The sequence below is a fragment of the Cenococcum geophilum genome (genome assembly GCF_001692895.1).
Source record: "Cenococcum geophilum 1.58 unplaced genomic scaffold K441scaffold_3, whole genome shotgun sequence".
NCBI lineage: Eukaryota > Fungi > Ascomycota > Dothideomycetes > Gloniales > Gloniaceae > Cenococcum > Cenococcum geophilum.
This window is the reverse complement of record NW_027137561.1, coordinates 2,477,462-2,749,502: the sequence shown is the minus strand read 5'-3', so window position 1 is coordinate 2,749,502 and position 272,041 is coordinate 2,477,462. Positions and strand designations below refer to the sequence as shown.

Below are 272,041 nucleotides of genomic sequence, written 5' to 3'. Positions count from 1 at the left end.
AGCTAGCTTAGCAGGAGTTTAAATTCTAAAATACCTACCCACCTAAAAGTATAGACTACTCGTACCTCGGGTCAATAATTATTAATTTATTACTTACTGTTATAGACAGTTTAAGGTGTCTAACAGCGAGCGTTTAGCGAGCCTTAGGGCTTGGCAGCAAGCGAGCTAGCTAATTAGGACCGCTAGCTGCGCTACGCTGCCCAAATCAAGGTCGAGACTGCAGCGCGCTATCAGCGTTTCCTAATTAGGCAATTTAGATAGAATTTTTAGAGTAGCAGTTAAAATTTTTAGTAGCACTTTAGTATATACAAATTAACGTTGTCTAGTTAAAAATCTATTCTTATTTACCTAGTTTATATTATATCTAGAGGTTTAATAAAGTATTAAGGTACTTTAGCTAAGAAGGCAGAGGCCCTATTTTAAAGTTAGTTTCTACTCTAATCTTAAGCGTATATATATAGAGCTTACGACTCTAGTATTTATTCCGTTCTTAAGGGCTTATAACTAGTAAGATCTACATTAATGCTTATTAGCTAGGAAGTAGTTAACCCGCCGTTAGTATTAATACAGTTAATTAAGCTGCTTAGAATAAGACCTTTAATTAGCCACTACTTTTAGCACTGGTCGGCTTCTATTATATCCACACTAAGGCAATTTCGTTTATTAGTTATTACCTTCTTAACTTAGCTAAAGGCTCGCTTGCATATAGAGCTTATAGCTAGTATAGAGAAGAGATCTAGGGCGATTTTAGTAAGTGTTAGATAGAGGATCCTTCTAACGCCAAGCCACTAATTAAGAGGATTAGGTAGAGGGACGGTGGCCTTACTACCGTCCTTCTTTATAGTATCGTTTAAGCTTAGTAGTAAGCTTCTACTTTTTCCGCTAGCGCATAAATAGAACTAGATTCTTATTAACTATTAATAATTACTTATAGGCGTTATTATCCGAATTACCGCCTAGCTTATAAGGGACCTTCCGTTAGCACTCCTTAGTAGGATCCTTATTTTCTTTATTAGTAAGCTTATTAATATAGGTGTTAAAGACTTCCTCCATACCCTTTTTTACGTGCTTTTACTATATAGGCTAGTTTCGCCACTTATTATGGAAGTAGCCACGCTTAAGTAAAGGATAGAGTATTACCGCGGCAAAGTAGAAAGGACTCTCTTTCTTTATCTTATTAAAGTATTCATTAATTTTTTAAATTACTATATTAATATCCAACTTTAGAAATAAGTCAGCTTTATTACTAAGCTCCTACTTTATTTGCTAAAGGCCCTAGTAAAGGAGTTTTATAGTAGTAATTAACTCCTATAAAGCACTATAAGAGCCCTTAACGCTAGGCGTGTTAGTGTTACCTTTTATACGCTTAGTAGCTTATATATAGGGCCTTAAGATCTTAATTAGGCGTTTAACGTTAACCTAATCTGCGTTAGTAAGGGTATCCTATAATAGATCCGTTGTATCCCTATCTAACTACCTTTATACGCGTATATATTTATCAATTCCTTTATAAAGTTTAATAGCTTACACCAGCATAAAGTAGGTAGAGTTCTACCACACGCCTCCGTCTTTAATAAGCAGGAGTTTTATATAATTAAACAGTTTATCCTTAGCGCTGGCCTCTACCTAGTACTTAGCGAAGTCTTTATAACGGCCTAGTATCCGTATAATATTATATAGCTTGCCTATAAAGCCCTTCTTACAAAACTGCTTAAAGATTACTTAATCGCTTATACTAATAAGCTCTCTCTTAAACTTGCTAATACCTTCGCCGTAAATTAAAGCCTTAATAATATGATTAATAATATAGCCACTACATTAAAGTCGTCCCTTATTTGGCACTATAAAAGTCTCCTCTAATTAAGCGTAGAGCTCGTTATTATTTATAGCGTTATCCATTATAAGGCAGCCAAGAATTAATTTAATCTTATATTTTAGGATTACTAACGTTAAATATTACGCGATATTTTTACTAGTATATAATCCTCTTATTTATAAAAAGGCCAATAAGGACTAACTAAAGCTTACCGTCTTCGTTAATAAAATAAGCAACTACGCCGAGTAGTAATAGCCCATTAGTAGACGTCTAAACATTATAGCTAATATTAATTTTACTAAGAGCGGTGGCCAAAAGGTCTTTAATATTAACGGTACGGTATGTAAACGCGTTTTTAATCCAATTACTAAGTAATGTAGGCGCGTTAATAAGACAATCCTATATCTAAGGGCGATTAAATATAAGCAGAGCTCTTATATACGCGCTAGTTACTTACCAGAAGGTAACGTCCTAAAAAATTATCTAATTAGTATAGGCTTAAATATAGCCCTTTATCTAGAATAGCTGTCGATTTAGCTGGGGGCTTAGTATATATAGATTTTATATAGCTGCCCTTAAGGAATTAAAAGGCTTTGCCTTTTATTCGTTAGTCTGAAATTTACTAATAAAGATACTATATTTTCCCTTTAGATAATCGGCAATATAGTTATTACCGTTAAGGATAAGCAGAGCGCCTAGTTTACGAGCTAGGTGGCAGCTTCTATATAGCTAGAGCCTCTTTTTACTGTCTAACATCTTCTAGTATAGGTTAGCTCTATATTACTATATTTCTAATAGGCTTTAATTTCTAGATATTATACGCTTATTTAACACTTAGTATCTAAAGTCGCTAGTAAGATATTGCCCGCTAATATATAAATCGTCCTATTTAATAGGAAATACACAGCTATAGTATCACTTAGCTAGAGGAGAAAGTTATAATATATATAGGTTAAAAGGATTTATTAGAACGCGCTATTCGCCCTTATTATTAATAGTAAGGGGTATAAAGGCCGCGGAACTAGGCGTTAAAGGTACCAAAAAACTTAATTAACGTAAAGCTTATAGTATGGATAAGGAAGGAGTAATAGGTGGAACTTAAAGGCCTAGCTGGCGTGTACAAAATAGGGTTATTTATAGCATCTTTATAAGTAAGGGTAGAGTATAATATTAATATTTGGAGAAGGGTTAGGGATTCTTAGTAAGGCTATAGCAAGATTCCCTAGTATCCTCTATCTTTCCTTAAAGTATTAGCACTTTACTAAACTCAATATAAAAAGTTAACTTTTAGTAGTTAGTAAACAATATATTAATAGAGATAATTAGGGATACTAGTAGGGGCTATACTAAGGATCTCCGTATTTCTTATTGCTTAACGCGCTTATAACCCCCAAACCTAATAGAAAGTTAACACGTGCTTTAAAATACTAAGATTCTATTATCACTTCTATATTAAGGCAGTGAGCTATTAGCGCGCTTCTAACCCTACTAGAAGCTCGCTACCTATATTCTATCGCTAGCTAGCTAAATCGCTATATAGTCTCTTAGCAGCTTCGCTATTAGCGTCGCTAGCTATTAGACACCTTAGTTATAGTTCCTCTTTTAATAGTACCTTTTATACCCTTTTTTTAATGTTTATTAATCCTCTTTATAATTACAAGGTATATATTACTAATATTAATTAGGCCACCCTTTTAAACTACCTATTAATTAGGTTATTATTACTTATTATACTTCTATATAGCTACCTATATTACTTAAAGCTCCTTTATTACTAAGTTTAATAAAATAATATTATATAATATAGTATTATATATCTTTTAAAGGACTAGCTATTCTTTGCATAGATAGTTACGTCTACAAAGCTGTAGCCTATGCGCACTAATTAAACAGCTGCATTTACGGGCGGTAAGACATTCTGCCATACTTATAAGGTTTAACTTAAAGTTAGGCAGTGGTAAGGGCTCTAGAGGGGGTTTCTTCGCAAACCCGCGCGGTGGTTTAGGGTACTAGGTAGGCTAAACAAAGTCCTCGTTATCGGTTTCACGATTTCGAACCATTATAGTGGTTTATTTAATCGATAATATTTACTAAGGTCCATACTAATGCTAACGAAATTAATGTTCCTAAGCGTCGCATACGGGCTATAAACGTATGGACGCCATCTATATAAGGGATAGAATTAGCAACTTTTTTTAATTTTCCTTTTAAAGTAGTTAATATATTACTTTAATATTTAAGGAGTTTTAGATATATAGGTCTAAAGCTATATTAAAAAAAGGTCTTCCCCTTTAGGTATTAATAGATAATTAAAAAGCTTAATCTTTTAAAGTATAATTAATAAATTGAAAGGAATAAGACTTATATTTTTAAAAGAATAGATAATTATAGGCCTTTTAAATATTTAAACTTAAATAGAATAAATAGTATTAAGTAATTTTACTTTATTAAAGTTAGCGCAGCCTATATAGATAGCTTATTTTAATAGCTAAAATATATAGAGAAGAAAAAAATCAACATAATGCAATCGCCCACTAAAGAAACCTCTAAAATAAGCTCAACAGAGCTCTAACAAGCTCTTAAGGACTATAGAAACCCTTTCTATTAAAAATTACACACCCTAATTTGGCGTTAGTGGAGGTATATATGGTGCTTTCCAATATATAGCCCCTAAAGCCGGATTATAATAAAGAAATAAGCCACTAACCCCAATGACTCTAATTAAATATCGCGCCTTTTAAAAACGCGTCTTATAGACTATATAAGCTGCAGAATAAACCAAGCAGGTGCTATAAAAACGATCTCTTAATACAAACAAAGAGCGTACCACTATGCTCTCCTTTCTTATTACCGCGATTATAATTCTCCGGGGAGCCTTTACTACGTTAGCGGAGCTTATTTAAACCCAAGGAACCTAGAAATAATACGCTTAAAATATAAAGGCAATTTAAATAGATATTGGCCCCCTTTAAAGGGCTGTAATAATAGCTGCAAAAAGCGGACCGGTGTCTATAGACTCGCTATTATACGTATACGTCGCTGCTGCAATACCTATAATGCCTAAAGCTGTAAGATAAGTGGCCTATAAATCTACAGAAGTACACGAGATTATAATCCGCATAAGCAACGCTACTAACTGCGAAAAAACCTTAAAGCAGAATAGTTAAGCCCTAGTATATAAACTTTAGGCTATAGGACCCCTAGATACCTATAGAATATAGGCTATAAAGAAGCTATAGAGTGGTAATATTAGGGCGTATATTATAGATAAAGATATAAAAGATAAGCTGCTATAAGAAACAGGTGGATAAAGGTCTACGTAGTGCCTATAAGCCTTACTACCTAGGGCCTAAAGACTAAGCAGATAATAGAGGATATAATAAAGCAGAACTACACTATTGCAGGGCTTATAGTAGAAAGGCTGGCGTGGAAAAGGTTAGGAAGAGTCTAAATAAGAGAAAAGGTTAAATCATCGCTTATCATAGACGTATAGTTAAAGAGATAGTAAATGCGCTATTTAATTAGGGCCTCTTTCTAGGAGGAGACTACTACCTAGTTATAAGGCATAAGCTAAAATTTCTAGTAATATAGTATTTTAAATACTAAGGCTTTAACTATATAGCTAAGAGCTATTGGAGAAAGGCTAGATATAAACGCTGCGCTAGGCAATATAATACTAGCGAATGTATAGAAGACCTACCTAAAAAGTGCTTTAACTGTAAAGCAGACCATAAGGTATAAAGTAGGGCGTATACTATTAAGTAGACATAGTAGGAGAAAGCTGTAGTAATTAGGGCCTTTACGCTAATATACTACGCCAGCACCTATAAGGCGCCCGCGAGTGGACAATAATTACAATTATAGTACAAGGTTACCACTAAGAGGCCTCGTATTAAGCCAAGAAAAGGAAGCTAAAGAAGATGGCTACGTAGGAGAGCTCTATATAGACAGAAAGGGGCCCTTAAAAGGTCGGCCGGCCGTAAATTATTAACTATTTAAGGAAGGAAAAGCGCTAGAGGACCCTCTAATTAACACTTTAAATAGCACTAAATAGCAATATATAAGCCCTAATTTAAATCTTAGCAACCTAGGAGCCCCTATTAAATATAGAGTTTAATATAAAGGTAGAAGCAGAAGCTTAAATCTAGAGAGAGGTATCTAAAGGCTCTAAAACTACGTTATAAGGAAGCAAACGGACGCTAAAGGGCACTAACTTAGCTAACTTAGAGGCCAGTATAGATCTCTTATATTACCGGAAAACGCTTGTAATTATATAGTATAATACTAATAATAGTAAAAATAGCGTACTGCTTCACTTCTTATAAGAGGTAGAGTAGGCGGATCCCTAGCTAGATATATTAGCTATTTAGAAGCCGTAGTAAAGAGACTAAGGAAATATAATATATACTATAAAGTTCTACTACCTTATGTATATAAAAGTAGGTAATATAAGGGTCTATTTTTATATAAATAAGGCTATTAATACAAATAAGTGGGCGTCTATATACTACTTAGCGGACACATATATAATTAAGCTAGAGGGATATAAGCGGACTATCTAGATTTATAATATCTATAACCCCTAATAGATAAATAGTAGTGTCCGTATACTACCGGAGCTACTAAAAGCTAAAGGAGAATATATACTATTAGGCGATTTTAATCTACACTACCCCTTTTAAGGGGGTGTAATAGTAATAAGCGCGGATAACGCGGTAGATAACCCTACCCGCGCTATAGAGGCAGCCAGCCTAAGCTTAGCTACTAAGGTGGGCATAAAGACGTAAGTAAAGGGTATATTAAGAAGTATAATAGACTTAGTATTTACCTCCCCTTAAATTACTAATAGGCTACTATAGAGTTAAAGATAAGACCGCTAGTATATAGGGTTTAACTACTTTCCTATTACCACAGAGGTGGATATAGAGGTATTAGAGGGCCCTTTCTTACTAAGGAGACCGCTATAGAAGAAGGCTAATTAGAAGGAGGTGTAAAGTAAGCTAAAGGGCCGGCTCTAGCCCCTATATGGCCTCCTATATAATATAAGAGATAAACTAAATATGCTAGAGGAGGCTATATACTAGGAGATTAAGAACACTATAGTAAAAACGGTACTTAACGCGTAGCCCTTACTATAAGCCTTTAAAGCATAGTTAAAGGAATATATAGAAGTAGTAAAAGAAACCTAGCAGGTCTTTTAGGCGTAAAAGGTCTCCTATTTAATACCCAACTAGATTAACTATAAAGTTATATATAATAAGAAGAAAAGGGTAATCTAATAAGAGGTTAATAAGCTATAAAGACGGACTATTAAAAAGCTAATAAATAACCCTAAAGGGGTATAGAGGATAGTAAAATAGGTGTATATAGCGGACGGGAAGCTAAAGGCCCTACTATAGTTTTCTCCTATTAGCAGACTAAGAGAGGAACCCCTATACTATAATAATAAGAAGAAGGCCACTATCCTTATAGAGTAGTTTTTCCTGCCGCCTATAGGGGCGGACCTTAGTAATATACTAGGATTTACATACCTGGAGCCGCGATTAGTAAAGGAAGTAGTTTAAAAAAAAGATATTATTATAGCCCTAAAAGGGCTTACCCTAATAAGGCCCTAGGCCTAAAAAAGATTACTAATTAATTTCTTAAGACGTGCGGAGAGTAGCTAGCCCCAGTACTAGCTAAACTCTTTAGCAGCTATATAGCAATTAGATATTACCTAAAACCGTTTAAAAACTCTATTATAGTAGTCCTTTAAAAACTATAGAAGCTATCTTATACTATAGCAAAGGCCTACTAGCCAATTGCGCTACTTAAAACTATTAGGAAACTACTTAAGAGAATAATAACCGGTCAATTATCTAGAATTGCGGAGGAGATAGGTATACTACTAGCTAGTTAAATAGGAGTAAGGCTAGGGCGCTTAATATAAATAGTACTAGAGCTACTAACCTAATAGAGATATATAGTATAGAGGAGTAACCTAAACCTAGTGGCCTTACTGCTTAGCCTAAATATCTCTGGGGTCTTTAACTAAGTCTTTTATAAAAGAATAATCTATAATATAAAGGCCTAAGCCGTGCCTTATTAGATAATATAGTTTATAAATTCCTTCCTTAAAGATTAAATAACGAGGCTCTTAATAGGAGGGTATATAGTATAAACAATATAAACAAACACCGGCATACCTTAAGGCTTAGCGCTATTACTAATCCTATTCCTCTTCTTTACTTATACGTTCCTACTAGAGCTATAAGGAGGCACCACTACGTCGTTTAGGTTCGTTAATAACTCTAATATACTAATATATAGTAAGACCACGGAGGAGAACTGTAAAGCCCTAAAGAGGGCATATAAAGTATATATAGCGTAGACACACCAGTATAGGGTAGTATTTACCCCTAAAAAGTACTACCTTATCTACTTTATAAGGAGCTATAAGAAGTTTAATATAATGTATATAATTAGTAAGAGCGACAAAATCTCTTGGCACTATAAACACCATATTCTTTATATAATGTCTTTACAATTTAGTAGTTTATTATAAGAGTAAGAAGGCAGAATTTAACTTGCCCTTTATACGTACAAGAATAAAGAGTTTCGTAGCTATCGAGCTGCAGCTACGGCGTATAACGTTAATTATTATACTCTTACTAATCGCGCTAAGGGAATAGTATTTCGACCCGAAACACGCTTAAAATCTTAGAAGCTTACCCAAACTAAAGAGTAAACGATTGTATGATATATTCTCAACCTTAATTCGCGAGGATTCGCGCCCCAGCTTTATGAGGTGGAAGATATAGTAGATAAAATACTTAGGTTACGTACAAATAAACGCATAGATAAGTGCTAGGCTAGACGCTTTGTATCGCGTACGGATAAGCTAAAGATAGCTTTTAATTAAGTAAAGGATTGTTAGAGGATACTATAGGAAGACCCAGAGGTTATTAGTAAGTGGTTTAAGCTTATATAAGAGACTATTAGTAAATACAGCGTCTAAAACAAGGATATTTATAACTTTAATAAGACAGGCTTCTAGATAGGCGTTATTGGCTTAATAAAGGTAGTTATAGGTTTAGAACGTCGTACGAGACCTACTTTTATCTAGGGTGGCAATTAGGAGTGGGTTATAGTTATCTAAAGTATCTGCGCCGCCAGATACGCAATCCCGCCATTTATTATCTATAAAGGGCGCGTCCATATCTCTACATAGTATAAGGAGGTAGATATACCGTATAATTAGAAGCTCTTAGTCTCTAAAAACGGCTAGATAAATAACGCGCTTAGTCTTAAGTAGTTAAAGCACTTTAACGCGTATACAAAGCCTCGTTAGGTGGGGTCATATAGGCTACTTATACTTAATAGCTATAAGAGCCACCTTAACTAAGAATTTAAGGATTATTGCCTTGTATAAAAGATCCTTACGCTCTATATACCTCCGTATTAATCGTATATAGTCCAGCCACTTAATGTGGTATGTTTCTCGCCGTTAAAACTTAAGTACTTATAGCGCGTACGAGACTTAGCACGCCAATGCGTCTTCTATATTAATAAAAAAGGCTTTCTCCCAGCCTTTAGAGACGCGTTTTTAGAGGTATTTACATATAAGAACTGTAAAAAGGCCTTTAAGGCAACTGGACTAGTCCCTATTAACGTATAGGTAGTCCTTAATTACCTTAACGTACGATAACGTACTCCGCTAATAGTACCGCTACTAGAGACAACTTGGCAATTAAAAACACTAAGCAATACGCACAAGTTTGGATCACAATTAAGGCTCGTATATAACTCCTTTATATAATTACCAAGGGAGGCCTAGGAAGGCTTCTTACAGCTTATTAAAGGGGCTAAACTAATGCTATATTAAAATACGCTATTAAACGCTTAGGTTTCTAAGCTTAAAGCGTAGATAGAGATAATAACTAAGCATAAGACCTATAAAAGGAAGCGGTTTTAGAAGGGTGGGACAATAGAGTTTAGTATAGAAGCGTTATACGCAGCTACGGAAGCATCTAGTATATCTTAGCGTTCAAAGAAGAGTTATAGTAGGAATGGTAGTAATTAGGCTTAACTAGGTTAACGGCGCTGTGGAAACTGTAGAAAGATAGGACACAATGCTCGTACGTGCTAAAAGGATATAGAAATATCTTCTAAATCTAATAAAAATTCTTCGTACGTAGGTTCTATAATAGATCTTAAATAAATTTAAGTTTTGTGCGTGGTGTTCGTAGTGCTAAGAGATTTTGTCGCTCTTACTAATATATCGCTTTCACTAATTATATACGTTAAAGGTTATAGTTAATATATACGGCTTTATAGAAGGCTTAGTTAGTGTGGTGGTAAACGCGGTCCGTCTTAGATAGGATGTCACAATGCTGTCTGTCTGTCGGTCGGTCGGTCAGTCGGTCAGTCGGTCGTCAGTCGTAATCAATCAGTAGGAAAGCAGTTAGTAAGAAGAAAGGAAAGAATGTATTCCGGTAGGTCGTGATAGAGAGAAGGAGAGAAGCCGAAGGCTCGATATATACAGGAAAATGCTAAGGCACTAAGTAGTGGCCCATTTTGCCCCACCACATTAGTAACCTACGTATATTAGGGGTATAGGTTAATTTAAAGCTTAAATAGGGACTATATATTAATATTATTAAGGCGAAGACGATTACCTAAATAGCTATACTAACCTAGCTTACGGCCTCTATATAGAGCGTCTCCTTCTAAAAGGCGCGGATAATATACTCCGCTATAGTCCGGCCGGCAATCTTATATAGATATAGTACTTAGTATTTGCTACTGGAGTAAATAAAGCCTAAGGAAATAAGTAAAACCAAGCTATACTAGCTAGGCGTAGCGTAGAACCTATACCTCTATATTATTGCGGGGGCGTATAAATTAACGTTAGTAGTAGTACTAGAGCATAAGACGGGGTTTCTACCGCTTTAGATATACCTTAAGGAACTAGCTATAGCCTATATAAAAAGAATACGGGAAGAACTAGCAAGAGAGTATATTAAGAGGGAGTGCAATACTATATAGGCTATAATAGCCTACTAACTCCGGCCTAAAATAAAGCCACTAATGCGGCCTACTAGACGGGATAAGCTTAGGAGAACACTGGCTGTTATTTTAGGGACAGATATATAGCTAATAGATTTATCTAAAGCGCAGTATAAAAAGAGCAGAATGGCTAGGATATAAAAGGCGTTTAAAAAGCGGTGGAAAAGGGAATAGAAAAAAATACTAGAGCATACTTATATACCGTATAACGGCTTAGGCTAAGCTATAAAATAATGTCTTTAAATACTACATAAGGCTTACTGTAAGCTTTGCAGTGTAGGTATTGAACGAGCAACTTAATTGTAAATCTATGGAAATCAAGTGGTATAAATACATGAAAGTAGACCCCGAACTCCGAAGCCCATGACTCATTTCCAACGTATCTGAGACATACGAGGGTAGTGCTGACGCAGGTGAAACAGGGTAATATGCAAGGTCCGGTAGTCGGTTACACTTACTAAGGTAGAGAGTATAACTAATACGCTGCTTAGAACTAAGTATATAGGGCTTAATAGATACCTCCACTATTAAAAGGTACTAAGGTATCCAACTCCGGCCTACCTATACGGTTATAACCAACAATTAATAATATATGTAGTGGTATCCTACCCTAGGCACGCTACTAGCTATACGGAAATGTATTACTACGAGGCTAAAAAGAGCTCTAAGAGGTAGAGGATAAATACTATAGGACTTAATAAGCTAGTAGAAGCTAGTAGAATTTAATAAAAGTGGGTAAGTTAATAGAATTTAGCAACCTAATAAAATTTAACAGAATTTTAGCAACCTAGTAGAATTTAGCAGAATTTAGTAATCTAGTAAAATTTAGTAGAACTTAGTAACCTAACGGAATATAGCAAAATTTAGCAACCCAACAGAACTTAATAGAATTTTAGTAATTTTAGTAACCTAGTAGAATTTAATAGAATTTGGTAGAAATTAGCAAGCTATAGAGCTGCGTATAATAATACAGATAACGATACCTTTTACTACTACTAGCCTTATAGGCCACTTATTACAGCGACGCAGTTAATTAAGGCACGAGCGCCGTAAAGAACGTATACAAGCCTGTACAATTAGATTGTCTACTAATGAGGATATTAAGATAAGGAGCAGAAGAAGGTCGTAAAAAGGACACGTCTATATATATAGAGCCAAGACGTAAGCAAGCCCCCCTAACTAGGCCCTATCCAGGTTACACACATTAGTGCCGTAATATTACCCCCCCCTTTAAAAAAGCTTGCCCTTAAGCTTTGTCCTTAGGTGCTTAATCCCTTATATAGTTATTGTTATTTTACTATAGGTAGGGTAGTAGTAGTTAATGAGATGCTATAGGCAGAGTAGCAAGGGTTAGTTAAAATGCTGCAGGCAGAGCAGCGAGGATCAATTATAGTGCTGCGGGCGTAGCAGTAGAAGTTAATTGTGGTACTGCAGGCAGGAGCAGTAGTGGTTAAATTAAGGTTTAGTTGTAGGCAGAAGCAGCTATATTCGGGTAGTAGTACGGTACTAGCGGTGGTAACGATAGTGGTCGAGCACAGAGCTCGTTTATTGGTTATTTTATAATAGTAGGTTAAACGTAGAGCTCAGGCTATTAATTAGTCGAGTAATCGTAGGCGTAGAGGCACGATTATTGTCTCGTCGACCGCGGTAGGGTAGTATAGCCGTTCGTTATAGCAGTACGATGCAAGCGGAAGTTGTGGATTGTAGGCGTAACGGCACAATCGTACGGTTAATGGACTGTAGGCGTATCGGCACAGTTATAGTTAGGTTATAGTAAGTATAGCGGCACTACTGTTGTCTAGTATATAGATTATATGCATATCGGCATAATCAGTAGTTAATAGCAGAGTAATGCCAGCATCAATAGTCCTAGTAATTTCGCTCCTTAAAGCTCGTACGACTTAGTATTAGTTAGGGTCGTTCTTTACAGCTAGTGTATAGCACTAGTCTCAGTATTAACCAATTTCGTTCCTTGCAGTATACGTGGCTCAGTATCCATTAAAAAGGACTATTTAGGTAGTAGTACAGTGTAAGCGTCCGAAGGAGACGTACGGTCGGTCGTTGTTCGATTAATTAATTAGTAGGCAAGTAGGTAGGCACACGCGTTCGGTTGACAGATATACGCGTTACTTAGTCGGTTAGTCGAGATCGTATAGTTAAAAAGAGGTTACCGTCTCGGCACGTGCTTCCCTATAGCATAGGCGGCCGTTTAGTAAAGAGAAAAGAAAAAAAGAAGAGAATATAAGGGAGGGTACCTATAAGTATAGGGATTCTATACCTAGCTACCATAGGACTACGGTAATAATAAGTATAAGGGGTGCCTATATAGTATAGGGATTCTATACCCAGCTACTACAGGACTTTAATAACAATAATTCCTACTTTGTCTTAAAGTATGCATCTCCTGCCTTCTTTATTATAGGAGTTAGGCTCTTCTTCCTTCCTTTACCTGCTAGTATATAGGGCTCCGTTACCTATTAACTACCCTAGGCTATAGGGCTTCTTTAACCTAGGATACAACAGCCTGCAATTAGTTAAGGGATCTTAATATAATATTATAGCGACGCAGTTAATTAAGGCATAAGCGCCGTAAAGAACGTATGCAAGCCTATATAATTGGATTGTCTACTAACAAGGATATTAAGATAAGGAGCAGAAGAAGGTCGTGGAAAGGACACGTCTATATATATAGAGCTAAGACATAAGCGAGCCCCTATAACTAGGCCCTATCTAGGTTATATATATTAGTGCCGTAACACCTTATAGACCACTGGCCTACGCCCTTCCTAAATAACCGGAGTAGCAAAAAAACAGAACTTAAGCCTTAGCTATGTACTTACTAGATAGACCTAGGAGTACGCATTAAGATAGCTTTTATATAGCGCCTTAAAGAGGCGTTTACTTATACTTAGTAGTTATAAACTAGAGGAGAGGCTAGATAAGCCATATAATAGCAGAATATTAGCAAAATGTTTATGCCTCCTAATAGTACTAATAGCTCCTAATAGCTCCTGTTAGGGCTGTTAGGAGCTTTAAAAGACACTTATACTTAGTATCCTATTAGAAACCTATTAGGAGGTTATTTAAACCACTTAAACTACTTAGACCTTTAGGACTATTAGGACCTTTAGGACTACTAGGACCTCTAGGGCTACTAAGACCTCTAGGGCCACTAAAACCTTTAGGGCCACTAGAATAACTAGGATAATTAAGACAATAAGAGAAATAAAATCCTAGATTTAAAAATTAAGTATATTAGTAAAATACTAGTTATTCTACTACTCTAAGATTATAAAAATATTTAAGTAGATATAGTACTTTAATATTTATAGTTAGCTAGAAAAGGTAAAGGCTAGCCTAACTATTTAATAATATTAAAGACTTTAATAACTCTCTGTATTTAAATAAGTTAAGACTATAAGTATAAGAGGCCTGGCCTAACTGCTAAAGCAATACAAATATTATTTTAAAATTGCGTGCGCTAGTATAAGTATAAAAAGCTTATGTTTAGACCTGGTAATACTATACAACGCTATAGGCTTTAAAAATCCTCCTTACTAATTTACTAAAAAACAACCCCACTATAACCTTTTATAAACTGTATAAACTTCTAAAATACCTTATTATTATATATATACTAATCCTTACTAGCATTGCTATTATACTAGCCAGCCCTATTATTTAGTAAATCTAGAGTATTCTTAAAATTATCCTATATAAATTTGGAGTAGATAGGTACTTATATCCGCACTTTCTTCTAGCCCGTTATAATTAAGTAGAAATCTAATATTTCCTCTTCGCCACTCTATACACTCGCAATTTCCTAGACGGTTATCTATATAGATACTTATAATTAGTATATAATTATAGAAAGAAGCTTAAAATTAAAGAAACCCAATACTATACTAGGTTATTTCCCTTTAAAGCACTACCTCTAATTAGTCTAGGTCTAGGTAAGCTAGAAAAGTAGGGCTGTATTAATAAGGTAGAGTAATCCGAATTAGCACCGCCGTACTATATTTAAATAGTAGCCTTTAAACTTTTAGTGTTTTCGTTATTTAGATCCTTAAATAAATCGTCTAGGATATTACTATATAGATTCCGCTATAGTTCGGCGTTTATTAACAACTTAGTTAATTAAGGCATAAGTATAGTAAGAGGGACGCGTAAGCCTATACGATTAGTAGTCTATAAACGAGAATCTAAAGCTAGAGAAAGGAAAGGAGACGGAGGGTAGCGCCGCTCGACGTTATATATAATCCTTTAGTTATATAACGGTAATTGTCTAAAACTATATAAAACTGTCTACGACTGTCTATAACTATCCGCTATAATCTACTAATATCTACTAATATTTATTAGCTATAATCTACTAGTTTCTACTAATATTTATTAGCTATAATCCACTATTTTCTACTAGCGCTGTAATATTACCCCCCCTCTAAAAAAGCCTGCCCTTAGGCCCTATATATCCATATTATATCTATAGTGTATTCTTATCTTTATACTTAATGGGTAGCTTATTATCTTTGCTATTCTAGCACTCTATTTACTTATTAAGGTACTTTAGAGGTCTAGGTTTATTGGGGTAATAACTATAAAACTTTTAAAGCTTACAGGGACTACCTATAAAGTTCTATATAGGGTACTAAGTGGGGTCTAGGTTATACCCTTTCCAATTAATATAATATTTTAACGTTCTCCTTATAAGCTTATAGGTGTTATAGCTTATATAAATATCTCTAAACTAAAGCTTATAGAATGCTATATTACAAAGATACTAAGCTAAAGAGAAGGGAAAAAGGGGTCGCTAAGACCGATATAAATAAATATATAGGGTAGGCCGCCAAGGCGCTAGCTCCAGGCGAGCCAATTATAGGTTAGCAGAATTTGGCAGAATTTGGCAGGTAATGTGCGATAGCGCCGTTACATCACCCCCCTTTTTAAAAGAAAGCCTACCCTTAGGCTTAGTTAGAAATAGGGTAATACTAGGCTTATAAACGTAGGATTATAAAATATAAGATAAGGAGATAAAGGGGATATAAGTGCGTCCGGATTAAGTACAAAAGGCAATTATAGGCTAAGTAAAAGCACTAGGCTAGAAAAAGTAGCCGCTAAAAGTCTTAGAACGGATCTAACTAATTAGACAACTTTAACCGGCGGTTAAAGTTCCTAGATATCTGAAATTTTATAGTATTGGCAGAATTTGGCAGAATTTGGCAGATAGCTGTATTAGGGCTTTAGGGCGTTTTTGTCCCTATATTCTTCCAGTAACTTATTATCTTTATTATACTAGCATTCTATCTATTCGTCTAAGTACTTTAAGGGTCTAGGTATATTAGGGTATTAATTATAGAACTCTTTAAGCTTCTAGGGGTAGCCTATAAAGTTCTATATAGGGTACTAGATTAGGTCTAGATTGTAGCCCTTTTATTAAATATAGTATTTTAGCGTTTCCCGTACTATCTTATAGGCTAGTGTTTTATTAACTTCCTATTTATCGTTACTATTTACTTAAACTAGTAGGGGAGGCTTGTTTTTTTGTCTAGGTAATAGGTTGTTCGCAACTTTCCGTAACTTATTTAGTAAGAAAATAGGGTAAACCCTAATTAAATCCGGGAGCTTTATCTTATATAAGTTACCTATCTTCTTAAGAACCTTATACGGTCCTGCTATTTAGTAGTCTAGCTTATAGCTAGGTTATTCGGTCTTCTAATTCCTTATTATAACCTAGACTATATTACTAGGGGCAAAGTTAGGCTCTTAATGGTATTTGTTTGCCTACTATTTTATTAACCTTTAAGCTTTTTCTAGGTTTTTATGGGCTACTATCTAGGCTTCCTCTAAACGTTTAGTGTACTATTAGGTCTTAGTATAGAATAGCTTCTTTTATATAGTTTGGGGTTCTTTTAGCCTTTTCTAGTTAAAGCTTATATAGGGTAAGTATTCCATTTCTAGCTAAATTAGGGTAAACCCTGTGGAGTTATAGGGTAGGGTTACTTAGGCGTAGTCTATTAAGGGTAGTAGTTTAGACTAGTTATCCTAGAAATAGTTAATAAAGGGCCTAAGCCTCTAGTTTAGGTACTAATTTATAATCTCTGTCTAACCGTTTATCTAGGGGTAGTAAGCTATAGAAAGCTTTAGCTTAATACCTAGAATCTAGGTAAACTTATTCTAGAAGGCTAATATAAACTATAGCTTATAATTAGATATAATAGTATTTGGTAGATATAATTAATATATAGCTAGGCTGCCTCTTTAGCATTAATGTTCTTATAATAAGGAATTAAAAATAGGCGTTTACTAAAGCGGTTAACTATAACTATAACTATATTATATCTGTTACGGTCCTTAGGTAGTTTATAAAAGTTTATAAAGATATACTACTAAAGGCACTCTAGTATTAGGAGTGGCTTAAGTAGTCCTAGGGTCTTATCCTATAGGATTATAGCTCTTTTATAGTCTTTACAGTTCTAAATATATTAATTAATATCTATAACTATTTTCGGCCAGTAATAGTAGTAGTTAATAATTTTACGGGTCTTGTTCTTACTAGGGTATGCTATAGAAACTTAGTAATAAGCTTCGCGGATTAGTTTAGTTTATAAATTATTAATATTAGGGATTATAAACTGCTTCTAGTATAGGAGCAACCCTTCCTCCGCTTTAAAATTAGGGTTTCCTTTTATAGCTTAATTACGGAAGGCCTTTAGGGCGTTAGCCGTGCGGTTTATAGTTAGGAGGCAGTTAATTAGCCCTATTAGTTTGTTTAAGGTCTCCTCTATTAATACTAGCTTGTTTAGCTAGGAGTCTAGCTCTTTAAGGATCTATAGGTTAAGCTGTTTAGGATAAAAGAGGGCATATATCTAATATTAGGTTTTTAGCTTATTCTAAGGTCTTACGTCTTATTCTTTTCGGGTTAGGGTATTAGCCTTAAAGTTTTACTTACTAGAACGATATATAATTGTAAAGAAGAATTAGGAGAGTATCTTAGCCTATTAGGCTTATTGTTTAGTAAGCTGCTTTATAGTTATAAAGTACTTTAGGGCTTTATAGTCTATATATATCTTAATCCGGGAGTTTATACCTTTAAGCTCTACGCGCTATTAGGAGAGTAATTAAATAATAGCTAGTATTTCTTTATTATATACTTTATAGTTATACTTAGCTAGGTTTATTATTTTTAAGAAGAAGGTAATAGGGTACTATTTACCGTCTAGATATAACTATAATAGGATTCCCGCTATAACCCTATTAGAGGCGTCTGTTTTTAGTATTAATTTAAGGTTTAAGTTATAGTAATAAAGGGTTAGGGAAGAGGTAAGCCGATTCTTTATCTCTTTAAAGGCTTCTATATCGTTATTATTAAAGATAAAAGGCATATCCTTCCTAGTTAGTCGTATAAGAGGTTTTGCTATAATTCCGTAGTCGCGGATAAACTAGTAGTAGAAGTTATAAAAACTAAGGAAGAATTAGATTCCTTTTACTATATAAGGGGGCTTCCAGTTATAGATTGTTTTTACCTTTTTAGGGTTAACCTTAATTCCTTCTATAGTTATAATAAACCTAAGGTATTTTATATATTTTACCCTAAATTCGCATTTCTTAATATTAACTTATAAGCCTGCGTTTTGTAGTCTCTCTAGGACCTTCTTAATATAAACTTAATACTTAAGTTTATTGTTTAAGTATATAAGAATGTTGTCTAGGTATACTGTGTAGAACTTATTAAGGTAATTAAAAAGAACGTTATTTATATACCTTTAGTACGTAGCCGGTTCGTTTATTAGTCTAAAAAAAAGAACTTTATATTTATAGGAACTATAATAGGTACGAAATGTTATTAAATCTTTAGATATAGGGTTTATCCTAATTTGGTAGAAAGCTTGGCGGATATTAAGTTTAGTAAAGATCTTTGCCTAGCTTAAACGTGTAAGGGTCTTGTTAATTAAAGGAATAGGGTACCGGTCCTTTTAAGTAATAGCGTTTAGCTTTTAATAGTTAATATCCCTTCGTCTGGCAAATGTGGCTTTTCGTATTAGGCGCTTTAGGCGTTCCTGCCTGGGTTAGCATGCTGCAGGCACCCTAGCTAGCGTAATTTTATTAGCAAGCCTCACCAAAACGCGTCGATATTGCGATGCCGATGAAATGCTGTAGAAGGCCACTACTAAAAACACCTATTTTTTTTGAGGAAGTTGGGCAAAAAGCCGAAATATATAACGTCATAACAGTAGGTTTCTGCCCTTCCTCTATTAACCAGCTGCTGATTATATAGGAAAATCCTCCATCTAAGTCCTCCCCCGAACTACTACCACCTATCCGCTTTATACGCGTTCCTAATATTAATAAGGATAAGCCAGTAAAGGACCAGCTTAAGGTTATAAAGGAGGACGTGCTATATACGTCAAATAAGGTGTATTAAATACTATAAGTGGTTAAACGGTTTAACCAGCGGCTATTTAATATAGAGGATTAATTAAAGGCAGTAGAGGAAGGCTTAAAGGAGGCTAAGAAGGAGGCTATAGTAAAGGCTTAATTAGCTTTAGATTCTTAATATTAGAGGCGTAAGGAAGTAGAGGACCTAAAATAGTTACCTAGTCGTCGCCTATTAAATAAAAGTTGTTAAAGCACTAAAGGCATAGAGGAAGCCTACAGGCCTCGCATTTATATACTATTTACCTAATCTTTATTATAAGCTTCTTTGCCTCATTCCATCTACATATCTAGCACTTTAATAGGGTCTTATAGCCTTACTCCCTTATAAAGCTTTTAATAGAATGGTAAGTTCGCGTCTTATAATGTTAAATTATAGGTAGTGGAGTTTTCGCGGTAACATAGATAGTTTTTCAATTCGTTTTAATATTTTTATAACCAGGCCCAATACCAGATTAATATTGCCCAGATTTTAGTAAGCTTTAATAAAAAAGACGCTTAGTATCGTGCTTATTTAGGCCTATTTGCCAACTGCCCATAATAATAAGGTTCTATACCAATTGTATACGGAAACGGCGGTGGGTTTAGAGGAAGGGCCTCCTTAATATCTAGAAGATCTTCTTACTAATAATATAGGCGTTAATTATAGCCGTATTAAGCGCCTAGAAGAATAAGGGCAGCTAAGTGCGCACAGTAGTAATCTAGGTAGTATAGTAGCTTTAAAGCTAATTATAAATATTAACGCCGCCTATTTAGTTATTGTAGTCAATAAAGAGCCTAGGAAGCGTTAACTTCTTAATTAGATTGTTGCCCTAAACATTAGCTACTAGCTTCTTAAGAAAGGAATTATATGCCCACAGCCAACACTAATTAACTTCGTTAACGTCCTTATTACTACATAAGTAAGCTGTCGTTAAAAACCGTACCAAATTCTTGTCCTACAATACGATTAAAAGCACCGAATTAACTACGCTAACGAATACTCCTATAATAAAATTAAACGGTAGCCTTTCCTTCCTTTTATTAGCCCTTTTATGCACCTCTAAATAGCCTTTTAAGTTTAATTAAGCTATGCCAGCTACAGTAATTTTAAGTTGTTAAAGCACCTGGAGTAATGGAATATTCGTAAAGTAGTTATCTAAAAATAGGCAAAATTAACGAGCCTAAAGAGGAAGCTGTTAGATGAGGTAGAGGACGTACTTAAAGGTATTTAAGAGAACAATATCTTAATAATCTGTTTGAGAAGGAAGCCTAAAAAAGTAGCTAGGTGAGGTAAATATAAAGCTATAGCAATATCTATATTAATAAAGGCTTATTATCTTAAAGCCCTTAAGTATTAATTTACCAGGCAATTTAATTATAGCTATAGATTGTCTAGTAAACCTTACTATTATCTTATTAAAGCTAACTATAGATCTAGGTATAATATACTTTCTAAACGCCTCGCCTAAATAAGTCGTTAACGGCTTAATTTTCTTAAAGACCTGACGTTTGACGCCCTTTGGTGGAGGTAGTAAGATATAAAAAAAGCGCTTAAGTTACTCCTATCTTTTTAGGCCTATAAATAAGCTAATTAAGTATCTAGGATATTTAGAATCTACGGCCCAAAGATCTAGCACCTAAGTGCCTTTAAAGACGCCTATATAAATAATAAGCCCTACCTAAATTATTAATTCGCCAGCAGAGGTCTCCTTCCACGCTCGTGATTATTTACCCGCATATTGTCCTAATTGGTAATATCCGCTAGCATTTTAAGAGGCTGTATATAGGTTTGTATTAATCGCGAGCTTCTTAAATACACTAATACTAAAGAATAGTAGAAATACTTGAATTGGCAGGTTCTATCCAAATCTATACCCGTTAAACATTATACCAACCTAATCTGCTAGCGTATAGTATGCAGAGCGCTTACTATCCTTATTTTGATCAGGAAGGTTATTAGATTCGTTTACGTTAACGCCACTAATAGGCTTACTAGCACACTAAGCGGCGAATATTAACTTATCTGGAAGGTTAATAACTTTAAGATCTAGTTTAGGAATAGCGGCTAGAGGCTCCTATAAAGTAGGAATAGCAGGAAGGCCCATTCTTATAACTTCTTTAGCTAATAGCTCTGGTAGTTTAGTCTTATCTACCTTATCTGCCTTATCCTCAGCAGTCTCGCCGCGGGCCTTAAAAACGGCTCCTAATTCGTCCTTAATATCCTCTGTCTGGCTGCTTGGCCAAGCCTCTACTGCCTGCTGCGTAGCTACTGCCGATAAGCTATTGTGTGTATACTGTGTTACTTGAAAGGATTGTAAATAAGACTCCCAGGCTTGAGGTGCTTTTGGAGGCTTTGGAGGCTTTGGGGCCGAAGACGCACGACGTTTTTTAGGCGGTATAAGAACGATATTTAACTAACAATTTAATGATTAAATAGTCGGCGATAATATCGAAAGCTTTTTAATTAACTACACTAAATATTATAGGCTTCCTGGCCACGTTGCTGCTGTTCACCGCAATATCAAAGCGTTAATAAGGCGCTAGCACCCTTGCTGCCGAGCAATCGTACTGACCAGAGGCTTTAATACCAAGCTCTATACAGTATAGAGCCTCTAGATTGGCTTATAAGGCGTGCATATACGAAAAGTCCTTAAATTCTTGCTAGACTAAGGGATAAAAACGAAGGCCTCTATTAGGCTTTTTTATAAATAGGATAGGGGAAGTAAAAGGGGCTTAACTTAGCTTAATAAACCCTTTATCTAGGTTATTAATTAAGTACTACTTTATTACTTTTAGTTTATCCGTTAATTATTAGTAAAGGGGGCTATAGCCTAGCAAGTTGTTAGCTTCTAATTAAATTTTGTAATTATATATTTAGTAAGGGGGTAACTTATCTAAGGCCGCTTTTAAGAATATATCCTTATAATCTGTATAAATAATAAAAAGGAGGCGTTTAACTAGTTCCTTATTAGTTTCCTTAGCCGGCTTTTCCTCCCTATTATTAATAATTTAGTTAATCTTATATAGGCTTATTATAAAGACCTTATTATCCTTCTGGTATATATTAAAGTGGAATACTATAGCTCTAATTACGGCGATATTTACTATAGGGGCATATATAACTTTAGGGGCTTCTAGGGTACTAATATTATTATTACTCCTTTTAGCTTCTGTTATATCTTTTAGAGGTTATCCCTTATATCCTATTAATACGTTCTTTTCTATACCGGTTAAATCTACGCGACTTAGATGTTATTTACGTTACTCTCTATCCTGCTTTTATACGTAGAGTTCTTTTTAGATATAGCGCTTTAGGAGAGTATCTTTATTAGTATAGAGTTCTTTCTAGCTTCGCGGTGGGCGTCTTTTTAGGTAAAGGCTAGGTTACGGGCCCAGACATCCTATTAGTAGGTAGGGTTAGCCTTTACGGCTAGTGTCTTATAATTAGTTTAGATTTCCCTAATAAATAAGGGTAGTTTCGGTCTATCCTCCGGCTAAATAAATTATTTTTATTATATATTTAGCTAAATATTAAAATAGGACATCTATTTTTGGCTAAGGATTATATTATAGGACCCTAGGTCTAGGATGCAGAAAGGAATACTATATTAGCGTTGTCCGTTAAGAGTAATATATAACTTTAAGACGTAGGTAACCGGCTAACCGGCTTAGCTGTTATAGCCTTTTACCTAAATAGGCTTCTCTAATCGGGTGGCTTTTATATTTAGAAATTTGGCAATATTATTTATATAGGCAGTATTTATAAAGGCGAAGCTATTTGCTCTAGTATTAATAAGGGCGGTTATATTTACTCTATATCTATTTTAAGATACTATATAAGATAAGATATTCAATTACGCTGTTGCGGCTCCCGTTAGGGTCTATATAGCGGGTCTATATAGGTATATATGTATAAAAGGGAAACCGTACAGCTATAGCCGGATAAAACCTCTCCTTTTGCTGTTATGCGGCCTATATAGCCTCTCTTCTAAATAGTAGCTACTAAGCATAAGTAAACGTCTCCTTAAGGCGCTATAGAAAAGCTATTTTAATGCGTACTCCTACGTCCGTCTAGTGGGGTATATAGCTAGGGCCTAAGTTCCGTCCTAGTTGGTTCGGTTATCTAGGTAGGGCAAGGGCTAGCGGCCCGTAAGGCTAGTGGTATAGAAGTTTATACGCAGCTCCGTAGCTCTGTAGCTGTAATAGTGTTAGGGCATATTATCTACTAAATTCTATTAAGTTCTGCTAAGTTCTACTAACTTACTAAATTCTACTAAGTTCTACCAACTTACTAAGTTCTACTAAATTTTGCTAAATTTTACCAGCTTACTAATTTCTACTAAATTCTACTAGCTTACTAATTTCTGCTATATTTTACTAACTTATTACGTTCTACTAACTTTTACTAACTTGTTAAGTTCTGCCAGGTTCTACTAGCTTACTAAGTTATACCAAATTTTGCCAGATTCTGCCATACCTAAGTATTTTACTATATTCGGTAAATTGCCGCGACATTGCCGCAATTTGCCGTACTTTACTTATACTCTACTATTTTTCTCTTCTTAAGGTACTCCCTAGCCTCCTCTTTTTACCCTAGCCAGCTCCCTAGCTAGTAAGAGGTATAGTAGAAGGTTTGTCTATATAAACTAGCCTATAACTACCTTAGCAGCCTTTGGCTTAGCTAGGAGCTCTCTATATAAGGATATTCCGGCGTAGTAATATATTTCTACCTAACTAGCGGTATGCCTAGGGCAAAACACTATTACATATATCGTTAATTATTAGTTATAGCCGCATAGGTAAGCTAGAGTTAGGTACCCTAGTACTTTCTAATAGTAGAGGTATCTATTAAGCCCTATATACTCTATTTTAAGTAGCGTATTAATTATACTCTCTATTTTAGTAAGCCTTACGTAGCGTTTATAAACCTTCTTATTCTATAGTTCGGCCTAGGCCGTTATATAGTGCGTAAGTATACTCTAGTACTTTTTTTACTCCTTTTTCTACTACTCTTTAAACGCCTCTCGTACCTTAGCCCTTCTACTCTTTCTATATTATGCTTTAGATAGGTCCGCTAGCCGTATATCTATCCCTATAATAGCAGCCGCTATTCTCTTAAGCTTACCCCTTCTAGTGGGCTATATTAGTGGCCTTATTCCAGGTTAAAGCTAGTAGGCTATTATAGTTTATATAGTGTTACACTCCCTTTTAATATATTCTTTTACCTACCCCTTTTATATCCTCTTTACGTAGGCTATAGCTAGCTTCTCTAGGTGTATTTAGAGCGGCAGAAACCCCGTCTTATACTTTAGCACTACTATTAGCGTTAATTTATACGCCCCCACAATAGTATAAAGGCATAGGTTCTGCGCTACGCCTAGTTAGCGTAGCTTAGCTTTACTTATCTCCTTAGGCTTCGCCCACTCCGGTGGCGAGTACTAGGTATTATATCCGTATAAGATTACCGGCCGGATTACGGCGGAGTATATCGTCCGCGCCTTCTAAAAGGAGGCGCCCTATATGGAGGCTGTGAGCCAAGTTAGTGCGGCTACTAGAATATATATATATTGTAAAACTACTATATATAGCAAGTTTGCCTAAACTGCTTGCCTAGTTCCTTACTACGGTTAACGCAGTAGCTGGTAGATAAAGCTAGCTCCTACCCGTATGCACCTAATTTGCTCTATAAGCCTATCCTTATAGCCTACCCCTACCTAAATAAACCAACACGCGCATCTGTCCTTTTAGGCTATACAGATAGTGTTATTAATAAGGTATTAATTCTTCCTCTAAGATAGGTCCACCAGAAGTTAGAGCCTAGTAAAGGGGTAAGGTTCCTAGAGTTGTCCGTCGCTACCATTATATACTACGCCCCACAGCCATTGCCAGCTGCTTCGCGTTACCTATAACGCTCTCGCAATAACAGGCCAACCGTATCTTGTAGGCGTGGGCCTATAATAACTCAACGCCGCGCAGCTATTGTCCCTCAGCCGCCTACTAACTAAACTTATTGTCCTCCTATCTTAACCAACACCTATATCTAAGCCTATTCTAGCCTACCTATATAGGTTCGTCCTAGCTCTTTCTTGGTCTGTTTTAAATTAACGTTACTACTTAGAGAAGGGTGCCCCTAGCTCCTTCTTAGTCCGTTCTAGATTAACATTACCACCTAAAGAAAGGTTAACGCCGCTGTGTAGAAAGGGAGGATTAATGTCGCTAAATATGGTTAACGGTGTTAAGATTCTTCCTATGCCCTCGCTGTAGGTATAGTCTTAGAGCGGAATAAGTACAGAGGTGCCCTGTTGTCTCCTTAGATTCCTATCGCTTCCACTAGCAAATGCAAGCGCTGGCTTGTGGCCCTAGGTTGGTGCCTAGGTAGAGAGACGTCGGGTAGTTTTTAAGACCATTCCTCTGTTCTTAATGAGTTGCCTTATGTTATTGACGAGCGCCAAGACCCGCGAAAACTCTGCTGTCCTGATGGCGTTAAGGACAACGCATTCGAAAGCGCCCTCTAGCCACGACGTAACACCGCTGCATTAGTAACAGACGAGATCCTCACTCTTAGCTTAACCGTACGGACAAGATAAGACGGAAAGGAACCCCTATAGGACAGTATAGGTCGGATCTCGCTTTTAGTGTTCCTTCGTAAGATACTATATATAAAACGGTAAAATACTTTCCACCTATTAACTAACTAAGATTAATCTCTTTAAGATTAATAGGGTACCCTAGGGGGGAGTCTTTCCCTAGGGCTCTTTTTTTCCTAACTTGTTAAACGTTTCTCCTTCCTCTATCTCCTTAATATTGCTTATATCCTTTAGCTTTAGGCAAGATAAGGTAAAGTAACCCTCCTTATTATAGTTATAGCATATAGCCGAGGTAGGGTTAATTAGGGTATTGTAACGAGTACTAGTTAATAGTGTAGTACGTAGTTAGTTAGGCGAGGCTCGCTAGTATATAGATATAACCGCTTTTAGTACAAGGGCTGTTATAGCTTATCTTCCTACTCCAGCTCCTATAGGTGTGGTTAATAAGTTTTAACTATTATAAGCTCTTTTTTGTTAATTAAAACGGGCGTTAATTTGCTTTAGTTTTAAGTTAAGTAATAAATATCGGGCTGTGGGTTTTTAGTAGGTCGGTAGGTTGTTTAAGGCTATTATAATCTTCTCTTATAGTTAAACCGTTAGCTTATTATATAGGTCTAAACGGTAGTTCTTAAGGGGAACCTGGCCTTCGCCTGCTAGGTATAAGAATTAAGTTTAGAACTTAGTAAAGAATTAGTTCAACTTTATTATTAAGCCATTATAGTTATAACGCGCGTCCCGTGCTTTATTTAGGTTTATATATATAGCGGCTAAATACTATAGTATCTTATTAATAGATATAAAGCGGACAGGAAAGCCGTCCTCAAATTTGGCTTAAAGGTAATATTAGGTATCTTCTATAGTTTAACCAAAGAGGTAAAGCATCTTAGCTTCTTTAGAGGGAAAATGGTTATAGTTAATATAGAGTTTTCCTCGTACTTAAATCCTCTAATTCTTAAAGGTAGGGTCTATTCTATTAGATAGGGGTTAGGGGTTAGGGAGCTTAACGGACTTTAATTACTTTATTATTATATCCGTACTCCCTAGTGTATTATATTTAGTAGAGTAAATAGGTTAACTAGGGCTTTAGGAAAAAAAAGCTAGGCTTTCTAGGATCTCTTATAGGGTCTCTTATATATTTCTTACTTTAAAATAATTGGCTTTCTAGCTAGCCGTAAGGGCGCGAATCTACTCGCGTACGTTTATAATATTATTATTATCTTTAATTTCTAATCCCAATTAGATCTTGAGTTCTTCTTAAATAGAGGCAGCTTTCTTAAATAAGTTTACTTTAGGTACCATTATTAGCTTCTTAGGGTTTATTAATATTATATACTTTAGTTTTAATTATAGGGGTATAGGTCTAGTCCTATCTAGCTTATAAGGTAGAATATTATTTAGGCCTTCCTAGGCAGTATAGAGCTGTTTTAGTGTCTAAGTATAGCGCGTTAACGTGTTGTTACAGATAAAGTTTCTTTTGGGGTAAGATATTATTAAGGCCTTCCTAGGCAGGGTAGGGTGAGCTTAGTATAATATTACGGCTTATATAAATGCCTCTAAACTAAAGCTTATAGAATGCTGTATTACAAAGATACTAAGCTAAGAAGAAGGAAAAAAGGGGTTGCTAGAACTGATGTAAACAAATATATAGGGTAAGTAGCTAAGGCGCTAGCTCCGGGCGAGCTAATTATAGGTTAGCAGAATATAGCAGAATTTGGCGGGTAATATACAATAGTGCCGTTATAGTCTCCCTATTACGGACGCTTTAAGTACAATATTATAACTACTAGGAGAGGAGTTAGAAGAAGCTAGTTAGTTAATATAGGTACGGTCTAGAATAGAGCCGATAGAACTATATAACGAGAAATAGTAGCTAAGGTTATATAACGTAATCTATATAATTTACAGGATCTATAGGATATGTAATAGAGTAGATAGAGTATACGTACCTTATATACTAAGGGGATTTCTTAGGAGTACGGTTGTGTATTTAAAGGACTATAGTCCCTACCTAGATAGTTCTCTCCTTTATAGTAAATCTTAGAATATAATTAGAGTTAATCTATTAGGTAACTACTCTACTAGTTATATTTATATTATTAACTATTCTATACCTATATACCCAGCCTATTAACAAGTCTACTGTAGTATTTCCTATAAGGCTTTGTTATATATTTACTACTAAGGTTATAGTAAAAGAAGTCGAATAATATGCCACTAAAAGCAGCAGCTACGACGCCGTTAACGGCAGTAACTATAACAGGTAACAATACTAGTATAGTAGATACTAACTCTTAGCTAGTTACTATTGGGCAGCTACAGGAAATAGTTAATTAATTAATAGATAACAACAAGATACTTAAAGAAAGGATTAACGGGATTAGAGTGGCTAAGGTTAAGTTACCCTTAATTAAGCGATTCTTAGGGGAGAAGTTAAAGCTTAAGGAATTCCTTACGCAAATGCACTTTAAGGTTACGTAGAAAGGAGTTAAACTAGGAACGCTTATAGATTAAGTCGCTTATATAGGATTATTCTTAATAGGAAGGGCACTTAAGTGGTTTAAACCTTACCTTACGGAGGTATAGGAGTATGGCATAACAACTACTAACTAGGAGGTATAATATATATTCTTAAGTTAAAACGGGTTCGTAAAACACCTAACGCAAATATTTAGAAACCTAGAAGTAACCACTACGGTAAAAAGAAAGCTTTAAAACCTAGTACAACGGACTTTAGCAATTAAGTACACGACGCAGTTTTAAATATTGGTAATATAGGTTAAATAGAATAATAAAGCGCTTATGGCATAGTATAAGCAAGGACTTAAGGTAAAAGTCTAGGACGTAATTATTCTAATAGAAGATACGGATACTTTTAGGGAATTAATTAATTAAGTAATTAAGATTAATAATAGGATCTACTAAAGAGAGTAAACTAAGAAGGGTTAGGATAGAGTTCTATAGTTATATAAGGCGCAGGGCACGTAATAACAAAGTTATAGTTAGAAACTATAGTATGGCGTAGAGCTAATGGACCTAAGTAGTACTAGAAAATCTAAACAATAAAATAAGAAATTATAAAAACCTAAAGAACAAGGATTAAGTAATTAAAGGTCTAAGAAGCAGAGGCCAAGCCAGGGATCTTAATAGTAGAAGACGTTTAGGCGGACTCTATAGTAAGAAAAATGGTTTAAAAGGGGGGCTTACATAAATTACAGAAAATAGGGTTATTACGTTAAAGACTATAAAAGTGGTTAGAGTTACTACCCAGTAAGAGGAATAAGACTAGTAGACGATATATACGTATAAAGGGATAATAATATACTGCGAGGAACAAAAGAATGTTTAATTAAGAGTTTTGCGTTTTATTATAATAACGTATGCTAAATTTATAAGAACGCTAAGTATGGCGTAAGCTATTAGCCATAGGAGCTAAAATTATTAGAGTTTAGAGGAACTAATAAGCTATCTCACAGATCGGATATTAAGGACGATGAGTTTAATATAGGCGAAATATTTAGTAATAATAAGGCAATAAAGGCAGCTTACTAGGAGCGTGTAAACCTCGGAAATGTTATAAAAAAAGTAGAGGATGATTCCATTATAGAGTAAGGAACATTAGTAGGGATTAAGACCCCACTAAATATAATATCTATCGCTTTACAAAACGCAAGAGAAATAGGATAGCGAACTACTTTGGCACTTAATAAAGGCAAAAGGCCAAAAGCTTAAGACTTTTAAGATAAGATAAGAGACGACTAAGACTCTTAAGATAAAATAAGGCAAGCTTAAGGACCTATGACGGACGATAACCAATAAAGAAGGGTAACGGCTTAGTTTAGTAATATATAAATAAGCTTAGGACGAAGTTTCCTAAAAACACAAGATTCTTAAGACGAGATAAGCAAGATTTAAGACTCTTAAGATAAGATGAGAACCCCGTAAAAGCCTAGTTAAACTAAGGCTGGAGCTAAGCTTAAGATAGAAGTAAGCTTAGGATTAAGAATCCTATAGGACTAAGATTTCTAGACATGAATAAGGATTCTTAAAAAACACGAAACCAAGATTAAGAAGTAAGAAGACTTTAAGGATTTACTTGTAAGGCGAAAACCAAAAGAAACCATAGCGGAATTTAGATAAAGAATTATTGTATAGTAAGAATAAAAACTAAACAAGAGGTCTAATATACTAGGTTATATAAGGGACAGAGCACCTATATAAAGAATTACTAATAGGCTTAGAGCAGGCATACTAAGAGCTAAGTGGCTTACTAAATTAGAAAACGAAGAGGATCTAGGGATCCCTACTAGATTTAAAGAACGACATATAAAAGGCTATTATAATGCAGTAATAAGAAGATACTTTTTTACGGATAAGCCGTATACACTTTAGCAGCTATACTAAAAGTAGTATAGACAACGACATAACGATAAGTGGGAAGATTTCTATATATGGTTAGATAAGCGAGTTATCTAAGACTACCCTATTACAGAAAAGGCAATAAGCCACATTAAGGGAGCTTTAATTATAACATTAAAGGATCTAGAGGAATGATTAGAGGACTAGAGAAGCGAGAGACGTATTTTAGTACCTATAAATAAAGTCGTAATATCTAGATTAGTATAATAAAGGTTTAAACTTAAAGACAAGGACGAGTTAAGAGTTAACCTAAAATACCTAGTATACTACACGCTATTATAGATTGTATATATAGATAATATATATAAAATGCATAAAAATCCAAAAGAAAAGAATTGGAAATATCTAGTAAGGATATATTAGGCACTAGATAAGTAATAGTACAGAAATGCTAAGTATATACATAGATGGCATCTAGTAGAAGTTTAGGAGTTAAGTAACCTAATACTTTAACTAAAAAGATTCCTTACGGAAGAATGCCTAAATAGATAATAGTGGTGGGAATACCTAGAGAATACGTATTTATAGTATATTAAAGACAAAAAGCGAACTAAGTATTGGCTAAAGAGTAAGCTAAGTATAATAGGATTAAGCAGCTAATAATTAGGAAAAGTGGAGGCCTATAGGACTAGAGGGAGCTAGTAGTAGAGCCTTAGACCCTTAAAGGAATTTAAGGACAACACCTAAATTTACGAGTTAAATGGCAAGATTAATAGTTTAAAGTATTAATAGATAGTAGAGCGATACGGAACTATATCTTATTAGTAGTAGTTAAAAAAAATAGGATTACCTTATAGGTAGAAGGAATAACCTTACCTATTAGTTATAATTTTAGGAGATCTAATAACCTATAGAGGAGGGATTATTAACCTTAAAATAGGACCTATTCAGATAACCATTAAAGGAAGAAGAATTAAGATATCTTTTAATATCCTACTATTAGGACAGGATAAGGTAGTGCTAGAAATACCTTAGTTATAGGAATACAATCTAAAGATCGATTAGATTATAGGTTAGGTTAATATTAGAGATACTTAATAACGTAAAATATAATAGTAAACTAAGTTAGTATAGTACTAAGTCGGAGCGATATATAAAGAGACTAAGTAAGGCTTAAGTTATATACTAAAGAGATACTATAAATATGGCAAAAAACTATAGAGCCCAAAAAGTAAAAAGCTGGCAGATTATATAGTATAGGACTATAAGATAGAGTTAGAACTAGGAATAAGTCTAAGGTTCTTTTTAACCTATAAGCTTACTTAAGAGAAGTTAAGAGCACTTAAGGAGTTTGTTTAAGAGAACTTATAAAAGGGATATATTAGACTATTGCAATTATTAGCGGGATATTTAGTACTATTTGTACCGAAAAAGAATGGAAAACTTAGACTATGTATTAACTACAGGTAGTTAAATAGCATCACTTAAAAGGATAGGTATCCTTTACCCTTAATTAGCAAAATCTAGAATTAGATAGGCAATGCGCAAATCTTTATAAAGATAGATTTGAGATAGGTATACCATTAGATTAGAATTAAGGAAGGCAATAAGTAGAAGGCAGCCTTTAGGTTAAAGGAAGGACTATATAAGCTATTAGTTATACAATTTAGATTAATAAATACACCAGTAACATTTTAGAAACGAATTAATAGTATATTAAGGAAACACCTTAATAAGTTTGTTATAGTATACTTTAATAATATTATTATCTACTTAATGACTAAGGAAGAACACGGGGAATATATTAAATGGGTTTTAAGGAGACTACAAGAAGAACAGATGCTAGTAGTAATTAAGAAACGCGAGTTCTTTATAAGAAAGACCGATTTTATTAGATTTATTATTAAACTAGGTCATATTAGTATGGACCTAAAGAAAATTAAAGCTATAGTAAGTTGGTAAGAACTAGAGAATGTAATATAGTTAAGGTTATTCTTAGGGTTTTGCAACTACTATAGAAGGTTTATGGTATAGTAGTTAAAGAATATTAAACTATTTACTAGGCTTATAAAGAAAGAGAAACTATAGGTATAGGGAGATAAGTAAAGGAAGCTATTTAGAGAACTTAAAGAGTTATTTACCTAGGAGCCAATCCTTAAGATTTATTAACTAGGACTAGACACGGTTGTGAAAATAGATATATTAGACTTTATATTAGGAGCATGTTTACTATAGAAGTATAAGGATATATAGTATCTAGTAGTATACTATAGTTAAAAGATAACACCGCTAGAATTAAACTATAATATCTATAATAAGGAGTTGCTAGTTATAGTTATAGTACTTAAGAAATAGAGAGCATTCTTATAAGGTATAGAAAAACTATTTATGGTTAAGATAGATTATAAGAACCTAACGGGGTTCCTAATAATAAAAGAACTTAATTGCAGATAAGTTAGATAGGCAGAAATGCTTATAAAATACTATTTTAAGATTTAGTACACTAAGGAAACTAAAAATATAAGAGCAGATACGCTAAGTAGAAAAGCTAAACTATAGAATAATAAGAAGCTATTAGGAGCAATGCTACATAGAGATAAGGATAGATTAATTAGGTATAATTACCCTAAACTAGCAGCGACCTAAGAGGATAACAAACTAGAAAGAGTCTACAAGACACTAGAAAGCTTTTAGGTATAAAGGATTCTAGAAGCACAGCTAAAAGATCTATAGATAGATATATACGAAAATTAAGAAGTAAAGTATATTCTAAAGAGCATAGCAGAGCATTTCGTAGAAGACTTTTATAAGGGAATAACTTAAGGACACAACGGAGTAATAGGCTTAGTGTTAAGACTTTAAGAGGAATATATTATTAACGGAATCTAGGGCATAGCTAGAAAAGTAATAAAAGAGTGTTTAGATTACTAAAGGAATAAACTAATAAGGTATAAGCTATATAGAGGGCTATAACCTATTAAAATACTAGAGAGACTATAGGAGGTTATATTATAGAACTTTATTATTAAGTTACTAAAGTTAAGAGATTTTATTACCAGATAAGAGCATAACGCGATCTTAGTAATAGTAGATAAGTTAACTAAGTAGGGCTACTTTGTAGCGTATATAGAAGAAATCTCAGTAGAGGATATTGCTAGAATCTATATTAAAGAAGTGTTAATAAGATATAGAGCACTAAGTAAGATTATATTAAATAGAGATTTAAGATTTATAGTAATATTCTAGAAGGTGTTCTTAGCGGAGTAAAGAGTTAGAGTAGTAACTTTTACCGCATATTACTTATAGACAGACAGTTAAATAGAAAGATTAAATTAGACGCTAGAGCAGTATCTAAGGCATTATATTAATTATACGCAGAACAATTGGGTATTATTATTGCCAGTTATATAGTTTATATATAATATAACACTATAGGAAGGAATAGGCATATTACTATTTAAGGCAAATTATGGATATAAGCCGAGGACATCGTTGTTACTGCGATAAGCGAAGAAAATAAGTAGTACAGCTAAAGAAAGAATAAAGACACTAATAAATCTTTATATAGACCTTATAGAATTAGCGGAAAAGGTATAAGAAAGAATAAAAAGGTACTATAATGCTAAGAGATCTAAGGGACTAGATCTTAAGGAGGGAGACAAAGTATAGCTACTATATAAAAATTTTAAGAGTTAACGACTAAGTAAGAAGTTAGACCACGTTAGACTAGGACCCTTTAAAATTATATAGAGGATTTTACTAGTCACATTTAAGTTAAACCTACTAGCTAAAATTAAGATCTACCCTATATAGTATATTATAATACTAGAGCTAATATACGGGAATATTAAACCACTAGTTTATAAAGTAGACACGTATAAAGGATAGGAAGAAGACAAATAGTAAGTTTTAAGAATTGTTAGTTATAAGGACATTAATAATAAAATATAGTATAAGGTTAGGTAGATAGGCTATAATAAGACTACCTAGAAGCCACTAAAAAATCTAAAAAACGCTATAAAAAAGGTACAGGAGTATTAGAAGAGATTAGCTTAGGCAGTATTAATAAAAAAGGATCGCCAAAGAACGAGTTACTTAAGGGGAACTTAGGAGGAGCAGTTACCGAACTACTTAGACCTATTTCCTTCTTAATTGGAAGAGAATCCGTTCTTTTATTACTAAGTTCCTATAAACCTTATTCTATAAGTTTCTACTCCTTAAAACGGACCTTTTTACGAACCTTCTTAAGACGGATTAACTAAGCAGACGCAGCAAGACGGGAGTTAAGAGTCCTTTATTGAGCCTCAGCGGCCTCTTACTTAGTATTACGAGAATAATAAAGTTCCGATAATGCAATAGATAGTTTATTATCTAGCTGCGTAGTAGCAGATTAAATATAAGACCCTAAGACAAATTAGATAAGGAACTAGGCAACTATTACGGGTAATAGAATACGTATATTTAGCATTAGAAATAAAGCAAACGTTATAGGACGAGCGAATATTCGCTTTAGTACACTCTAAGTAAGAGGATAGTTATCGCGAAGATGGACTTGCCAACGCAATATAGACTAACCCCTCTTTTGCGCAACGAGAACATAGAGATAGTATAATCTCACTAAGAGACAATATTATAGTAATGGTATAAGACTGACGAGCTATAGATAAAGAAGAAGGAGCCTTAGGCATAATAAGTTAAGATATTAACTAAATTAATTAGACGGACATTATACCTTTAGTAAATAACTTAAAGATATTTAGAATCTTTAAGAACGAAAATAAAGAGGAGGGAGATGGTATTACGGAGGCTTTAAGTATAATGTTACGACTACTAGGAGAGGAGTTAGAAGAAGCTAGTTGGTTAATATAGGCACGGTCTAGAATGGAGCCGATAGAACCATGTGACGAGGAATAGTAGTCGAGGTCATATGACGTGATCTATATAATCTGTAGGATCCGTAGGATCTGTAACAGAGTAGATAGAGCGCGCGTACCTTATATACTAAGGGGATTTCTTAGGAGTACGGTTGTGTATTTAAAGGACCATAGTCCCTACCTAGATAGTTCTCTTCTTCGTAGTGAATCTCAGAACACAACTGGAGCTAATCTGTTGGGCACGTTGTTGACTATTCTATACCTATATACCCAGCCCATTGACAAGTTTACCGTAGTATTTCCTATAAGGCTTCGTTACACTCCCCCTGGAAAACCTTATCTCTATATATATTAATTAAAGTCTATATAATAAAGCTCTAAATTAAAGCTTTAGGTTAATTGATTGGCTTATTACTTATAAACTCGGGTTAAAATTTTCGTTAGGGGACTAATAATTCGCATATTTAGCTTAATACGTATTTTAGGTAATAAACTTCTAGTATTTAAAGGCTCCGAATGGGATAGCTAGAACGTTATTAAATATCTTCGTGGTATTAGCGTATATAACTATATTTAGAACAAAGGGTTAAAGATCCTTAGGCTATTCTATAATAGTAAAAGGCGTTAGTATAGGTAGTATAGGTTTAACAGTAAGGTCTACTTCTTTAGGCGCTTTAGAAGTGTTCTTTACAGTATTCTTAGTTGCTTTAGCTCTCCTCCTATGCGTTATGGCGCTAACTAAAATAGGAAATAATATAGGCTTTAAATGGCTTTAAAAAACAGGCGACGGCGATATATTAGCCTAGAGGAAGGGTGGTGGCATACGCGAGTTGTTGATCGTAGTTTCTGACATTTGATCGTCTTTTTCCGAAGCGACTGTAAGCGATTAAACGATCTTTTGCAGATGACTGTGACATCAGGCTCCAGCTTATCTTAGGTGCCTTAGCCGCTTCTTTGAGGAATTTGTGGCGTTGCATGGCCCCACTCTCTTGCCACAGCCCTACTCTGCCAACTCGTGCGAACTCCTGAGCCAATTAGCGGCGCGCACTAACTCCTGCGAACTCCTAAGCCAATAGAACGTCGCGCTAACCCCTACTACCCCTGCCACCCCAAAAATTCCTCTGCGAAGCGTCTAAGAGATTATAGGCGCACGTTTACTATAAACCGGTCGCGATTTTTAATATATACTAACTTTAAGTAACTATAACGGGGTTAATATAGCAGCTATAGCTACAGTTCGCGATGTAATTAAATTATAACATCCTCTATTAGTAAATTCCAGTAAATTTAACTAGCTAACTAACGTATTAGGGGGCGAAGTATAGCCTTAAAGTTTAAAGACGCGTTTTTAAACCTAGTTATACCCAACCAGTCTTATTAATACAGCGACCGTACTCCACTACTACAACTTTATTTACTATTAAACTTTATAAAACGCCTTTTATACCCTATTATAAATAGCTCGTCTAATTATATTATATATATATAACATTTATAGCGCGTTATTAGTTGGGTATACTCTTTTAGGGACTCTTATAAGCTTCTGCGAACTTCTAAGCCTAATAAAAGAGCTTCTATAAACTTCTATAAACTCTTAGGCTAATTAGAAGAGCTTTTATAAACTTCTATAAACTCTTAAGCTAATTAGATAAGCTTATACGAGCCCCTAAGCTGGCTAGGTAGATGCTAAAATACAGGTTTAAACCGAAGAAGAAGAAGAGCACTGACCGTTGGGGTTAATGGTATAGATCTTGTGGTAGGGTAGTGGAGTTACCTATACTATAACTGTTAGCTAATTGTAGTTCTATCCTAGAGACTTTATAGTTAATTTAAAGTCTAAGTGTAAAGTAATTACTATTAGTTATCTAATAGGTAGGGTATATAGAGAATGTACTATTCTAGTATAAGGTTATTAGCCTTTGCCTTTAGCGAATTCTTCTTTAAATCTGTCCATAGCTTAAAGACTTTAAGCCGCGCAATAAGTAGGTGCGCACTCTACGCCGGCTTATATTTGGGAAAGGCAATACTCTTTTTATTACCCGTATAGGCTTTAGTAAAAGTCTAATTTTTTATACGTATTCTGTCCTTACCGGTAAAATTACTATTTAGATTATACCGTTAAATAAGCTTAGTAATAAGCAGTTAGATAATATTAAGAAGATAAATAGGTCTAATCCGGTTCTTATTAACGCTAAGATAAGAAGTTAGGAGAAGGATCTAATTGTAAAGATTTAGGAAGGGGTATATACGTATATACTTCTTAGACCTAAGCAGGCATCAATAAAGTCATTTCAGGACGCCTTAAAGGGGCTAGAGCTGCAGTCTCGGATTAGGCTAGTTATAATTAATAAATATTATTTAATAAAGGATTAGGAAAGCTTCCAACCAGCCTATTTAATAAAGGATTAGGAAAGCTTCCAACCAGCCTATTTAATACTAGGCGAGCTGCGGATAATCCTCCATCTAAGTATTGTCTGGTTTACCTATTCTATAACACTTAACAAGAAGGTAGAGAGATTAGTCCTATTACGCGCTAGGTTTTAAGCAGTTGGCGTTTATTTATACTAGACCGAGGTTATAAGAACATCTATTAATCGTCTAGATGTATTTATATATATATAGCCGATTTTTAGGTAAAAGGTAGACTTATTAAAAAAACCTGTATTTTCTATTAGATAACTATATAGATAGTAATAGAATACTAACACCTATACGCATACTAAAGATAATAGTTTTTATTAATGGTTGGATTTCCGTTTGGGACGTAATAGAGTACCTCTAGAATATGCTACTCTAGAAGTCTAAGGCGTATATAAAAGGGGCCAATAATAATAGCGAGGCTTTTTATATTAGTAGCGTAATCTAAAAGTTTACCACTACTATATAGGAGTATAATCGCAACTAATGGTATATAGAGTTTAAGAAGCCTTCTTCTATTATCTAAATTATAATAGCTATAACCTCCCTTAGTATAGGCGTAAATGTTATAGATATTAAGCGTATAATTATTTAGGGGTTTCTAATTATAAAGAGCCTAGGCAACGTATAGTAGCGGATTAGTTAAGGTAGATAAGGGAAGAATCGCACCAGTATAGGCTTTATCTTCTTACCGTACTAGGTGTTTAATATAGAGGGAGTAAATAAGCTAGGATGGAAGCCACTACTACTACACGTAAAGCCGTAGCCTACTTAAGCGCCTTAGAGAGGACGTAATAGCCTACCTACCAGATATAGACGGAGTTAACTTATCCAGAGTTATACGCCTAGTAACATTAGTAATATAGAGAGCGTCGCCTTAGAGATATTAGCTATAAGTTATAATTCTATAGCTAATAGTGACCTTCCATTCTAGTTAAAGGCTAAGATAGCTAGTCGTGAGAAGATATCGACTAAATAAAAGGAAATGGTAAACGGTGAATACTATTAAAAGGCCTTTCTTACCTTCCTAGGAGAGGATAGATTACCACTAGCAGTCTTAAACTATATTATTCGCGCCCTAACTAATTAGTGCTGTAATTAATATAATCCCTTATTATTTCCTACGTTTATATTAGCCTCTAATACTTTAGCACCGCTTTATTAGCTAAGGGCTAGCACCCAGCCTAATATTGTATTAGGGTTTATTAATAAGTAGGCGGTTAAGCAGGCAGAGTTAATATATGCTAGCAAATATTAACACTTCCCTATAGTATTATCTGCATTTATAGACAAGAAATATTACTAGCAGCTTACGTATCTATATAATAGGACTACGCCTAATACCTTCTAGGAGACACTTATGGCGGGTTTACTAAAAAGTGCGGCTCCCCTACTTATCCTATAGTAATATTATAATACCTATAGCAATTAGTTAATTAAACAATTAAGAAGCATAGTTAAGATAGTTAGGACTACTTATAAGAGTAATCTAGCGTAGAAGAGATAGGTAAAAGCTGCTTAGGGCGAGGCCTTAGTAGTACGCGAGTTACTAGAGCAGCTGTCCACGTCGGCGGAGTATACTACACACGTTTAGTAACGGGATAATAGCCTTGCCGTTTAAGTTGCTATATAGGAGGCAGCATGAAGTGTAGTAGATATGCCAGCTTCGCTACTTAAAAGTTAGGTTACTGGTAGGATTAGCACGCCGGGCTCTCTATCTAGTACTCTACTTCTAGCTATACTGGAGGGTATTAAACGCGCAGCATAGGTACTTAAGAATATTTAGAGATTAATCTCTACGCCTATAACGTATAATACGTCTACTATAGGCTCTTAGAATATTACTACTTCTAATACTTAGGATGCCGCAGTTCCCGACTTCTAGGATATAGCCAGTCTTAATTCTTAGGTTATAGATATTCTTAATTCTTAGCCCGCCATTCCAGTTATATCCCGGTTATAGGTGGTCTTAACGCCTAGTTAAAAAAGATAAACTAGTAACTAAAGGGACTCGCCTACTAAACGTTAGATAGTTATATAGGAGAGATATATAAATGTAGATATAGTACTTATATTTACTCTAAAAACTAGATCTAGGCATATTAGGATAGCAATACTAAGGGGTAAAGAGAATTTCCTTATAGAATTGTAGATAGAGATAGCTTAGGGCTTTATATAATAACAGTTTTAAATAATGGCTTAGGAGTTAGTAGAAGTCCTAATAATATATTATAAAGGTAATATTTCCACCTTAGTATATTCTAATTAGTCTAGGAGTTGGCAGGAGTTAGTAGAAGTTAGTAGGAGTTTACGTAGTAGATTTTATATAGAATCTTACCTATAAACCTATAACCTCTGCTTAAAATATTATAACGTGTTTTAATTGGCCTAGGAGTTTATAAAAGTCTTTTAATTAGTCTAGGAGTTTATAGGAGTCTTTAGAAGTTTTACGCTAGTAACTTAATAATATAAGGTAAATAAGTGTTAGATTATAGTAAATATTTATAAAAGTAAAGTAGATAAGCTAGTACTTACAGTTATCTACGCCCCTAATTTCTCTCTATAACAACACTAATAAATTTTTTTAAAAATTGTTTATAATAACTCCCCTTACGGCCTAGGTGCTTTTATACCTAGTAAACTTTCTAATTAGTAAGAAGGCTATTCTCGCCGCTACCTTTACGCTCTATCACGGAGCCCTATATTTAGGCCGCGTCTAGCGTCCTTTATAAGTATTTTCCTATACTAAGTAGTTAATTAAAGCTTTAGTAAATCAACCTAAGCTTCTAACTACTTCCCTATTTAAAAAGGCCGTTTACTAACCAATTCTATAGCCCTCTTCGCCCTCGCCACGCTTGCGCTCCCCCCGTCCCTATCCCCGCCCCTATCCCCGCCCCTATCCCCGTCCCTAATCCCTCTCCTATACTACCTCCTAGCAGCGATAATAATAATAATAATAATAATAATAATAATAATGGTGTTAGCTGGTGGCCTAATCCACTATATGTTTTATAATGCCTTATATCCTAAATATTAGCCAATATAGCATATAGATTACCATTACTATTACTATTACCATTACTACCACTTCCTTCTCTACCACCACTACCACCACTACTACCACCACCGCCACTGCCGCTCGCGGCCCCGCCGCTACCCCTTACTTAGGCTGGCTTTGCGGCCACCTAGCGGGTAAACTAATAGCGGCTCCCGTGGAACTGGGCCCTCTACAGAAAGGCCACTGTTAACTACATACCTACGGTCGCGGGTAAATAGTAGTCAGACCTCCCGGCGTTAGTAGGCGCTAAAAACACCTCTTATATTAGGAGGATTATAAAGATAAAGCTAGGTAAGCAGCTTATAGGAGAAGATTAGTGCTTAGTTTACCAAGCAAGGGATAAAAAGTACTAGGCCTACTCTAGAAAGGGTTCCTAGCAGGTAAACAGGCCCGGTAATACCTATGCTCGCTATTATATGGCGGCCTACTTTGGTAGGTATAGTCTATTAAAGCAGCGTAAGTCCTAGAGAGGCTTACGGTCGCTGCCTTCTCCCCCTTAGTCTCTTTTTCTAAAGGGGCCGCCGCCACCTCCTCCGGGAGCTAGGGGTTTAGGTATAATAGCGTAAAAAGGTATAATATAGAATTAACGGCTACAGTGGAGACTAGTATCTCTTTATGGGTAAGCTTTAACCTTATTCCAGTTGGTTTAAATCCTATATAGGTAAAAAAGCCAGTATCTTAGGCGGGCCTAACTGTAAGTTATCCTTTATAGGCAACTGTAAGGCGTTATAAAAGCCTTTATTCTACTTCCTATTTAGGTTTAAATTAGAGGGGTAGATATAGCGGCTTTAATATATCCTTTATAGGGTAAGCTTTAACCTTATTTTAGTTAGTTTAGATCCTATATAGGTAAAGAAGCTAGTATCTTAGGCGGGCTTAACCGTAAGGCATCCTTTATAGACAAGCTTTAACCTTATTCTAGTAAAAGCTAGTATCTTAGAAGGGCCCAACTATAAGGCGTTATAGGTTAGGATAAGCATAGCGGGCCTTTATCCTAGGGTAAGGTAGGTAGAGAAAGTAAGTATAGCGGGCCTTTGCTCTAGTATAGATAGACAGAAAAAGTAAGTATAGTGGGCCTCTGCTCTAGTATAAATAAACAGAGAAAGTAAGTATAGCGGGCCTCTACTCTAGAGTAGTAGTGTAACGGCGCTATCGCACGTTACCTGCCAAATTCTGCCATATTCTGCCGACCTGCAATTGACCCGCCTAAAGCTAGCGCCTTGGCGGCTCACCCTATATATTTGTTTACATTAGTTCTAGCAACCCCTTTTCCTTCTCTTTAGCTTAGTATTTTTGTAATATAGTATTCGTTTAAGCTTCGGTTTAGAGGCATTTATTTAAGCCGTAATATTATACTAAGCTCTCCCTACCTTACCTAGGAAGGCCTTAATAATATCCCACCCCAAAGAAACTTCATCTACAATAACGCATTAACGCGCTATACTTAGACACTAAAACAACTCTACATTACCTGGGAAGGCCTAGATAATATCCCACCTTATAAGCCAGACAGGACTAGACCTATACCCCTAGAATTAAAACTAAAGCGTATAATACTAATAAACTTTAGGAAGCTAATAATGGCACCTAAAGTAAGCTTATTTAAGAGAGCTATCTCTACCTAAGAGAAACCTAAGATCTAATTAGGATCAGAAATTGAAGATAATAATAATATTGTAGATATACGCGAGCAGATTCGCGCCCTTGTAGCTAGCTAGGAAGCTAATTATCTTAAAGCGAGAAATATATAAGAGACCCTACAAGAGATCTTAGAAAGCCTTACGGCCCTATAAAATAGCCTAGCTTCCCCTTTTTAAAGCCCTAGCTAACCTGTTTACTCTACTAAATATAATATACTAGGGAGTACGGATATAATAACGAAGTAATTAAAGTCCGTTAAGCTCCTTAACCCCCTACTACTATCTAACGAAATAGACCCTACCTTTAAGAATTAGAGGATTTAAGTATAAGGAAAGCTCCGTATTAACTATAACTATTTCCTTTCTAAAGAAGCTAAAATACTCTACCTCTTTAGTCGAACCACTGGGGACGCCTAACGGCACCTTTAAGCTAAGTTTAAGGACGACTCCCCTATCTAATTTATATCTATTAATAAGATAATATAGTACCTAGTAGCTATCTACGTTAACCCGAATAAAGTACGGGATGCCTATTATAGTTATAATTACTTAATAATAAAACCGAACTAACCCTTTGCCGAATTCTAGACTTAATTCCTATACCTTATAGGAGAAGGCTAGGTTTCCCTTAAGAACTACCGATTAGACCTATATAATAAGCTAATAATCCGGCTATAAGAAAAGATTACTATAACCTTAAATAACCTACTAACCTACAAAAAACTCGCAGCTTATTACCTATTATTAGACTTAGAACTAAAGCGGATTAATACCTACCCTAATTAGTAGAAGCGACTTTATAATAATTGGAACTCGCTAGTTATACCTATAGGAGCTAGAGCAGGAAGATAAGTTATAACTGCTTTTATACTAAAGGCGGTTATAACTATATACCGGCAAGCCTCGCCCGACTAGCTATGTACTATGCTATTAACTAGTATTTGCCGTAATACTCTAATTAACCCTACCTCGGCTACGTGCTTTAACTATAATAAGTAAGGTTACTTTACCTTATCCTGCCCGGAGCTAAAGGATATAGGCGATATTAAGGAGATAGAGAAAGAAGAAATATTTAATAAGTTAGGAAAAGAAGAACCTTAGGGAAAGACTCCCCCCTAGGGTACCCTATTAATCTTAAAGAGATTAATCTTAGTTAGTTAATAGGTAGAAAGTATTTTATAGTTCTATATATAGTATCTTAAAATGGATATAGAGTTAATATAACCGCCCTTATTAATACTAGAGTAAATAGTTTCGCCTTTATAAATACTGCCTATATAAATAATGTTGCTAAGTTTCTAAATACAGAAGCCATCTAACTAGAGAAGCCTATCTAGGTAAAGGGCTATAACAGCTAAGCTGGTTAGCCCGTTACCTACGTCTTAAAGTTATATATCGCTTTTAACGGACGACGCTAATATAGTATCCCCTTTTATATTCTAGACTTAGGGTCCTATAATATAATCCTTAGACAAAAATAGATGTTCTATTTTAATATTTAGTTAAATATATAAAAAAGACGGTTTGTCTAGCCGGAGGATAGACTAAGGTTACCCTTCTTTATTAGGGATATTTAAACTAACTATAAGACACTAGCTGTAAGGGGTAACCCTACCTACTAGTAGGATATCCGGGCCTATAACCTAGCCTTTACCTAAAAGGACGCCCGCCGCGAAGCTAGAAAGAACTCTATACTAATAAAGATACTCTTCTAAAGCGCTATGTTTAAAGAGGACTCTATATATAAAAGCGGGATAGATAATAATATAGATAACGTCTAAATTATATAGATCTAACTATTATAGAAAAGAACGTATTAATAGGATATAAGGGATAACCTCTAAAAGATATAATAGGAGCTAAAAGGAGTAATAATAACGCTAGTACCCTAGAAGTCCCTAAAGTTATATACGCCCCTATTATTAGTTAACCCCCCTACCATAGATATCGCTGTAATTAGCGCTATAGTGTTCTACTTTAATATATACCGGAAGGACAATAAGGTCTTTATAATAAGCCTATATAAGATTAACCGAATTATTAATAATAGAGAGGAAAGGCTAGATAAGGAAACCGACGAGGAACTAGTTAAATACCTCCTTTTTACCATTTATATAGGCTATAAGGATGCATTCTTAAAGGCGGCCTTAAATAAGTTACCCCCCTACCAGATATATAATTATAAGATTTAATTAGAGGCCAATAACTCGCTAGGCTATAGCCCCCTCTACTATTAATTAATAGATAAGCTAAAAGTAATAAAGTAGTACTTAATTAATAACTTGGATAAAGGGTTTATTAAGCCAAGTTAAGCCCCTTTTACTTCCCCTATCCTATTTATAAAAAAGCCTAATAAAGGCCTTTATTTTTGTATTAACTATTAAAAGCTAAACACTATTACTTAAAGGGACCAGTATTCTATTCCTTTAATTAATAAAACCCTTATACGTCTAAGCTAGGCAAAGATCTTTACTAAACTTAATATCCGCTAAGCTTTCTACTGAATTAAAATAGACCCTATATCTAAAGATTTAATAACGTTCCGTACCCGCTATAGTTCCTATAAATATAAAGTTTTTCTTTTTAGACTAATAAACGGACCGGCTACGTACTAAAGGTATATAAATAATATTCTTTTTAATTACTTCGACGAATTCTATATAGTATACCTAGATAATATTCTTATATACTTAAATAACAAACTTAAGTATTAAGTTTATATTAAAAAGGTTTTAAAGAGGCTACAGAACGCGGGCTTATAAGTTAATATTAAGAAATGCGAGTTTAGGGTAAAACGTATAAAATACCTCAGGTTTATTATAACTATAGAAGAAATTAAGGTTAACCCTAAGAAGGTAAAGGCAATCTATAATTAGAAGCCCCCTTATATAGTAAAAGGAATTTAGTCCTTTCTTAGTTTTTATAATTTCTACCACCGGTTTATCCGTAACTACGGAATTATAGCAAAACCTCTTATATAACTAACTAGGAAGGATATACCTTTTGTCTTTAATAATAGCTATATAGAGGCCTTTAAAGAGGTAAAGAATCGGCTTATCTCTTCCCTAATCCTTTATTACTATAACCTAGACCTTAAATTAATACTAGAAATAGATGCCTCTAATAGGGTTATAGCGGGAATCCTATTATAGTTATATCTAGACGGCGAATAGTACTCTATAGCTTTCTTCTTAAAGATAATAAACTTAGCTAAGTATAACTATAAAGTACACGATAAAGAAATACTAGCTATTATTTAATTACTCTCCTAATAGCGCGTAGAGCTTAAAGGTACAAACTCCTAGATTAAGATATATATAGATTATAAAGCCCTAAAGTATTTTATAACTATAAAGTAGCTTATAGGGCGATAAGCCTAGTGGGCCGAAATACTTTCCTAATTCTTCTTTATAATTATATATTATTCTAGTAAGTAAAACTCTAAGGCTAATGCCTTAACCTAAAGAGAATAAGATATAGGACCCTAGAATAAGCTAAAGACCTAATATTAGACGCGTGCCCTCCTCTATCTAGAACAGCTTAACCCACAAATTCTTAAGGAGCTAAACTCCTAGTAAAACGAGCTAGCATTAATAGAGGAGTCCTTAGATAAGTTAATAAGGCTAATTAACTACCTCCTAACTATAAACCGCATAGCTAATACTCTAAGGGCCCTCCGCGAATAAACTATAAAAGGAGACCCTAATTTTAAGATAGAGGAAGGATTGCTCCTATACTAAGAGCGGCTTATAGTCTCTAACATTAATAATCTATAGACTAAACTAATCCGCGAAGCTTATTACTAAGTTTTTATGGCACACCCTAGCAAGAATAAGACCCGTAAAATCATTAACTACCGCTACTACTGGCTAAGAATAATTATAAATATTAATTAATATATACGGAACTGCGAAGACTACTAGAGAGCTATAATCCCACGGGATAAAACCCTAGGACTACTTAAGCCACTCCTAATACTAGAGCGCCCTTAGCAGCATATCTTTATAAACTTCTATAAACTACCTAGGGACCGTAACGGATATGATATGGTTATAGTTATAGTTAACCGCTTTAGTAAACGCCCGTTTTTAATTCCATATTATAAGAACATTAATACTAAAAAGGTAGCCTAGCTATATGTCTATTACGTCTACCAAATCTATAGACCACTAGATACTATTATATTTAATTATAGGCCATAGTTTATATCGGCCTTTTAGAATAAGTTTACCTAGATCCTAGGCATTAAGCTAAAGCTTTCTACGGCTTATTACCCCTAAATAGACGGTTAGATAGAGATTATAAATTAATACCTAGACCAAAGGCTTAGGCCCTTTATTAACTATTTCTAGAACAACTAGTTTAAATTACTACCCTTAATAGACTACGCGCAAGCAACCCTACCCCATAACTCCATAGGGTTTGCCCCGATTTAGCTAAAAATAGGATACTTACCCTATATAAGCTTTAACTAGAAAAGGCTAGAAGAACTCTAGACTATATAAGAGAAGCTATCCTATACTAAGGCCTAACAGTACACTAAATAATTAGAGGAGGCTTAGATGGTAGCCCGCAAGAACCTAGAAAAAGCTTAAAGATTAATAAAACAGCAGGTAAATAAACACTATTAAGAGCCCGATTTTGCCCCTAGCGATATAATCTAGGTTATAATAAGGAATTAAAGGACTAAATAACCTAGCTATAAGCTAAACTACTAGATGGCAGGACCGTATAAGGTTCTTAAGAAGATAGGCAACTTATATAAGATAAAGCTCCCAGACTTAATTAGGGTTTATTCTATCTTTTTACTAAATAAGTTACGGAAAGCTATAAATAACCTATTACCTAGATAAAAGAATAAGCCTCCCCTACTAGTTTAAGTAAACGGTAACAATAAATGGGAGGTTAATAAAATACTAGCCTATAAGATAGTATGGGGAGCGCTAAAATACCGTGTCTAATGGAAGGGCTATAATCCTAACCCAACCTAGTACCCTATATAGAACTTTATAGGCTACCCCTAAAAGCTTAAAGAATTCTATAACTAATACCCTAATACACCTAGACCCCTAAAGTACCTAGATAAATAAATAGAATGCTAGTATAATAAAGATAATAAGTTACCGGAAGAATATAGGGATAAAAACGCCCTAAAGCCCTAATACAGCTATCTGCCAAATTCTGCTATATTCTGCCGTTTTCTGCCAGTATTATAAAATTTTAGATATCTAGGAACTTTAACCACCGGTTAAAGTTGTCTAATTAGTTAGATCTATGCTAAGACTTTTAGCGGCTACTTTTTCTAGCCTAGTGCTTCCACTTAGCCTACAATCGCCCTTTATACTTAGTTAGGACGGACTTATATCCCCTTTATCTCCTTATCTTATATTTTTATAATCCTACATTTATAAGCCTAGTGCTACCCTATTTTTTCTAACTAAGCCTAAGGGTAGGCTTTCTTTTAAAGAGGGGGGTGATGTAACGGCGCTATCGCACGTTACCTGCCAAATTCTGCCATATTCTACCGACCTGCGATTAGCCCGCCCAAAGCTAGCGCCTTAGCGGCTCACCCTACATATTTGTTTATATTAGTCCTAGCAACCCCTTTTCCTTCTCTTTAGCTTAGTATCTTCGTAATATAGCATTCGTTCAAGCTTCGGTTTAGAGGCATTTATTTAAGCCGTGACAAGTAGTATTAAAATAGAGGTTATCTTTATTCTACCGCTTAAACGTATAATAACTATTCTTACCCCCTTAAAGTATATAAGCTTATAGCCTAGCGCGTGCTCTAATTAGTCTAGGAGTTTACAGCAGTTTACTAGGAGACCTTAGAAAATAATAATAATAGTAGAGAACTTAGCGCGCGTTCTAATTGGCCTAGGAGTTTATAGCAGTTTACTAAAAGACCATAGGGAACAGTAATGCCGGTCTCCTATCCTATTATACGCGAGAATATTCGCCTCTACTACTACGGCATTCCTACCCCTATTGCTATTGCATTTCTACTATTCTTTAAGGCTATAATACTATTAGCTACGCCCAAACAGGAGGAGCAATAATAACGATAGTAAGAAACTTAGCGCCTACTCCAATTAGCTTAGGAGTTTGTAGCAGTTTACCGCTAATAAACTATATAGTTTAATAACGCTAGTCTCTCTCCTACCATACACAAGAATATAAGCCTTTGTTACTACGGCGTTCCTACCCCTATTAAGTACTATTACACTCCTACTATCCTTTAAGGCTATAATATCGTTAACTGCGCTTAGACTGGTATACTCCTACTTATAGTGTTTAGGAGGAAATAAAAGGAGCAATAATAATAATAGTAGGAAATCAGCATCCGTTTTAAGTGGCCCAGAAGTTTATAGCAGTTTGGGTAATATCCGGGTTTAGGTTAATCTCTAGCTTAAAGGTAAAAGAGCCTTACTCTAATTAGCCTAGGAGTTTATAGCAGTTCGGGTAATATCTAGGCAAAAAGCTTAAGAGATATCTAGCTCCTAGCCTATATTTTAGTTGGAGGTAAAATCCACCTCATCTAACCCATCGCTAATAATGTTAGTAAACTCTTATATATCCATAAAGCTAGTTAGGTTATTAATATCTAGAAGAGAATAGGAAGCAGTAGCCGAATGCGGGTCCCGTATATAAAGTTAGTTAAACTGCTTAATCCTCTCCGCTAAAACGTCTACACTAGTATGGAAAATATTATAAGAGTTAAATAGCTATAAGTCTACCAGCTGCCCAGGGCCTCGCGGCATAGCTAGATTACTTAAATAGATAGTATAAGCAAGCAGGAACATATTAAGTTTTGTAAAAGCCCGCGTATAAGCACCTAACATTTCCTCACTAAATATATACTTTATCTTACTACGCACCGTCCTAACCGTCGCGTTTAATAGATATACTTAATTAAATATAATATTAGTATCGTGGGTAGAGTTCTTATAACACTTTATCTTAATTTTGCAGCTGCTATTTAAGTACTCTAGTCTAAAATTAATAGCCTTATACATATTAGGAGACCTAAGCTAGTTTATAACCCCTAAAGCTAATATTATATGCTAGAGTTTAGGCGAATTTACCGAAGTAAGATTCTACCAATAAAACAGCATCTTACGGCCGTAATTATACTATAACGCGCTAAAGAAGTAGACGATAAGGGGGTTAATAAGCCGTCGTAGCATACCTATATTAGCATATTTAACGGCATACCAAACAATAAGAAGTAGTTTAGCTTCTTAAAGTAGGCGATATATTGTCTAAAACTTAATATCGCCGTACGCGCGCCTACTTAAGTCTATGCCGCTCTATACTTTAATAGTAAAAGCAGTAGACCAAATATCCTTAACTATTTCTAGGAACTACTCTAGTATAAGGCAACTAATTACCCAAGTGACATTCTCTATACATTTTAACGATAATGGATTAAATAGGTCGGATAGTTTAGGTATTATAGTAAGGAGACCTTAGCGCTATATAGCCGCATAGAAGAGGGCTGTTACGCGCGCTATAAAGCCTTACTTAACAATCGGTACCACTTAATAGTACTTAGCGTTCTCCCGTGTAAATAGTATACAATTCTATAAAGTAACGTCGGATCTTAGATAATAGTGCGCCTCCTCTTAATAGTTCTTAGGCGCTAAATATGTGCGTATAATAGTATTATATAGATTTATCTTAATATAGAACTACGTAGGTATACTAAGGAGCCAGTCTTAACGGTTAAAAGGATAACCCGTATAGGCCTGTTCCTATTTTACTAACCTAATATAATACGCAGTAAGCTGGTCACTATAGGCAAGCTAGAGCTAATTAGTAAGGTTATTATACGCAGAGCTATAGGGGTTATCCGGAGCCTAAAGTCTAAGCTAATTAAGAAAGATATTTTTATAGACGCTGTATATACCCTAGATAGTACCCTTATCTTCTATTATAGCACTAAACTGCTAGAACTTAGTCTTTTTAGTATTAATATAGTATATACTTAGTATCTAAGGGAAAAGATTACTTTTAGTAAAGACACGCTCTACCCTATATAGATAAACCCCCTTTATTATGTTAGCGATAAGGTAATAGCTAATCTTTATTATTAACTTATTTTTAATAAAGCTAGGTAACCGGAAGATATTATTAAATTATAGCGGTTTTATTAAATTGTGCATTAATTAGCGTAGCCTAGATAAAGGTAATTCCGGATAAAATATAATAGCAGCGGTTATTAGTAGTAGTAGTTCTTTGATTAACGTCTGATACGGATCCTATCTAGGCCCACGCAGACTACTCCGTCACAGGGGGAAAACTTGTGTATTTACAGGAAGAAAACCCTGCAGTTGGGTTGGGGGAGGAAAAACCCTATGAGCCACCTCAGTAGGATGAAAAACCCCGATTTGCCATGTCCGTCCGTAGCGGCGGCCCTGCGGGCCTACGGCTACGTCCTGTCTCCTTGGATGTTTTGAACTCCTTGGGTACCACTGCTTCCCTCTCCAGCTTATCCTAAGCTGGGGTTCACTACGTCCCAGCCAGGCCTTGCCGATCGATCGCCGTGTATTATTATTGTCGTTTCCCATGTCATTAACCGTCCCCTGTGTGCTATCTCTTATTGACCATTGCCATATACGCCATGCCTCCCCCCCCCTAGGGCCTATCGAAGGCGTAAGGGGGATTCATCCGTTCTAACCACCTAATACTAAATAGCAAGCGGGATGTGTGTGTGTGTACTCCGGGTATCTTTTGTGCCTAGGCCCCGGTTGCTAGGCCCTCTCTAAGGGTCACCACTCCGTTAAGAGGAGACGAGGATAACCATGTCTTGTAATCCGGCTGCCAGTCAGTACGGCAGTAAGGCGGCGAGTGACCGCATGCTCCGCGGGCGATCGCCCTAGGGGTTAGGAGGGGCCGTATATTTGCTCGTTCGTTCGTTCGTCCGCGTTTACTCGTCGATATAAGGTCGTCGATGCTTTCAATTGGGGGTCGGGGGACGTTGGATTCCGTATGTATCCGCGAGGATTACACAGGGTTGGAATAGGAGAATAGTGTAGTAGCTGAATTGTAGAGGGCCAACAGTAGTGGTTTTCGAGATCTCACCATCTGAAAAATTTTCACCACCGCCCACAACGCTCACAACCACCACCAGGTCCTACCCGCAGCTGTGCGACGTCTCTGCGTTGGCTCTACTGAGTCCGAAGACCAGTAGGTTCGTAGGCCTCACCACGTACAGGTGCAGAGTCCGATTTCGAGGACCAGCAGCGGTTATTAGTAAATATATAATAGACGTATAACTAAGCAATTTATCGCGTTTTATGTCCTTAAAGTTTATATTATTATATACAACCACTATTTATAGGTTGTGCGCTAGGATCTTAAGATACCTCTATAAATATTAGCCTCTAAAGGAGTCTATAGAAGCCCTTTTAATTAGCCTAAGAGTTTATAGAAGTTTATAGAAGCTTATAGAAGTTTATAGGAGCTCTTCTAATTAGCCTAGGAGTTTGTAGAAGATAGATATAAGATAGTTAACATACCTCTGCCTCCTTAGCAATACTATTTATAATGCGATTTACTAAATAATAGCCATAATATAGCCTAAAGCCGGATAGTGTTTTAAACACCCTCCTTTTTACCCTAGAGCTTATAAGATAGATATCTATAAGCGAAGTAAAGAAATTAAACCGCTTCTTAGCTCTAGAAGAATAGATTATACTAGTAATAGCATATACCTGCCTAACTAAAGCGTCCTAACCCTCTACCTTCTAACTTCCCGCCTAATAACTTGCTTTATAGGCGCGCTAGTTACTAAGTAGCTGTAGTAAAGTTATATACTATATTAAGGCGATATCTCGTATAGTACGGAAGGCGACTTTAAAGTCTAAGTTCTCTATATTCGACGTCTTATTAAATATATTAAAGTATAGCTCCTAGATAAGGCGGTCTAGCTCTATAGTAAAAGACCCTACTAGTATAACTGCCCCTTAAATATAGCTAAGTTACGGATTTTTTGCAACTACATTTAATAGTACTTGCTATTATTTTTTAACGCGACCGTACTAACAGTGCCTAATTATAATCCCCCTATTATCTATATTATCTGCTTTAACCTAGGCAGATAGGAATTATATAAAGCTCTAACCCTCTTATTTTAGGGTATTAACTACGGCTTATAACTTCCTTACGCGCCTATACTGTCGTATACTTTAGTCTAATAAGGGAGGTTTAGGCTCGCTAGTATTAGGTTAGCTATTATTATCTATCTAGTTATTACTATTAGAGGAAGCCTTAGATATATTAATAAAGTATTTTAGTAGGCTGGAAAGAGTAGGTAGGCTAGAGAGGCTAAATAAAGGACTTTAAGTGTCCTGCTCGGATAAACGCCCATTAGGGGTATAATTGGGCTCTATTACGGATGCAATATATAGAGTAAAAGATGGGCTTTTAAATAGAAGTATTAGCGAGCTAAGCAGCGCTATATTAGGGGGTAATATACGACATTAAAGGCGATAGAACTGTTTTCTACTAGTAAGGCTATATAGCCCTTATAAAAGGCGCCTATAATCTCTTAGACCCTCGGAGAGGAATCTACCTCAGCGCTCTGTAATTAGCTGCTAAAGCTAGCGCAAGCGCTAACGCCCGTGGCGTACATTAGGCTGCGGCGCCGGTCGCTAATTGGCTCAGGAGTTTACAGGAGTCACAGGGGTTATAGAGGTGTGGCGGTGCCAGCCGCTGATTGGCTCAGGAGTTTGCAGGAGGTGAGGTGGATTTTCTCTCCGAGGGTCTGAGTCAACTGAGATAAGCTCCAGCCTCAAAAAGCAACCAGACCATATAAACACCACTCACCCAACTTACCTCCTTCAACACCTAACCTCGCAGCATTCCTCCACTCATACTTTGCCCAATGGTAACACTACAGCTTCCAATGGCTGCAGAACGTCCATCCCTTCTCGATCTACCAGCGGAACTGCGCCTCGAAGTATACGCCTACTACTTCGCGCCAGACGCCACGCTCCCCACACCGCCTCTCCAAACCTCACCTCTCGCCCTCGCCCTCACCTGCCAGCAACTCTACCACGAAACGCACGCTCTCGCTTTCGCCAGCACCACCTTCCGCACCAACGCATGGCAGATTTCGGACCTACTCATACAACTACAGGACGTGCGGGCGCGCTACGTCCCCCTGATAACGCGACTGGAGGTGCTCGTCGGGCCGCTCGACTCCCCGTGCGGGGTGCACCTCGCGCGCACGGGGCTGGTGGGCGTCGAGGAGCTGTACATTACCTTTGTGGACGCCCGTGGGGCCTTCCACGAGGACACGATGCTCAGAAACCTCGATATGATGCTGTGGTTGACGGTGGCTCGTTGCGCGAACTGCCGGCTTCGCAAGATCCGCATCGTCCACGGCGCCCTCATCCGCAGGTGCGATATCGTGAAACTGGGTGCTGGTGTGTGTAAACAGCTGGAGCACGAGTGGTGGGTGGGATTTTGGGGGAACGGGACGGTGAATGAGGAGGAAGCGTGGCGGGTTGAGGAGGACGCTGAGGAGGGCCGGTGCAGGCTGGTGAAGGGACGGACGGACGGGCAGGCAGGCAGGGAGGTGGTGCTGCTGTTCGGGGAGACCATCCGGGAGGCAGAAATGTACAGAGAGGTGCAGAAGGAGCTGCTGCAGGAAATTACCGACGAGGTTAGCATCAACTGTGGTGCATAAGTACGTGCAGTGTCATTGAAAGGAAGCTGACCGATGATCCTTATTTTTGCTGAAGAATGATGTAGGATTCTCGACCATCTGCGCGCCTTGGTCCCGACCGGCGGTAGATCTGGAGCGTTTGGAAATCAGATCCTTATTTACAGAACTGGAGTGAACACTTTGTCAAACAGGCTGACTGAATACTACTATCATCTCCGCATACGAATGTTAGGCGACAGTCATGTACGCGTAAAGCATGAAGTAAATGTTTCAGTATCCCCACCTGCGGCCATTCTCAGATCCTGAGGATGTAGGTTGGTTCTGCTGTGTAGCCTTGGTAAGAGGCAAAATGCACAGCAGCATGCGTGAAAGTGGGGAACAACCGACACTTGGACCCTCGCTGGCCTCTTCACCGTCTCAATTCAGCAGCAGAGACGCCACGTCGCTCAATAGATTTCTGCACAGCACCGCCAAAATGGTACTCGTAGCTAGGCAGCGATCGACACTATTCCTATCTAACTCTCTGCCGCAACCATCCCTGCCGTGCTTATTTTTACTGTCTCGAGCATTCCTCCCGCTCTCCCAGGGCCTTGCCACAAGCATCGTAAGCTCTGCTCCAACCTTCCCAAAGCGACACCATCGCGCTACCTCGATCGGCACCGAGGGATGGAAGCAGCCCCGGCCACCGCCGATCCCGCCTCGGACCTTTTCCCTAAGCCTAATCCCCGGCTTTTGGCGTGCCCTAAACGAGGACGACCGCGAGTGCCGCCGACTCGTTCGCCCTGCCACACCCCCAAGAAAACTATTGACTACCCAGTTCAATAGCAGCGCCGTCGTGGCATTTCCTAGCTCCTGAGCCCGGCCCCAGGGTTCTGAAGCGATGATCTCCAAGGGTACATCGCAGACTTCCTAGGGTGAATGTGTTGGATTTTGCAGAGTCAAAGCCAACTAGGTGCCATTTTACTTTGTTTTCAAATCTTGGAAGCTCTGCGGGAGCTTTCCGGGTCCCATTGGTTCTTTTCCTCCGAATTACGCACGTGTACTAGATGTGCGTGACATTGGCAGACGATAGAAGCCTTGCGCGTATTCAAAGGGTCTATTGTTGCCAATTCCAAATCTCCAAGAATCCACTTCATTCCCCTTGCATAATTCCGTACCGTAACAATTGCATAACATTTCCATAACTTTCAGACACAAAGAAACACGCGTGAACGGAAACCGAGAAGCGGCTCCGGCTGTACACTTCAACAAGGGAAAGCAAAAAGGAACAGGCTGCAATGACATTGACAAGTATATAAAAGAAGCACAGACAACCGCCCTAATAACAAAACTTCGTTTCCCCGGGTATCGTGAAGTTCATCCTCTTTTTTACACTGCCTTGACGCGTTGGGCCAGATGCGAAAGCCGGTCCCTGATGCCGCCGGCCAGGCGCGTGTTGAAATCCTCCTCCTTCATAACTTCGAGGCAATACATGATCGTGTCCGAGGGGACCGCCAAAGAGATCAAAACACCCTTCCTTGTTGAAAGCATTGGAGTTCCTTCCTTGAATTGCAGATAGCGTACAATGGACGTATGTTCGGGATCCATGTTGTCAATGGCAAACATGGAATCCGAGAATGGAGTGAGCGACTTCTGGGAGTCGGGCGACTGTGTGGCGTTGTTGGCCGTGCTGACCATCCACAGGATGAGCGCGACGCGGTAGATGACAGCAGGGAACCAGAGCGGGCGGTTGGGCTCTGGCATCATGCGCACGAGGCGGATGATTTGGCCGCAGTGGAACCAGATGCGAGAGGTGCTGCCAATGGAGCAGGTGCGCGCCCATGATGTCGCCAGGAATTTTTCCTGGGTGACCTCGCCCCGGGAGAAGGCTTCAACTTCGGGGAAGTGGGTCATCGTGTTGAGGCAGACGAGGTGGTACATGACGAGGTTGGAGAGGAGAATCGGGCAGACGTCTTCAACGCTGCGCATGCGCTTGCAGCACAGTGCGTACCAGTCTTGCAAGATGGATTGCACCTCGCGGATCTGGACGAACAGCCTCTGCGCGTGGCTGCTGCTGGCGTCGCCGGCAAAGCAGCCTAGGCATTGGTGAAGGTGGCACACGAGGGCTTGAACTGGGTGAAGGAGAAGGCGTAGTTGTAGCTTAGTAAGGTCTCGAGACTCATTAAGAAGGTCTCGGGCCATGAGACGTTTGAATAGGTCATAGAGGGATGGAGGGGTCTTTGTCTGGCTTGGGTCTGAGTCATCGTAAACTGTCGCCAATGCAAGGGACCAGTTGTCGGCAGAGCTAGCTTGCCACAGTACCTCCTTATCAGGAAGAGCAGCAGTGAGCTCCGTGATGGCGAGATTTGGGGGCTGGTCGTGAAAGAGGCTCAATTCCTGGTCGGCGATAACCCAGGAGTATACCAACCTGAGATTCAATTAGTACGTTGATGAAGTTACATTCGGGGAGACCGAAACTCACCGATTCATGCTCTCATGCTGCTTCCACTTCTTCCACTCAATTTCGGTGCCAAGTAGGCCATCGAATTCAGCCAGAAAGTTTTGTCGGTATGCCAAAAGTCCGGAACGCCGGAGCATCTGTTACATTGTTAGAGAATGCCGTCAACCCAACCGAATGCAGTAAGCACTAACCGTAAGGTACAGATCTGATTGGCTCTTGGCAACCTGAAAATGGTCAGTTCATCTACGAGAACAAATTTTTTTTTTCCAATTTTCCAATGGTTTCAGGGGTAGAACTCACATCCATATGCCATTTCTCGCCGCTCCATGCAGCTAAGTTGACTGAAAGGAGTGCAGATCGGAGAACCGTTGGGTTTTTCCAAAGAGAGAGATCATTATCAGTAAGATCGGTCAAAAGTATGCGGCAAGATTCGGTCAAGCCGTTGGTAAGATAGCCTGCTTCCATGGTGGGTGTAGCTGATGCGCCTGCTGCGAGGATGAGGAGAAGTAGGAGGCTCGACGCGTTCTTATTATCTGCGGCCAGCAAGTCCTTGGGGTCCAAGACCCCCGCTGAGAAGTTCGGGTAATATGGCTCAAAACGACAGCTGTAAGACTTGAAGAAGTACTCTAGAGTCGTTGTGGAAGGAGAAGTAGCAAAGCCCTGATCTAGATCCAACGCCCGGTTGCTGTTGTTCGTCGAAAATGACGCTGACGGATCACTTATTTCGAATATGACTCGGGCTTTCCGAAGTAGCTCCCTTGTCGTGGTCATCAATGCGTCCCTGGTAGATCCCCTGAGAGATTCAATCCTGAGATTGTTATTAAAGGCATCATTAAGGCGTGCGGCCGCTGTTGGTTGGATCGAGTCTCGCCACACGTTGGGATTCTTAGGAATGTTTTCTAGGCCCTCTAGATATGTTTTAGAGGTGCTGAGCTCTGAAGGGTTTGGCTCTCTAGGGTTACACCGAAAACATGGCCATTCGTCCTTGAATGCCAGCATCGAATCGTGATCCGCAATTGAAAATTCGCTTACTGATAATGAAGGAACTGATCTTGCATGCGTCCGATGAGGCGAAGTCGTTGGTGGTACCGACCAGCCGGGTAACGAAGATGGCGATTCGCACATAGGAGAAGCTTGGGGGCGGAATATCTGACTGCCCATGAATCCCGAATCGGCTTCAGACGGCGGCCAGAAGGGTTGGTATGATGGGTCGGGGGATATCAGCTCCGGCATTTCGGCCTCTCCGAATCCTAGACCAAGAGGAATTTGCCCCTCATCAGCCCATAGTTGGGGGTTCAAATACTGCTCGAATGAATCTGTGATCATTGGCAACGACTCTCCTCCAGATAGGAATGAATCTGGGGTTTGGGGAGTTAAGCTGCCGGAGAGATCGAACTCGCCGTTATCCATGAGGGGAAACATGGCGAGACTCGGGTCTGGACTGCTATAATCCGAGTAAACGTCACTGACACTGCCGGAGTGAAAAGGAGAAAGAGGGTTGAGGGCTGGCATGCCAGATAACTCTGGCTGCCGGTTGCCATATTTTGCGGGAGAAGGTATGTCCATTGGCTGAGAGGGCTGTGAGAAGTGTGTATGCTCGGAGGCTGGCACGCTCCGTGGTGAGGATTCTTTTCGGAGCGTTGGAATAGATGAAGTCGATGAGTATTTTTTGGATTGGACAAGCTGTTTCTTGGCCTGCCGGTAAACATTATCAGACGTTCGTCTTGTCGACCTCGCCTCGCAGACCAGTCCTTTCGCTGTGCAACGAGAACATGATGGAACCTTGGCAAAATGGAGCTCGTCAGCACTACGTAATTCCGTGGTTTAAAGACCAATTGGGATCAGACGGTTCACTTACAGCTTTGTCACACTTAGTTTTCGCCTTAGCACAGATTGTGCAAGCAATGGGTCTTCGTTGGGTCATATTGACTTCGTGTCTTGGAGGTAGATTGTCGTTTTGCAGGTTGTGAACCCAAGGAAGGGCTCTGTAGTAAATTGTGTTAGACTGATCCATTGGGATAAGACGATGTTGCGGTGGAGGAGCTCAAGTTATGCAATTTTGATTTCCAGAGGTAGCTAAGGATGAGAGTGTGGGTGTGGTACCTTCTTATGAGTTTACAAATGAAAGACGGATTAGTTGTAATCTTGGTGTCTGAATTCAGGATTGGATTCCTAGCTTTCTTAGCGAAATGAGATAAGGGAATATGTGAAGAATGCACGAGGTTGCATGGATTCCTAGCTTTCTTAGCGAAATGAGATAAGGGAATATGTGAAGAATGCACGAGGTTGCATGGATTCCTAGCTTTCTTAGCGAAATGAGATAAGGGAATATGTGAAGAATGCACGAGGTTGCATGATGCTGGGGTGAATGGCTATCAAAGTTCATTCCATTGGGATACTTACGGTTGAATAGATGGTTGTTGGAATGATCTAGGTTAGGGAATCTGGACCACAATATATCCGTAGATCATAACGAAGACCAGGCCTTGGGACTGAGATTTATTGCCCGAGTGGAAGAGGTAAGCTCTTTATAATGGCGAGTAGCTTTATGATTGGAGTCCAGCAGGTTGAAGCGAACGTGGGGACACCAATGCTGATCTTAGGTTGCTAGGAAAGGATCAACGGTATTGCTTGTAAGCTTGGAGAAAGCAAAATGCACTGAAAGTTTCAGCTGAGTGTGCGACTAGGGCGTAACTGCGTGCTGACAGCTCCAGGGTGAGACAAATTTGGACCACGGGTACCCCTCCCTGTAGGTGCTTGTGTACCTTACCACACACCATCCAGCCTCTACCAGTCAAGCGAATCCTTTAGAATCCGGGTCTACACAAGCCACCAACTGTCCGACCCTGCCCCGTCTAGCCAGTCATATTGTCCACTAGTTCCCGTCCCGCTTCCTTCGAGAAGTCTTCTTCTGAGCACGTTTCGTGCCCATCACTTCTAATCTGATGGCCCTGCATCACCTGCATGCTCCGCCCCAGACCCAAATTGCCCTACATCGTCATACCCTTGAGGCATCGCGGCTCGCTGGATCGTTCAAGGCCGGGCCTCAGGTCAGCGGGTAACTCGATACGGGTCCGCGCTGCCTCATGGCACTCCAACGCCCTCGAGCGACTGACGGGAGGATGGCACAGGCCCCCGGAGCCTGTGCACCATCATGGCTGTGATTATGGGCTGCAACTGAATGTTTGGAGCAAAATAGTCACAACGTATTTCGGGGCTGAGCGCCACGCCGCAGCGCACGGCTTGCACCCACCAGCCTCGCGCCTTTCTTCCCCACCAGCCCCCAGCGGCAGGGGCCAGGTGGATTGACGATCCAGCTTTGGCGCTCTTAGCCAAGCCCACGCTGCAGACGGGATTCGCCCGTGGCGTAATCGGGCGCCGGTTGTCCTGGCCCGTCCTCGAGAACAAATTAACTGCCTTTCTGTTATCAAGCATAAGTGCCGAAGGACCTTAAGGAGCGGGGCTGCCTAAGAGCCGTTTTCGGATAATATCAAGTTGGTGAGACGGCAACAGGGTTTAGCACGAGGCCTATGACGCTTCGATTTTCTCGGACAATTACCAGATATGGGTCTTTGCATTCTTTTTCCGTAGCCTATGCCTTGGCCTTGTCTTAGCCTTGCCTTGACCATGTTAAGCTCCACTGTCCAAGCTATTAAAGTCACGTTTTCAGACAAGTCTGCTCTCTACCCTGCCGCCTAAGGCTTACGCTCACACTGTCGGCTACGGCCCGTTGAGAAATCACTTGCGGACTCTCTCGAAGTTTATCCGTCTTAGAGAGCAAATGAAACAGGGCTGTGAATAAGGTATTGTGGCGCCCTTGGCTTGTTTCTTGATCACGATAGTGCTCAAACACTTTCTTGGCTCCGACACGATATCATGCATATTTTTTTTGCATAATGATTCCTGTATCTGAGTGGAAGCTATTTTTTATCTGTATTAGATTTGGCGCATGTCGCGGGCGGGAATAGTTGCCAACATCGCGCCAGCCTCGCCGGCCGCACTACTTCAAAGGATGAGTTTTCGACACTACACAATGTAACGATAGCTCCTTACTGGACTGCACGTCCGCGAGGCTTGCTTCTCCCATAGGTGGTTACTGGAAGGACTCCTAGCTTGCTGAGAACCCTTGTTTGCGGTCAATGGGTTGCTGGAAGCTCAACTCCGATAGAACCCCAAACCTGAGAGGATTCTTAAGCTGATGTAAAAAAAGTATCCATGTGGCTGGGCTGTGCTGTACCTGACACCACACGTGGAGTTTATTCAGTATCCACAACAAAATAGCAGCGTTTCCAGGAATGGGTCTATTACGGACGAGCCAGCTTCGACCCTGTAGTATGACACGAAGTCCGGTAAATACTCAGAGCAAGTATCTGCGGACGAAAATCAGTCACTATGTTTCAGCTTTCCGATCTGACCAAGCTGTCCACGGACTTGGGTGGACTAACGTTTGTTTCAAACGTACTGGAGTGCTGGGTCAATATCTGATTGATCGAGAGTTGTATGTGACTGGGTACTCGCATGGCTTCTAACTGCCAAAGGCAGCCCTATGCTGCATGTCAATCTACGGACTCTCGCTACGTTCCGGTTACAGATACCTCAGGGTTGACATGCGATGGCCATCGAGGTCACGGACTCCGCTCTGAGTAGAGCCGCACATAGACATAACGCCTCTTTCGTAGGAGTACGCCTCGATGTTCTCTTAGCACGTACGATTGTCGCGAACTACGAGGTTGGGTGGTGACACATTTAGGTGCCCTCTAGACTGGTAATCGCTCTTTCGTGCATATGTTAATCCCATGCGCTGCTGAAACTGCAGCTTAGCACATCAATCCTTACGACGCGTATATTGACAATTAGTATTTGATTTTACTGGCCGGCCTAGTTTGTCTATTCGAATGCGGCATAAGGTTCTTGCGAGATCGTTGGCTCGAATTTTGTCGGGTACGCCAATCATATCTCTCGTGCGACCGACACCAACCTAGTATATGTCGGTAGCTATTAGAAGACGGTCATGTTCAAGGTCAGTGATACCGACGTGGGCGTGCTGCACGGTGGCTCGTCACCCGACGCCAAAATATCTCGTGTTGTACGGTAATATCCGTCCTACCTATATCAGGTTTCGCCTTGGATGTTAAGAAGGCGAAATGGTACGAGCATTTCGATGCTGGTTGGTGTCGTTGCGCAGAAGTATATCGGTCTTGAGAGGAACACAAACGCCGCTTGCGGCGTAAATTCGGCAGCAATGTTACTTTCAACAACACCTTCATTTCTTGTGGCATCTTGTATGCGAAAGCCTTGTAGGTCATCAGCGAACTGCTCAGTGTAAATTCGCCAATTTTTTTGTGGTCACGAATACAGTTACTCTTTCGTTATTGTGTTTGATCCCCCAGTTGCTCAGGCTGGAGTCTGCCCCGTAATCCATTTTTAGATGCATACAGAGAGACCTTGGAATGAGGACAGAGCCCAATGAACTTCGCTCCTGCAAACTTCCTGGGCGGAAGCACACTTCCAGCTGGCTCAGTCACACCAGATCTTCTCATACTAAACCAACCGATCGCAAGCTTTGAAGTTTTCGAGAGGCTGTGGCGGCACACGAGGTTTCGGATTTGTGCGGATGGCGGAGCAAATCGATTATACGATATGTTTGATGCCGATCGCAGGAATGTCAGAATCGATTTCGTAAGAGGAAAGTTATTTTAGTCGGAGGGCATTTTGCTGAAACGTTAACAGTTGCCTAGTATTATCCACGGAGATCTCGATTCTTTGAGGGACGATGTACGCCAGTATTATTCCTCTCATGGGGTTGAGGTCTCGCAAGATCCAGACCAATACAGCACTGATTTTGGCAAAGCAATGCGAAAGATCATGTCTGTGGAGTCAACTTCACCTCGCCGAGAGATTTTAGTTCTAGGGACTCTGTCTGGACGCGTTGATCAAGGCCTGGGACTGTTACATGAGATGATCCGCGAGGAGACAGAGGATCCAAATACTAGGCTTTGGCTGTTCTCCGAGACGAATGTATCTTTTATTCTTAAGAGAGGTCGTAGCAATGTCCAGACTGCATTATCAACCGGCTACTTTACTCGCAACGTTGGCATTATTCCAATCTACGGGCCGGCTATCATTACGACTTCGGGGCTGGAATGGGATGTTACGAGCTGGCATACTCGAATGGGATATCAAGTCAGCACAAGCAACCATTCCGTCGAAGAACAAGTGCATGTGGAAACAGACGAGTGTGTTCTTTTCACCATGGAAAGAGAACCGCGACTACCTAGCAAGGAAGCACCACAGAAAGCCATACTAAACGGACAGGATGTTTGATATCAAAGCAATTTTAGAGAAGCTTTGTTGTACGATTATTTTGGGAGAAACATGGGGCGACAAAGCTTAGACGTTTAGAGACGTTTCCGAATCCGTTCGTTTACCTTGGGGACTAGTTTAGCAGTGTGCACCGAAGACATGGGTTGCTGCTTGCTTTCCATAAATATGTCATGGTGATTATGATTTAGCGCGACACCCAATTTCGCGCTTAACAGGCCGCGTATCTCATCCGAGGATAGTCCGGCCATGGGTGCCTGCACTTATGTGGTTGAGTGGATAAGAATAATATGAGCGAGCGAGGCGTAGTTCAGAGCTTTAAACACTTAATTATTATCTGACTACTTCGCTGTGATGCCCAAAGCGAGCACCAGCCTTTTTTGGGGAGTGCTTGGAAATATTGAGATACGAGATGTTGGATGTTGGTGCGAATAGTCACTCGAAATGATTCGGGAGACTACCGAATGACCGGCGATGGCTTGTTAGGGCAAAGTCTGGGTCTTGTCGCAATTGTTTGGTTGCGACCCCGCGCCCGTCGTTTTCCCAAAGCTGGAAAGGGAGTGGGTTTTGGGCGTGGTGAGCCGCCATGCCGCTCACCCTCAGGGTTCCTCGGCTCGGTTAAAGTGGCCAAAGCTGGAGTGGAGTGCGTCCTTATCTTTCAATGCACCTGTCATGCTTTGGTGACTTGCAGCAGCATTCTACAGCACTCTGTAGCACTCTTCTATCCGGCTGGGATTTTCTTCTTCCATGCTTTTTCTCCAGGCAGTCGCGTCGACATGTTGCTACCTAACAGGAACTGCACAACGGTTCCACCAATGTATCTTACTTGCACCAACGATACATTTAAATGCCTGCAGTAAGCTTGGCGGCCAAATGCGGGGAGAAGAGCTTCCAAGATAGGTGACCCCCCTGAAGGTTGGCGTAGGTGGCGCTCGTTTCCTGTTTCCTTCCTGCTCTTCCTTGGCGGCACGGCCGACATGCCAGACAGGCCACTCGGATCGCTCAGATCGAGACGGCTATCTCCAGCAATGCCGGGAGCATCACTGGTACGTAGCGATCACTGCTCTCCGCCTTCCGACGTCTTTCGCTGAGTCTCAAAGTAAACATCTCTTTTTTCATATTTGACTCATTGTAATCATCATGCTATCCAGTGCATATTGTTCCGTCAATCGCTCCGCCAGCATCTAAGCACTGGCCATTCGCTCAGAGTCCCCGTCACTACGATATCGCAATCCTGCCTTGTTGAGCACCGCGGACCTCCCCAAACGTCACCTTAATATTTTCTCAACGCTTGCACTATCACTTCTGTCGCTACTGTTTCCCATTGTCTGCGGATGTCGTGTTCTATCCGTCACTGTTGAATATTGTATGAGGCCGGGAATATAGATCATTGAGTTATTTATTACAACAAATCAGCGCTGGCATGGCGCCATTGCCGAAGGTCGCATCACAACCTCCAACAAAGGGCGATGGCTTAGCGGAAGACGGCGACACTCAGCAATATGGGAGGTCGTCCTCCAACTTGAACGTAGAATTGGCTGCGGGAGGAGTCCGGGAATCCGACCGACGAAACAGTCAAGGATCACATCGGTCACCGAGCGCACCAAAACTACTCCGCAAGGAAAGCTCAAAATCAACATCTTCCCCAAACCCTCGATTCGCAGGTTCAGCCAATCCACCACCTCCACCTCCCGATCGTCGAACCTCCTACGCTCCCGCTGTATCCTCTCCTTTAAACCCTACAATTCCTATAGAATCAGTAGAGGCGAGGATCGACAATGAACGAAAGACAAGTGATGAGTCCAATTCCTCGACATCACCACCCCAGGGCGGAGGTGGTAATGGAGAGACCTTCACTGGCCGAACGCCGCCTCGCCCGTCTCTTCGTCGGCCGATAGTGTCGAAATCTCTTGAAATGACCGAGGCAGAGTCACTGTACAGGCAAAATGCTCCAATGAGCGTGTGGGACTTGGGTTCCGATTATTCTCGATACTTCAATCCTTTTTCGGATAGTCGACGGAGTTCGTTTGTTGAAACATCTACACCACTGCCTCGCTGTAATACCGTAGCCGGGCCCAATGGTCTGAGCTTGCCCTCAGGTTCCTCCGGCACCCCGGGACTGGCCCCGAATCCATTTAGCACGCCCCGTGCTTCCACCACAAAATTGAATTCTGATGCGGAGGCTGAGAAGAGGTTTTCAATGTTCTTGGATGATAGGTTGGGAGCACCAATTTTGGAAGAATCGGGTCATACTTTTCGTCTCTATGCACACGAAAAAGAGGATGATGATGATATGCATCTACCGCAGCCTAACGACGACATCAAGTATAAAGCAACGCTACGAGATCGATTCACAAGAGGTAACATTGTATCTACGTTTGGAATGTTATTTATGTTGATTGGCCTCCTTTGCGTTTTTGTGGCTCTTCCCGTGCTGGCATTCGGTGGAATCATAAGCTACGGCACTTACCAAACCCCATTGGATGAGATGTGGAAAGGTGGACCGCCAGCTGAGGCTTGGGCAATCGTGAATAACCGCACTTATCCGCTTTTGAAAAACATCAGAACTGGCTTGATAGATCCTACGACTCCGCAAAGTGCAATGAGCAGAACGGATATTAATGGAGACGAGCTGGAACTTGTGTTTAGTGACGAGTTCAACGACAACAACCGCACATTTTACGAAGGAGACGACCCATACTGGTTCGCGCCTGATATTTGGTATGGGGCCACCGTAGACCTCGACTGGTATGACCCTGACGCTGTAACTACATGGGAGGGCACGTTGGAACTGCGTTTGGATAAATTTCCAAACCATAATGTGAACTTCCGTTCTGGGATGCTGAACAGCTGGAATCACCTGTGCTTCAAAGGTGGTGTTTATGAGGTCTCAGTTTCGCTTCCGGGACCTGCAGGTGTGATGGGTCTGTGGCCTGGGGCGTGGACGATGGGTAATCTGGGTCGGCCAGGCTACTTGTCAACCACAGAAGGAATGTGGCCCTACACGTATGATTCCTGCGATGCAGGAATCACGCCGAATCAATCGTCGTACGATGGGCTATCCCGTCTCCCAGGACAACGTCTGCCATCATGCACTTGCCCTGGTGAAGACCATCCCACGCCTGGAAGAGGTCGTGGTGCGCCCGAGATTGACATTCTAGAAGCCGGTGCGAGTTACGCTGGGCTGGGTATCATCACTCAGTCGTACCAGGTCGCGCCGTTTGACATTTGGTACTACCCAGACTACAATTTTACCATGTTCCCTGACTACCGCATCAGCTACACAAACGGTTACACGGGCGGCCCGTTCCAGCAGGCCCTGTCTGCAACGACCAATCTTAACCGGGATTGGTATGACGGAAAAGCATATCAGAAGTATGCGTTTGAATATGTGCCCGGCGAGGGCGAGCAGAGCTACATCGCCTGGTATGTCGGCGACCAGATGACATGGATGATGGATGGGCGAGCCATTGGCCCCAACGGCAACATTGCATCTCGCCAAATCTCGCAAGAACCAATGTCGCTGGTGTTGAATCTAGGGCTAAGCAACTCGTGGACGTACATTGATTGGGCCAGGCTGGTGTTCCCCACCGTGATGCGGGTTGATTATGTACGCTGGTACCAAAAAAAAGGGAACCGTTCGGTCACCTGCGATCCGCCGGGCTGGGAGACAACCGAGTACATTAAGCAGCACATGAATGCATACACGAACCCTAATTTCACGGTAAGTGAAGCCGTCGCCGCCATTGGGTGCGGAATGCTGACCTCGCTGGGCGCTGCAGAAATGGAATGAGACAGGCCACGCCTGGCCGAGGCATAAGCTTAACAGCAATTGCTAAAGCTGCTAGAGCTGCTAAAGATACTCGAGCGGGTGTGTCTGGCATATGCCGTGTCGAGGATATAGTACCTGGGAACCCAAGAGGCGTGGTGGCTTGGCAAAATGGCTAGTGCGCATGCAACATCAGGAAAGTACAGGACAGCGTCAAGGCTCCCCCGGCCCTTCTTTGGCCCTCTTTGGCCTACTCCGGTCGGCCTGGCCTGCCTCGGCCTGCTTTAGCCCGCTTTGGCCTGCTTGGACCCTTCGCTGCCTGGGTTGTGTCACGTCAGCAAAGTAACGGTGGTCTCCGCCAGCCACGCCTCACCCCAGCTTATCGGCCGGGGGTGTGTAGTGCATCCCCGAAATAGGTACCGGGCCGTTTAGTCACCTGCTCAGCCTATCAGGCCGATTTATTCCCAGCCGGGTGGGCACCCTGCAATTCCTGCCCTTCCAACCAAAAGCAAGTAACCGAAGAAAAACGAATGACTCTCAACGTCTCTCGTCTCTCACGTCTCTCACGTCCCCATGTTATTCACCCTGCTCACTCATCTCGCTCACCCTTCCTCACCGCATGGCGAAGTATTCTCGCTACTGTTGACCGTTTCCTTGTTCCCCACGAGGCTCTTCATGATCAAACCTGGATAACTACCGGCGATCAACACCACATCTGCATCTCACATCCTTGTCATTGATCGGGCACACCGTTCGTATCGCCGCAGCCCACCTCTCTGATTGCCGACAACACATGCACCCGCTATTCTGAGCAAAGCAATACTCCGTGCTGCTTCATTCTGCACTGTCCTCACTCGCTGTTGCCCTCTTGCCTTCGTCATCCTGCCTTGCATCTTCGCTTCGCCTTGCACCTTCCTCATTGCTTCGACTTCCTCGCGGCTTTCCTCGCCCGAGACTTGGTGCATTAAGTCACGGCCAGAATTGAGCAGTCAGTGCTGCTAAATTCCGGCCACGACTTAACGCACCAAGCCTCGGCCCGCCCACCTCCATTATTGCGCTCTTCTCGCTGCTTTCTTCCTACCCTCATGTACTGTACATTTGGCTCTCAAGGCCAATTCCCTAATCTGTAGTCTCTATATTCACTCATCATTCGCACATAGACGCGGCACGGCATACGTACACTTATAGACTCTTCTTTCACGACTCTTTCTATTCGCGCAGTGCGCTCCGCGCGCAGTATACTTCTCGCTATCACTCCACGATGGCACACTCTAGAACCATTTGCATTGGCGCAACACGACTGTTATATTCACGGCGCATGACACGACGTCAGGAATATAGAGGGAGGAAACGACGCACACTTATGGGCGCTGGAATGGGCTTTATAGTAATGCTAATACACGAATACTCTGAGCAATCTCCAGCTTTGTACGAGACTTGACGTGAAATCGCATTCCTGCACGGTGCCGAATCTGCCTTTATCCTAGCCCTACATACTACTCCAACTTCATACTTCCCTAGGCATCTTCCTGTGAACTCACCACACCCTCTCCTCTCCTTAGAACCTCTAAACTCTCTCACCTCTACTTGCATTGGAATCATGTTCTCAGGAAAAGCTTTAGCCAAGCTGTCTCCAAGCCCACAAAGCCTTCTAGTGCCTTAGCCATTCGATCCCCAAGAACCCCAAGAACCCCAAGCCGCTGAAAAGGTCCAAGTTCAAGCAATCGAAGCACTTCCAAGCCTTCCCAAAGCCTACTGCCGAACCCAAGCACTCCAATCGCCCAGACCTAAGAATATCCAAGAACGCCAAGCTCTCTCCCCCGCACCAAAACGAAGGCGCCCATCACAAGCCCATGACGAAACCCATCCCGTCTCGTGAAGATCCTTCGCGCAGCATCTCCGACCAAAAAAGAAAAAAGATTCCAGATCAACAAACCCCAGACCCTAGACCCCCCAGCCACCCCCTTGGGCCACTCAAAAAATCCCCGAGCAAGCAAGTCCTACCCTATCCCAACCATGCAGCATCCTCAGAACTCAAAACCATCCCCTCAGCACCCAAATCCTTATCTCACGCCACCCCGGCTCGCTAGTTCGCCAAGTCGTCATGCAAGACATCCAATAACACAGTCATCCAACAATACGACTCCCGCGCCCGCGAGTGATCGCGAAGGGAATGGAGGGGGGCGGAGCACTGCGACATGCGGGCATCCGCTCCGCCCCCACCCCCCCCCCTGACTTACATTATCTGTCTCTCTCTTGAGCAATCGATAATCGGCCCGCGATCCGGAAAGTGGAAGGAGGAAGAGCGTTCGGCGGACAAATTTAGCTGCCTTGCGGCTGCCGTGTCGAGTTGCTTTGTGAGGCTGGGCTTCTCTCTCTTTTTTTTAGACCGAGGAGGTGTGCGCTGGACTGGCCCGTTTCATGCGGCTGGGAGGGTTGGTGTTTGGGTCTGAAAGCGTGCAGAGGATGCAGAGGTCGTGTTGGGAGGGTACAGTGCAGAGTGCAGAGGGAGTGCGGTTGGGAGGGTCAGGGGATGGCGAAGGGGGTTACGGACTTCGGCTGGAGTGGGACGGAGAGGTGCGGATAGGGGGATGGTCGTGGGCTCTCGAGTCCAGACAACGGCGAGAGAAGAGGTAAAGGGCTCTCGAGCAGAGTTGAATGTAGATGGACGTAATGGAGTTTGTATAGACTCCATCTATTGTCCATTGAAGCTGGCTCCTAGAGTTTATTCAATCCACTTTCGGCTCTCTTCCCGAGCCAAATCAGCGCGACTGCGGTAGCTGTTGAAGGTGAGGCAGTTTCTGGAGGCCAAACAAGCACATGAACAGCAATTGGTGAAGACACCATAGGGAAAAAGAAGTATTAACATTGCTCTACTCTTCTCCATTATAAACATTAAAGCTAACGTTCATCGCACAGGGCGTAAGAGTGCGTGATATATACGAAGGCAGGCAAGAGGACGTCCATTCCACCCTCAGACTCCCTCCAAAAGCCAGCCCAGAGAGTTGCTTTCGTAGGAAAGACGTAGGAGTCACGCAACCAGCGTCTCGGCCAGCTTTCACAAATTACCTATTCCCCTCTTCCGTACCTCCCTCCAGCTATCAATCTTAGACCGCGTATGAACAGTAAAAGAAAACTCAGTCGTGCATGTTTCGTGCATGCCAGAAGCACCGGCATCCATTAAGGTGCTAGTATCTAGAAGGGGAGGTGATAGAGACCGAGTGTGAAGGTAAAAGAAAAGCAGATTATATAGCGGTGAGAAACACCATGGATAACACAGGCCCGAACTTTTGGTTTGAGAGAGACATGAGAAATTAAGAAATAGGGAAGAGTACGCGTGTAATGGCATCGCATCTATCTTCATGAGTGATGAATTAGGGTTTGCTATTCCAGTGTTTTGGGGAAACGCAGTAGGACACATTCCGGATGTGATGGCTTTCTCCGGCTTCGGCCTTTGAATAGAAGAGAATAACTTGCTTCAGTCTTAGCATGTAGATTTTGTCACAGAAATCTTCATCATTTTGTTATTCCGATTAACTCTTGCTGCCTCCAGGCGGCTGCTTCGTCAACCTCTTCCTCTTCCGCCTCGCCGATTCTGTACTCTCACTCCTTGAGTGCCGTGGTTCAGATGGCAGCTGAGGTGGAGCTGGTGACGGATCTCGTGATTCCATGAGACCCTGCTGCTGCTGTAGTTCTATTGCCAAATCCTCGCCAGGAGCTGTTCTGACAAAGCTGGCACGAGCGAGGGGACTACGTCCAGTGCGTGCAGCGGAGTTATACGACGCCGACGAAACACGGTCGCCGGGATGGTGGCTCGAGCGAGGTACGGTCAGAGAATCACTTCCGACCTCTGTCGAAAGAGGAGAGCGGGTCTGGCTAGCTGCTCGAGAATCATTCATGGAGTTAATGCTGCTATCGCTATTGCCACGGGAGTGTGGTGGCCGCTGTGTGGGTTTACCATTGTAGGCCGACTCATCAGAAAGGGATTGAACAAAGTCTTGGAAACCGGGTTCCGGAGATTTGCCATTCGAACCATAGGGCAGGTTACGCTCAGCTTCGTAGAATGCACCACCAGCAGGCCGTTGCGCAGCTTGCGTCTTGTGATACAAGTGCGCGTCTTCGGGACCCATTATACTTTCTACACGGCGTGGCATATAAATTGAATTGCCTGCGGAGGTAGCAGTGACGACCGAGTCCATTGAAGAACGAGGGTGAAGAGGAATGTGAGGAGCGTTTGGGTCTCTGGGCATCATGTCTGGAAGAGTAAGACCAGAATCGTTGCCCTGCTGGTACCAGCCGCCTGGCAGTCTCTCCGCAGGTGCGAAACGGCCTTCTAGATGGTCCGATGGTTGCAGTGGTAGGGCCGCTGATCTTCCGTTCTGTCTCTTTGACTGTGCCTCTACTGCAGGTTTGAATGTCTCTGGAACGACGTTCAGGTCATCGCCGGTTGCCTCAGCATGTTCGATGGCTGCTTGAGGTGTTGTCGAGGGGTCTGCTGCTCCAGCATCTGCACGAGGTCCTCCCCAAGTCCGTTGGCCAGCTGTGAAAATGCCGTAGACCATATAGAGCCAGTTGAAAAAGGGGTTGATGATGAACATGATCGGGTAAAGCATGATCTTATACCGTCCGAGTTTGGCACCGAAGTAGAGCATTAGTACCCAATTGAGGCCCAGCGAGATTGCAATAAAGCCAACTGGCAGTTGGTTGATCTTTTGCGATGTTGTAATGAGCGAAATAACCATAATGAAAAACAGTAAGGCCGTCGTCCGAATCGTGTTTTGCATGAACCTGACAATGCAGAGGACGGTGTACCGTTTCCAGAGTCGAATATCAGTCAGCATGCAAACCTCATTCGTGATAAACCCAAGGAACCATCGTCGACGTTGCTTCAGAAGACTTCGATAGGTTTGGACGGCCTCGGTCTTGCAAAAGGCTCCTGTGTTCATCTGGATCTGATAACGTTCCTTTGCGCCGATCATGAAAAGATGGGTTAACCAGCGATCTTCGCCCAAGTGGCACTTTCCGTAGTCGAAGAGATCGTCGCATTGCTCAGCTTTATCAGCGAAGTAGTATTTTGCCATTTTACGGAAGGCTGAAAAACGCAGGATAGTCAGAGCACCAGGCAAACAGGTGACAGCACCACAACCAGACTCCACGGATCTTTCGAAAAGTTGCCCGTGGATGTATTCCATGTCCTGGAGTATAGTAATCAGAGAATTCTTCTCAGTGGTGGAGGTGATGACTCCAGTCATTGCGAGCATATTCTTCTTGCTGCCAGGCTTAAGTTCCATCTCGTACATAAAATTCTGAATGCAGACCTTATCCAGAATGCAGTCGGAGTCGATGAACAGAACGAAGAGGTTGTCATTGCGCTTGAGATATTCCGTGTAGATCTTGTCGATCAGTCTGAACGTCCTCTTTTGACAGTGTCGTTTCCCACCATGGGGGAAACGAGAGACGGTGATACGGGTGCTTCGGTATGTGACGTCAATACTCTTGGGATAGGTATCCAGAGTCAAAGGCACGCCTAACTTCTCAATTGTGTTTAAATAGAGCTCGTCTTCCTGGTCTCCGTCAAAGGAAAGGAAAACGTGCAAGCACGATGGTGGATATTCACAGTCCACTAGAGAATCAACAGTTCTAAGTAAAATCTCCGGGACTTCCTTGTAGCAAGGCATTATAATAACGACCTTGGGCGCCGAAGCCTCATCTAGCACGGTCTGAATCCTCTTTTTCCGTCCAATTGAGTGAGTGACCAATTGGTAGACACACATCAGCCATGGAATTGTAAGTAGAGCGGAAAATGACCAGAAGGCGAACCATTGTAGGAAAGTAACCATCGCGAGGGGAAAATATTGGGTTACCCGCGCAGGGAGTGGAAGTGTTACTACCATGATCGGCAAGAAAATAGCTCTGGGAATTATGTCAGTTGACTAAGTAGAGAAATGAAGGTAACAGCTTTGGCTAACCGAAGCAATGTGAAAAAAACCATCATGATGACTGCGAGCACTTTTATGCTTATATTCTCTGCTTTTTGGTAGACCTTCACTAGACAGTATAGAAACGCGGCTAGCCATAGGAACCATTCTAGGAAAGCCGCCAGCATGACGGTGCCGATAATGGCAACATAAACAATCTGGAGTTATATCTATTAGCTTTCCATGGCGTGTGAGGCCTGTTCAAGTTTGAGGAAACCTACATCTTTCACTGGCCATGGCTCTGTAATGGCAGGGACTCCATTCTCGCTGACTGCCCGAGCGACGACTTCGCTCCACATGTTGGCCAACAGATATTAGGTAGAATTATGTTTAAGATTCGCGCACAGGAGAAACGAGCAGTGTACAAATAAAACGAGCGGTTGGTGAATTAGGCGTTGAAAAAAAGTGACATGGGCGAACAGTCACGGTGGAGTTCCTGGGCGGTCAGGAACAGGTTCGGGTGGCTGCAGTTTTGCAGTCAGCGTGCAGTTCCAGCCGGGAATTCAATGGTTTTAAGGTAACCTGCCTAAGCTAAACCTCAGCTGGATTCCCACAGAAAGGCGATTAAGAGACGGACACAACGACAGGCTCAAGAACTTCCCGGTGGTAGCACAGCACTAGCGAACGGTTTTGAAGAGAGATTGTGTAACAGGGTCGGAAACGACAGTGAGAGAGCTTCTGGAAGGGTTGAAGAAGGCCGTCAATCGGAAAATGCCTGATGGAGTTGCGCGACGTTACAGAGCATAAATTTAATCGATGGATCCTTGGCGATTCACGAAACGAATGTGGAAGTGGGGTACGTCATAGACGAGAGAACCGTTCGAGCAAAAGCTGAAGAGATTCAAAGAATTATGAAGAACGGCGAATAGAGTAGTAGAAATACCCTGACTTAAGGAAAGAGGAGAGGGAGAGTATGTGGGCCAGCGAGGATACAAAAACCATCTTCTACCCGATCTGCTCCAGGGACGGGATGGGCTCCCGTTGCAATGAACGAAGGGCCAGCTTGTCCCGAGGCGCCCAGATGCCAAATCGCGCCTCTACGCCCACTCTGAGGCAGGCATCACGCTGCTTGGGCAAGGCTAGAAGGAGAACGTGGGCCCCAGGAAATGCCTCAGATATTTTTACTCGCCACTCCTTTAGCCTAGGCTGGCACCATCAGAACGTTTGCGCCCCCTGGCGACACTCAGAACATCCTAGTTAGAACGGCTACCATCATGATGCAACGTGCCCTATCCGGCCACATCTAAAGAAGGGGGACGGACAAGAGTTGCTCTTTCGGTCCAACACTGAGTACAAACCCGCAGCTGGAGTTACCCGACCATCAACGGCTCTCATCAGTAACTTCATCCTCATCCTCACGCTAGCTTAGCGATATCTCAGCGGCATCTGGTAGTCGTACGTTTGTAAGGCGGGTGCGGCGCCTATGGCCAAAACCGAAGCGTAACGCGTGGTCCAACGCGTGGTCCAACGACGACGGTGCCGCCACCACAGCGTGTGCCAAGTTGTTCCGTGCCCCTGAAAATCAAAAGCCACCCGCTTTGCCCAATCGTGGGGAAAGAAGTGGCTGATTTGCTGATGTAAAAATCAGTTTCGCTCCAACTTGCAAAGTGCTCAGCAACAACCAGAATTCGCTAAGACACCAAAATCGAGGCCGTCTCTACTACTAATGCATCGCCAGGAAAAACTAACATATACTACAGCATCCATCTCGCCGTTGTACCGAGGATACGTAACAGAAAGCGATCCCGCCAGCTTGGCCCTAGAATCCACGGAGGCTTCACGTTTCGGGGAGTATCCACCACCTTTTCTGGGTTTCCCCTGCTTGCCCATCCGGAAGCGAATGCCGATTAGGAACGCCAAAGCTAAATTGCGTGCCACGACGTGCAGCTCGAAATAGTAAAACTACTTTTGCTACGCTGCGAAACGAACGTGCCGCACTGTTCTCGCCTTTGTTGATCACGTAACGCCTTGCGTGACGGCATGCGGCGCATCATTTCAGGTGATACGCTGAGTGTTGACTCTAGAGATCCATCATGCCGATCTGATAGACGTGATGTGGCAATTTGACAGCCAAGCCCTGCTGCGAGTCATTTTCGAGGCTGAATCTGTTGGACGTCATGGACTGCCATAAGAACCTCGAGCTGCGAAATCGTATTTTTCCCGCCACCACAAACGCACGCCGCTCCTGTTCCACGCGCCGATCATGAGCTCCAGCCAGCAGTCTTAAAATAGATATCCACACCGAATATTTCTTCGCCTTCATAACATGAAAGGAAGCGGCCCTCTATTGACGTGTCGTTACCGGGGTTTCGCATTTGGCAATAATCCTGTGCGACGGAAGAGGGCACTAACGATTTTGGACGGATCAGGGGCAGAGCAAGGAAGTAGGACTTTGCCAAGTATAACGAGTAGATTGACATCTAATACTAAACGCTGAAGCTAATTATCACTACAGCTCTCGAAACTCAGAGCACTGGAGCTTCCTTGACCACCCCTGATCTAGTATCCATGACGGTTCGAGTCTGTTACAAAGGTGTCTTAAGCCATTGTTGAGGCCGTGGTGATAGGTCCGCAGTTCTCCAACCACAACCAGAAGAAATGATCATCTGCTCCCATCGTTCAAGGGATTCGGCAACTTTACGGTCACTGTACTGGATAGATTCTATATGCATGGCCAGCTCATCGGTTTAATATTAGAACCACCCTGAGATGGATAAAATTCAGGTTTGAGATTTTTATTGCTTTTTGCGACCTCTTACGATGAGTCCAATCCTCACCAATTGGAGGAACGAACCTCCACCCATGTGACGGCGAGTGGAAACAGGGAATCTTTCGAGTAGGCACATCCAAATAGGGGTAATGCATTCATTCAAGCGAGCTAGACTCCATATAAGGGCTATCCCGTGCTTCAGTTAAGTCTGAGGTATCATGGCAAGATCTTAAATGAAGATATTGAGGCTGAGGCCACATTTCGGTACCAAAGCAATACTAGATGTGAGCCGCAAACTAGCCGTGGATGTTCGGGAAGTTCACGACCGCGTTGAGACTATACAGCCTTGCTCAAATAAGGTTGTTCGGGAGGTTCTAATCGCTGGGCTGCATGGCTTGGACAACTCTCTGATGGGTTGCTGCTTACCCCGCGAGCACTTCGCAGGATTCTGGAGACTTTCTGTCTTGTTCAGTGCCTGAATTTGTGATGATTGCAGAAGTTGAGGAACACATCACGATTCTAAGATAGTCTTTTAATGATTGCAACTAGAAAGATTATTTACTGCGCCCTGGGTCCTTTGTATGGGAAACTAGAGAATAGAAATTTAGTATGATGATGGTTGATACCAACCGTTCAACTCTGATTGCATGTTCACGCGTTGTGACTTCATCGAGATTCAGAACCAGTCGGTGCTCGCTTAGAGCTGCGGCGATAAAACTGACAAGCGCGCGCTCCCACGGTGCACTGGCTGCAAGGTACCGTTGCCCTTCACGTACTTCCAATTCACTTTATTTCTTGCTCGTAAATATCGTTGGCGACAAACCTGAGTCATCTAACCGACCGTCAAATGCAAACTTTCGCTGCGTTGAGCTCGCTACTTTTCCATGTGTCTGACCCTTGACGTACACGCCCTGCTATCACCGCCCACCACCCCTCCAGCCGCGCGGGATAGCTTCCACCAACATGGAGAGACAGAGAAAGCGTGAGCGCCTCCCCTGTAACGCGTACAGGTGCATATGCTAACCAGGCTTTCTACTCGCAGGCGAGTTGGGTGAGCAGAATGCCCGGGCCTGGGCCGGCGAGAAAGGTACGACCTTTAAACGCGCTCAACAAGTTCTATGCTCATCAGTATCGCAGATGTCTTCCCCGTACAGGACTCGCTGGACTCATCTATGAAGAAAAACACTGCTTTCATTAAGCGATTACGGACAGCCATCACTGCGTTGTCACAAGGCCAATTCCTCCAAGAAATCCGAACCTTATCACTTCACAAATACCTCTCGGAGATCATATCAGCTTGTTATGAAGGCCTGTGCAGACTCAAATCCCCAGGAGAGATTGCGGCTGGAGTCGAAATTGTGAGCGCCCTTCACCAGCGGTTTGGACCAGGAGAGTTTACTGGATATATTGGATGGTATATTGGAAGAGGCTTAAGCACGCCGGATAAGACTCACCTTAAGGCACTACCGCAAGACGTTCGCGAGAGGGAAGAGAAGGAGCGTCTCGCACGACAGCGAGTCTTACTGCGCATTGCGACGGAATTATGGCTTGTTGGGGTTTTGAGGAGCTTGGACGATGTCACTAGGCCTGAAGAGGCCGCAAAGGCAAAGGAAAGTGTGAAATTGGGGGATAACTCAAATAAGGGCAAGGCTGCTATTAATGGTGTTCGGTCTGAAAGCGCGGACGTGGAACCTTTTCCGCTTGAAGTTCTTAAGGATATGCTGGGTCACGACCGGGAACGTGTCAATCTTCCTCTGGTAGTTATTTTCGTCAAAGCATTTGCGTGGGATGTGCTCGGAGCCAAGACTTCATCTGCGGAAGGCCGCAAGACTGTTCTCGAGGATGGTGCAACTACCACGGCTGCCGACAAAGGCGGAGATGTTACTGGAACGGACGAAGAAGACCCATCGACTAAGGATCCGCCACTTACCACATCGGAGTTGCAGCAACGATTCAAAAACATTCTCCTTCGCTACTTCGAAGACGTCAAGGCGCATCTTGTCAAAGATCAGAAAACTCTGGTTGCCCAAGGACGTCGTAATGCAGAGGCCTACGTCAAGTCCGGGGAAGTATTCGAAGACCGCCAAGCCAACTATGAGAAGCAAGTCAAGGCGCAGGAAAAGCTTATCGCCAATGCACAGGTGCTAGCAGATGCTGTAGGTGCAGACATGCCGGACTTGAAAGAAAAGGACAATGCCGCAGGCGCAGGAGATGGCACGATTGGACTCGTGAAGGCCGGAGACTATCTCCGCGGACAAGGCGAGGGGCCGGGGATTTGGGAGGATGAAGAAGAGCGCCGTTTCTATGAGAACGTTGTAGACCTCAAGGACCGAGTACCGGGCATATTACTTGAAGAACCCAAGAAAAAGAAAGCCGACAATGATGAACAGGTTGGGAAGAAGGCCGAAAGCAAGCCTGCCGCGGCTGAACCAGAGCTAAAAGAAAAACCAGAGCCCACTCCAGAGCCCAAGCCTACAGAATCTGATGACCAGTCTACTGCTATTGCAAACAAGTCAGTCGGGGCACAAGTGGACGCTATCCTGGCCCGCTTACCAGAACTGAATACGAAGGATATGGTGGACCAGGCCGCAATGGACTTTTGCTTTCTCAATTCCAAAGCTTCTCGGAATCGACTAATCAAGGCCGTTCAAGACGTTCCAAAGGGCCGCTCAGACCTGCTGCCGCTCTACTCGAGGCTTATTGCTACTCTTGGCAAGTACATGCCAGACGTTTCGCAAGGCTTGGTGACATATCTTGATGAGGAGTTCCGTAGCCTGCAGCGTCGCAAATCAAAGGATTTTCTAGGGCAAGTTCGTACTCAGAATGTGCGATACCTTGCTGAGTTGACCAAATTCGGCGTTGTCCCAGAACACGTTATCTTCCACTGTTTGAAAGTAAGCCTCGATGACTTTTCAAGGATGAATATCGAGATCATCTGCAATCTACTCGAAAATTGCGGGAGATATCTTCTTCGTAATCCGGAGACTTCGCCACGCATGAACTCGTTCCTAGAAACTCTCCAGCGCAAAAAGGCAGCTCAACATCTTGGCCAACAGGAACGCATGCTGATCGAGAATGCCATCTATTACGTCAACCCTCCAGAGCGATCTGCCATTGAGCAAAAGGAGAGGACCCCCTTGGAGCTGTTCCTTCGCAAGCTTGCCTACCAGGACCTCAGTAGGCGCACCCTCGACAAAATTGTCAAGCAAATCCGTAAACTTCATTGGGAAGAAGAAGAGGTAAATTTTCTAAGAGGGATCCGAAGCTGCCGCTCACACATGATAGGTTGTCAGCATCATTCATAAGATCTTCACTAAGCCTGGCAAAATCAAGTATAGTAACATACATCTTCTTGCGGTTATTCTCGGCTCGCTTAACCGCTATCACCAAGAGTTTACTATTACGGTTATTGACGACTTGCTCGAATCGATCACGTTTGGATTGGAATTCAATGACTTCAAGTTCAATCAGCGACGTATTTCTGAGGTTAAGTATCTTGGAGAACTATACATCTACAGGATGGTTGATTCACCAGTCATCTTTGACACTCTATATAAGATTTTGACATACGGACACGGTGGGTCATTTTCTCCGTAAACATACATTATTCTGATACACGCAGATGCTGACGTTAAGCAGAAGCTGGCATACCAAAGCCTGAAAGTATCAATCCTTTGGATCTGCCCGATGATTACTTCCGCATCCGTCTTGTCTGCAATATCCTCGAGACTTGCGGCATGTACTACGACAAAGGTGTTGCTAAGAAAAAGCTTGACTTCTTTCTAACGTTCTTTCAGGTACGCGGCTTGGAATTTCTTGACGAATTTGCTAACACAAATAGTACTACATTTACACCAAAGATCCTCTGCCAATGGACATCGACTTTCTTATTCAAGACGCCTTCATGTTGACAAGGCCTCAGTGGAAGCTTCTCACCAACTTAGAAGATGCTACTCATGCCTTTGCCGAAGCTGTCAAACAGAATTACCAAACTTCTTCAGTGGACAAGCCTACAGAAGTTGACGAAGGCGACGAAGGATCTGCTTCGGAGGATGACGGAGACGTTGCAGACGATGAAGATGTACAAGTTCCAGACGTTGATGATGACAAGTCATCTGGCGAAGAAGCTGATGTCAGTTTTTCTTGCCACTTGGTAGAGAATTTAGCGCTAACGTCTTTGTAGGTTACGGGAGACGATGAGCCACAAGATCAAGCTTCAGAGGATGAGGAAGAACGAATTGTCGTCACTCGCCAGGAAGACGAGCGTGACCCAGCAGCTGACGCAGAGTTTGACCGCGAGCTAGCCAAACTGATGTCCGAGAGTCTAGATTCTCGTAAATTTGAGCGCAAGCCCGTGTTTGACGTTCCTCTACCAATACGACGCGCTCGCGAAGCTGTTGCTTACGCTGAAGATAGTGGAGGGGAGGCGCCAGCTCCGCCTGCTCCACCAAACACGATGAAATTTTCTCTCCTAAGCAAACGCGGCAATCGACAGCAGGTTTGTTGATGGGTGGCGGTTCGTTGAAGATATGGCTGACGAGTGTCGCAGACCCGATCTATCGATCTGCCGTCTGACTCGAATTTTGCTGTTGCGATGCGTAGCAAGCAGCAAGCAGAACGAGAAGAACAACAACGTATCAAAAATCTCGTCTTGAACTATGATCTCCGGGACGAGAACGAACCTGATGGTGATTCCGAATTTCTTTATATACTTCAACCCAACCCCAACAGAAAGTATACTAAGACAGGTCAAGGCCTCGACAAGCAACACAACCCATACACGCAGCCGCGCGTTGACAAGGCCGGCAGCAACCGTAGCAATCAGCGAGCTAGAAAACTACAACTGAGTGATGTCGACTGGTATGGCAACAAACGTTCATCATTCCAATCCCAACTTTCTTTATCCGACAAACAGCCGCTCGCAGCGGACCCAACTGTGTCTGAGCGACGGGATTCTCTTCTTTCCACCCCAAATTCCAACCTTCCTTCTTCGCATCAAGCTCAAGATCGGTGGCGAAGCACGCGCTCATCTTATCGGCGCAATTACAGAACAGTTGGCTGACTGTGGGGCCCTTTGCCGGGCTTCTTTTGCAGGACTTGATTGATCGCTACTTGCTTTACGAAGCATCAATTACCTTACTTGACACACTCCAGTATTCTCTGCTGCTGCTAGACTTCGAATAGCGAAGACAGACAGCGTCATCTGAGCGGTTCAGTGCTGTGTTAGCTCTGAGCCAAGTCTGAAAGGCTCTCATCTGGCCGCCACCTAATGCTGGTAGAACATTGCCTTTGGGTGATGCCAGGTCCTCTCTGGGTGGCCAGCGTAGGTCTGGCCAGGTTTGCTATGGAGAGCACTCAGATGTGGATGGCGATGACTGTAGTTCTGGTTGAAGGTCTTCACTATAGCCATCCTACGGGGCCTCAGGTAATCAGATTCCCAACTTCAAATTGGCGTTGAAGATATTTTCAGTTTGATTCTCATAAACGACTGCTTCTGCAAGCACTCCAACACTTTAGTTAGTCCAACCGTAGTCTCTCTTTTGTCCACCAATCTACCCTTTATCTGTGTAACCGACGTCGCATGCTCTAGTTAGCGTTGGTACTGGGGTGAATCGCGGTGAATTCCCCGCTTTACGCCTTAGCTGTTGAGCTGAGATGATTGTTACGTCGTTTGAATAATACGGAGTCGCTTCCGAAACACCAAGAAACACCAAGAAATTGTACATGGGCCATTATAACTGGTCAAAGCTCCTAAAAACCTCAACGATGATCGACAGGAAGGCGCCCTCGGGGAGAACAATATAATACCAGACTTGGCCTAGAAACTGCTTATGCCATGACCAGATTCCACCCTTTGATATTCGAGATACCTGCCGCATTGGGGAAAGCGCCCTCCCCGCGTAACAACCCAACATTAGGTAGGTAGAACGTCACCGTGCCAAGCCTAATGCCATCATTTCAGCAGTGGGTCCCATATCAAAACACTAAAAGGGCCTCACCTGATTCTCACTCGCATTGTCATATAAGCTGACTGGCGCACACTAACTCCTCTGCAACTACAACGCTCTTCACAGGTCTTGCGCGAAACTAAACCTCTAGAGCAACAGATAGTACTGAGAAATAACAAAAATTACCTCACTAACACGAGCACTCACTCCACCACCACCACCACCACCACTCAAACCTACCACAATGGGCGACAACTCTGCGCACCCGTCCTTCCTCTCCACCCACCCCGCCCTCTCCTCACATGCACCCTTCGGCGCCGGCACACCCTCCCAATTGACCCCGAACACGCGCTCCGAAGCCGAAGCCGCCCTCTCCGCCAACTCCACGCAGCAAACCGACTCCGCGGCACCCACAACCCCGGCGCCAACCAGCAGCAGCGCAGCGGCCCACATCCCATCCACCGACTCCGACTCCGCCCTCGACGCCGCGCGCGCCGCGTACCGCCGCCCGCCCAACCCCATCCGCACGAGCACCTCCAACTACGCCGCCGCCCTCGTCGCCGCCACCACCTCGCCCACCAGCGCGGCATCGCCAGTCTCGCCTCTCGCATCCGCCTCCGCCTCCGCCGCCGCCGCCGCCGCCGCCACCGTGCTCCCCGCGTCCCCGCTGCCCGTCGACGCCGCGCACGGCGTCGTGCCGCTGACGGGCATCGGGGCTGGGCAGGCCGAGGCGATCAGGAGGGCCCAGCCGACGGGGCTGGGTCTCGGCCGTCTGGGCCGCCAGCAGAGCTGGAGCGAGCAGGATATGAAGCATGTGTACAGCCAGCGGTTGATGGTTCCGGATAGCGGCATAGCGGAGGATGCGGGGTATTCGAGCGCGGGGCCGGGGGAGGGCGAGAGGTAGGGAGTGGTGGCCGAAGGGTGAGGGTGAGATGGAGGCGGGTAGGGAGATGTCTTGAGGCTCGAGGTGCTGCCGACCAGCGGGGTGTTTTGGTTAGTAAGGTTGTGGGAGGTGCTGGTGGTGGGTCGGGGGGTTTTTTCTCTCCCCGGTTACGAGGTTACAGATGAAGGGATTGGCGGTTGTTGTAGCCAGTGAGCTCACGAAGGGATTTCGAGCCGTTTTGAGACCGAGCCGATGCTCGTTTATGAAGAGATAACGGCCTGTTGTACTTATAACTCTCATCCTTCAAGATGTGAGAGAGTTGAAAACCCCATATAATACCAAAATTAATAGACTTCAATAGTAATCCCACAAATCCTCGCCAGTCATTGTGGTGAACTCCCATCCTAGCCTCGGCCTATTATGCGCAAGCTAGTTAATTTTAAAAAATTTGCATTAAATAATTTTAGCCGCCCGCCTATATTAAAACCAGCCGAGACGAGCAGGCCGTTATAGTTGTACATCCCCAAATCTATAACACGCCCACCCCTCTACCCAACCCGATCCCCAAGCCCACCATCCCCGACCCAAATCCCGACCTAAACCCCAGCTTAAGGCCTCGGAACCCCGAACCAGTCTTTTTCCGAACCCAAGCAGTGACATGAGAGGAGAAGAGCCAAAAGTTTAAGCTATGCCGCAAACCCAAGCAACAGGCGCCAGGCGAAAAGCCAACAACCAGTCAGCAGTAGCAGTAGCTCTCTATCTAATTCCCCTTTCTAAACAGGCTCTCTCTTTTGCTCCGAATCCGTGATGATGAGTAGAATAGTGGTGTTTCCAAAACACGCACCGTCGTACTCCGTGGCCGCCCCCGTTGGCATGGCTCTCTCTAACTAAGTGTAACTCCGCATTGCGTCCAGGTACCCGGACCCGCCTCGCAGATCGTGGTCGAAGTCCTCGGCAACCTCGAGCACGCGCTTGATGTGCTCGAGCGAGAAGCGCTCCTTCTCGCTGATGGCGAGAGACTGCGCCGTGCGCACTGCATTCTTGATCTAGAAGCCAGAGTTAGCTATGATGCACCACAATGAAAATGAAGGCGGGAAAGGGGAAGGGGAAAGGGGGAAGTATCGGCTCACCTGTCGTCCATTCAAGCTGTTCCGCGCCAACGCATCATAGTCCTTCTCTGAGAACGGCATAACCTCGACGTTTTCAACCACGCGCACCTTCTCGACAAACGTCTTCCAGATCTCCTTCTTGGCCTTGGGCGTCAGCTCGCCATAGCGCAGAGGCATATGGATACGCGATTGGAACGCGTCGTCGAACGTCTCGACGCGGTTCGTCGTCAGGAACAGGATGCCCTGGAAATACTCGAGCAGCCGCAGGAAGATAGACACGAGCGCGTTGCGATGGATGTCGTGCACCTCTCGCTTCTCGAGGAACACGTCGGCTTCGTCGAGAAGCAGCACTGCGCCCCATGAGTGCGCGATGTCCATGATCTTCTGGAGCTCGTGTTCCAGCATCCGGCTATCTGTGCCCAGCTCGCCGGCGCTGACAGCGTATAGCGGGCATTTGAGGTATTCTGCGATTCCCTCGGCCGTCAGGGTTTTTCCTACACCAGGAGGTCCGTGCAGGACGAAGACGAGACCGCGACCTTTGCCTTGAACGACATCGTCGATGGTTTCGGCGGCATGGAACTTGTGGCTGGACACCATTCCCTTAACAATAGACTTGTGAGCTGCGGGGAGCACAAGAGAAGAGAAAGCGCCCTCATTCCATTCGATATCGCGAATGCCGCTGAGCGAGAACTCAAGCCAGAGCTTCTCTGAAAACGCGAAGCCCAGAACAACAGGCGAGGCAATCAGCAGCTCCTCTTCACTGAACTGGTGGCTCTTCGTTCCGTCCTTTGTCTCTACCGAGTCGAGTTTCTCTACCTGAATCTCGCGGCCGTCTTCGTCAACAGGGACGGTGATGACGTGTACTTTGTCCTCTTTGTCAAAGACTACCTTGATCTTGGTCCGCTCCCGCTCTTCCTTCTCTTCACCATAGTTCAACGGTCCTTCCCCACCCTCGGCAGGACCATCTTCGGAAGAAGAATCGCAGCAGTCAGAGCATTCGTCATCACTACTGTTATCGAAAGGGTCCTCCGCATCCTTAGGCTTGATCAATGAAATCGGATAGTTCGGGTTGATTCTCCGGAAGATAGCAGGGTCGACCATGACACGACCGTTGATATTAACCTTCGCAACCATCTTCTTCTTCTTCTGGAAAGCTAAGCCTTTGTGAAATCGGTAGTTCATGCCCTGCATCGCCACAAACCGCTTACCCCGTTCAATCAACTGGTTTTTAAGGCCCTTGGGGTCCTTGTGGTACTTGAGGGGGTACGTAGCTAAGCTTGTGATCTTTCGCGGACCTTTGAAAGACTCTACATGGACTTCGAAATCACCTAAACCGAAATGCTTTCCATCGTATTCAAGATAGCGTCCCTCGATACAGTACCATTCTCCCTTAATGAAGTTACTCTCCTTATTAGCGTAGTCGACCTTGAAACAACGAGGGTCGTCCACAGAGCCATAAGTAGGAGTGTAAGCAATGGAGTTAGGTTTGAATAAGGCCCAGAGGAGATCAAAGGTGATGTTGCCGGCTTTTAGCATCGGATAGAGAGTCTTCTTAGTGTCTTCATAGTCTTCGTCAAGATAACTCACAAGAAGCTTGCAATGGGCTATTTGCAGAGCAATTCGCTTCTTTATCTTCCGCTTTTTCTCTTTCTTCAGTTGTGCCTTTAATGTTTTCTTATAGTGGGTGTAAATCTCTTCTAAGTAGAGGAATAGCATGTTTGGATCGACCTGTAAAGTATTAATTGCAAGCAATGCGAAAGTAAACTTACTGTCACTTACGCTTGGTTGCTCTTCTACTAGTGAAACACCCTTAACATCCTTCATGACCTCTGCCAGTGCCTCGCGAAGAGGCTTGGACTTGATATCAACAACTGTGTTGCGATACTTGTTCTCCCAATCGAATTTTCTTCGTACAGTGAAAACCTAGACTTATTTAGCAAGCGTCCTATAATATAGTACAAAAAGAATTAAACACTATTCCGTAAATATAAATCCCATTACTCCGCACACATCAAATAGATGAAGCGTAATAATAGCCGCAGCATGATTTATTGCAAACTTAATCGTACGCAAATTCATATGAATAGGATTTATCAAAATCACACTTACATATTCATTGAATTCATCCACCTGGTCTTCCGCACTCTCAGTAAGCTTATAATTATGAATAGTACCTGGAAGCGGTAAGCGGGTATCTGAAACATTTCCATATAATATACGTACTATCCCATAGCTGGTCTACTCGCTTGTACTCCATCGTAGAAGCCCGTTTGCTTGACCGTTTCTTCGCCTTCTTCTTAGACTTGCGGCTCTTCTTGCTAGCCTGAGCAACTTCGACCTCAGGGTTTTTAGGCTTCCTCGCACTCACTCTTCCAACAAGGGCCTGCTGTTGTAACCTAGCCACTTGCAGCGCTGCGAGCTTAGTCTGCAGCTTCGCCTCCTCATCCTCTTCCGCCGCCTCCTCCGCACTCTCCTCGCTCTCGCTCTCTGTTTCCTGCGCCTTGCGCGACTTCTTTGATCGCCGGTGGCGCCGTCGGCTGTCTTCTTCTGATTCAGAGTCGGAGGAAGAATCGGAAGAGTCCGGATCAGACTCGGAATCAGATTCGTAGCGCTTCGCTTTGCGCCTTTTCTTGTCTTTCGCTTTGGCTGCCTTCTTCTTCTTCAGGGCCTTACGTTTCCGCTCTTTCAGCTTCCTCCGCTCATCCTCGGACGAGCTTTCATCAGAGGATTCGGAACAAGACTCGTCCTCCGCATCCGAGCTGTCCTCCGACGAACTCTCTGACGACGATCGATCCTTCTTCGCTGCCTTTTTCGATGACTTAGAATGTTTTGAGTGCTTCATGCACTTCGACTTCTTCTTCTTCTTCTTTGGTGCAGCAGAGTTTGTCGCAACGTCGCTGCCATTTACATCGGCCAGCGCTGACGTAGCTTCAACGGCCTGCTTAATCTCCACGTCTTCGGCACCATTCTCTTCCCGGGCATTATCCATACTGGCCTTGCGCAGAATATCGTCAAAATCAAGCTTAGCGGCGAAAGTAGCGGGCTTGGACTGCGGGGTGTCGGAGGGCGAGGAGGACGCAGGAGTGAGGACGGGGTCGTTGTTGGAGGATGGTTTTGACGATGGTCTGGCCGTCCGTTTGTTCATCGAAGAATAATCTAGCTGAGTCAATGTCAGATGTCAGGTGAATGGCCGCAGCGCTGTGCTCTACTAGCTCGCCAGGGTTGGATGCAACGGGCTGTGGAAAACGGTGCGATGGAATTCACGAGAGTCTCCGGTGCTGAAAGGACGCAAGGGGAGGTCGTCTCTTTATACCCAAAGCAGGCGATACGAGCTGAAGGCACCAACACAGGCCGGTCAACAGTACGTGCTGCCTGGCCTTGCGTTCAGCCAACGGCACAAAACCTCCGGCCATTTCTGACTGCACCCTCGTCAGCTTGCCACGAGCACCCTAGTGAGTAGTGAGTCAGCGCCACACCGATCTCACCGCTTTCTCCATTTGACGGCGAAGGCACTGACTGCCACCACCCGCCACCGCCTGTGGCTTCACGCCAAGCCCTCTCTTCTTCCTGCAGCCAAGATGGACAGGACGTGCAGATGAAGTTATCTATTCCCGCAAGACCTCAAAAGCGACCACCCACCCCAAATCCTTCCTATCGTCAGCCCCCTTCAGCCTTGCAGAATCCCCCGATACCCGCCCGCCTGTATGCTCAAAAAAATCTCGCCAAAGAAAACCCTCCAAATTCATTGTGCCCTCTACCCACCCTACTTCAGACCATTGAACGCCTGTCCATGCACCCTGCAGCCAATCGATTCCCCGATACGTTCTACCCAAAAAGAAAACTCCACGCGTCTGCGCCATGCACTCCTAACCCTTCCGTCACTCATGAACTGGTGCTAGTGTTCTTTGCCTGCTTTAAATGCCCCAACGAATGCCCACTTGAAGTCTGCATTTCTTCTTCCGGTTTACCGTCGGGAAGATCGCCCGTCGACACATGTTGTATCCCACTCACTATGCCCGACCCGGTCCGGCCAAGCGATGCCTGCGATTGAGCTCGAGGTACCGCATCAGCACCCGGGTCTGCATCTTGCTCGTAGCCCTTCCCTGTGTCGCTATGCAGCCTCGTATGCGTTGGCTGCGATAGACCCTTCGGTAGTGGAAAGGGCCCGCTCGCACGTCGTTCCTCCGAAGCACTATTCGGAGCTTCGACCTTGTCCTCGCCGTCCGGGCCATGCGATCGCACGCCGTCGGTCTCGTCATCTTTACCATTCGATGTAGTCAACACCTCCGTTTGGCTCCTGACGCTGTTGGCTCTGCTGACATTCGTGCTGGATGCGGTTGAACTTACTGCGCGCAGTCCGAGATCTGTATATTCGTGTGGACCAACATTGTTTGTCCCCTTCCAATCTGCAGGCTGCGTCTGTTTCACTTCCTCTCCTTCCTTCGGTTCGTGAATCACAACTGGCGGTTGGCCGCTCTCGTCTCCGAGTGCTTTCCAGACAACAGCAAGTTTGTCGAATGCTCGAGTGCCCTTCCTGCTGCTCCCCTTGATACCATCCATTTTGTCCCACCCTATCTCGAACACCCCAGAATCATCTGCCTCCCCACCATTCTCTGCGCCGTTGCCTTCAAAGAAAGCATTGAACCAAACATGTGCCACTGAAGTAACCATGGTCAGGCCATACGCGGCCTTGTTTCGACGTTCAAAGTCGATGTTCAGATCGTTGGTCGGCAGGACAACCCGGGTTGCCGGACGGAAAATGGCATCGCCTCGACTAGCATTCGTTTCCCCTTTCCCATCAGTCGGAGATTCGGATTCACTTGAAGAGGCTGCACCTTCGCTATTAAGCATCGAGGGTTGCATGAGAGCTTCGCTATTCGTGCTTCTTCCACTGAGAGCTGACGCTGACTTCGGTGTCTTGTTGCCACTGTTTCGCCCCATGACTTCCGCAACAACGTCCGCCAGACCCCCACTATTCGGGATCCTGCCGCGCACTACCTCCCTTTCCGATCGTTGGAAAGTATGAAATACCTTGATCGTGCGACCGTCATCGACGAATCCCTCGATGGCAATCTTGACACCATCTCGTAGACCCCAAACATGTATTTCCATCACCTCAACCTGCCGCTCCACGTAAATCTTGCCGTGTTTAGTCCACCGATCCACATAGCCTATCCACCGCAGCTGGCTCGGTATTGATACCCCCGCGCCGAAGCCAGGCCGCATCCTCCGTTCCGTGAACCTCTGCAGGGCATCCTCGACTTTCCAGCCCTCTTCGCTGATTAAATATGAACAGCTGGCTGTGCCGCTCCTACCTTTCCCAGCCTTGCAGTGCACAATTGCCACACGATCCTCGTTCTCATGAAGCCAGTTTCGCATGCTAGCCATTATGAGGGGTATCAAGGCGAACGGAGGAGGGTGATGATCCGGAAACGGGTAATGGTATACTCTGCCATATACCTCAGAATCCGGGTATCCCGTGCCCTCGGCTCGGAATTCCCATATGGCCCAATTATCCTTATGTTTGTAGTCGAGGAACTTGACCAGAACATCAAGCGGGTTGCGGTACGCTCGCTGAGGGTATGTCCCTGAAGGGCCCGAGGTCGCGATTACTATTAGAATAGCCCGTTAGTCAAGACTTATAGAAAGAAGAAACTATGCAGAACAGCATTTACTTTTGTCGGTTACATAGCATAAGTCTAACCCGGCCTCAGGATGCCTAGCTCTTGGGCCAGCAACGATTTGGCGGAGCAGTGACGCCTATGGTTCGAAAAGGATTAGCAAGGGGCTGAGAGTGGGATAAAAGGAGTCACGCACCATGATACTTGGCCCAGTATGGTAATATGTTAAGTTCAATTGTAGTGTGTTTTGCTCAGTCGCATCGCGAAGCAAAAAGGCCGGCGCGAGGTGTTCGATGGCTAGATGCCTACAAACGAGACTCCGACGTCATCTAGTGGACAGGTGCTTTGACACGCCAAGATCAAAGTCTGGGGCCGAATCGACGCACGCCTGCGCGCTTGCACGCCATTCGATGCTTTTAGATAAGATATGCTTGAATTGAACATATAGCATGGTATGTAAACGGGTGATCTACCAAAGCTTTAATGCAGCATCTACGTTATGCCGCTGAAAATCCGGTTGTTTCTGACCATGCCTATTTCACTTTCCCATCTTATGTAAAACCTCGTTCCTCGCCGCAATGATGTCCCAGTACCGGGTGAGTTTGATTCTGGCATTTAGATGATAGTAATTACAGCATTCGGATTCCGATCACCTTCAGCTTCCCCGAACATCCCGATGCCAATCCTTTCATAGTTCTGCAGATCTTTATCAACGCATCGTAATATGAGATTCAGATCAGAGGCTGCCTCCATGATAGTGGAAAGATACATGACATATACTGTCTCCCCCTAGCCAACGTACGTCTCACCTAGCTCAGCAAGCTCATAGTCTGCAGCGAAGTCATCAGGCGCCCCTCCAAGACTCAAGACGAGGCCGTAGCAAATATCGCCGTCAGATTGAGGGTCGTACTGTAGGGTTGCCGGCAGGAGATGGCATGATATTAAGATATGGCCGGACTCTAATTCTCCTGTAGGGTCAAGTCCCGATGCCATGCAATGTGCTTCCAAAATTTCTGGAGGATTAGCTCGAGGGTATACACCATTCTCACGGAAGTAAATGTTTGCTTCAACTGACGCCCACGACCAGCTGGGGGCTCGCCAGGCAGATGGTCTTCGATTTTTCTTAATCCCATCACTACCAAGACCTTTGTATGAAGCCTGCCAGGAAATATCATTAAGGAACGAACTTTTCCATAATCCTGCAAGGTACTGGTCGCCAGTTTGAGCCATAATTGCCTTTGCCAGACCGGAGAGCGCAGGGAACCGATCGGAAGGATAGGACAAGCTCAGGTTGGTATATTCTCGAACTATTCCATGCCACGCTCTAACCCTAGAATTCTTTTTAATTACCTTATTTTGTGCCGTGTGGGCAGTAGCATTACCCAATAAGAAATTCCAACTTCGTTTAAATGCAACGGTCTGGTTGATGAAAAGCTTTTCTGGGATATATTTGGAACGCAGACATTCACAGCTTGTGGCCTCAGCACACTCCCAGAGCAGCTCGAAATGCCCGAAATGTAATACACGAGAGGACAACAGGCGTTCCTGGAAGACCCAAGCACGGGTTAGAAGAGGATGTTCTTTGACAGGAATGGAACCTTCTTGGTGCCCATGATCTATTCGGACGAAAATACTGTAGGGGGCTCCGTTCAAACCCGTTCCTGAGATAAGTTCATGCTCCTCGAACTCCGGAGGTATTCGGGCGAACATTCCGACGCTACTGCTCTCCGCTCTTGTTGCCGCAAGAGTCAATAGTGATCCGTAATAGATAGCAGCCATATTAGCAGATTCTCGTTCCCAGTCATCTCTGTCATCCTGAATGATGCACAGCGAATCGATCCAGATATATTTTACACCTAATTTTCGCGCAAAGCTGATCGCATCTTGGAAAGTAAGAGGTAAAGAGTTCCAAGAGATGCGAGATTTGAACACTTCTAGTGTTGCTTTCTCCAATTTGAGGGGACGGTAAGAGCCCCAGCAATGACTGAGGCAGATATACTGCGCTGTTTCGTTTTGTGGTTCATGCAATCTTACATCCTGATCGGAGTTAAATGTGGATAGGTCCAGTAGACGAGTGGGAAGTCTTCCGCTACCTGCTCTGTTACAGGTAGCATGTTGAAGAGTACACTCCTGCAACTGTCGTGAAGCCCATGAGAAGGCCTCTTCGGACGCAGTATGTCCGCTTCGTTTTGCACCAACACCGATGGCTTTCCATGGATGGGAGTCTTTAATTATTAGTGTCGTCCGTACAGCACATTCAACGCGATCAAGGACCCTGGAGTTTCACCTGATGAAGCGAAGATATCAACAGTGAAGTTGAAATCCCCCTTAGGATATGGGCTTCTTATCCCAAAAAGCAACCGATTCTCATGACTGAGGTATGAGTACACCTCATCATCCTCTTGCAATCTCCTGCAAGGAGATATACATCGAACAATCGCATTTCGGATGATCGAGCAGCTCTTGCAGCGTTTATTTGCCGATTCCTGTAGAATTCCAAATTTGCATGATTTAATAGGTTCTTTGTCGTTTTCAAGACCGCCGCAAGTGTTGCAACAAGACATGCGGGGTAAACTTAGAGTGGGGATATATAGTTCACTGTTCGATATGATTCAATCCTCGGGGGTAAAGAATCACAGTCAGGTTTGCTCTAGCGTAGAATAGATGATTGGGATTGGACTAGTTATAGTTGGTGATCCGTGGATCGTGGCAGAATAATGGCCTATTTGGCACAGCAGGTGAATGTAAGCGGGAGATAAGCCTATTTGACGGAAGACATGTGTTGAAATTTTGAAGAAGTAGAATTGAGATTTACTTTACAGGGTTGGCATAAACATGTCACGGCTGGGTTTGAAGTAGTTCGAGATCGCACACGCTAGGTGTGACATGAAGGGCTTCCAAATGATCTCTGTCCGCAGTCTTCTGCAACCCTACACATGACAGTAGCTCTCTCCTTGAGTCATCATTCTACTCAGGTATAGCTAGGCCACTGTGAATATATTATAGTACATGTTGTGACTGCATAGCACCCGAAGGCCACCCTGTACTTGCAATATCGAACGCACCAGGCGCCCGATTTTTCTCTCCGCTTTCTCCTATACCGGAACTGTTGCTTCTTTTTCGAGCGTCCATCCATATTTCCAGTTTGGCCACGTCCATCCCCAGATGTCTCATATCCTCAATGATCTCCTGAGCTCGGGAATCGCCAGCTTGCGTGCATACTCTGACCAACGATGTAAAAGTCCCCCTACGTGGTGCAAACCCTTGATCTCTCATCTCCTCGTAGTACTGGAATGCATCTTCAATATCAGGTCCGTTGAGGCAAACTAGAATCAGCCGGTCGTAGGTTATGGCATCAGGCGGAACTTTGAGCTCTATCATCTCTGCTGCAAGGAACATGGCCAACTCCTTTCGCCCCATTTTACTGCAGCCGCGGAGTAAGATGTTGAATGTGGCAGTATTAGGGCCAGCATGACTGATAGTATGAAGAACTTTGTAAAACTCGATTGCTTGCCCTAGATCTTCGACAGCGATCGCAGCTTGTATCGTACAATTGACAGCGGCTGTAGGGATTTTACAACCAGCCCGCTCAAGGTTCTGCAAAACAGTGAAAGCCTCCATAGGTCTCTCAGGATCTTGTTGGAGATACCGCAATATTGGACTGGCCGTTCCTTCATCTGGTTTCACGCCAGCGTCTTGCATAATTATAAGGACAGAGAGCGCCGTCTTAATATCGCCAGCGTTGATGTATGCTTCGAGGAGCATCTCATAGTGTTGGTGATCGAACACAGTATTGCGATTGGTGAGCACGCGAAACACATCCGTCGCAAGATGAGCATCGCCGTGGCGCGCAGCAGTGCTTAAAACATTGAGGCATAGTCCAGACGATGGCAGCAAATAGGAAGGCTCAACGCGAGATTTCCAAATGAACCTCGTTGCTTCGTGCTTTTGGAACCGTTAGCACAATCACTATGACGATACATTAACCTCTTACATGACAGGATTTACTGGCAGCGTCGAGCAGGTAGCTCCATAAAACTGGGGAGATGTCTCTACCTCCAGAATTCTGTCGATTTCGCATAATTTGGTATGCTTCCTCAATCTCCCCTACATCGCAAAGCATGTATACGGCTTTGTCGTATAGCCAGGGATGTATGTATATTCCTTGATGAGCCATATATTCGAGCTTCTCTAATGCAGTTTCGAACATGCGATCTCGAAGCATGCCCGCGACGATAAAACTGTGTCCTTCATTAGTCAATGTTAACCACCTTTCCTGCATATATTCGATGATTTCGTTCCGAAGCAGGTAATCGGGGTGCACTGCTAATGCCTGAGCCAACGGTAAACTTCCGCAAACTAAATAGTTAAAGGTAGGAGGCAACACGGTACCTCTAAAATATCATGACATGTTCCAGCATCCGGTTCTATTCTATCATCTCTCATATCTTGTAAGAGCGCTGCTACTCTGCCGGCTGTCCCATACGTCGGGCTAACATTTACAAGTATCAACGCAGAATATAACCGCACGTTCGGATGCTCCTGGCGCTCATTTATCAGGTATTGAACTGCCTCAATAACTTTCGCGTGGTCTCCAGATGCAGCCCAGATTCGGAGGTTTTCGTATATGGTGGTTGTGTCGAGCTCTGCTAGAGGTCCCTTAACAGGGGAAGCCTTCGATAGAAAACCTCTTGAAGCCGTGGGAACGACGGGCGAAATATGCCGTTTACGGTACTGACTTGTTGCTGTGGTTGAATGCCGTATGGGCACCACGCTAGAAGCGCTACATGTTGCGGGACGAATTAGATGATGGTAAGCCCGAAGCGTTCGTGGTCCCGACGACCGAATAGCGTTGGATATTGTGGTCGGCCTATATAAAGGGCAAAGGTAAAGCCACAAGCCGTCCCGTATAATTGGTGCCTGCATTGAAGGTGGATGCAAGCTCCTAACAATGGAAGACAGAAAGCTGTGATCTTGGTCCGTGCAGATACCTAGGGTACCGAAGGGAGCTGAATTGGCCAAGTGCCAAGGACCTAGAAAAAGTCATAGGGGAGATTTGTAAAAATTAAAATCTCTAAATTGTAAATTCGGGGAAGACTGAAAAGAATAATTTCTACAAAATAGCAGAAACAGATGCTTGAAATTTTGTAGAAGCAAAGAGGACACGAAAGGTGAATCGTCACGTTATTGTTACCAAACACGCACTTTTAACAAGGCTACTGAGGGTCTTTGAAACCATATAACATTAAAGTGGTCTTGAAAAGCTATTGGGTACGCTATGCATGTATACGATTTTCCTCGAGCACTCAACAGGCAGCGACTGGTTTTCCAATGCAATAAATATACAATCTTAGGAATTTGCTGGGCTTTACACCCCAAAGATCACCATAAGGAGACCCTATCATCCAGTCAAATCCTTTAATTACCAATCTTCCTTCATATACGTCTCTGAAAAGCCTATAATTTTTTAGACTGCGCCCAGCGTATAGAGCATTTCCCAAAAGTTTGATAAAAGCCGACTTAGTAGTCCCACTTTCTTCCTGAAGCGCAGAGATCCTCCCTTGAGAATAGCGGTCCTCATCGAGGCAGCAAGGGCAAGACTTTCCACGCTGGGCGTCTAGAAGTTCGATTTCAAGTTCTGGCATGGGAAGCGTTGTGAGCTATTGAGACGCTTCGTTTGTCTCCTCTAATTCTTTAGACAAGCTAGAAAAGAAGTTCTGCCAGTATACTTGATGTGCTTCGAAATCTGCAAATACCGGCGCAGTTCCTAGGTAAGAAGTAATCCGGGAATCCAACCAGTAATGAATGGTAAGCTTTATCACTATCTTTTGAATCCACTAAAGAGTTTCCGTTTGGGGGCCTTTTCACCTCCCACCTTTTCTAGGAAGCTCGCAAGTGTCGGGATTATTTTGCTTGCCATGATTCTCGAATACGGTGCAAAGTATTGGCGTTGAGCAAGGGTAAGACGGGACTTTAAGAAAGATAAGTAGTGAAGTCTTATTGTGGCGGTCGGGTGTGTTGGAGAATGTAAAAAGGATTAACCCTAAGCCCTAAGGAACAGCATATACATTTCATCCCGCAGAGAAGGATAGTCTTCAGCTCATACTAATCACCAGTGCCTAATGCTGCCAAGACGGCTAGACATAAATCTACATAACAGATGCATTAGTTTGTCCGCTCAGGGAATTGCAAGATCCTCATACAGTGTACCCTTGAACGACCATAGCGAATCCTATTATTATCTTCGGCGTACTAAATTATTGATACGAAAAGTTAAGGTCAGAACATCCCTACATTTACAACAAAAATTTTCGGTTCGATGGTTCGAATAGATTAGCGTTCCAATCTACAAATACGCCTTACTATACCTATTTCTTCCTACTCCAACTCCTCCAAAACACCACCAAGCTCTTTCGGAACGGTGCATCGTAAATCATTTGAACCTCCTAAGTCATCATTTGGAAAGACCTCTAAAAGCGCTACCCCCTCCTCCGGGGTCAAATATTCATCCAATAACTGATGCGCCGCATCCACCACCTCTTCCTCGATTCCTTCTTCTAAAATTAGTGCTTCGCTAAACGCTAGCCTAGTAAACGCCACAAGGTGCTTGTGATTCCCTCCTGGCACTGCACTCAGTTTTGCTTTCATGTCGATGTCGTCTCGAAAGTTCGTCAGGAGGTGGTAGAGCAGACGCATGGAAAGATTAATAGATTCGACGGTGAGCGAGTGCGTAAGGGTATTGTAGTCGTAGAGAGCGTCGATTTGGTCATGCAAGAAATGGACGAGGCGGCCAATGGCATGGGAGTTGCGGGAGAGGGAACGCCCGCCGTGCGTGTGCACACATAGGGCGCCAAAGACGTGGAGAACTTGAATACGGAGATTGCAGAGAGAAATAGGTGTATATGAATGAGGGGTAGAATCTTTAATTTCGGGCTCATTGCGCACTTTAAGGTCTTTGGAAAGGAGGTTAGTCAGGCGATCAATGGTGTCGATTTCCGATTCGACTTGCCGCTCTGGTTTAGATTCGGCCGGAGCGATAGCGCCAAAGGTGCTAGGGAGGGCACTAGTGCTAACGATACGAAGCATTAGGAAAATTTGAGGGGGGGGTTGCACTTTCGTGAGCATGAGAAGAACAAAGTCATGTGGCATGCATTGCCAAAAGCGAGAGATGGCCTCCGGGGCGGTTACGCAGCTTGTGGCAATGGTGTAGAGGAGAGCCAGGCATTTTAAGGCATCAATTTCCTTTCGGAGCTTGACTTGTGTTGGAGTGTCACGGTCAAGGGTGGAAGTTGAATTCGTAGAAGCCTGATCCATTAAAGTCGAACCAATCGGAATGGCAACAAGATCGACAGAGGCTATTATGAGAGGAAGAATTTTCTCAGTTAGTGCGATAGCGGTTGCCACAGAATCGTAGGCAAGTATGAACTGCAGGGCGTCGATGAGTAGATACAATGGAGCATACTGAAAGGGTTAGTGCAAACCTACGAGAGACCGGTTGGTTACATACATAGCGTTCCTTTAAGCATTGATCCCATAGGGACGTAAAGATGCGACAGATTTTCAGAGAGAGGTCGTCCTCCGTATCTCCATCAAATGTGCAGTTGGACAACTCGTCATATAAAATTGATGATAGCGTTGTATCTGATTTCGACGGAAATGCGTGCCTTGCGAGGGCTTCTAATGTTCTTTCGTGTCCACTTGATGGCCGATGATTGATTAACCTTTGAATAAACTATTCTGGTTGGCTAATTTTACTTTCATTGCAATATAGCGACTCACCTCAAATCTCTCATCTCCCTTTCCTACCTTGGTTAGTAACGCAAGATCTATGTCAAGATCTGGAGCTTCGACAAGGTCTTGTTGCTTTGTGCGTTCTCTAGATTCACTCAATTGTAACGGCTGTAATGGGCTTTGGTCTATTACCTGCCTCTTCCTCTTAGCCCCAAGTTTAGGAGTTGATATCTTTGGTTTGTCTCGGGCTTTCGAAGGTGATACCATAATGATATCGTCATCATCAAACCCATCCCTAAAAGGCAGTGATCTATGTTTCTTAGGTGTCACCACAGGACTTTCTTGGGGAGGCCTTGATTTGCTCCCAAGACCATCCTTTAACGACTTTTTTATCTGCTTGGCCTTCTCAGCTTCCCGCGCAAGGTCGTGTTCAAGGAACAAGTTGTTGGTCTCGACCAGCTCTCGGTCTTTCCTAGTTTTCTCTAGCTCTGCCTTTTGCTTCGCCACCACCTCTTCATGAACTTGCTCCATAACCACTATTCTTCGTTCGTATTCTTGCGTAGCTTTCTCATGATTACGACGGACAATTGAAATTTCGCCTGCCTTGGACATTGCAGCGGACTTGGCTTCTTCCACAGATTTAAGAAGGTTCGCTTTCTCTCGCTCAAGCTGCAGTTATCAGTATCGTAGCAGAGTACTCGATTTAGAAAGCTTGACGTACCTCCTGAATACGTGTCTGCAACTCCAAGACCTCAACGTTAGGTCCAGGTATATCTGTATCCACTTCCATATTTTCGGCATAGGGATATTCTTGACGCAAATATTCGCCCCTAGTGCTCGCCTGGTCTCCATAGCCCCGATATGCCTGCCCTGCACTGTAATTGTTGAGATTTGAAGAATGAAGCTTAGGAGGATATTGATTTTCGAGGGGCGTTGGAGGATTGGTTACCCATTGTGCCTGTTCATGGGAGAGTACCATGCGACGACTAGGGTTGCTGTCAATTACTTGCTCTGCTGGAGGTGACTCGTCATCAAGATCTATCACGATTTCATTATCGTAACCATAATCAGATGAAGAAAGTTCAAGACGATCTTGTCCCGCATCGCGGCGCGGTTGCGCATTTTTGGTAATGGCATAGCTTTTGTTTGCTCTAGCCCGCTGGAAGTTGGGAAGTCGGCTTAACAGCGCAGTCTGCTGGCGCTGAGTAGAGAGAATAGCAGTGGTCTCGAGCTCACGAAGAGTATTATATGGGAGAGCGTCGAGGTCGTGGTCGGAGAAGTCGAATTCATCGTCGTCATCCTTGTCTGCCATGCCATTTGATTACTATGGCCCATATCAGCTTGGCCTTGCTGAGGAGGCTGTCGCGGTATTGTTTAGCGTAAACAGAGAGCGGCGTGTTGTTGGTGATTTAGGTGTTCACATGGCAGTGCCTGAGGCCTACATAAAATTAAGGCCGCCAAAGAGACCAAGTCGCGGCATGACGTTCATGCTGCCTTCGCTCCTCTTTCATCACTACATCGCCCGCAGAAGGGCCGCAGCTTTTGCGCTCATCATTTCCTCCTACAGCTGCATCCTCTCTCACATTTAGCTCCAAGTCCGACCTCTTACGGCCGTCTACACTCCTCCCTTTAGGCTCCCCTGCCTACCCGACCCAGCCGCATCCTCCAGAACCCAGGGTCTTAACAGAATCAAATTCCCCGACCAAAAGAGCTTGGAGCACTCTCCTCCAAGAGGCACACCGCGCCTTACCATGGCACGACCGCGAAAAGACGTCAAGTTCCAACATAGGGGAAGTGGAAGCAATGGAAAGGTTCGCAGACCAAGCTCCAGCATGTCAGAGATCAGCGAGACTGCCTCCGAGCCCGGAAGTCCCACAAGAAACGGAACCCTTACAAAGACAGAGGTACTGTCTGAAATATTACTATTCATCACCCTGCTGATTCATATTCTAGACAGCAGAAGCTCCTCCTCAATCTGAGTACGAAAAGAAAAAGCAGACTTTCATCACTCGAACAATATGGACGCTCGTTATGATTGCTATCTTCTTCTGGGCTATGTTTGCTGGTCACATCTACATAATCATCATCGTTACAGCTGTGCAAATTATATCCTTTAAGGAAGTAATTGCTATTGCAAACGTTCCCAGCCGAGCACGGAGTCTGCGCTTTACCAAGGCTCTGAATTGGTATTTCCTAGGCACTTTCATGTACTTTCTCTACGGGGAGAGCGTTATCTACTACTTCAAACACATTCTCCTCATTGACAGAATACTCCTTCCGCTAGCAACACATCATCGGTTCATAAGCTTCATGCTCTATCTTATTGGTAAGCTTGCCAAATCGCCGCATATATCGAGGTCCGACCAGGCTAATGTGGGTGACTTCAGGCTTCGTCTTCTTTGTAGGATCACTGCAGAAAGGGCATTACAAGTTTCAGTTCCAGCAGTTCGCGTGGACTCACATGGCCCTTTTCCTCATTGTCGGCCAAGCTCATTTCATCATTAACAATATTTTTGAAGGCATGATCTGGTTCTTCCTACCCGTGTCTCTCGTAATTACGAACGACATATTCGCTTACATTTGCGGTATTACTTTTGGTCGAACACCGCTTATCAAAATCTCACCGAAGAAGACCTGGGAAGGCTTTCTTGGTGCCTGGTTTTTCACTATCCTCTTTGGCATTGGCTTTACGAATGTGATGATGCGATATAAATATTTTATTTGCCCGGTCAACGTGAGTATTCCACCTTCGCCTGCTTTATTGCCATTACCAATCACTATGATTCAGGACCTTGGAGCAAGCTTCTTCACCGGATTGGAATGTGATCCGAATCCCGTATTTATTCCGTACAAATACAGTCTACCAGTAGAGCTTCCCGAATGGACCCATGTTCCGACCACCTTCATATTTGCTCCAATGCAACTTCATATACTCGTATTCGCAACCTTCGCTTCTCTCATCGCGCCTTTCGGTGGCTTTTTCGCATCTGGTCTCAAGCGTACCTTCAAAATCAAGGACTTTGGTGATTCTATTCCAGGTCATGGAGGAATGACGGACCGTATGGACTGTCAATTCATCATGGGATTCTTCGCTTTCATGTACTATTCGAGTTTCATCGCGACATATAAGACGAGCGTGGGTGGAGTCATCGAGGCTGCGATAACGGGGTTGACTCCAGAGGAGCAAATGGAGGTAGTGAGAGGTTTAAGCAAGCATTTAGTCAACCAAGGCGTTGTCCCAGAAGCGGTATACTCACCTTTTGCTCTCCATAGCTGTAAGCCACGCTGACTTGATGACTAGGTACTTGAATACCTCAGCGGGCAGATGCGACGACGGTAGTTTCTCGGCACCACCTCACGCATTATCCAACATTGGGAACAAAAGCTTCGTGAACAAAAACACTCTTCTCTTATGTGCATAGGGAAAGGGGTAAAGGGGATTGATATGTGAATGACTTGGTCTCTGACTGCGTCTTGCGTCTTCCATCTGGCTTGTGCTATGGCTATTACTTGACCACGTCTTAAATTTTAACTGTATATACCCTACCTTTTCTTTCCGGGTTGTGTAGGTATCTCCTCTTCAGTCGCAAGCCAATGGTAGGATGTACTTGGTATGTAACGCACCGTAGATGACTCGGTGGAATGGGTTCGAGGCACCTCGAAACCCTTAATCAGACAGAAGTATGACGAATCCTGCCAGAACATTTCTCGATCTGACCATCTGTTCTAGGCCCACATCTACAGCGGGTTAAGCCGATAGACATAGCAGTATTCGCGGTGCTTTATAGTGCATGTTGTTCCTAATATGACTACTAGGAGTTAGCACGAGGTGTAGATAGTTGCTAGCAATGTTTCGTTTTTCCGAGGAAAGTTCCTGTTTATCATCATCTCAGTTATCTTATCGCACATCCATCAATAACCCACCAGTGATGTATTATTTCTGTCCCCTAAATCCCTTGAAAACCCCAAAACAACATTGATACATTCCTCCAATCTCTCAGCAAATATCTCATGCCCTAGACTCTCAGCCTATACCAGACTCGCCTGCTCCACCTTGTTCTTCACGAATTCGCTCTCTGCCTTTGGGCACGCAGTGCTAGCTGTCGGTCCCAGAATCATCATTGGACACTTTATATCCTTCAAATACGGCCGGCTATCTGTCAGGAAGATCACATAGCCAGCCAACCCTTCCACAGGCGTTTTAGATGTCTCACCAAGCAACCAGCCATAATAACTTTTGCGCGTGAGACCAGAAGCGTGTTAGGTCGCTTTGCCATCTCCTCATTCAAACCACGCAGAGTCAGCCGTATGACAGCTTCCGGCCAGGACGGCTAGCCGACACAGAACAACTCGATGGCCTGAGGCGGGAGATGCGTGGGCGACGAGCACGTTATCAAGCTCGCAACCCGCTCTGGGTCCATCGCTGCGAGCACCTCCCCACGACGCCCGACGTAGTTTCGCCCAGAAAATGCACCTTCTGGACACCCAACTGGTCGAGAAAGTCCACGATTTTGCTCACGATGGTCGGCATGTTCCACACATAGCCCCCCTCGTACTGGTTCTGGTCCTGCTCGCTCCATGGCGTTAGCCGTTTTAGGAACGATGAGCGGCCGTGTCCGCGCGCGTCGCGCCGGATGACAACTTAGTAGCGTGCGAGTCGAGGGATCCAGGGTACCAGAATTCAGAGGAGCGGGCGCACCCGTGCTGGATGAGGATGACTCGCTTTTCGGATGCTAGGATCCAAGGGTCAGCGAAGTCGTCGAGGTGGTAGAAGGATTTTTGGCCATTAGGATGTGTGATTGTATATCCAGGGCTTTGGTCGCCTGGTTTGCAGAAGGCCATGACTAGAGTCTTGTGCTATCAATAAGCTTGAAAAGAGTTAGAAACTGATGCTTTTTGTGGCTATGGTGAGAAATACCATGGCTGCGGGAATCGGGTAATACAATAGTAAGTTATCCGAACGGGGCTGCAACTTTTTCTGCTTCAGGTTTAACATCAAGTCGTTCTACAGAGAGTATCTACCCCTTGCATTTTGCGGGGGGTCAGGATATGTAGGGTTTAGGATGTGGGGTCAATCAGGTGGGTGACTCTATACCCTGAGCACAAGTGTGGAATTCTATCCATTGGCTAGGGTGCTTCAAATCTGCATAGTGTAACCTTGTTCCTCATCTCTGTCATGCGTGTCCTTTGGAACCTTTGCAGAAGATAAGGAATCCACTTTATATCCGAATGAGACCATAGTGTAATTACTAAGAAACCGTGTGATCATTAGATTTATTAATTCTAGTGCTTAAGCAATTACAACCCCGTATACAGGCTTATTTACTGGGTCTTTAAGAGCATTGCAATGAGCTTCATGCATTTGGTATTGCAGCGCATCCCTCCATTGACGAAATTCACTACCTTATCCTAGAAGTAGTAAAGATGATTCCAACCTATCCAGGATGGTATGTGGACTGAGTTCATTAAACAAGTGCTTTAAGATTTCTAGGCCCCTATTTTAGGCCTTTCCTTTCCTAGCCCATATAATCTATCAAGCAATACCAATATTACAAACCTCACACAACTTATCTATTTCCTCGTAGTACCGCTGAACCATCCGATGGAATCACGCCTTCAGGCCCGCCAAACACGTCTTCAGCCTCTCCCACCCATCTGTCCCCTCCCAGCTATCCTTCCCCCTTCCAGTAATACCCCTCACCGCGCTCCTCGACTTGAACCTCCAATCCTTCGCCACTAGTTCCCCTGCACCCGCACCCAGCCCCTCCGTCCTCTCCATACTCCCAAGACTCTCATACGCATCAGCCAAGTCGATGGTAGCATCCACCACGCCATCCCACTGCTTCTCAGTCCCATGCTCCCATCCCGGTTGCGAGACGACAGCGCGCCACGCCTTCTCGTGCGCCTCAAGCGCCAACGATGGCCTATGGCGATAAAGCGCAAGCTTCGCCACGGTGCGCCAGAGCCGCGCGGACGCCGTGATCAGGGGGACCACATGCTTATCCACCAGCTCCACAACCATCCGCGGCAGGCCCGGCTTGGCAGGGTCATATCCCGCATTGTCGGCATCGGACGTGATGATGTGGCGGACCAGCGCATCGAGGATATCCTCGTCGACGCATTTCTCGCCGACAGACGGCCCACGCAGCTCGCAGAGGCGTTTTTGCGCTGCGACGATGTCGGCGTAGGAGGGCGGGACTGTGGACGCGGCGACGGTGAGGAGGTTCTCCCAGATGCGGAAGGAGTCGTATTTCAGCGCTGCTGCGCGCTTGAAGGCTTTGAGAGCGTCGATGCGGTGTTGCTGCGGACTCGGATGGTGTTTGGTGGCCGGGTGCTCGTCTTCGTCGATTGGGGTGGAGGGCTGGACCGGTGGTAGATGCGTTAATGCTGCTGCTAGATTGCTCCAAGCTTCGGCGTCTGTGTCGTCGAGTTGGACACAGCGCGAGAATGCTTCGACTGCACTTTTGAACTGGGTCAGCTCGAGGTATGCGCAGCCTAGCGCAAACCAGCTGGAGTGATTCAGAGCGTTGATTTTGAGCGACAAGGAGTAGGCTGAAGCGGCTTTCTCGTAGTCCTTGAGTGCGAAGTAGTGCCGACCTAAGGAGCGTTGGGCTCTGGCGTAACGGTGGTTGGAAACTTCCCAAGCTTTCTCGTACATAGCTGGATCATGGCCGATATCGCCGAGTATGCAGTAAAGGCGAGGTGCGTCCGCTGGAGCTGGATCTCTAGGAGAACCCTCCCATTTCTCCTCCTCGAGATCAGCTATCTCATCGCTACCGCCGGAAGCGTGGTACAGCTGTCTCCGAACGATCTTCTTTGCTTTGTCTTCCCGCTCAGTGGCTGCCCAACATAGAGCTGCCTCAGCCCACATCTCTAGCCTCTCATATATTTCCAAAGCGGAGCGAAGACCTCCCAGATTGACCCAGCGCGCGGCTAATTCTGCTTCAAGCTCCCATCGAGAGGGCGAACAGAGTTGAGATATGTAATGTAGACGCTCGCTGACAGGTGCAGTCTCGGATTGGGTTGCCTTGGGTAAAAATATAGTGGTTGTTGCACCCTCCGATCCAACAGCACCGCTTGAATCTTCCGTGGACGTCTCGGAGATGACTTGATCAACTAATGCTTGGAGCTGCAGGAGACCTCTTTCCATAGTCCGGGATCTATAACCTTCGATACGACTCCTAACCAGGAGTGCTTGCGTGTAAACCTGCCAATTGGAACTTCCACCCTCGAGAACGCGAGTTGCGTATGGTAAAGTCTCTTCCCTAGTCAGACCATGAGAGGGAGAAGTGTTGGTGATTGAAGATGCTAAAGAAAGTAATATAGCTGAATCTAGAGGTTCCAAAATGGGCTGGTTGGCAGGATCAAGGGAAGTAAGACTAGATGGAAGAGAAGACTCATCCTTGATATCAGTAGATGATGATGGATATTCCGTGAATAAGATAGATTCTAGGAGGGTATCATCATTGAGGTCAAGATTCCTAGGCTTTGATATCTCTACACCTTCTGGAGCTGAAATTGGAGAGTTGGATTTAATATCAGTCGTGGCAATCTCTTCCTCAACTGCGTCTGGAATTCCGTTCGACATTGAGCCAACACTGCGCGCAAGAACTACGAGCTGGCTGGTATCTTTCTCCTGAAATTTGGTCCTCTTGCCAAGTAAGCCGGTAAGAGCAAACTCAAATTTCCTTTCCGAAGTTGCCTGGTCTAGGTCTACTCGCGCCTTTTTATCAAAACCATGATGTGTATGTATAGCCGCTCTCTCCAAAAGAAAATGGACACGAATATCCGACGTGCTATATTTAGATTCAGAAGATAGGATTTGCGTCTCCACAGCCTCTAGATCCCCATATATCGAAGACTGTAGCGAAGGTGCGATCTCTGATAGCAACCTCTGATGTAAGAAATCAACTCGGAGCTTTGCCCACCGAGCAGCCTCCACATTTTTTAATATCGGCGGACATGTTAAGATTGAGTCAGCCAGGCACAGCAACTCAACGTTCGGAGTAAGCTTGTATGCTGCCTCTCCATCGGCTCCCAGTGATAGGATTAGGTCCCGTCTCAGCGCGGACACGGCTGCAGGGGACGCGGAGATGCTTCTTGGAAGGACTTGAGCAGACGAGAATGGAAGTGGAGGGCCAGTGACATTCGACTGTATAAAAGCATACATAGATGCGACAGCTACGATAAAAAAGATATGTTGGCGACAGGATGGGGAGACTTGGCCTGTATTTTCAGGCTCCTCATTCCTTTCCCCTAGAATTAGACCCAGACGGCGGAAGATATAATCACCCCATGATGGGAAGTCAGCAAAAAACACTGCTTTTGTGGTTTCGTCGTCTTCATGCCCTAGTAGAATCGTAACCTGAGGGTGCTGAAGAATTTCAGCAAAGTCTCCATGCTCCAGGCTTCTAAGCAAGTCACTAAGGACAGAAGCAAGGTCATCGGGCAAAGTATTTCTCAGGAAACTTAAGAAAATGTCGGCCATGGTGAGCCCCAAATTTTGGCAGCCGGAAAAGCACTTTGCAGAATTTTCACAGTTGAGCGATGGTGATGATTTAAATCGAGGTGGGAACAAAATGGTTTTTCTCGCTTCATCTTTCCTCTCCTAAATTAATATATCACGGTCCTTGAGTGACTCCCATTAGTGCTTTGTAATGAAACTTATCCCTCTGTCCGCTAAGGCAGTTGGCTTTAAAACAAAAAGGGCTTATTTTTATTGAGTCACAGAATTCTAAGTTTCACAGTGCCGGAGTCGAGCTTAGTTGTCGTGGAAATTGAGTCAGTCTCATCCCATTAGGATGAAGCTTGTCATGATTCATTAGGATAATCATTCAAAAACACAATATAGAGACTCCGGGAGGACCTCGTTGTATCCACACAATACCCGCCATTCAACCGTAACAAATAATAAGAAACAAAACCGGGGCGTACAACGCAAACACCGCTCTCGTCTACGGGACGATACTAAAGCCTAATCGGAGTCGCTGCTAGAAGAAGAGTGACCGCCGCCGCGAGACCTTGACCTTGAGTGGTGCCCGTGCTTCTTGTGACCGTGACCACCATGGCTGCTATGGCTACCAGCGTAAAGACCGCCCAGGCCAGCAGAAGCCGCATAGCCACCGAGGCCGGAAGAGCCATGTTCGCTGCCATGGCTGCTACTCCCATGCTTCTTGTGTTTCTTCTCTTTCTTGTGCCTACAAGGAATACCACGTTAGTAACATCTCTAATAAGCGCAAGCCGCTAACCCCGTAGGAAGAACTTACTTATCATGCTTACTATCCAAGACATTCGCACCTATCGCGCCGGCCACAAGTCCTCCGATCGTACCGAGGGGACCGCCACCAAGCTTGTGACCAACGAAGGCCCCTCCAGCACTGCCGATGAGTGTGGAGCCAAGACCACGTTCTCCATCAGCTGGCACTCCAGGTGCGCCTGGCTGACCGTACTGGCCTGGCTGTTGCTCTCCGTAACCGGCCCCGTGAGCAGGAGGAGCTCCATACTGATGTTCGGGGGGATATGGAGAGTGTCCACGGTTTTCACCATATGGCGCTACTTGGTTCTGGTCGTAGCCGCCTTGCGGTGGAGGCGGTGACTGGTAAGGGGAGTGTGATGGTGGAGGGTATTGGCCCTATAGAGCTGTTAGCCTTACGCGAACAAGCAAAGCGAGGAATGTAAGTGAAAGCGCGCACCTGTTGCGGAGGATAGGGGCTACCTCCATACTGCTCATGGCCGCCATAAGGGGGTTGTGCTGGGGGCGCTCCGTGCTGATTGTGTTGGTCGTATCCTCCGTAGCCTTGCTGCGGGGGAGGTTGGTTATAGCTACCACCGTAATACTCTTGTCCAGACATGTTGATTGATTTGGAGAATTGGTTTCTTTGGGAAAAGCAGTTTGTGGGAGAAGGGAGACTAATGAGTCCTGTTTGCTGCTTACTTCTCAGCTAAGCGGGGGAGGGGTGTTCGGGTCAGGAGGTGCAGATATCAGGCACACATTCAGAGGATCACAGGCCTTTTTATGCGAAACAAATGGCGCTGGATGAGGGGTATGTGTACGCGATTCACCGATTTCGACCAGGAAAGAGCGGTAATGCCCGAAGCTGAGCGTGATGGCGATTGCGGCTGAGCAGCAGAGTAGCAGAGCAGGCTCCTTGCAGCGTGGAGTGGTGATAGGTGAAGCGGGCCATTGGGCTGGGCGGGGTTTGAGGCTGTGCTGCAATCAGCCACCATGCCGCCCACCATGCCCCCATGCAAACCGATTACTCGGAGACTCCGTGCGCCGGAGAATTCAGAGAGCGAACTGATGTTCCGCCAACCTCCACCGCCATCTCCGTGTTCTTGCCAGTTGCTCCTCCAAAGCGACGTCATACTTTGCGTATCCTTTGTCATCGGTTTGTTGCCATCAGTGGCTGTGAAGGTCGTGCTTCATTACTACCCTCCAGGCCTAATCTTGCACGCCTCTGTGTCTGAGAATAGCAATGCTCAATGATGCTGTATATCGCTGTTTCTTTGGTAGATCGACACGCGTCCTTGATGTTCGAGGGGCTGCCTGTAGCGACATTCTGCGGAAGCTGACGCCATCAGGGCTAATGCGTTCGTCTGGGAAAATGAGCCACCGCCTAGAAAGGTAATAATTGAGCTCAACAGTAAATCTTGATGGTGCCGTAGCTTTCGAAGTACACCTCGTTAAAAATGAATTCCTCGATGCCTGATAGACTTTATAAAAATCTTCAGCTGCGCCGTCTCCTTTAAGCTTCGTCTTGTCTCCAGAAGACTACCCAAAAAAAGCACAATACAATGCGTTCTATGATCGAGGCGCTCTATGTTTTTGTCTCGTATATTTCGCCTTTCTCTCGAGGACCTCGGCGGCCTCTTTTCTACCCAATCCAATTGTCTATACCAACAAGAATGTCTTTGTACTCTGTAGTCCCGCTTCACTTTATATCTCCAATACACTTCTAATGGTCTTACTTACGATTCCCCGACCATACTTTAAGTCAGCATCAGCGCAGAGCTGGACCCGCAAACTATTTTGATGTACCCCTAAAAAGGGTAAATTGCTACGAACAGATGAATAGCCATGTCAATATGTCGGAACCTATCCCCTGTAGCGATTTTATTTCACGCTCTGACGAGACGCTTGCGTTTATAGGAAACAAAGAAGCCATCAACGGTCTTAAGTTCCACGTCAGTCTTGGCTTCAAACAACAACATACGTCTTCGAGCGGCTTCCTCTGTGCGCTGTACGCCCTTGAAATAAGCCTAAGGCCTATATACCAAAGGATGAGAAAAACTCTACTGAACTTCCAGCGGATTCGGAGAATCTGGAAGAGTAGTGACTACTATCAAATAGTTGAGGCAAGGCTTGCAGACTTTTTCTCACTAGAAAGCGAATAAGATTTCTTGAGCAGAGAGCGAGACCTGTACTATCAACCCGAAGAATTATCTGTGAATGTTTTCCCAGTCATCTTGCACATTTCTAGCCGGGAGGACGGCTTAATTTTTCAACATGGTATTTGTACACGAGCGCCGACATCTACGAGCAGCTATCAAAGTAGCATCTTTTACGAAGTTGCTCTCCTAAGTGACGAGAAAAGCTCACATGGGATAGTATCGATTGTCAACGACAACGCAATAGCGATAGGTGAGGCCGATTATAACCATTGATCTGGCGTCGCCCCCGATTTTCCATTGTCTGCGGATGCCTCTTACCTCCCTCAGCTACCCACATGACTCCAAATTCTCCTATTCCTTCAGCCTATGGCGAAACTAGCAACAACAATAACCAGACTTGGTAACAAGCCCGCTTTGACCACTACGAGCACCTTGGACCTTTAGAAGTGCCTTGCACGGGTGCGCCTACCATATACTTGTCCAGGCGGGCTTGACAGCTTGCTTATTTCCAAGTCTGACAATAACCGTGATAATAGCCCCCAACACAAGAGAAGAACCCCTGCTAAAGCTGTGGGAAGGCACAAGCGCCCCGTGGGTGGGATTTTCCCGCCGACAGGGAAGCGCAAATTATCCCTGAAGGACCATCGTAATACACAAATGTATGACGGCAGCCGTAACAGCGCTCAAGACAAAGGCAACAGTTCAGCACATGTTAGCAAGAGGCTGAAGCCCGAATTATCGTATAATACTCTCGCAACCCCATGAGCCTTGTATATTTGATGATATCCGGATGGATAACAGCGACGACTACCAAAATCTCGGATATCAAAAGCCCTATCCACAAACTCAAAACAATGGGTGGAATAATGGAAGTGATAATAATCCGAACTATATCAAATAGAGTCGAGTGCCTTAGCAATGTTTCTATGCACAGCCCTAAGAAGGTTGCTAGAGACAGTATCAGTACTGTAAGCGGTTATTCAGACTCCTTAACTGCAAGCAGAAAGCGTAGAATCTATTGCACACCCACACTTTCGTTCCCGATGCGCCTCCGCACGATGCTCCCCCCCCCCCAACCGAGCTTATGACAGACATTACTCTCGAAGAACTCGTCGTATACTTTCCTAGCCACGTTCTCTGTTGGCCTGGCCTCGCGCTTCTACTCCTGAGGACGAAATGGAACCAGCTCTTCGCACGAGTCACAAAGTATATCAACGAAGCTCGTGGCACAAAACGAGAAGCCAATACCCGCAAGCACGTCTTCCGCAACTCGTGTCGCCTAAAAGTCAAAAATACTATCAAAGAGGCCGTCAGCCCTGACTACTCTCTCACGAGGCACGGCAACTTCTTCACAAATTTCGTCACAGCTGAACTGCAGCAGGAGGTGCTCTAGAAACTTCCATCGAGGATCCCGTGCGTGCGTGCTCCCGCGGAAACAAAGCCTCACCGGCTTGTCTCGTCCATTTCCAGAGAAACTCCCTTACATTCAACCTCTAATCCCGCCCCGCGCAGCTTTCTCTCTATTGGCCACTACCCTGTGCATCTGTAACCGACTACCGACACTGTGCTGAGACACAAGATCACCGCTTGAAAGCTCCAAGACAGCGTCAACGCCACCCTATATATTGATCGCAGATTAATATTGCTTGCAGATCACCGTTCCCATTTCATCTTATTACCTACACCATTTCATGTATATATACCTCTTGATTTCCATAGCTTTACAATTAAGTTGCTCGTTCAATACCCACACACTGCAAAGCTTACAGCATCCCACCCGCCGCTAGGTCGTTCGACAGTACCTTACGACCTACATGTGAAGTCTACCTGTATGCCTTTCTCGAATTCGACAATCTGGAAGTTGTATCCATGTTGCCGCGACAGGCGGTAGTGCGGGTCTGAGGGCCGAACGAGATGGCCGTGAGTTTGAGAAGCAGAAAGAAGACCGCGTTGATTAGGCGGGTAGAGAAGACGGGACGGAGTAAAGAAGAGGAGATGCAGAGGTATGAGGCGAAGGTAGGTGCTGCTGGCTTTAAGAGACCGAGGAAAGTTAGAAATATGAGTGCGAGGGCTTTGGTAAGGGCTTTGGATCTGTCAACCGATAAAATACGTCACATTTGGCTTCGCCGGAAGGCCTGGTCTTTTTGGGCCAATTGGCCGATCGACGGGATCACATCATTAGCGAAGAGGGAAATGTGGAAGGGGCGGGCGAGCACGATGTGATGAAAGATGATTCAATGCTACTCGAGGGCATGAAGCCACTCAAATTCACAAAGCCACACGAAAGCACAAAGCTAGACAGGGTTCCAAGGCCGGGCAGAAACACACAGCATGACAGGGAGAACCGTCCGGAAAGGCGCACCAGGCCAAAGATAAGTGACAAGCCAGGTGGGCAAATCAATCCCGAAACAAACATAAGTCCAGGTAGGCATCAGGAAGGTAGCAGGGAAACCAAGCCAAGAAAAGGTGAAAGCCAGACAAGTACCCAAAACCTGCCATACAGCCGAACGGAGGTGCCCCTGAGAAGGAAAAGGAACGGCCTAACAAGTCACGTACTCCAGCACGTGAGGGCAGATGCGGTGAACAACATCACGTCCGGCAGCGGGCTGTTCCGAGGTAGAAGTGATGAAATTTTGCCAGACCATTTTACGCCGTTACAGCGGTTCCAGGTAAGAGCAATTACTTTCGCAGTTAATATGTAATATAAACATTTTAGGCGTTATCTTGGAGCAGTTCCGAGTGCTATTTAGGGGGTGAAGCGAGGGGCTCGTATCACGGAATTAAATTGGAATTTCATGAAGAAGATTGTATTTTAAAGCCAATCCTCTCTAGACTGATTGCATAGCCTATTTCTAGCAGCTGTCTGCTGTGATTTTAAGGAGCCCTGCTACACCCAAGTTTTGATTCCTACTCACTAAGGAGACGATCCATTACCTAAGAATCAAAACTCTATGCCATAATAGCACCGTTCAGACCGTCGAACTGGTAGTCTCGGCTTCCCAGTGCACAAACCTATTTAGGGATAGATCTGGCAGCATCCAACACCTCCCATTCCTCCTCGTCATCGACTTCTAATAGCAGGCCACCCTCTTCATCGGAGTCAGATGTGCCTTCGACCTCGGCTCTGTGGAATTTGTTAAGTATGGTGGCAGTTTGAGCTTCGGTGTGCTTATCGTCTTCAGTCACGGTAGGATGTTGAACTTCGGTGTGTTTGGTATCTTTGGCCGCGGTAGTAGCTTGAGCCTCGGAGAGCTTGATATCGCCGGCTGCGGTGGCAGACTGAATTTGAGCATCTTTATCACTAGTGGTAAAAGTCAAGTCGTGGACTTCGCCGAAAGTCTTTAAAGCTTCATGCACGATTTTCTCCATGTCAACGAATGTAGCATTAAACAGGGTCAAGACATCTGGAATCTCCGAAATATGCGGTTGAGGTGCCTCGTCTGCAACTGTGGGACTAGCCGGCGGAATACTCTGAGAGCTGTCTGTGATTGCATTGCGAGTTGGCTCAGTACCATCGGCAGAGTAGCCAGTCGTACGAGGAATAGCTGCAGCTGTTTTGATGTGGAGCGACTGCCGTCCCTGTCCATCTGGGGCTTTATCAGTCAGTTGGTCATCATTCTTACTGACATCGTCACTGTTCTCTATTTTGATTCTGATAGCCAAATCTGAGCCCATATTATTGTTGCCAGAAACCGAGACAGTGGGTCCCGGCCTAACACAAGTACATTCGTGGTCATCACAGGAGATATATCTGGCCTTCGACAAAATGGAAACTATAGGAGGCCCGGTCATACTCGTTGGGTTGGAAGCGGATGCCTGTCGGATACTTTTGACTCGGTGGACTGCGATATCGATTCCTTGCTGCATAAGTCTCTTTGTGCGAGGGTCTGTACTCCCGTAAGAGTTCTGGGTAAGCGAGCTGGGCGGAATCAAGGTCGAAGGATCACTTCTCATCTTGTCCAAGGATGTCCCAAAGATGCTTTCCATCTTTGTGAGAGCCTTTCTAAGCTGGGATTTCGAAGCCTTGACTTCACACTCCCAATGTTCGATTTTGGCCATGTTTTCTTTTTGGGATCGTGTCTGGCTCGCGACCGCTGCACTCTGGCATTCTTTAGACGGTTTTCAGCGATGCGAACACTAAGAGTAGCAACTTCGAGTAACTTCAAGTCTAGCTCGGAGTCATTTGCCGGAACCTTTTCTGTGTCCAGCCCGCCAGCAGTTGCTTCCTTGCAATCGTAAGGATGGTCGGTGGGCTTTGAGGCTGCAACTGGATCAATTTCAATCGTAGCGTCCATGCAATAGGGTTGGGCCGTGTTGCCATCACGCTTAGAGTTAGACTGAAGGCGATCCTCGAAGACTTTGAAGCTGTCTTTAGCAAACTTGGCAAAAATAGCCTCGGCTTCTCCGAGCGCGAACTTGCTACTAATGGAGACCTTGTTGCTGGGCTTCATGCGCTCAGGCTCCTCTGACATAGGCTGTATTCCCGTCAGACATTCGGTCTTTAACAAAGGGTGATTTCATTACTCACCTTCCCATGACCTGAGTCATCCATGAAAATCTTCTGAATCGCATCCCACTCCTCCGCAGTACGGCGTAAGGAGCGTCCAAGGTGATTAGCTACCACGATGAGCTGCTCAGTGTCATCCTTGGCATTCGTGAGCATGTCGTTCATGTAATGGCCCATGTGGCGAGTATTCTCCCGAATATCCCAGCGGGGATCGCCGATACGCTTAAGGAACGATTCAAGTGAGGGAGGCATTGTGCTGTAGTGAACGTAAATCACAGTTTCCTGTAGCGGTAGCTTCGGTGTGCTGAAGAGCGATGCAGTTAGTGCAAGGGTAATGTAGGAACGAGAGGTGAAATGCTTTACCCTAAGGTACGTTTCGGGGTTGTAGTTGAAGTAGATGGTGGAAGAATAGAGGGGACTTAGAGCAAAATAGACAACAGAGGGTAAATAGATGCTAAAGGTACTAGCGGTCGCCGGTGAAGTGGAGAATGGCGTCTTCTGTAGGGAACCGAGATGAAGACGGAAGTGAAGGAAAGCTGCGGAGGCAAACGCAGGGCGACATGACACAGTCAATATAACCACCGAGCTTCTAGAAGAAATCAGGCTTGGAAAATGGCCGACTTCAGATTCATCACCTTATCTTTTATACGCTTTAAACCTCCCTGAAGGCACCCGCGCAGCAAACATTGCATCTAGCTCATCAAAACTCCTTCTAGCTGTCTCTGGGATGCGGAAGTAAATCCACACGATTGGCACCGCCGTTGTGAATGCAAAGATGAACCCAATCTTGCCTTTAAGGTTTCCTTCATCAGGACTACACGCAAATCAGTTGGACCTCAGTAATTGGTTAAGTAGATCAGAAAAGGGAACATCTAGGTTCATACTTTAGCATATATGGGATGACTGTAAGGAGCAGCACGCCAAATAGATTCTGTACCACAATACCCAAACCTACAGCCCTGGAGCGCAGTCGACTTGAGCTAATCTCCGCACAGAGTGCCCAAGCAATAGGACCTACGCTAAAGAAGTAAACGCAGTTAAAGATGGCAATGCAAACGCTCTGGCCCCAGACATTGCCATGACCCTTCGAGAGTGCGACATCTAGAATGCCTACCAATAGAAGTAGTAGCAGAAGACCGCAGGTGCCCCAAAGGAATGTAGGCTGGCGTCCAGCAGAGTTGATGAGAAACCAGGAGAGTGTGTTGCCTACAATACCTAATGCACCCACGCTTAGTCCGAGGGGGAATGAGTTGTTGGAAAGGCCAGCAAGCTCAAAGAAATAAGTGGAGTATCCAATGATGAAAATGCAACTGGTGAGTTGAGTGCCGCGAAAGATCCCATGACAATCTCCGTACGGCGTCTGTTGGTGCCTCTAAAGCAATCTGCGTAAGAAGTTGGCTTCGTGGCATGCTCTTTCTGGCGCCTATTAGTTAGACGGATCAAAGCTAGGGTAGAATCAACGTCTTCGTATCCGAGCGAGCGAGGGATTGGGCTACCTCATCATCTCGGCTTTGACGTACAAGCCAGATAGGGGACTCGGGGCACCAGGGAAGACCACCGAGGATGATCAAGGGTAGGATCCACTGCAAGGCAAACGATAAGCGGTAAGCATACCGGTCCGCTCTGTTCTCACAGGCTTTGATTATGCCGTTGGCTACCAGCTCTCCTCTTGAGATTTATTAGTTACCCGCAATAGTCTCAGTTAAAAGAGGACTTACATTCCCATGACAGATTCACACCGGAGGTGCTTATGCCTCTAAGCTCAATAGGACAGACTTCGACCGCATAGGACGAAGAAATGGTGAAGTATGACCCCAGGGACAACCCATAGAGTAATTTTCCAAGCAGTAACACTCCATTCTAATTCGCGAAGACTTCTGCAAGGATAGCTGCAGAGCTTACACAGCACGCTGCTCCTAAAACCAGCTGCCTCCCAAAGCGATCAGCAATATATCCCATCGCCAAACATCCTACGAATCCTCCAATATTGAAAGCGATTTGCGATTTGGCCTGGAGCACCCATTGGCCCTTAGTTATATCTAAAGTCCTGTCTGAATTTCGGAGAAGAGTGGAGACCAGCACCAACCTATGTCAAAAACAATGTCAGTTACTTCACCAACTACTACAAGGACGAGTGTTTGTGGCCACATGCACCGAACTCACCAAAACATTATACCCCCACATTATCGCACTCAGCGCAACGAAACTCGCCCACAGCAATGTCTTCTTATACTTGACGACAGTCCTCCAAGTCTCTTGATTGCCGGCGAGGCCCTTGTTCTGATTCTTCTCCCCATATTGTTCCGTCTCGTAAAGACTGGCCTAAGGTTCCTCGACTTAAGCTCCCTCTCCTCTTCATCGCCTGTCCGAGAGACATGAACCATCAGCGATCTTCTCTTCCCGCCTCCTTCAATATTAATGGGTTTGATCTCGACCCCACTCATTTCGTTCATAAGGTCGCGAAATCGTAAGTCTACCCGCAATATTCGTGATATCCGTAATGCAGCAAAGTCTGTCGTCTCGCGCCACCCACAATAGGAATTGCTGCGTTCGATTCAGGACTCATCGTTCACACATCAGGGACCTAATTGGCCTTAATATATCAAGAGGGGGCTGTGAGGATGCTTGGCCCAAAGACGTGTTTTGCGGGTGAGACAGGTTCACAAGGTCTGGTGCCTCGGGCGACTTGGCGCAAGTGAAAAACGCCATTGACATAGGTTCGCTTTCTAGAATGTGATGATCGCCTGAGAAGGTAGAGTTTGTACGCGAGATGGGTTTTCTGGCGCCTGAGTCAGGCCTACGTCGTTTTTGGTATCGCCAGACCAATGCATTCCCACGCACGCCACGTTCACCCCGCATTTTATCCATGTTCACCCAGCCTTATTGGCAGCTTCAACCGGCTTCCCCAACCATCATGTCGGTACTTGTAAAACCAGAGCACGAAACGACAATGAATACTGTCGACCTGAATCGGGTTGTCTTACTTTTTTCCAGTTGCCTGTTGCCTGTTCTAGTTGCCTATTACCCTATGACTCACACTGTTTCTATTGCCTGTACCCCCCCACCTTCCTCACGTATCCCTTCCAACGGTGTCCTCGAGAGTTGGACCGTGCGCGAACACTAGAATTAAAAGTACGCGTATGGTCACGGAACCTTGATCCTATTGATTCTATTAGCTAGCTCTTATCGATAACCGTAGGACGAATTCCACTGTTGGAAGGGATATATAGTTTCTTTTCTTGATAGTTTGAATAGATAGAGTCTTCCTTATCTTCTCCTGATCTGCATCGGATCGACAAATACTCAAAGCGCTTGATAGTGGCCCGATCCGAGAGTGATGAATGTGACAGGATATGAGTAGCGTTTCTGCACTGCTAAAGCACAAAGCCCACACTACTCATCCATGGATGAAGCCCGCAGCAACTTTAACCAATACCGCCTAATAACACGCATTTTCGAATTCTTATGATTACACGCCTAGATCCTGCACTTCCAGCGGCAAGGCAGCAGCCATATCACTCTGCTTAGGATTTTTACTCGTCTAGTCTCAGCGCCTGCTTCTGTCTTCATATGCGATATCACCTTGAGAATTTCTCAACCAATTCACATCCTATATCACCGGGGCTGCAAACGATTTCGTTGTAACCGGGCTGATGTGAGCTAAATTTGACTACCTCTCAAATAGCATAAACAAAACGTCACCGAAAAAAGCCCAACCCTTATCTCTCAGTTGTCTGTGGATTAGCAACTTTTGCAGAATTTCCAGCTGCTCATATTATCGTATTCTCACCACCTGCTGTGTTCTCCCGTAGTCCTTTTGCATAAGCCACATCCAAAAAAACAGGTATGGCAGAGGCTATACCCAGGCATCTCTTCCTTGCCGCGAAGGAAAATCTTTCAAGTCTAGCCCGCACATAAAATCATCTAGACTAGCGATGATGGGGTTGACATGGTTACCAATATCGCATTCATGTTTATGACGATACCCGTCGTACCAACTCGGTGACCGGATGTTCCTTACTTTGTCCACGGCATCTTCATAACTCAACCCCAAAAATTGGGGTTTGAGATGCTGGCTTGAAAGCTTTTTAGACTTCATTTCCTTTGTCAGTGCACCTAGTAAGATCGAGTCACACTCGAAAGAACAATGCACGTTGTCGCTGTTAAAATAGTCCAAAAGATCGTTCAATGCCAAAATGATACGATCGATGGATTTCTGTCTCTGTTCATCAATATACTCTGCAATGTTAAGTTAGCACATTTTCCATTTAAGAATACATATTAAGTGGCGAGTACTGACCAACGACTATTTGCGGAATTGGAAGTCCGTCTGTCTCAATTGGGCCTTTATTCTGACGCCCTGCAATCCGCGTTGCGGCTTTGAACTGTTGTGGTTTGTTGAAAACCCAAGTAACCCAAATCCATTGTGTGAGCTTCGTGCCAATGGACTGGGGCAAATCTTTCAAGGAATCTATCCACATATTAGAAAATATCTCTACCGCCTCGTAGCACTCGTAAAAATCGACCAGGACAGCGATTTTCGCGAGCATCGTGAGATCTACAACTTGGGGAACCCTTCTTGTATGACCGTGGATAATGTTCAATATAATTAGTAAGGCATCGGGATCCTCGCCATTCTGAAGTCGAATTTCGACTCGGCGTTGGATGCGGAGGGCTTCGCCCTCCAGCCAGCCACTCCGAAACATTCTCTTGAAATAGGGCGATGCAAGCCGTAAGTGGCTGGAAGAAACTTGCATTCGAACTTGTGGTCCCCAAGACTCTCCGTGCGCCTTCTCATTTACAGCCGGCTCCTCCACTAGGCGATATTCCTTAGGCGAGGGATATTCCGCAGCTGGACGATTGTTTTCGGTTATGGGCTCTAATGCCTCTTCAGTTGGTGGTTCTTCCGCAGTCTCTTCGAGTACCACTTCCTCATAGACTGGTTCTTCATATGGTGGTTCGTCAGCTGGTGGTTCTTCAGCTGGTGTTTCTTCAGCTGGTGCTTCTTCAGTTGGTGATTCTTCAGCTGGTGTTTCTTCAGCTGGTGCTTCTTCAGCTGGTGTTTCTTCATATGGTGCTTCAGGTGCTGGTTCTTCAGCGGCAGGTTCATCTTCAGCCTCTATCACGGGTAGAGGCGGCCAAGAGGTCCACTTCATTGCTTTTTTCCCTTTCCTACCCTTTGTCCATTTCTTCTTAGTCGAGAGGGTTGCCCAAACTGCTTTCTGATAAATATCCACAATTAATACAACTTCTCCATCTGGGTCCAATGCATGTAGTGTATCCGCCATGACACTCCTTCCGCCAGGCTCAGCTGTTGGAGGTAAGGAATATGGAGAGAATGTTTTTAGCGTTACTGCAGTCAAAGAAACACGATATGAATTTCCAAGGGGTGCGGTTACAAGCAACTTGTGATGAATGGCGGTTCTCAAGCGTTTGTGGGCGAGAATATAAACATAGCTGCCTGATTCTTCGTCGCATAGCTGGAATTCGTAGTAAAACAGTAACCCAAAAGAACTGGTGCGCCTTTGTTTTGATAAGCGTGCTTACCAGTATTCTGCATATACTTGTAGCACTAAATTTATAGCTAATTGATTTAATTCGCTTTTATAGGAGCCATCAAGATTGGAAAAGCATGTAAGAATGGAAAAGGCAATGTAGCCGGGAGTGACGTGTCAGCCTCTGCGTTAGAGGACCGCTGGCCCGTCTTCTGCACCAATTGTAGCCGTTTTTCGCCTTGATGAACATCTAGACTCATGAGTCGATGCTACAATCGGTAAGATCGGCGAGTTTAAATGCTTCAACTTTCAATTTTATATTGAAAAGTATAGCTCTAGCTAACTCTGAAGAAAAGAAATAATTTGCTCCTAAACACATAAAATAGACATGAGCTCTCAAACTAACCGTTTCCAGAATGACTTGCCATAAACAATCGTCAAAATCGTACTCAACATCATCCCTGCGCCTTCTTGCCGGAAAATTTGAATCAAAAAGTACCGAACACCCATACACCAAAATACAATCAAACTCTTACTGTAAGAAGTTCATACTGCCGTGAGTCTCTACTGAGAGACTACCCATCAACTATCGCCATGACGTCTGGGCGACGAATGTGCAACTTTATCCCTGAGCATATAACCTAGAGTAAACGAAACCACGGCCGTCACAGTAATGGTCACACTCGATGCCACAATCGCAAGGTTCCAGGCATCTGCAGACGAAGCGTTGCTTATGACCTGGGTACCCTTTGCTTCCATTTGCCGATCAATTTCACTTTGCAGTTGTATAACCTCAGTGTTCGTAATCTTGGCTGAGGGAGGAGGAGGTGGTGGTGGTGGTTCGTTGATGAGGACCGGTTCTTCCCGCAGGTTTGTCCTGAGACGGAGTCCATTGCGTGTTAAGCTGAATTCTTTGTCTGCGGTGGTGATCACGGCGGGCTATATAAAAACAGGTTCAGGTTAGCGTTCCTGGTAGTAATGGCTTCGGCTAGGAGGGACCTACATGGGAGGATGAACTAGGATGTGGCTCTGCATCTGGTCGATGGGGGATCATCTGCTTCTCCTTCCTTTTTTTCTTCTTGGGAAATCCCATTATGTTGACCAGCGGCTGGCTGACTTTGGTATAGTCAGCGTCGTGGGGCAACGACCGGTTTGAGAGAGGGTGATCGTTGGATGATTTGGCGGTTCTCAGACATTTCCCACGAGCCCGCCAAGTGCTGTGGCGCCGATGGCTGTGCGGTAGCCAAAAGTTCGGATTGGCTACGTTTAAAGCATGCCTTGCAGGGTGTTGAGCTTTTCAAACGACACCTTCCCAGTCAGTGATTCTTGTGGATTTTCTCATTTCAACACCAACCTGCATAGCGAGCCCAAAGCTGGCGCTGGCGCTCCAGTTATCAAGATGCGCGCATGGGGTGAATCATAGTTGGAACTGTGGATAGCGAATTTAGAGGACGAATGGATGTGCGTGTTATCCCGCTGGCGTCCACGGAGTAAGTGGTCCGTGCAGAACGCCGAATCCAAACTACGCGAAAAGTCGATTGCGTTGATCTAATTGCCCGATTCTTATCGATAACGCGTGGACAATCTTTAGCGAGTTAAGTGATAAGTATTTGAGCAAATCCTAGGTAGAAACCTCTACTACTTGTACCCTTTAGCCCCTATTCCCAAAAACGAACCTCTTCCAATTCCTGCCAAGCCGCTCGACCCCTTCATTCAAATTCCAGCCTTTGATCTCGCACAATCTCCTCACCATATCTTCTAAATGGTCATCCATTTGCGGTCCTGCGGTATGTAGATCACTCTCCACAAGCAAACGATCATCTGGGACGGTCTTTATTAGGCATTCCAAAGCGGTCGATGCAGCCGCATCGTGGCGGTCTGAGAGGTTAATAGCCGTGGAGAACGAAGCATAAATTTCAGCGGGAATGGCAGGGTTTAGATACTGCTTGAATGCTTCTGGATTTCCGCTGTAGGAATGCAGGCAAATGCGGGGTGGAAATGGTTTCGGGGAATTTTGTTTTTTCCCGTCTTTATCTTCTATTTCGGCAACAGGATTGGAATTTTCAGCCTGCTTTTTCTTCTGTCGCTTGCTTAAGACTTGCTTCTCGTGTCCTTTCCAGGTCTCTTGCAGAGTTTCGAACACAAGGCCATGCGCTTGGACTCCATGTATTGAAACGGCTCGTTGCATCTCTCCTGCAAGATTCAGTTGAGCTTTAAAGAGCTTTTTCTGATGCAGGATCTGAACTCGATAAGGTGAAAGCTTCCTTCCTTCTCTTCCACCTGGAGTAAGGGATCCGTCTCTATTATTTTCACTTTCAGGTGGCCGAACTTCCGGTATACGGAATGATCGGTCCAGTCCAATTTCGCCTACCAGTGCTAGTGGGTACCTCTCCAGATATGACTTCGTTTGCTTCAAAAATTGAGAGAAAGGTCTAGGATCTGGTAACGAGGCGAAGAGCCTCCGCTCCTCCCGGCTGAGGTCGTCATGCTTTGGTGAAAGGACTAATTGATAGTGGGATATTTTGGCCTCCTCGTCGAGTGTGTCTCTATCACCATAAGTATCTTTATCGAACATCTGATGGGAGAACCACGGATGCCATCCAAAACAAGGTATCATACGTTCTTCCTTACCCCATGAGTTCGGGGTAGAGCCAATGGAACCAGATTTGATTCCGTATTTGTCCGCGGTTTGAGCTACGAGCTCTTGATCTTGAGTCCGCGTGGCCATTACTGTAAGGATTCGAGCTTTCATTTCCGGCAACGATGATATTGACGACATTGTATCTGTAGGATGACAGTGTGCATCATAGACTCCCAAATGCCAGGGAAACGGTTGCAATTTTCCTGTTTCATTATCCGAAGTCATCGGAAAGCTTCAAATTATTCCCAATGCTTGTACAACAACGCAACGGCTATGTTGAATTGATATCACTCGTTGTCGTGCTGTGACAAGTCATGGTGAAGGCCAGAAAGATTCACAGTGACGTTTTAGTGCCCCTCGCTACACCTGCCACATCCGTGTTCTGTTGACCCCTCCCCACCTCTCTCCATCTCCAAGCGCATCATCTGTTCCTCCGCTCCAACCATTTCACGAGCCGGAATAGATTACCTTTAAAGGATATCCAATGATTAACGATGCGTCCACCACTCTAAGTCTCCGTGCTGAGGGGCTTTGGCGCTAATGCCTCGGCGGAATCCCTTAAGGGAACCGCTTGAGGGGCCCGAAGTGCCTGATAGTCCTGAGCTTCAAAGGACAAAGGTTGAAATATAAGCATATAAAATGTATGGGAAGCCCGCCTGTCATATGATCTTGTTTTTAAATCTAGAAAAATATCTATTTATCGTCCAGTTTAGCTCAAGTTTCGGTTGCGTCCCTTCACAAAAACCCCATACTTGCCTCCTTCTCATCGTCCCCTCCCTCAACCACAATGCCCAACCGTCTCACCTCCAAAGTTGCTGTGATTACCGGCGCCTCCTCAGGCATCGGACGAGCTATCGCACTGGCCTACCACCGCGAAGGTGCCTTTATCGTCTGCTCCGACATCCGGGAGGGTTCGCACAACGAGCATTCCGGAGAAACAGATGTTAGCACACACGAAGTAATTCTCAAGGACGAAGGCAAAGCCATCTTCGTAAAAGCAGATACTAGTAAGGCAGAGGAGGTGGAGATATTGATAAAGAGGGCGGTGGAGGAGTTTGGACGAGTGGATATGTATGTAAATCTAAATACATTTAGTCACCAACACAAGTCTCAGCTTCGAGGCAGATGAGAGCATTTATTCTTTGGTTTTTTGGAACGTGTAGAGGACTATGGCTGATACTGCAATTTGATAGTATGGTCAACAACGCCGGCATAGCCATAGAAGCGTACAATCCTCAGCCCATCTGGGAGTACAGCGAAGATAGCTGGGACCGCACTCTTGCCGTTAATGCTAAAGGAGTTTATCTCGGTTGCAAGTACGCCTCTGCACAAATGATAAAGCAAGAGCCGCATGGAAACGGAGATAGAGGTTGGATTGTGAATCTCGCGTCTATGTTGGGTTTGGTAGGGACTCCAAAGAACAGTGAGTTTTACTACAAGGAAGGGTGTTGACGGCTAGAACGGAACCAATGTTGATGAGTTTAAAACAGCCGGATACTGCGCTTCAAAGCACGCTGTTATGGGCATGACGAAAGTTATAGCTTTGGATTGTGCGCCGTACCGGATCCATTGCAACGCAATCTGCCCTGGCTGTAAATATCCTCTTTCTACCCTGCTTTTGTTCTAGCGAGCGTTGACCGACAAAAACAGATGTCGGCACTGCAATGACCGCGAGCGTTTTCGCAGACTTGGAATTCCGGACCAAACTGGAGAAAATGCACCCCTTCCGTGGCCTGGGAGAACCAGAAGATATTGCACGGACTGCTGTGTTTCTGGCCTCGGAGGATTGTAGTTGGATTACTGGGGTTGGATTACCAGTTGACGGGGGGTATACGGCCATATGAAGTGGGAAATAACATAGAGGAACACCCGAAAGGGAAGAAGGGAACGTCGGAGAAAAAGAGTAGAGTCATGGTAGGCTTAGAAGATTAGAGTGATAATATGTACAGGATGCTCGTGAGAGGATGCGGTATATTCAAGCCGGATGAGAGACGTAAAATCATAATACATACAGTTTCGGTAAAGACATCATATACGTTGTGCCATGTTGGAGTATCTAGATGCAAGAATACCAGCCCTGCAATTATCCAAATTCGGGGCCCCGACTCCTTTGGCCCCTCCGTATTCCGCGAGCCTCTAGGGCTGAGGTGTATACCACTTCTCACGCCGGATTGAGCTAGTAGGCCTCCTCCAGCTCATGGCTTTCTAACTTCATCTGCTCTTTTTCCTATTTTATTATCTGGTTTCTCTACCGAAGCCTGACTGGGGGCCGCAGTTGCTCTCTCTAGCTCGCGTTTCTCTTCCAATAACTCTTCTCTCCCTTTAATTGCTTGCTCGACCTGCTCGACAGCTCTTTCTATCTCGACTTCCATTTCTGAAAGTTTAAAGCGTTCGGCAATAAGCTTACCATTCCACCGCTGGAGGACCATCACGTCCTCAGATCCGTCATTTGTCTGTTTCTCAATGATATTCGATATATCCTCTGCTTGTTCTCGGGATGGGACTGGCGCGTTTCGGGATATCTCACGCGAGGGATACATAAGGCCAGCCGTGTAGACTTCATCTAGCTCGGAAGATGGAACAGATTTCAGTAATTTGTTCTGCAGAATAAATTCTAAATGCTTTGACCCAGACAGTGCTGTAAAAAAAATTAGTTTAATTGACAGTTGGCCGGGTTGTATCGATACTCAACTTTCCAATGCGAGTATGCTCTGAAGACTAGATAGAAGAAGGGGATATTCGGTATCCTTTGGAAGTTAGTCTTTGCCTATGTGCCATTTTGATCATGCAATCTGAAAGTGAGGAAACTTACACAGGGACTAGTATAAAAGGGGCCGATAGAGGCATCCCAATAATGCTCCATATCATCCTTTTCCTATGCAGCGCCTGACGCTCCGTAGCTAATTGCTGTAGTATGCCTGGTACTTTCTCGTTGCGGAGAAACAACCCTGGAAATATAACTTCAACCTTCTCTTTGCCCTCCAGTTCAGCTTGTCTTCGCTTTGCAGTTAGAGGAGGAATAGTCTTCAGACCCCATTCTTCATAAGGTATCCGCCTGAGCGCTTTGTTGCCGTACGCAGTTAGGGTTTTCTTCCATCTCTTCCAGCTCTTATCGTCCTTCTCCCAGCTTGCCCAAGTCTCATTAGCCTTATTTGTGATCCTGTCAAGGATTGTTCGGTCACTTGCAAGCTTCTCGTGCATGCGCTCGCAGTATATTAGGGACCGGCGCGTTGAGATGGGAAGGAGGAACAGTCGCATGGTGTGAAAGTGGGTCCCAGATTAGGTTGCGGGACTGAGAACCCCAGAGCTCAAATGCTGCGCTTTCCAGCGCAAAGATAAACTCTACAGTCTGCGAGGAGGTGCTTCGGTCATGTCGTAGTATAGCAAAATTGAGTTAATATGGAGGAGCAGAGGGTGAGCATGGTACGAGGGTACATTGCTCGGAGATTTCGACAAGCTGGGCTGGTCAAAGGAACGTCATCGGCGCACTGGTTCCTGATCTTCGTTCCTGTTTCCACTCTCAACATCTTGTACGTCCCCCCTCCCTTGCGCACATATGTAGTTAACTCCTTCGATATACATCTTTGCCATGCGTCGGGCTGGACTACCCGCTTAGTTGCTACCAGCCCAGCCACAGCGCCTCGCTCATCTCCAGCCGTTCAGTCTTACGTTAAGCTCACCCGCCAACCCGGTGTCCCTTACATCCTCACCGAACAATGACTATGCCTATGGGGAATGACAAGAGCAATGGTTTCCAGACGCGTACAGCAGGCTTCCTACAGCCTTCCCTAATCCCTGAGCCCTCGCTATCCTCGATTCGACCGCTCTCCGGTGTCTCCGCCGTGTCGGGTCACACTATTAACGAGAAGTTGCTCGGAGACCAAGCTTCCGCAAGCCGTACCAAGTCACACTCTATTTCTTCGAATGTGAACACCCTGGCATCATCCAAAGGGAGTGTTGCAGCGGAGAATCAGGAGAAGCAGCGCGCAGTGCGAACTTTACCCCGTGAGTCTTTGAGATTCTAAGAAAGAAATAACAGGTCTCGCACGCTAACAAGCATACTACAAGCTTGGGTACAGACAGCAGAAGAAGATGAAGATGAGCTCGATTATGCAAAGCTACTACCTAGGACACCTACAAGCATACGACCCCCATCGCACAACCACATGCCTACGCCTAAAGCAAATGCTGTGCCCGGAAGACACTTTGACCATGTACGTGAAGGTACTCCGGTGACAATATCATCACCTATTAGTGAGAGTGCTTCGAAATGGCAAAAATTTGCCACGTCTTCGGCATATGGACGGCCACCATCCTCAAGAGGAAAAATTGTAGACGAGAATTGGATGAAGGAAAACATGCCCGACCTTGAGGCGCCATGGCAACCCGAGGATCATGACGCGAATGCAGACGATGATGCCGGCTTCTGGTTGTTAAATTCAAGTAGACGGAAACGACGTATAAAACGGGTCCAGGTAAGATCCTCCCAAAAACACTTTAGTCATATATCTAACACTATCTGTAAAAGCACGTGGTCATAAAAAACCCTATGGTTCCGCTCGTAGTCCGTTTGACAGTCCTCACTTTTTCTGCTCTCGCCCTAGGTCTTGCAGGCACCATCTTCCATAAAGCCGACCGCACAAACTGCAGTAGAGGTTCTTCTACCTATCTTGCCGTGGTCGTTGACGTTGTTGCGATCATCTATACTGTTTGCATTACGTATGACGAATATACTAGCAAACCGCTTGGCCTTCGTTCTCACAGAGCCAAAATGCGGCTCATCTTCTTAGATCTCCTATTTATTGTTTTTGATTCCGCGAATCTAAGTCTGGCGTTTGAGGCCTTGTATGATGACCGATGGGCTTGTCGGGAGTCTCAATTATCCGGTCCTGGTGTTTGTGAGTTGAATCATGACATGTGTGTCAGACAAAAGGCTTTAACTGCCACTCTGCTTGTTGCACTTGTCGCTTGGCTAGTGACTTTTGGGATAAGTACGCTAAGGTGAGTATACCTCTAACTAAGACTGTAAGCTGAACTAACCTTTGGTCAGATTGGTAGAAAAGGTCATAAGGAGATGATTGATTTCGTCCTCGCGTTGAGTTTTCAGGCACTCAAAAGGCGTTTTGTGGTCGTTCGGGCCATTCTTTACACTATCCAATATGTTCATCAGCGTGGCGTTTTGCGGGCATATTTGGGCCTCTTCTTGCCCCGGGCAATAGCATAGGCATGTACATTTGTTTTGTTTGGAGTGAGGGCTATATCACAGAGTTGAAAATAGTGTACATGTACAGAGTCATTCCCTATTCTTTGGAACATTCCGATTTCCTATGCACAGTTATCAGACTACCAGCCTAAGTTCTCCGTGCTCTCTACCTTGAAGCGATTGAATATTATTAGAACCGAACCTGTAGACATATATCTAGTATTCTGGCATTCCCCGCCTCCAATGAATCAATTTTCGTCTCACTAGCCTCCGAATCACCCGTTGATGATGAACTTTGCAGTAAAGCTCCTTCAAATCAACCCGCCTTTTCGAGGCCGAACCGTATCATAGTCTTTGCGTCGTTCATTCCATATCCCTCTCAAACCACTCTACGCTTTTAATCCTCTCAACCTTCTCCTCCTCCCCTTTCTTCCCATAGCACATATCCCAGCTACAGCCTTTCGGATAGCTACCCACCATCTCAAATTCCCCTTCCAAATCCTCCAGCAAGCGGTGGCTAACTCCCGCCGGTATGACAACGACATCCCCAATAGTTATTTCCGTCTCACTCTTAGTAGGTTCTCCTCGCCGCCAAAACACAATTTAGCTTTTCCGCGCGAGACGCACAACACCTTGTGCATGGTACTATGGAAGCGGGTTGTCGAGTACATCGTATAACGCCACTGAGGTACAACCACACGTTGGCGGTGAGGTGGGCCTCAATAGCGAATGCGGGAGTGGACAGCGGGAAGGCAAAGTGATAAATCAGGAGAGGCTTGTGCAAGATGGAGGTACTAGGGAGGAGGGAATGGGCGGGATTTTGGTGAGTAGAGGTGTGAGAGACATTTTGGGGAACTTTTTGGTTTAAAGAGTGGTGTTACTATCAAATATAGCAGGTATGAATAGACCTAATGGATTGAGGTTTGGACGAGCATTAACATTAGGCATTAATGAAGGTCCTATTCAAGGATATTTGACAGACGGCATAGCTTCATGACAGCCAACCAGGGCTTTGAGGCAGAAATGGTAACTTTCAAAACCAAACGTGCAAACGGTTTTCCTATAAAAATTTACCCATGGTATATCGGAATTCATTTATTAAGCGTCGCTGATAGATGCAGCCCTCTTTAATTACGGCTGTGGCTGTGTCTTCATCTTCAGGCGTGCAGCTCTCCAAAAGAGAGCAAAATCATCTGAAGAGTGCGGTTTCCAGAGCACCCTTGTAATGGCTGTGAGTCCTCCTGAAGTATTCAAAATCAAAGAAAGAACCATTAAATTCGCTGGTTGTGAAGACAGAGTAGTGATACTGATAGGGCTGAGGCGATTGCACGGGAGATTCCGCAACGCTGCCTTGAGCTGAGTGGAAGCCTTGAAGACTACCTTCGATTCATCTAACTCAAAACTGCAACTTCCTCCACTCACCCACAACCGAAGATCCTCCTCCACTCCCTATTCACATCTAATGTGACCCTTTTCCCACAGGATTCATTTCTTGCACATATAATCAGCATCGCCCCCCTCTCGCCTCCATCCTCCCACACCCCGTCGCTCTTTCGACTTCCCGAACCAACGCCAACCAACCTCACTTCCAGGCACCAAACTTTCACCCTTTAACTTTTCCTTCAAAACCGACACCATATATCTCTTCCGCCGCGCAAAAGCGCATTCTAAACGTGCTAAAGAGCACGCGACTGTCGACAACATGTCTTCGGGAATGCCCCCAGTCCCTGCAAAGGACGATGTCAAAGCAACGTAGGTACCTCTCTGTCCAGCTTACTAGCTTAGATTGCCTTTTATACGTCCGCCTTTACCAGTGCTTGGGAAGTTCTTAATGAGGCGGGAGCCTAGCTAAATCTCAGATTTTAAGTCAAGGCCCGAGACTCAGCCTAGCTAGAAGCTCGGAGCACAGCAGCAACGCCCTTGAGGTTTTAAGATAGTATGCTAATATGATACCTATAGATGGACCTACCTCGAGGCCGGTGTCGAGAAGATCATGACCAACCTTCGGGGTGGCATGGACATGAAAACATACATGGGTCTCTACACAGCAATCCACAACTTCTGTACAGCACAGAAAGCTGTGGGCAGTGGAGGATTCACCGGGCATCAGCATCGGGGTGGGGGTGAGTCCCTTTTTCCCCTCGTTCACAGGACCAAATACTAACCGCTTTCGTAGCTCATCTCCTCGGAGAAGATCTCTACCAACATCTCATCGCCTACCTCCAGAACCATCTCCAGGGAGTCCAGGCACGATCAAAAGAACACGTCGACGAAGCCCTCCTCACTTACTACATCAAAGAATGGAACCGCTATACTACCGCCGGCCAGTACAACAACCATCTATTCCGCTACCTAAATCGACATTGGGTCAAGCGGGAAATGGATGAAGGCAAAAAGAACATCTACGACATCTACACTCTTCATTTGGTACTATGGAAGGAAGACATGTTCATTGGCACACAAAAGAGCGTCATGAACTCCGTTCTTCGGCTTGTCGAGAAGCAGCGGAATGGCGAAACCATCGAACAGTCACAGATCAAAAGCGTAGTGGATTCCTTCGTCTCCCTCGGTCTTGATGAATCGGATAGCACAAAATCAACACTCGATGTGTATAAAGAATATTTCGAAAAGCCGTTCCTGGAAGCAACAGCGGCTTACTACGATAATGAGTCTAAGCAATTTTTAGCAGAAAACAGCGTGGTAGAATATATGAAGAAAGCTGAGGCCCGTCTGGAAGAAGAGAAAGAACGTGTCCCTCTTTATCTGCTTAATGAAATCATGNCACCATTAATGAGGACATGTGAACAAGCATTGATTACCAATCACTCTGGAGCTCTCCGAGAAGAATTTCAGATACTCCTAGATCATGACAGGCAAGAGGATCTCGGCCGTATGTACAAACTCCTCGCTCGCATTCCGGACGGGTTAGATCCGCTTCGCAATCGTTTTGAAACTCATGTACGGAAGGCTGGATTAGCGGCCGTCGAGAAGGTGGCGTCAGAGGGCGACAACCTTGAGCCCAAGGTCTACGTCGAAGCTCTCCTTGAGGTGCACACACAATACCAGGACCTCGTCAACCGTGCCTTTAACGGTGAGTCTGAATTTGTGCGATCCTTAGACAACGCCTGTAGAGAGTTCGTCAACCGCAATAAGGTCTGCAAGTCAGGATCAAACAAATCCCCAGAACTACTAGCGAAGTATACCGATACGTTACTTAAGAAGTCTTCTGCTAAAATGACCGAGGAGGATGACATGGAGAAACTTCTTACTCAGATCATGACTGTTTTCAAGTACATTGAGGACAAGGATGTGTTCCAAAAGTTCTACTCCCGTATGCTTGCCAAGCGTCTTGTACAAACATCGTCAGCATCAGACGATGCCGAGACAAGCATGATCAGCAAGCTGAAAGAAGCTTGTGGTTTCGAATATACCAACAAGCTACAACGCATGTTCCAAGACATGCAGATCTCTAAGGATCTCAATTCCTCATACAAGGAATGGCAAGCAGACCACCTCGATTCCGACGAGCTCAAGGCTGCAGTTGATGCATCATATCACATTCTCGGCACGGGCTTCTGGCCACTTAACCCACCTACCACACCCTTTGCTCCGCCACAAGTGATCGTCAAGACATATGAGCGCTTTGCAATGTTCTACAATCACAAGCACCAAGGCCGCAAATTGACATGGCTGTGGCAGCTTTGCAAAGGCGAAATTAAAGCTAACTATCTACGCATGCCGAATACGAAGTCCTCTCCAACCTTCCAGGTGTCGACCTACCAAATGGCTACATGCCGAATACGAAGTCCTCTCCAACCTTCCAGGTGTCGACCTACCAAATGGCTACATGCCGAATACGAAGTCCTCTCCAACCTTCCAGGTGTCGACCTACCAAATGGCTATTCTTCTTCTTTTCAACGACAGTGACACTGTCACATATGAAGAGATTGCGGAAGGCACTAAGCTTGCTAAGGAAACATTAGACCCCAGCATCAGCGTGTTCGTTAAAGCCAAGATCGTCACGGTTAGCCCCGACAATGCCAAGCCAGAGCCTGGCGCAGTGTACAAACTCAACCACGGCTTCAAGGCCAAGAAGTTGAAGATGAATTTGAACATTGGCATTAAGAGTGAGGCCAAGCAGGAGGTCGAGGATACACACAAAACAATCGAGGAGGACAGGAAGTTATTGATGCAGGTGAGTCAGAATATCCCCACTCATGCGTTTAAATTGCATTCCTCCGACATTACTATTATGAATATCACCTAATTCTTCAATAGTCGGCTATTGTACGTATCATGAAATCCCGCAAGAAGATGAAGCACCAGCAGCTCGTTTCAGAAACTATCCAGCAAATCAAAAGCCGCTTCTCGCCAAGAGTGCAGGATATTAAAAAATGCATCGACATCCTGCTCGAGAAGGAGTATCTTGAGCGGTTGGAAGGTGACGAACTCGGATACCTGGCCTAGTTTCACTTCATACTTAATTTACAGAGTTTGTGGATGAAGCATGTTAGGGATGCATGGGGTTTTGGCGGCTGTGGATTCCGCGTGCAGGGCGTTACGAAGGGCGGGAAGTGGCCGGAGGTGTTCTGTCTTAGTCTCTAGACGGTCTCGGTTAAGTGTGTCCCATTCCATTCAAGTACCTTTTCCCGATTTTTGATGTCGCCCGATGGGAGACGTTTGTTGACGCTGTTAATGTGTGGCCAACGATGTCCTTTTCCTTCATCTTTGTCCCAGGCGCGAGACTTTTGGCGTCGACGGATGGTGAACGCTTTCGCGGCTCTGAATGCTTTATGAGGGCACAGCGAGCAGTGCGAGAGGGTTGAAAATGGGGCTGTCGCATAGCTGGATACGTACGGGCCGAGCAGGCCTGAATCGAAATAAGCAGATAAAGGATTCTACGTTTCTTTTGCGGATTGATTGTATTGTGCATTAAGTGGTAAAGCTTTCCGACGCTTACCATGACCGTCAAATTATGGATCAATAACTTGGGGGTTCTGTAATGTCTATCAAAAAGTGGACCAGGACTCTGGTTCAGCAGTCTTCCTGCGCACAATACGCATTATTCTATGCAAGACTATCCGAAGTAGGTATGTTGTACCGGCGAGCCGCGCCTTCAAACCGAACCTGGATATGTGTAATAGACCCCAGAAAATACCGCACAAGGATCGGTAAAGCGAGGTTAATGGAACCTCAGCTCGGTCAACGAACGCAATCCCGATCCCGGCATAGCAATGATGTCATTCACGTTCTGTGAGAGTAATAGAGAAGGCTCACAAACTCAATTAATTTCAATACTCCTTGGCATCATTGTATGCACTTATGGCAAATTTCTTCTATGATGACTGTTATACCTCTTTTCTTTACAAGGATTTCAATGCAGAAATGCTTTTCTACAAAGATCATTTATCATAGTAAAGGGATCATGTCCCGACCTATTATAGGTCTACAATACACGCATCAGGGCTTTTGACCACTTCATAATTAATTTCTACTCATCAACCCCAACATGACCACCCAGAGCACTTTCCCACCCCCCTCTCCACATTTCCGCTGGCTTGCTTCCACTCTTATTCGAGCTCACCTATCACTCACTACTGCAGCCTTGCTTCCCCTTCCCCCCTTCCCGGTAGCACCTCTAGTCTCCATAAGTTTCTGCTTAATCTCCGCCCTCATCCCTTCTCTCCCCAGACTCGCATACGGCTCCAGCAAATCAACGTTTTCTGGCGTAGCCCTTGCATGTCCGAGCACTTTAAGCGGATTGCCTTCCAGATCCTCATCGATTACGCTGCACAAGATTCGGGAACCGATGATACTCAGATAAGCAACCACCGCATTCTTCCGTCCGTCCTTGTGAAGAGATTCTAGCAGCTGTCCGATAACGATACCCCGAGAGGTGAGCGCTGGTGGTGCAGCCGCAGAACCCGTTTTCGGGGGAGTGGAGATTGGCTTCGCAATGCGGGTAGCTTTGGTAGCTCTAATAGCGTCCGCGGGGGCGTCCGCGACGGCGTCTCCAAAGTGCGCATAACGCTTCCCGCCTTTGGCCAGGTATATATATGTGCGGACGAAAATGATATCGTCATGGGTCTGGGGTTCGAAAACATGGTCTTGGAGGAGGGGCTCGGAGTCCAGCGGCCATTCCGCAGCCCCCGCCTGACTTGTACTGACGCGAATATCGTATTCCAGGAGGTGTCTGTAGGAATGAAGACGAGAGGAGGCGTTTATAGAATGAACTACTGACTTAGCGACGATCGACCTAACGAGAGCAACTGGGCTCTTCAGGTAGAGTGAACTTGTGTGGGATCGGAAGCTCTTGAGAACATTGACGGTACCTGAAACGTAGCTGAAGTTTACCTTGACCAATATAGGCCCTAAAGTAGACTCAGGAATAGGCCCCGGATCTCCATCATTGCCAGCGAGCAATTCGTCGGTTTCGTTGGTTTTGCGACGCTTTCTTGGTGTTGATGCATTCTGTTTTAATTCATTCAACCCCCTCTTTGTGGCACTGGAAGAAACTTCTTCAATATCCTTCGCCATTATACGACCTAAGCGTCGAGTATTTTCGGGTTGACGAGGAGTTGTCCGTGTTCCAGCGAGCGCTGCTGCCTCGTTGCCGCCATTTTTCGCAGGAATTGAAAGGCCACGTGAGGCTTTAGGAATAAAGTGAGCAAAAAGTTCTACCCTCTCTGTTTCGGCAGCTTCGAGATGAATCCCTTCGTCCCAGGTTACATCGGAGATGACACCATGGCAAGCGGTATCCTCGAGGTGGATATGGAGGTCATAGATAGCTGGGTCCCTCTTGTAGACTTTATATAGTAGTGTTGTGAGCTTCTGTGGTAGGTATCAGCTTCACTTTCGACTTCACTTCTACTGAAGACCGCAAGACAGAACGGTGCTAACCTTGAAGGTATTGACCATGCGGCCGGGTAAGACAACGCTATCTCCACGCTGATGAAATTCTCGGACATAGATGAGAGTAGATTTGGGAACTGGAGCATGGGTTGCGCTCGCGTCCATATTGTTTTTTTGGAGTGAGTGGAGGCTGTGACAGATAATTGGTTGATGGGATAAGAAATCAGAAATGGTAGTATCTAGTGTCTAAGGCCTGGTGTTGGGGGATACCAGTTGAGGATAGCTTTTGGCTCCACCCGCCGAGATGCTGTTGGCAAATTGGCGTGAATGCCATAACAAAATTTATGGCTTACGAGTTCCCCAACTGCACTGTAATCGAAATCGGCCGTTATTCCACTCTCAACCCCGTCTCCTGCGTCTTTATATCTGTTCTTGGGATTAATGGTTCATTCAATGTACTCAAGTTGAACTATTTCACGTCGTTTGAGATAACGAGAAGTCGTGAGTTTTGCACCGGATGAAATTCATCGCCTTGACACCATACTAGCTCCATTCTCGCTCAACTTGTATCTTGGGTCTCACATCATCGCACCTCTGCTTCCTCGAGTACACAACGCATGGTAGTATTCCGGGTGTAGGCACTACTGAAGGAAGTTTTACTTTCCCGCCTAGCTAGAGGCGTGTGCAAAACTCTGTGATTTTTACGAAAGTAACGAACAGATGGACTATTTCCGCAAAAGCCGTCTTGAAGTATTTACCTTGCTCTGAAAAATTCCTCGAATAACCCTAGAGGTAAGGTCATCATATGCCCTGATATACATCTCATGGTTATTGGGGTTTTCGCCGTAAACATTGCAAGGCTCAGCCAAAGAACCCTGTTATAAAAGTTAGCATCTAGGAAGCTAGGGCGGGGCTAATAGAGCCTAAGAAAGTCTAAGTTTAAGGAACCAAGTAGTGAGATCAACTGTGACTTGGTCCAGATGAAAGTTTTCAATTGCTTGATATATTCACCTAGTAATTCCGAACAGGGGCAGAAGGAAGCTCGAATCCTCCCAGAATTTCTGTTCCAGCTCATGGGCTACAATTGAAACTATATTGTTAGAGTGGAGCAATAGCGTGTATGAGAGAAGATTGAGGCCATGCAAAGGGTACATAATAGGTGCGGGACCTGCGGCGAGAGGGAATCAAGATGGACGAGCGTCGGGGATCCCATTTCTATGCAACGAGCATGAGAGTCGGGTCGAATAAGGTCGAATTTCCTGTCTCTAGACGATACCACTCTGGTCAGCATAGGGTTATGTCGACCAAGTGCCGATTATGATCGTCATCCACCAGACTGAGACTAGATCAGGGGTATCTCGGATCGTGTATATAGACTCATCCTCCACCTGGATTAATCCACACACGAGTTCGTTCGATAGGTTGGAACTTCTTCGGGATCGTTACGGATGGTGGCATAGCCCCCCACTATTCTTTAGGTATCAGAATATTGCGCAACTAATGTCTCAATTATATTTTATCGCGTGAGGACAGATTCTATCCTGAATCAGAGACAGACTAGCGTTATGTTGAGCGGTCAGTAGCATAAATGCATTCTCTGAAACCATGGAAACCTAAGCTGAGCCCTGAAGACTTTTCATAAAGCAGAATAGCAGTGGTCCTCCAGTAGTGGATGTGTAGATAAGCATCTATGTCCTGCAAGTACATGCTAACGCCACGCCGCCCCCGCGCTATGCAATATTATCAGAGGTTCTCATCCAAATATGAACAGAAGGCAAGGAAATACTATCAAGATTTCATAGGGATCGTTACCGTCGTCAGTAAAACCTAGCAGTCAGAAGCAACCAAAGAACTAGTCACGGCTGGAAAAGTTTTAGAAGGCCATCAATCTTCGTGGCTGGGACTTGCTGCAGGTTCCCGCACCTCGGCTGCTGAAGGCGTCGACGTGGGCTTCTCATTTGATGATAGTGAAAATGGGGCCGATTGCTTTATATCTCTGGGAGATTTGGGAGGCGGTGAGTTCTGAGGCGTGGCTGGGTTAGGTCTTCCCCAGCCAACCTTGCTTTTTTCGGAGGCCCAGGTGCCCCATGAGGAAAGATACGCGCCGGCACGGGAAGACGCAGCTTGAACGGATGCTTGCGCATGTGACAGATCCGGAGCTTTCGGGACTAAAGATAGGTTGTAAATTAGCGCGGCTATTCAATTAAAGAAACCCCATTAGGTCAAGCCCAATAGAAGGATTTAGAATTTGACGCACATCTTGCCAAATGTCCCGACTTATCGTCTGCGGGGGATGGACTTGCACCATTTGCTGCCGCTGCCGCTGCAGCTGCAGCTTTGTGTTCTTCGTTCCTTTTCCGCTGGGCTTCTCGCATGACTTCAATGTCAGCCCACAAGTTGTTGAATGCAGATGAGACCTTTTTCTGCCCAACGGCAAGTTGCTTTCCAATAACTTCCCGGCTATTTTGAATTCGTTCGTCAAGATGTAATTCGGAAACTTGCCTGCAGATATGATCAGTAGACGCAAACTAGGACGTGAAGTGGTGAGGATAAGTACTGTGCAAGTCGTCGCTGTACATCTTCGATGGTGAGCCCGCCAGAACATGGATGCTTCGGATCAACGATGTCGAATATATGCGAATCTACTCCAGTTAGCAACATTTATACCAGGGAGTCATAGATTCGGACTTACCGGTAAATTTTGAGAATATTCTGAAGTTTTCTGTTTTCATCCAAGCATCAATCCACTCAGAGCCAAACTCATTTGACGGATCACCCTCTTTATACATTCTAAGTTAGTATTGCCATGTATTACTACAGTAGATAAAAGGATGAGATACGGACCAAAATCAATTAATATCGCGTTTTCATCGTCTTTGTAGCTATGAAGATACATTCTGTATTTCGCAGCAGACAATAGTGCAAGTAGGTACTCCTCGAATTGAAGTCGAATGAATTCTTCGCTTCCTGCATAGCCCATCGTTTTGGGTCGACTCGGGTTTGCTGAATACGATTTAGCTAAATCTAATGAATATTGATGGCAGACTTACATTCGTCCCATGTGTCATTTACGGCTTGCGTAAGGAAGTCTATCCAACGGCGGTCGGGCGTTGAAAGTATTAGTGCAGTGCGAAGAGAGGTTGAAGAGATATTAATAGTGTGTTCGTCAAGCTAGCAAACTTGGAGTAAGCAAATTTTGAAATCCCAAAGAATTATCAGACAGGTTTTTGCAACATGGAAGAACTTACGTTGATTAATATATCGCTGTATCGGTCTTTCTGCTGTAAAAGCAAAGAATTGGTCGATCCAACAATATAAGATTTAGTTCCATGATCTGCGAGCATATCAAGCTGTTGCAATGGGGTATATGGACCAAACAAGCTTCCCTTCCCAAAGATCTGTAATGGCAGTCCCATATATGCAAGCACTACGAAACTGTCAGTAGGAGTCTACTTGAGAGAGTATTATCTCCGTACGTGAAGCACGTTCGCTCGTCCTAAGGGACGTAGGCATAACGAGTGACTCCTCATAAGAATTGAATTTAGGGTCAGCGCAATCCTGCAGGTGACGAATCAGTCCAGGTATTAATGAGATTAGTGAGAATTGCATCATGCAGAGACGCTCGCAATGTGACCCGAAGAACAACATCTGGCTAGGTCAGCGGATATAATTGTAAGTGTAGACTGCTAAATACCTTGGGCTGCAATAGGCAACATTTGAAGAGTACTAGGGTTTGGTATTTGAATTCGTGGATGAGTTCCCGAAGGGAGAGACCTAAATGCAAATATGTTAGGATTGCTTGAGCTCTGTGCCAAAACTTGTCATTCATTCCTAAAAATTCTCAAGGCCCACATACCAAAATATTGATCCCGGTCATCATCCTGATCCCTAAAACTCTTTGCCAAACTCTCTTGGAACTTCTGCAAAATATCCAGATCTGTGAAGTCCCTAAGCACTGGTTATTAGCTAACATCCTCATATATACCCTAATACCTTAACAAGTATCCAATTTGCACCAGTTCGGCCCCATCAGTCTTCAATATGTCTACCCAGCGGGTTTCTCCACAATCTCAACCACTTATCCAAACACATACCTCTGAGCAAACCACGCCGTTGTCACAACCAACAATTTCTCCCTCAACTGTCCAAAATGGTGCGGACTGTCACTGATAACTACGACCGCCTTCTGTACCGTCGACCTCGTCACATCCGCAGGGCGGTTAATGAGCTCGTTCGCATCCATCTGCCGCGTGCAGCTGATCCCGAACAGGCTCGTTGCGGGCCGGTCCGGCGTGACTTCGTGTCTGAGCGTGAAATACGAGAAATCTTCCGTGGAACTGGCCCCCGCTTGCGTTAGTACATTTTCCTCCTTCCTCGCGTTGGGGTACATGAGGCTAAGGGCGTAAAGAAGAGGGTTTTCTAACGTGTGCGCGCCGTCAGACAGTGCCATGAATGGTAGCAACGGCCATTCGTTCTCGATCGCCGGGTCTGAGCCCTCCTCGACGCCGAGCCATGTCTCTACCTCTGGGCCTCTGGAAGGCGGTTAGCTAGATTCGCAGAAAATAGGAGGTGTGAAGCGCGAACTTTGCATGGTGGAAGCCGACAATGCACACAATGGGGCTGAAGGAAATCATATTGGTAGTGCGGGAGTTATTTGGTCAAAGGGCGGAGATGCGTAGGCATGGTTGTTTCGAGGAAACGAGTCGAGGTTGTGCCATTCAATAAGTTCAGCCCTATAGCGCGACTAGCCGCTTCGGTAACCCATGAGAAGATCACACATATACTGCCTCCCAAAACTACTTGTTCATCTAGCTAACTTTTCCTAGTAAAGTGCAGCACAAGATTCTGTCTCTCTCTTACATAACTAGTTATGCCCGCGTCATAATTTCGGATCTATAACATGTAATGAAATAAAGAGAACCAGCAATGATGCAGTATTCATAGGTCGGAAAAGGTACCGCCGATTCGTAATTGTTACCTGCCCCAAAACCTTCGCCATATCACGCCCTGTCCTGTACATTTCAACCCAGAAGTTCTCTCTACGCACTGGTTCTTAGAGAAACAAAGAGAATCATCCAACCTACGCCACGGGGGGATAGTAGCAAATTAAGTAAGAAGGCACGAGCAGCTAGACCAACCGAATTGTTAGCTGGCCTCAGGCTGGGGTCATTTCGACCATATGAGGGCACAATCAGCTGCCGTTCTCGGCATCGCCCGAGCCCTGCGCGTCCACGTTGTGATAATCTAGAATCTCAGAATACCTGCTCCCGGGATCTGTCAGTCATTAGGTCTTTGACGACTGGAGTGGTGCCTCCAGTGGGCTTTAAAGCAGATGGGCGGGCTTACATCTTAATTTTCCAGGTATCAACCGGGAGATCTGCATCATTGAACGACCAGTCGAATTTCTCTTCCGCAACCGGCTCATCTGTGGGGTCGTGATAAGGTGCGAGGTACGGATGGGCTAGCGCGCTCTCCGCTCGCACTCTCTTTTTCGGGTCAAAGACAAGCATGCTTTCGAGGAGATCAATGGCTGAAGATAATTAGTATTGACCTGAGGCTAGCAAAAAGACAAGCCATACCAAGTGGATCAGCATTATTAAACTTGTTGCTTAATGGCTGGCGTTCGCGCCTCGGTAGCGACTGAACGAACCGCAACGTCTAAAGATAAATTGTTAATAATGATGTTAGATTGTGAACTCCTGAAATCTCACATTTTCGCTGCAGATTGTTTGGATAACATCATCTGGAGGTGTGCCAAGAAGCTCCGTAATTATTGAGAACTGGTTGACGTGGTCTTTTCCGGGAAAGAGCGGTTTTCCCTCAAGCATCTCGGCGAAGATGCACCCCGCACTCCAAATATCCACTTCAACGTCGTATTTTTGCCAGGTAAGCATGATTTCTGGTGCTCGATAGTATCTTGTGGAGACATAGCCAGTCATTTGAGGGTCTTGGATACGCGCTAGCCCGAAATCACAAATTTTGAGGTCACAGTTCTCGTTCACAAGGATGTTACTGGGTTTCAGGTCACGATGTACAACACCAGCGGAATGGACATATTTTAGTCCACGCTATACACTGTCAGCAGCTGGTAAACCAGACCCGGGAAATTTTGTGCCCACCAATATTTGATAGAGGAAGTATTGAATGAATTGTTTCTCCAGCGGCCTTGAGGTAAGGAGGCGATGAAGATCGGTGCCGAGGAGTTCTGTGACGAAGTAACTATGAATAATATGAGCACCTGTTTCATCGAGAAGATATAGGTATATTTACATGTCCTCGAGGGGAGAAATGAAAATGTCGCTCAGACTGATGACCTATTTGTTTGTCAGACCATTTCTACGGCCGGCGCATTTGTATACTGACATTTTCATGTCGGAGATGCTTGAGAAGCTTCAATTCACGGTAAGTTCTCTTAGAGAGGACTGGCGTGCTAAAGGGCTTCATAATCTTCTTGATCGCAACGGCCTGGTTTGTGAGCTGGTCCTTCGCCGAGCTGGCGCCGTATCAGTCCCCTGGCTGAATTCATTGTGATGGGAAGAGATTACCAAACGAGGCCAAAGGCGCCCATGCCAACTGGTTGCAGATCAGTGTACCTATAGGGCCGGTCAGCGCTATATCAATCAATATGCTGGGGAGGAAGGAGGCGGAGGGAGGCGATTATACCTGCTCGTTATCTCGAACGTCGTGCCAAAAATCTGGGCACGCACGAATTCAGCCATGGTGAATTGTAGGTGAAAAAGAGATGCGACAGGCGTGAGCGGGGGTGAGGCTGATGCTTGGGAGGTGTTGTAGTGCGCTGTTGTTGAGAATTGGGCCTGTCAGAGTCGAGGTCGCCGCTTTCAGCAGGTTTTCGACTACGCGGGCGTGTATCTCCGCTCTACGAGCTAGCACTCTTGGTGTTTCGCTCGGATGCGGTTGAGCAGGCGTTCGTGGAGCAGAGTAGGGTAGATGAGCTAGAGGCACTCCGAAACACGTCCCCAAGGGTTCAATCGCGGAGGACGAGGGAGGGCTAGAGAGCACTAAGGACTTTGCTATGGTGTGGCGGCTCTGTCAAAGCGACAACAATGTCAGTTCGGAAAGGACCGAGGCGCGCAACAAGCCTGTGCAAGGATGGAGGGGATGGTTTGGTGGCGAGAACGGAGAAGGCTGCGAAGATCGCTGCCCGCGAAGGGAGAAAGTAATTGTTTGGGAGAGGCGATAGAAGGACAGCAGACGGAAGAGAAAAGTTCGATGAAGATCATTCCTCTCGGGGTCTATGGAGGGGCAAGGAGAAGAAACAACAGGCCCGACCAAAACCTGCAAAATACGATGCGCTGCGACGACGTCATCGGCGAGAAAGTGCCATTAAACTGTGGCTTGATCTAATGCCTTTCAGGAATTGTCCATATTGCCCGTGCGTGCCTTGAACACGCTCGACCAGATCACCCAAGCCCACGCAAGCAGGGCAGACGGGGCAGCGTGAGGCACAGGGAGCACCCAGCGTCGGAGTTCTCCCGGGCCCAGTGGACTCGCTGGTGGTATTTCACATATTCCAGATATTTCTAATAGCGCGGACAGTGTTCCGGCGAGGATTTTCCAGTGCCAATGGCGACGCCGGCTGTCGACCGCCAGGGCTGCTCCCTCTCTCTCCTTATTTTTCCGCGCGCAGTCCCAAGCCGCAGCTGCCGATAAGCGACGAACGAGCGGACATGCTCGAGTGTGTGGGGGACGCAGCGCAAGGTCACAAGCACTTTGCTCTGAAAAGAAATAAACAACAATTTATGGGCTTTGGGGCTTGCTGCGCTCAGACATCAGGCAGCCCGCGGCGGCGGTGATGGCGTCCGACGAGCCCTGAAAGCCAAACTCGGGCCATCTGTTAGCCTGGACCATCCCGTCAAGCCGCCCGTTCTCACAGCTCCAGCAGCTCGACACTTGTCAGAAAGAAGTCTACCTGGAGAGCGTCGATCAGGTTCGCGTTGTTTATACAAGCACTGTGTGTACTCTCCCTGTAGCCCTTACTGTTGCCGGCGGCTTGCTCGCACACCACCAATACCACCACGTCTGCACGAGGGGAAGAAGCGGTCTGCACGGGCCCGAAAAAGGCACACAGCACATGGCTGCGAGCTTGGAGGCCTTTCAGCATTCTTGGGGACGGTCATCGAGATGGAACATGTGGTTCTCAGAGCTCCAGCACACACCAACATTTAGCCTTACAACGGAGCCCTTCGCTCAGAAATACCTACTCAAGCTTAGAAGGTTGAACTTTGAAAGAGCTGACCCTCTCACCTTCCCAATTGACAACCTTTTTGGTGGCCCGTTGCCTGCCCAAATCCATCCCGCGTGCTCTGAGAAAAACTGTCTCCTGTGCCGGTGAAAGGCGGTCTCGAGGCTCTTAGGTCCAGAACTGAAGCCCTATAGCTTGCATTCATCGTTGCTTGGCTGGCGTGGGTTGAGCGCGTCGCATCCACTTAACGTACCTTCGTAATATTATCACCACCCCTTGGTATACCAGGAGGCTCCGGTGATTTCCTGGTGTTATGCAAAAGTGAAGCAGTCTCCCTCAGGCTCTCGCAGGGCAATTACATGGGAGACGCTCCCTTGAGCTCCGTGAACAGGCCCTGATCTCAGCTCCAGCAATGCGCGACGATCGCTTAGTCTTGGTTATTTTGGGATCGCCAACCACCGTCATCGAGAGTCCCGGACGGAACAGAGGAGAAAGCGGAGGACGTAGAGCCCTTAGAACACCACCATCCCATCCCCAAACACCCACCCCACTCCCTGCCTACGTGGATGTCGAGGGAAGGCGCACATAGACGGTTTGGTCTGCTGCCGCGCGTAGGAATCTCAGGAAGCAGCTCTCAGCCTCGTTGCCCGTCGCCGTCGCTCCCGTCAAACACCTCAGGTGGCTTTTCAGTGCTGGAGGACGCCTCACCTTGTGCTTTTCCCCAGCCCGCCCGCCAACAGCTCCCTTCAACCCCATCGCATCACCGTCCACCGCACTATCCGCCGACTGCCCGCCGACGAGCCCTCCTCTCTCCGTCGCGCTCCTGTCTCTACGATCAACACCAAGGATATTATTGAGCTGTTGCAAGGCAGCGTGCACAGACTCCCTTGACGCGAAACGACAGGGAACACTGCTGCACATCACCGGCCGCTCAACCTCAGCCCAAGGCGGACCTCCCGTCAACGACACTGGATCCTGAACGGGCCCTCCATAGGTGGCGGAGGACATCCTCCATTCGAAGGGCTTACAGCGCTGGCGTCCACCACTGTCGCTGACGCTTCGCAGCAGCGTCCTCGACCATCCCGTTATACCTGACTCTCGCGACATCGGCTTCCACCAACGGCCCACGGCCCGCTTCCGTTGTCGTCCCAAGTCAACAACCGCATTGTTCAGCGGCTGGGAGTTTTGAGACCTTGTCTCGCACCTAGCGAGCACCTTGGAAATTCTCCTTTGCGACGCGATTAGTTAGCGCCGCACATCTTTGTTCTACAACTTCACCTTCCATCCTTCCGGCGGACTGCCGCAGAGACGATAAGCAAAAATGGGGATGTGCATGAGCACAAACAACGAAGACGCCGAGCAGAAGAAGCGCAGTCAGCAAATTGACCGAAAGCTGGAGGAGGATTCCCGTCGGTTACGGCGAGAATGCAAGATACTACTACTAGGTAAGCCTACCCACAGCTGTCGTGTATCGATTGGCAAGTACTAACACAATCTTTTCCAGGCTCCGGGGAGAGCGGAAAGTCCACAATCGTTAAGCAGATGAAGATTATACACCAGAATGGCTACACGATGGAGGAGCTGGCCATGTACCGACTAACGATATACAAGAATGTTATCGACTGCGCAAAATCTCTAATAGGAGCAATGCGACATCTTGATATCGAACCAGAAGACGCCGGCAACGAAGATTACTGCGAGTATCTCATGGAATACGTGGTGGACCCCGATCCAGAGAAACCATTAGAGACGAAAGTTGGGCAAGCCGTCAGCTCTTTATGGCGAGACCCTTGTGTGCAAAAGGTCCTCGAGCATTCAAGCGAGTTCTATCTGATGGATTCCGCACCCTAGTATGGCGACTCTACTCAATGTCGCAGTTTCACATACTGACTGATGAAAGCTTTTTTGACGAAGTCAACCGCATAGCAGCCCCCGATTACATACCCCAAGAGTCCGACGTTCTGAGAGCGCGCACAAAGACAACGGGCATTTACGAGACGCGATTTACGATGGGCCAGCTAAGCATACAGTATGTGGGTCGGATTATATCTATGGTCCTGTGCTAACCTACAACCACAGCATGTTTGATGTTGGAGGCCAGCGAAGTGAGAGGAAGAAATGGATACACTGTTTCGAAAATGTCACGTCTATCATATTTTGCGTGGCGCTTAGCGAATACGATCAGGTGCTATTAGAAGAGAGTAGCCAGGTACGACTACCAAAGCATTACCATTGGAACCCGACTCTAACACAAGCTACAGAATCGAATGATGGAGAGTCTAGTACTATTTGATTCCGTTGTGAACTCACGGTGGTTCATGCGGACAAGCATCATTCTCTTCCTCAACAAAGTCGATCTTTTCAAAGCGAAACTCGCAAGGTCGCCTCTAGGCAAATATTTCCCGGACTATTCTGGTGGAAACGACGTAAATCGCGCGGCGAAGTACCTGCTGTGGAGATTCAATCAAGTGAATCGAGCGCATCTAAACCTATACCCCCAGTAAGTCATATATCCATGGCTCGTCGCATACAAATGCCGTGTCGAATCCACATGCTAATCAAATCGGAAGCCTAACACAAGCAACTGATACGTCAAATATCCGACTGGTCTTTGCTGCAGTCAAAGAAACAATTCTTCAGAATGCCCTGAAAGATTCAGGCATTCTGTGATGGCGGCACCCGAAACTCTTATTCGCATCCCCGCACTACCCGAAGAATACACACCTCTCGTTTTCTGTGCATACACGGCACCCACATATCTTTACCGCCCACCGTCGGGAGGAAATCATTTCCCACGGCATTCAGCCAGCATCATCACGAACCACTCCCCTTGTGTTATCTGAGCACGCCTACTTCATTCATAGGCCGGTTAAGGACAGTCTATTATTTTCCGTTATCGAGCGCAGCATTGGAGTTAAGGAGTTTGTGGGGTTCACCAGAGAATCAACCTGTTGGTATCGATTCGACACCACCCTACGGGGCTGGAATAGTTTTGTTTTATCCCGGAAGCTTGTTTTGTCTCGAATCGAGTTCTTTCGAAGAAAAGTCCTTTGCAGGCCAAGTGCCACACTCTTGGTGTGTTAGCCGTAAATCTACTGTGAGGATCTAAGCTTTACCTTCCCTTATTCTTTACTTGTGTTGCGAGGTGGATTGTATGGTACAAGTCTCTCCTTTGCTTCTATTCGTGGGCGGACCTCGGGGCTGGGCGGGAGAAAAGGCTTTCGTGTTCTGCAGGCGGAGCGACTGGCTTTCTGTACCTACAGTACCATGCTTTTTATTTCTTCCTGCTGTCACTCTCTTTCCCGTCGAGCCTCATCTCTCCAGTTCATGATACGGAGAAAGACGAGATGCGTTGCGGCGTTTTCCCCAATTTCGCTTGCTCAGTTTTGCGTTTCTTCCGCTATAATGGACCGAGTCGGTCATGGGCGAGAGCTTGGTCTCTGCCTAGTGCTTGTAGACTCCTTTGAGGGATGGATAACATGGATTACACTGCATAATTTCAGGGGCGAGGAATAGCGGATGGACGACTGGTTTGAATCGGGTCTCTTTATTGGGTTTTGGATATATGTTGGACGATATTGATACTGGTTTCTTACTGGTTACTCTTGTTACTTGCTGCAAGTGTCAGCGGTGTAGAGGAATAGAGATGAAATGAGAGGCAGATTTTGATCACCCATTAGAGCATGCACGAAGACTAGCCATCAGTTATATATAATATTAGTCTAAACTTATTTCTAAAAACACCCTTTGCCGTTTATGCCTTGCCCCGCCTTTGAAAGGACAAAATCACTGCATGGACGCCTATTTGACTAGACGACGCAGCACGGTTCTGTCTCTTTAGTTTCCCAAACCACACGCCATTGAGCATATCCCCCAGCCTATCCCGGCGCCCGGCACCGCCGGCGAAGATCAGATCAGCCACCTCAAGACTCCTCCCAGATTCCCCTCGGTGTCACAGAACTGGCCCAGTTCGGTATGTGCTCCCTCGACCCACTTCCCCTTCACCACCTTACCGCCGGCCATGGCGACCTTCTGCAAGGTGGCCTCAACATCCTGCACGAGGGTGTAGTTGACCACGCCGCCCGCGCGTGGCGCCGGCTCGGTGGTTGGGCCGTTCGGCGCAGAGACGAGTGATAGCGCACCCATGATGGAGCTGGGCGTGAAGAAGATGAGCTGATTGGGCGAGGTCTGCGGCTGGAAGGTCCAGCTGAAGACGGCGCTGTAGAAGGCTTGCGCGCGCTGCAAGTCCAGCACGGGGATGCTGGTGAAGGCGAACGAGTTGGGTGGCGGTGGGACGAATTTGACCTTTTCGCTGGGCGCTTCTGCTGCCGGTGGGGATCGCGGCGGGGAAGAGCGGACTGGCGGTTCGGGTCGGTTGGAGAGGAAGGAGTTGCGGTGGGGGCCCGGGGGGGTGATGCTCATGGTGGATTGAGGCCTGCTGTGAGGCTTGATGGTTGGATTTGGGGTTTGAGCTCGGTTGGAAAATGCAAAACCTAGAGGAGTTTGCTAGGGAGGTGTGCGGGACAATGGAGTCTTTTGTTCGAGGCTGAAAGGATTATGGATGCCTAGATATGGCTCTTAGATGGACGAAGGTTTTTCTAGTTCCGAGCAAAAAAGTATCGGGGACAGCGCAAACACGACCAAAAGCGGCGAAGGGGGTAGAAGGAGGTAGAAGCGTCAGATGTGGAGTATTTTGTTGCACGGAGGAGAGAGAATGACAGGCAGACGAAATTTATATCTTAGTTAGCTTATTAAAGAACACAGTGAGACCCGGGCCATGAAATTTATATCTTAGTTAGCTTATTAAAGAACACAGTGAGACCCGGGCCATGAAATTTATATCTTAGTTAGCTTATTAAAGAACACAGTGAGACCCGGGCCATGAAATTTATATCTTAGTTAGCTTATTAAAGAACACAGTGAGACCCGGGCCATGTGTAACCACGTGTCGATCTTGGTGCGAGTACTTGGGCATGGGGAAAGCTCCATCTTCTGTGACATGTTGTGCATAAAGCTCAAAAAGCAAGTAGAGAATGGGAGCTCTACTGGCTCATGCTCCTTCATGCGGTGTAGCCCTGATTCCGGATCGGGAAAATTAGTATGGATTTTTGTTGTTAGAAACTTTTGGTGGGGGCGGGGGTGCCTCGGGCCTCGAGCCCCTGTAAATCAGTGCCTTTACCTCGAAAGGTATGAAAGCCCTACGGACTCAAAGGCTTGCGTTCCCCCTGACAAGAATATGCTGCCCAGGCGCTACTTAAACATATCCTCGTTACCTAGTCATTCAGCATGTGAATTGCGGGGCTTCCCCCTAATTTGCCAAGAGGGCACTTGAACCCTTTCAGAAGGTAATAACACGGACAGGACTCCTCGGAATCCGATATCTTAGCTCATCTCAGCTCATCTCTCTACCAAGACGACGATCAGGGCTCCAACGTGATCTCTCACCCAGCATACGTGCATGCCGACCGCTCATTCGCTGTGCTCTATACGACGAATCCAGGCCAAGTCTTATTGGCTTGGTATTCGGCCCTCCCAATGCTACTATCGTCGCGTCTCTTGCGCGGCCGCCTCCTATGATTTTCAAATATCGCCCTTCTTGGTGAATCAGACGGTTGTATAAGTAGTCTTGCCAAGGACTGCAGAAACTTTTATTCTAGTTGTAACTCGTCGGGTTTTGCCTTGTTGCATCAACAATCCACTGCCATCATCACCAACATGAGTCGGTTTGTCAAACAGACGGCTCGTTCAGGCCCGGAATCGGATCATGCCGTGGAGGTTTCGACTTCACTCTGGCTTTCGAGGACAGCATGCTTGGCCTGCTACCTCAACTTGTTGCACCAGTGCGACTAGTGACCCAAAGAAGGTGGAAACATCGAGTCGCCAAGAACCCTCCTCTTGGATTTCTCAAATCGGTGCTGATTGGCGCCTTCCTTTGACACTCTCTACATCGCCATGCTCAGACTCCCAAACCAGCGAGTGCTTAAGGCTCTTTGTAGCCCTCTTCGAAATCCTCACAAGCGCTATGTCCATAACGAGCACGCCCCGTTCTCTGGACATCCGAGTTATGCGACTATCGCTCGGCGCTTCACTTCACAGCCTAATCCACTAGACCACTTCGCCTAGAAGAAGGCAAAGGAGGCAAAGGAGCGTGGTGAATTCATTGATATTCATGATATTGGCGGCGTAGACCCGAAAGACTTCGATATCTTGATCACGGATATGGACGATAATAGTCTACGAACTGAAGTTTCGGAACTTATAGGTATACCATACCTCAAAGAGGCGACAAAAGATGAGGCCAACGACGAAGTTGAAATCGGTCATTGTATCATCTACGGCATGAAACAGCGAAAGATATTTCCGTGTATTGTCCGCTTCAAAGATACGGCTCGTTGGGTTTTCTTCATTGTGGACTCCGGTTCCCCATTAACGTATCTCTCAGTCCAAGTAAATGTTCCCACCTATGGAAAGAATACCTAGCCACTAACTACCCTAGGCAGCCAAAGCTTTCGGTATCACCAGTTACAGTGGATCGGCTTATGTTGCTGGATACCGTCACACGATTTATGTGGCACCGGATCGCACACACTTTTCTGATATTAACCTCCTTGGTACTGACTTTATCAATGCATACATCCCTGTTCAAGAACGCGACTTCAATAGGAAGACGGAGAAATTGTACTTCGACTGTAATCATAAATGGGCGGTCAAGCCTGAGCTATCCCTCGACCGCTGACTTGCGTCCAACGTTATCGATAAGGATCTAGCCAATTATATGTACTTCTAGCTGTCATCACGGTATCCCTTGCACGGATAGGGTGCTATATTCTGTGGCCCGTGCGCAGAACATCAAAAACTTTTAAGAGTTTTGGTTTGGTGATGCGGCAGATCGACTTACCGCCTATATATGCACCCTATTGATTGGTGCGCACGGGCCGCATTTTATAGGGCGTGTTTATCTGTGCAAGGGATAGCTGTCCGTGCGGCCTTGGCGTTGGACGCCAGCGGTCGAAGGGATAAGGTTGTTATCGCCGTCTGCGGAGACTTTGCCAACTATAAGCTTGCAATATATAGTCAACTAACTACTAATAAAACTAAGTGAAGCGTATCAGTGACTTTCACTTGTGATAGGGCGCAGCCCAAAACGGTGTCAGACCTTCCAAATTCGGCGGCAGATTTTTTTTACAACATTCATTGCAGATGCAATAAACCACGGAATAAATTAAAGCTAACTAAGCAGGATCATAAGTGTAACCTAAATACTGAAGGCGGAGTTACGAAATGTTGGCTCGTGCGCGAAGGGTCGCAACATTTTGACGTTCTAATTAAGTGTAATCACCCTCATCAACTGCTCCTTCTCACAAACTTTCATACGACTACATTTTCAGAGTGTATTCTTTTCATGAACCTCAGTTGCTGTGTCGTATAACGAATACACTCCCTTTGTAATGTGGCTTGACCGCAGGTTATTCGCATTATCTGTCGCTGGCGCAACTCTGATATTTGCAGGAATTCTCGCGAATATTCCGGGGAATCTTTCTATAACCCGCATACATTCCCCGTTCATAAGCAGGAGCAACCTGATTCTTAAGTCCTCTAATTAATAAGCACATTCTTAACAACCTGGGTGCAACTAGAGAAGCACCTCCCATATAAGATAAGATAAGGATACAGCGGCCACTTGTACATCTAGACGACTTCGGAAATCATGGACAATACGATAAACACCCCGAAAATGCATTTCTAGTAGGTTACGTAGTGAGTGGGAGGATCGTATGACCTGCCTTGTTCGGCTATTTTATGTTCGGTCAGCGACTCTCAGCCGGGAGTTCCGCAAATGCGCTGAAAGCAGAGGAGCCGGATGTAGTAGAGGGATTGGCTGCCCGACACCCAAAATATGCAGCACAATACCAGGATTCTCTGATCCTGCCATCGGAAGAGAAAGAAAGAATAACCCCCGAACTTGACCACGCTAACCGTACAAGGACAGTTTATCATCCACCAGCAATTCCGACGTAGATGCTACCTCTCATAGTTGGGGACCAGGAAATCTAACTAAGGCTCTACTTTCCAAATCCATATTCGATTCCAGTTAAGAAAACCACGAGCTTTACAGCCTTATCTCTACATTTCTACACCCGCAATGAACGGTCTTCCGGCAGAGTTACTCGTTATGATCATCGATCAGCTATGGGAAGACCCTTCAGACTATGGTCCATCTCCATCGTCATCATACACTAATCCTATTGACTCCTTACTTATCAACCTTCGCTCAGTCCGCCTCGTCTGCAAAGGTTTTCGCGAGGCCGCATCAAATATATTTGAGGAGACCTACTTCCAGACGAGATCTGTTTCCTTGTGCCGCAAGAGCTTGTTGGATCTCATCAAGATCTCGGAATCTGCAAAATTCAGTCGACATGTCTGTACATTGAGGATTAGGGCCATTAGATTTGACAGGCACTTGCATGAAAATGGACTTGGGGTGTCTTTGCTATCGAAAGCGCTCAAGAATCTCGATGGGACAGTGAGATCGGTCATGATGTCCGTCAGTTGTCCCAATAAGTTGCGGGACTGTCGGGACGAGGCAAAGATTATGGAGGCGACGATATATGCCATTTGCCGATCGAAGATCCAACTCTCACATCTCACAGTCAACACCAACAAGCCAAATGTCGTCATGCTGCCAACCGATAACCTGCGTAGCTCCCACGCAAGAAATATGCAACATCTCCGGTCTACGAGACTTGAATTTCTCAACAGTTCCTCCTTAGACACGGAGATCCATCAGATCCTTGCGCATGGGTCAATAGACAAATTTATTAATGCCATGCCATTACTGCAAGAACTCTCCATACATTTCACTAGTGAAATATGGTACAGAGCTCCTCTTAGCAGAATCCTCGGAACAGCCACTCAAAGAAACCTGAAAACGTTACGACTTTGTGGCTTCAATGCGCGGGAAATTGAACTCGTCGATTTTCTCATTCATCATCGTAACACGCTCCGTTCGCTAGAGCTAGCAGATTTCAAATTACGCAACGGACAATGGAGACATGTCTTCTCAGCTCTTCACGATAGGCTGTCGCTGGAGAAACTCTGGTTTCGCCGCATCTGGGATCGTGACGAAGTCTTCCAAAACTCCAGTGAGTCTCTTCAAGGCTATATTCGTGGAGACTCCGATTTCGTCGATTGGGATTCTATTGTGTCGCCGCGTGATAACAGTGACGACGATTTGGAACCAATTCAACTTGGAGTTAGCGGAATCTTCATTTCGTTTCCGGAAGATCTCTTGTATGACCCAGACGATGTTGATGACGACGATGGCGTCAACCCGATACCTTTCTTTGCGCATGAACTTTTGCACCCTGGGCTATCCGGCCACGTCATTGTTGATGAAGAAAATGCGGAGGATCCTGAATCTGAATGTAATAGTAGCTCCGCTGATGAGGGCAGTGGCGTTATTGATATGGCTCAGGAACATGAAGACGCCCCGAGAGAAGGTGTGGGAAGGTCAGTTCCTGAAGACACGAGTGATCAGCGTGACCTGGAGCGGTACTTTGAACTGTACGATTATGCCGATGAAGGAGAGGATTTCATGAACGGAGCGGATTGTCTTGACGGTTCGGCATTTTGGCCTCTGCACGAATCCGAAGAGTCCGAAGAATCTAAATAGGCTAAGCGTATGGTTCTTTCCTCTGTTAAAGCTGTACACTAGAGCTAAGAATGGGCGGAACCAGCGATGGATAGAGGAATTGGTGGGAAGATATTCATGGCAGTGTAGGCAAGCCACTGAGCAGTACTGTTGTACTGTGCTCCGGATGCCAGCAAGCTGGAATGGTATAGGGTACGTTCAACGGCACAACGCGTGTGACAGTGTAATTAATGATACTTTGTGGCAAGGATAGCTAGCAGTTGTCTAAAATTACTAAGCTTTAACTTTAATCATGGAAAGTGGTTACTATGATAATTTAATTGCTCATGGAACTAATTTTCGAGGCATGTTCATTTGAATATTTGAGTATATGAATATAGAGATCTGAGCTTATGAGGTCTTCGGCTATACAACGTCATGTTCATTTGAATATTTGAGTATATGAATATAGAGATCTGAGCTTATGAGGTCTTCGGCTATACAACGTCATGTTCATTTGAATATTTGAGTATATGAATATAGAGATCTGAGCTTATGAGGTCTTCGGCTATACAACGTCCCTAGATTGAGAACTAGTAGCGAGATATCATTCTGTGAGTTGCGTAATGCAATGTGTAACCAGAAGACTGCTACTTACAAAGCATAGAGTCCCCTGCTACACATTGCGACATACGCTGGGTATAAAGCAGCAAAAGCAAAGTATTATATAACAGCATTTCGGTCGCGTGAAGAGATCCTTATTAAGGTAAAGCTCACCTTTTGCGTCCTCTCCTAGCTGCCCTTCCCCTCCTTGCACCGCGTCCGCCTCTGCCACTATCCTTTGAGGGCGCATCTTCATCCCCAGACTCTTCGCTTTCCTCCTCTTCCTCTTCCTCTTCCTCCTCTTCTGGCGACTCGGATACTGCTGACTGTGCTTTACTACCCCTTGCAGTCTGTGCCGCCTTTCCTCCCCGCGCAGCTTTGCCCACAGCTCGGCTCCCTCGCCCACCACCTTTGCTCTTTGTGGATGGTGACCCCCTACTTCCAGTATCTTCTTTTACCGCCTCAGTGACATCATTGAGCATACCCAACCCCGGTTTATAGAGCTTCTTATCCTCTGAAGTGGGTACAAGAGGTGGTGATGAAGTTCCCTCAGCACTCGTATCTGAGAATCGCCTTGTCCACATCATTTCTCCAAATTCGTCTTCAGGAAGCTGGAACTCTGGTATAGCGCCTCTATCTGCCGGGTCTGCCGGGTCTGGTTGCTCCTCAAACACATGATTATTTTCGCGTTCATCGAGAGCATTGAGGTCGTACAACTGGGTCAGCTTCGTCCAGATGCTGGGGATGCGCGTGTGTGGGGTAGAGGGTGAAGCAAAACCGTGGGAGCGGAGGTTATTGTGAATAGAGATCATGCGGAAGTGTTTGTGCATGCCTTTCGTGGAGGACGTGTCAGTTTCATGTGCTGCTTGAGTGGAGAGTGAAGCTTCTAACCAGTAGGCTTCCATCTAATCATGCTTTTGAATAGCTGAGTCTCTTGGTCGTCGGTCCATGGGTCGTTAACAATGTTTTCACTCTGCGGTGATGTTTGATCATGCGATTGTCCGGCAGAACCACTCTCAACTGGGGTTTTAGGCTGCGACTCTGCTAGTGGTGTTGAAGCGGCACTGACTTTGGCCTTCTTTCGTGGAGGCATTGTGAGAGTAAATTCGGATAAATTAAGATCTGGTACGCCTCGCAAGCCGGAATACCTAGGGCATATCGAATTCCAATGAAAGAGTGCAAATTTAGTGTCGTTGAAAACGAAGGGAGTCTTCCGACGAATGAGGAGGGCATGGAATGAAGTTTTGGGCGCGCTCGTAGGGCTGAAATTTCGGCGTCATCGCGTGGTCTCTAGTGCCCCTGCTAAGGAGAAGACCCAAGCTCAACACCAAATGGCATACCATGGACTTCGACGAAGATATTGGCGATGTTTTTACATCCAGGGATCTTTGGAAGCCTTCCATATTCTATGATGAAAGTCCGAATGCGGATTCTTCCTTATTCCCTCCAATAGCACTTGATAGTGAGTCTTGACGCGTCCCTCTATCAACGCGCGTCGTGCGATGTATAACTGTGCATAGTCCCTTCAATCAGGCTTGAGAACCCATACGCACCCACTAAAATCCTCGATCAAGATCTTCGACTTCCAGACCTCGAATCATTTGAGTTTGGTCCACTCCCGGATTTGGACAGTCCTGATCGATCAACAATCTCAATCTCGACAGAACCGCAAGACGACGAAGAAGAAGACATCTGGGAGATCGCGCTTGATCTAGGCCCTGTAGACAAAAATGCCAATTTCTTTACTTGGGAAACCTTCGAAAACCCCGAGCGCGCTGAGCCTCATTCGGCATACATATCTGAGGCAGGACCGCAGGCTTTTGACGCAACCCTACAGCTGCACGCTCAAGTTGATGAGCAATCAAATTTGCCCGGAAAGGTTCTTTTTTTGGACGTATTCCTACATTCGTTGATGAATTTAGGGCTGGGACGATCCTCCATCCTGTTCAATTACGACGATAAACGGAAGACTTTTGTGCAAGCGATTGATGATGGCCGAATATCTGGATACAGTTTGGTCGCAATCCAAAGTTTGATCGAGCGATTCTTAGCCGGGGGCAATGCGGTTCGGCAGTTAAGATCTTTTGTGGAGCGTACATATTCATCAAGTACCTCCATTCCTGCCCGTGTTGCATTAGCAAATGCGGTATCGACTATCCTCTCCGGGTTTGAGAGTCACCTTGGCCAGCATTTCCAAAATGTCGAAACCGTCTTACAGTTACAAAGACTATTTAACAAGCAACAAGAGATTCTATTTTTTATCAAAGGCTTAGTAGATACCGTAAAGTCTGCTAGAACTAATGAAGAACTAGCATCCGGATTTTATTATAAGATCCAGACTGCGGAACAAGGAGATGATGATCTACGCCGAATGTGCTTTACAATTCTTTTCAAGGTCGCTAAACCTTGGCTAGAGGTAGTCAGCGAGTGGACTGGTATTCTCCAGGAGCGTGGGACAAGTTTTCCTCTTGACAAGAAAAGTTTCATTGAAGTGGGAGAAACCGCAGACGATCAGGGCACGACCGAGTATATTTACAATCCCGATATGATGCCCGCATTTATGTCGGATGAAGATGGCCGCATGATTTTTGAGACTGGAAATAGCCTGCGATTCCTTAGGTCTCACCATCCAGACCACCCGCTAAATTTATCGGAGAGATTTGGAGTGGAAGCTCCGAGCTTAGAGTGGAAGTTCTCGTGGCAAGACATGGACGCGATAGCAGAGAAAGCAAAAGCGTATCAAAACAGTCTGCTGGCAGCAATTCAGAAATACGGCTGTAACGCAACGACCTTGAAACCTCTCACCCATACTCATTCCCCAGAAGGCGTCGTGGACCATCAATTGCAGGATGTTGCACCCGAAAACAACTTTGGGAACTACCTTCAAGCGTCTTCTCAGCTTTTTGACGAACCCCCCACAGAAAGTTTGCCGGACGAGCTTAAAGAAATTGTTTTACAGACTCTTTCATCGAAATCCACTGTTGGATTATCGGACTCATTTAGATTTGCTCCTCCACTCTCAATTACTCCATCTCTCTCGTTCATGCCTCTTCTCAACGCACAGGCTCATTTAGTCAACGCAACGACCCTTCGTCTGTTCTTGCGCTCTCACCAGCTTCGAACTCACCTATCACTTCAAAGGCAGTATCACCTCCTTGGTGATGGTGTATTCGTATCCAGCCTTTCGTCTGCTTTGTTCAGTCCTGAGCTAGAAACTGCTGAGCGACGCAAGGGTACAGTCCGAAGTGGAGTTCATATGGGACTCAAACTTGGCTCTCGCACAGCATGGCCACCTGCCAGCTCAGAATTACGCCTTGCCCTGATGGGCGTCTTGAGCGAGAGCTACCATTCTTCACGGCTGTATTTTTCAACTATAACAAAGCATACATTATCGAATTCGGGCAACCAACGGATGAGAGAGCGCGAAGAGCTTCCCGGCCAACTCAATTTTGCTATTCGTACACTGTCAGAAGCCGATATGGCGAAGATAATGGACCCATACTCGCTTCATGCACTCGACTTTCTCCGGTTGCAATACGTACCCCCATCACCATTGAATCTCGTCATTACTTCGACTGCATTGGAGAAATATGACTATATTTTCAAGTTCCTTCTTCGGTTGACTCGCATGCTCTTCGTGGTTTCTCATCTCCCACGTGATTTGTTTGATTCTCAATCGCGGCGTTTTCGGATCGAGGCTCATCATTTTGTTACTGCAATAGCCTCGTACATATTCCAAACTGGTATCCGCGAACAATGGCAAACGTTTGAGTTATTTATGGATTCAGTGGAGAGACGGCTCCTAGAAGAGGACGAGAGTGGTGAGATAGGAACTTTAGTTAAAGAAGGGTTGGAGAGTTTGAAGATAGCGCATGAGCAATGTTTGGATCGCATTCTATTTTCATTGCTCCTTAGAAGAAGGCAGAAGCAGGTTATGACGCTCCTGGAAGAGATATTCGACGCAATATTGGAGTTCTCAAAGTCGCAAACTGACGCACAAGATCTCAAAGCTAGCACAAATGATGCACAGACGGCTAGGGATAGGGGATTCAAAGACTTGTACACCCGATTCAAAGGAAAAGTTCGGGTGTTCTTAAGTGTTTGTAGAGGTTTGACGGGTAAGCGAGGGTATGGCAAAGGGAAAGGGACTAGTGAAGAGAATACTATCGACCGGCTGCTGGTTTCTCTGGAAATGAGTGGATATTACTCTGGCTAAAATGCCAACAGCAAAAAAGGGTATACCAGCACCAGGTCCCTATTGGCTCAAATGCCTCTCAAAGTGCAAAGTGACATGTGACGAATTGGTGTTTTCTAATGTTTAATTGGCCCAGCACTAACCATAGTCAACACTAAAAGGTAATTATGAAGCTCCAAAACAATATCAAGCTGTAATTAAGCAAGCCAAGCTGGGCCTATTTTGGCTTGCTTGCTTGGTGAAATCGAGGTCTCCAACTTGATTGCTTGTTAGCAAGTTTGTGCAAGGCTATGCATATATTGTATTATTACGGAGTCCTGTGCAAGTGATGAAGGGGGAGCTGATCTAGAACCAGATGAGGGAATAATTGTTTTGATGCCGGTTTATTTATCCTTTCTTTAATTACTTACGCCGGCCGCCCACGAAGGCGACCTCATGTTCAGATAATTTTAGTGGTTGTTTCTGCTATGAAATCGGGCTTGATAAACGCGTGTATGTTGGAATTTGCAACATTGATAAAAGAAGCTATTTGCATAGCTAATCTGGCGACCGTTAATACACTAACAAAGGGTTTTATAAAAGATCAGATCTCGGTGTGGTATAATAGTAATCCGTTTGCTTTCGAAAGTAAAAAGTTCAAAGGAAGCCTTTCAGTGAATCGGCTAAAGTTGCTGATTAGAAATCGACAAGCTCGGAGAATTGGCCGCATTTTCTTCCTAACAGCAACGGTATCAACGGCAGACATTCTTTCCCATCTCCTTTAGTTCTTCCTTTTGTAAAATATGTTTCGGCCGGCGTCACGATTAATTGCGCGTTCTTACGCGCCACGCTCCCTTCACCGAGCTGGTCCTGCCCGAAAATTCCTCAGCACTGCCCCCCCAACGCAGAAATCGCGGAGCTGGAAGAGCTCTGCCATGCGATGGGGCCTAGCGCTTGGCGCGGTGTACTATTATAATAATAGTAGCGTCTTTGCTGAGGAGCCTGCTTGTAGGACGAAAAACTTCACTTGAGTGGCGCCGGTGGCTAACTAAGCTTCCAGATGCTGCACCGCATATACCGGAAACAGAGCGAGAGACCGAAATTTTACCAACAATCGAGTCTATCGCTGCGCAACGGCGTCAGCGCAATTCTCAAGTCCCTTCTCCATCCGTTACTTCAGATCATACAACCGCAGGTGATATAGGAGAGGCAGATGCTGCTCCCAGCTCGGTTGAGGAGCTAGAGGAGGAGGCGGGCCAGCAGGGTGCATTCAACCCCGAGACTGGAGAGATCAATTGGGATTGTCCGTGCCTTGGAGGCATGGCTCATGGGCCGTGCGGAGAGGAGTTCAAGGCAGCGTTCAGCTGTTTTGTGTACTCTACGGAGGAGCCGAAAGGCATGGATTGCATTGAGAAATTCAAGTTTGTGCATTCATATATTATGTCAAGTCGGCTGTTTCACTTACTCAATATCTGTAGGGGAATGCAAAATTGTTTCCGGCAGCATCCAGATATTTATGGCGCAGAACTAGATGACGACGATGATATGACTGCGGATGAGCACTACGATTCAATTCCACCAGCAGCGGCCGCCGCATCAAGCTCTGAAGGTGCCTCACAGTCTGATATTTCATCACCACCAATAATACGTGCCGAAAAGGTCACTGACGATAAACCTCACTATAAGCCTAGCCCTAAGCATGAATTAGAAGCCAAACGGGAGCGGGCCCGGGCTACGACAAAACAAGTGAAAGGGGAGCATGAACCACAAAGCGAGAGCGATGAGGTGGTCCCAAGGGCTTGACATGATGAAGCGAATAATGAAAAAAGGTCATGAGAATAGAGAGCGGTTGTAAAATGTGTATTATATGGGGGGAAAAGTGAGCAGCGGGCGCTTGTATAGTATTAGAAAGTTGGATTATGGTAGCGTAGGTTCGGTAATTGCTCTCAGCCATTTCCCACATTGCACAACAATAAAACGAGGCTCGAGTCAAACGGTTGGTGCCGTCCGGACATGCTATGGTGTATGTTCCACTGGGGCATTCCGGAAGACGGCAGAAAATTAGCTCGACATTGCATTAGATTTCGACGACAAGAGAATGCTGCATGTTTCGCATGTCGAGTACTCTGCGCTGTTAAACTGGCTGTCTAGCACATGGAGCTCTGGGGGCCGCGAAATTGGCACATTGACGTGATTGACTAGGTGGTTACTCTGTAGGTAAGCAGGTAGGTAAAATCGGTGAGTCCAAGCGTTTCAAAAATGGTTGTTGGATTTTTGGATTAATGACGTAACTAGCAGGCAAAATTGCGCTGCAAGCTTCGAAACGCCGCCGTAGCTTCCCACACATCTAGGAACATGTGAGCCCGCCAGTTTCTCTCGGCCATCACTACTTTCTATCACACGACTGTTCACCCTTCACCCACCGAATCGCTCGTCAACTCACCCATTGCATCAAGCCCCTCCCCTCCTCCCACCCCTCTCTATCTGCTCCTCCAACCTTCATTTTTCACCGCATTCTGTGCTCAAGCTCTTTCTGCGCAAAGCTCTCTCGACAAGTCACTATCATGTCATACGCACAAGCCGCTACAAGTGGGCCCAAGCAGTCTCCCGAAGATGTAAGTTTGACAAGCCCCAAGCAATAAAGCCATCCTGACTGTCACAGGCGTAAGTATTGTTCTCTCTGAATGCATGACTTCTCATTGGCGTCGCCGTTCCAGGAGACTGGAGGCACCAATATTGTTGGAAGGAGTACCAGCCGCATCTCTCGACAAACCGCAACGTAGTATGCTTTCTACCTAGCATCCAAAGGAGCTTACTGCGGCTTGGTCGAAGAAATTTGACGCCTATGCCATCACCTATTATAACATACCATCCCTCTTTGTTGCTTTTCTCCCCTAGCCTTTCAACTAACCCACCTTGTAGTCGTGCTCCCTCAGTCCCTGAAATCGAGCACACAGATGATAGCGTTCATTCCCTCATCGACGTCGATTCACCACACATCTCCTCGGTACCCTCTGATTATGAAACCCAATCCGTGAAAACCGACACACAGGCCGAACGCCTCGAGCGTGAAGCTGAAGCGCGTGAACGCCAAGCTGAGGAGACCGCTTCCAAAGCCAAGCCAAAAGCTTCTGCTGCAAAGGATAAGGCGAAGGCAAAGGCTGGCAAAGGTGCTGGAAAGATAAGAGAGAACGCAGATAATCCGGTTGTGGTTGGGAATGCAATTACAGTGGGGTTGCTGGGGACCGCACTGGGAGTGGGAGCCTATAGAAAGTATACCGCTGGCGAGTTGACGTGGAAGGTTGTTGGTGCTTGGGTGGGGGTTGTGGGTTTGTTTGCTGTGGGAGATTACTACATCAGCCAGTAAGTTACAGAATCGGACGCCTATCCAAGAACGCATTAGGAGTTCCATGTGTGTGCCGGGCTGATAGTGTGGCCAGATACCTCTTCAAGAAGTACCCACCGAAGAACTAGGCGTCGACATTATGTGAGACGAGCTTTCCTTGGCATGGAGTAAATTATAGAAATATCACGAACGGGACTTATACTCTCCTTATTTTGATCCGGCAGCATTTGCACACCTCTCAGATCTCTTAGGGAGGCCGGGTTGGATGAACTAGTCTATTTAGACAAACCGGGTCGAGTCAACCTCTGTAATCTTGCATGTTAGGCTTTTCGGCCTTGTTGTATTGTTCTACCATTTCCAGCAATGCCTCTTCTCTCTTGAATTACCTACGATGGCGATTTTCTTTTTGCCATTCTTGGCGCGTTTTGGGATATTTGTCTGGCTCTCTCATCTTAAGCAAGTGCGGCGCAGTCAATCCTCTTTGGCAGTAACCCACTTATCAACACGATTACAAATCATGACACTTCTGGCACTTATACCCTCTATGTATACTGACCCTTCACAAGTCTGACTTCTGCCGCACTATCGGGGGCACTGGCACTGTTCGCAGCGTTGAATGTCAAACTAGTGGATGTGCATCGACTACATTCTACGTAATCTAAGAAGAGCTGAACAGCTAGTTTCTTGAGTTTCATTCTACGAAAGTTTAGGGATCTAGACTGTGGGACTTGCATGCCATTTCGTAAGCTTTCTCGTAGCTTGGTAAAGGTTCAGAAATATATAATTTTACTATTTAGGAAGTGTTCGGTTCAGGGTTCAGAAGCGATCTGGAGGCGGGTGTTCGGTGTATCTGGCGACTTTTCAATCTGAAGCTCCTCCAGATCGGCAAGCGCGTCAAATTCGCACGCCATACCGTATATAGTAGTTGAACTGAAGCTCTTGGCGTCAGATCAATAAGGAGCCCTCAGTTNCNGTTCCAGATTCNAGATTGAATCTGNAGCTCTGCTCGTGNATGCGCCCAATCGTCCACCCTNCCCAGTATGCCCCCACCACCCCNCCCACCGACGATATTGCTGCTGCAGNTGCAGGCCCTATGCGACGTCTGGGTGAGTGGTGATTAATGTGCAGAGACTTCGCTAATTCTAATTNNCATCTGAGGCTTTCTAGAGCGCTCAACCGAACACTCGGCTTCAGATCAGATCGAGTACGACTACCAGATCAAGCGCCGCTAAATATGTACTAGTTGACGCCGGTGAAAGCACTGAGCAACCTCAGATTGAAAAAACCTCAGATAGCAACCGAACACTCCCTTAGTCGAATGGTATGCTACCACTAAGTTGACACCGAGGCCAACCTCATTTAGTTATGGTCTCGCACATACCATCCAACCTACCAAATACGTCGTTCCTCCAACTCGTAGCAAAAGAACTATCTCCGGAGCCTTGGCAGCTGCCTTCGAGCCCTTTCATATTCCTCATCACGGCCCCGATGAATGGTGGGATTCTCTCCCACGATGCGGATCCCAGCTAAATGAAGGGTACTAGCCTTCACATCTGTAGTAGGTGTGAGGAGGTATGTCTCGGCTCGGCACAGGATGCCGGTGAGGCATTAGAGATTGACCTCGTTGATAATGTGTCGTGAAGCGGTGATGCTTACTACACACTGTTGAACTTTCTGTCAAGTCAAGCAATTTGAACTAGGACGCCAGAAGTCCCTCTTGGAGTTAGGGGTCGTTCGGTTCCAAATTTTAGCTACAGATTAGATCAGCTCTGGAGGCTCCAAGTGGGTCAAGTTGAATCTGAATCTGACGCGGTCGGTCAAGCTGTATTTCGGCCGCGAAGCGTTGGTGTTCCTTTTACCGCTCAATTTTTAGCGTGAGTTTTCGTGTAATTCTGGGGGGAACTTGGCTTTCTGAGGCCTCAGTCTAATCCGGTAGCCGTTTTGAACTCACTTTAGGGAGTTTGAGTGAAGGTGCTCTTGAGAAAGCTACTGAGCTAAGCTTAAAGTACGTGTGGCTTACTCATCGTGTAACCTAAGCCCGCCAAGCAGGAATTAACATTTTGGCGTTTGTCGAAAGGAAAGCCAACGGCAAAGCATCGAGCTCCTTCTCCATCGTGAATCGATCTCCAAATCCCACAACCACCGCCACCACAACCGTCTCACGTGTACTCCCACCACTATCATCTGCTTGTTGCATTCCGCTAGCCCAACCTTCTATCTTACAGTGCCACCGCGCTGCATCCCCATCGCTATTCCCGACTTGGCCGTTCAAAACTTCCCCGTATTGCAAACCAAGCACTGCACCACCACTTCCTAACAGCCACTTTCTAGACTCAACATGGCTCCTTCAACCTTTGCTTCAGCTGCGGCTGCTAATAACGCGAATTCTGCGCGCACAGACTCTGGAGGGGACTGGTAAGTCTCTGTTCGCCCAACCCCCCGGACACCTTGCCCAAGCCATTGTTCTGCCTTTAAACACGGCATATTACTCTTAAGCTATCTTCTCCTTACTGTATAACATTCGCTTGAATTAACAACATGGCTGACGATCGCGACATTTGGTCGCGGGACCCTCGTGACGTCTTAAATGCATTCTCACAGTTTCCTAGGTCTCGACGCGCAAATGGTGCCACTCAAACCTTTCCGCGATCAATGCATGCCACAACACTGTCTGGCTCGACACTCGCAGGCTCTTCACGAGACGGTAGCGGATCCCAGAATACCTCAACGTCAAACACAGGGGTCTATGTACCACCCCACGTTCATTCTAGCCGTAATGGGAGTTCGGTTGAAGGTCGATATTCAAAAGAGCAACTAATTCAACTATTCAGAGGCCAAAAAGAATCTGACGATATCAAAGATGGCTTGGCTAGTCTTTATGTGGGCGCCTGGGAACCAAATATTTCAAATGGGACCCCTAACACCGCCTGGGGTCGGAGGGAAGATCCTGGCAGAGAGAGCCAAACCGGAGTGGATATATGCTGGGATCGAGATGGAAGCATACACCCCTTGGGTTTGACGGACATGACTGAAGAAGAAAAGGAGGTATGTAGATTTTGGCCGTGTCACTTTGAATTTTGCTCACGACTTATACTTTTCTTAGAATTTCTCAACTTCCGTCAATTCCCCTCTGAAGCCTCTAATTCAGGGAGCAAACAAGGAAAGTACCCCTAAAGACAGCTTATCAATGCGTAAAATCTCGATATCCCAGTCTCAAAACCCCTCAGGGCCATACGGCCTAGCTTCCCCTACTAGTGCACGACCAAGTAACCGTCGCCGTGACACTGGCGATGCATTTCCATTCCCTTCCAACTCAACGGCCTCTCCATCAGCCACTTCGAGATTCTCGCGCGAAGAACCTAATACTGTCACCCCTCCCCCAGCACTAGTTCGACGAAGAACGGATTTTAAAGACTCTACTACAGCATCTTCTGCCGAAGAGCGAGAGAAGGAGAAAACTCGCGATGGAGCTTCCGAAAATATTGGGCCGTTTGGAAGCCTTAAACGTACGACCACTGCTCCGTTCAGCACTGGAATTACCGGTCCTTCCTCTCCATGGTCAGCTACCCCACAAAGTGCAGGCTTCTCTCCAATGGGTGCATTTGGAAACTTCGCAATTGGATCCAATCCAACACAGTCCACGCCATCTGAAAAGAGGCCAGGGTTTAGTAGCGTGAGGGGGGAGAGCAGATTCAAAGGTTTAATGACTAAAGACAGTTCAGAGGATATTGTAAAAGGAGCTAAAGAAAAGCCTCCATTAGGCAACCTCGGAAAAGTCGGCGAGGCGGAGTCCAGCAGACCAACCCCCTCATGGATGGAAGCACGTTCGAACCGTCCTACTAGCAACGACACAGACCCATTTCCTGACGACGATCTACGAACAGGGAGTGCTGCGCTTGGTGGAGGTCAGGACATGAGTCCACTCCGCCATCAAGGTGTCTCCGATTTTGGAACTCCAAATCGGCAAGAATCTCGAGATGACCCAGGATTCTCCGCCTTCGGTATGACTTCTGATACAACTGGTCTCCGTGAAATATTTCATGGCCGCGATAGTTACCAACATCATACTCCGCAACAACGTAGTGGGGAAGGCACTCATGAGCCAATGAGTCCGACGGACACGAATCCGTACCAAAGTCCCGAGCATGAAAGAACAGACACAGAGGATATTGATACTGATGGTTCGGACATTCATAATGCTCATTTCCCAGGCTTAGGTAGCTTTCAGGTCGACCCAAACGTAGGGGCTGGTTTACCTCCGTTCAGTGCACTGGGAACCTTGGGACGAGTTTCTGGCGCATATGAAGCAGCCGCTAGTGACAGAAGCCAAACCTCTAGCACTGGTCCTGCAAGGGGATTCCCTAGTTTGGGTGGACTAGGAGGACTTCCGGGCCTTGGCGGTCCATCCGCTTGGCCCTCTGGTCAGCCATCTATTGGGACACCGGTACGAGAAAGAGGCGCCTTTGGGGCTGGCTTTGACGGCATGTTTGGATCCGTTGGAGAACTTCAGTCTCCAAGCCTAGCTGGCCTCGGAAGTAGCTCACTTTTTGGTCCAGGATCTGGGTCCGGACTCAGTGGCAATAATACCATCGGGCGTGGAAGCAAACTAGGTTCGCTATTCCCTGCGGCAATGCAGGAACAAATGCGTTCTGGAGACCAGAACCGGCCTCCGAACGACGATGGCTCTGTAGAAGGCGACCGCCAACAAAACGCGCCAGGTCTCTTTGGCAGAAATGCTTTCGGAAGCCAGGTGCCGGGGAATTCGATTCCCACAAGAGATTCAGAAAGTCCATTCAGATCCAGTCGCGGAATGTTTGATGACTTCCCAGGGGTTCTAGAAGGTGGGAGCCGAAATGTTAGGAATACTGATAGCGGTTTTTCTGATACTATTGGTACACTGTTTGGGCAAATGCAATCTTCTGGTCCTCTACAGCCTCCTACCATGACAACAGCCAATCAAGGTAACACGGGCCAACCGCGGAATGCTCAGCCTGCATCCACACAATCGCAAACTGTGAGCAGTCCGGCATCTAACCAACCTCCAGCAGCGCAGCAACGGACAATGGTCATGCCGGATAGGATGAGGTGGATATATCGGGACCCACAAGGAAACACACAAGGTCCCTGGTCAGGGCTAGAGATGCACGATTGGTATAAAGCTGGGTTCTTCTCTCCTGAATTGCTAGTGAAGAAATTTGAGGATCCTGATTATGAACCACTGGCTCAACTAATTCGACGTATTGGCAACTCTCGTGAGCCATTCCTAGTCCCTCAAATCGGTATACCCCACGGACCACCGTCAACCCAAGCTGGAAATGCTTGGGCTGGTCAAGGGTTGCCCTCTGGTCCTACGGCAGCCGCTGGAGCTCAGCCCCCGTTCGCTAGCAGCTTTCCCAGCTTTGGCACGACTCTTACTGCCGAGCAACAGAATGCTCTAGAGAGGCGCAAACAGGAGGAGCAATATCTCATGGCCCGCCAAAAAGAGCATTTGGCTGCTCAACAGCAAGTTATGGCCAAGCAGGCTCAGATGGGGATTGGGCCACATGGAATCCTGCCACAGCAGCTTCATCATCACTCTAGTGCTCATAGCCTTCATAGCCAGCCAAGCTTCGGAAGCATTACCTCTCCTGGTGGCTATCAACCTTCTCCCACACAAGGCCCGATTCCCGGCAATCAAGCAGTACCAGGACTGTTTGATAACTCTTTCCGACCGGCGCCCGGCACGGGGGTAGGACCTATTGGTGCAGGAATGGATATACTTGGCAACATTAGGGAAGAGGATGTTCCCGGTATGATGGAGCGTCTCAATCTAGGCCGTGGTGGTCAACTTCCCTTTGGTGCGCCAGTGCCTTTCGGGCAGCAGCAACCGGATTCTAATGCTCATGCGCAGCAGGTCGCGGCTATGCTTAACGATCGTGCACGTCTACAACGTGAGCAGGCTGAGCACGATGCTTTGCAGCGTTTGAGTCAGAACGACCAGCAAGCAGCACAAGCTTCCGCCGATCGACTTCAGCAATTCCACGACCTGAGGGTTCAGACGAATTTAGAGCAGACTTCCTCAACCGCCCCACCTGAAGGTGTTATCGGAAAACCGGCTGGTCCTTCAAACGAGCAGCTCCAGTTTCAGCGGCAACAACGTTCAGATGCCCTTCGATCTGACGCACCCAGTGCTCAGAGCCAAATGACTATATCAAGCAGTGAGGCAGCGCCTCTTACCAAGCAATCCGAAACTCTCTCTCTCACCGAGCAGGTCCAGAAAGCGGCTTCTGCCAAGCAACCCCCTGCCCCGCAGTCCCCGTGGGCAAAGATCGATTCTGCCGCGCTTCCCCAACCCTTTCCTCCTCCCCCATCCGGCTCTCCTCTTCCCGCTCCAGCGGCACAGAGAAAGCAAAATGTTGCCGATACGCTTAACGCAGAGTCCCGCTCTCGATCTGAGACTCCGTCTGTCGATACGCCGAGTGCCTCCATTGCTCCATGGGCCAAGGAACCAACAGAAGCACCCAAAGGCCCCTCTTTGAGGGAAATTCAAGAGGCAGAAGCTCGGAAAGCGGCACAGCAAGAAGAAATTGCTGCAGCTGCCCGTCGCGCTGCCTTGGAGAGAGAGCTACTTGCACAAACTGCATCAACACCTGCCGCGCCCGGTCTCCCTTCGAGCTCAACTTGGGCAAGCAATGCATCTCCTATCACACCTTCTGCGTCCACTCCATCTGCGTGGGCGAAACCCTTGGCTGGCAAATCCTCGAGCCAGCAAGGAGCAGGGACTAAGAAGACTCTCCAACAGATCCAAAAAGAAGAAGAGGCACGCAAACAGCGCGCTGCTGTGGCTGCTGCTGCAAGTGCCGCGAGTACTGCAACCGCTCTTACCAGTGTTGGGCCCACACTTTCGTCCGGAAAAAGGTACGCTGACCTTGCGGGCAAGAGCACAACTACTATACCAAATCTTGGTGGAGGTGCGTGGACTACAGTTGGAGCAAGCGGCAAAGTAAAGGCAACTTCGGTACCTATTCCTACAGGCCCTTCCGCTGGCGTGCGCTCAATAAGTAGCGGTGTTGTCCCTGGTGCTCCAGCAAAACCGAAGCAAATCATTACCACCTCCAGAAGCGCCACTATGGGAGGACAGATGGCTGGGCAGGTAAATGCGCTGGAGGAATTCCGGAAATGGGCCGTCGGGGAGCTGAAAGGAGATTTGGGGAAGGGAATGAATGGTATGCCATCTATCTCCGTAACTTAATATGCTGGGCATAAATCGGGTAGCACTGACTTAACGGGACTGCTTTAGCCGACGATATCGTCTCCGGACTGCTTTCATGCCCACCTGAACTTGACCTGGTCACCGAAGCTGTGCATTCCGTTTCACATACTATTGATTCTCGCCATTTTGCTGAGGAATTTTTGAGACGCCGTAAGTTGGCTGATAAGGGCATCATTGACACAAGCGTGAGCTCTGCTAGCCCTGCGGATGCAAAAGCGGGGACTGGTGGTGGATGGAGTGAAGTAGCGAAGAAGGGAGGGCAGAGCGTTGGCGGACAACAAGGCGGTTTGAAGGATGATGTTGCTGGGAGCTTTAAAGTTGTTGCGGCTAAGAAGAAGGGGGGAAAGAGATAGGGCGCTTGCAGTGGCATATTAGTGTTGGGTTTGACTCTTGCACGATATGTCAGACTGGCTAGCATAGTGACATGAATGGGAGGCATGGTATGGGTATCGTGTATCACTGAACCCGGTTTCGTGATGGCGCAAATAAGAAGATTGAAGCCATCGTGGTTGCCGTTGATTTGCTGAAGCTCCTCAATACGGTTCCACCGTTGTGCACTTTATTTAACTGGATCCTCAGTAGTTACAAGTTGCGCCTAACGCCTAATAAAGCAAAAAGGTATATCATCAGTCATGCACCCAAGCAGCCCGCTCCAGCCCTGACTCCAAAAGACCACCCTTTCAGAGACTCGCCGGTCCACGTAATTCGACAATCTGATATCGACAAAGCACTTAATGATTTGTCCGTATCATCGGGAAACTTCTGTTCTTTATATCCTTTCTGTTCCAAATCCCGAGATGACTCAACGCTACTCTCACATCGTTCTCCAGAAATAATTGGAGTAGAAGAATCTTGAGAATTTAGGGTCGATGTTCACAACGTGAACATCGCCTTTTGCGGTGTTTCGGACAACAGCTTTATTGTACTGACCCGTTACTGGGTCTGCTTCTACATCGATGCCGAGAGTGCGGTAAACTTTGAGTTTCAGACTAGGAAGGTATTAGCAAGCATCAAAAAGCGATACAACATATGGAGCAAGAGAGACGCTCGAGCAGCGAAAGGAAAGACCATCAACTCACATTGTAGCATCTTCCTCTAGTCCCCCTCGCCCCACTTCAGCTCCTTCCACCCCCGTTTCTTCCAATTCACTCAGAACACCGCCTAGTCGGGCGAGCTCAGCCCCAAGCCGCTCGCCCTCAATCTCCAAATCGCTAGCTTGTTTCGCGACCCGGAATTTTTCGGTATCCAACCTTAGAATTTCTGAAGCATGACTAGTTGGATTATGCGAGCTTATTGTCATCGAGTGCGTGGAGGAGAGTGTCTGTTGTTGTCGAGAGAGCTTTTGGAGGGTCTTCTGGAGCCCCTCAAGTTGTTGGGTGCGAAATGCGCCGAGGGTTCTGAGGGAGTCATTAATGCGCGCAAGAGAAGACCGATCGGGAGCGATGTTGAAGTTTGCTGCGCACGAAGCAACGAGCTTGTTCAAAAGTGTTAGTATTAGTTTAGGACTCCAGTGTTGGGTGATTACGATTACTTACGGTGGCGGGGTCTTCGTCAAGGAGCATTCTGTAAAGATTACAGGGAAATAGATAGCAAATAGTTTCGTATCCTTTCGATCCGCGCAATTAGGTATTCTTTTGGGTTTCTAGGTTGTGGTGTTGATGGTGGAAGGGTTGTCTCGGCAATGTTTTGATGGAAGCTTGGGCCTTCGGCACGCATGGCAACGGCGACGTCAGCGGGCTCGTCCACAAGACGCGCATCAACTAGAGCGGCGCCGCAGGCAGCCCAGATAACCCCAATCTCCACCTTCTCTTTCTAATAGCTTTATAACTACAATAATGTCTCCCTCGCTTCCCTGTAAGTAGCCATTATTGTAAAATCCAAAGAGATAGCTAACCCTTCGTTCACAGACGCCGCTGATGCAGAAAGGTATGTCTCTTCTTCATAGATCCATGCTTCCTAAAGCCACCTTTTGTAGCTTTCCAAACATTCTCCTAGGTTCTGATTATTATTTAGTCCTCTCAAACCCGAAGAACTGCAAGTTTTACGGGCACAATACGAGAAAGAAGGCGAATATGTAGGCCTGCAAACAAAATTCAATTACGCCTGGGTACGACTACCTAACAGCACATCATTAGCTGCATAATCAGCTCATAATTTCGCCTATAGGGTCTAATAAAATCGAATAATCGCCAAGAGCAACAAGAAGGCGTTCGGCTACTATCAGAAATCTTCCGCAACTCCCCTGAACGTCGAAGAGAATGCCTATATTATCTTGCGCTTGGGAACTACAAGCTCGGGAACTATGCTGAGGCAAGAAAATACAACGAGCTATTGCTGGATCTTGAACCAGCAAACTTGCAGGCAGGCAGTTTACAGAGTCTTATTGACGACAGGGTGGCCAAAGAGGGTTTGGTCGGTGTGGCGATCGTAGGAGGGATTGCAGTCGCGGCTGGAATCGTTGGAAGCCTGCTATTTAAAGGCAGTAGTAGGAGGAGGTAGATGATGGTTTATGTGTGCACCGTAGCTAGACAATGGCTACGCAATGGGTGCTGGCGTTTGAGTGGGCGGGTTCTTATACTGCTAAGAATGCACTTGTATCATAACGGCCTCTCCAATGGCCGAAGTCGTACATTCACAAATGCAGAACCCAACAATGCGAACTACGATTTCGACAGTTGGTGTTCTGGCAGTCTTTGTTTGCGTATATGCGTCGAGCTGAGATGATGTAGAACGCTATGGAAACTCAAAGAAATGACATTTTAGGAATGACTGTGGCTCGGGCCAAGGTCAAGCAATCACAGTACAATCAGTCATGATATCTTTTTGTTAAAGATGAAGTGCGTCTTCGAAGTAAACAACTTTTCCACTCCTCTCCTAACCGCTAAGGTCTCCAGCGAGAACAGCTCGTGGCCTGGGCTGAACTTCGGCGAATCCGGATCGAGAGAAAACGTCACCGGCAGTTAACTACACAACAAAGTTGCCGCTTCAAACGCATATCTTTCGCACATCTACCACCTACTCCCCTTCTGCACCTTGCATAATCACTCCACCCCTCGAACGTTACTCTACACTTTCCTGCAGCTTGGTTGAGCCACATTTAACACTTCCGGTCACTAGCGAAAGGCGCATGACAAGAAGTTATCTAACAGCTACGGTGCCAAGGCGCTTCTTACCCTCACGGTCGGTGTCTCGTGAGGACGGCTGTTGATCTAGGTGCTCGTGTATACACAGTCACACTTTCTAATCAGCACTTATTCAACGTCTTCTCTCTCACTCCCTCCCCGCAACCCAACGCCTACTCATACGAAATGGATCAACCGCCTCAACAGCCGGCGCAACCATCCCGAGACTTGGTATTCTGTCACGTATGCGAAAATGAATATTACAGAGATGAGCACGGTTTGACATGTCCAGAATGTCAATCCGATTTCACAGAAATTGTGCGTCTATCCAACTCCCTCCTAAAGCCATCACTTTATCAACTAAGGCTTATCATTCCCTCTTCGCTGGTGGCAAAGGGGCACCCTAAATCGTTCTTTGGGAGCTAACAAGATATCCATATACAGATTGAACCAGATCATGATCCCAGGAGTGACCGCATGCCCGACGACGAAGACGAGGAAAATTACAGGCCCCCCCAACTACCCCGCCAAAACCCTTTTCATGACCACCGTCCGTGGAGGGAAACGCCAGACCCAGATGATGGTGATATTAACCAGATACGCTGGACGCAGACAGGCCCCGGCAATTTTTCAGTTACCGGTACCATTTACCGAACTTACTCTCCGTCACCACGCCGTGGAAATGAGGGCAGTAGCGATATCCACGACCCAGAACATCCGATCATAAACAACTTTGCTACCATGCTTCAGAGCATAATAGGGGGTGGCCTGGGAGCCGGCCTGGGAGCCGGCCTTGGAGCCGGCCAACGTCAATCTCAGGGAGAGGCAACTCAACCCCAAGGCAACGACCAGACCGCTGGGGCACCGCCAAATCCGACCCAGGCAGAAGGAGGACCGCGCATGCAGGATATTCCTGGTGGGCACCGCTTTACATATCATCAGACTGCACGCTTAGTTCCCCGAGATGCTAATCATCCCCATGCACATCTTGAGCCTGTGGACGATCTTAACAAGTAAGTTGTCAACCACCTATTCGCGGATATTGCCATGCTCTAACACTCATCCAGTGTGCTTGCTAGTCTTCTGGGTGCCATAGGGGACCATCCCGGGCAACGTACGCCAGGGGCACAAACTGGACAGCCTAGTCAACCACCTCAGATCAATCCTTTGGCTGCGCTTTTTGCCGCGGTACTTAATCCTGACCTCGCACACCATGGCGACTTTGTCTACACCCAAGAAGCTCTCGACCGAATAATTTCGCAGCTCATGGAGCAGAACGCCACGGGAAATGCCCCAGGCCCTGCCGCTGCAGAGGCCATTGCTGCTTTGCCGAAGAAAAAGATCTCCATAGAAATGCTTGGTCCAGATGGCCGCGCTGAGTGCAGCATATGCATGGATGAAGTCAATGTAGGCGATGAAGTAACTGAGCTACCTTGCCATCATTGGTTTCATCAGCAGTGTGTGGGAATGTGGCTAGGAGAGCACGACACATGCCCGCACTGTCGAAAAGGAATTATGGATCATAGTAAACACGACGAGAACACCACACCAAGTTCGCAGGGGTCTGCTAGTGGTAGCGGTGGGCCTTCAAATCACTCTGTCTCATCTTCGAATCGTACTACTCGAATTCCCGGCTCCTTCGGAGCTGTTGGGTCCGGAACTGCAGAGGATCCTTTATCAGTTCCCGAGAATCGAGAACAGCAGAGGGAACATGAACAGCAAGCGGAACGGCCCGGTTCTAACGGCCAACAGAGCTCATCGTCCGCCACCTCGGACGCGAGCGGCGGAGGCATAGGCGGGAGAATCCGGAGGGGTTTGTTTGGCGCTCCCCGGTGACATTCGTCACCTCTTCTCAACCCTGATACTAACACCACATCTTTAGGGAATGCGAGGGTTAGGAATTGGGTTCATAGGCATACAGATAATAGTGGGCCATAAGGGTATGATTATCGGCACTAGGTGGATATAAGTTGTCAACTGTTCGACAAGGCAAAAATCATGCCCACTGTCCACTGCCCACTGCCTGCTACCCGCTGCCTACATCCTATTCGTGCTGAATCCAATCCCGCGCACCTCATGTTTCTTCGTGGTGATAGTCGTGGTGATAGTCGTGGTGATAGTCGTGGTGTCAGTGATCGCTTCTCTCCAGGGATCATCTCGGTGCCCTTGCTCCTATTATTTTCCGCCAGTGTTGGTGTATAGCACAGATACGCGCTCAATCAGACTTCGTAATTGTGTGCTAAGAGGCAGTCTCACTTGTTTTATTCTGCTCATTATGCATTTTCATGGCGTTGCTAGCGGAATTTGGATCTCAAGAGATTAGAGCTTGCTTGAGACATGATAGATTTTGGGCCCTGGCTATTTGGATAGGAATGGATCGATAGGCTTATTGGAACCCTTGTACATGTGGATGTCATCCGATGATCGGCTATGAATGATAACATGCTTGGAATGTGATCGGCGTTCGCATTTAAAGCTGGGTGTATTTAAACTTCCTCTCGACCGCAGGCTCAATTACTAAAAAAATCCGCGGTAATGACGTTAATGTTGGAGAAGGACTTGGTGTCCCTTTCGTCGCCTCATTGCCCCCACCTATGATCTAATAATTAAGCAGGTAGTATATTAGCCCAGAAGAAAGAGTCTGTGACACTCCCTACCTAATTGATATCCCACATGATGAATTCAGGACGAATTGGTCTCGATTGGTGTGGTGGCGAGTGGATGAGGCTGTCAAAACGGTCTACTGCATTGGAGAAGATCCCTTGTCTCGAATTTTCCATAGCCAACGCACCAACCTCATCGCGGATGATGCGGCATGAACAACGCATCCAGCCAGACAGCACTTCTCGGCATTGGCGGCATAATGGGATTCCATCTTCGCCTGCTTACCGCCAAGCTGTTGGGCAGGAATTGGCCATCCATTGCTCCCTCGTCCCTGGAGACAGGACGCCCTTAGCTGGGTCTCTCTGAAGCGCCAGGCAAAATGACAGGAAACAGAGCCGGGAGTCCCTGCAGCGGGAGCGAGGGACCAGAGCCACAGGGCTTAAGTTGACCCTAGACATGTGTACTTCCAGCGCTCGCATAAGCTGTATGTCTTGCTGCTATACCACTCATGCGTTTGCTCAAACGCCTGATCGCCGAGCCACTTCACGTCGAAACAATGCACGCTCCACCCAATCAAATATTCATTCGCTGTCCTGAAAAGGGCGCTCCTGCCTGTACTTGCATTGGTCGACTCACATCTTTTGTCCTCACACGACTCGGGTGCTTCAGCGTGTCGGCCTCTGATTGGAACTTGTTGAGCTCCGTCATGTTGGTGCGGAGTTGTGCTCTCGGACATAAAAGCTATTCGAAACCCAAGCCCTCACCGCAGAATCTCGCTTGATAAGCCTTTATACTCGCCAAAAAATTTTGTGCTCGCCATTCACCATGCCAAGCTTTGGGAGAAGTCGCTCTAGCTATGAGTACTTTCCGGGGCCTTTCCTCTCCTCTTCACTTCAACTAATAACAACGCCAGGTCCTCTACACGAGAGACGAAGCAGATTATTGCCGACATCAACGCCGGCTCCCAAAAGGCCCGCAGGAAATTGCTCGCTTATCCTCCTCCGCCCCAACACAACCGCGGCAACAATATCATCACCCCGGTGACCGTGCTTGACCCGAACGAAAACAGCTCTAGAGAACCCCGAGCGTCCACCAGCTCCAGAGAACCTCGAACATCAACTAGCTCTTCACGCCCAAAGATCCCTAAACGATCCGGCAGCATGCGCCGAGCGTATAATTACTTCTTCGGTGCTCCATCCGCCCCAGAGCCCACTACTCCTCCAGACACTGCTTCGCTAGCAACGGCTCCTCCAGACACCCCCACCTCCGAGGCAGCTATCGAGACAACAGCTGAGACTCCCACTGCAGCACCCGCTCCGCCAGAGACACAGGAGGATGAGCCTCTACCCATACAGCTGGAAAAACTCAAGGCACGATTAGCAAAATGCCAGGAGGAACTTGCTGATGCTAACAAGGTTGTCGCCTCTCAGAATGAGGAGTTTGAACTTCTCGAGCGCCAGTCGGAGACTGTCAGAATCGACTTCGAGGAGAAGCAAGCTGCTTTGTACCAAGAAAAGAAAACGCTAGAAGATCACATGGTTTCTGTTGTTGTGCAACAGGTCAAAGAGGCAAGAGAGTCGGAGAAAAGTGTCGTCAGGTCAGCTTGTGAGCGGGACTTTGCAACGAAGTTGGTGAGTATATCTTTTGAAGGTCATGCAACAGGTGGGGCGGCCGGCCGCTGGTCAACACCATTACCCAGACCTGCATGTCTTTGATATAACATTTAGCTTGCAATGCGAAGTTCTAGAGTAGCATAACTTCTGACTCTATTATAGGAAACGCTCAAGAAAAACCACGAAACATCCTTCAGCTTGGTATCAAATGAGCGTGATACCCTTAAGAGCGAGTTGATATCCATCCAATCTCGAATATCTGAATTAGAAGCCGCGAATGCGACCCTTCACCAAAAGGTCACTGACCTTGAGGAAGCTATTGAAGAAAGAGAATCTGCCTTTGCCGAACTCGAAAGCCAAAAACTGGACTTTCAAATTCAAGTCAGCGCGTTACAGCAAACAATAGCTAAATTAGAGCAAGATGCCGAGACCTCCAGGTCCTTGTTGGAAAACACCCAGGCGCAACTCAATGACCGGCTAGATTCCCTCAGGGCCGAGATCGTTGCCCTCACAGCTGAACTCGAAACTGCTAGGAATGCTCATGCTTATGCTGTAGATCAGCATACAATCCACAAACAAGAATCCTCGAAGGCTTTAGAACAAGCTCAGAGAGCTCATGAAAACCTCACGTCGGAGCTCGAAGGACAGCTTTCAGAGCTTCAATCTAAACTAGAAGCCGCCAGTATCGAATTACAAACAGCGAAGGCCGATATCGAGAAACACATCACAGACCACCAATCTTACAAGGAGAGTGCATCAAAGGAGCTTGATGAAGCCCTGAAAACGAGAGAATCCCTTGCAGGGCAACTCGAGGAAGTGCAAAACCTATTAGAGGCTTCTCAGAATGCTGAAAATGAGTTGGCAGAAACGCTCAACTTGGAGAAAGAAGAGTCCGCAAAGGCCCTTCTTGAGGCTCAACAATCAAAAGATCTTTCTATTAGTGAACACGAGAAATTGGCCTCCATCTTAAAAGCTGTCGAGCTGGAGCATGAGGACACCCGGAAATCGCTGGCCTCGATAACCGAAGAGCATGGCAAGAAGGTCGAATCGATCAAGCAACTGGAACTCTTCCTAGAATCAAAGAAGTCTGAAGCAGATAAGCTTACGGCTGAAAATCAAGAACTGGCGAAGAAATTGGAAGAAAGTGTGGAGTTGACTTCACGGCTCAAATCTGACGTCGAAGCCAAGGACGCTGAAATTGCTAGTCTGACAAATCAAAATGATGAGCTCGCCAAAACGTTAGAGAAGGGTGCTGGCGCAGAATCCGAGTTTAAGTCAGCTATGGAAGCTAAGGATACCGAGATCGCCAACATCACAACGCAAAAACATGAACTAGCCAGCAAGTTAGAAGAGAGCCTGCAGGTGGTGCCGCAGCTCAAAGCCGATGTTGAAGCCAAGGATGCAGACATCGCCAACATTACTACGCAAAAAGAAGAGCTTGCTAGCAAGTTAGAAGAGAATGAGCGTACGGTATCACAGCTTAGGGCCAACCTCGAAACCAAGGAATCCGAATTTGCGAGTATTACAACCAAAAAATCGGAGCTAGAACAAGCTCTAGCAAATGCCAAAGAGGAGCATCAAAAGACCAAGGATTCTGTTGCCACTGCTGCGAAAGAGCTTGAGGATAGTCAGAAACAAACTACGCAACTTACAACAGATGTTCAACAAGCCAATAACGATCACGAGGCCACCAAGGCTGAACTAGAAAAAGTTAGCATAGATCACCAAGCCGTGAAGGCAGAGCTAGAGAGAGCCCTCGCCGATCACGAAGCTACGAAACTGGAACTGGAAAGGTCGTCTGGGGACGCTGTTAAGAGTACCAAAGAACTGGAAAATGCTAAAGCTGAACACCAAGCTACGAAAGAGGCACTCGATAGGGCTATTGTCGAACACCAAGCTACTAAGGAAGAACTGGGAAATGCTACTGCTAACCGTCAAGCCAACATAGAAGAGCTTGAGAAAACTCATGCTGAGCATCAAGCGACGAAAGAGGTACTCGAAGGGATTAGCGCAGAACACCAATTCATTAAAGAGGAACTCGAAAAAGCTAGTAGTGAACATAAAGCTACCAAGTCGGAACTGGAGAAGTCTTACAATAATCACGAGGTCACAAAATCAGAGCTCGATAAAGCCATTGGTGATCATCGGGCTACAAAATCGCAGCTTGAAGATTCTCTCAATTCTGCCAAAGAGGAGCTCGAGAAGGCTAATAACGAACATCAAACCGCCAAAGCGGAACTTGAGAAAACAAATACCGGCCATCAAGCACGTTTGAGCGAATTAGAAGAATCTCTAAGAACCGCTGAGGCCAGTCATCAGAAGGCGCTGAGCGATTTAGCGGCCAAAGAAGAGGATTTTGGCAAGGCGCAGACGGATTATGAAAGCACGAAAGCTCAATTGAACACCCTTGAGCAGACGATGAAGGAATCCGAAGGAAAAGTGGAGGAGTTGACAGCACAGATCGCACAGCTTGAACAAGAGCACAAGGTGGCCCAGGAAGATCTGGACAAAATTCGAACGGAACACGAAAGCACCAAGGCTCAACTAGCTATTGCCGAACAGGAATCTGAGGATGCTAAGGGAAAAGGAGAGGGGTTGGCCAAGCGAATCGTCGAGCTCGAGGAGGGGCAGAAGTTGTCACAAGAACAGGTAGCTGCCGCAGAAGAGAGTCTCAGAGCCGCAGAGTCGAGCCACCAGGAAACGAAAGATGGCCTTGCTGCTCGCGTTAGCGAACTCGGGGAAGCACAAAAGCATAAGGATCAGCTTGAGAAAGAATTGGAAGCCGCCACAAAGCATGGTCAGGAGACTGAAGCCACTCTGGAGAAGGTCAAGGAAGAAATGAGTCGTATTGGTGGACTGGAAACCGAACTTGAATCGGCAAAGATCGCGTCTGCGGAGAGTGAGAAACAGATCAAAGCTCTGCAAACAGGTAAGGATGAGTTAGAAAAGAAACTCGAGGCGGCCGAACAATCAGCAAAGGACGCCGAGGCCACACTTAGGGAAGCAAAAGAGAAAGCTGCTCGTGTAGCTGAACTGCAGACAGAGCTTGAAACTACCAAAAACGCACACGCAGAGAACGAGAAGCAAGTCGAAACTCTCGAAACAATTAAGGTTGGCCTAGAGAAGAAACTTGAAGCGGCCCAGGAGTCGGCAAAAGAGACTGAAGCAACGCTCGAGAAAATGAACGAGGAAGCTGGTCGCATGGCTGAACTACAGGCCGAACTGGAATCTGCAAAGAGCGCTGTTGAAAAGGCTGAGAAGGCTGCCGCGGACAGTGCTGCGGAGAAATCGAAGCTATTTGAGGAGCTCGATGCTGCTACGAAGACGGCTACAGAGAACGAGAAACATGTCGAGACTCTTCAAACCGCCACGAACGAACTAAAAAAGAAGCTTGAAGCCTCCCAACAATCGGCGGACGAGCAGATTTCCAAGGGTCAAGATGAACTTAAAGCCGTTGAAGCGGCAAAAACGGAACTTGAGGAAAAACTTACTGCTGCTACTGAAGCGGCGAAAGCAAGTGATGACCGCCTGAAAGACCTTGAAAAACAGTTAAAAGAAATCGAGGCGGAGAAAGAAGATGCGGAAGGGAAACTTACCGTAGCACTCAAGGCGAAAGAGGATGCCGAAGAGAAGCTGGGGGCTATCGAAGAACAACCCAAGAAAATCAACGGGCATATCGTGGAGAAGGTAGCTGATACCACCGCTGAAGAACCGCAGGGTGATAAGTCAGGTAAAGAAACCGTTGAGCCCGAGAAGAAAGAGGAAGAAGAGTCTTAAGTCTTTTTCGGACCTCTCCTAGAATCAGTGTAATATGCTTTGCGACTTGTTCCAAGCTCTATAGGCTATGACCTAAGGCGGTTTTTTGACGGCGGCTAAATTGTTCGTTTTGATATTCTTGAAGTGACTGGCGTTATACCCCATTTCGCGTCTTGTTGGGCGTGTTGATGACCGTAATGCTAAGTTTATAATGTACATACAGAGTTATAATTGAGTGATGGTGCCGAAATGAGGGTTGACGTTACGATATTACTATGCTGAAGGTACATAGGAAGTGAAAGAAACCTCTGAATAAATTACACTATTCTAAAGGTTATCGCTTGTCAGGCACTATCTCCGCGGCTGCCTCGTCTACGACTTTAACCCTCCCTTCCTTTTGCTATCACATCTTGACCATATTAGATCAGCTGGCCACCCAGCCATCATGCCGCTTCTACCATAGCCTCATAATTTCCAAACGGCAACATTCCGCCATTCCACTCCAAATCATTCCGTCAAGCCTGCGTAGCCAGGTCACGCTAACGAAATTCGCAACATGCTTATCTCTCCCGCTACCTCAAGGTCTTCTCACACTTAAAAATCAATTTGCGAATCTGCAGTCCGCGTTAATCTTGCAGTTAGCAGAAACGCACTCTACAGGCATTATTTACTCCCGGGCGGAACGTTGCCAAGGCTTGGCGCTCCCTCCATGAGTCTTAGAATCCAGTGGAAGACGATACTAAGAGTGCGGAGAGTCCCTGAATCAGAAGATTGCAATATATCTAGGCAACATGGGAGATATCAACCTGGTTTTGGTATGATAACAATCTGTAAGGCAGGGTGGATGCTATCAATGGAGCCGCTCTACTTTTGCTTATTTACCTTGCCCTCGCTCTTGCTCCCTTTTACAAATCCAGCTAATCCATGAGGAGGGTTATTCTATGTTCTTTTCCTGAGGAATACCATGGCTTTTGACGCAGCAGAAGAGGCTGTTAACGTGGCTAAGGCCGAAGTTAGGGGAGCTGGACTTCCGACGCCAGTTTTAGAGAAGCAGATTGAAATGGAGAAGGCTGGCCACGCTCCTTCACTTGCTGATACTGAACATACTTCACACCTCTCATTGGTGGTGACTACTATAGATCCGGATCATGAGCTGTTCTCGTCCATGCTGGTATAGATGGATTCACAGGGTACCTATCCAACGCTTGTTGGGGCCGGAAAACCGTTCAGGCGTCCATTTCTTGCGCCATGTTCGGCCATGCCATCATCATCACTTGGGCAATGGTCAGAATCTCGATTTGATGAATATTACAATCAAGTGCCATGGACGATAGCATGACTAGTTATCTCTCCTCGCAAAGGTAGAAAATACCAATAGTATGGTTTGCCTAGTATTTTGCAATGAAATTCAAAGATCATGAGTTTCTCACCCGCCATATTTCTAAGAAAGTTGGAGGTAAAACACATTGATGCAAAAGTCAAATCAAAGCCATGCCGTGTAGCCAGCTCATTTTGGTGTTAAATGTAAGAAGTGTCCAAGGCAAGCTACTGCTTGTTATTTTCATCGGCCGCTCCTCAAAAGAATAGAGAAAGCCACCTTGAGTGAGAAAATTCGTCTATCATGAACCTTCCACAGCATCCACCTTCGTCTTCTTCGCGTCGGCAAAGTCGGTGTCAGCAGTGTCTTCTTCTCGAGCGCGCTTGGCACCATTTGCTGATAATTCTTCTTTCTTTGATCCGACAGGCGCGGAAGAACCGTTGGACTTGGCCCTCGCAGAAGTGTCCTCGACAATAGGAACGCCTCTGCAAAATAAATTAGGTTGGAGAATGAGAGCACTATGTAGGAGATACTAACCTTTCATCCAATTTCATAGGAGACTTCACTTCATCCTTTCTGTCTTTCCTACCCTGACCATGGTCCTTTCTCCTATTCCTATCTCTGCCAAAATCGTCGTCGTCGTCGTCTCTATCCCTCTGCCTTTTCTGATCTCTATGACCACGCCTGTCGTTGCGGCCGCGGTGGTTCCTCCCGCCTCGGCTGTTGCGATCACGGTCATCCTGCCGATACTCGTCCCTCTTTTGGAAGTCGCTTCGACGACCTTTCCAATCGTCCTCATCCCGGTCATTCTCACCATCAGAAGCTCTTCGTCTCGTGTCCCTACGGGAGTCATCCTTTCGCCAATTCCCTCTACCCCTATATGATCTACCGTCCCGGTTACCCTGCTGATACTTTGTATTCTCGTTCGGCTTAACACGCCCAGCTTTGATATCCTCCAGCTTCATTTCACAATACTCTTTCTTGCCCATGATTGTGAGTTCTTTGCCGTTCCATTTCGGCTTAGGATCAAGCGCCAGGAATGTTTGCTGCGTTTCCTCGCAGTCAAACTCAACAAAAACGCTGCCTTTGAAAGTCTTGTCGGGGTAGGAACGGCGGAGTCGAATCGCATTCGTTGGGCCATATGGCATGAAGAAGGCCTCAATGTCAAATTGTGTGCTCGGACCTTCCTCCCCAAAGCCCTTCGCATATATGCTGCGGGGCTGTGCTTTATCCTCAAAGATCTTGATGTTGTCCTCGACGTTGCTCTTGCCAACAGCCTCAGGAAGTGGCACTTTGCGTTTCACCTCCTCCTTGTCAGTAACTTCAAGCATATCGCTGTCTTGCAGTGCTGCAACAACAGCAGAATACGGTTGGAAGCGACGCATGCGCTTGAAATTATGAATGACTTTGATGGGGACGGAGTTGTTCTCACTGCCACCCACTTGTTCGTATAGAAACTTGTCCAGAGGCAGATTAGAGTCAGAGAAATAGAATTCAACCTGCGATGAATTAGCAATGGAATTGGCAGCGAATTTTACGTGGACTGACTTGTTTGCGAATTTCGTCCGGGTCGTCAGTCTCAGGTTGAGCGGTGAAATCGGTCTTCACATTTTCCTGATAGTTCTTCCTTTTCTTCGAGAAAGGATTTTCAGCGCCATTGCCTATAGATTTGGGATCGACCTCAGCCTTGGCCTGTAGGTCGTCCTTGGGTTTGGCTTCTTCAGGCTTGGTCTCCTCCGGCTTGGTTTCTTCGGATTTGGATTCTTCAGCTTCGACTTCTGGCTTGGTTTCCACGGCTTTTGCTACCTCAGGGTTGATATACTCGGCCTGGTTCTCTGATGTGACTTTGGTGTCAGCCATGATGGCTTATTATCAGTTTTCTTTTGGTGGGTAGTTTAGCTTTGAAGGCGGGGAGCTCGAATCTTATTTGCTGCAAGATTTCCATGCTGGAAGAACAATGTGCCGGCCCGAGCGAGAGACTTTTAGCTCATGCGAAGTAACCCTTAAATAAACCATTATTACTATTTGATCTGTGCAAACCCTATAGTCATGCGGAAAAAGCTTCATAGCCTTAAGAAAATTGTAAGTCTTTCTGCAATACTGTATCTGATCCTTGGCCCAGCTGCTAACTTTTCCCTTAATAGAAAGTCCGCCAAGACTGGAGCAGATGGACACTGTATAACCTCTCCCGCCTGGTTGTACCTCCAGCCGCAGAGAAAACCTTCTTTCAACAGAAGTGGGCAGCAAAGTCGCTTACACGTGCCTATCACGGCGAACAAGTTCGTGAGAAGCAATGGAAGCGGATGTTTCGACGAAATATCCCCGCGGTTGTGCCTATGGACCACGCATATTTAGCCCGCCACGATGGTTCTGAACAAGCTGCAGGGCGTGGATCTGGGGCAGATGTTAGGACAAAGCAGAGACAATTGCCTTCAACGCCCTACATGCATATGACATATTACCCCATAGAGCGACGTCTGGATACCGCTGTTTGGAGAGCTCTATTCGCGAGCAGTACACGCCAGGCAAGGCAATTCATCGCTCACGGATGGGTAAAGGTCAATGGCAAGAAGGTATGTGTAGATTTACCCGCGCCGTGGTTCTGTAATACAGCGGTGATTAACACGTTAACTTACAGATGATATATCCTGGTTACCTTCTGAATCCAGGAGACATGTTCCAGGTCGATCCCGAGCGCGTCATGTATGCCACCGGGGCAAAAAAGAATACGACGAGAAAGCGGAGACGAATAGCCCGAATTCGTGCTTCGCAACCAAAAAAGAGAACTCCTTCCAAAGCCGCCAAAGCGTCTAAATCCCCTAAACTCAGCGTAGATGACCAAAGTGCTGCTAAAAAGGAGGCGTGGGCTCCTAGGCCTGAACTTATGAAAGAGCGACTCCTAGCACTCATGGAAGAAGCTAAAGCGGCACTCGCCGAAGACAAAAATAAGTCTGCCAAAGACAAACAGAATCTAAGAAGCTTTAAAAGAGCTGTTAGGCGAGCTATATCCGTCTACAAAGGGGAAACTTCGGAGTCCCTCAAGACTCTGGAAGACCAGCTCTCCTTCATTAAATCCCGCTACACCTCCGTCTCGTCGGGCACTGAAGCTGGGAGTGAGGGCTTGAACAGGGAGGAAGAAAAGGTACTCGCTGAAGCTTTCCAGCGTATACGCGAGCACAACGAAGCAAGATCAGACGAAAACCCCGAAGACCCGTCCAAGCCATATGCCACACCTTGGAGACCGAGGGAGTACATGTCGGCTTTTGCATTTATTCCACGGTACCTGGAGGTTAATCAAAATGTGTGCGCTGCAGTATACTTAAGGCATCCTGTCGTCAGGCCGGGGCTTGCGGAGGTGCCAACACCGTTTCCCATTGAAACAAGCCAGTTAGCTTTCAATTGGTATTTAAGGAGGCGGTGAGGAAAGGCAAGATGACCTGAGAAGTGCTAGAGGATCCTGTATGATACTTGATCATCATTTCACAAAGTGTTTGGGAAGTGTATAGTTTTCAGAACACCACCTAAGTATTCTGGGAACAGGAGTTACTGTACGAAAGTAGATAAATGTGTATTCTACGTATTATTAGAGATAGGAACTGGGCGCTCTGCCGTCGCTGTATTCCCAAAAAACTTCATACATGCATCAAACCTTTCGCCAGCGCCGCTATTCAGACATAGAAATATCTCCGGAAATCCGCTCCATAACCCCAACAAACAAAGGAAGAAATGCGGTAACCGAAAGCATCAGAAGGAAAAATTGTTAGCAGTATATGAATTGGCAAGGATATGCAATTCTTTAGAAGGCTTCAACACAAAGCGCAGAATCAAAGTATATGTCCTCCTTGAGTAATGGTGTAACAGTACTAATGTTGCTCACAATACAATCAACTACGCACCTGGGCTAGAAGTGATTGTAATACAAGCGACATCGTGTATGCAAAACGAACTATCATCTCTCTAGCTCGGCGCAAATTGCCTCGGGACATACCGGAATCATTAAAGACTAATAGTAACCAGCGTGTGATACTCTAGTTCTTCACGTCCCGATCTACTGATACGCGCATAGTCTCACCGCTAGGGCGAGGACTGACATCAATAACACTGCTATCCGGAGTCCAAACAGTCGTCATGGAAGGCGTATACTCCCTGAAACCATCGACGACAACATCGCTACTGTCTTCATCATCCTCATACGCAGGCGGCTCACTTGAGCCTGACTCGCTGCGATAATCTGGGAGACTGTTCGTCCTACTAAGGGGTCTTGGCTGAATGCCAGGCAGCTCCGCCATCATCCCGGTAAGATGTAAATTCGCACGACCCTCCTCGGCTTGAATGATAGAGTTCACGACCACGTGCGCGGCGCGTAGCTGGCGGATCTCTTCCTGCATTGCGGACTCAAGAATGCCTTCTTGCCCATGGATGAGCGCGCGCTTCTCCTCGTAGTCATCAATGCGGGACATGTCCTGGCCGCGGTGCCACCAATTGCGCCATGCTTGCCGGCGAGCGGCGCGTCGGTATTGGCGGGCTGTGCGACGTTCTTCGCGACGGGCGCGACGGTCAGTGCGGGTACGAATGTTACCGCATCGTCGGTAGAGAAAGGCCAATAAGGCTGTTAGACCTAGAGCACCGGCGAGGACTTTAAGGGCGGTGATCAGAGGGTTGTGGTTATCCCAGGGGTCTGGTGGGGGATGGTTGGGGGGTCCATGGTGGTCATGGCCTCCATGCGGTGGGGGTGGTGGCGGTGGTGGCGGTAGCGGCAGCGGGTCGTGGTGGTCATGACCTCGATGAGGCGGTGGAGGAGGCGGAGGAGGACCTGGCCGACGGTGAAGGGGCGGAGGAGGCGGATGGGTATGTGTACGATTGCCGTGGCATGGAGGTGGCTTCTCATGATGAGGCGGAGGCGGGGGAGTGGAGGAGTCTGTGACCGCTTCTGGTGATTGTTGCTCGCTCTGAGCATGCCACATCGCCTGGTACTGATCATGCTCAACGGGCATTCCCATCTCTTCATGGCGGTGGGGAGGGTGATGACTTGGGCCAAATCTAATATATAAGACTCTAACAGTGCCGTGGGCCTTGTGGGCAATAGTCTTTATGATGCACGAGATACTGTCACATTGCTTGAGCTCGTGCTTGAAATGCTTCGCCTCGTGTCGAAGTTGAGCCTTGATGTGTTGCTTCTTCTCATGGATGGAACGTCGGAGTTCTCTAGCCTCAGCCTGGAGGGCCTTGAGTTCTCGAATCTGGTCTTCGATAGATGGATATCCAGGCTCAGCTACAGGATCAGTAGATGCTTCCTGGGGCAGCCCGTACAGTCGTAAGTGTGGGGGTGGATTGCGCCAGGATTCAGCATATTCCTTTTTACTGGCGGTTGAGTCTGGGACAACGGATAGTCGCAACAATTCTGGAGGCGATAATTGTTTGAATGAGATAGTAAAACCAGATGGCTGCTCAATTTCCCTGCCGTCGATGCGTTTGATGGTCACTGTCAGGGCTTGAGCGACATCCTCGCCCTGGAGGATTTCGCCAACTTCAGAATCGGCGTCGTATAGACAAGCGGACTCCCACGATAGGTCTAAATCGTGTTGTCGAAGCCAGTCATCTTTGTCAAGATCGGGGACACCGAGGAATGAACCTTCACCTTGGGCATATATTCCATCCCATTCCTGGGCTAGATACTTGCCATTTAAGGTAACGTTCGAAATGCCACAGGGTTTGTCGGATGAGAATACCTCAAAGTTCAAGAGCTTGAAGCAACCAGGTAAGTACTCTGTTCAGAAAAACTGTTGCCTTAGGTATACGTACGAGAGCTTCGTCATCAACTCTCCTAGACTCATGGCCAAGACAGCCAAGACAAGGAATAGTAATTGTTGCCTTCGCTTGATAATCTTGCAAGTCTAACTGTTGTCAGCCGCTGTCTGGATTGTGGGATATAAAGACTGAATGCACACCCAATTTTAGGACAGCACGATTGGTTTCCGCCGGTTCTACATGATCTCTATGGGCGGGATCTGGTGGAGGGATAGTGGCCGCGGCAGCAAGAGTCGGGAGTGCCCAAACCCAGGCCCCGAAAAAGGCACGCATGGCAGAAAAGGAAGGAAGTAATGAGACTGAGCAAAGCCAACGACAAATAACTAGAAAATCATAATAAACTTTCAAAAGCTCAAATGAAGAAGGAAAGTACAGAACAGCGTGTTATTAGAATCAGGCACCAGGAAAGTGGGCGAGCCTCTCGTATTATCGAAACACTTGCCGCGTCAGCCCCCACAAGAGGGCTGGCGAGGGGCTGAGCCACGCAGGAGAATAATCGGATCAAGTAAAATCCCGCGGTCTGCGGATCAGAGGCACTGCGAAACAATGATAGGATTGATTTTCGGTGAAATGAAATTGGTCTCATATTGAAAAAATAGCAATAAGCATCAGGTGGAGTGACTCAGTATAACCCTCGGAAGCGCTTTTGGTAGTGATGGTCTTGGCATGTTCGTCAACAGTACCTGCGTACTTCGCAACAAAGCTCTCCCTGGTCCACTTGTTGTTCAAACCTTGCACCAACCACCTCTTGTACCCGCCAGCCAAGGGTTCTTCTTACGAATACTGCGTGTCTGACCTACCAAAACTTCCCTTCTACGCTACCACCGCCAAAGGTCATCGTAGCCATGGTAAGTCGCATCTTCCCCCACCATCTATAAAGCGTATGTGTTCAATAACTTTCACGTTGCAGGTGCTAACTTAACGCCTGGAAGCTACCTCTAGGGTTACTCAATGCCGCACAGGGCCATCCTATGCTAGTCGAGCTAAAAAATGGCGAAACACTCAACGGCCATCTGGTCAATTGTGACACTTGGATGAACTTGACTCTGAAAGAGGTCGTGCAGACAAGTCCGGAAGGAGATCGCTTCTGGAGACTCCCAGAAGTATATGTGCGCGGAAACAACGTTCGCTCTACCTCCCCTACGGACCCATAGCTCCCGCCGATTGACTTTACTCAGATCAAATATCTCCGCGTCCCAGACGAAATAATAGATTTAGTGAAGGAACAACAGCAGAAGGATCAAGCCAGCCGTGGCGGCCGTGGAGGGTCGCAGCAGCGTGGAGATCATGGCGGAAGGGGCGAACGTGGACGAGGTATGGGCCGCGGTGGGCGTGGAAGGGGTCGTGGTAGAGGCGGATCATGAATGGCGCCGCTTACAGAACGGGCTTGACTCACGGGGGACCTTTAAAATTCCTTAGAGGCGATGATATTGACGCCTTGAACGCGCACTTCTACCACATCTCTATTGACTGCCTCCTCGGGCCTAACCGTCATGGCTGCTGATAGTCAGGTTGCGAGATAAGATATTCGACAATTCCTGGGTATAGGATAGCTAAGAAAATCGTCAGCACACCAATGTAGTCGGTTTTACACAGCATTGATGCAGGATGGGTCAAGGTAGATTCCACACGACTATTCATGAAGTCCAACCTATTACTTGAGATTGCATTAATGACACAGCTGTTATTGCTTTGTCGTGTATGAGCTTTTCCAAGAATTTGTTATATCCAGCAACAGAGATAAATTGTTTGCTGACATGAGCAAGGTCTACCCGTAAGCTTCCACTAGTGTTTCACTGCGGGGCGCCTGAGCAAACTTGCAAATGTGCCAATAGGCTGCCGAAATATGTATATTAGACATCTATGCTTCCTACCCTCAAGCAGTATTCCTAAGATATCTACAGCTACATTGCCCTTCCGCCAAATCGTTAATACTTAATATTCATTTAAAGTCATGACAAGCTTCACAATCTCCGATCAAGATTTTCTTGTTCTTAAAGACAAGGTAGTGATCATCACTGGTAAGGCCCTGCGTTCAGGCTTTGGAGAAATATTGCAATGTACTTACTTGATCTTTCTCCTAGGTGGTTACTCCGGCATTAGACTTGCTACTGTACGACTATGCCTAAACTCGGGTGCAAAGGTCGTTGTCGGAGATCGTAACCCACCCCCTGAGCTTGAGCGGTCCAAAGTCTCTTTCTTTCCTCTTGACGTTACGTCATGGAATGAACAGGCTGCTATGTTCAAGAAAGTTGAGGAGTTGCACGGCACAATCGATCATGTTCTTGCTAACGCAGGTATGTAATGTCGCCTGAATGGAGCGATAGAGGTTTATGGGCATTCGAAATAGGAATCGCGTCTTTGAAATTTGTTAGAGGATGATGTTGACGACCGTGGGCTCCTGATGGCGCCAAATCTTCGTGTTATAGATGTCAATCTCATCGGTTGTATATACACCACAAAGCTTGGCCTACACTATTTGAAGAAAGCGGCCAAAGGCGGTAGCATCGTGCTCACCGCATCAGCGTCAAGTATTATTTAATATAGTTTATAGCTTTTTGTTAGTTGCTGACCTGAACCTAGGCCTCCAGAGATTTAGTCCTGTGGACTACAGTAAGTAGTGTTATGTTTGAGCAAGAATTCCATGAGTTCTAATCATCTCTTAAAACCATCAGCCACAACAAAACATGCTGTTTTGAGTACGAATATTGCACCTTCTCGTCGGTGAGATCGTGTGCTGATATTTTAGGACTTATGCGCGGCTTAGTGGGTTATCTACATCCCAAACTACCGATTTGACTGAATGCTGTTTCTCCTAGCTGGACTGACACGGGCCTTGTCCCTTGCAGTCACTTGGCCAGCCGGTTCAGTCCCCTGAAATCTTTGCTCGATCCATCGCACTTCTAATGGTGGATACATCGCGCCACGGCCAGTTAATTTGTTCTGTCAACGGAAGATATAAGGAGGTCGAAGAGTCTATGCTGAACCATGTAGTAGGGATGTTGGACACAGATGAGCCGGGCTCGGAGGAGGAAGCTTATCAAAATATTACAGGTTACTATGAAGCACAAAAGACAAAGCTCAGACATAGGCCCGGCAGAAGATCCATGTCTATTTCTTCGGCATCCTTCACTCTTCCTTTGCTGCAACAAATTACGCCCCGCGTAATATCTTTACTGAGAATTTCTCCTCTTTATAGGGCTTCAGGGATAAGTCACCACTTATTACTAAAAGTATTTTGTTTGTTCAGCATAACCCTCGGTGCTTTTAACTAGCATGTAAACCACTTTTCACTTTTGGTTACTCTGTGGACAATATATCTGTAATATCTAGCTGCCTACTCTTTGTTCCCTCTCTATTTGGAGATTCGAGATGTATTGTCAGAAACCTCACGTGAGAATATTCCCCGCATTTTGTACAATGTTATCTCATAAATCAGAATGCTTCGTGGAGAATGAGGTGGAGCACGTGCGTACTACTCCCTAATACCCCTTGAATTCTCTGCGAAGCGTCCGAGAGCTTATAGCTTATGGTCCAAGCTTTGGTAGTAACTAAAAGTTTCAAAATCCTGCCTTACTGCTAAATCTTAATTATCTTTAAAATACTGTAAGGTAAAAACTCTTCATCTTCTCTATCTCCTCTATATAACTACTATTGTAGCTCTATTGTTGTGAGGTGATAAGCTCCGCACCACTCAGCCACAGCACAAACCTGCAAAAGGTAAGCGAGTGACTGCAAGATGCCAGGCACGGTGTGCGGAACAATATATATGACTTCGTCACCTGACAACTATATATAAAGTTAAATATAAGTAGTTAGTTAAGTATTAGTTTAAAATCTAATTTACGTTCTATAGTAATATATCTTGCCCCTTAATATTCTAAGTATAGGGCTATCCCTTAACCCGTCAAGGCCCTTCAGGCATCCAAGCAGAAGTCGTGGCAGACTTTTAGTCAGCTGGGGATCCCCACCAAAATCATATAGGGGTTCTCTAAAACACGAAAATATTACCACAACGTAAGCCAAATAAGATGAAGCTTTAAATTTCTATGCAAGCAGCTATCACGATTAGATCTATAAAGCTTCATCTTATTTAGCTTACGTTGTGGTGATATTTTCGTGTTTTGGAGAACCCCTATATGATTTTGGTGGGGATCCCCAGCTGACTAAAAGTCTGTCACGACTTCTGCTTGGATGCCTGCCTTAGCGTAAGTGGTCCGTGCGGAATATTGTTCTCAAAAGGCTTCGTATTTCTGAGAACGGCTGCCTGATTCGACCGGTTTGATTGGTGGGCTCTTATCGATACCGTAAGGACCAATTTTGACGGGTTAAGAGATAGCATATATTTATAAAAATATAATTACCTAAACAATATATTATATCAAGTATATATATTGTATTTATTATAGTTAGGACGTAGCTCGTAGAAATGGACAAAAATCGATTTTCAAGACATTTAGTTATCACCAAACGACGCCTATTACAAGAAGCCAGTAAGGCTTCCGACTGGAACGTATAATTATCTAATCGACAGCATCGAATACAAGTCACAAGTGGTTCGAATGTAAGACGTACGTCGCGTATTAAAAGGATAGTTGCTTTCTAACCTCTTCTATTTAGAGACCAATTGCTAGTTCTTTTCCAGAGGAGAACTAATCCTTTTAAGATACTAGTAAAACCTCTCGCCCCTTATTTAAATATATATCCTTATGTCGGAACGTTAATTATGTGACGTGGTCACGGGACCACGTAGCGAGGTTAGCTAACCTGACCTTGGAGCAACCCCTTACTTCTAGTAAAAACAATTAACTACTAACTTCAATACCGCATACGTACCACTATAAGTGATATTCGTGCACGTTAATAAAGCGAGTATACTGACACTAATCAGTAGACGTATAGATCAGGAAATATGCAATAGCAAAGCTCGAAACCACGCATTAGCTTAACTACTAACGCGTTAGATTGCAGAGCTATCGCCCTATTTCAGTTAAAGGAGAAAGCTACGTTACCCTTAAAGCTTAAGACCACGTATTAGCTTACTAACGCGTAAGATTGCCTAGAGAATTATATCTTTACTTAGAGAGAGCTACGTTACCCCTTAAAGCTTAAGACCACGCATTAACTTAACTATTAACGCGTTAGATTGCCTAGAGGACCTTAAAGCTTAAGACTATGTATTAACTTAACTGCTAATGCGTAAGATCGCCTAGAGGACCATATCTTTACTAAGAATTGTCTTTAGTCTTTAGTCTTTAAAAACTATAGATTTATTAAGGGGACACGCACACACCCTTATACCCTTACCTTTACACCCCCAACCTTAACCTTAACCTTAACCTTAACCTTAACCTTAACCTTAACCTTAACCTTAACCTTAACCTTAACCTTAACTTCTAAATGACGACTACCCTTATACACAAAGACACGATAATATGGAAATTAACTAAAAGGAAAGAATTACTAAATACGGCTACGGAATCGACTTGGAGATAGCTATAGATAACGATCTAGCGGAGTATATAGAGACTAAGATGCACCTATATATACGGCACAACCTTACAGACTTTTTACTATAGATAGTGTATTAGGAAGACTTTAAAGACTTTACGCTAGAGCTCTTTAAATAAGTACAATCTAAAACTAGAGTGGGAATCCGTAATTACCTAGTTAAGAGAGGAGTATATGTTGTTAAGCAAGATAAGAGGTACACCCTTAGTAAGGTGCTAACGGATGTCGCCTATAAAGAAGAGTTTTATAAATAGACGGACGAGGAGCTTATCGCGGCCCTTATAGAGGTAAAGCCAATAATTATAATAACTCTATAAGACTAACTTAATTTAACATTAGATAAGCTTGCTATACCTCTAGCCCCACTACTAGGTACTTTACTAACTCTACCAGCTATTCTAGCTGCTGTACTACTAGCTACTCCGGTTACTACACCGCCAGCTACCCTAATTGCAGCACTACTAGCTACCCCGGTTGCTGCCCCCGCTATCCTTACTACCCCCCCTAGATCTACTCCAATTGCTGCACCGCCAGCTACTCTAATCGCTACCCCTATTAACTTCACTACCCCTCCTAGTCCTTAATCCTCTAATTATAACCAAATCCACGCTCTTATTAACTAACTGCTATAGCTAAAAAAGTAGTAACTATAGCAGCTATAGTAACCGCAGCAGCTATATATATATATACCACCTAAACTAGCTATGCTTAGTGTAGAGTAAGGACCTAAGCAAGGATCTAGATATAGTAAGGAAGTAGCTATAATTATAAAGATCTATATAAATAACCAAAAGTATAATAAAGTTAACGATAGCTTTAACTTTAAGCTAACTATCTTTTATAATATCTGTAAGAGATCTGGCTTACTACTAGAAGGCTATATAGTGGCATTCCCTAGCATGCTAAAAGGGCTTACTTAAAACCACTACTATAATAGCAACCTTAAGTTAAAACCTTTTACTAAAGCCTATAACCATATATAATAGTTCTTTAAAGGGCTAGAATACTATTATAAGAATCTTATAGAGTGAAATAGTATAACCCTCTAAGGAGTTATAGATAAGAACCCTAATAAGTTAATCTATTAGAACTTCTAACTACTTATAAATAAGCTGCTAAAGTAACGCCATGGACTATACCTAGACTTTTATATAAACCGCATTCTTATAAATAAGCTAGTTATTGCTTACTAGGGAGTACTAGCATGCCGTATTACTATCTCTAACCCTTTAGAAGACCTCTTTTAGTTAATTAGCAAGCTATAATCCTCTATTATTATATAGAAAAAAGAACACCCCCTATAGGCCTTAATGAGATTGTCTTATTAAGCCTTCTTTACGGATTAACGCTATTACCGAAATGACTAGAATTAAAACCGAAACACTAATCGCTATAGTAGTAATCGCCCCTATAGAACTAACGGTAGACTAAAGGCCAAGTGCTATATTTATAAGAAGGAGGACTACCATTCATGGAAATATATAAAGGAGGAGTATAATTAGTCCAGAGATAACTATAAGAGACATTTTATTGATATTAAGGGCCGCAATAAGGGCAACTTTAATAACCACTTTAAACAATACATTGCCGTCTACGAAAGAGATAAAGAGGATAACTTAGACTTTAAAGCCTATATATACGACGCTAACGACTCTAGAAGCGATGCCGGAGAACCTAACAATAGTTCTACCTATATTACTACTTTTAAAACACTTACTATAGAGAAAGCAACCTCTATAAGCGTAGAACTAGCCAATAAGGCTTATATATACCTGTTTACGGCTTTAAAACTCACTACGGAGTTTACTACAGAACCTTATACGGAGACCGACCCATTTGCCTATAGTACGGCTACAGCCATAGCGTCACGATATACCTTAACGGTCTTTATGGGAATTATAATCAATATAGGTGCTTTACGTAAGTCTATAGCTAGCTATAGTCAATTCCAAGCTCTATAGGCTATAGATAAGTCTATAAGTCTTAACACGTTAACTAAGGGCTAAGTAACTATCTAATTTAGGATTGGAGCCTCTATATCTATTGGAACTATAGACGTCAATAGCCCTATAGGCAAGGTATAATTCTATATCGTTAAAGCAGATACTCCCTTCCTACTTTACTTAGTAGATATAGATAGACTCTATATTAAATACAATAACCTAAAGGACGTCATTATTACTCGCACTAAAAGGGTGCTAGTAGTTAGACGATTTAGCCACCTATTTCTCTTATAGAGCTTCTCCTTATAGTCTTATTTAGTTAAGTCTTTTAATATAAACCCTTGCTACTTAACTAATATAGAACTACAATGTCTATACCGTTAATTTGGTTACCTATTAGTTAATAAACTATAAAAGCTTTTTAATAAGGCTAGCCACAGCTATAACACTAATAGATCCGCTATTAAAGAGCTAACTAGACTTTGTCACTATTACTAAAAGTATAGCAGATCTCTAGGTAGATTTCGCTTTACCTTATAAGACGATGTCAATTTCAATTACAATATTATTATCGACATTATATATATTAGCGGCTCCCTCTTACTATATATAGTTAATAAAGTAACTTAATTTTAAGCTAGCAGATAGCTATGAGATATTAACGCTAAGCACACTTAGAACATTCTACGGATGTGCTAGATTAATAGCTACTTAGGACCACTAGACCTAATTACTATAGACGCTAAGAAGAACTTTATTAGTAAGGAGTTTAAGCACTACGCTGCCACTATAGGAGTAACTATAAAGTTAGTTCTAGTCAAATCACACAATTCTATTAGAATGGTAGAGCGCTACTATAGTCTACTATAACAAGCCTACTAAATTATTATAACTAAAATCCCTAAAATTAGCAAGGAGATAGCCCTATAAATGGCCTTTAAAGCTATTAATAATACGGCTGGCCTAGAAGGCTTAGTTCCTATACTCCTAGTCTTTAGAGCCTACCCCCAAATAGTTAAATCGGACGCGCCATTACCTTTAGTTACACAGCAAGCTGCGGCTATTAAGAAAGCAATAGTGGAAATCCAGAAGCTATAAGCTGAATAATAGATCACTAACGCTCTTAATATGCGAAACGGACTATAAACTAACGCCATTTACGGCCTCCTACCTAGTTTACCTATCTTAGTCTAGAGAGAAGGCAATACTAGCCAGAGTAGTTATTAGGATGGGCCACATACACTACTTGCCGTTAACGGTAAGACCTATACCGTAAAGCTACTAAATAGGCCTATAACCTTCTGCTCTACGGTCGTAAAACCTCACCTACTAGACCTATAAGACCCAGTTAAACCACAAGAGCCTATTGAATTAGCTAAACTAGTACCTTTACTAGCTAAACCTTAATCGTTACCTAAAGCTAAACTATAGCTACCGCTAAAGCGAGGTAGAGGTCGCCTCTATAAATACCTATTGCTTATAGCTATCGCAGACACGGCTACTATAGACGCTATAATAGATATAGGTACTTTTACGGGTAATATTGCAGATATCGCTAATATCGCTATCTACTTACAGAACGATAATAATACCTAATTTAGTGCTTTATAACAAAAGGAGGTTATAGGCCTACTTAAGAAAGGCGTCTTTAAGATTATTATTAGTTACATAGGGTAACTCACCAATAACGACTACTCGAGTAGGTTATAGTGATGTTGGTTAATAAAGCTTATTAATTGGAATGAGGAAGGGCGAGGAGCTTAAGGCTCCTCGCCACGCTAGTGCCGCGGCGACACGTGATGGCAAATTGCCTCATTCCCAACACTGGCAACTCTTCTTTTGTGGTTGCCCTCTATATATAAATACTACTTAACTATTATAATAAATATAGATCCTCCTTACTTACTATTGCTATTATAATATAAGTCTCGCTATTCCAAAATTTGCCTCTTAGCACGTGGTGCTTTCTTACTAAGGAGTTATAGGTAGACATTATATTAGGGCCGTCAGGGCCGCCAAGGCGCTAGCTGTAAGCGAGCTAATAGCGATTTTCTATGCCGGGTATAGAAAATCCTAATTAGTTGGCAGAAGTCTACACCGCTACCTAAATTAATTAGGCGTGGCGCTCTTGGTAAGGATTTAACTAATTAGATAACTTTAACCGGCGGTTAAAGTTTTATAAAATCTTAACTTCTCTAAATTTCCCTTTTAACTTAACCTTTAACTTATATACGTAGAGTATTTATATTAATAAACGTCTCTAGTGCCTTATTTAGGTTTGCCTTTATTATTATATCTACTAGGTTATCTTAGCCATTAATTTATTAGATCTTAAAGAGTTCTTAATACTTATAGGACTGCTAAAGTGCTATAATATTAATTATAAGACGCTTCTCCTTTATAGTACTAAGCTTAACTAAACACTTATAGAGGGAATATAAGTTAATATATATAATTATAGGAATAGCGGGAAGTTTAAGCTAGTCTATAATTATTTTAAGGGTAGTTCTAATTATAATTGCTATATTAACTCCGCCGACTATTCTATATATCTCTAACGCTAAAACACTTTAAGTAACGCGCTTACTTTTAGTTAAGCTCTAATAAATAAGGTTGCTATAGATTATAAAGTTATTCTCTCCAGTAGATTTATTTGCGATAATAATCTTATATCCTAGCTAGGAGCTAAAATCTTTATTATTTATAAATGATCTATTAATAAATATAAAGAGCTTAGCGGTAGGAAGGTTAATAGGCATATAGAGTAGTCCCCTATTAAGATAGTTCATTTACTAAAAAAGACGCTTATTTAGGGTAAGAACGTTATCCTTAGTTAGTTTTTAGTATTAAGCAGTAATAAAAAGATTAAAGGAAGCCTTAGGTTAATAGATAGAAGCTATATAAGCTCCATAAGCGCGTTACTCTACGTATCCTTGCTTTAGAGAATTAACGTTAATAACATTAATCTTTTTGCCTTAACCCTTTTGGCGTAGAGTAATAGAGCCCTTATTTAGGGAGAGGATATATCTATTAAAGAGTAATAGTATTGCTAAGTTAAGTCTTTCCTTTGGCTTTGCTATAAGGTTTGCCTTTACTAGCTTATCTTCTTTAAGAGCTAAGAATTGGTCGTCTCCTAAGATGATTATATTATCCGTTTATATGCTAATAATTCTAAATAGAGTTCCCGTAGTTATAATGAAGTAGGGATTAAATATAGAAGTAGTTATTAAAAGCTTCTCCTTATAGTGCTTGCTGTAGGTAGCCTACTAATAAGTTCCTGCCTCTATAATTCTATATAATGGCTTAAGTATAACCATAATTGTATCCTTGGGATATTAGTAGCGAATTTACTCTAGAAGGTATGCTAGTATTAAGCGCTAAAGGCGCGTCTCTAATTGGGTGTAGGCTTAAGTAATATCTTATAGGTAAACCGCCATCCTATTCTTTATTAAGGAGGGAGCTAGCGTAATAATGACTTGTTAACTAGCTNGTTAAATTATAGGGGATTANNTAANGATTACTTCCTTNCCNTTATTATTATAACCTTAAATAACTAGCCTTAACTTCTTAAATGGGGTATTAGTAGCTTTGCCTTTAATCTTATTAACCATTCTTAACTTAAATATATAGACTCTATTGAACTTGGTAGGGTTATATTTCTTAAATTTAAAGACTCCTTTTGTAATAAGACTGTTGATCTCCTGCTTATTAGATGCTTGGAAAGGAGCTCTTAGAGTTATAATACGGCCTTCCTTTTAAAGCTGTTTTGCGAGTTTAAAGTTAGCCTTCTCTTTAGCTGTTATAAAGGCCATTAATAGTTTATCTCCATTTTTAATAGCGGTAATAAATTGCTTTTTAAAATTGATAAGATGTTGGCGATTTCATAATCCCTTTAGGCGACCTCTACCGCGTCGTAGTTGCGGTATGTCTACTATAATTATATTAGAATCGCCTTCGCCTTTTAGAGCACGTTAATTGTGGTTCTCCTCTAGGGTATCCTTTAGGGTATCCTATAAAGGCTTAGAGCTATTATCCCTGTAGTAAGGCTTAATAATAGTTGAGTGGAATTAAGTGGGTTTATAGGGCATCTAAAGAGTGTAAGTTTAACTATTAATTATAATAAGTTTATATAGGCCTGACTATTCTCCCTTTTTACACTATATGCATACCTCTAATTAAAGTAGTAGATTAAGCGTAGTTAAGGTGTTTAGGCCATTTCTTATTCTTAGTACATTATTGACCTAGCGCGTAGTGTAGAGACGTCGCACCTTCTTTATTGCCTTATAAATAGCCTTAGCTCGTTACATAATGGAGGGAGATAGTAGAGAATTATTAGTTATTTAAGGGTAGGCGCTAAAGACTAGTAATGTAGGTACGAGCCTATCTAGGCTAGCGGTATTGTTAATAGCCTTAATAGCTATCTATAGGATAAGCTCTTTACTAGTACCCTCTAGTTCTAAAGAAATAATCTTATATACGCGGCGTAATGGCGTATAATATTATTCTACTTTTTTAACACTATTATATACCTTAATAGGGACTTCCTTAACCTTAATTATTATTGCCTTTACCTATTATTAAAACTCTATAGATAAGAAGTTCTTTCCTACGTCGTAAATAATTTAATTAGGGGGTCCTAGGTAGATATTAATCTAGTATAATTAAAGAGTATCCTATACATTTCTAGCTAATATATCTTTTAAAAAGTGTGCGGCTTAGAAGGAGGTTAAAAAGTTAATAACTTAGAGTACTAGCTTGCCGCTAAGATATATAACATTTATAATAATGCAGAAGTTAAAGTTATAGTTATTTTTAAGAGTAAACTTAAATCGGCTAGGGGACTTCTAGTTTATTTGGCAGTAGTAGTAGTACTTTATAAGATATTTAATTACCTTAACCTTAACTTTATAACCTGCTTACTAAAGGACCCTAAGTAATTAGTAAATAGATAGGTAGCTAAAACGATGGTGTAGTTAATATAACTCTAACTTAGATAGGTAGCTCTAAGTAACACTCCTTTTTAGCTATTAAAGAAGTAACTAAGGGTAATCCTACTTACGTATAACGGGTACCTAATTATCTCCCTAGATAAGCATATTCTTAAGGTTATTAAGCTTAATACCTAATTTATTTATATCTTAGATGCAGAATAGAAATGGGGTGTTTATAGGGATAATATAGAAAGTAATATATCCTAACGGGGTTTAGACCTTAATTGTGCTAAGAGAGATTATAGTACCCTTGCTAAAGCGAATTGTATATTAGCCTACTATTGATTAGTTAATTTGAATAGAGCTATTAAGCTACTAAAGAGCTTAAACTTGAGGCTCTCCTACTATAGATACTCCTATGGCTCTAGTATCTAGTATAATGCTATAGAAGACATTTACTAAGTATTTGTCGTTAAAGGAGAACGCGGAACTTTCCTTTAGCTTATTAAAGATATCTAACTTTATAATAAAATGGAGCGTAGATTAGTTATTAAGGATAGCAACGGTTTATATGCCATTTACCTTACTATACTTAGTAAAGTATTAGTTAGGAGAGTAGTCCTTAATTTCTATATCTATAAGGAGCTGTTTGGCCTTATTAACCTTACCCTTAAGATCTTCTTTACCTTTATATTGAACTAGGAAGTTTTAGAAGTAGGCTATAATAACCTCTTAGTTTCTAACATTTTATACGCTCTAGCGAAACCTATTATATACCTCCTTTTATCTATTAAGAGGGTATCTAGTTAACTAGTAATTTGGCTTTTTATAAATATAGCACTTCTTCTAATAATTGCTCTAAAGTGAACCTCTATAAGGACCTCTATAATTACCTTATAGTTAACGTTAATTATACCCTTTACTATATCCCCTACTACGTCCACTATATGTTTAATTAGTCCAGTTATAATTATATTAGTCGGCTAGGTTAATTAAGGTAGGTTAGAGTTAGGTATTAAATTACTATACTTTTTAAGAGCGTAGAGCGGTGCTAATAGAGGATCTTAATTAAGTATATACTCCTTTATAAGTACTTATAGGGTTAAAGAAAGCGAGATTGTATTCTTTAATACCTTAGTATACGCTAATAACTTAATCACGTAGGCTAAGGTCCTCTTAATATAATTTAGATAAACTACGCTAAATTGTCTAAAGTTAATTAAAGAGCTTTTAAAAACAATTAAGCCGAGAGATACCTGGGTTCGTAGTAATGATTTTTAGAAAGGTAGTTTCTCTTTACTCTAATATATATTACTGCTTATTCTCTTTTATTTTAAAGTGGTATCTTATCTTATATATTATTTAGTTAAAATTATATCCTTTTCCTACTAAATGATTATAATAGAAGGTACTAGCGCGGCCCTTAAGTATAACGGAATAGGTGTTATAATATTGGTTAGGTTCTAGTTTAACCTTTTAGTAATAGTTATAGAAGATACGCAGCTTTAAATTAAGGATGTTATATAGTTTTTTATTAAACTTCTTCTCCTAGTCTATATAGAGCTTTATAAGCTTTATAAGCATTTTTAAGGTGCCTCTAAGTGGTATTAGACTATATTAAAATTATATTAAAGATTAAGGTGGGGATTACTTTATAGGCTGTAGTGGAGATATAGGGCTTAGTAGAATATAGCGTGGTACCTAATCTTCCTATAGTAGAGTTTAAAGGTTATTAAATCGCGAAGTAAGGGGATCTTGCGCTTGCTCTTAAGGGGTAGTAGTTAATATTATTAGTTAAATTGGTGGATCCTAGGGAGCTAGAGATAGAGGTGGAAGCAATAGATGCGGAATGTAAGAACTTATACCTAGAGTAATGGAATTAGAGCGCGTCTCTATTAGCGTATCGTTTGGATTCCATCATGAGTTAAGCTTCCTCTTAGTGCGTAGTTAGTACTTAACCTCTTATGGAGTCTATTCGTGCTCTTCTTTTGCGTTAATAACTTACTTCTAGATATTATCTCTAATAGCACCCCTATCTATAGGGATAAATACTCTATTCTCCTAAAGGAAGTTACGAAAGTCTTATACAATATCCTTCTTCGCAAGAGCCTATATTTCCTTTATCTATTTAATAAAGTCCTCCTTTATATAATACTATAGCTCGGTATTATTATATTTGCTATCTATATAGTATACTATACAGTATACTAAGAATTCGTTTAGGTCCTGTTCCTTGGCGTTTATAGGGTCAATGTCTATATCCTATATCTTTAGGTTAATGCTTTTCTTATACTTCTTTGGGTAGGTTAACGCTATAGTAGATATAAAATTAACGGGGTATTGTACATTAAAGGTAGGTAGGGTTTTTAGCTTTATAGAATCTTGTAGGTTTACTATTAAAAGGTAGGTAATTAAGATATTGTTAACGCGTTTCGGACGTTGACTTTGGGACTATAGGTTTAGTAATACTTTTAACCTAAAGTACTTAACCAAATCTTTGTATATATAGTTATTTGACGCGTTTTAGACGTTAATTTTGGGACTGTAGGTTTAGTAACACTTCTGACCTAAAGTACTTAACCAAATCTTCGTAAACGTAGTTGTTCTACGTAATAGACGTAACTTAGTATCTCCTAGTACTTAGTAATACTTTTGTTACTAGTTTTCCGCAAGTCTAAGGTAGTATAGTATTGCTGGGATCTATTCCATATAAGCGCATATAGCACCCCTATATAAGACTATCTCTTCTATTTAAAAACCTAGCTACTTTGTAGTTAACTATGTATTTAACCACTAATTAGTGTTAGTTATACAGGGTGACTTACTAATAATGACTACTCGAGTAGGTTATAGTGATGTTAGTTAATAAAGCTTATTGATTGGAATAAGGAAGGGCGAGGAGCTTAAGGCTCCTCGCCACGCTAGTGCCGCGGCGACACGTGATGGCAACTTGCCATTACGTGACGGCAGTTTGCCGTACGTGACGGCAAATTGCCTCATTCCCGACAATTATTAAGCTACGCGATATGCTAAAGGGGGTTAGACTCTTTAACTTACGGTTTATTAATAAGATTAAGAATAAGGGAACCGATAGAGCCTTTAAGAAATCACGACTTATTATATAGGCCTATAATAATTTGGAGAAAGAGCTAGTCCTTACTTAGTCACCAACAATTTAACGGGTTAGCCAGCGGCTAATTCTCTATATCGCTGCTATACTACCGTAGACACGACTCTACCTCCGAGATATCTTATAAGCCTACGTCCAGTCCACTACGAACCTAAACCGCGAGTTTTACGTATAACCACCACACGAGCTAAATAAATAATTGGGAATTGATACGGACTCCATTCTAAAGGTTATAAAGCCACTTTACGGAGTACCTAAAGCTAGAAACTACTGGTTTAAGACCTATTATTTATACTACGTTAATTAGCTGTAAATAGACCAGTCCACGTATAACCCTTGCTTGCTCTACAGCGATAAGCCTTTTAAAATCGTCGGCCTACAGACTAATAATATACTATTCCTCGTAGATAATACCTTTATAAAGGCTAAATAAAGCAAACTATATAAGGCCAAATTTATGGCTAAGGAGTAAGAGTAATTAACCGCTAATATACCAATTAAGTTTAATAAAGGACTTATTTAATTGATATAAGATAGGAGTATTATACTGACGTAAAAGCGCTAGTATAAGAACCTTAGTGTAGTTAACACTACGCTAGTAGATAGCACTAGCTTTAGAGGAGTTACGCGTGGCCTGCTTACGTGTTACGGAACCCCACCGCAGGGGCCTCTATAGGAGAGCCCCGTGCTCTCGCGTACNCCTCGCGTACAGCTTATGTCAGCTACGCGTAGGTATATCACCTCCTTACGCCCTTGACCCTTACGATCGATCGCGCAACGTCTTATAGACTCCTTGAATACATACGTCTTATAGCCACTGCCCCGTCCCATGACATTACGTTGCGCCTTTTTACCACTAATACCTAGCCTACAACCAATTCTACGTCTCTGCAATACTATAGGCGCTACTAGAAGCAGCGTGCCTATAAGTTACCTCACTTTATACTTCTAAGGAACCTATAATAGTAAGACAATATTCCTTACTAGCTACTATATTAAACCCAAAGAACAATCTAATACCTATACTTAACCTACGACGCCAATCAATCCCAGGAGAATTTGATTTATTAGCCCTAGCCTTAACCCCTAAGGAGATAGACACTAATAATATCTTATCTTTTATTAACTATATAACTACGGACAAGCAAGCGGAAGGGCTACTACCTATTAAAATTAAAATATAAGATGCTGAGACGTTCGTAAAAATGGTAGCATAAGAACCCGATAAATACTACCGCCTTCTATAGAACTACCACCTAAAGCTTACACAAGCCGAGATGCGTACTGCCTAAGATTGCGATATTATCTAAGACCTATAAGCTCGCGAGGCGCTCGCCGATAACACGCGTTAAGAAACTAAAGACGACCTCCGCGTGTCTAAACGCGACGTCTAACAGTTAAAAAAGGCTAAGATCGCACTTATTGCTACAGTTATTAAAAGAGAAGGCATAATTAAATACCTATAATCTTAGCTTAATAAGCACATTCGTAACAACGCTAGACACCTCTTTACTGCATATAACGCCATTTAAGTCTCTACGCCCCTGGCAACTTCACCTACTTAACGCTTAACGGAGGGTTAGCGCTAAGCAGCCTTACCTAATAGGAATCCCTACTAAAGCGACAATAAAAGCTATAATAACTGAACCTAAGCTGCTACCGTAGGGTCTAATATACATTACCCTAATCCCCTAGTTTTTTAGGGAGACCGTAAAGAATATAGCTACTAGAAGATGCAAATCCGCAAGAAACTAACTTAGAGCGCCTATCTTTTTCCTACGGAAGATACTAAGATTGGCTACATTATTGGGCGAATAAAGGGTACACTATTTAATAGACTCTTTGCCTAATAGGAGACTAATAGCCCCTAAAAGTGGCAGTCCTATTAAGAAGTCCTTAACGATCTCAACCTAATATACCACGACTACGACCTACTAGCCACTAACTAAGCTAAACTATATACCCTAAAGATAAGCCCTACTAAATTATTTAATAAGTTCTATATTAAATTCTAGGAATATACTAGAGCCCTTACCTAAGATAATACTAAAGACTAGAAAGATCTTCTTAAAAAAGTTATTTATCGCCTTAGTTACGCAGCCGCTAGCTATAACTATAATAATATTTATAATATAGTAGCAGCTATACGGAAGATTAAACGACGACTAAATTAGATTGCTACTATAAACCTCTACCCAAAGACCTCCTTATAGAAGCCCTCCGGACTTACTAAACCACTAACGCCCACTACCCTAAGCAATACTACTAGTCCTAATATTAACCTTTTTATACTAACCTTCCCGTAAAAGCTACTAAATAGAGAACGCGAGCTACTCTAAAAGCTAAAGCGTTACTATAGATGTCGTTAAGAAGGCTGTTATAGCTATAGCCTAAACTGCCTAATAGCTAGGTTTAGCAGCCGCCGCCTAATACCTAACCTAGTACCTTAAATACTAAATATGTTGCTATGTGCTACTACCGTATAAGACAAAGACGTAGTAATAGCGGTAGAGTCGGATACGGAAATGGAAAACGCTAAGTCCTAGCCCTAAGTCGCAGGTTAGGACGCCCTGATAATAAGGGGATCTATATATCGGCCTGCTTAATAGATAACTTAGTAAAGATAAATAGACGGAAATAGATAGTTTTACCTATAATAGGAACTACTGCCAAAAAATAATATAAAAGCCGTTCTATAATTAATTGCGAAGCTACTAATAAATTTATAGATACCTAATTTGTGCGCACTTATAACCTACCTACCTTACCCCTTACTAAAGCCCGCGCCCTATAACTTACTAACGGTAGTTATACTATATAGAAGATTACCTATATGGTATAACTCTACCTAGATATAAATAGGCACCAGGAAGAACTCTAGGCCTATATTACACCACTTACTAACTACCCTATTATCCTNNNAATAAACTNGCTTAAATAANANAACCCCGCCATTAACTGGAAAAAGAGAGAAGTAACCTTTAACTCTAAATACTGTAGAGAGACCTACCTAGAATATGGCCTAGCCACCTCTATCTACTCCCCAGGATACCAACCTAAGGAACCCCTTATTACCCTACCTATAACTAACTACCACTATATAAGTGCCGCGGCCTTCTACCGTATAGTATATAGGAAAGGCTAGACCGTTACCGTAGCCTCCTAATTATAACTATATAAGCTTAATAAAGAACAGGACTATGTCCTCTACAGTAATAGGATAGATATAGTTAACCTCCTAGAAAATGATGCCCCCACAGAACTCTACGGACTTTTACCTTTAGACTTTAAGAAGTTTATAAAGCTTAAAAAAGGACTTACTAACAAGGAACTCTATAAGCTCCTCCCTAAAAGGTACTATAACTTTATTAACGTATACTTATAAAAGAGCGTAAATATACTCCCCCTACATCAACCTAATAACTATGCCATTAATATTAAATAAGGAAAAACGCTACTCTATAAGAGACCCTACCTAATATTAAAAGACGAACTTCTAGTTATTAAAAAGTATATTAACGAACACCTTAATAAAGGGTTTATTTGCCCTAGTATATCCCTAGCAGCCGCCCTTATCCTCCTTACTAAGAAGCTAGGAGAAGGTATTTAATTCTATATTAACTATAGAGGACTTAACGCTATTACAATTAAGAACTAATACCCCGTACCACTTATACATAAGACTCTTAAGCAGCTTAGTTAAGCCAAAATCTATACTAAGCTTAATATTATCGCCGCCTTTAACCGCCTCTAAATATAAGAAGGTGACGAATAGAAAACCGCATTTGTATTGCGCTTTAGCCAATTTAAATATACTATTATGCCCTTTAGCGTATATAACGGCCCAGGCAGCTTCTAAAGCTATATTAATAACGCCTTATAGGACTACCTTGATGACTTCTACTCTACGTACCTAGACAATATACTTATTTACAGCGATAACCCTTTTAAGCATACCGAGCACGTTTAAAAGGTCCTATAGCGCCTTAGGGACGCAGGACTTTATATTAATTTAAAGAAGTGCGAATTCTTAGTTATAGAAGTAAAATACCTTANACTAATNNTTACTACTAAGGGTGTCNGTATNGACCCNAANAAGGTANNNANAATTACNNAATAGCAAACCCNTAACTGCATTAAAGACGTATAAGCTTTCCTTAGTTTCGCTAACTTTTATTAAAAATTCATATATAACTTCTTAGGTATTATAGCACTACTTATAGCAATAATGTAAACCAAGGGCCTTTCTATAAAAGGAAGAAAAATATATCTACGTTTTATCTAGACGCCTAAATGCAAGAAGGCGTTCTAAGACCTTAAAGATGCTTTTACTAAAGCACCCATCCTAGCTTACTTTATACCAGGACAACAACTCTATCTTAAAACTAACTCCTTAGACTACGTTAACGCAGGCGTCCTTTCCTAGATAGGCAATAACGGTCTCCTCTACCTAGTCGCATTTTATTTATCTAAGCTTATACTATAAGAATATAACTACGAGATCTATAATAAGGAACTTCTCGCAATTATATAAGCGTTTAAGAAATTCTAACTAGAACTTTCCTCAGCAGAACCTAACCAGCCAACTAAAGTCCTTACGAATTATTGTAACCTTAAGTACTTTATAACTATAAAACAGCTAAACTAACGCTAAGCACGCTAGAACAAGTTCCTCTCTAGTTTTAACTTTAAAATCATATATAGGCTAGGAGTATAAGGTACTAAGCCTAATAGCCTAACACGCCGCTTATAAGACCTTCCTTAGTCTAAAGATAACCCCTATAACTAGTTCTAATAACAGACAATCCTAAAAGCACGAAATTTAGCCCTAGGTATACTACCTACAATAAAGCTAACTATACCTTAGCTCCACACTATAGAACTAAAATTACCTCCTAAAATTAACAAGCTTATCACCACGGCATATAACACCTCTATTAACCCATTACTGCATTAACTTATTACCGTAAAGACCGCCAGCACCCATATGCTGCTAATTAAACTCTAAAGCTTAGGCCAGATTAATATAGCAGCTTTAGAAGTAAAAGAGAACAGGCTCTATTATAGAGGCCGTCTATTCGTCCCCAACTTAGAAAATCTATAACAGCAACTAATCTAAATAGCCCACGACCTCCAATTAAGCGGCTATCTAGGCAAAGGAGGAACCTATAAGCTTCTTAGCCGATACTACTTCTAGCCTAAAATAATAGACTTAGTTAAACGCTTTATAGGCGCCTACTATAGTTATAAGCGCGCTAAGGCCTTTAATATAAAGTACTAAGGATTACTGTACCCTCTACTAGTACCTATACAACGATAGGCAGATATCGCTATAGATTTCGTTATTAACCTACCACCCTATAAGCGATATGGCCGTACCTATAAGAACATCCTTATAATAATATACCGACTTATAAAAGAGCGCCACTATGTCCTAATCGAAGGCGTAGCCGTTAGCAATATTACTAACGCCTTCCTCTACAAAATCTACCGATTACATAGGTTACCTAACTTAATTACGTCCGACTAAGGTATATAATTTAGCTCTAATATATAGAGACGAATCTGCTAACGCCTTAGCATCTCCGTTAAGATATCTATATCCTTCCACTATAAAACTACTGGGCAACCGGAAAACGCTAATGCTAGCATAAAAGCGTACCTACGATAAGTAGTTGCCTATAGTCAAGATAACTGGGTGGATTACCTCCTACTAGGTAAATTTACAGCAAATAACTACGTTTTAACTACTATAGGACTTACCCCGTTCTTCGCGAACAAGGGATATCACCCCTAATCCAGCATAGAACCACCAGAACCTATTAATAAGAAACTGCCATATAGAAAACGCCTTAAAATGCTACTTACTAACCAGCATACAGACCGCATAAAAAATCTACTCAACTACTACAAGGGAGAAATGGCCTAGGCTTAAGCAAAGCAGGCCTACTTCGCCAACCATTATAAAACGCCACCACCGGAGATACGTGTTGGCGACTGGGTATAGCTAAATACACGCAATATCTCTACGTAGAGGCCTATAAAGTCACTTAATTATAAGAACCTCGGCCCCTACCTAATTAAATAAGTTATTAATAGGGGAGCCGTATACGAGCTAGAGCTCCCACCTACCCTAGCCACCCGTAGAATATAGCCTATATTTTACCTATAGCTACTACACCTTTACCAGCCTAACCCCTTACTAGGGCAGATATAGCCCGAACCCCTACTAGTACTAATCTAAGACGAAAACGAAAATAAGAACCATGAGGAGTGGACTATTAAACGAATTATTAACTCTAAATACTTTAGTAAAGGTAAAGGACGACGGCTCTACTACAGAGCTATATATATAGGATTCAACATAAATTAGCTAGAATAGCAACTATAGAAAGACTTTAAAAATGCAAAGGATTTAATTAGCGACTTTTACTACGCGAACCTATAGAAACCGGGCCTAAGCAGAGATTTTATACCTAATCCTCTATAGGAGCCCTTATAGAGTTAAACCGTTATACATTACCATATAGGGGCAAATTGCCGTTAAATTGCCGTTAGATTACAGTAAAGTGCGATTACGTAACCGAAATATCGTTAAGATGTCTAGGAACTTCAACTGGTAGTTAAAGTTATCTAATTAGTTGGATTCTTAAATGCCAAGCCTTATTACATAACGTTATTTTAAGCCTTTAGCAATACCCCCCTTTCTTCTTTTCTATACCCTAAGTGTCCCTTTTATATATATATAGTAACCACAGCGTCGCCGGAGCTCCGCCTCTATAGGAGGGGGGGTAGTGTCACGGAACCCCACCGCAGGGGCCTCCATAGGAGAGCCCCGTGCTCTCGCGTATACCTCGCGTACAGCTTATGTCAGCTACGCGTAGGTATATCACCTCCTTACGCCCTCGACCCTTACGATCGATCGCGTAACGTCTTATAGACTCCTCGAATACATACGTCTTATAGCCACTGCCCCGTCCCGTGACATTACGCTAAAGGACTAGTATATTGCTTAACGCGCTAAAGAAGCCTATATCGCCTTAGTCTGTCAGCTAGAGGCCTTATTTAACTTATCCTTTACTACCTAAGTAATTAACCTAGTTAAAGATAATGCAAAGAGTCTTAATAAGTAATTAAGTTAGTAAATTAAGAACGCAAATAGAGGCCTAAAGTTCGTTAAGCTAGATATTAACACCTTATAACTCTTAGTATTTATAGACGCTTCCTTCACCAATAATAAGGACTTATCTTCGCAAATTAGCTACGTACTTATACTAGTAGACGCCTTAAATAAGGCAAATATTATTTACTAGTCCTTAGTTAAGTGCAAAAGAGTTATTAGAAGTATATTAGCCTTAAAGTTATACAGTATGGCGTATAGTTTTAATATAGGCGCTATAATTAAATCTACGCTAGATAAGGTCTTACAGGTTAACTTACTACTCGTTCTCTGTACTAATTTAAAGTCTTTATATAACTATTTTATCCAACTAAAAACTATGTAAGAGAAACGCTTAATAATTAATATAATATGCCTTTGCTAAGCTTATAAACAAAGACAGATTACTAAAGTTAAGTAGATTAATGGAGATACTAACCCTACGGACGCTATAATAAAGGGTAAGCCCTATACGGCACTATTATAGCTTATTAACACGAATTAAGTTAAATTATAGGCTGTAGGGTAGGTTAAGCGAACGGATTNAACTTTAGTTTAGTATTGGCGCTAGTACTAAGCGAGCCAATAGCAATTTTCCATCCCGGGGATGGAAAATCCTAATTAGTTGGCAGAAGTTAGGTTCGGCAGAATTTAGCAGAATTTAGCAGAATTTAGTATTATGGTAAAATTCAGCAGAATTCGGTAATATGTCAGAATTTAGCAGAATTTGGTAATATGGTAGAATTTAGCAGAAAGTCGCTATTGCGTATATACTACGAATAGCCTAAAAGTAGACTTAACTTTAAAGTATAGATTAGTCTTCTTTTTAGAGTTGCTCTAGTATTAGAACGTTAATTATATAACGTAGTTACGGGACTACGTAGCGAGGTTAGCTAACCTGACCTTAGAGCAACCCCTTACTTCTAGTAAAAACAATTAACTACTAACTTTAACACCGCATACGTACCACTACAAGTGATATTCGTGCACGTTAATAAAGCGAGTATACCGACACCTTAAGATTATTAGTAAAACTTTTATTTATCTAACTATATCTTACCTAATGTATCTCGCACCTAATAGTTAAGATTTTAAAAAAATTTATATTATTAAGAAGTGTCAGGTAACGTATTACCTCGCTTATATATATTGTTCTACGCAGCGTATCCGGCAAAGTATGCTAGACACTCGCTTACCTTTTTAGTACAAGGGGGTAACACGAACGGGACGCCCTCCCTGCTAGTATGCTAGTAGAATAATACAGCCCAACCATTTTGCAAGGGCTCGCTTATTTTGAAAACATACTAGCAGGGATGGCGTCTGCCCCATTCATGGCATCCCCTTGTATGTTTGGCTCGGGTGGCGTAGAACTGCACCTTACAAGAAGAGTAGACTTATATATAATATTATAATAAGTATATTTATTAGGCTTTAAAGTTTATTAATAATGAATTTAGCTTCTATAAATTAAAAATATATATTTAATGAATTCTGTAAAAGTCCTTTAATCTATAAAATTAACTTTTTAAATGAAAAGGTTAGCGATATCCGCTAATTGATTCTATGCGTCTGAGCTTGCTGAGGTAACATTTGACGCGACTTCACGCCTTCACGCCGCATCAACTAAATATCAGCATGGGCTGACATGGCCACCATAAAGCCCATCGAGGGCCGCTCGGTAAGCTGATTCTATGTCTTGGAGATATCAATAACTAATAGAGTTACTAGGTGCATCAAATTCAATCTGGGCAAGTCATAATAGATATCTGTTCTGTAGTCAAGGAGCTTGTAGAGAACAGCCTAGATGCTGGAGCTAAATCTATTGGTATGCTAGCATTATTGATATGTGAGCGGCTTTTATGTTTCCTGTGCATCCGCTGATGTCTCTGCAAATCTTCATAGATATACGTTTCAAGAACCATGGCCTTGATTCAATAGAGGTGCATGATAATGGCGGGGGTATAGCGCCAGAGGACTACGAGAAGATCGGTACGCCAATATTCTTCATAAAGCTATTGTGGACTATAACTCTAACTTGCGCTATTGGCAGCTCTCAAGCACTATACCTCTAAACTCTCGACCTACGATGACCTCAACTCTCTTCGAACGTTCGGCTTCCGAGGCGAAGCCCTCTCATCACTGTGCGCCCTTTCGAAATTTCATATTATCACCGCTAGGGCGGCCGATGGTCCTAAAGGAAAAAGGCTTGATTTTGAAGTCTCTGGAAAGCTGAAGAGCAGTTCCATCGTCGCCAGCCAGAAGGGGACAATAGTGGTGGTTGAAAACCTTTTCCATAACCTCCCCGTTCGTCGGAGAGAATTGGAGAAGAATATAAAGAGAGAATATGGGAAAGTTCTCAGTCTTCTCCATGCATACGCTTGTATCAGCATAGATGTTCGGTTCGCAGCCAGTAATCAAATGCCGAAAGGGTAACTCTGGAGCTCGAATAATATTTCATGTGCAGAAGTTGATATTTGTCGTAGCAAGAAAGTCGCCATATTTTCAACGAATTCTAACCCTACGACGAAGGAGAATATTGCCAACGTATACGGAGCAAAGACCCTGCTAGGGCTAATACCACTCAACCTACAATTTGAGATGGACCCTAGTACCAAATCGACCCAAAGCGCCCGTAACTGGAGCACCCACGAAGATGCCGGGTCCAGAGAAGTCAAGATACTAGGGCACATCTCTCGTCCGGTTGTCGGTGAAGGCCGGCAGACACCAGATCGTCAAATGTTCTTCGTTAATTCTCGCCCATGTAGCCTTCTGCAAGTCGCAAAGGCTTTCAACGAAGTCTACAAATCATACAATATTACGCAGTCGCCATTCATTTTCGCCAATCTCAACCTCGATACGAATGCTTACGATGTCAATGTGTCACCAGATAAACGCACTATACTACTTCATGATCAAACCGCCTTGTTGGAAACACTCAAAGCATCGCTTTTGGAACTCTTCGAGTCGCACGACCAAAGCGTCCCGAAGTCTCAATTATCAGTTCGTAAATTACCGGCCTACCGGCCGTCTACTGTAATCAGAGAATCTGCAGATCAGCCCGAAGCGGGAAGCACGACTATTACGGGCCAGGCTGAGGATGAAGATCTTGTTCGCAAGAATCACCCGGCATCATCTTCTTCGAGCGGGGATATTGTGTGCTTGGTGAGCCCCACCGTAAGTCTGATGCAGAATTTTGTTGGGCGGAATGCAGAAGATAGGAGCGGACGCTCTTCAGAACCAAAGAGCATAACATTTTCGAAAGAGAACCAGAGGCTTCCCAACTTCCAGAATTTGGGAAGTGAGCTGCTATCTCATGGTCGGGATACCATTGATATCTCGGTTGTGTCTGGCTCCCCAGAGCCTTCAACGCCTGAAACAATTGAGATCCCAAAAGCAGTGCAAGACTTCAACGCTCAAGTAGCGTCTCTGCACGCTAAGCATATGGAGCAAGACTCTTCACTCAGCCCTCCAGCTCCCGCTGTAGATGATGATATACCCAGTGTGAAACATACACCACAAAAGTCAAGCCGGAGTACTATCCAGAACGCCTTTGATAGGATGAGACCCAAGAGAATACCTGCAGAGACAGCTACTATAACCGTCGGGAATACTACCACTACATCCACTGTTGGCAGCACTCCAAGGAAGCGACGACGGATACACACACCTCAATTTGGATTGAATGCTACTCCAAGTCCACTATTTGGGAGAACTCTGCGAACGTTTGCTGCTCTAGGTACGCAGGCAGAGAATGAGGATGATGATTATACGTTAGAAGATGATGTTAGAAGACAGGACAGCAACATGACAATTTTGGCATCGCAAACTGATTCTTTTTCTGGTGGACACGAACCTAAATTATCTCCTGATACTGACAGCAAGAATGAAGCAGTCGAAAACCCCGTACCGTTACTGGCGACAGAAAATGACGAAGCAGAGGAATCTGATAGCGGAAACAGCGAGTATGTCGAGGAGGCTGAGAAGAAATCACTAGAAGAAGCCAAAGCGGCACGCATGATCGCCTCAGCCGAGGAACTAGCTGCAGGGCCGTCCCATGATAACTTGAGGCGCGCGGCTAGTCTCCTCAAAGGCCCAGGAAAGAAATATTCAACACTCTACCTTGTCCGTGCCGTCAATACCTCCATCCCGAGCATTTACCAAAGCTTCTCTCGCCTCAGGCAAGACGTCAAAAGTGTCAACCCTAAAATAACCAGTGGCGTCGAAAATGACCTAGAAACCGCTACGCCGTCCAATTCAACGCCGGAGGAGCGGCTTTCCCTAACAGTCTCGAAATCCGATTTCGCCCTCATGCGCATCATCGGGCAATTTAACCTTGGTTTCATCATCGCTATGCGCCCTTCCTCTGACATCAAACTATCCTCAACTTCCTTAGACCTCTTCATCATCGACCAACATGCTTCAGACGAAAAATACAACTTCGAGCGGCTCACAGCCTCCACCATACTGACACCCCAACGTCTCGTCCATCCCCACCCTCTCATCCTTACGGCCATTGAAGAAGAAATTATCCTCTCCCACTCCGCCGATTTAACCGCCAATGGCTTTATTGTTAGCATTGATACCTCCGGCACTACTCCAGTCGGACAAAGGTGTAAATTGCTTAGCCTGCCAATGAGCCGTGAAGTAACCTTCACCCCTTCTGACCTAGAGGAGCTCTTAGCTATAATATCCGACCATGTTGGACAGGAGGTTCCAAGACCAAGCAAAGTACGACGCTTGTTAGCAAGCAGAGCTTGTAGAGGAAGCGTGATGGTCGGGAAAACATTAACGCTGGAACAAATGGAGAAAGTGGTACGGCATATGGGGAGTATGGAGAAGCCCTGGAGCTGTCCGCATGGACGCCCGACCATGAGACATTTGTTTGGACTTGGGGGTTGGAGTAGTTGGGAGGAGGGAAATGGGGTGATGGGGATGGGCGAGGAAAGGAAGATGACGGATTGGGGGTTATGGCTAACAGACAGAGGAAAGGGGAGATAGTAGCAAGGTAATGACACAAGTGGTAGATCAAGTAACTTCAGCCTTACCTGCGAATCTTATTATTTCTAGCCTTTAAGTATTCTAACTACTTAGACGCTTTTACTTAATTTTATAACCTTTATAAAACTATTATATAGTTATTATATAACTAACAATGTAAGGGATAGATGGCATGTTCTACGCAGGAATAGTAGATAAACTGTTAAGTTCTATAGAAATAATCTTCTAAAAGTTTTTATCCCATTAGAAGAGGCAGAAACCTAGCTAGGGATACTATTTCTTAAGTTCAGCGGATGGATCGCATCCACTTTCTACCACCTTATGAATTTTTTTAACATTATTTAATAAATTGCCCCTTTCAAAAGAGAGTGAGCGTAATACGCAAATACGATTCTTCAGTGTCCTTTACCCTGGCTAGGGTAGGGATGGAGTTGTAGGGCCCGTGAAAGGTTATAGATGGACTTCCGCGGCCCCAGAGTAGCATACAAGATCCTACCAAGACTGTAGAAGCACAGAATATAGCGTTCACAGCCTCGTACAACATAGGGATCATACGGCGCAGCTGTTTTGACAGCAACTAGCAAGAAGACCAATCCTCATTACACGTGAAATAAGGACAATTACATCCAGCTAGAAGGACGCTGGGACCTCCTTCATCCGTTTCTGCATGATCCAGTACGGACTACCGGCTGTCTTCCTCGAGTAAAAAAGAATTCGTAGGGCGTGATGCAAACCGTTTCTTTCGGTAATGTCTATTGACAAAATTGCGGCACTGGAAGATATGTAGCAGCTGTGAAGAGTTCAATAGCAGCTTAGTGAGTGGGCAGGGTAAGGATTGTGAAACGCGCTACAATTCCTTCCGAGGTTTGATGATGTAGAGGATCACCCACAGGTATGATTGCTACGCGCCGAGGTTTTCTTGAGTCGGGGGTACCTTGAAACGAATCGTATTTCCTTCAAACCGCTATTGATTGGAAAAGTTTTGGCATGGCCTTAATTCCATAAATTATTTTTGCCTCAAACTCAGCCCTGAATCTGCTGGAGTGCTCTGACTTAAGTCTTTTGGTTTGGATGATTGCTCCAAGCTGGGCTAAAGTATAAAAATGCTCTTTTTGAACTTTGACATGATTTGGCTTCAGAGGCCGAATGCGAGATGACTTGACTCCGGAGTTTGAATGAAATGCTATGTCGAAGGTGGAATATTCTCATAAAGGAGATCAACCGGCTTTCTCCTGCCCGAGCGCGCTAATTCGTATGCAAGACATAACGCATTGCAGATAGATCATGTTACTTAGTGCCGGCCTCCTTGCTTCATACGAATTTGTATAGGTGAAGTTGACCGAATGCCAATCCATAAAATACGACTTTTCCTAATACGGCGTATACAGTCGCTTCGGAAAAGGACGATCAAATGTCAGAAACCATGATCAAAAACAGAAATTTGCCGAATCCTCACCTGTTTAAACCCTTTTTCTGTACTCGCGCATACCACCACCTATCACCTTATTATTACCTTATATTTGAAGCCATGGGTAAACCTACTTAGTTAATTAAACAGAAGTTGATTGTATAAGCTCTAATTGACCTTAGCAACGACGACTTCTATATAGAAGTTAAGACCGACGTTCCTCGACCTACTCTTTAACGCTAGAGGGTGAATTTGAAGAGATATGGCCAGATTAATCCACTAATTAAGGCGAATAGTAGGCCGCTGCTGCTTACGGATGAGGCCCTAGATATATAACGTTAGGTATTATTAATGTTAATTTATTAACGCGTACCTTAGGGCCTTCTTAAATACCTCTTATATAGCCTAGACGCCTATTTTAAAGAGATGCTCTAGTTTCTATACGATAAATATAATATAATAGTAGCATAGAGTACGCTATCGGCTAGATTAAAGCGAAGGAGATAGAGTAGAAAGGTTATAAGGATAATTGCGCAACAACGCAACCTAGGCCTAAGAGACGACTGGATTGTTTAAATCTGTAACTATAGGCGTAATTAATTTATTTTTGTTAATAAATCGGCTTATAATAAGAAGACAATGGATAGGAAGTATGGGTGGGTACCTATTAATAAGCCTGCTAAAGGAATATTAGAATTAAAGAGATCTAAAAGATGGAGCTTGCTGCCAGCGTATACCTAGTAGGGCTATATACCTGGTTAGTTAATATATTAAGGCGCTATTAACGGGTTAATGTTTATTAAGTGGATAAAAAATAAGGTTCTTACTTATATATAGCCTTATCTACAGCCTTGTTTAGTTTTAGTAATGGATAATATATTAATCTATTGCAATAAGGTACGTAGTAACTATAAAGGATAGGCGCGTTAACGCTGCTGCTTACTTAAACCTAGGAAGTTTAACGCCTTTATAACGCTACTAGTGTTAGACTTAAATATCTTCCTCCCTACTTACCCGATTTTAATCTAATTAAGGCTTCTTTTTACGACCTAAAGTAGTGGCTGCGTACTTATTAATTTAAAGCTAAACTATGGAATAACTTTAGCGACTTTTTAAACCATGCGGTAGAGTAATAAGGATTTAATAAAAGGGTAAAAGGTTATTTCTTACGGGCAGGTATTAAGAAGTAGATAAAGGGAAGGATAAGGTCTATTGTTATATAGAGCGCCTACTAATTAAGACGTTAAGTAAGGCCTCTGCTGCAGTATTATAACGTCGCCAATTTATTCTAAAGTTCTCTAAGTTATCTACTATGCGATTAATAAGCCTATACGTTAAACTAACCCTATATAGCTTTGCATGGCCTATATTATTATTAAGTAGCGCCTGCTTAAGCATCCTAAAGGTGTAGTACTTATTAACTAAAATTAACTCTGCTTTAGTAAAGGCGTGTATAAAAGCTAGATAACAGTTTTGTAGCTATTTAATAAAGGCGCTAAGCTTATTGTCTAATTATTTAATATCGCTGCGGGTAAGGCTGCTAGGTAGTAGGCTAGTAGAAGGCATATTTAAGAGTGGATGGTAAGGACTGGTAGGCGTTTTAGAGGATAGAGTAGAATTAGATAGAGCGCTCTATAAAGAAGGCACTAAAGGTTTTATATTTAGTATAGGATCCACTATAAAACAACTATTGGCGATGGTTGGTAATATAGAAGAAGGCAGTACTACCTATATAGCACTCTATAACTATTATAGCGTCTACTAGTTCTATAGCTGGTTTTACTACTATATCTGGCTCTACTGCTATATCTAGTTTATTAAAAGCGTTAATGCCGTTAGTAATAGATCGTGTTAAATAGGATTGGCTAGTAATTATATAACTGTGGTATAAGCCTTCCGTTGCTGCCGTTGTTAAGGGGGGAAGCTTAATTCGTTTATACTATAAGAGTTACCTTAACGGTGCTTATAGCTGCCTAAAGACACCTTTGTATCTTTTTTATCCTCCTTATTTTATAGGTGCTTACTATACTTAATCTTTAATAGTAAGGATAGATCTAGTATATCAACCGTGGCTTTCTTCTATTCTATTACCTCTGACTAGCGCGTTAAGTAATAAAATAATATTGGGTAGTGCTTTAAGTCGAATTTAAGATAGTATATAGTACCGTGCTTTTTGTTCTTGTAGTACTGTTAAAGGCAGTAATAGCGTTTAAGTAGCGTATATAGATGCTTGCCTTTAGCTTCTATACGTTTACGCCGTTTAGCAGCCTCTTTCTGCATTTTAGTGGTAGTTAACGCCCTCTTTTTACTAGCAGCTTCCTCTACTATACCTTTATAATCCTTACTAGAGGACTCTACCTCTTTATTAGCCGCTGCTTTAATTAAAATACCTCTTACTTAAAGCGCCGCATTAATAGCCGTAGTAAAATTAGCGTCTCTAGTATTAGTAGACGCGTTAATAGGTGCAGTAGCGGCCTTATATTTAACTATAAGATTAACCCTCCATGCCCTCCTTATATACTTTAACTGTGCCTCTATTATTTCCTCTACTTCACGCTATTCGTCTATATTATTTACCTCTTTAGGTATTATAGGATCCTTCTAATTTAATAACGCAATAATAGTAGTTAAATAATTAAGCTGGAAAGAATAAAGACCGTAATATTCGTTAGCTTAATATATATTTTAGGCGATAAACTCCTAGTATTTAAAGGCTCTAAACGGGATAGCTAGAATATTGCTAAATATCTTCGTGGTATCGGCGTATACGATTATATTTAGAATAAAGGTTTAAGGGTCTTTAGACTGTTCTATAACAGTAGAAGGTAGTATAGGTTTAATAGTAAGGTCTACCTCTTTAGGCGCTTTAGAAGTGTTCTTTACGGTATTCTTAGGTGCTTTAGCTCTCCTCCTATGCGTTATAGCGCTAACTAAAATAGGAAATAATATAGGCTTCAAATAGCTTCAAAAATAGGCGACGGCGATATATTAGCTAGGAGGATGGGTGGTGGCATGCGCGAGTACAGAAAAAGGGTTCAAACAGGTGAGGATTCAGCAAATTTCTGTTTTTAATCATGGTTTCTGACATTTAATCGTCCTTTTCCGAAGCAACTGTAGAACATTGGTTCTGTCATTCGTTCTGCATTGTGGAAAATTCGGTTAGTTAATAAGGAGCAGATGCCCGCACGTGCGCGTAGTGCACGTACCAACCGTCCTTGTCTCAGCATGCTCAGACCACACAGGGAGGCCGGATAAATCCGGCCCGATGGCACTAAACCAGTTTAGGCCATCTGTCCCTGTGTGGTCTGAGACACTTTGGCCGACGTTTGTAAAGCACGTCGGCATATCCACCTAGCTAATATTACAGATATTCACTTTTTATTCTTATAACAAGTTTAGGCAGCTTAAAAAATTCATTAATTATACACTAAGCTCTAGCAAATCGAATAGTCTACGTAAGAAGTCTCCCTGCCTTCCCGTTCCTAACATTAATTTTAAAATAGCCGTTACATAGTTTGCCAAAGTAAACAATTAGCAATATCCGCACTAACGACGCGTTAATCTCAACCACCCACTCTCTATCTACTATATTTATTTATTATATATTTAAGCCCTCCCTACCTTTAGTAGTATTAGTTAATAAAAAGGGTAGTTTATTATTAAAAGCTTAAAACTGGCTCCGCTAGACAAGTAGACTATTCATAGAGCCGTTGTAGAGCCATTCATAAAGCTATTGTAAAGCCATGCAGAGCCGTTTATAAAGCCGTTTATAGAGCTATTGTAGAGCTATTTGTAGAGCTATTGCAGAGCTATTTGTTGAGCCGTCGTAGAGCCGTTGTAGAGCCGTTGCAGAGCCGTCGCAAAGCCGTTTGTAGAGCCGTTCGTAGAGCCGTTCGTAGCGCCGTCTATAAAGACAATGCAAAGCCGTTCATAGAGACGATGTAGAGCTACTCGTACGGACAACCGTATAGGCGACTATATATAGGCAATAAGTAAATCTGTGGTAGAGCTGTTGCAGAGCCGTTGTAGAGCCGTTGTAGAGCCGTTGTAGAGCCGTTGCAGAGCCGTTATAAAGCCATTGCAGAGCTGTTTATAAAGCCGTCGCAGAGCCATGCAGAGCCGTTCATAAAGCCATTTGTAGAGCCATTACAGAGTCGTTGCAGAGCCGTTGTAGAGTCGCTGTAGAGCCGTTGCAAAGCCGTTGCAGAGCCGTTCATAGAGCCGTTCATAAAGGTGATGCAAAGCGGTTCGTAGAGACGATGTAGAGCCGTTTGTACAGACGATTGTATAGGCAACTATATATGGGCGATAGTAGAGCTATATAGAGCCGTTGCAGAGCCGTAATAAAGGGGTTTCTTCGACGCCTTTTGGAGCACCTATGGCTAGCAGTTAGTTCTGGAAAATCCATCGATTAGAGAGCTGATTAAGGCGATCCTAATGCAGGTATTAACAGGATAATAGACGTGGCGGTTGCTTACATTAATTTCGTCAAAGTTAATGGTTTGCCTCATACAAATAGAGCGGCTCGGCTTCCAAAAGCTTGCCAAAGTGGCTCAGACCAAGAAACAGATGGATCGATCGAATAGGTTAGCTTGCGGATATTCGATTATCCGCGCAGCGGATATTCATCGGTTTCTTACCTCAGAAGCTCAGACTAAGAAATCGATTGTGCGGATATAGGAATATCCGCACCGTCCGCTAAGCTGATTTAGGACGGCAATCGTTTTCTTAGTCTGAGGGACTTTGGCGAGATTTGTAGAAAACCTAAACATCGTTTATATGAGAAGACCTCATCAACTTTGACAAAATTGATCTACCCTCCCACAATACCTGTCGACATAAAAATTACACCAAATTATAGAGAAAAGCCTACTCTATAAAGCTATGAGATCTTCAGCTCCTTATACGCGCGCGAACGTTAAGAGGAATTCGTCGCCGTAGAGGGCCCTAATTCTACTCTGCACCGCCGAGCCGCGCAGTAAACACCAACGCTGAACGCTTACGCCCACGCCGCCAGCCCTCTGCGTAGAGCTTTGCGAGAGCTCTGCGGAACGAAGCTCAGGGGGAGACCTGCACGGAGCCTCTGCAAAAGCTCTGCACGAAGCTCCGCACGAGCTCCGCACGAAGCTCTGCTCGAAGCTCTGCCTCGGGGCCTCTGCTCGAAGCTCTGCTCGAAGCTCTGCTCGAAGCTCTGCTCGAAGCTCTGCCCGAGGCTCTGCTCGAGGCTCTGTTCGAAGCCCTATATTAGAGCTCCAAAGCTCTACTAACACGCAGCGGCTAATATACTAGGAAGGTTCTACAATTGCCCGTACGAACGCCCGTACGAGCGCCCATAACAATCGTCTCTAACAAACGTCTCTGCAATTAATCGCCCGTACGAACGTCTGCACGTCTGCACAATTACACGTCTGTAGCCTGCACGTGGGCTCTGCCACGAAGCTCTGCACGAGCTCCGGCAGACGAGGCTCTGCACGAAGCTCTGCACAGAAGCTCTGCACGAGCTTTGCACGAAGCTCTGCACGAGGCTTGCACGAAGCTCTGCACGAAGCTCTGCACGAAGCCTCTGCACGAAGCTCTGGCACGAAGCCCACACGAAGCTCTGCACGAAGTCCTGCTAAGGTTCTTGCACGAAGCTCTACACGAAGCCCTGCATTAAGCTCTACACGAAAGCTCTACTAAGGCTCTGCACGAGGCTCTGCACGAGGCTCTGCCCCTAGTAGTAGCAGAGACACTCCGGGCCAAGGGAGGATATTTTTAAGGAAGGACCCAACTATAGCACCTACTAGGTGTTGCAATAGCTTTAAGTAGTAGATATCTATATATCTGTATAGTTTTATCTATATTAGTAGACTATATAATAAGATATAATATATGCTTACGCTTTTAACAACGCGTTTTTTAACTTTGACGAAATTAATGTCAGGACCAAGCAATAGCCGTATAATAAAATTAATACCATTTAGAAGCCCTAAGTCTTAAAAAAAATGTGACTATGGGGTTTAATAATAACGCGTTGTGTGAATGAATAAATTAGATATCCGCAATATCCGTTTTGCGGATTTTGCTTACGTTTTTAACAAAACTCGCCAAACCCTCTCAGACGTGATTTTGCAATTCGGAAGACGGCGTAGGTTATTCCGACGCTAGCTAAAAAAATCACGTCTGAGCTCGCTGAGGTAAATCGGTTTCTTGGTCTGAGCATGCTGAGTCAACAACCGTCCACCGAGGGTCTGATTTATGAGATAAGTCTGCTGGCGGTGACCTCCGAAAAGTTGACGTGTGACTTCCAACATCGCCTGCATACTCGAAGACCTCAGGGTTGCTTTTCTGGATGGGACAAAGATGATAGCTTGGGTGCTAGGCATCATCTTCGTCCAGCTAAGCCTCCGCTGATCTAGCACTCTTAAATACAACAACATTTATCCCTCCGCAGTGCTCCAACACGCGTGTACTAGAACCCTCATCCCTAGAAGTAACTGCCTTCACTGTCCCTCAGACCGATTTGATTCAACATGGAACGGATAAGAGATTTTTTGCAGAGGAGGTCTTCCTACGAGCCGCTAGAAGGTGGCTCTGAGAGCCCTGATGGAGAGAGAATCGAGGATCCGAAGCACCGGAAGTTCTCTTGGATAGATTATGCTGTATTCTTTCTTCTTGGCATCTCTATGTTATGGGCTTGGTAGGTTCTTCGCCCACTCCTAATGCCGACTTGCTGACTCCTCTGTAGGAATATGTTTCTAGCTGCCGGACCTTACTTTCAACATCGATTTGAATCAAACGAACCAATTCTCAGAAACTTCCAATCCGCAGAGCTGTCGGTATCCACTATCACCAATCTTGGCTCGATGTTTGTCCTCACGAAGCTCCAAGCCCGTGCATCGTACCCAAAACGGATTATGGCCTCTCTTATCATCAATATTGCCATCTTCACACTCCTTGCCATGTCGACGAGACTATTTCTTGGGGTTTCCGCTAGTGTATACTTCGCCTTCCTTATATTAGTGGTATTTGGCACAAGTCTGGCAACTGCTTTATGTCAGAATGGAGTCTTCGCATACGTCTCAGGTTTCGGCCGAGAGGAATATACACAGGGCATTATGGCTGGTCAAGGTGTTGCTGGAGTGCTTCCATGCATTGCGCAGATTGTATCCATACTTTCTGTGCCCGAAATGACTGTCAACGGCGGTGTTCCGCAGAAGTCTACCACATCTGCGTTCGCCTACTTTTTGACCGCTACCGTCATCTCCACAATCGCACTACTCGCTTTTGCACTACTCTTGTCAAGACATGGATCACGGCAGCGTCACAAATCAGTAATGGACGGTGGCGATGATGACGATGAAAATATAGAGGCACAACGCGAGTCAATACCTCTTTATACTCTTTTGAGAAAGCTATTCTGGCTTGCTGGAGCCATCTTCCTTACCTTCGCCATTACGATGTTCTACCCAGTTTTCACTCAACAGATTGAGAGCGTGAGGCCTATACCTCCACGCCTCTTCCAGCCGGCGTCATTTATACCGCTGGCGTTCCTCTTCTGGAATGTCGGAGATCTACTTGGGAGACTCGCACCTGTTATCCCTGCACTCTCCTTGGCATCCCGACCGCGGATCCTGTTTATACTTTCCCTTGCTCGGATTGTGTTCATTCCTATGTATCTACTATGTAATATCCACGGTCGAGGTGCTCGATTTAGTAGCGATACGTTTTATTTAGTGGTGGTTCAGTTCCTGTTTGGACTTTCAAACGGCTACATCGGGAGTAGCTGTATGATGGGTTTTGTAGAATGGGTGGATATAGAAGAGAGAGAGGCAGCTGGAGGTTTCATGNCGCTCTGTCTTGTTGCTGGTCTGACGGCGGGAAGTTTGCTGAGCTTCCTGGCTGCTGGATCAGGGCCTTAGCATCGTGGACCGATGTACTATATTGGATACTGCACACTGCTTTTAGGATAGCACAACGAACGAACAGCAATGCTATCTGTAAATTCAAATGCACTAATGAGAGCTCATGATCGCCATCCTGCCTCGTGAAGTGAATCGCCATAGCGTCATTGGATGAAATGATGGTTACCGAAAGCGAAGGCCAAAGCAAAGAGACCGTCGTCACCATAATCCACGGAGCCCTCCCGAATACCCACGGCCATATTCCAATACATCCCGGACTACTCTGAGGACTCAAACAGGGTTTAAGCAATGTCTCACCTCCCTGTCAAGACACTGAGAGTGAAGCGGGGAATAGACCAGGTTCCGGTTGATTCCCTCGGTATGTTACTTGTGCCTCACACACCATTCCCACAACAACATACTCCTACTTACTGCGCTTAGTTATCGAGGATAGGAGTCGCAGCAAGAGGCGCCTGACCGACCATGGAGTAGTCTTCCGACGCATTCAACCCGACGAAGACGTCTCGCTAGCCATCTCGAAGATTGAACGACATCAAGTTTCACAGTGTATTGCTAGTGCCCAGCTCACTCCAACGGTGCCATTTGTCAGAGCTACTCAGCCCGGAGAAGAGAACTTACCTCTCAATGTACAAAGAAGCCGCTCCGCCCTTGCACGCGTAGATCCAGATGCGGCACGACCCGCCACAGTACCTTCGTCACCACACCTCCTCTCTCCCTCTCCTGCTGGCCTACAGATTCAATCAGGCTCCTCAACTCCTAGACGATACCATCTCTCCCGACATCCTTCCTCCACGTCACAAGTCACACTGGGTAGTGGGGGCAATAAACGGAAACGGGATCAGCCAGTTCCGGTGTTTGTTGAGACAAGAACTCCTCTAGAAGGCCCCACACAGCCGCTGGGCACTATAAACAGGCAATACAATACGGTTAGTAATAATGCGGTCCATGGAGTATCAAGCCTTGTGCCTCAAAAGCCGTTGTCATCGCCTCGCAAACGTCCTGGTGCGAGTGCCGCAGAGAAAGAATGGAGAGCGAAAAACTGGGCACCCCCCGTGCCAGAGCAGAAGGAACTTATCAAGAGCGCAAAGCAGCCTTTAGATAAGCTAGTAAGCGATTTAGAAAAGTTTGCTCAAGAAATCGAGCATGAAGACGTTACGGCAGCAACCGCAACAAAAAGACATTATAACTCAAAACACCAACCCAAAGCACCATCATTGAGATACAAAGACAGACACTCTGAGAAACCCTCTACCCGCGATGATGGCGCCATGGATCTTGATTTTGAGGAAGAAGAGGAGGGCAAGTATGTGTACGACATATACGTGCGTGATGTTAGTATGAAAGACCCGCTCGAAGGAGGGGTTGGACCGAAGGGTACCTTTGGCTTTCTTGTCATAACGGATGAAGATGACCCTTTCTGGGAAACATATGGAGATGATGATAATGAAAAGGAATGGGACACTGACGACGAAGACGAAAATGCGGAGAATTACTACGGGGCGGACTATCCAGAAGATGAAGTTGCCTCTGACGATGAGTTTGACTTGGACGCCTACAAATACCGCCAGGGTGCTTCTGATGAGGAATACGATGCCGACCACGGTGCATGGAGCGATGACGAGGAAACTCGATACCCTTGGAACCGGAATACGGATTCCCATCAACATGTTTAAGGCAAGGATCACATTTGATCCCTCTCTCATGTTTCAACAGACGTTCATCGTGTCCGTACAATGCAAATCTCACTTCGATGCCAAAGGTCGCAGATAAGCAAGACCGTCATTCTTCGTTGAGTTAAAAAATGAAGCTACTCGGTAATCTTAAATGGAATGATCAAGGGAAAACATTCGACGTTAACTCCTGGTTATTACATCCCCTGAAATGATATATAATCAACGGATGACCTTGGACAAAGATCCTCGAAACGCTAATCCGACATGTGCACGCGAAGACCATCTTGCAACTGAAGCAGGCCGTTTACAAACGAGCTCCGGGTGGCTTGAATTTCTCTTCCAGCCTCTTTACAAAACTTTCTTTCTTCATTAATTTCACCTTTTGTCGAAACCTATTCTTATTAATAGCATCTCTCTTTTCCCCGGGGATACTCTTACGCCTCTTAATTAGATTCCACTCTTTACAGCCGAATAACCTGTAAGCTTCACTCTGAAGCCCGCTTATTGTACGCTTAGTGGTACCTTCCGAACCTATGGGTTTCTGGCCCTCTCTGTCTTTGTACGAAAAAAACTGCTCCGCGACAACTTTCCATGAGTGTTCCAACACCACGTGCAAGTAAAGAAGCATGATCTTCTCGTCCAAGGTGTACTTAGGGCGAGAATTATTTCTTCCACACGTGTCCTGAGTGTCCTCTGTAACCAATGGGTCGTCATTGACCATGACTTCGACATCCTCATCGCTGGGCAATGATGGAGTAGTCGTCTCCGGCGAGCAACAGCTAGCTCGGCTCCATGTCGATTCATCAGTGTCCGTATTCTGAACTGTCCTAGTGGCATTGATGGCATTCCAGAACTTGGAGCCACTCGGGTCATATTCAGCCAGACCATGTGAATCTCGTGAGGGTTCGCCAGCCGGCTTTGCACTCTGTACCCCGCGCTTTCTCGACAACCAAATGGACAACGTGGCGTTGCTTTGTGGATTCGTGCATCCTGGGGCTATGGTTTCAAGGCTCATCTTGGCCAGGTCAGGGATACATCCGTCGAAGTTGGACAAGTCTCGTGAGCATGTCGAGGTATGCATTTCTCCGATGCGTGTGCTCCGGTCAAGGGAACCTAGAGATTCGATACTTCCATGAGGACCTGGATTTCTGCTACTCAGCATCTCCTCTGGAGCCAAGTATGGATTTGACATACCTTCGAGGCCTCTCATGATGGCGAGTTTTAAGAACAAAGATGTGTATGATTGACTAAATCGGCTGTAGATGAAGGATATCCAGGCCGTCCCGATTGCTTCGAAGCATTGACTAATCGTGTCAATATTTATACCTCGAGGTCCTAGGGAGTAGAAGAGGGATGTAAGGTAGCTCAAGATTGGGTGTCAACCCCCGCCGGGGCGGATGGGACATGCATCCATAGGCTATGGACGGTGATTTGACGCCAACACCGCAGACGGAAGGAGTGCAGAAGTCGCCTACAGCCCTCGAAAATGACCTCTCAGAAGTTCAAACCCCTCACACCATAGCACTGCCCACATCACTACAATGCAAGTCTTCGTCGAATCATCCTTCTTGTCGCAGTTCAGGTTACTCAATCGCTATCTGGTCCGCTGAAAGCTTGGAACCAATCCCCGTTGTTGCAGACCGCCTCTTCAATGCATCCATCATCGCAGAGCCTTGAAAAATGAATACCTTTAGCAGATTGTGAAGGTTTATTCGGAATATCGAACTACGTTTGAACAGGACCCACTTGTCCTGGAGTGCATGAACACTGTAATACTGAGCAGTTGACTGTACACCTAATTCCATTGTATGCATCGATGATATAACGAGAGTTGACCAAAGGAATGCATAATTGGACTAAAGGTGTTATTTCGGGGATGTGTAACATTCAACCCTTCCAGGCTGCCAGAGGTTTCTCTGCTCGGCAATCATGACCTCTATACCATTGCAGGAGACCCTGCCCCTACTTCTCCGCTTGTTTGGACCCCGTCTTTTGGCGTAACGCCTCAACTCTTCTGGAAAGCTACTGCACTACACAAGCACGGTCACGCCAAGAGCGTTGAATTCTCACACGGATCTCCCAATCTAGGCTAGAGAGCTTCAGCATATGTTCGACTCTCCTAGCTTTGAAGATGCGCAGAAACGCCATCAGAGTAGGGGCCTGTCGATCGACCTACGTCCCAGATTGATCGAAACAAAGGTACTCCCCCCGCCGCGAATCTTGCAGCTTGGCCACAAGCCCGGTCGGGAATGTTCAGCCATCAGTATCTGCAGCATCGCTAAAAGCACGGCCTCCAATGACCTTACCAACCCTTCCGAATCTATCCATCTTGTCCAGGCGCAACGAGGTGAGACCCCATCCGTTCTATTTTAATTGCGGGCCAGCTTGAGAAACACATCCTGAACCAAGACAAGTCTACGGAACTTCTCTATTGTGTTTAAGGTGAGCTTGCGGAACTACGGATATGACCGTCCTACAACCATATCGAACTTTGAGCTGCAACACGCTACTCAAAATTTCGCAAGTTCGAAGATCAGGAGATGCGAGATTTCGGGCTCAACTCTCAACTAATCATCAGTTTCGTTTCGCTGCGTAAGCCACGACCATCTGCAACCAGGGGGGGGGGGGGCGTAGTGTTAGTATGAAAATCTGAGTACGTCCAAAGGCCGTTCCGAGGCTGACTGGTGCAGGCAGCTTTTGAAGCAAAGGCAGCTAACCCCTCGAAGTCGGTGCTACTGAAAAGGTTATTCTTTAAACTTTTGCCGCCGGGTGTTCCCGCCTACTTCCAGAGATCACGGTAAGCTGTCAATGAAGTCGAGCCCCACGTCAAGGCCCACGCAATGGTTCGGCCACGTTATGCGGCATGATCCCGATGCAATCCGGGATGATGCTACGTCGGGCAGATGCATTATATGCTACCGCCGTCCGTTTTTAGGGCCAGAATTGGTTTTAGTGTAGTTAGCAGTAAGTGACATGTCAGTTTTCCCGCAATGGGTCTGATTAATTGGAGACAGGAAAAAGCAAAATCATATCCTCACGTCAAGTGCGATAGAGGTGACAGCGACTGAGGCGTCGATTGTGGCGGAACTAGCATCCTAGCTTTCAGCACTTGACGAGCTGCCCACTGATGCTTTTCCCTGCAGACTGCGTCAATGGGGTAAGTTGTAGATGCTAGTGGACCCAACTTATTGCAATTGGCCCGACCCGTCCTAGCTATGGGGGTTGCCCCAACAAACAGAGTCTGGACCCCATGCGGCGTGTACCTGACTTTGGCGAGGACATCCTTCAAATTGCTGGATCGACTACCTGACAGCTGTCGATCTGCTGGCGACAATTCTAGATTCCATGGATCGGGCACNCCATGGTCGATGAAAGGGACTGCTATCTAGCGGTACCCCGGCCTTATGAGTCCAGAAGCACAGCAGAGTGGGAAAGAAGAAATAGATCGGTGCATTGGTCTAGGTCCGCGACGCCTCGGGAAAGCCCGCGGAGGGGCCTCGTTTTCTTTCGCTATCTTCAGAACTTTCTTTCATAAGTACCACAGCATTTTTGTTCAGTCAAATTCATTGTTTTCTTTCATTAATTCTTATCTATACGCCAAGATATTCGCTTCACTGTTTCATTCAGTTCAAGGAATGCCTTTGCTTAGGGAATATAACCTCGAGCTACCCTCGCCGTTTGAAACCGTCTTGGTATTTAGTAGGCCAAACTTCGAAAGTTAAACATAGTGTTACACGAAACCGTGCCTCATCCTATCAAATCTGGTCGCAGCAAAGTTCATGCAGCTACTGCATGCCTTGACTGTGCCGCCCCCTCATCTAATTCACGTGCCCAGATGCTGCTTCGCTGTTCTGAATATTCTCTGGTCTCAGGAATCGAGGCTTCTCAGCTGGTTTAAGCCACTTTCTAAACTTTCCCTGGCCGCTAGGTTCGTGTTGGTGCTATCTGCACATGCGAACAGTCGACAATAGTTTTGCAACACTAACCCTAATAACATCGTACGACAATACAGTGGTCTAACTAGCCTAGAGCCAAGTTTTTTACAATATGATGAATGCTCCATAACACAACTTTTTCGTTAGAAGCATGGCAGGGAGGTAACAACTGAATACAAACAAGGTGTGATAATTATTAGCGCTCTAGATTATTACGATTGTCGTAACGTTAAGCTTATTTTCTTGCTCTTCCTCTGAGTATTAAGTTCATACTATGTGAGAATTAAAAATATCCAGTTCTATCGCAGATTTCCAGGAAAGCGAATCTAGTAGCTCTAAAACGCTTACCCGAAATTATACCTCCCGCGTATCCCCGAACGTATGCTCTGAATACCTATACCGACAAGGCACGAAGCATCCTAGTATCCACCCAGAGGTATCCTCACAACAACTGGTTACTGATTGCAAGGGTATTAGGAGAAAGAACCCCTTCCAGCCATTTTCAGGAAACCAGTACGACCAGAATTTCCTTCATGGGCTGATCCTGCGACATAGAATAATTGTGAAACATTTGTATATCACTGCCTACCTCTTCATGCATGCCACAATAATTCGGGCTAGGCTTTTTAAGACTGCAGGGAGGCACAGTTGTCGGGGGTTGAAATGGATCTGCTGATAAGGGATTTTCGGCAGCCTCATGCTCTGGCTACTGTTAGTAGTGACTTAACATTTCGGAAAGCTAACTGACCGGATTTTGAATACACAATATCTGCCTAGAACGTTCCACGTGTGCCCGCTTTTCCTCTTTTTGGCATTTTGTTCCTGTCAGTGGGAACTCTGGGGTCTACTTCTCTCTCTATTTTTTCAGCTTTTCCTGCGGCGTCCATTTCTCTTCACAGGCAGCGCCATATCCTCTAAGTCCAAGTCCCCCTTCCCCACCTCTTCATGCCCTCCACCATTTTCAACGCCTTTAGCAACACTTATGATCCCCTATGCATTCAGCAGTATGATTTCTCTCAATTATCCACAAATACTCCGAAATATTGAGCGCAACTCAAGATACGGTTACATGATCAATATGTTTCCCTGAAGTGCCGATTCTCACTACCACCACTCCTACGACTTCTCAGACCAGAAATGACCACGAGTTTATATGAGCACTATTAGCTCTTGTTCTCCTGGCCGCCAACGCACCCTCTAGTAGTTGACCGACTGCCAGGCGTTTCGCTTTACCATGATCCCGGAAACGAGCAAAAACATTCAGCAAGCACCAATCTTCGGCCTCACTAGTATCTACGTATGCGAGCGCGGCTAATAAATGATCGAACATACGTCGAAACTTATCCGCCGTGCGCATCCTCTACAGCTCTTGGAGACGGCTTTTAGACGCCCACTTAGAAAACAGAATGAATCTCAGGTCGGAGTGATCAAAGTCAGCCAGATCTTCTTCTTGGATACCATAAAACAATCCGCAATGCTGTAGTCCTTCTGAGAGCTCAACGACGGCAACAAAAGGCAGTGGTCTGAAATTTGCTCTAGTACGGAGTTGACGAACGTGAATTGATCCCGCGATGCCATGCAATATCCGAGGAGCTGTAGGCTATTTTTCGGTCGAAGATGTGGGGTATATGGCCCTAAAGTATCATGGCTAGTGGACCGACGCAAGAAGTTGAACGAAATCCCGTGCACTTCACAAGACCGTAATTAATATCACCAGTCCATCCAGTCCGGGACCAGCTAGGGAAAGGCTTGATGCCCTGCATGTCGGCCTGATTATCCGATATCAGTGGGCGGTTGGCTTTATAAGATGGAGTCCATAGTAAGGTGTAGACGATTAAGGATTCGGGCAGGCAGCTGATGAAATTCCACCCGAATCGCTTGGTTAAAGCTGCTGTGATCCCAGAGAAAGCGTACTCGATGTCCTCGCTATATGATAGCTGTCGCTTTGTGTATACTTCAACGAGAGCACGGTAAAGCTCGAATCCTTCCAGCCAGGCCCCTCTAATACCCATATGACTGCAATTACGTGTTTCTTGTGACCATGCAAGCGGGTTCAAACCCCGAAGCTGTGTTTTCATCTTGGAGTTTGCTGGTTTCTGACCATATCCCCGAGCGGCATTGGAAATATGTCTTTGTCCCTGAGAAATAAAGACACATTCGAGATAACATCCTGTGCTGGAATGTCCACGCTCGGCTTTCGTATGTAGTATTCTCAAACGACTCGTTGACGGATGGGTCTTTCTCGAGCCTGATAGAACCATTCTGCCAGCAGCTGGCCGCAGAATCCTAGTTCTGCGTCGCACGCCTGGAATATCCGGGTTTGAATCTTTGCATACTAGGGTCACGATCACGGCAACGGCTCCGGCATAAATGACGTCTATCTTCGAGATGAGGTCATGCTTTGTCTCTTCGTCATCTTACACGATACAAAGCGTGTCGACCCAAAGGTGTCTCTCTCCTAGGGCAGAGACAAGATCCATAGCGTCTTGAATAACTTGAGAGATCTGATCTCTATGCGCAAGTATTAAAGTAATGCTCCATGTTGTTCCAAGTTGTAACGGTTGTCTTTCGTCAATTTGAGGCTAGAAACACCTCCCCAAGCATAATCCAATACCATATAGCTAGAGCACGGGACGTTCTGGACTATTTGCTTGTCTATAACATCAACCAGCGTCAGTGTTATCTTTTGCGTACCATCCGCGTCCGCCAACGCCCGGGTACATCCTCCTCCATGAGTTTTCTCGCAGTTTTGGTTCGTAGCACGGACGGCGGCGGAGTCGATTCTATCTTGTGGAATTGCCTAATGTGGACATTGAGAGCGTGCAATTTGATTTGCTCTTTTTTTTGTTAAAACAGTAAGGGCACAGAGGTACGGATATGGGGATTCTCGACATGGACGACTAGAGTCGCAAGTGAGGCCTCTCATGGAGTCTGCTTTGATACTGGATCTGCACGAAGCACATCTGATATGCTGGTAATCTTCGCCTGATTGGTTTTGTCGAGCGCTAGGTGCGCGGCTGCGTAGCACTTTTCGCAGAGGCTCTCTTGTCCAGGTTGTTTTCGTAGCACAGAAAAGACCTGTTTCTTGCAGCAGCATGCGGTGCTTAGTGACCAGCCTTAACGCTTGTAAGACTCTAGCTATCATCATGCCTAGTAAATCCCGCACTCTCTCAGGTATGCCCTTGGTAACCCCAGGATACAACGTGCCATACGAGCCTGCTGGAGGACGATCTCTGACCAGATTCTCCGTTAATCAAGGCGATATGTCGAAAATTAAGATCGACTAAACAGAACCTGCATATTCCAATTTAACAGCCATAGCAAGTCAAGACGCACCGTAGTGACTGTGGGATGCCATTGAGGCACAGACCGAAACGATTAAGCCCTCTCCCATCACTCTTCATAGTACCATTTCTCCACATCCTCCTTGCTCTTACCCTTATCCTTACCCGCAAGGTTGAGTCTCCATATTTTCCCTCAATATAGAGGGCCCCAAGCATAGAGACTCCCAAGCATAGAGACTCCCAAGCATAGAGACTCCCAAGCATAGAGACTCCCAAGCATAGAGACTCCCAAGCATAGAGACTCCCAAGCATAGAGACTCCCAAGCATAGAGACTCCCAAGCATACAAACTCGCAGCATCAGCTACTTCCAGCATCCTATTACAGTGCCCATCCCAACCTAACTCCCAAGAACGCGTCCATCCAAAAATCCCACCATGCACTGTACTCCTTCCATCCACAGCCAGGGAGCCAGGGAAGTATGACCGGTAATATATCTCTCTCGGCCATCATGAATCTGATCAAACGCGATCAAATCAAACCATCGCATACAGAGATGTTGCACTTCGCAGCACCCCAAACGATAAATCCACTCACATATCCAGCCACGTATCAGGACACCACGATTACATTCCCTCTTTTCTAGTCCTCGTGTACCAAAGGACCTCCCATAATCCATAAAAAAAAGAACGGGGGGTATCACTATCCCAACTTGCATCCAGCAGCAAGAAAACCGAAAAGTCTACCCCAAAAGGTATCCAAACGCCCGCACCCACTCCAGTCCCCAGGCCTAGCTCAAATATGGGCCATTCGAATAAATAGATAGCCTCCTGAGCAGCACGCCCATGTCTCGCATATCCCTCCTTCCTCTACTAAACCCAAACGCCAGTCACAATGCACAACTCGCCCCTCTTGCACCCGCTCTCTCCTTACCCACCTCACGAACCCCCAACACTAGCCACACTCGCCACACTCGCCTTGCGCTGCCCACCCGACGGCGGCGGTAACTGCCCGGGTAGTATCTGCCTCGGCCCACCACCCCCCGCCACACCCGCCGCCGCCTGTCCCGCCAAAAGGCTCTGCCGCCTCGACCCCGGCTGCTGCTGCTGTGACTGCTGCTGCTGCTGTGACTGCTGTGACTGCACCTGCGACTGCAGCGACTGCGGCGTCGGCCCGTCCAGCCCCGCGCTCAGCGGCGTCGCGAACCCGCTCCCCGTCCCCGGTCCCGGTCCCGCGCCCGTAGCCGCAAACCCCTCGCCGCCCGTCGCGACGCCGAGGCCCAGCATGCCACGCCCAGCACCAGCACCAGAACCAGCACCAGCACCACCGCCGTCGCCGGGCCCTGCGGTCGAGAAGAGCCCCGCGCCGCGGGCACCGCCGAGCGCGTTGTGCAGCATGTCTTTCATGCGGATGTACTGGTACTTGCTCTTGGTGGAGATGAAGGTGCGGGTGGCGAGGGGCCGGGGCCGCGACTTGGCGATGGCGGCCATGATGGCGTCGCGCTCCTCGTCTGAGTCGACGGCGCCTTGAGGCTCCAGGTCGTCTGCTAGCGGGGCGTTGGCGTCAATGGCTGCTCCTGTTGTGGGGGTTAGCGTTGTTTTGTGAGGAAGATCCGATGCGGAATGGAAAATACAGAGCATGACGGGGAAGGGATGGTCGGGAGGAAAGGAGATTATGAGAGGGGGGAAGGAGGAAAGGGAGAAGGGAATTCCTGAGTAGTGCGTAGCTGGTAGATGGACCAGCTCGATGCCGGAACACGTAGACAATGGAAAAAGGCATTTAAGCAGTTCCAGTGTTGGATATAACATGTGAAAAAAAAAGTTTGCTCACTTTGCTGCTTCGCTTGATTCTTCTTCTGATACTGTGCCAGCAGCATATCATACGGCAGACTGCGACCCGGCACCGCACGCTTCAAGCCCATCGAATGGCTCTTACATGTCAAGCTCCTGGCGCAGAAGCCACCATTCGCCAGTGCCACACCGCACTGCCTTTCGACATCGACTGGTCCTTTCGGCTTCGCCGTCTTCGGCTTCGGCTCGTCCTTCTTTTTCTTCTTGGCGTTCGGCGCCTTCTCCGCGTCCGCATCTAGCTTGCGCTTCTTGCCTTTCTTCGCGGCGTCGACGTCGGCAGCCGCACCCTTGACGGCGCTCTTGCGCGCGTTGTGCTTGATGGAGCCCTCCTCGTCGTCGAGCTTCTCGCCCTTCTCCTTACGCAGCGCCGCGTCTTTCGCCTCCTTCGCCTCCTTCTTCTTCTTCAGTTTCTCCTGCTTCTTGTTCAGGCAGTCGCGGATGTGGCTTACGGACGCAGCGCGCAGTACGGGGCGGCGACAGTGCTTGCATTGCACCGTGTCGACCTTGTCTTCGAGCGGGCGGCCAGTCGGGAATGCCGAGAGCGTCTTTTCGTCGAGCGGGTTGACTAGCGGTGATGAGGGGGTTGTCGATGCAGTGTCCGACTTCTTGGACGTGTCGACAGCTGGGAGGGCTGTAAGCCTTGCGCCTTGCCACGACGTTTGTTGCTTTTTTTTTGCCCGCAGCGCTCGCGAGCTCCTACCGCTCATCTTGAGGCGTGCAATGGGCTTTGGGAGAGGTTAGGACGACATACCAATGATCTCACTTCCCATCCAATTGCCCGCTACTGTCTGCTTCGGAGCTGTCTTCTTGAGCTTGATGGTAATAGGCTTCTTGTCCTTTTCTGAAAAGACTTCTTTGTAGATGTTCGGGTCTACTAGGCCTTGCTTTGAGGAAGACGTTGAAGGTGTGGGCGCTGTAGGCAGCAATATCAGCATGGAGATGGAGGGGTAGGATGGGGAGTGCTGCGGTACTTTTGCGGGCGCCGTTCGCGGCCATGATGAATGAAGAGTGGCGGAAAGGGCGAGGGGCGGGTGGAGGTTCAGTTGGTACCAGCTAGACAGTAAGGATGGGTGGGGAGAATGTATGGGAGAATCGGGGAAGGTTGGGGGGTTTGGAGGGTTGATCAACAGTTGGTGGTCGTGTGGTGCACGATGATGTTGGTGAAGGGAAAGCCAAGACTTCCTCAAAGATGGGTGGCTACGGTCGCACTGATTAGGATTAGTCCCAAAACTTGTCCGGATGTGTGGAGAACGAGTTTGCGGAGAGACTGGTGAGATTGGCCCCCCATTTCAGCTATCAACTTCGATAAAAAGTCGTGCATAGCCAAGTTACGTTCAATAGTGCTATCTACTATGTTTGGATTAAATTCTTAGTTTTATTGTTTGGGAAGGTTTCTTTTTGCCCTCATATCACTTCTACTTTACAACACCGTGCTCTGTCCATCCAGCGCCATACAGTCCAAAATAGATACGAGTTGCCTCAGTTGGAAGAAAAAAAGTCGCTTCTATTCCGCCCTATGCAATCGAAGCCAACAGTAGCAACACCGTGATAATGCAAATAGTAGACCTGGGTCTTCGACGACCACCAAAAGCTTGATGGGCCGAATACGTCCTGTGTCTTTGGAGGAGCCGCCGATATATCGTGACGTGAGTTCGTAATTCGTGAAATGCGATGTGAGGGTGAATTGAGTTCCAGGATAGACGTATGCAGAGTCAGCTATTGCATGGCGCCCACTACAACCTCCCATATCGAGTCCCTTGTCGTGTCAATGGCTTCCCATTCTTCCCAACAGGCACCTTCATCTTGGGCTCGCCTCTTCTTTGTTTCTTTGGTCTGGGTTGTTCCGAGTGGATATGGCCAAACTGCTCCCTTGCTATGCTGTTCGTCCAAAGCAAGCATTGGTCTTTTGTGGCCTCTAAGTCGATATACGTCTTTGTCCGAGTCGAAACGCGTGTCGCCGAGTCGTCACCCTCTGCCTTGTTCTGCTCAACCTCTGCTCTGTGCTCCTTCATCTTGCCCATGTATTCGATGATGGGCTCACGGAATGACTGGAGCTCCTTCCGAAGAACCTTTTCCCTGTTGCCGCGCTCGTCTAGCCAGGCGATGAGCTTGTCGATATCCTCTGGATCGTCATAATATCCCCACTCAATCGAGTCTCCGAGACGAGTCGGACCTTCGTCCTTTTCCCTACGCTCAGGAACCGTGATACTAAAGGCTTCACGATCCTTCGACAAGATAGGCTCGGTGATTAGAGGCGCCATCTCCGATTTATCAGGCCCTTGGACCCAGAGGCGACCATTGGCATAGCCGTATTCCGCCGTTGAGCTTGTCTGAAGCCCGCCGTAAGGCATACCATTACGCTCAAACCAGTAGTACCGATTCATGAACCGATCTTTTCCTAGGTACTTGCTGCGCTGCACAGCCGCTTCTCTGAGATCATCGTCTTGCTCGTTGATCATGTCTTCGCAATGCTTGATTTCGGCCTTCTTCTTTTCAATGTCTCTAAGGAGTTTCTTCCACTCCGCTGACTGCTTAGATTTGGCTGCCTCGGCCTTTTCTTTTTTCAGCCTCTCTTTACGGGCTTCCTCCTCCTCACGCTTTCGTTTTAGAGACTTAGTATGACGAAGTGTTCGGCTGATATTCCGAGGCTCTTCTTCCGAACTGCTTTCGCCTTCTTGAACTTCTTGACCATCTTCAGTCCCGGTCATGGTTACATCCGGAATCTCATTTGCTTCCGGTGGAGGAGAAGATGGCATGTTTGCAGGTAGCAAGATCTTCCTGGTTTGATCAAGTTGGAGTAATTCCTCAACGCTGTTGTGGTTTTTAGTAGGATCACGCATACTGGAAATTTTCATGAACTTACAGAATTTTCTTGTTCCGCTGATACTCAATCTTTTCTTTCCGGATCGTTGTCATTTCTTCACTGGCTGAGGACAAGTGGTTCCTAAAGTTATCTGTGCGGACAGCGAGCATGCAAGCTATCTCCAATGCGGCAACGCGTAAGTTGGCATCTAAGCTGACATACTGCAAACGAATACTCTCTAATGTGGGCTCTGTATCCACTGGAACAAGATGAGTGAGAATCTCCTCACACACTTCCTTCTGTCCGTGAATGAACGACACGTTGTGGATTATTCCCACCATTATGGCCTGCCAACCTCCATTCTTGAAATCTCTCTCCTTGCACTGGTCCACCCACTTAAATTCATTGAGAAGCTCGGCAGCTCTGTGCACCAAGCGAGGCTCCGCGACACTAGGACTACGCCTGGCTAAGGCTGCCGCCTCAGATTTTGCTAGGCTGCTCCGGGTTGTTCTCACCGGAGGTTTAGCCTCTATCTCGGGTTCTGGAGATGAGGGTGTGCTTGGCTCCTCTCCAGATTCCGACTCATCATCTTGATCTTCGATGTTTGGAAGCCCAACCTGCACTTTGCCGGTCTCATCGACCAGCTGTTTTAGGATCGCACAGTGGACTTCGGCGAATAGTTCACATTCCACTTCTTCATGGGAGAACCGCATGGCATCCACAAAGTCATCAAAGGTGAATGAATCGAGGTAAAAGACTTCGTCGTGCACATTCAGAGTCTCCCAAATACATAAAAGAGGTCCCATGGATTTCATTAGGATTCCAGTTTCTCTATTGGAAGGTTCTGCCCCTGCCGGAACATCGTCGGAAAAGAATTTGAGAGGGGGGCGTTGTGTTCCGTTGCGTCTCGGTTGGAGCTCCAAGTCTTCAATTGGATATTTCACTGGAGGGGCTGGTGGTGGAGGAGGCGGAGCTGGTGGTAGTGTTGTCGGGGCGATCACCTGGTACGGCATGAACTGATTCTGGAATGACAGGCTGATTGGCAGGCCAGGTCCATGCTGGAAGTTGGGGTGGATATCGTGTGGGAGATGAGGTGGACCAGCCATTGGCAGGAACGGAGGTAGCCGTCCGTTGGTGTGTGGTGGCATTTGCAAAACCTGCTGCTGTCTATGCCTTGCGAAGTCTTCAGCAGAAAGTTTCCTCTGCCCCTTTACCGGTGGTTTGCCAGCGGCACCTGTTTGGGTGTGGCTAGCTAAGAAGTTAAGAAAGGTGCCTCCATGTTCTGCAGGTACGCTCTGTGCTGTTTGAGCGGCGGCTGCCTTCTTTTGAGCCATGACCGCATCGCGTGTCATTGTTTCCGGAACTTTGGTACTGATTTTGTAGTCGTTGGCTATCTTCTCTTTTACGACCCAAGGGGCTCCACTCCAGCCCTCGCGAGTAATGGAGTTTCGTAGGAAGGATTTCAAGACAAGCTTAGAGTACACCTTACGATCCCTACAGAACTCTTTCGACCCGGTTTTAATGATTTCTTCCGCACTGCCGTCCAGCATGATGTAGTATATTATGGGTTTGGAGGATTCCATTGGAGTTCCATCGGGCATGAATCTGGCCTTCGGGTTTGGATCTGTTATGTCTCGTATAACACCATGCTGTCTGGTTCCATGTTCATCAACTACAACACGGTCACCGACGATGTAATCTTCCTTGTATTTCTGTATGGACTTAGTAAAGCCTCTCTAAGGAATGAGGAGGCCGGGCATACTTCGAATACTAGATTCACTGTGTACATACTGTGTCAGTGAAAAATTGGTCCGACACTGGATTTTGCACGTACCAAGATCATCCATCCGAGATGTACGGTTGAATTGCACAAAATTTAAAACTCGCTCACGTAGAGCCTCTGGAAAGTAACTGTCAATCTCCTTGGTGGATTCCATCTACGCGCGTATTAGCATACTGCGGGGTAGAGTCCTGAAGACGCCATGATTTGTTCATACTTCGCTATCCAAAGCCTCAAAAAAGGTATACCCAGAGTGGCCAGTTACGTCACACGTAAATTTCTTCTGTAGTGTTTGTCAGTAACGGAGAGCCGATCAGCCATGGCGCAGGGTGCTTGTATAAGCACTTGCCTGCTGGTAAAAGTCGCGCCTGCAGTATGTCAGTGCCGGCCTAGACGACAGCCAAATTGGATGTCTGCTTACCGTGCGAGGTATCTCTCGTAGTCAGCGAAGACTTCACCCGTCGCCTCTATGACCCAGACCTACAACGGTCAGTACACGGTGCTCCGTTTATTTTGTTTATAGAGTAGGCTAATACCTCGGTGTTATCGTCTAGGAAGGGCGGTGGCGGTTGAAACTTCACGGGCTTTCGCTTGTATTGGACCTAAATGGGTCAGCATGAGGGAACTCCAGGTAGAAAGGGACGCGTTTAGTACCATGGTTGTCAAGCTGCTTGCTTCATGTAGTTCGGCCGGGGTGCAGGTGAGAAAAACGATTCCGAACTATCACGTCTCAGCCCTACCAGTCGCCGCCGGTGTCAGGATCCTGTCTGGGGCTTCCCGAGGATGGAAGCGCAAAGGTATGGGCCGCAATGGAGTTATGGCCGGTGGTTCACGCCCAGACAAGACTCTCCGGAGCACTGGAGAGTGCCCGCGAAAAGATGTCGCACAGGGTTGCGGCTCTTAAACTGATATAGTGACGCGTCTAACAAATGGAAGACGTGTTGGTAAGCGTTTGCGAGATGGACCGGCGGGTGTGGGTGTGGAGGTGGTGGTTGTGAGAAAGAGGGGTGAGAGTGGAAGTGAGTGTGAGGAACGGAGGTTGGGGCAAGCAACAGAGGGAGGCCCATTGTGAATAACGTGCAAAAGCGGCTACGTCCAAGATGGGGGTTGTCAAGCTAAGAATTTGGCTTGCAGCAGAATTCGGTAAAATACCCTACCCAGAACATGAATCCTCCTGCTCCACTGCCCGTCACGCTCTTCACCTTCAACACCCACGTATTTATGCTCGTTTTAGTGCTGCGATCGAGAAGAATTTGGAGAGTACCTATACATGCTCACTTGCGCGCTTTTTCGGGGTTGTAGTTGTGTCTATACAAAGCCGAGCATCTAATAGGTCTCCTGCCTGTGGCCACCCCTAGCATGCCCGTAGGATGCCCAGTTCTACCGCTCCATCTTCCGAACCTAAAAGCCCGCCATGATTAATGCCAGCACAGCGGACGTTTTGCTGCCTTCATTGAGTCTAAGGGATTGCTTGGTAGCATATTTGCATTCCGGCATACACTTTATATCAAGCAGCAATGCCGGTTTCTAGGAACACATATATGTTAGGGCGATATTGAACCATCCCTTAACGGCAGAACAACCGCATGCGTGATAGCAGGCCTTGTTTTCTATCAGGAACGGGGAAGTATGGGTACTCCAGTAGGTTTGCGACAATCGGCCTTAGTGTTGGCTATACCGAAATCAGTGATCGGCGTTGGCTTATACTCTAGAGAATTTAATAGCTTAAGGCGTCAAAACCGCCTATTACTGCATTCGAATCTCCTGTCAGGCAATGATCATGTGGCGTTCTAGTGCGTTTTGATGTCTACTAGGTATGAGCGACGGTATGTGAAGCTTGTGCTGAGGCGCATTTGTGCCTGGCCTGAACAAATTTATGTCTAAGCAGACAAATATACTACAGAAAACCCTATCCAGCTACCTACTACTCCAATTGCGGAGTAAGAACTCGTAAACATGAGAGGGAGAAATTCGTACTTCTGCCCAAAGGCGATAGGATGGATCAATGAGCAATACACGAGCAATGGTATGGCAATGCCGATGTAGACCAGCGAGAAACGGTCGAGCAAGAAAACGCGGGCATGTGAGGACCTGGGCCGTGTTTAATAGATATCGATTGACGACCGGAGAATTGACAGTACTTACGCTGGCGCAAGCCGGTCAAAGGTCAGAAGAAATAGTACAAGCCAGAAAATAGTGTATACGGTTTTAACGGGGAATTCTGCAACCGTAAATATCAGTGGAAATAATGAGACGTGTCCAGCTACTGCTAAAGGCCGAAAGGCTCCGAGGTAACGGCGATCTTTGAGGGCAAGAAGGCTAAAAGGAATGATGACAAGCAGAATTGCCTTCTCGTGCACATGCCAGCCAAAAAGAAACGAAGCATAGCCACAGAGAGTGACTGCACCGACGAATGTTTCCCACGTAGGCTGAAGGAAGAGTTTGATCAGGAAAATCTGGTTTTATATCAGGAGATGCCCAACAAGATAGAACAGTAATACTCACGACTTGAAAAAGTACAGTCAAGAGGAACGTAGCTCTGGGCGGGACGTCTGGTAGAACTGCAAAGGACGTGTCTCCCACGAGGCCTCTTGTCACGCTGTTGACTGCTTCTCGGTTGACGTTCAGGCCTGAGTATGGAGCCACTACATAGCATTAGTAACGAGGGGTGTGGGTAAGGAAGGTGGTCTCACAGTAGATCAAAACTCTGTCAGTGAAGGAGTACATAGCCCAAATATTGGGTGCCCAGTACGCATGACACAATCCTCTGGAGAAGGGAAAAAGTCGGCTCAGGAGTTGTGCTGTCTGACCCCAATATACGAAGGGCCCAAAAGCACTCGCAAAGATGAGACTTATGCCTGCGCCTAGTTTCAAGGCATTGCCGAACCCGATGCGAAATATCGATTTCGGACTGAGACAGTAGGCTCGAAGGAGAAAGACAAAGTATGCCGGGGCAAGATAGAGATAGATGTGTTTCAAGCAAAGCAGAGCTGCAAAGAGCAAGCCGCTCGGAAGAAGTGTTGACCGGTCACGGGCCAGAACCAGAGACAAGATGAGGACACCATAAAGAAATCCATTGTACTGGAAATGGATGTGGTCGATGATCAACAAGCCGGGAGAAAGCAGAATTGAAAGGGCGGCAGCATGTGCGGGCTTCCTAGACGGTGAGCTCCTGACATATCTAGAAGTGGAAGTCAATACTATGACTGTCAGGCCGGGGGAAGGGCTTCAATCACAAATGCAATGCATAGACTAGTACGAGTTCAGTGACGATGACAGTCGTCCTCTGAAAGTACACAGTTTGCCAGCTGCTATATTCGAGACTTTTAACATTGAGCAATGTTGGTTCAACCAGTCGAGCGGCCTGAGACAATATCCACTCGAAGTAGGCGAAAAAAGGAGGGTAGTCAAGAGTCCACTCCGAAGTTTTCTGGGCGCCAATTAAATGCTAGGAGTCTTAGAAGGTCCATTGGCAAGCTAACTTACCTCGTAGTACCATTCCTTGGCGGGTAGGGAATTCGTTATGGCGAGCCAATTCCTGTGAACCTCGAAGTCTGTGGATTTGCTGGGGATAGTCTGAGCAACGCGGGGTGGTGGTCAGAGAGATTTTTGGATTCAACATACTAAGCAGGAAACAAAAGGATCTTCAAAGCTGTGGCTACAACGGCACACTGCGCTATGGACGGATATAGCTCCGCCATGGAGACATAGACAGGTGGTGGTCAACTGAAGTGGAGTTTCGACGCATCCCAGGCGAAAATTGAAGTTAGCGGACAGGGCGAGGTCATGACTAAGCCATCAAGGTACACGTCTTTGATGGACGCGCCACAGGCTGCACCCCAGCACCGCCCAATTCCACGGGTGAGTGGCGATCAAACCATGCCAGGCACGCTGCACGCAAAACCCCCCCAATTTATTTTCTTCGTGTCCTTCTCGAAACTGTCCCCTTGCACCTTCTCTCCCCACCCCGCGGCTGTTACATGCATATTGCTTTTGATTGCACTGTGCGCTAGCCCGAAGCTGCCGGTGAGGGGAATTCGTCATTGTTCTCGAAGCAGTCAACGGGGTCTGACTGCTGGTCGCGAGACTCGAGTGACCAGGCCCGCCTCGACTAGTCAGGAACACTCTCAATTTTGCTGGCTCTGGTTGCACCCAACACTTTTTCAGCCGCGCGACACCGTGCCGAGGCCCACCTCATTTAGTCGTGGCCTCGCACATACCAAAACCCACCAGCTTAAGATAGGTCTACAACTTAATTTAGGCTGGAATAATTTAATTAGATGCTTGAAAACTTCCACATAAATGGTCTGAGTAATAAAATAAAGAGTTGTTTTCTGAATATGACATGGTTTTATGAGGCCACAACTAAACGGGTGGGCCCTCGGGCACTGCCCACACGCTGCCCACATGCTGCCCACGCATATCTAGCGATCCAGCCTCGTTGCTTCACTCGGGTTTGGTTTTTTTTCAGCTGCCATCGTGTTTGAATATGCTCCAAAAAAATGCAGTCACGCCTCACGTTTTGACGCAGATGCTTTTTCCTCCCTGCACCGGCATATTTTGTTACAGCGTCGCAGCTCTGCAGCTCTGCAGCACCGTTGAAGGTTGTGAGGGTGGTAAGGGTTTGTGAGGCGCTGAGGTGATTTGCAGGGTCAGAAAATAAGAAATGGCCGCTAAACCTGCTTTGGACAGCCAATTTCCTGAAAGCGTGGACGAGTCGAGCCAAGAAGAGACAGGAGTTCACATGCGCCCAACCTCTCCGACTTCTCTTCTTCCTCCATCTTGTTATTGAACGCCTTCGCCTTCGTCTTCGTCTTCGCCTTCACTCCTTTTCGAAAAGGTCGCCCTGCAAAGGCCTCCCTTCTTCGCTTCATTCCTTGATTCATTGTTCTTCGCGTCTTCGCGTCTTCGCTCTTTACCGCAACTTCACTGAGCTCCACAAGAGCTCCCTTTTGCGAGACCACTCTTACCGCCGACCAATTAATCTTTCGCCTTCAGCATTCTCCGCCGCGAGAATATCTGTCCATCTCATTCCAAACGGTCATTGTGCACTTCTAAGCCCCTGGCTCAGCTCTTACCGGGTCCCAAAGCGTATTGGAAGTACTTTCGTACCCTTGCCTATAATACTTCACCTCAACTCGAGCGACAAGAGCCATTTTACCGTACGAAAGGCTTTGCTTCTAGTGTTTAACATACTCTATTAATCGTTCAGTTACGATTGACTTGTAGGAAGTACGTTTTTGTAGTCTTACCACGGAATTACCCCTACCCCGATGTGTGCCTTGCTAAATTCTACGATAGGTTGAGCTTGTTAGTGTATTAATCGATTCGGCCCATTCTCTTCCTTCTATTCCAATATCTCTTCAGCCGTATCTTCCCCCATACATATTTTACCGTCGTCCGGGACTTGGAGGACCGGACGCAATAATACATCACCACGGCTGTCCTTTCTCAAAGCGCGCGGGACAGCTTTGTCCTGCCCCCTCACCTCTTAGGCATGCAGCATCAAGACTCTACCCCGACAGGTCCAAGTGCCCATCGTCTGCAATCTACCTTTTCGAAGCAGTCCATGAATGGCGACCATACGGGATTTTCGCATGGAGCTTTCCATACCAACCAGCCTTCCATCGGTGGCTATGCTGACAGGCACCCTCAGCGATCAAACATACCGACTATTAACACTGGCAGGCTTGGACAGAGCAACCAAAATGGAAATGACATGCAAACACCTGGGACTGCGTTTGACATGAACTTTACACCATTACTCCCGTCCCAGTTGCTGTTAGGTAGCCCGTTCCAACCAGGTTCTCCATCAGCCTTTACATCGCCGCAGTTCCAGGGTTTCTCGAACTTCACTGGCCAGAACCAGAATTCACAACAGCAGCAAAATCAACAAAACCAGATCGGCAGCCCAATGCAAATGCAGCAACCGCTTTCGCCACAGCTATATCAGAGCCTTGTTTCACCCACGGGTATGAATGCACCACAATATTTTGGGGGACCACAGTCACCGACCAGTGGATATCCAAGTTTGGCGGGTCAGAGCTTAGGTGGATTCGGAGCTCCTATGCATATGGCACCCGGCTTGGTCTCTGGTACAAGCCGGACAGTCTACCTGGGAAATATCCCTCCTGAGACGTCGGCTGAGGAGATTCTTGGCCATGTAAGAAGTGGTCAGATCGAATCTGTGAGGCTGTTGCCAGACAAGAACTGTGCCTTTATATCCTTCCTTGACAGCAGCTCCGCCACACATTTCCACTCTGACGCAATCTTGAAAAAGTTGTCCATCAGAGGCCAGGATATCAAGATTGGCTGGGGTAAGCCATCTCAGGTTCCCACTTCCGTTGCACTTGCTGTACAACAATCCGGCGCATCGCGTAACGTCTATCTCGGCAACCTTTCCGAGGACGTATCTGAAGAAGAGCTCCGTGAAGATTTGGGCAAATTCGGGCCTATTGATACTGTGAAGATCGTTCGGGAAAAGGCTATTGGTTTCGTTCATTTCTTGTCCATCGGTAACGCCATCAAGGCTGTTGCTCAACTGCCTCAAGAACCCAAGTGGCAAGCACCACGACGTGTGTACTATGGCAAGGACAGATGCGCGTATGTCTCGAAAACCCAACAGCAGAACGCTGCACAGTATCTTGGCATTGCACCAGGATATGCTCATGTTCTCAATGGCGCTGATAGGGACCTTATCTCCAATGCGCTTGCCCAGCAGTCTGTTGCGGCAGCAGCTGTTGCGACCTCAGCCGGTGGAGTGAACAACCTCGGTAACCGAACGGTATACCTAGGCAACATTCATCCCGAGACTACGATTGAAGAGATTTGCAATGTAGTACGAGGTGGCCTGCTGCACCACATCCGCTATATTCCAGACAAGCACATTTGCTTCGTCACATTCATCGATCCTACCTCAGCAGCTTCGTTCTATGCTTTAAGTAATCTCCAGGGACTAATGATTCACAACCGTCGCCTGAAAATTGGCTGGGGCAAGCACTCCGGAGCACTTCCTCCGGCGATTGCATTGGCAGTTAGCGGTGGTGCTTCGCGAAATGTTTACATTGGTAATCTCGACGAATCTTGGAGCGAGGAGCGTCTGAGGCAGGATTTCTCTGAATACGGCGAAATTGAACTCGTGAACGCTTTGAGGGAGAAGAGCTGTGCGTTCGTTAACTTTACCAACATCGCCAACGCCATCAAAGCAATTGAGGCTGTACGAGGTCGGGAGGAGTACAAGAGATTTAAGGTCAACTTCGGCAAGGATCGGTGCGGTAACCCACCACGACAAATTAACACCAGCCAGAACCAGCAGAACCAACAAGCCGGCAGCAATGATGGCATGCAGTCGCCATCGCCCATCAACGGACTTCAGCCATCTCGAAGCCAGACCGGACCTTCTGTCTCCCCAACGGGATCAGCGGCACCCGGCTCCACTGGTGCCAGCTCGAATGGCCAGTATCAAGGAATGCAAGCACCTACGCCTGCAAACATTCTTAATACCGGCAGCAACAATCCGCTGATGATGTACCTCCAACAAGCACAACAGAACCAGCAGCAAGCCCAGCAAGAGCAGGCCAACTTGCAACAACAGCAGCAGCAACAGCAACAAGCCTTCGCCTCGCAACAAGCTGCCTTTTACGGTGCCGACATCAACCCAAGCCTACAGCAGCACCAGTCCCACACCGCACACAATAGCACCTCGAGCTTCAGCCTGGTTAGCGGCAGCTCTAACGGAACTGGAGCCACGACCGTTGGCGGCCTCCTCGCGCCCTCGAACCTCAACGCCCGCGCCCAGCATGCCCGCGCCGTCAGCCTGCCAGTCTTCTCCCAAGGTCCCTTTGCGCAGCCTATGCAGCAGTCTCAAGGACCTCAACAGCAGCAACAACAACAAAACGCTTTCGGCAGCCTGAGCTCCGGCATTGGTGGCTTCGGTAGCGGCAACGGCGGCTATGGCCTCGCGATCCAGGGCGACGGCGGACTGCCCGGATGGGCCGAGGAGGAAATCGGGGCACAATAGAGCTAGCTGCCCCCAAGTTCTCTCTATTTCGATATCCGCTTCATTGTCCGATACTTTTGCTCCACTAACTACATTTAGTCCACTTTTTATCTTTTGCCTGCGCGCAGCTTACCTGATTTAAAATCGCACCTTTTTGGAACACCTACAATCTATAACTCGCATCTTGGATCGGATTTCGGCGCGATATTCTGTTTCTTTTCTTGCGACTTCGAGGGCGCTGCTTATTTTTTATTCCTTTTTTTGCCATTTGCGTATGCTCTTTGTTACTTCAGCTCTCTACTTAAACTATATCTGACACATACACTCCTTAATACTGGCCCTCGAACCTCCCCCTCTCTCTTGCGCGCGGAATTTGTTATTAGTTTATCGACTTCTCTTTTGTTCGTTTGTGTACCTGTTAGGGAATCTCCCTTCCGCGTTTTCTCTGCTGTCTTAAGGCGAGATCTATTCTGGCATTGGTTTTTTTTTGAAAGATGGAAGCGAGGAACGAAGGGAAAGGAAGCCTTTTGACAGCCGGCGAACGCCCCAGAGTGGAAAGGAGGGAAGATGCATGGATGGAGGCAAGCATGGGAGGCTGGGACGGGTAATACCGTTGTATGTAGTTCGAGCGTGGATGTAGGCTGTGATATTCTGCTGTTTTTTGATAGGAAATTGGTTAGGGTGGCGCCCTGGAGAGGCGGCGTGTGGGAGAAAGACTCGTTCGTCAATATTTTTGGTGTGCGTTAGTTCTTTGTGATGTACTGTATGCCGGGAGGTGGTGTGATTTTGGAGCGGTTGTGGAGGCTGATCTAATTGTAGACTGAAGTACCACGTCTGACTTAAGTGCTGGCTGGAATCGCTACTTTCAACGTCTTACCCGCTAGCAACCGCAAGCTCGGCCATGGCTGTCTCATCCAATGGGCGAGCTTCGTATTCTATTATTATTTCACCCATTATTAATATTCGACGCTTACAGGCCTACAGGTTCTATCTTATTCGCCCTTACGTCTCTCTCAGCCTACGCTACCCGGTTAAATCTTTGCTGGGATAAATGCTTCTGCTTCCAGAATTATCTATTCGATTATACTGACTTAGAAGATATGAGCAGCAATCGAGCTTCCTACATTCTAAGGTGGTAAGTGTTATTCAAGCAACAAATGCCAGTCAGAAGTCTCCAGAATAAGTCATAATACTCGAATCTACAGATGTTGATATCATTTTAGGTCCAATGCCAGGCATAATTTGCATGGCATGTATACTCTCTATATACACCAATAAACATGTGACACGAGGCTTTTGAGATACAGCACTTCCTAAGTATGCAAGACTGCGAGAGCCAACGAGTCTTCAAGCCTAGCGTCATGCAAAAGAGCCTCAGCCTTACGCCTATCTTACGATCATTTCCCGTTTTTCTCCTAAGATCGATGAGTCACGCCAGCCTTGCATTAAACTCGATACCCTCATGCATCCTAGTACGACAATGATCGAATTGAAAGTTCTGGTCTAGAGTCATATGATGAGTGTACGTCCAGTCGAACCACTGCATTCAACCTACATATGCGGACTTTTCTTACTTCGGCATAATCCCAGTCCGCTTTGTACCTAGATAAAGCGATCGATCTGCTTTTCAGCCTGCCGCCACTCCGACCGATTTTCCATCTGAGCATACCGTCTGCGATTCATTGCTAACAAACCAGCATGAATGCATCGGAATTTACGACTTCGAATTCTGGTAACGAAGAGGATACTGTGGGTTTTTGTGGGAAATGCGAAGCAGCTGAAGGAGACGTCAAATGTACCTGTGATGAAATCTTCTGCGATTCATGCTTCCAGTGGCATATTGAACGACTACCAAAACATCAAAAAGTTTCTTCAAGCCAAAAAATTCTAAGGAAAGCTTGGTCATGGGTATCAGGAACATCCAGTGCCTTGTTAGATATGACTACCCGAAGTGAAAATTTCAAAGAAGATGAGATGGCTAAATGGTTCGGTCTCTACATCGGGGGCAGCAAATCTGGTTGAATTGCTAGAATTATTGAAACTGCTAGGTTTACTGAACTGGCCGAAAAATCTGCGACAGCGTCTGTCAACAGCACAAAGCGTCAGTTCCCGAGCATCACGTCATTTGTTGGGGAGACTGGAGTAGGAAAATCGACCCTGAGTAAGCTCGCAGCCCACACTTTCACTACAAAATTCGTGCTTATGTTTTGTGGTTTTGTTTCTAAAACTTCTTAGTCCGCACCCTAATATGGAAAGCCGCCGGTGACAAAGGAATACCTGCCGAAAATGTTGAGGCTCCAGTTCCCGGCTGTTCTGCTGGACCTTCGGCATTCATTCCCACAACTGGAGAAGTCAACTTATATGCAGACCCAGCAACATTTGGCACTACGACACCGCAGTTCTATGCTGATTGCGAAGGGTTTCAAGGCTCCGAGCCAGCCTGCGCACAGCATCAGAATGGCTGGTATAAACTCGGAAGGAAATACCTTATTCGTGGCAAGAACGGAAAGATTGTAGACCGCAGTACTGCAGTTAAAGAAATTTATCCAAGGTTTCTATACATCTTTAGCGATGTCATCTGTTTAGTCACTCGGAACCCAAAAGCGTGGGCTGAAACTGCACTTAAGCTTCTGGAATGGAGTGACATCGGAGCACATAACACCGTCAACCAATATGTACTCCCAGCTGCCATCATTGTCCTTAATCAGCCTACAATAGAGGATAAGAGATGGATTTCTGCAGATCTGGGGGCAGCAACAGAGGGTTTTTTTGCTGTGGTAGAGAAGGAAATAGAGGGGGGCAATAAGTTGCGGGCTATGGCTAGCAAGGCAAGCATTTTTCACTCCTTAGTTTTAGATATGACTAAGAAACTTTTGTAGAAGGGCGACAAAACGATGAAGGCTCTTTTTCTTCGCAACTTTTCAAGTATTCATGTCCACTACGTACCCCTCCAGGGGTATGGTGATCTTGGGACGGCCGATATCATCTTCCAGCAGAACGCTAAGCTGTCGGAGCAGATTCAGAAAGATACGGAAAGAGTTCAGAAGGCAAGAGAGAAAGCTTGGATGAAGCTTGACTCAGTCCAGTTTTCTATAGTCGTCGATCATGCCTTCAAGCACCTTGCCCAGAACAACAACGTACCTTTCAATTTCAGTACATGCCGGCGCCATACCGACCTACCTAATACAATAGAAGTAGATTTAATTCGGTTTTTTGAATATTACTTGTCAGACATGGCTGTGGAAGACCTTCGATTTGTCGCCGCGATTTTGGGTTCCTGCTTTGTGCGGCGCACGCTGGAAGCTGAGAGCATGGGTAAGTTAGTGTAGCAATGCGAGTGCTCACTCGCGACCCTGTTCCCTGATGGATATGTTACCGCGCTGATGATTTGCAAAAGCGCTTGTCTTTAGCCCCTCAGTTGTGTTCGATGACGCTACCAAGAGACTCTGCTCCAAAACTCTCGACACTTTCCTTGATCAAAATATCAAATGTGCTTTTGTTGATTCAGCCTCAAGCGAATGTTGTGTTAATACACGGTCTGGCCATACCAAGGGGCACCAAGATAGGTTTGGGAATATCATCAGCGAGGGGTCTTTCGTAAGTCATAATGTTAATACGAATAATTTCGTCAAAGACGTAGGGGACAAAGTCACCGAATTACTCAGACAATTAAATGAAAAGGATAGCAGCGGTGAGAGGAGGGAATTCGCACTGAAAACCCATCGGGAACTTCTCAGAAAAGCCGCAGAGTTTAAGGAACCGTTGGAGCAGGAAGACTCGCCCGGATTAGCTACCTACAATTTCACGAACACTTGTTTCTCCTGCCTCTTTGGAAGACCGGAATATAGTCTGCCATGTGGCCATGTTATTTGCAAAACTTGCACTAGAGATTTTGACCAGACCGAAGAAGGGCAGGGGTACTCTGATCAGGTCGTTCATAATCTATGCCTCCTTTGTGCTACAGATAAGCCTTCAGGGAGCTGGCCTTGGACGATGAATATTACGCCTCAATTATCGGGCATCAGGGTTTTGTCATTGGATGGAGGGGGCATGCGCGGTATTGTCGAGTTAGAGGTTATGCAGAGGCTGGAGGAAGAGATAGGCCTCAAAATTCCTTTCTGGAGTTTCTTCGATCTGATAGTCGGGACGAGCGCAGGTGGGTTCCAGCTTATATCTAATAGGGCCCTCGGTAAAACGAGCTCAGCTAAATACGAATTCTAGGCGGCTTGATCGCGCTCGCAATTGGAGTTCACAAATGGGATACCAAAACCTGTATAACAAAGTTCAAGGATATATGCCGTCTAGGATTCAAGAAGAAATTCCTTGCGGACAATGCCTTGATTGTATGGGCTGTGAGGGTGGTGCGGGGGTCAATCTATGATACCCAAGCTTTAGAAAACATGTTCAGGGCGATGTTCCCCAATCAATACTTCTTCGGCATCCGACAGAATTCTGATTCGTCACTCCCGCACTCTCCTCGAGTTGCTGTAACGACGACTGTACAACCGGCGACGGCTATGTACCTCGTGAATTACAATCGAGGTGGTTCTCATCAGTGTTGTTTTCAATAACGCGATAAGGCTTCAATCAATATTGAAATTGAATCGTTAATATCAATTAATATTGACAGCGCTTATTAATAATGCTTAGTATTAACCGCATTACGCTTTAAACCCTATCTTAATCTTATCCTTTATAATACCAATTAATATTAATAACCCTTATTAATAATGATTAGTATTAATTGTGCTTGGTTGCTGGGTTAATAAGTGCTATATTGTATACGGGCCCGTAACGGTGCTAGAGCGTGTCTTCCGCTATATTCTGCTATATTCTGCTAGGGTTCTGCTATATTCTGCTATATTGTTATAGTATAGGGTTCCGCTAGCTCTGTTTATTAAATTAACTAATTAGGATTTTCTATCCCCGGGATAGAAAATCGCTATTGGCTTGGTTAAGGGCGGTAAGCAAAACCTTTATTTTCGCGGTGGAAATAGGTAGACGGTGGACACAGGTGGACTATTACGGGACTACCCCGTAACACCTTGCACTGTCTTATATACGTCCACCTGTTTCTACCATTTTAACTTCCACCGTATTCTACCTGCCCTGTTAGCAGAATATGGCAGAACCCTAGCGGAATATAGCAGAACCCTAGCAGAATATAGCAGAACCCTAGCAGAATATGGCAGAATTTGGCAGGTAACGCGCTCTAGCACCGTTATATAGAACTATTATCTTTGCAGTAGAAACAGGTGGACGGTAGACACAGGTGGATTATCACGGGACTACCCCGTAATACCTTGCACTGTCTTACATACGCCCACCTATTTCCACCGTCTTAACTTCTACCGTATTCTACCTGCCCCATTAGCAGAATATAGCAGAATTTGGCAGGTAACGCGCTCTAGCACTGTTATATAGACCTAACCTATTGCATCTATAGTGCTTTGCTTTAAATCTTCTTAAGACTCTATATATTTAACCCGTTATACTAAGCTTATCCTTTATAATACTACTCTATTTACAATATTTTAAATACTCTACTCTCTTAATATTTTTAGCTCCTAGCCGTGCCCTTTCCTATAAAATCATATAGCGCCCTCCTAAAAAAACTCGCTCTAGTATATTGCTTATAGCCAGAATTAATAAAATATTAATTGCTATATATAATAACCTTAGCCAATGCTTTCTCTATTAATCTTGATACTACTATTTAAGAGCAGAAATTTTTCTAATATTATATAGTTCTCCATTAGAATAGTCTTTATACTTATTTTAACTTATTAGCTAAGCATACTTTCCTAGGTCCTAAGTAATCCGATTAAACACATTAAGATCTTAATCTTAAGTAGACTTCCTTTTATATAAAGAAATAGGAGGGGAAGAACTTCTTTCTTAATAGAACTCCTAAAGCTCTTTTACCTTCTTAAATATAGGCTTTTACCACTTTACCTTCCAATTCGCGTAAATGTACTTAATATAACGGTTTGGATAAAGAATAAGAGCGGCTATATAGAGAGGGTAATTGTCTATCTTAGTATAGTACTTATTAAAGGCCTCCTATCCCTTTTAAATTTAGGAGCTAAATTCCTTATTATTAGTATAATTAAAGAAAGCCTTTTTAAAGTATTAAATAAGGATATCTATCGTAAATAGTACACGATTAATTATTGCGTTATATCCTTAAGTTTTAAGTATTGCTTAATAGAATAGTTAAAGAAATATCTTAATTTTCCGAAGCCAATCCTAGTTACTTAGGTAGAGATAGTCCTTTTTAAGCGCGGCGAAGTTGTTCTTTAAATAGGTGTTAATAGCTCCTACTTTTTTAATTGCTATAACTAGTATTAAATACTAGCTATTCCATCTTATCTAATTATTAAGTAAAATTATCCTTCCTACTAGAGCTTTAAACTTCTTTGTGTAATTAGCGGAACTGTAAATGTATATAATAATATTATAAAGTTTTCTAAGTGGACCTATTATTTAAAAGGTTACCCGCTTCTCTTCTTTATTTTTAACTTCTCCTATTTCTTCCTATTTATTATACTATTTAACTTACTTTATTTTAATTAGATTCTAAAATAGAAAGGCTTATATAGCTAAATTAATAATATGCCTAATATAGCGAATCTATTAATATAAATTATCCTACTTAATTATCTTTTCCTCTTAGAGGTAGATGCCGAGTTTTTAATAAAGAGTATTATTTAAAGAGCCATTGTTAGAAACAATAGAACTAATTTTTTATATAATCCTATACTCTTAAAGAACTAGAAGAAGAGTAGAGAATTGCTTACTTTTACTATAATTTATAACCGGACGAAGCGTAATAAGAGCATTTAATAGCTTTTCGCTAATTAATTTAACGAAATGGGCATAGATCCTAAGAAAAAGAAATTAATTTAAAGAGGTCCAAATATTAAGCAAAAGATAAATACTTAATATTACTGACTGAAGCTTCTTTTATACGACGTCTTTATATAATAGCCATAATTTTTTAATCTTCTTTATAACTTTAGAGTGTGCGGTTATAATATTACCTTTTACTTTCGGATTAAGAACTTAACAAAAGGTATAAAACTCTAGCTATTTAATAATGCGGAACGGAAGATTTCCTATAATAATTAAGGTAACTAGTACCTTATTAATAACGTCTTTATCTAGAACTTTCTAAAGAACTTAGACATTAAGCTATTACGTTTAACCTATGGATATTGCCCTAATATATAGCTATTATAGTTAATTAAGAGTTACTAATTTAACTAGGCCTAGAGTAGATTTAACCTTAACTTTATGCTTACTTTTAAGGTAATTTCGGAAGCTATTACTAGCTATAGCACTACAAGGCGGGTCTAAATAGTATTTGCAATAGAAAATAAGGGTTTTTCCTTAACATTCTGGCTCTCTATCCTTTAGCTCGCGTGCGTAGGCCTAAGTTTTAATAGCTGAGCGTTTTCTACCCTTTTTTTCCGTGGTATTAATTAAGTCTTAAGTAATTAAAGGGGTTAAAGAAGATAGATTAATTTTAGAATCTATATTTCGTATATTACGGGAAACAGATAGATGTTTAAAGTTGTTGCAAAATTTAAGTGTGTGCCAAGAATTATTAACAATAATTTAAGCGATATCGACCTTATTAATAAGCGATATCGATTAATTGATTGACAATAAATTATCGACAACAACACTGAGTTCTCATAAAGCAGAATATCTGTACTCAGTAATTAGTACATGGGAAGTGTAAGCTAGCTCTGACCTCTTCACGTGCTAGCAAATATGTATAGATTGGTAGCCTTCATACTAAGATCTGATTAGGGCTCGATGCACTTCAGCGGCACCCCTGTATTTCGAAGCTTATCGACATATGGGAAGGAGTTGCTACGATGGCGGTCTCCAAGAGAACAATCCGATCCACATTGCTGTCAGTGAGAGTAAGAGAGTCTGGGGGTCGAGTGTTCCTTTTGACCTCGTGCTCTCAATCGGCTCAGGGGAGGCATCCACCTCTCCTGACATCCCCTCTGTCTGGAGGCTTGTGCCAGCGTGGGTAGCAACCCTTTACAACACTTTTATGACCCGAATGAATGGGCAAGAGCGCTGGAAAGATTATTTGCAAGTCACAGAGAAATCGGTCATATCGCGCTCTAGGCGTCTCAACGTCAAATTTGCAGATAAGATAGAGCCAGAACTTGACGCCATCGTAAAAATCGACAACATGCAGGAAGAAGCACGACAATATAAATTCCCTGCACCATTGGCCTATCACTCAAACGAACCGTTAATCAAGCCGTACCCAAATGACGTTTTACGGGAGGTTGCTCTGCGCCTTCGTGCGAGCCTCTTTTTCTTTGAGCTACAATCCATGTCATACAGCAACGACAATCACGTCACTGCGATCAGAGGTGTGATCTATTGTAGGCTCAGGACTAGCACTAAAGCATTGGACTTATTGCTGGCCAAGACTAAGGGGTTCCAAATAATAAGTGAGCAAGGCAGTTACAAACAACTAGAATCAAGTGACCATCAAAAGCCCTTCAAATTCGAGGTAGAACTTCAGCAACCCTCGCAGAAAGACAGCGACCCACTTCGTCTTGAGGTGAAGTTCTTGGAGACTGAGAAAGAACGTTTAGAGTACACCGTTGCTATCAGTGGGTTTCCTTGCACTTTAAGCGTAAGAATATAGTCATCCATCAGTAGGAATTTCGCTAATGCAAATTTGTAGAGCTTAAAGGAGCGGCTTGATACTTAGCAATGCTGACTGTGGCTTGTGGATTTCTCTCTATAATGCGGTATTAGCAAGGAGGTAATATACACGCAATTATCGACCTAATGAAGGCCTCTGATCTCATCAACTCTAGCCCTATCCCAATCGTGTCAACCCCATTCTAATATCTTGTGTACCTTCATCAACCGTACTAAGGTAAAGCCATTAGCCCTTTGATATCGTAATTTGTAGTTGTGTGAGTGTCGTAGCATGATTCGTGGCTGTGTTTACAGCGTAAGGAAATTGTCGATCCAGGTCGGATTTTGAGTCGGATTTCCATTACCTATTACCGACTGAGTGGCAATATCGACCTGGTGGCAATTGAGTAACAGTTACATATCGTCGTCGGCGTCTCCGTCAGTCTTTTGCCACCTACCTCAAGTATATAGATAGCTTCTAGAGCCAGCTTTAATAGACAGTTATTATTCTTTTTATCTCTTAGTTTTCCGATTGACAGTTATAAGCTCGGGTGACTTACGATATTGCACCTATTTAACTAATTAATTTAATTAATTCTACCCCTTATTAAATGGTTGTTTATTACTAAATCCTTTATCCGTCTTTATAAGTACCTTTTAATATAACTTCTTAACCTATCTCAGCTGTTACTATAACGGTAATATTATTAAACTAAGCTAATTAGGACGAATAGATTGACCTTATTAGGCTTTAAGCTCGAATAGGAGACGTATAGAAATATGTTAACCCCTTAACTAAACGGGATTAGTTACCCTAATTACTTAAACCAGTCTTTCCTAGGCCTTGAGATATAAAGCTAGGAATAATATTATATATAGCCCTTTCTAAGGACGAGAAGGACAAGCCTTAAATTCTTTATAAAAGGTATAAGATAATAGAGAAGGAATATAAGAAGTAGAAGGTAGCTTTAACTTCTCTAGGAAGCTATATTACTAGTATAGTCGCTAGGAACCTTAATACCTATATACTAGGTATTAACTTAATATATAATAGGGGTTAATACAAAATCCACCTCTAAAGTTTCATTTATTTTAACATCCACCTCCTGCTAATTAAGGCTTAATAGCCTTACCCTTTATATAGTAGTAAAATAATAGAGTGTAGGGTTTCTCTAATTAGAATAAGCTTAATTTTAAGTAAGGCGGACTCCATAATAAATAAACTTATAATTTACATCGTAATCCTTAGCATGGTATTGCACGTAGAAATTTAGGAAGGGGTTTATATTTTAATTAAATTTATAAGATTATAACCAAAAGTCCATACGGCGTGGTAGTATAGTAAGTTCTATAATTGCTTTAATTTAGAACTAGCCTAATAAGATTCAGTGTTACTCGGTTACTGTAGGAAAGTTATAATGCTTAGTATAGTATTAAACCTAGGGTGCCTCTACTACTTCAGTGGTAGAGACACTCCAAATTCCTAACGATTAAGATTTTAGGCTATAGTAGACCAACTACTTATAGTGCCTCCGTTACTATAGTAGCTACTATAGTAACAGAGACACTCTATATTTATAAGTTTAGATTTTAAATCGCGATCGCCAAAAATCTAAAATCTTATCAGAGAACGTAATCTAACTACCCCCCACTAATATTATTAATATTAGTAGTAGAGCATAATTAAGTTATAGAGGACTCTTTTATATATATATTAAGCATAGTATAAGGTAGCGGCTTTAATAAAGCAAAGCAGTAGATTATAAATAAGCACTATTAGTTAGAAACGATTATATTTACTAAAGTTACTAAATATAGTTAAATAGCTATATCTCCGGTTAACTCTAAGCTAGTATATAATTGCCTAATAAGGTAAAGCGCTAGAGAATAAAGTATATATAAGGTTTAAGATCTACCTAGGTGCAAATTAGTATCTACCTACTTTACCTACTTTTAAATTAGTACCTACCTACTCTACCTACTCTACCTACTTTTAATTCTAAATCCACCTACTTTACTTATCGTCTTAAACGTCTCTAGCGCTTTAATAGAACTATAGGTATACTACCCCCTAGCCTTTTTAGGCTGATTAAACGATACGGCGGGCTTAATAGCGTAGGTAAAGTAGTAGGGCCGTTTCTTACTAGCAACTTAGTAAATAGAGTTGGCGTTTATTTAAACTTAGGAAGTAGTAAGGATTGTTTAAATATAGAAGGAGTAGGCATTTGTTCGAACTCAGTCAGCGGTAAGGATAGTTAATTAGTAGGGGGCTCGACGAAATCGGCCTCTGCACCTCCACGCGGTGGAGCCCGGGAACCTAGCAGCTACTATTAATGTTCCATTTGGATTGTGTCAATAGACTACCAAAGCAAACACAGAGACGTGCGTACGGCTGCGCAGCGCCTGCGCAGCGACGTGGTGGTGGTAGTGTGAAAATTTTTCACTAGGGGGTAAGCCCCAGCAAAAAGTTTAAACACAGCTACCACGTCTATCGTACACGTTCGGTCATTCGAATCGACAAGCAATCATCCCTCCAGCGTACCCCCTCCCTCCTACAAATACTACATATACCGCACAGTAACTATACACATACGCAAACAATCCGCGCCCTAAGCGTAGTAGAGGCCCCCCATTTTAACATTACCTAGTAACCTAGGTATCTAGTTATAGGGACTGGTCCCCCCTATCTAGAGCGTCCTCCTATACCTCACAAATAGGTGCAAGGGCCTAGGTTTGGGCCTTAGGGTAAAAGCGATACTAAGTTATATATACCCCATTATAGAAACCTTTTAATAAAGGAATGGATAAGAGACCTTAGTATGCAGGCCCGGGCGGAGCGCAAGCGTTATTATTAGGAGATATTTATAGGAGACTTAGAAAAGGAGCTAGGGATAGGTATACGACTTTATATAGGCAATACACAGACGTGGTAAAAATGGTTTAAGTGGCAGATAGGGCAAGATAGGCATTTTGGACACTCCTACTAAGTCTTAAAGCAGTAACCTAACGGTATTTTTCCTCTCGTTAATATAGTACGGATGCTATCTAGAAGTATTACCTCTTACGTTTCCCCTAGAGGTTTTTTGTACACCTAAAAAAATAGGGTTTTTCTTAAATAAGGAGGTTTTTTCCTATAGGAATTAGTCTGTGTGGACCCATTAGGGGGACCAGGTCGGACGGTAAATTAAATCTATTATTATTATTAGTTAATTAGTAGGTCTTATTAGTAATAGAATAAATAGTACAGCAAAATAAGCATTTACCTGCTGGTACGTCTCTTTCTATTCCTTATCTATATTATTATAATTTAGTATAGTAGGCAATCTATTACTCTTAGCGTCACCTTCTAATATATTACTATTACTGTCGCTCTAGTATTATCTACTTATGCTATTTAGCAGCTTATTAAACGCGTATTAGTAATATAAGTTAATATTAAAGGTAGAATCGTCTTCTAGAGGTTAGCCCTTACTAAATTCCTTAGCTAATTGCTAATAAAACTCTATATCCTTAGCCTTAAATTAGTGTAGCATTTATGCGGGCTTAGGCGACTTATTAATAAGCCTACTTATCTAGTCTTTTAATTATATTCTCTAGGGTGTTAAAAGGCTTCTACCGCTACCTTTAATAAGTAATAGAGCATTTAGCTCTAGTTATTTCCGGCTATAATATAGCAACAACAATATTGCTTAATATCTCGCTTAATAATACTCTTTTAGAACTACTTTTACTACTCTCTCTATTACTTATAGAACTCTCTTTACTACTACTGGGCTATAAGGGCCTTAGTTATTATAAAGTATTCTAGGGCCTTATAATCTAAAACTACCTTAATTAGCTTAGGGGTCCCCTCTAGCTATATACGCCAGTGCTAAAAGCTAGAGATAATAGCTAGCATTTCTTTATTATGGATATAGTAGTTTAGCTTAGTATCTATTATAATCTTTAAATAGTATATAATAGGGTGCTATTCTCCGTCTAGTTACTTCTAGGAAAAAATACTAGCTATTATACTGTCTAAAGTATTAGTTTTTAGTATTAAGGGCTATTCTGGGTTAAAATAGGGAAGTAGGGGAGCTAATACTAGCTATTTTTTAAGCTTATTAAAGGCCTGCCTATATATAGCGTTAAAGTAAAAGGGCTAATATTTTTTAGTAAGATGGTTAAGAGGCTAGGTAATCCTACTATAGTTCTTAATAAAGCGTTAATAGAAGTTATAAAACCCCAAAAATAATTATACCCCCTTTACGGTCCGTGGGGGTACCTACTAGTTAATTACGGCCGTTTCCTCTAAGTTGGCTTTAATTCCGTCTATACTAATAATAAAACCTAGGTACTTTATATGCTTAATACTAAACTCTAACTTCTTAATATTAACCTAGAGGCTAGTCTTATAGAGGTGTTATAGGACTTTATAAACGTGCTCCTTATATTCTAGCTTATTCTTAAAGTAGATTATAATATTATCTAAATAGGCCGTATAGAAGTTGTTAAGGTAATTAAAGAGTATATTATTTATATACCGCTAGTATAGAGCTAGTCCGTTAGTTAGTCTAAAAGAGAGTACTTTATATTTATATATTCTGTAATAGGTCTAAAATATAATAAGATCCTTAAATCTAGGGTTTATCTTAATTTAGTAGAAGGCCTAGTGGATATTAAGCTTTATAAAGACCTTAGCTCTACTTATTTAGGTTAAAGTTTCATTAAATAGGGGAAGCGGATAGCGGTCCTTGCGGGTTATATTATTTAGCTTATAGTAGTTAATATAAAAGCAGAGTCCTCTATTTAGCTTTTTAATTAAAAAAAATAGGTAAGGTAAAAGGGGCTTAGCTAGGCTTAATAAAGCCCTTATTTAGGTTATTAATAAGATACTACTTTATAGCCTATAATTTAGTAATAGACTACTTATAAAGGGGGCTAAAGCTAAGGGTATTTTCCTTACCCTGCTTAATCTTAATCTTATAATTATACGGTTAGTAAGGTGGAAGTATATTAAACGCTGCTTTAGAGAATACGTTCTTAAATTTCTAGTATTAATAGGGCAGCTTTTATTCTACTAGTTCCTTATCTATAAGCTTACTTATCTTTTCCTTAATTATTTAATTAATTTTATATAAGCTTATTATAAAGGCGACGGTATTAGGCTAAACTAAGTTCTAGTAGAATCCTATAGCATTAATATAGCAGATATTAACTAGTAGGAGGTTTGCTGGTTTTCTTATAGCTATTTTCCGGACCGTATTTTATAGTTTAGGGTTTATAATCTTTCTTAGCTCCTATTTTATCTTTTATAGGTTATCCCTCTAATCTATTAGTTTAGTATAATATCTAATATCCCTTACTATTCTTTATAGCTATATAGGGCCTAAGCTCTCTATAGGGGGTGTTAGCGACTTAGTCAATCGAGGCATAAGTATAGTAAGAGGGACGCGTAAGCCTATATGATTGGATTGCCTATAAACGAGAATTTAAAGCTAGGGAAAGGAAAGGAGAAGAAGAGTAGCGCCGCTTAATGTTTTATAAGATCTTTGCGTCACATAACTGCAATATACGGCAATCTGTGGCAACTTACCGGTGCGAAGTTCTACTATATTCTGCCAGCGCCGTAACATTACCCCCCCCCCTTTAGTAAAGCCTGCCCTTAGGCTTTATATGTCCGTATTACTCCTATAGGGCGTTCTTATCTTTATATTCTTTTAGTAGCCTATTATCTTCGCTATATTAGCACTCTATCTACTTATCTAGGTACTTTAGAGGTCCTAGTTTATTAGGGTAACGGCTATAGAATTTTTAAAGCTTATAGGGACTGCTAATAAAGTTCTATATAGGGTACTAGGTAGGGTTTAGGTTATAGCCTTTCTAACTAATGTAGTACTTTAGCGTTTTCCTTACTAGTTTACAGGCTAGTACTTCTTTAATCTCCTATTTATCGTCGCTACTAACTTAAATCGGTAGGGGAGGTTTGTTCTTTTATTTAGGTAATAGGTTGTTTATAGCTTTCCATAGCTTATCCGGCGACAAAATAGGGTAAACCTTAATTAAATCCGGGAGCTTTACTTTATACAAGTTACCTATCTTCTTAAGGACCTTATACGGTCCCACTATCTAATAGTTTAGCTTATGGCTAGGCCGTTCCATCTTCTAGTTCTTTATTATAACCTAGACTATATCGCCTATAGTAAAGTTAGGTTCACGCCTATACTTATTTGCCTGCTATACTATTAATTTTTAGACCTTTTCTAAATTTATATAGGCTACCGTCTAGGCTTCCTCTAAGCGCTTAGTATACTATTAGGCTTCCTTATAAGACAGTTTCTTGCATATAGTCCGTGGTCCTTCTGGTCTATCCTAGTTAAAGCTTATTTAAGGTAAATACCCCATTTCTAGTTAGATAGGTGTAAATCCTATAGAGTTATAGGGTAGGGTTGCCTGGGCGTAGTCTATTAGGGGTAGCAGTTTGCCCTAGTTATCCTAAAAGTAGTAATAAAAGGCTAAAGTCTCTAATCTAAATATTAATTCACAATCTCCGTCTAGCTGTTTATTTAAGGGTAGTATACTATAAAGAGCTTTAGCCTAATACCTAGGATTTGGGTAAACTTGTTCTAGAAGGCTAATATAAATTATGGGCTGTAATTAGATACTATAGTATCTAGTAGTCTATAAATACGGTAGATATAGTAAATATATAGTTAGGCCGCCTCCTTAGTATTAATATTCTTATAATAGGGAATTAAAAACGGGCGCTTGCTAAAGCGGTTAACTTAAATTATAACTATATTATATCCGTCGCGGTCTATAGGTAGCTTATAGAAGTCTATAGAGATAAACTACTAGGGGCGGTTAGGCATTAGGAGAGGTTTTAATAGTCCTAAGGTCTTATCTCGTGGAATTGTAAACCTATAGCAGTTGTTGTAGTTCTATACGTAACGATTAATATCTATAACTATTCCGGGCTAATAGTAATGGTTACTAATAATCTTACGGGTCTTATTTTTTTTAGTGTAGGCCGTAAAGACCTAGCTATATGCTTTAGTAATAAGCTAGGTTTATAAGTTCTATTCCTTTACTACTACTAGCCGTTCCTAGTACTTAAGCAGTCCATTTTTAAGGGACTATAGGCTAGTAATATCCTTTACCTTTTTACGGTATTTCTATAGAGAAGGGTCCGTATGGTTTACTTATAGTAGTTTATTAATAAGGTTAAATTCCATAGGGTTAATAAGATATATCTTAGCGCTCGGAGATTTAGTACTTAGTTCTTCCTATATCTAAGGGTTAAGGTACTCTAGTTATAGTAGCGTCTAAGTCCGTAATAAGATCTTCGCGGCTATCTGGTTATTTAGGTCCTATTTACGTCTTATAAAAGCGTCCGCACGGTTAGTGGCGCCTAGCCTATATATAATTAGGAAGTTAAACTAGGATAAAACGTCTACCTAGCGCGCTTGCTGGGCCGTAAGGGCCTTATAATCCGAAACTACCTAAATAGGCTTAGGGGTCCCTTCTAGCTATACTCGCCAGTGCTAAAAGCTAGAGATAATAGCCAACATTTCTTTATTATAGATTAGGTAGTTTAGCTTAGTATCTATTATAGTCTTTAAGTAGTAAGTAATAGGGTGCCATTCTCTATCCGTCTGCTTTTAGGAATAAACGCTAGTAATAACACTATCTAAGGCATCCGTTTCTAGCATTAAGGGCTATTTTAGGTTAAAGTAGGCGAGTAAGGGAGCGGAGACTAGTCGTTTCTTAAGCTTATTAAAAGCCTACTTATATACGGTGTTAAAGTGAAAGGGCTAGTCCTTTATAGTAAGGCAGCTAAGGGGCCGAGTAATCCTACTATAGTTCTTAATAAAGCGTTAGTAGAAGTTATAGAAGCCTAAAAATAACTATATCCCTTTTACGGTCCGTAATAGTTCCTACTAATTAATTACGGCCGTCTTTTCTAGGTTAGCCTTAATTCCGTCTATACTAATAATAAACCCTAGGTACTTTATACGCTTTACACTAAATTCTAACTTCTTAATATTGGCCTAGAGGCTCGCCTTATAGAGTTATTATAGGACCTTATAGACGTGCTCCTTATATTCTAACTCATTCTTAAAGTAAATTATAATATTATCTAGGTAGGCCGTGTAGAAGTTATTAAGGTAGTTAAAGAGTACATTGTTTATATATCGTTGGTATATAGCCAGTCCGTTAGTTAGTCTAAAAAGAAGTACTTTATACTTATACAATCTATATTAAGTCTAAAATATAATAAGATTTATAGATCTAAGGTTTATTCTAATTTGGTAGAAAGCCTAACGGATATTAAGCTTTATAAATACCTTAGCTCTATTTATTTGGGCTAGTATCTTATTAAGTAGAGGTAGCGGATAACGGTCTTTATGGGTTATATTATTAAGCTTATAGTAATTAATATAGAAACAAAGTCCTCTGTTTAGCTTTTTTATAAAGAAAATAGGGGAGGTAAAAGGGGCCTAGCTAGGCTTAATAAAACCCTTTACCAGGTTATTAATAAGGTACTACTTAGTGGCCTATAACTTAGCAATAGATTATTTACGGAGGGGGGTATAGCTAAGGGCGTTTTCCTTATCTAACTTAATCTCGATCTTATAGTTATATAGTTAGTGCGGTGGAAGTATATTAGATACTACCTTAGAGAATACATCTTTAAACTTTTGGTATTAATAGGGTAGTTTTTGTTCTACTAGCTCCTTGTCTATAAGCTCACTTTCCTTTTCCTTAAGTATTTAGTTAATTTCGTATAAGCTAGTTATAAAAGTAATAGTATTAGGCTAGACTAAGTTCTAGTAGAATCCTATAGCGCTAATATAGCAGATATTAACTAGTAGGAGGTCCGTAGGTTTCCTTATAGCTATTTACTGGACTGTATTTTACGGTTTAGGGTTTATAATCTTTCTTAGCTCCTATTTTATCTTCAGCAAGTTATCCCTCTAGTCTATTAGTTTAGTATAGCGTTTAATATTTCTTGCTATTCTTTATAGCTATATAGGGCCTAAGCTTTTTATAGGGGGCTTTTTTAGGTCATTATTAACTTCCTAGGTCTTTAATGCGGGTAGCGTAATATAGGTAGTCTGGGGGCGGCGTAGTATATAGATCTATTGCGGATTAAGCTATATATCTTTCTTAAAGGCCTAGTCCCTATATATAGCATTAGCCTAGTAAATAGTATTAATCTAAGGGCGTATAAGATTTTCTATTATAATGCTGATTTCTTTTATAAAGGAAGGAGTTGGGGGTAGGGTTTTAGGCTAGATAAGCCGTCTACTCCGTATGTCTAGCTATAAGCCTAAATAGGCTAGCTATTTTCTTTTTAAGATTATATTATAGCTTTCTAGGTCCGTAATAAGGAAGGGGATATTATATTACCTTTGTTTATTAATATAAAGGTAAATCCGTAATATAGTCGTAATAGGTGGTTCTACCCATCTATTATACCCATAAATAGGAATTAGCTTAGGTAGTTCTTCTAAAGACGCATTAAAAAAGTTAGCTAGTTTTATAGCGCACTTTATATTAATTAAGGTAAAGGTATTTACTTCTAAGTTAGCTAAAGTAGAGGTTAAAACTTAATATCTATTATGGAATAAAGTATAAGGGATAGTGTAGCTTTTTCTACTAACTAGCCGACCTAGATTAATATATAATATATCGATTCCTTTTAACCCTAGGAAGAAGTCTTCCTCTAAGGTTTCTCTTTTTCTAACTCTATACTATTCTCCTAAATTAATAGGACCTTGTTTATCTTTACCTTTATTAGGTAGTTCCTTATAGGGTAGCTAGGTTAACCGTATAAAAAGTAAGCTCCTTAATTACTAAGGGCCTCTATATAGGGGTTGCTATATATAGGCTAGGTGTATACTAGACCCGCAGTAGGGGTAGCTATGCGGCTAGCTACTAGGTTAACTATAGGCTAAGCAGCTAGTATTATAGGGGTTACTAATTATACCGGGGCACTACGGGCCGTTCTTATAGTACTTGTGGCCTAATTTGCGAGGTTTCTAGTTTTTAGCTAATTAGCGCGTACCTTAATTCGATAGAGGCCTTAGTTAATAACTAGGCAATAGTCCGTAAGTTCTTTTAACGTCTATGCTATAGTATAAGCTAGTAATACGGCCCGCTATAGGTCTAGGATAAGCTTATTAAAGAGGTCTAGTAATAGGTCTTCCTAGGGGATCTAGGCCTATCCGGCTAGGTATAGAAAGCGGGTCTAAAAGTCTAAAAAGGTCTCCGCTGTTTTTATATTTAGGCTTTTATAGCTAAGGTAGGCATTCTATACTTTAAAAGGGTCTTTATAAATAAAAGATAAGTATTTAATTATTTTTTCTTTAGAGATAAAGGGGTCTGCTAAGTCTTTAGTGTATTATAGGCGTAAATACATCTAAACGTCTTTACTAGTACGGCTAAAGATATAGGCTATCTTAGCTTAGGGGATAGGAAAGTAGTTAGTATTAACTTTAAGCTTATCCCGTAATTAAAGCTTCTGGTTATTAAATATTAGGTTTGTTTTATCTATAAGTAATAGGGGATCTATAACCTTTACTAACCGCTTCAGTACTATATAGGCCTTAGTAAATTTACTAAGGCGCTAGGATAGGGCCTAAAGGACTATAGCAAGTCTTTAGTTGTCTAATAATGACTTATTATTAGATATAGGGGTATCTCTAGCTTTAAGCAGCTCTTATAGTCGTTTAATTTTAGTATTAGCTGCCGCAAGTTCCGCCTAGGGGGTTAAAACATTAATTATTTCTTTATCTAAAGTATTTAAGGGTCCTATAGCTACTTTGCCTACTACTATATTTTATAGCATAGTAGTAAGGGTATTAGGTAATTCCGGGTAATTTCTTTAGGGGTTCTAATCTATGCGTATTTTATAGGTCCTTTCCTTAGGTATTACGGACGCTTTAAGTACGATATTACAACTACTTAGAGAAGAGTCGGAAGAAGCTAGTTAGTTAATTTAGGCATAGTCCAGAATAGAGCCAGTAGAACTATATAATGAGGAATAGTAACTAAGGTTATATAATGTAATCTATATAATCTATATAATCTACATAATCCGTTATAGAGTAAATAGAGCATATATTTATTATATACAAGAAGGATTTTATAGGAGTACGGTTGTGTATTTAAGGACCCTTAGTCCCTACCTAGATAGTTCCTTCCTTATAGTAATTCTTAGAATATAATTAGAGTTAATCTATTAAGCAACCACTCCACCAGTTATTATTACGTTATTAACTTTAATTTATATTACCTATATACCTAGCCTATTAACGAGCCTACCGTAGTACTTGCTACAAGGTTCCGTTACACAATTACTACCTAGTTACGGTATTAAATATAAGAAAGTCAAACAACATGCCACTAAAAGCAGCCACTATAACGCCATTAACGGCAGCAACTACTTCGAGATCAGAAAACAACACTAGTATAGCAGATACTAACTTATAGCAACCTATAATGGTTAGACAATTATAAGAGATAGTTAACCAATTAACAGAAAATAATGTAATATTAGAAAACAGGATTAACGGGATAGGAGCAGCGAAGATTAAGTTACTATCCATTAAGAGATTCTTAGGAGAGAGGTTAAAGCTTAAAGAATTTCTTACGCAAATACACTTTAAAGTTACGCAAGAAGGGGTAAAGCTACTAACACCTATAGATCAAATAGCCTATATAGGACTATTCCTATTAGAAAGAGCACTAAAGTGGTTTAAACTCTACCTTATAGAGATATAGGCAAACGGAATAACAACCACTAACCAAGATATGCGATTTATATTCTTAAATTAGGAGGGGTTTACAGAGTAACTTACGCAAATATTTAGAGACCCGGAATTAACAACTACGGTAAAAAGAAAACTCTAAGACATTATACAACGAACCTTAGTAATTAAGTATATAACACAGTTCCAGATATTAGCTATATAAGTTAAGTAGAATAATAGGGCGCTTATAGTATAGTATAAACAGGGACTTAAGGCTAAAGTCTAGGATATAATTATTCTAATAGAAGATACGGACACCCTAAGGGAGTTAATAGATTAAGTAATTAAGATTAATAATTAGATCTACTAAAGGGAACAGGCTAAGAGAGGCCAGAATAAAGTTCTATAGTTATATAAGGCGCAGAGTACGCATTAACTAAAGCTAAGTTAAAAACTATAGTATAGCGCAGAGCTAATAGACCTAAGCGGTACTAGAGAAGCCTATAAAAGATAGAGTAAGAAACTATAAAAACCTAGAGGTTAAGGATCTAGTAATTATAGGACTAAAAAGCAAAGGCTAAACTAGGGATCTTAACAGCAGAAGACGTTTAGGCGGACTCTATAGCAAAGTTAATAGTTTAGAGACGGAGCTTATATAAATTATAGGAAATAAGGTCACTTTATAAGGGATTATAAAGATAGTTAGAGTTACTATATAATAAAGGGAACCAGACTAGCAAAAGACATATATATATAAAGGAATAACAGTATACTGCGAGGAACAAAGGAATGTTTAATTAGAAGTTTTACGTTTTATTATAACAACGTATACTAAATTTATAAAGACGCTAAGTATAGCGTAAGCTATTAGCTATAAGAGCTAAAATCTATAGAGTATAGAGGAACTAATAAACCAGTTTATAGATTAGATATTAAGGATAATAAGTTTAAGAAAAGTAAAATATTTTATAACGATAAGGCAATAAAGGCGGTTTACTAGAAACGCGTAGCCATTAAAGATATTATACAAGAGGTAGAGGATAATTCCACTATAAAATAGGGAATATTAGTAGGGATCGAAACCCCACTAGACACGATATCTATCGCTTTATAAAACGTAAGAGAAGTAGGACAGTAAACCACTTCGGCACTTAATAAAGGCAAAAGGCTAAAGGCTTAAGATTCTTAAAATAAGATAAGAGATAACTAAGATTCTTAAGACAAGATAAGGCACACTTAAGGACCTATAATAGATAAAAACCAATAGAGCAGGACAGCAGCTTAGTTTAAAAACATATAAATAAGCTCAGGATAAGAGTTCCCAATAGCATAAGATTTTTAAGACGAGATAAGTAAGATTTAAGACTCTTAAGACAAGATAAGAATACTAAAAACGCCTAGTTAAACTAAGGCGGAAGCTAAGCTTAAGCTAGAAGTAAGCTCAGGATTAAAGAATCTAAGGGGTTAAGAATTCGGAGTATAAATAAGGACACCTATAAGTAAGAAGCAAGAGACTTCTTTATAAATTAGAGAATCTACAGTATAAACAGCAATTAGATTAGGAGATAGACATATAGACCTAGAAGACTTACTAGGTAAATAAAGCGTTTAGCCTAAAGATTAAAAACTTAATATAAAGATCAAGAAGTAAAAAGACTTTAAGGATCTACTTATAAAACGCAAAAGAAAAGAAACCATAGAGGAGTTTAGAGTAAGAATTACTTTATAGCAAGAGCAGAAACTAGATAAAAAATCTAGCATATTAGGATGTATAAGGGACAGAGCGCCTATATAAAAAATCACCAATAGGCCTAAGGTAGGCATATTAAGAGCTAAGTAGCTTACCAAACTAAAATAAGAAGAGGATTTAGGGATTTTAACTAGATTTAAAGAACAATACACTAAAGGTTATTACGATATAGTAATAAAAAGATACTTTTTAACGGATACGCCGTATATACTTAAAGGGTTATACTAAAAGTGGTATAGACAACAACATAATAATAAGTAGGAAGATTTCTATATATGGTTAGATAAAAAAGTTATCCAAAACCACCTAATTATAGAAAAGGCTATAACATACATTAAAGGAGCCTTAATTATAACGTTAAAGGATCTAAAGGAGTAATTAGAGGATTAGAGAAGTGAGAGATAAATCTTAGTACCTATAAATAAAGTTATAACGCTTAGATTAACATGAGAGAGGTTTAAACTTAAGGATAAGGACGAGCTAAGAGTTAACCTAAGACACTAAGCATATTATACGTTAGCATAAATCGTATATATAGATAATGCGTATAACATATATAGAGTACCTAAAGATAAGAACCGGAAATACCTAGTAAGAATATATTAGTTAACGGATAAAGTAAAATATTAAAACGCTAAATATATACATAGTTAGCACCTAGTAGAAGTTTAAAAATAAGGGGACTTAACACTTTAACTAGAAAGATTCCTTACGGAAAAATACCTAGATAAATAACAATAGTAGAAATATCTAGAAAACACCTATCTATAGTATATTAAAGATAAAAAGCGAACTAAGTATTAGCTAAAAGTGGACCAAGTATAAATAGGATCTAGTAGCTAATAGTTGGGAAAAGTAGAGGCCTATAGGACTAGAGGGAACTAATAGTAGAGCCTTAGACCCTTAAAGGAATTTAAAAATAACACCTAAATTTATAAGTTAAGTAGTAAGATTAGCAGTTTAAGGCACTAATAGATAGTAGAGCAACAAGGAACCATATCTCGCTAGCAGCAGTTAAGAGAATAGGATTACTACATAAAAAGAAAGAACATCTTTACCTATTAGTTACGATTTTAGGAGATCCAATAGCCTACGGAGGAGGCATCATTAATCTTAAAATAGGACCTATTTAGCTAATTATTAAAGGAAGATAAATTAAGATGTCTTTTAATATATTACTATTAGGGAATAATAAGGCAGTACTAGGAATGCCTTAGTTATAGAAATACAATCTAAAGATTGATTAGATTATAGGCTAGGTTAATATTAGAGATACTTAACACCGTAAGATATAATAGTAAACTAAGTTAGTATAGTACTAAGTCGGAGTAATATATAAAGAAACTAAGCGAGGCTTAAGTTATATACTAAAAAGATACTATAAGTATAGTAAGAAACTATGGTTACTAAAAAGTAAAAGGCTGTTAGGGCACGTAGCATAAGACTATAAAATAGAATTAGAACCAGAAATAAGTCTAAAATTCTTTCCAATCTATAAGCTTACCAAAAAAGAAGGTAGAGCACTTAAAGAGTTTATCTAGGAAAACTTATAAAAGGGATATATTAGACCATCGCAGTTATTAGCGGGTTATCCAGTACTATTTATACTAAAAAAAATGGCAAACTAAGGCTATGTATTAACTATAGACAGTTAAACAGTATTACTAGAAAGGATAGGTATCTGTTTATATTAACTTAATAATACAAATAAGTCATATCCCGGGGCACGAAATACGTATAGTATCGTATACTCTTTAGGATGGTGGTGACTGTCGATTCTATTGAGGTAGACTACGTGGTCTATATACTGACACGCCTCCCCCCTAATTAGTTAGCATGCAGGTGGTTAGTACACCAAACGCGTAACTACGCGTTTGGTATACCACGTGCTATAATTATACACTAGCGGTACTTAAAAATGACTTACTTGTATCTAGCCTCCGTAATCGCTTTAATAGAGCCGTAAAGCACAAAAGAAATACATAGGAAATCCCTCCTAAGGTGCCTTCTGGTCTGCCTTCTAGACGGTGCTCTAAGCTGACCATAAATCCTGTTTACGGTCCGTAAAATAAACCGTACGGCCTTTTAACGGGCCGTAAATAAACCATGCGGTCTTCCGACGGGCCGTAAATGAACCATAAGTGCCCTATTAGTCTCGTTCCACCTATTCTATAACCCTTAGGTCGAGCTTATTTGTATTAATTAGGTTTTTAAGAGCTTGGCACGGCTTTGCCTTAGTTATAGCGTCTGCTGGGTTGTCTTCACTGCTAATCCATTTGACCTCCGTAATCTTATGTTGTTCGTAGGCCTGATATAAGCACATTAGGTCGACTATAAGCCTCTTCTCTTGTGTTGTACCTAGTTTGACTAGGCAGTCGTAAAGGGACTTTAAATTGGTGTATAAAACTAGGGGTAACTGCTCCAATTATAGGATCTTCTAGATTGTTGATTTGATTACGGCTGCTATATTAAAGCCATAAGCTAGTGTATATAGTTTAGAAGCTAGTACACTGCGGGTTACTTATTTGCATTTAATTGAAGATTAATATAGTATATTTGCGTCCTAATTATGGTCCGTAAGTATAATTACGAAGCCGATTTACGATGACAGGTCCCTATTATTAGCGAAGGAGGCGTCCGTAAATACTATTACGCTAAGGGAATTTAGGTCTAGTGGTACAAAAGTAAGTCCTCTTGTTGTATTATTAATTTGCCACTGAATACGCTTATTAAGCTGCTTAATATTTTCCTCTTGCGGATCTGTTACCTGGGCCGTAAAGGATACATTATAGGCAGATTTAGGTTGACAGACTATAGCAATATAGGCGCCTCTTGCACGCTATACAACGTATTAGTCCTTCGTATTTATGGTCTTATAGGTCTCTTTACGGGAACTAGTAAGGTCCGTAGGCTTTGCTATAATAAGCCTTAGGTTTTAAGCTTGGCGTTCCTAAGTCAGCTAGATTAGGTTACCCTTTTATATAATTAAGCCTCTATTAAACTTAATTGGAGTCTACTTAGTTAACTGCTCTCGCGGCTTTACTAAGAACTTTGCCTCTTATAGTTTAGTCTCTTCTACGTCCGTAAAGGTCCGGTCCGCTAAAAAGAGGGTATCATCTATTTAGAGTCCGATAATACTAAGGCCGTTTAATAGGGTGTATAGAAGGCAGGGGTTATAGGTCAACTGTTCCATTTTAAGTTTACTAACGTAATACTAGTGATACGTTTTAAACTAGTAGTTTCTAGCTTCCGGTACTCTATAAAGGGGTTTTATAACCCGTAGAATTGTTCCTAGTTGCAAGTTAAGCTTAAGGGGTAGTTATATAAAGATATCCCTACTTAGGTAGGTATTAGACTGTACGTAGGCTTATAAGATATCCCGTAAGTAGAGGGCTACGGTTTTAGCTTGCTATAGTCTAGGCGTAAGTATAAGTATAATCCGTTAACTAACTCGTTAAATTATAGGCAATTGCGTAAGGACTAGGTCCTTTCCCTGGTCGTTATAGGCTTATACAATAAGCCTTAATTTCTTAAAGGCTTTGTTAGTACTAGGGTGCTTAATCTTATTAACGAAGCGTAAGTTAAATATACGGACGCCTTATGGAACATCTCTCTCCGTTATAACTGCAAAGACGCCCTTCTCAAGTAGTCCGTTAATCTCTTTACGTCATAAGTCCATAAAAGGGGTTTCCTATACCAAAACTGATATATCTACAGGCGGAGATTGCTTTACGGATGTGCCTATAAAGGTTAGATAATTCTCCGTTACGGGGTTCTTACGGGGGCGTCCTCGGCCACGCTTTACGGTAGGTTTAGTAGGTTCAGTAGGTTTCTAAAGGACCTCTAAGGTAGGCAAGGGTGCTTCTAGTTTATCTAATTCGGCGGGTGCTTCTGGTTCGTCTAGCTTAACGTTATGGGTGTTTTTAGACCAAAAATAGGGTTTTACGGATATGCTTCTGAAGCTTGTCGGTCCACTAGGGAGCTATACACAGCAGGTCTCATCTTCTACGGCTAGTAGATGGTAAGGTCCAGTCTAATTGCCACTTTTATGCTACATGAGGACTTTAGAATTAAGCGGGAGGTTGTATACTAGGGTTGTATTAGGTCCGTTACGGTAGTACAGGGCGTTATTAACAGTTTATTTAGCCCGTAATTTAACTATTTCGGCCATTGCCTTCCGTATTGTAGCTGCTTGATCCGTAATGGACGGGGCAGGAGGGTCTAGTTTGCTTATTCTTGGGTAGGCTCCGTAGACTAATAGGGTAGGTACCAGTCCATTATGGCTAGCGGTGTCATTAATGGCTTTTACGGCTATCTATAAAGCCAGTTCCTTTTAGATATTCTTACACTCGTTCGTAATAATCTAGTAAGCTCTCTATAAAGCTAAATAAGCTCGCTTAATAAGCCCGACGGACCAATGCGCCTTAACTAAAACGGCTTTTATTGATATAGCCATGGCCGTAGTATACTGCTAGAATTCCTTGCTAATAAAGTTCCTACTAGCATCGTGGGTAATATACTTAGGAAGTCTAAGGTATATATCAATCTAGCAGGTCCGTAAAATGTCCTAAGTATGTTTTATGGATATATTTTGCAACCAACGGGCGGCTTAATAGCGGGTTGCCTCGTNAATTATATATAATACTGGACTGCCGTTAATATACATAATATCTACGTATACTAAGTGGTTAAAGTTAAGGTCCTTACAAAGGGTAAACTTAAATCTACCTAGGGAACATCCGTATTTCTGGCAAAAAGAGCAGTATTTAGTTAGGTAGTTAATTACCTTCCTATTAACATCATTATGTCCAGAGCGTTCAAGGACTCTATATAGCTTTTCGGCTAACAGGTAGCCAAAACGGCGGTACAGTTAGTAGATTTTAGTACTGGTAAGGTAGCACGGGTTATAGTTAAAAGATTCCTAAATATAAGTCCATAAAGTCTCTCCCTATATAAGGAACGGGTGTCCAAATCGTCATACAATTGGCAGGGTGATATATTTGCTTCTTAGGGCAGTTACGGGGCCAATTACGGTGTCCGTAACATTATTGTAGTAAACCTATAACCTATCCATGTCCACAAGACGAAGTAGAAAAGGGGTATCCGCTTTTACTACGTGGAAGTTAACTAGGCTAATTAGGGTCTTAACTACCACTAATCTAATTAATATAGTTAAGCTAATGCCGAATTAGACGTTTGCGGCCCTAGTTTGCATAGTATTAATATCCGTATTATTATTTACGGTGGTCTTATATACAAGGTACTGTCCATAACCTATAGTAGACTTCTTAGAGGCACCTGTATTAATCATAACGCCATAGAATTCTTTAGGGGTGTAGTGTTCTGTGGTAATATATGCAAATAGGTCCTGTTCGCGGTCTGTAACGTCCGTAACAGGTCCAACGGGTATACTTATAGGCCAGTTTTCGGGTGCAATTAAGTGTGTAAAGAAGCGGTCAGCTAATACGGTCGTAATATTAAAGGCTTAGCTGTCCGTAAAAGGTCTAAAAGTAGTTAAAAACGTCTCTAAGGTCTCCTATTCCTAAGTATTTAAGTCAAAATTAATTATAAGGGCTTCCATTAACTCGTCAAGAGACTCTTCTACTTCCTCTCCTTTGTAGTCTAAGATAAACTAGTTAATCCGTCTGTT

At 44.1% G+C, this 272,041-nt stretch overlaps 62 protein-coding genes across 62 annotated transcripts; 31 read left to right on the top strand and 31 right to left on the bottom strand.

Annotated features, from left to right (window-relative positions):
- The first annotated feature begins 52,935 nt into the window (after positions 1-52,935).
- K441DRAFT_652071 (uncharacterized protein) lies at positions 52,936-54,044 on the top strand. The gene has a single exon (XM_067647309.1). It carries the CDS (start codon positions 53,122-53,124, stop codon positions 53,905-53,907), a length of 786 nt encoding a protein of 261 aa, XP_067509334.1. The 5' UTR covers positions 52,936-53,121; the 3' UTR covers positions 53,908-54,044.
- Positions 54,030-54,828, top strand: K441DRAFT_161676 (uncharacterized protein). The gene has a single exon (XM_067640257.1). It carries the CDS (start codon positions 54,152-54,154, stop codon positions 54,740-54,742), a length of 591 nt encoding a protein of 196 aa, XP_067509333.1. The 5' UTR covers positions 54,030-54,151; the 3' UTR covers positions 54,743-54,828.
- A 426-nt stretch (positions 54,829-55,254) lies between these two features.
- On the bottom strand, positions 55,255-58,250 carry K441DRAFT_537555 (uncharacterized protein; the record flags this gene model as incomplete). The annotated part of the gene is made up of 5 exons (XM_067642487.1): positions 55,255-56,293; positions 56,348-56,463; positions 56,518-56,550; positions 56,627-58,108; positions 58,185-58,250. The coding sequence occupies 5 exons, from the start codon at positions 58,248-58,250 to the stop codon at positions 55,255-55,257; spliced, it is 2,736 nt and encodes a 911-aa protein (XP_067509332.1).
- Positions 58,251-61,582: 3,332 nt separating this feature from the next.
- On the top strand, positions 61,583-63,005 carry K441DRAFT_652067 (thiamine pyrophosphokinase-like protein 1). The gene is made up of 2 exons (XM_067647308.1): positions 61,583-62,005; positions 62,057-63,005. The coding sequence occupies exons 1-2, from the start codon at positions 61,793-61,795 to the stop codon at positions 62,648-62,650; spliced, it is 807 nt and encodes a 268-aa protein (XP_067509331.1). The 5' UTR covers positions 61,583-61,792; the 3' UTR covers positions 62,651-63,005.
- A 1,065-nt stretch (positions 63,006-64,070) lies between these two features.
- On the top strand, positions 64,071-66,486 carry K441DRAFT_536546 (glycoside hydrolase family 16 protein; the record flags this gene model as incomplete). The annotated part of the gene is made up of 2 exons (XM_067642423.1): positions 64,071-66,371; positions 66,430-66,486. The coding sequence occupies 2 exons, from the start codon at positions 64,071-64,073 to the stop codon at positions 66,484-66,486; spliced, it is 2,358 nt and encodes a 785-aa protein (XP_067509330.1).
- A 1,485-nt stretch (positions 66,487-67,971) lies between these two features.
- K441DRAFT_652065 (uncharacterized protein) lies at positions 67,972-68,641 on the top strand. The gene has a single exon (XM_067647307.1). The coding sequence runs from the start codon at positions 68,270-68,272 to the stop codon at positions 68,504-68,506; it is 237 nt and encodes a 78-aa protein (XP_067509329.1). The 5' UTR covers positions 67,972-68,269; the 3' UTR covers positions 68,507-68,641.
- Positions 68,642-68,700: 59 nt separating this feature from the next.
- K441DRAFT_652064 (uncharacterized protein) lies at positions 68,701-69,150 on the bottom strand. Its single transcript, XM_067647306.1, has one exon. The coding sequence runs from the start codon at positions 69,109-69,111 to the stop codon at positions 68,836-68,838; it is 276 nt and encodes a 91-aa protein (XP_067509328.1). The 5' UTR covers positions 69,112-69,150; the 3' UTR covers positions 68,701-68,835.
- A 799-nt stretch (positions 69,151-69,949) lies between these two features.
- Positions 69,950-72,693, bottom strand: K441DRAFT_537361 (glycosyltransferase family 2 protein; the record flags this gene model as incomplete). The annotated part of the gene is made up of 3 exons (XM_067642477.1): positions 69,950-72,329; positions 72,386-72,552; positions 72,616-72,693. 3 exons carry the CDS (start codon positions 72,691-72,693, stop codon positions 69,950-69,952), a joined length of 2,625 nt encoding a protein of 874 aa, XP_067509327.1.
- A 3,529-nt stretch (positions 72,694-76,222) lies between these two features.
- On the top strand, positions 76,223-80,166 carry K441DRAFT_537085 (ARM repeat-containing protein; the record flags this gene model as incomplete). Its single annotated transcript, XM_067642456.1, has 6 exons — positions 76,223-78,343; positions 78,390-78,681; positions 78,741-78,901; positions 78,946-79,236; positions 79,288-79,602; positions 79,654-80,166. 6 exons carry the CDS (start codon positions 76,223-76,225, stop codon positions 80,164-80,166), a joined length of 3,693 nt encoding a protein of 1,230 aa, XP_067509326.1.
- Positions 80,167-81,101: 935 nt separating this feature from the next.
- On the top strand, positions 81,102-82,132 carry K441DRAFT_652059 (uncharacterized protein). The gene has a single exon (XM_067647305.1). It carries the CDS (start codon positions 81,297-81,299, stop codon positions 81,954-81,956), a length of 660 nt encoding a protein of 219 aa, XP_067509325.1. The 5' UTR covers positions 81,102-81,296; the 3' UTR covers positions 81,957-82,132.
- Positions 82,133-82,822: 690 nt separating this feature from the next.
- K441DRAFT_537278 (uncharacterized protein) lies at positions 82,823-86,033 on the bottom strand (the record flags this gene model as incomplete). The annotated part of the gene is made up of 5 exons (XM_067642469.1): positions 82,823-82,981; positions 83,066-84,772; positions 84,824-84,967; positions 85,154-85,218; positions 85,268-86,033. The coding sequence occupies 5 exons, from the start codon at positions 86,031-86,033 to the stop codon at positions 82,823-82,825; spliced, it is 2,841 nt and encodes a 946-aa protein (XP_067509324.1).
- An 893-nt stretch (positions 86,034-86,926) lies between these two features.
- Positions 86,927-88,864, bottom strand: K441DRAFT_673344 (uncharacterized protein; the record flags this gene model as incomplete). The annotated part of the gene is made up of 3 exons (XM_067650640.1): positions 86,927-88,656; positions 88,720-88,804; positions 88,862-88,864. The coding sequence occupies 3 exons, from the start codon at positions 88,862-88,864 to the stop codon at positions 86,927-86,929; spliced, it is 1,818 nt and encodes a 605-aa protein (XP_067509323.1).
- Positions 88,865-89,258: 394 nt separating this feature from the next.
- On the bottom strand, positions 89,259-90,826 carry K441DRAFT_652057 (uncharacterized protein). The gene has a single exon (XM_067647304.1). It carries the CDS (start codon positions 90,442-90,444, stop codon positions 89,455-89,457), a length of 990 nt encoding a protein of 329 aa, XP_067509322.1. The 5' UTR covers positions 90,445-90,826; the 3' UTR covers positions 89,259-89,454.
- A 657-nt stretch (positions 90,827-91,483) lies between these two features.
- On the bottom strand, positions 91,484-93,756 carry K441DRAFT_652055 (uncharacterized protein). The gene is made up of 3 exons (XM_067647303.1): positions 93,058-93,756; positions 92,660-92,998; positions 91,484-92,610 (listed from the first exon to the last, which is right to left on the bottom strand). The coding sequence occupies exons 1-3, from the start codon at positions 93,589-93,591 to the stop codon at positions 91,666-91,668; spliced, it is 1,818 nt and encodes a 605-aa protein (XP_067509321.1). The 5' UTR covers positions 93,592-93,756; the 3' UTR covers positions 91,484-91,665.
- Positions 93,757-94,685: 929 nt separating this feature from the next.
- On the bottom strand, positions 94,686-97,810 carry K441DRAFT_626864 (uncharacterized protein). The gene is made up of 4 exons (XM_067646149.1): positions 97,118-97,810; positions 96,445-97,065; positions 96,173-96,397; positions 94,686-96,126 (listed from the first exon to the last, which is right to left on the bottom strand). The coding sequence occupies exons 1-4, from the start codon at positions 97,706-97,708 to the stop codon at positions 95,044-95,046; spliced, it is 2,520 nt and encodes an 839-aa protein (XP_067509320.1). The 5' UTR covers positions 97,709-97,810; the 3' UTR covers positions 94,686-95,043.
- Positions 97,811-97,953: 143 nt separating this feature from the next.
- Positions 97,954-100,203, top strand: K441DRAFT_652051 (phosphatidate cytidylyltransferase 1). The gene is made up of 5 exons (XM_067647302.1): positions 97,954-98,300; positions 98,350-98,722; positions 98,784-99,130; positions 99,185-99,643; positions 99,698-100,203. Exons 1-5 carry the CDS (start codon positions 98,148-98,150, stop codon positions 99,734-99,736), a joined length of 1,371 nt encoding a protein of 456 aa, XP_067509319.1. The 5' UTR covers positions 97,954-98,147; the 3' UTR covers positions 99,737-100,203.
- A 47-nt stretch (positions 100,204-100,250) lies between these two features.
- K441DRAFT_725289 (uncharacterized protein) lies at positions 100,251-101,223 on the bottom strand. The gene has a single exon (XM_067654122.1). It carries the CDS (start codon positions 100,974-100,976, stop codon positions 100,728-100,730), a length of 249 nt encoding a protein of 82 aa, XP_067509318.1. The 5' UTR covers positions 100,977-101,223; the 3' UTR covers positions 100,251-100,727.
- K441DRAFT_652049 (uncharacterized protein) lies at positions 100,901-101,244 on the bottom strand. The gene has a single exon (XM_067647301.1). The coding sequence runs from the start codon at positions 101,236-101,238 to the stop codon at positions 100,990-100,992; it is 249 nt and encodes an 82-aa protein (XP_067509317.1). The 5' UTR covers positions 101,239-101,244; the 3' UTR covers positions 100,901-100,989.
- A 605-nt stretch (positions 101,245-101,849) lies between these two features.
- K441DRAFT_652048 (TPR-like protein) lies at positions 101,850-104,946 on the bottom strand. The gene has a single exon (XM_067647300.1). The coding sequence runs from the start codon at positions 104,882-104,884 to the stop codon at positions 102,005-102,007; it is 2,880 nt and encodes a 959-aa protein (XP_067509316.1). The 5' UTR covers positions 104,885-104,946; the 3' UTR covers positions 101,850-102,004.
- Positions 104,947-105,255: 309 nt separating this feature from the next.
- On the bottom strand, positions 105,256-106,549 carry K441DRAFT_652047 (uncharacterized protein). The gene is made up of 3 exons (XM_067647299.1): positions 106,089-106,549; positions 105,663-106,027; positions 105,256-105,593 (listed from the first exon to the last, which is right to left on the bottom strand). Exons 1-3 carry the CDS (start codon positions 106,245-106,247, stop codon positions 105,371-105,373), a joined length of 747 nt encoding a protein of 248 aa, XP_067509315.1. The 5' UTR covers positions 106,248-106,549; the 3' UTR covers positions 105,256-105,370.
- A 2,175-nt stretch (positions 106,550-108,724) lies between these two features.
- On the top strand, positions 108,725-109,658 carry K441DRAFT_161261 (uncharacterized protein). The gene has a single exon (XM_067640256.1). It carries the CDS (start codon positions 108,872-108,874, stop codon positions 109,178-109,180), a length of 309 nt encoding a protein of 102 aa, XP_067509314.1. The 5' UTR covers positions 108,725-108,871; the 3' UTR covers positions 109,181-109,658.
- A 3,272-nt stretch (positions 109,659-112,930) lies between these two features.
- K441DRAFT_684045 (MFS general substrate transporter) lies at positions 112,931-114,860 on the bottom strand (the record flags this gene model as incomplete). The annotated part of the gene is made up of 7 exons (XM_067651747.1): positions 112,931-113,108; positions 113,179-113,604; positions 113,756-113,948; positions 114,013-114,147; positions 114,199-114,322; positions 114,458-114,601; positions 114,828-114,860. 7 exons carry the CDS (start codon positions 114,858-114,860, stop codon positions 112,931-112,933), a joined length of 1,233 nt encoding a protein of 410 aa, XP_067509313.1.
- A 1,149-nt stretch (positions 114,861-116,009) lies between these two features.
- On the bottom strand, positions 116,010-117,340 carry K441DRAFT_626854 (uncharacterized protein). Its single transcript, XM_067646148.1, has 2 exons — positions 116,595-117,340; positions 116,010-116,533 (listed from the first exon to the last, which is right to left on the bottom strand). Exons 1-2 carry the CDS (start codon positions 117,049-117,051, stop codon positions 116,151-116,153), a joined length of 840 nt encoding a protein of 279 aa, XP_067509312.1. The 5' UTR covers positions 117,052-117,340; the 3' UTR covers positions 116,010-116,150.
- Positions 117,341-118,074: 734 nt separating this feature from the next.
- Positions 118,075-119,368, bottom strand: K441DRAFT_652043 (uncharacterized protein). The gene is made up of 2 exons (XM_067647298.1): positions 118,793-119,368; positions 118,075-118,728 (listed from the first exon to the last, which is right to left on the bottom strand). Exons 1-2 carry the CDS (start codon positions 118,880-118,882, stop codon positions 118,372-118,374), a joined length of 447 nt encoding a protein of 148 aa, XP_067509311.1. The 5' UTR covers positions 118,883-119,368; the 3' UTR covers positions 118,075-118,371.
- K441DRAFT_652042 (Metallo-dependent hydrolase) lies at positions 119,344-120,733 on the bottom strand. The gene has a single exon (XM_067647297.1). It carries the CDS (start codon positions 120,653-120,655, stop codon positions 119,441-119,443), a length of 1,215 nt encoding a protein of 404 aa, XP_067509310.1. The 5' UTR covers positions 120,656-120,733; the 3' UTR covers positions 119,344-119,440.
- Positions 120,734-121,030: 297 nt separating this feature from the next.
- On the top strand, positions 121,031-122,659 carry K441DRAFT_652041 (putative short chain type dehydrogenase). Its single transcript, XM_067647296.1, has 4 exons — positions 121,031-121,501; positions 121,624-121,853; positions 121,921-122,022; positions 122,081-122,659. Exons 1-4 carry the CDS (start codon positions 121,218-121,220, stop codon positions 122,272-122,274), a joined length of 810 nt encoding a protein of 269 aa, XP_067509309.1. The 5' UTR covers positions 121,031-121,217; the 3' UTR covers positions 122,275-122,659.
- K441DRAFT_725256 (uncharacterized protein) lies at positions 122,626-124,105 on the bottom strand (the record flags this gene model as incomplete). Its single annotated transcript, XM_067654121.1, has 3 exons — positions 123,243-124,105; positions 123,095-123,177; positions 122,626-123,068 (listed from the first exon to the last, which is right to left on the bottom strand). The coding sequence occupies exons 1-3, from the start codon at positions 123,686-123,688 to the stop codon at positions 122,626-122,628; spliced, it is 972 nt and encodes a 323-aa protein (XP_067509308.1). The 5' UTR covers positions 123,689-124,105.
- Positions 124,106-124,158: 53 nt separating this feature from the next.
- On the top strand, positions 124,159-125,435 carry K441DRAFT_537823 (uncharacterized protein; the record flags this gene model as incomplete). The annotated part of the gene is made up of 3 exons (XM_067642499.1): positions 124,159-124,435; positions 124,499-124,905; positions 124,959-125,435. 3 exons carry the CDS (start codon positions 124,159-124,161, stop codon positions 125,433-125,435), a joined length of 1,161 nt encoding a protein of 386 aa, XP_067509307.1.
- A 569-nt stretch (positions 125,436-126,004) lies between these two features.
- On the bottom strand, positions 126,005-126,511 carry K441DRAFT_725254 (uncharacterized protein; the record flags this gene model as incomplete). The annotated part of the gene is made up of 1 exon (XM_067654120.1): positions 126,005-126,511. A coding segment is annotated over one exon (307 nt), but the record flags the coding sequence as incomplete, so codon positions are not given.
- Positions 126,512-127,335: 824 nt separating this feature from the next.
- On the top strand, positions 127,336-130,100 carry K441DRAFT_684041 (Cullin-domain-containing protein; the record flags this gene model as incomplete). Its single annotated transcript, XM_067651746.1, has 5 exons — positions 127,336-127,385; positions 127,593-127,756; positions 127,810-129,401; positions 129,514-129,828; positions 129,912-130,100. 5 exons carry the CDS (start codon positions 127,336-127,338, stop codon positions 130,098-130,100), a joined length of 2,310 nt encoding a protein of 769 aa, XP_067509305.1.
- An 839-nt stretch (positions 130,101-130,939) lies between these two features.
- Positions 130,940-132,749, bottom strand: K441DRAFT_692595 (uncharacterized protein). The gene is made up of 2 exons (XM_067652582.1): positions 132,534-132,749; positions 130,940-132,464 (listed from the first exon to the last, which is right to left on the bottom strand). The coding sequence occupies exons 1-2, from the start codon at positions 132,648-132,650 to the stop codon at positions 131,214-131,216; spliced, it is 1,368 nt and encodes a 455-aa protein (XP_067509304.1). The 5' UTR covers positions 132,651-132,749; the 3' UTR covers positions 130,940-131,213.
- A 1,227-nt stretch (positions 132,750-133,976) lies between these two features.
- On the bottom strand, positions 133,977-137,119 carry K441DRAFT_601772 (cytoplasm protein; the record flags this gene model as incomplete). Its single annotated transcript, XM_067645242.1, has 13 exons — positions 133,977-134,653; positions 134,743-134,987; positions 135,043-135,127; positions 135,178-135,264; positions 135,330-135,488; positions 135,536-135,656; positions 135,734-135,912; positions 135,962-136,133; positions 136,180-136,259; positions 136,342-136,433; positions 136,580-136,822; positions 136,910-137,017; positions 137,070-137,119. The coding sequence occupies 13 exons, from the start codon at positions 137,117-137,119 to the stop codon at positions 134,370-134,372; spliced, it is 1,905 nt and encodes a 634-aa protein (XP_067509303.1). The 3' UTR covers positions 133,977-134,369.
- A 278-nt stretch (positions 137,120-137,397) lies between these two features.
- K441DRAFT_725216 (Hog1-like MAP kinase protein) lies at positions 137,398-139,204 on the bottom strand (the record flags this gene model as incomplete). Its single annotated transcript, XM_067654119.1, has 9 exons — positions 137,398-137,746; positions 137,832-138,015; positions 138,065-138,143; positions 138,197-138,553; positions 138,605-138,704; positions 138,756-138,799; positions 138,849-138,978; positions 139,031-139,078; positions 139,149-139,204. 9 exons carry the CDS (start codon positions 139,202-139,204, stop codon positions 137,677-137,679), a joined length of 1,068 nt encoding a protein of 355 aa, XP_067509302.1. The 3' UTR covers positions 137,398-137,676.
- A 725-nt stretch (positions 139,205-139,929) lies between these two features.
- Positions 139,930-140,669, bottom strand: K441DRAFT_652035 (uncharacterized protein). The gene has a single exon (XM_067647295.1). The coding sequence runs from the start codon at positions 140,605-140,607 to the stop codon at positions 140,374-140,376; it is 234 nt and encodes a 77-aa protein (XP_067509301.1). The 5' UTR covers positions 140,608-140,669; the 3' UTR covers positions 139,930-140,373.
- A 1,352-nt stretch (positions 140,670-142,021) lies between these two features.
- K441DRAFT_536903 (guanine nucleotide binding protein, alpha subunit) lies at positions 142,022-143,358 on the top strand (the record flags this gene model as incomplete). The annotated part of the gene is made up of 6 exons (XM_067642441.1): positions 142,022-142,133; positions 142,193-142,538; positions 142,589-142,717; positions 142,768-142,897; positions 142,950-143,188; positions 143,259-143,358. 6 exons carry the CDS (start codon positions 142,022-142,024, stop codon positions 143,356-143,358), a joined length of 1,056 nt encoding a protein of 351 aa, XP_067509300.1.
- A 1,245-nt stretch (positions 143,359-144,603) lies between these two features.
- On the bottom strand, positions 144,604-145,002 carry K441DRAFT_508828 (uncharacterized protein; the record flags this gene model as incomplete). The annotated part of the gene is made up of 1 exon (XM_067642076.1): positions 144,604-145,002. A coding segment is annotated over one exon (399 nt), but the record flags the coding sequence as incomplete, so codon positions are not given.
- Positions 145,003-146,599: 1,597 nt separating this feature from the next.
- On the top strand, positions 146,600-147,510 carry K441DRAFT_160835 (uncharacterized protein). The gene is made up of 2 exons (XM_067640255.1): positions 146,600-147,135; positions 147,185-147,510. The coding sequence occupies exons 1-2, from the start codon at positions 146,908-146,910 to the stop codon at positions 147,422-147,424; spliced, it is 468 nt and encodes a 155-aa protein (XP_067509298.1). The 5' UTR covers positions 146,600-146,907; the 3' UTR covers positions 147,425-147,510.
- Positions 147,511-148,804: 1,294 nt separating this feature from the next.
- K441DRAFT_626830 (uncharacterized protein) lies at positions 148,805-150,534 on the top strand. The gene has a single exon (XM_067646147.1). It carries the CDS (start codon positions 148,832-148,834, stop codon positions 150,359-150,361), a length of 1,530 nt encoding a protein of 509 aa, XP_067509297.1. The 5' UTR covers positions 148,805-148,831; the 3' UTR covers positions 150,362-150,534.
- A 131-nt stretch (positions 150,535-150,665) lies between these two features.
- K441DRAFT_652025 (CT20-domain-containing protein) lies at positions 150,666-152,148 on the bottom strand. Its single transcript, XM_067647294.1, has 3 exons — positions 151,814-152,148; positions 150,840-151,754; positions 150,666-150,697 (listed from the first exon to the last, which is right to left on the bottom strand). Exons 1-2 carry the CDS (start codon positions 152,013-152,015, stop codon positions 151,093-151,095), a joined length of 864 nt encoding a protein of 287 aa, XP_067509296.1. The 5' UTR covers positions 152,016-152,148; the 3' UTR covers positions 150,666-150,697; positions 150,840-151,092.
- A 107-nt stretch (positions 152,149-152,255) lies between these two features.
- On the top strand, positions 152,256-155,187 carry K441DRAFT_626824 (uncharacterized protein). Its single transcript, XM_067646146.1, has 2 exons — positions 152,256-152,384; positions 152,443-155,187. The coding sequence occupies exons 1-2, from the start codon at positions 152,264-152,266 to the stop codon at positions 155,136-155,138; spliced, it is 2,817 nt and encodes a 938-aa protein (XP_067509295.1). The 5' UTR covers positions 152,256-152,263; the 3' UTR covers positions 155,139-155,187.
- A 662-nt stretch (positions 155,188-155,849) lies between these two features.
- On the top strand, positions 155,850-157,304 carry K441DRAFT_652023 (uncharacterized protein). The gene is made up of 3 exons (XM_067647293.1): positions 155,850-156,104; positions 156,157-156,517; positions 156,575-157,304. Exons 1-3 carry the CDS (start codon positions 155,900-155,902, stop codon positions 156,897-156,899), a joined length of 891 nt encoding a protein of 296 aa, XP_067509294.1. The 5' UTR covers positions 155,850-155,899; the 3' UTR covers positions 156,900-157,304.
- A 142-nt stretch (positions 157,305-157,446) lies between these two features.
- K441DRAFT_652022 (uncharacterized protein) lies at positions 157,447-158,839 on the top strand. Its single transcript, XM_067647292.1, has 4 exons — positions 157,447-157,711; positions 157,759-157,760; positions 158,019-158,459; positions 158,537-158,839. The coding sequence occupies exons 1-4, from the start codon at positions 157,661-157,663 to the stop codon at positions 158,568-158,570; spliced, it is 528 nt and encodes a 175-aa protein (XP_067509293.1). The 5' UTR covers positions 157,447-157,660; the 3' UTR covers positions 158,571-158,839.
- A 1,702-nt stretch (positions 158,840-160,541) lies between these two features.
- Positions 160,542-166,348, top strand: K441DRAFT_626817 (uncharacterized protein). The gene is made up of 4 exons (XM_067646145.1): positions 160,542-160,857; positions 161,052-161,487; positions 161,546-165,647; positions 165,722-166,348. The coding sequence occupies exons 1-4, from the start codon at positions 160,781-160,783 to the stop codon at positions 166,045-166,047; spliced, it is 4,941 nt and encodes a 1,646-aa protein (XP_067509292.1). The 5' UTR covers positions 160,542-160,780; the 3' UTR covers positions 166,048-166,348.
- Positions 166,349-166,458: 110 nt separating this feature from the next.
- K441DRAFT_601746 (Spc24-domain-containing protein) lies at positions 166,459-167,339 on the bottom strand. Its single transcript, XM_067645241.1, has 3 exons — positions 167,230-167,339; positions 166,774-167,168; positions 166,459-166,683 (listed from the first exon to the last, which is right to left on the bottom strand). Exons 1-3 carry the CDS (start codon positions 167,254-167,256, stop codon positions 166,509-166,511), a joined length of 597 nt encoding a protein of 198 aa, XP_067509291.1. The 5' UTR covers positions 167,257-167,339; the 3' UTR covers positions 166,459-166,508.
- Positions 167,340-167,454: 115 nt separating this feature from the next.
- K441DRAFT_652019 (mitochondria fission 1 protein) lies at positions 167,455-168,506 on the top strand. The gene is made up of 4 exons (XM_067647291.1): positions 167,455-167,548; positions 167,602-167,620; positions 167,708-167,801; positions 167,861-168,506. The coding sequence occupies exons 1-4, from the start codon at positions 167,530-167,532 to the stop codon at positions 168,191-168,193; spliced, it is 465 nt and encodes a 154-aa protein (XP_067509290.1). The 5' UTR covers positions 167,455-167,529; the 3' UTR covers positions 168,194-168,506.
- Positions 168,507-168,546: 40 nt separating this feature from the next.
- K441DRAFT_692583 (uncharacterized protein) lies at positions 168,547-171,018 on the top strand (the record flags this gene model as incomplete). The annotated part of the gene is made up of 5 exons (XM_067652581.1): positions 168,547-169,134; positions 169,261-169,829; positions 169,884-170,629; positions 170,699-170,709; positions 170,776-171,018. Exons 1-5 carry the CDS (start codon positions 169,003-169,005, stop codon positions 171,016-171,018), a joined length of 1,701 nt encoding a protein of 566 aa, XP_067509289.1. The 5' UTR covers positions 168,547-169,002.
- Positions 171,019-178,625: 7,607 nt separating this feature from the next.
- On the bottom strand, positions 178,626-179,967 carry K441DRAFT_537767 (uncharacterized protein; the record flags this gene model as incomplete). The annotated part of the gene is made up of 2 exons (XM_067642498.1): positions 178,626-179,606; positions 179,656-179,967. The coding sequence occupies 2 exons, from the start codon at positions 179,965-179,967 to the stop codon at positions 178,626-178,628; spliced, it is 1,293 nt and encodes a 430-aa protein (XP_067509288.1).
- Positions 179,968-180,130: 163 nt separating this feature from the next.
- On the top strand, positions 180,131-181,757 carry K441DRAFT_702594 (mitochondrial 37S ribosomal protein uS4m). The gene is made up of 3 exons (XM_067653415.1): positions 180,131-180,189; positions 180,252-180,680; positions 180,746-181,757. Exons 1-3 carry the CDS (start codon positions 180,157-180,159, stop codon positions 181,526-181,528), a joined length of 1,245 nt encoding a protein of 414 aa, XP_067509287.1. The 5' UTR covers positions 180,131-180,156; the 3' UTR covers positions 181,529-181,757.
- A 74-nt stretch (positions 181,758-181,831) lies between these two features.
- Positions 181,832-184,379, bottom strand: K441DRAFT_160549 (uncharacterized protein). The gene is made up of 3 exons (XM_067640252.1): positions 184,056-184,379; positions 183,910-184,001; positions 181,832-183,851 (listed from the first exon to the last, which is right to left on the bottom strand). Exons 1-3 carry the CDS (start codon positions 184,186-184,188, stop codon positions 182,136-182,138), a joined length of 1,941 nt encoding a protein of 646 aa, XP_067509286.1. The 5' UTR covers positions 184,189-184,379; the 3' UTR covers positions 181,832-182,135.
- A 313-nt stretch (positions 184,380-184,692) lies between these two features.
- Positions 184,693-185,761, top strand: K441DRAFT_652014 (Sm-like ribonucleoprotein). The gene is made up of 3 exons (XM_067647290.1): positions 184,693-184,763; positions 184,848-185,039; positions 185,094-185,761. Exons 1-3 carry the CDS (start codon positions 184,761-184,763, stop codon positions 185,277-185,279), a joined length of 381 nt encoding a protein of 126 aa, XP_067509285.1. The 5' UTR covers positions 184,693-184,760; the 3' UTR covers positions 185,280-185,761.
- Positions 185,762-185,869: 108 nt separating this feature from the next.
- On the top strand, positions 185,870-186,714 carry K441DRAFT_684023 (NAD(P)-binding protein; the record flags this gene model as incomplete). Its single annotated transcript, XM_067651745.1, has 6 exons — positions 185,870-185,936; positions 186,000-186,212; positions 186,291-186,446; positions 186,499-186,528; positions 186,591-186,614; positions 186,665-186,714. The coding sequence occupies 6 exons, from the start codon at positions 185,870-185,872 to the stop codon at positions 186,712-186,714; spliced, it is 540 nt and encodes a 179-aa protein (XP_067509284.1).
- K441DRAFT_652012 (uncharacterized protein) lies at positions 186,596-187,249 on the top strand (the record flags this gene model as incomplete). The annotated part of the gene is made up of 2 exons (XM_067647289.1): positions 186,596-186,614; positions 186,665-187,249. A coding segment is annotated over exon 2 (365 nt), but the record flags the coding sequence as incomplete, so codon positions are not given.
- Positions 187,250-208,211: 20,962 nt separating this feature from the next.
- K441DRAFT_626791 (DNA mismatch repair protein MutL) lies at positions 208,212-211,783 on the top strand. Its single transcript, XM_067646144.1, has 5 exons — positions 208,212-208,267; positions 208,318-208,414; positions 208,492-208,578; positions 208,640-209,018; positions 209,073-211,783. Exons 1-5 carry the CDS (start codon positions 208,235-208,237, stop codon positions 211,585-211,587), a joined length of 3,111 nt encoding a protein of 1,036 aa, XP_067509282.1. The 5' UTR covers positions 208,212-208,234; the 3' UTR covers positions 211,588-211,783.
- A 7,419-nt stretch (positions 211,784-219,202) lies between these two features.
- On the top strand, positions 219,203-221,029 carry K441DRAFT_692576 (uncharacterized protein). The gene is made up of 2 exons (XM_067652580.1): positions 219,203-219,674; positions 219,723-221,029. Exons 1-2 carry the CDS (start codon positions 219,508-219,510, stop codon positions 220,894-220,896), a joined length of 1,341 nt encoding a protein of 446 aa, XP_067509281.1. The 5' UTR covers positions 219,203-219,507; the 3' UTR covers positions 220,897-221,029.
- Positions 221,030-221,187: 158 nt separating this feature from the next.
- K441DRAFT_673307 (uncharacterized protein) lies at positions 221,188-222,572 on the top strand (the record flags this gene model as incomplete). Its single annotated transcript, XM_067650639.1, has 2 exons — positions 221,188-221,257; positions 221,320-222,572. 2 exons carry the CDS (start codon positions 221,188-221,190, stop codon positions 222,570-222,572), a joined length of 1,323 nt encoding a protein of 440 aa, XP_067509280.1.
- A 152-nt stretch (positions 222,573-222,724) lies between these two features.
- K441DRAFT_160442 (uncharacterized protein) lies at positions 222,725-223,887 on the bottom strand. The gene has a single exon (XM_067640251.1). It carries the CDS (start codon positions 223,780-223,782, stop codon positions 222,877-222,879), a length of 906 nt encoding a protein of 301 aa, XP_067509279.1. The 5' UTR covers positions 223,783-223,887; the 3' UTR covers positions 222,725-222,876.
- A 4,115-nt stretch (positions 223,888-228,002) lies between these two features.
- Positions 228,003-229,190, bottom strand: K441DRAFT_725196 (uncharacterized protein). The gene has a single exon (XM_067654118.1). The coding sequence runs from the start codon at positions 228,766-228,768 to the stop codon at positions 228,142-228,144; it is 627 nt and encodes a 208-aa protein (XP_067509278.1). The 5' UTR covers positions 228,769-229,190; the 3' UTR covers positions 228,003-228,141.
- Positions 229,191-230,373: 1,183 nt separating this feature from the next.
- Positions 230,374-232,783, bottom strand: K441DRAFT_702589 (SCA7-domain-containing protein). The gene is made up of 4 exons (XM_067653414.1): positions 232,611-232,783; positions 232,391-232,552; positions 231,620-232,261; positions 230,374-231,365 (listed from the first exon to the last, which is right to left on the bottom strand). Exons 1-4 carry the CDS (start codon positions 232,633-232,635, stop codon positions 230,728-230,730), a joined length of 1,467 nt encoding a protein of 488 aa, XP_067509277.1. The 5' UTR covers positions 232,636-232,783; the 3' UTR covers positions 230,374-230,727.
- A 271-nt stretch (positions 232,784-233,054) lies between these two features.
- On the bottom strand, positions 233,055-240,011 carry K441DRAFT_702588 (glycosyltransferase family 57 protein; the record flags this gene model as incomplete). The annotated part of the gene is made up of 16 exons (XM_067653413.1): positions 239,847-240,011; positions 239,709-239,787; positions 239,459-239,652; positions 238,916-239,403; positions 238,728-238,867; positions 238,368-238,678; positions 238,121-238,313; positions 236,759-236,824; positions 236,644-236,702; positions 236,572-236,590; positions 236,440-236,505; positions 236,277-236,379; positions 236,205-236,221; positions 234,503-236,154; positions 233,436-234,450; positions 233,055-233,153 (listed from the first exon to the last, which is right to left on the bottom strand). The coding sequence occupies exons 1-16, from the start codon at positions 239,921-239,923 to the stop codon at positions 233,055-233,057; spliced, it is 4,578 nt and encodes a 1,525-aa protein (XP_067509276.1). The 5' UTR covers positions 239,924-240,011.
- Positions 240,012-241,379: 1,368 nt separating this feature from the next.
- Positions 241,380-244,690, top strand: K441DRAFT_160318 (uncharacterized protein). The gene is made up of 2 exons (XM_067640250.1): positions 241,380-241,454; positions 241,524-244,690. Exon 2 carries the CDS (start codon positions 241,720-241,722, stop codon positions 244,240-244,242), a length of 2,523 nt encoding a protein of 840 aa, XP_067509275.1. The 5' UTR covers positions 241,380-241,454; positions 241,524-241,719; the 3' UTR covers positions 244,243-244,690.
- Positions 244,691-245,919: 1,229 nt separating this feature from the next.
- K441DRAFT_692572 (uncharacterized protein) lies at positions 245,920-248,918 on the top strand (the record flags this gene model as incomplete). Its single annotated transcript, XM_067652579.1, has 6 exons — positions 245,920-246,206; positions 246,270-246,382; positions 246,457-247,049; positions 247,101-247,536; positions 247,619-248,377; positions 248,443-248,918. The coding sequence occupies 6 exons, from the start codon at positions 245,920-245,922 to the stop codon at positions 248,790-248,792; spliced, it is 2,538 nt and encodes an 845-aa protein (XP_067509274.1). The 3' UTR covers positions 248,793-248,918.
- Positions 248,919-252,039: 3,121 nt separating this feature from the next.
- K441DRAFT_160285 (uncharacterized protein) lies at positions 252,040-253,098 on the top strand. Its single transcript, XM_067640249.1, has 3 exons — positions 252,040-252,892; positions 252,944-253,024; positions 253,080-253,098. The coding sequence occupies exons 1-2, from the start codon at positions 252,089-252,091 to the stop codon at positions 252,968-252,970; spliced, it is 831 nt and encodes a 276-aa protein (XP_067509273.1). The 5' UTR covers positions 252,040-252,088; the 3' UTR covers positions 252,971-253,024; positions 253,080-253,098.
- Positions 253,099-272,041: the final 18,943 nt, after the last annotated feature.

Excerpts from the sequence above, each read along its gene's own strand:
- K441DRAFT_626824 (XM_067646146.1), top strand. The coding sequence starts at position 152,264 with ATGGACTTCGACGAAGATATTGGCGATGTTTTTACATCCAGGGATCTT. Across the intron at positions 152,385-152,442 it reads CCCTCCAATAGCACTTGATA|TCCCTTCAATCAGGCTTGAG; the intron begins GTGAGTCTTGAC and ends AACTGTGCATAG.
- K441DRAFT_160549 (XM_067640252.1), bottom strand. The coding sequence starts at position 184,188 with ATGCGTGCCTTTTTCGGGGCCTGGGTTTGGGCACTCCCGACTCTTGCT. Across the intron at positions 184,002-184,055 it reads TCGTGCTGTCCTAAAATTGG|ACTTGCAAGATTATCAAGCG; the intron begins GTGTGCATTCAG and ends GACAACAGTTAG. Across the intron at positions 183,852-183,909 it reads GAGTTGATGACGAAGCTCTC|CTCTTGAACTTTGAGGTATT; the intron begins GTACGTATACCT and ends GGTTGCTTCAAG.
- K441DRAFT_652047 (XM_067647299.1), bottom strand. The coding sequence starts at position 106,247 with ATGTCTGGACAAGAGTATTACGGTGGTAGCTATAACCAACCTCCCCCG. Across the intron at positions 106,028-106,088 it reads GCCCCTATCCTCCGCAACAG|GGCCAATACCCTCCACCATC; the intron begins GTGCGCGCTTTC and ends ACAGCTCTATAG. Across the intron at positions 105,594-105,662 it reads TTGGATAGTAAGCATGATAA|GCACAAGAAAGAGAAGAAAC; the intron begins GTAAGTTCTTCC and ends TATTCCTTGTAG.
- K441DRAFT_626864 (XM_067646149.1), bottom strand. The coding sequence starts at position 97,708 with ATGGCAGACAAGGATGACGACGATGAATTCGACTTCTCCGACCACGAC. Across the intron at positions 97,066-97,117 it reads TGCAGACACGTATTCAGGAG|CTTGAGCGAGAGAAAGCGAA; the intron begins GTACGTCAAGCT and ends TGATAACTGCAG. Across the intron at positions 96,127-96,172 it reads AATGCTTAAAGGAACGCTAT|TATGCTCCATTGTATCTACT; the intron begins GTATGTAACCAA and ends TAACCCTTTCAG.
- K441DRAFT_652067 (XM_067647308.1), top strand. The coding sequence starts at position 61,793 with ATGAACTTCGCTCCTGCAAACTTCCTGGGCGGAAGCACACTTCCAGCT. Across the intron at positions 62,006-62,056 it reads GGAATGTCAGAATCGATTTC|TTGCCTAGTATTATCCACGG; the intron begins GTAAGAGGAAAG and ends AAACGTTAACAG.
- K441DRAFT_702594 (XM_067653415.1), top strand. The coding sequence starts at position 180,157 with ATGCGGAAAAAGCTTCATAGCCTTAAGAAAATT. Across the intron at positions 180,190-180,251 it reads TTCATAGCCTTAAGAAAATT|AAAGTCCGCCAAGACTGGAG; the intron begins GTAAGTCTTTCT and ends TTCCCTTAATAG. Across the intron at positions 180,681-180,745 it reads TAAAGGTCAATGGCAAGAAG|ATGATATATCCTGGTTACCT; the intron begins GTATGTGTAGAT and ends GTTAACTTACAG.
- K441DRAFT_160835 (XM_067640255.1), top strand. The coding sequence starts at position 146,908 with ATGGACGATAATAGTCTACGAACTGAAGTTTCGGAACTTATAGGTATA. Across the intron at positions 147,136-147,184 it reads TAACGTATCTCTCAGTCCAA|GCAGCCAAAGCTTTCGGTAT; the intron begins GTAAATGTTCCC and ends TAACTACCCTAG.
- K441DRAFT_160442 (XM_067640251.1), bottom strand. The coding sequence starts at position 223,782 with ATGAGAGGCCTCGAAGGTATGTCAAATCCATACTTGGCTCCAGAGGAG.
- K441DRAFT_652065 (XM_067647307.1), top strand. The coding sequence starts at position 68,270 with ATGACGAAACCCATCCCGTCTCGTGAAGATCCTTCGCGCAGCATCTCC.
- K441DRAFT_652022 (XM_067647292.1), top strand. The coding sequence starts at position 157,661 with ATGTCATACGCACAAGCCGCTACAAGTGGGCCCAAGCAGTCTCCCGAA. Across the intron at positions 158,460-158,536 it reads GGAGATTACTACATCAGCCA|ATACCTCTTCAAGAAGTACC; the intron begins GTAAGTTACAGA and ends TAGTGTGGCCAG.
- K441DRAFT_652043 (XM_067647298.1), bottom strand. The coding sequence starts at position 118,882 with ATGGGATTTCCCAAGAAGAAAAAAAGGAAGGAGAAGCAGATGATCCCC. Across the intron at positions 118,729-118,792 it reads ATCCTAGTTCATCCTCCCAT|CCCGCCGTGATCACCACCGC; the intron begins GTAGGTCCCTCC and ends GTTTTTATATAG.
- K441DRAFT_161676 (XM_067640257.1), top strand. The coding sequence starts at position 54,152 with ATGTTTCAGTATCCCCACCTGCGGCCATTCTCAGATCCTGAGGATGTA.
- K441DRAFT_725289 (XM_067654122.1), bottom strand. The coding sequence starts at position 100,976 with ATGGAGCGAGCAGGACCAGAACCAGTACGAGGGGGGCTATGTGTGGAA.
- K441DRAFT_652049 (XM_067647301.1), bottom strand. The coding sequence starts at position 101,238 with ATGGCCTTCTGCAAACCAGGCGACCAAAGCCCTGGATATACAATCACA.
- K441DRAFT_652035 (XM_067647295.1), bottom strand. The coding sequence starts at position 140,607 with ATGCTGAAAGGCCTCCAAGCTCGCAGCCATGTGCTGTGTGCCTTTTTC.
- K441DRAFT_626817 (XM_067646145.1), top strand. The coding sequence starts at position 160,781 with ATGGCTCCTTCAACCTTTGCTTCAGCTGCGGCTGCTAATAACGCGAAT. Across the intron at positions 160,858-161,051 it reads ACAGACTCTGGAGGGGACTG|GTCTCGACGCGCAAATGGTG; the intron begins GTAAGTCTCTGT and ends ACAGTTTCCTAG. Across the intron at positions 165,648-165,721 it reads TTTGGGGAAGGGAATGAATG|CCGACGATATCGTCTCCGGA; the intron begins GTATGCCATCTA and ends GGACTGCTTTAG.
- K441DRAFT_652014 (XM_067647290.1), top strand. Across the intron at positions 185,040-185,093 it reads TATATGTGCGCGGAAACAAC|ATCAAATATCTCCGCGTCCC; the intron begins GTTCGCTCTACC and ends GACTTTACTCAG.
- K441DRAFT_652023 (XM_067647293.1), top strand. The coding sequence starts at position 155,900 with ATGTTTCGGCCGGCGTCACGATTAATTGCGCGTTCTTACGCGCCACGC. Across the intron at positions 156,105-156,156 it reads CTTTGCTGAGGAGCCTGCTT|ATGCTGCACCGCATATACCG; the intron begins GTAGGACGAAAA and ends CTAAGCTTCCAG. Across the intron at positions 156,518-156,574 it reads GATTGCATTGAGAAATTCAA|GGGAATGCAAAATTGTTTCC; the intron begins GTTTGTGCATTC and ends CAATATCTGTAG.
- K441DRAFT_652059 (XM_067647305.1), top strand. The coding sequence starts at position 81,297 with ATGGGCGACAACTCTGCGCACCCGTCCTTCCTCTCCACCCACCCCGCC.
- K441DRAFT_626830 (XM_067646147.1), top strand. The coding sequence starts at position 148,832 with ATGAACGGTCTTCCGGCAGAGTTACTCGTTATGATCATCGATCAGCTA.
- K441DRAFT_652071 (XM_067647309.1), top strand. The coding sequence starts at position 53,122 with ATGGCTGCAGAACGTCCATCCCTTCTCGATCTACCAGCGGAACTGCGC.
- K441DRAFT_652048 (XM_067647300.1), bottom strand. The coding sequence starts at position 104,884 with ATGGCCGACATTTTCTTAAGTTTCCTGAGAAATACTTTGCCCGATGAC.
- K441DRAFT_652057 (XM_067647304.1), bottom strand. The coding sequence starts at position 90,444 with ATGGCTGCTATCTATTACGGATCACTATTGACTCTTGCGGCAACAAGA.
- K441DRAFT_652051 (XM_067647302.1), top strand. The coding sequence starts at position 98,148 with ATGGCACGACCGCGAAAAGACGTCAAGTTCCAACATAGGGGAAGTGGA. Across the intron at positions 98,723-98,783 it reads CTTCATGCTCTATCTTATTG|GCTTCGTCTTCTTTGTAGGA; the intron begins GTAAGCTTGCCA and ends GGGTGACTTCAG. Across the intron at positions 99,644-99,697 it reads AAGGCGTTGTCCCAGAAGCG|GTACTTGAATACCTCAGCGG; the intron begins GTATACTCACCT and ends CTTGATGACTAG.
- K441DRAFT_626854 (XM_067646148.1), bottom strand. The coding sequence starts at position 117,051 with ATGCAAGTTTCTTCCAGCCACTTACGGCTTGCATCGCCCTATTTCAAG. Across the intron at positions 116,534-116,594 it reads AATTCCGCAAATAGTCGTTG|AGTATATTGATGAACAGAGA; the intron begins GTCAGTACTCGC and ends TTAACATTGCAG.
- K441DRAFT_652042 (XM_067647297.1), bottom strand. The coding sequence starts at position 120,655 with ATGACTTCGGATAATGAAACAGGAAAATTGCAACCGTTTCCCTGGCAT.
- K441DRAFT_160318 (XM_067640250.1), top strand. The coding sequence starts at position 241,720 with ATGCAGCATCAAGACTCTACCCCGACAGGTCCAAGTGCCCATCGTCTG.
- K441DRAFT_652025 (XM_067647294.1), bottom strand. The coding sequence starts at position 152,015 with ATGCCTCCACGAAAGAAGGCCAAAGTCAGTGCCGCTTCAACACCACTA. Across the intron at positions 151,755-151,813 it reads GATTAGATGGAAGCCTACTG|GCATGCACAAACACTTCCGC; the intron begins GTTAGAAGCTTC and ends CCTCCACGAAAG.
- K441DRAFT_702589 (XM_067653414.1), bottom strand. The coding sequence starts at position 232,635 with ATGGCCGCGAACGGCGCCCGCAAAA. Across the intron at positions 232,553-232,610 it reads CGCGAACGGCGCCCGCAAAA|CGCCCACACCTTCAACGTCT; the intron begins GTACCGCAGCAC and ends TGCTGCCTACAG. Across the intron at positions 232,262-232,390 it reads GATGGGAAGTGAGATCATTG|CTGTCGACACGTCCAAGAAG; the intron begins GTATGTCGTCCT and ends CAGCCCTCCCAG.
- K441DRAFT_601746 (XM_067645241.1), bottom strand. The coding sequence starts at position 167,256 with ATGCTCCTTGACGAAGACCCCGCCACC. Across the intron at positions 167,169-167,229 it reads TTGACGAAGACCCCGCCACC|CTCGTTGCTTCGTGCGCAGC; the intron begins GTAAGTAATCGT and ends CTTTTGAACAAG. Across the intron at positions 166,684-166,773 it reads CTAGAGGAAGATGCTACAAT|TCTGAAACTCAAAGTTTACC; the intron begins GTGAGTTGATGG and ends ATACCTTCCTAG.
- K441DRAFT_725196 (XM_067654118.1), bottom strand. The coding sequence starts at position 228,768 with ATGGTTCTATCAGGCTCGAGAAAGACCCATCCGTCAACGAGTCGTTTG.
- K441DRAFT_626791 (XM_067646144.1), top strand. The coding sequence starts at position 208,235 with ATGGCCACCATAAAGCCCATCGAGGGCCGCTCG. Across the intron at positions 208,268-208,317 it reads AGCCCATCGAGGGCCGCTCG|GTGCATCAAATTCAATCTGG; the intron begins GTAAGCTGATTC and ends TAGAGTTACTAG. Across the intron at positions 208,579-208,639 it reads AGAGGACTACGAGAAGATCG|CTCTCAAGCACTATACCTCT; the intron begins GTACGCCAATAT and ends CGCTATTGGCAG.
- K441DRAFT_160285 (XM_067640249.1), top strand. The coding sequence starts at position 252,089 with ATGGGAAGGAGTTGCTACGATGGCGGTCTCCAAGAGAACAATCCGATC. Across the intron at positions 252,893-252,943 it reads GGTTTCCTTGCACTTTAAGC|AGCTTAAAGGAGCGGCTTGA; the intron begins GTAAGAATATAG and ends GCAAATTTGTAG.
- K441DRAFT_652041 (XM_067647296.1), top strand. The coding sequence starts at position 121,218 with ATGCCCAACCGTCTCACCTCCAAAGTTGCTGTGATTACCGGCGCCTCC. Across the intron at positions 121,854-121,920 it reads GGTAGGGACTCCAAAGAACA|CCGGATACTGCGCTTCAAAG; the intron begins GTGAGTTTTACT and ends AGTTTAAAACAG. Across the intron at positions 122,023-122,080 it reads CAACGCAATCTGCCCTGGCT|ATGTCGGCACTGCAATGACC; the intron begins GTAAATATCCTC and ends CGACAAAAACAG.
- K441DRAFT_652055 (XM_067647303.1), bottom strand. The coding sequence starts at position 93,591 with ATGCAGGCACCAATTATACGGGACGGCTTGTGGCTTTACCTTTGCCCT. Across the intron at positions 92,999-93,057 it reads CATGTCATGATATTTTAGAG|GCATTAGCAGTGCACCCCGA; the intron begins GTACCGTGTTGC and ends CCGTTGGCTCAG. Across the intron at positions 92,611-92,659 it reads CTGCCAGTAAATCCTGTCAT|CACGAAGCAACGAGGTTCAT; the intron begins GTAAGAGGTTAA and ends CGGTTCCAAAAG.
- K441DRAFT_692595 (XM_067652582.1), bottom strand. The coding sequence starts at position 132,650 with ATGGACGCGAGCGCAACCCATGCTCCAGTTCCCAAATCTACTCTCATC. Across the intron at positions 132,465-132,533 it reads GCATGGTCAATACCTTCAAG|AAGCTCACAACACTACTATA; the intron begins GTTAGCACCGTT and ends TACCTACCACAG.
- K441DRAFT_652064 (XM_067647306.1), bottom strand. The coding sequence starts at position 69,111 with ATGGAGTCTATACAAACTCCATTACGTCCATCTACATTCAACTCTGCT.
- K441DRAFT_652019 (XM_067647291.1), top strand. Across the intron at positions 167,802-167,860 it reads CAAAATTCAATTACGCCTGG|GGTCTAATAAAATCGAATAA; the intron begins GTACGACTACCT and ends TTTCGCCTATAG.
- K441DRAFT_161261 (XM_067640256.1), top strand. The coding sequence starts at position 108,872 with ATGACAGACATTACTCTCGAAGAACTCGTCGTATACTTTCCTAGCCAC.